Source organism: Natator depressus, chromosome 10 (genome assembly GCF_965152275.1).
Source record: "Natator depressus isolate rNatDep1 chromosome 10, rNatDep2.hap1, whole genome shotgun sequence".
NCBI lineage: Eukaryota > Metazoa > Chordata > Testudines > Cheloniidae > Natator > Natator depressus.
The window spans coordinates 15940406-16228339 of NC_134243.1; the positions used below are offsets into that span (position 1 = coordinate 15940406).

At 41.5% G+C, this 287934-nt stretch overlaps 9 protein-coding genes, 2 long non-coding RNA genes and 1 other non-coding gene across 15 annotated transcripts; 5 read left to right on the plus strand and 7 right to left on the minus strand.

The window, feature by feature from the left end:
- Positions 1-9608: 9608 nt before the first annotated feature.
- Positions 9609-30816, plus strand: RAC1 (Rac family small GTPase 1). Its single transcript, XM_074965301.1, has 6 exons — positions 9609-9856; positions 21986-22057; positions 22525-22642; positions 26904-26966; positions 28676-28835; positions 29012-30816. Exons 1-6 carry the CDS (start codon positions 9822-9824, stop codon positions 29140-29142), a joined length of 579 nt encoding a protein of 192 aa, XP_074821402.1. The 5' UTR covers positions 9609-9821; the 3' UTR covers positions 29143-30816.
- Positions 30817-32005: 1189 nt separating this feature from the next.
- Positions 32006-52799, minus strand: DAGLB (diacylglycerol lipase beta). 2 transcript variants are annotated; one of them, XM_074964598.1, is made up of 16 exons: positions 52730-52799; positions 52210-52314; positions 51018-51169; positions 47246-47420; positions 46310-46571; positions 44063-44188; positions 42662-42789; positions 40301-40427; positions 39745-39828; positions 39142-39219; positions 38629-38709; positions 38363-38490; positions 36430-36498; positions 36255-36327; positions 34593-34846; positions 32006-33803 (listed from the first exon to the last, which is right to left on the minus strand). In XM_074964598.1, the coding sequence occupies exons 2-16, from the start codon at positions 52302-52304 to the stop codon at positions 33608-33610; spliced, it is 2028 nt and encodes a 675-aa protein (XP_074820699.1). In that variant the 5' UTR covers positions 52305-52314; positions 52730-52799; the 3' UTR covers positions 32006-33607. The 2 variants fall into 2 exon arrangements, with proteins under 2 accessions (XP_074820699.1, XP_074820698.1); XM_074964597.1 differs by lacking the exon at positions 52730-52799 and adding an exon at positions 52594-52676.
- Positions 52800-57248: 4449 nt separating this feature from the next.
- Positions 57249-72111, minus strand: KDELR2 (KDEL endoplasmic reticulum protein retention receptor 2). Its single transcript, XM_074965303.1, has 5 exons — positions 71872-72111; positions 61971-62071; positions 60412-60570; positions 58249-58501; positions 57249-57425 (listed from the first exon to the last, which is right to left on the minus strand). Exons 1-5 carry the CDS (start codon positions 71960-71962, stop codon positions 57391-57393), a joined length of 639 nt encoding a protein of 212 aa, XP_074821404.1. The 5' UTR covers positions 71963-72111; the 3' UTR covers positions 57249-57390.
- Positions 72112-72159: 48 nt separating this feature from the next.
- On the plus strand, positions 72160-87809 carry LOC141994856 (uncharacterized). Its single transcript, XR_012641213.1, has 3 exons — positions 72160-72335; positions 85092-85357; positions 86059-87809. It is a non-coding gene; the product is annotated as an uncharacterized LOC141994856 (long non-coding RNA).
- Positions 87181-142167, minus strand: OTOA (otoancorin). Its single transcript, XM_074965302.1, has 30 exons — positions 142144-142167; positions 138517-138606; positions 138130-138158; positions 138005-138035; positions 137885-137912; positions 137248-137335; positions 135048-135179; positions 132398-132633; positions 132069-132172; positions 128536-128642; positions 127880-128019; positions 125077-125200; positions 124444-124659; positions 123779-123946; positions 123290-123430; positions 122520-122578; positions 121873-121990; positions 121332-121405; positions 117053-117188; positions 113248-113438; positions 111175-111268; positions 109970-110099; positions 104014-104201; positions 100072-100227; positions 98389-98531; positions 97601-97737; positions 96307-96404; positions 94003-94195; positions 92611-92699; positions 87181-88250 (listed from the first exon to the last, which is right to left on the minus strand). Exons 2-29 carry the CDS (start codon positions 138596-138598, stop codon positions 92632-92634), a joined length of 3411 nt encoding a protein of 1136 aa, XP_074821403.1. The 5' UTR covers positions 138599-138606; positions 142144-142167; the 3' UTR covers positions 87181-88250; positions 92611-92631.
- Positions 142168-146573: 4406 nt separating this feature from the next.
- On the minus strand, positions 146574-186584 carry METTL9 (methyltransferase 9, His-X-His N1(pi)-histidine). Of its 2 annotated transcripts, none has more exons than XM_074964601.1 (5): positions 186308-186584; positions 173760-173950; positions 170247-170456; positions 160011-160195; positions 146574-147304 (listed from the first exon to the last, which is right to left on the minus strand). In XM_074964601.1, exons 2-5 carry the CDS (start codon positions 173942-173944, stop codon positions 147099-147101), a joined length of 786 nt encoding a protein of 261 aa, XP_074820702.1. In that variant the 5' UTR covers positions 173945-173950; positions 186308-186584; the 3' UTR covers positions 146574-147098. The 2 variants fall into 2 exon arrangements, with proteins under 2 accessions (XP_074820702.1, XP_074820701.1); XM_074964600.1 differs by having other exon boundaries at positions 186217-186583.
- Positions 148318-154955, plus strand: IGSF6 (immunoglobulin superfamily member 6). The gene is made up of 6 exons (XM_074964599.1): positions 148318-148413; positions 149997-150347; positions 151432-151535; positions 152440-152496; positions 153462-153548; positions 154793-154955. The coding sequence occupies exons 1-6, from the start codon at positions 148347-148349 to the stop codon at positions 154832-154834; spliced, it is 708 nt and encodes a 235-aa protein (XP_074820700.1). The 5' UTR covers positions 148318-148346; the 3' UTR covers positions 154835-154955.
- A 533-nt stretch (positions 186585-187117) lies between the features above and the next one.
- LOC141994859 (uncharacterized) lies at positions 187118-194612 on the plus strand. The gene is made up of 3 exons (XR_012641214.1): positions 187118-187181; positions 189781-189889; positions 194344-194612. It is a non-coding gene; the product is annotated as an uncharacterized LOC141994859 (long non-coding RNA).
- On the minus strand, positions 194483-216574 carry LOC141994857 (transmembrane protein 180-like). Of its 2 annotated transcripts, none has more exons than XM_074965306.1 (7): positions 216522-216574; positions 212881-213062; positions 211206-211940; positions 205802-205956; positions 203853-203936; positions 202019-202162; positions 194483-195594 (listed from the first exon to the last, which is right to left on the minus strand). In XM_074965306.1, exons 2-7 carry the CDS (start codon positions 213031-213033, stop codon positions 195495-195497), a joined length of 1371 nt encoding a protein of 456 aa, XP_074821407.1. In that variant the 5' UTR covers positions 213034-213062; positions 216522-216574; the 3' UTR covers positions 194483-195494. The 2 variants fall into 2 exon arrangements, with proteins under 2 accessions (XP_074821407.1, XP_074821406.1); XM_074965305.1 differs by having other exon boundaries at positions 194483-195659.
- Positions 216575-216725: 151 nt separating this feature from the next.
- CDR2 (cerebellar degeneration related protein 2) lies at positions 216726-237221 on the plus strand. The gene is made up of 5 exons (XM_074965307.1): positions 216726-217070; positions 225379-225491; positions 232502-232650; positions 232935-233099; positions 234581-237221. Exons 1-5 carry the CDS (start codon positions 216992-216994, stop codon positions 235449-235451), a joined length of 1377 nt encoding a protein of 458 aa, XP_074821408.1. The 5' UTR covers positions 216726-216991; the 3' UTR covers positions 235452-237221.
- A 2864-nt stretch (positions 237222-240085) lies between these two features.
- On the minus strand, positions 240086-278917 carry POLR3E (RNA polymerase III subunit E). The gene is made up of 21 exons (XM_074965308.1): positions 278782-278917; positions 270737-270817; positions 269391-269441; positions 268038-268115; positions 266347-266462; positions 263557-263639; positions 262379-262486; positions 261352-261401; positions 260874-260993; positions 260337-260422; positions 258719-258763; positions 258543-258634; positions 257509-257629; positions 255826-255907; positions 253589-253648; positions 252519-252676; positions 252155-252219; positions 250200-250696; positions 245684-245764; positions 244531-244656; positions 240086-240916 (listed from the first exon to the last, which is right to left on the minus strand). The coding sequence occupies exons 2-21, from the start codon at positions 270770-270772 to the stop codon at positions 240860-240862; spliced, it is 2112 nt and encodes a 703-aa protein (XP_074821409.1). The 5' UTR covers positions 270773-270817; positions 278782-278917; the 3' UTR covers positions 240086-240859.
- A 109-nt stretch (positions 278918-279026) lies between these two features.
- Positions 279027-279108, minus strand: TRNAL-AAG (transfer RNA leucine (anticodon AAG)). Its single transcript has one exon. It is a non-coding gene; the product is annotated as a tRNA-Leu (tRNA).
- Positions 279109-287934: the final 8826 nt, after the last annotated feature.

Below are 287934 nucleotides of genomic sequence, written 5' to 3' on the forward strand. Positions count from 1 at the left end.
CTACGAAACAAAGAAAAAGGGGATCCTAAGCCCAAGAAAAACTCAGTGTCAGCCCCAAGTCCTTTCAGGCAGGCACAGACAGGCAGGGACCCACAGACCTTTCTCTTTGCACTTCTCTTCCCCAGTGGAAAAAGTCTAGACCCTTTCTGAATTACATGACTGCAGGCAGGCAGCCCTTAGACTTTTTTAGCTGTTCCATGTTGTTACAGGTAAAGTATTAGAAGCAGCTTCTTCAGGTGGCGAGCAGAATCCTCTGGTCTGACCTGTGACTGGCATTGGCACAGAACTAGATGGGGCAGCGTGGAACATAACCTGGACTGGTCTAAGCCAGCAACTGGATCAGTCACTGGACTAGGCCCAAGGATGGGCACTTCTGTAAGCAGTGAAAGCTAGGGTTACTTACCAACTTTCTAATTGCACAAAACCGAACACCCTTGCCCTGCCTCTTCCCCTAGGCCCTGTCTGCACTCTGCCCCTTCTCTGCGGCCCTGCCCCTGCTACTCCATCCCCCTCCCTCCTGCTCTCTCCCACCCTCACTCCCTTGCTCATTTTCACTGGGCTAGGGGTTGGGGTATAGGCGGGGGTGAGGGCTCCAGCTGGGGGTGCAGGCTCCAAGGTGGGGCCAGAAAGGAGGGGGCTCCATGCTGGGGTGCCAGCTCTGGAGTGGAGCAGGGATGAAGGGTTTGGAGTGTAGGAGGGGGCTCCAGGCTGGAGCAGTGGGGTTTGCAGTGTGGGAGGCAGCTCTAGGCTGAGACAGGGGGTTGGAGTGTGGGCAAGGGTATGGGCTTTGGGTTGGGGATGCAGGCTCCAGGGCAGGGCCAGAAATGAGGGGTTCAGAGTGCAGGATGGGGCTCAGGGCTGGGAAGGGGGTTGGGGTGCAGGATCTGGGCCAGAGTTTGGATGCGGGAGGGAGCTCAGAAGGGAGTTGCAGTGCGGGAGAGGGTAAGGCGTGCGGACTCCAGGTGGTACTTAACTCAGGAGGCTCCCTGGAAGCAGTGACATGTCCCTCAGTTCCTAGGCACAGGGACAGCCAGGCCAGGTGTCACCCCCACAGCTCCCATTGACCACGATTCCTAGCCAATGGGAGCTGCAAAGCCAGTGCTCGGGGCAAGGGCAGCACACACAGCCCCCCTGGCCACGCCTCCACCTAGGAGCCAAGGGACATGTCATCACTTCTGGGGACCTGCCCGGAGCCAGATAGGGAGCCTACCAGCCCCGCCAACTGGACTTTTAACAGCCTGGTCAGTGGTGCTGACCGGAGCCACCAAGGTCCCTTTTCGACCAGGCATTCTGGTGAAAAAACAGACACTTGGCAACCCTAAACTGAAGGTATATTCATATTCATTATTTCTGCTACATATTTTTGTAGGATCCAATATGCATAGCCTTTGCCTGCAAGGAGTGAGATCATGTCATTGTCCTCTCCACATATGGTTTTTAAGTGCCCCATTAGCACTAGAGTTCCTGTTCTTGTGTACTAGAAGACAAGGCTGAAATAGTGCCTAGCCTTTGTGCTGGGGCTAAAGTGAGGGGAAACTCCTTCTCTCTTAGCCACCCACCTCCTGTGTAGTCCTAGACACAACCTCGACATCAACTAATTAAAAATGTGATTTAGCACTGGGGTTCTCAATCTTTTTCTCTGAGCCCCTCCCCCCAAATGCTGTAAAAACTCCACATAACTGGTTTTCTGCATATAAAAGCCAGGGCCACGGTTGGGGTAGCAAGCAGCACAATTGCCTGGGACCCCATGCCGCAGGGCCCCCCCCCCATTAAGCTATATCGCTCAGGCTTCGGCTTCAGACCCAGGTGGTAGGGCTCAGGGCCCTGGGCTTCAACTCCATGCAGTGGGGCTTTGGCTTTCTACCCTGGACCCCAGGGAGTCTAATGCTGGCCCTGCTTGGTAGCCCCCCTGAAACCTGCTCGTGGCTCCCCAGGGGGGCCCCAGATCCCTGGCTGAGAACCATTGATTGACGCAATACTTCGAGTCTCCCAAGTCTACCAAGTTCATTGTTTCCTGCTGCCTCAAGGTATTTAAGTTTTCAGTTATTTAATTGTACTGCAGTGTGCAAACTAAAGGTTAATTTAGGGAAGCCAGTTAAACTTTTAGGTTGATATTTGCCCAGATTCTCAATAGCCCATATTGCTTACTGAAAGCATTATGACCATCATTTATACATTTTATTAAGACTATTAAACCAAAAGATCAAGAAAGCATCACTACTAAACTATGAATTCAACAATACATTTGTCAAGTTCAAACGAACAGGTTGTCAATATTGGAATCTATCAAATCAGATTAATCCTTATAAATCCAAAAAAGGAATCTAAGGAGGTGGCTGTCCATTTGTTTCTAAACCCCAACTAAATAACTTTATCAGACTGTCAAACCAGGTCTTGGAGCAGTTTAAATATTTGGAGGCTGAAAACAAGTTATTGGGTAAGTGTCTAAACCACAACCTCAAAGCCAATCAAAGCTTCCTCTAGTTTAAATTTTTGCATGGTAGCTAGCTCTTTATCTCCTTGCTGACCACACACTATCCTGCAGATGTAATGTAGACCAGTGCTACTCAAAGTGGTGGTCCACGAACCAGTGCCGGTCCGCGAGCCATCGGCTGCCAGTCTGCGCGCACATTGGGAAAAAAAATTGCCGGTCACCCACATCAGATAGCTTGAGAAGCACTGATGTAGACCTTAACAGAACACTGAGAAGCAGAAGTCTGGCAACTCTTATTTGACAGTTTACCAATGACAGCTTTATATTTCTTAGGAAAGTTAGTTTTCCTAGTCCATCTGTTCGAGCATGTCATTTCCCCTCGTTTCACATCAAACATAAGCTGCTTGTCTCCACTTTCCAGACCCTCCACAGTTTATCCTTACCTTATCCATCTTCTCTCATTCAGTATCAAAATGCTGACTCCCACTTCTGATTCAATGATGCCAAAACCTCCATCACTCACTTGTTAAATGTTAAAAAAGCACCTATGTGCTTTTTCCCTTGCTGCCCGTCATTCTCAGAAGGAGCACCCCATAAACATCCTCAAAGCTACTTCATTATTTTCCTTCAAACCACTCCTTAAAACAAAATAAAATCACCTCTTCTATGATTTCTAAAAAAAAAATTGACAAAAGTTAGGCTGCTAGTGTGTTGATACCACAGCCTATCTTGCTGACCAAGGTTGTTGTATTGTTTTCTTGTATTTATCTATGTGTAGGAAAATGTACTCATTGCTGGTATAGCCTCTCAAAGCTAGGCATAATGTAGCTCTCTCTCAAACTAGCATCCCCGCAGACAGGTACTCCAACCCTGCAGCAGTCCTCCAGTCAGTTCACTATTTGTTTCCTCTTTTCAGAGGGGACAGAAAGTCCAAAAACCAGTAGTCTTGCAGCCTCAAGCTGAATCTTTGAGGCAAGTCCCAACTCAGTAGTCTTTCCATCCCCAAACTGCAGGGTCTTTACATCATCTCTTCCAGTGGCCAGTAGAAGAAACTAGGCCTTCCCTTTTCTCTGGGTTCTAGCCCAAGGACCCTATAACAAGTAGGCAAAGTCTGTCTGTTCAGTCCTGCTACTTCTTACCTGCGCTGCTTCTTAACTTGGTCAACTAGAGGCTTCTCCAATAGCCCCTTCCACGGTTCATGTGTACCTGCATTCTTTTCAGACTCTCCAAGATCTCAGGCTTCCCTTCCTTCAGGGACATAGCTTACTGGATTCCTCCTTAGAGTTCTCCAAGAACTTCTAAGCCAAAAATATAAGCTTACACCCCTATCACCTTCCCCAGACTTGAGCTTTATTCCTTCACAAGTCTCTCCAGTACACTACTCCTTAGCTGAATACCAACTATAGGTGTGGGAACTAGGGGTGCTGAGAGTGCTGCCACACCCCCTGGCTTGCAGTCATTTCCATCATATACAAGGTTTACAGTTTAGTTCAATGGCTCTCAGCATCCCCAATACCAACACCCCAAGTCTACATCCCTGAAATCCTATCCCAATTTTGAGACCCACTCCAGGAGCTAAGTTAACTCACTTCCTATTACTTTTTCTAATTCTCCTCTCTCCTGACTTCTATCAGCTCAGTTTCAGCGAGCAAGAAAACAACACTTGCTCCTAGGTCTTCTCTTTAACCCTGATCATTCTCACTCCTTCTAAGGAAATCTGACTTCTTTCCAAGTGAACCTGCTAATTGACCTACTTTACACAATCTCCAGGTGCCAGCAGAGGGGCTAATTATAACCCTCAGTAATAGTAAGGACTTTATATCCCATCACACCATCTGTTGTCTCTTGTGTTATATTTAGATTGTAAGCTCTTTGGGGCAGTAACTTTCTTTTTGTTCTGTGTTTGTACCATGCCTACAACAGTGGGGACCTGGTCCCTGACTAGGGCTCCAAGGCTCTATGGTAAAAAAATAAATAATAATAACTTACACAAAATATGGAGCAAGTATGGTATACAGCAGAGGTTACGCTTGTTAAAACCTGGCAACTTGCTTTCTGGTTCTTTCCTCATGGGGACATTTCCTGTGCTCATACGCACACACACATACAGAGCCACACTTTCACATCCTAAACTTAAAGGATAAAAGGCTGGGATGTCTTCCAGATAATAAAAACACAACTCCAAAACAGAAAAAGGAGAAAGGAAGATCTTTAAAGTAATAGGAAGTTAACAAACGCTTCAGCTCTCATAGTCATCTGGGCTCTTATGAAATACAAGTTGGAACCACAGCCAAGGAGCCAGATGGTGCTGTTGCTGATATGTGGCTTCTTACCAGCAGCAAGGTGCAGGGAGACTGGTTAATGGATCGTGTAGCCTGTTTGTTGATGTTGTGACTTCCTTCCTCAGAGTTAAATTGTCATGGGATAAGGGGGAAGATCCTTTCATGGATTGAGAACTGGTTAAAAGACAGGGAACAAAGGGTAGGAATAAATGGTAAATTTTCAGAATGGAGAGGGGTAACTAGTGGTGTTCCCCAAGGGTCAGTCCTAGGACCAATCCTAGTCAACTTATTCATAAATGATCTGGATAAAGGGGTAAACAGTGAGGTGGCAAAGTTTGCAGATGATACTAAACCGCTCAAGATAGTTAAGACCAAAACAGACTGTGAAGAACTTCAGAAAGATCTCACAAAACTAAGTGATTGGGCAACAAAATGGCAAATGAAATGTAATGTGGATAAATGTAAAGTAATGCACATTGGAAAAAATAACCCCAACTATACGTACAATATGATGGGGGTTAATTTAGCTACAACTAATCAGGAGAAAGATCTTGGAGTCATTGTGAAAACGTCCACGCAGTGTGCAGCGACAGTCAAAAAAGCAAACGGGATGTTAGGAATCATTAAAAAAGGAGTAGAGAATAAGACGGAGAATATCTTGTTGCCCTTATATAATCCATGGTACATCCACATCTTGAATACTGCGTACAGATGTGGTCCCCTCATCTCAAAAAAAGATATACTGGCATTAGAAAAGGGGAACTAAAATGACTAGGTGTTCAGGAACCTATTCCTGGGTTCTAGTTCAGGCTATGATATTGGCTTCCTCAGTGGCCTAGGACAAGTCACCAGCCTCTCTGCCTCAGTTTTCCCAAGCTCCGGCAGCGGGGCTCAGGTGGTGCTTTAAAGGACCCGGGGCTCCCCGCAGCAGCTGGAGCCCCTGGCCCTTTAAATCACCGCCCGAGCCCTGCTGCCACTACCCTGGGGCTCCAGCAGCAGGGCTCAGGTGGCAGGGCTCCGGCAGGGCTCTGGCGGTGATTTAAAGGACCAGGGGCTCTGGCCACTCGGGGAGCCCTGGGTCCTTTAAAGCGCCGCTCGAGCCCCGCTGCCGGAGCTTGGGAAAACTGAGGCAGAGAGGCTGGTGACTTGTCCTAGGCCACTGAGGAAGCCAATATCATAGCCTGAACTAGAACCCAGCAATAGATTCCTGAACACCTAGTCTTGTGATCACATATTTCTTTCAATGAGGAACAAGGCCCTGACCTTGCCCCATTAAAGTCAATGAGAGTTTTGATATTGACTTTAACGAACACAGAATTAAGTCCTAATTGCACTGTATTTAAGCAAGCCATTTGTTTTAACTATCATGTGACTGAAAAGTACCTACAAATTCAATTTTTTTGCTACTCCAGTGAGAGAAAATTCTTTAAACTATTTTTGTAAAATAAATAAATACAATTGAGTTAAAAATGTATATACTTAGGACTTGACCTGGGATGGCTTTATTAATTAACTAATTTGCATGAAAGCATGGGGAGATTCTTGGATTAAAGATGCAATCAAAATGCAAATTATCTCCATAATCCTGATACTCTGTCATAATGTGTAAAACTTTCCAGTATTGCATCAGTATGATTATCCTGCCACTCCCTGCCCACATAATCATGCTGCTGTAGTGCCAGCACAATAGAAATTCACACAGTATCTGAAACATTTTGAACAACTTCCTCTTCACGTCTAAGAATTTTTTTTTATATTTTTGAAAAATGTAATGGATGAGGAGAGACGGTTACCAGATTATAAATCAATATTAAGGCTCTGATACAAGCCTCAGGCATATGGTTCATGATATTATCAGAATGCTGGAGGGATTTTTAGGATTCACAGTACCACCACTACTTTTTTACATAACTACTATATGTACAATACTATGTTTGTAACTACACATTCTATACATAGTACTGTAAATGTCCACATTTGCAGATTATCAGGTACTTTTATGTTTGTTAATTCATTCATTTAAAACTTCTCTCTCCTCCACACTGTCTTCACCTCCTTCATCCTGTCATCTGATTCTGAGGTTTTGAGTGTATTGTCAGGCTCTAACCCTTCAATCTGTTCCCTTGGCCCATCCCTCACTCTTCTCATCCTCAGGACAAAAAACTTGTCTACAAAGAACAATTTGTAAATTTACAGCACTCTATAAATTATTTATTTCTATATTTAAAAAGCTTTTTGCATTTTAGAAAAATAAAAATACAAGAATAAAATAAATAACATGGGTAAAGAGATATTACAATTCAGTAACAAACAATCCCTAATGTACCCAAAGGAACATAAACCCCCCGCCCAGAAAGGATCTGCCTTATACAGTATTCAGAGGATAATTAGGTTAAGGGAGATATTCAGCTATGATTCCAATTGCAGAGTTTCCATTCATTCCAGATGATTCCATCTTACCACGTTGAGACAATAAAATTTTACAAATACATGCTAAAAAGATGGAATGGATCAATTGTTCTCTATTAAATTATATGGAATCCATCCAATACCTAATGATTGTTTTAATGGCTTAAGTTAAATATATATCTAAAATTTTTGTGGTATAAATATCTGACTACACATTTAAAATAAATTAATAACAACATTTAAAAATGCCTTAAATTAGTTTTAACTTATTTATTTGTAGATGTAAGTAAAAAAAAAATTGATCCTCAAATAATCCAGTGGAGAGACTTTGAAAAGAATACATGAATAAAGATTTGGGTTGCCTTCTGACAGGACCATAATAATAATTTGCGCTAAAGCAAATGCTTTCTCCATGGCAACCTCTTTCCTTGTCTTTTTATCCTATTGAAGTCATTTTATGTTTTGTCATGGCAGTCAGGTGCCATAAACATAACTGTGAAGAAAATAAAATTACAATCTAATCACAGGAATAAACAAAAAGAATAAAGGTAAATGTGCAAAGGAAAAGTAGAGTTTGTATTTTTATTATTATTATATATATAAAGAAGACTTTAAAAGTTGTTGTGTTTAGATTCTTTACATTTGTTGTTTCTGTTTTTCACATTAGACATTGGATCTAATTATTCATTCTGGATGAGCTACACTCAGCACAGGAAGTGGGGGAGGAGAGCAAAGGTGGCTGTACATGATCTTTGCACTTCCGCTAGCCCCATGTTCTGGGACTATCCACAGGCCTGCTTAACACTAGTAGCCTGAGATCTGTGCTAATTTATGCTCAGCTGCCCGTATAGCCTCTAGAGGCTGTTGCAGCAGCTAACAATAGCTGGAGAACAGTAGCACTCTGGCCACACTTCCGTCCTTTTGTGACTTCTCCATCTGCTGAAATGGCTGGAAGGGGCTGTAGAGCAATGGAGAATCAGGTCCATCAGGATTTGACTTCCCTGTTATTGCTGAAGGTCCCTCTGGAGGACTGGAGAGCTAAAAGGATGATGTTATTGCAAGAGACTGAAACCAGAGCAACTGAGAGGGGAAAGGCTTTGTAGTCATACTGTTTAAAATGCTTGGGATTTTCATTTGTATATTTTTTGTTAACACCCTTTTAAATCAACTCTTAACAGATGTATAAAAGGAGAAAAATGTAATGTGATAATGTCTCATGTGACTTTGTGGTGTGATGTTATGTTGTGACACAAATCAATGTCACCGCATCATGATGTAATGTCATGAGGTTGCTTTTTGTTCATGAGGTGCAGTTTTGACATGACAATCACCTCACATTGAGGCGCAATGACTAGGGTTGCCAACTCTGACTGAAGCTATTCTGGGAGATATTTTTCCCCAACATGGTGTAATATCATTTTCTTAAAATATCCTATTAAAATCTTCCGGATTGCTTTCAATAGTCACTGGGAGATCGATGCCAATTCCGGGAGACTCCAGACCAATCCTGGAGGGTTGGCAACCCTAGCAATGACCCACCTGATAAAGGGGTTCCCCTAGGGCAGTGGTCCCCAACCTTTCTGTGGGAATAGCACATTCCTATTCCCAACAGACTGTGACTGAGAAGCGGCAGTGGAAAGAAGCCTTGCCGCCAGGAAACAGCAACGCTTCTCAGCGGCATTTCGGCGGGCGGTTCTCAGGTGGCCGTGTGGTGTCCTGGGGGCACATACAACTGCCCCAGCGGGCGCCATTGCACCTGCGGGCACCGCGTTGGGGACCCCTGCCCTAGGGCTTTCATGACAGGGAGGGTGGTGACTCGTTGCACTATGTCAGGCTATGACACCACATCACATTACGAGAAGCATGATGGAAAAGACTCCCTTGTAATAGAGGTGTGTGTGCAAGTGTGTTGGCCTCATGGTGAGATTAGGGTTGCCAAGCCTCCAGGATTGGCCTGGAATCTCCAGGACTTAAAGATTAATCTTTAATGAAAGATTATGTCATGTGACGAAATCTCCAGGAATATATCCAACAAAAACTGGCAACCCTTCCGGAGCTATGATGCCCTGACATGGTGACTTTCTGTCTCACCCAGAGCTGTGAGACGGTCCCATAGCAGGACCCCATGTCGCACTACGACTGGACAAATACCAGTGGTCACACTAAGGCCCTCTGTGCTCATGAGGAGGCTGAGGCAAGAGCAAGAGGCGAGTTTTTCCCCTCCCCCCATTTCCCTGACTAGGTTAGTAGCACAAACATGGCGGCCCCTCCTAGTCTGAGGTAAGGGAAGGGACACCGAGCAGTGCCGAAGATGGCCGAAGCCAAGCCCGCTGTGAATCACGTGTTGCCGAACACTAACGAAGTTGCGGCAGCGCTCGGGAGAGAGACCCCGAGCTTTTCCGAATGGTTCCGAAGCCGCGTCGTTGACAGGGCGGGGGTAGTCGAGCGGTTCCGAAGGCGGGGCAGCTGGTGCCGAGCGCGGCAAGGCCGGATGTGAGCGGAGCGGGAACTTCCTGTTTCCTTGCAGCGCTCTGCTCTCCCCGCCTTGGGTGGTGGCCGCTGCCTCGTCCCCGCTTCCAGGCACTGAGGGCGGAGGCGGCCAGACGCCGGTGCGGACCCGCGGGCCCTTAGCCTCACGGAGCTTCCCGCCAAGGTAGCAGCAGGAGCCGCAGGGACTCGGCCCCGTAGCAGCCCCGATGCAGGCCATCAAGTGTGTGGTGGTGGGAGACGGGTAAGCCCAGAGCGCTGCTACTCCTTCCCCGGCTGGGACCTGACCACACCCTCCGCTCCTCGGGGGTCTTTCCGCGTGGGGTGGCCGGGGCGGGCCTCTCTCCTCTCCCCCGTGCCCTGGGGTCCCCACCCGTGGGGCGGCTGGGGCGGACCCTCTTTCCCCCCACCCGGTCCTTGGGGGTCCGTCTTCCCCGTGGGGTGGCTGAGGCGGGCCTCTCTCCTCTCCCCCGTTCCCAGGGGTCCCCACCCGTGGGGTGGCCGGGGCGGGGCCCTCTTTTCCTCCCCCCCCCCACTCCTGGGGCCCTGTTCCCCCTGTGGGGTGGCCGAGGCGGGCCTCGTTCCACCCGCTCCATGGGGGCCCACCGCTCTTCCCCCCCCCCCCCCAAACTTTCCACACCCAGCCCAATTCCTCAGACCTCTCTGGTGGGAAGGGCTTTGTGTACAGGGTATTGTGAAGTAGGTGCTGTTGTAAATAAATATGCAAGAAATTGGTGGATCCCCATGCTAGTGCTGGATGACATTGATACAAAGCCCCCCCCCCCCCCCAAATTGTGTGAGTGGGGTACTCTGTATGAGTGTTGGCCGTGGCAGGTTATTTCAGGGTTGTGGGTGCATGTTGGGAGATCTGTATTGGTGTAGAAGGAGAGCCACCAGGGGATGGTATGTGTGAAGGGGTAGTGGTCCTTCTATTCCTATTGACAAATGGGGGGTGGGAGATATGGGATAAGGGGACGGCTTCGGTATTGCTAGGAAATTAGGGTGTTCAAGGCTCCCATATGGATGTTGGTGAATGGTGGGTGCTCTAGAACTCTGGGTTTATGTGGTGAATGGACAGGTATCCCAAAGGTGGATGATTGGGTGGTGACTTGATACACAGTATTCATGCTTACAAAAATAGTGGCCTTCCCTATATGTTAGTGTGCGAGGTTGTGCACTCCATTTTGATGCTGTCAAAGAGGTGGCCACTTCCCCAAGTTATTGTAGGGCTATTCCCTTATTCCTGACTGCTTCTAAACCACAATTAGTTTAGCAGTGGACAGAACTGTTTTCTCTACTCCCTAATTAGTTATGTCATGTATAAACAGTTCTTTCCTACTTTAAAGTTATATAGTAAAGGTACTGTTAAAGTAACTGAATGTAAAACTTATACTTTTATCTCTAACATCTCTTTAAAAGGACTTAATTATAGTAGTAATAAACACTGCCAGTAGTAGTTCCGTGTTTTGATAGATCTGTGCTTTTACAGCCAAAGATTAAAATTCAGATCAGCTTTTCTCAAACTGGGGTCTGCAGACCCTTGGGGGTCTCCGAGGGTATTCCAGGGGGTCCACGGGCCCTGCTGATCAAATCCTCCCCTTCCCCTATCTCACGGAGGCTACTAAAGCCAAACGGGGAGATTTTAGGCGCTAAAAGTCCAGGGGTGCAACAGAGCTAAGGCAGGCTCCCTACCTGCCCTGGCCCCGCGCTGCTGCTGGAAGCAGCTGGCACATCCCTGTGACCCCGGGGTGGGGGGGATGGAGCATGGGTCTCTGTGTGCTCCCTGAGCACCAACTCCACAGCTCTCATTGGCTGGGAACTGCGGCCAATGGGAGCTGCAGGGGCGGTGCCTGTGGACAAGGGCAGTGTGTGGAGACCCTCTCACCCCCCTGAGTAGGAGCTGCTGTCAGAGAGATGTGCTGGTTGCTTTTGGGAGCTGCCCAAGATAAACGCCTCCCAGATGGAGCCCTCACCCCCTCCTGCACCCCAACCTCCTGCCTCAGCCCAGACCCCGCATCCAAACTCCCTCCCAGAGCCCTTTCCCCCACCTGCACCCGTACCTCCTCCTGCACCCCAGACCTCTGCCCCAGCCTGGTGAAAGTGAGTGAGGGTGGGGAAGAGTGAGCAACGGAGGGAGGGGGGGGTGGAGTGAACAGAGGGTGAGAAGGGGTGGGGCCGTGGGGAAGGGATGGTGTGGGGGCGGGGCCTAGGGCTGAATGGGGAGGCTTGGGGGTCCCTGAAAAATTTTAAATCAAAGTGGGGAATCCTCAGGTTGATGAAGTTTGAGAACTGCTGATTTAGATTATAAACTGAAAGTAGATTGCGATCTCTGCAGGGCAAGGACTGTACTTTACTATGTTTGTAGCTAGTAAGGTAGGGTTCTGATCCTAACTGGAGCCTGTAGGTGCTATTGTAATGCAAAAAATTATCAACATGTCATATATTCATTGTCTGTAAAGAACTGTGTTACACCTGTGGTACTTTGCATGCCCTGCTATTATAATAGAAATAACTTTTGGATATTATTTGTAACGGGATTGAGCCCGAGTTTATGCATAGCTGCTGTCTCCCTTTGTAAAGAACATGTTTGAAGGTGTGTATTGTGTGTTTTAGTGCTGAATGATGTTGAATAGGCTTCATAAAGGGAAGCTCTTCCCAGCATCTTCGAAGCATTTTTTTTCTTACTAGATGTCAGAGCTCATGGAGCATCACAGGCCAGCTGGAAAACAAGACTTGTTTTATGCAGTTTGATTTTTTCATTGAAACAAAAATCCCAGTGTAGTCTAAGCATAATTGGACATCACAGCAACCCAATGTAGATAGACTGAGGAGTGTAAGTACAGCTAGAAGAAATCACCCTCAGCCCTGTGTCATTTAATGTGGTTTTCATCATGTTGGGAATGATTAATTTTCATTAACATTTAAAATAACTTTTAACAAATAATGTTGAATTTCAAAATTCATGTGAGATACCTGGCTTGCTCTTATTGCTTGTGCTACACAAGAATGATGTCTTGACACATTTAACAGACTCTTATAGTGCTGTAATTCATTGGCACTGGTAGGAATAACAACAGATCATTCTTTCACTTAGCTTAAACTAATATAATGAAAGATTTCAGAGTGGCACCCATGTTAGTCTGTATTCACAAAAAGAAAAGGAGTACTTGTGGCACCTTAGAGACTAACAAATTTATTTGAGCATAAGCTTTCGTGAGCTACAGCTCACTTCAGCATCCGATGAAGTGAGCTGTAGCTCACGAAAGCTTATGCTCAAATAAATTTGTTAGTCTCTAAGGTGCCACAAGTACTCCTTTTCTTTATAATGAAAGAGTAAATTACAGTACAGACCCGTTTACGCACGAATCCGCTTAATGCCTGGTAGCGCCATGCCACCCAGTGCTACCTATTTAACACACAAGACTCATTAACACGCGGTACAGGAACTTGCTATCTAGCACTACAGATTTGCTCACTAACTCACTGTCCTAGAAATCAACAGGAAGTGCGGAGCGGAAACGTGTTGTACGTCTTTACCGATATTGGTAAAGACGTATCAAGCACGCTTAGTCTTGAGAGAGAGAGATAATATATAGTAGTTATATAGTAATATATGTACTACATTAGAAAACTTTAACCGTAGGCCTAATATCTTGGCAGAGGGCAAGCGTCAGCATTCCTACACTGTAGAAGAAAAGCTAGCTGCAATAGTTCGAGTAAATAGCGGAGAAACCCAGGCCAAAATTTCAAAAGATATTGGGATTGCCGAATCTACTCTCTGAGAATGGCTAAAAAATGAATCTAAACTGAATGGCTTTGTACAAAATGTCGATTCTGCCACGGGGCTTAAGTGAGAACGTGTGCGCCATTCAGCAAAACCCACAATAGACAAAGCCATGTGCATGTGTTTTGCTCAGGAAAGGCTGAAAGGAATGCCGCTAAGTGGGCCAATTCTTCAAGCCCAAGTGACAAAATTTGGAAATTTAACTTGGGATGGAATCATTCCAAGCCTGCAAGGGGTTTATAAGTCGTTTTAAAAAGCGTCATGGCATAGCGCAGGTATCGATTTCTGGAGAAAGCCGATGAATTGGCCGCGAATGCGTTTCATCTGCGGCGAATGACAGACTTCATAAGAAAAGAAAAAAAGTGAGCCAGAAAGAGCAGAAAATAAGTGTGTTTTTCTAAGCGAATCAGATGCTTTTTTCAGCATGGCCCTCTTAACCCACGGTCTGTTAACACATGGTCTTGACGGCTTGACTCTTGACATCTGCGCGTAAACGGGTCTGTACTGTAACTTTGATTTTTAAATCAACATCTTAATTCTTTGTCTAAAATATTTTATTAAAATGAATATTTTTGTCCATTAAATATTCTGAACGAATGAAATCTACCTGGGTTCAAAAAAGAATAAGATACATTCATGAAGGATTGGTCTATCAGTGGCTGTGAGCCAAGATGGTTCAGGGATGCAACCCATGCTTGGAGCTACCCTTAACCTCTGACTGCAAGAAAACAGGAGTGTATCACTCCAGAATTGCTCTATTCTGTACATTCTCTCTGAAGCTCTGGTCCTTGCCACTGTTGGAGACAGGATACTGGACTAGATGGACCATTGGTCTGACCAAGTATGCAGCTCTTATGTTCTTAGCAATTTTTTTCCTATTCACTTTTAAAATTTGATGAATAAAGAGCAAACAAGTATAACACATTTATATAGAAACTCTTCATAATGTGTTGTTAATTTACAAGCTAATCGTAACAATACTTAAATTGTGGTTGTGTAGAATATGAATGGTTAATAAATAAATCAGTTCATATTACACATTTTACAAACGGGTTTCAGAGTAGCAGCCGTGTTAGTCTGTATTCGCAAAAAGAAAAGGAGTACTTGTGGCACCTTAGAGACTAACCAATTTATTTGAACATAAGCTTTCATGAGCTACAGCTCACTTCATCGGGTGCATTCAGTGGAAAAAGGTTTCCATTTATAAAAATCTCACTAGCTTAACCTAGCAAATTGCATTTAAACAAATTTTGCCAGACCTAGTGTTGCTGCTAATAAATTTAAATGCTATTTTCCATGTTTTGAAAAACACTTTAGAATGTTGAATAGAAGGAAACCATGTTGTATATGGTGGCTCATTCAATAAAAAGTATACAACTTACTAAAAAAGAAATAAAGTGGTCCTATATAAGTATAATCCCACTGCAACCATTTTCAGAATTATTTTTCTTCTCTTCATTTTCTTGAAAACTAAAATGGTGTAATTAGCTTACATTTTATATATGCTATTGAGCGAAGGGCTGACATTCAATTTGTTTGCCTTTCTTAATGCAGGTGCTTCAGAAACTTCGCTGTCTGAATGGGGTCTTGATCTGTGTGTTCCCATTTTGATAACTCTTTAAATCCATGGTTGCATTTTTTCCATACTTCATTACCTAATTCTGTGTTTTGACATTTAACTAGCTGCTTTTTTTTTTTTTTAAAGTACCAGCTTATCAGGTGATCTAGAACAGGGGTGGCCAGCCTGAGAAGGAGCCAGAATTTACCAATGTACATTGCCAAAGAGCCACAGTAATACATCAGCAGCATCCCTTCAGCTCCTCCCCCCACCCCGCCCTGGCTCCCAGTGCCTCCCACCCATGGGCAGCCTGCCAATCAGCGCCTCCCCCTCCCTCCCCGCACCTCCCGATCAGCTGTTTCGTGATGTGCAAGAGGTTCTGGGGGACAGCGGGGAGAAACAGGGGTACTGCCGGCTCAAGGGAGGGGGTGGGAAGGGGTGGAGTGCAGGCAGAGCCAGGGGTTGAGCAGTGAGCACCCCCCCGGCACATTGGAAAGCTGGCGCCTATAGTTCCAGCACCAGAGTCAGTGTCTATACAAGGAGCCTCACATTAATTTCTGAAGAGCTGCATGTGGCTATGGAGCCACAGATTGGGCACCCCGATCTAGAAGAAATATCTAAAAATGATTTAAAAATATATATGGAAGTCTGAGATCCTGATTTGCTTACATATACATATTAATTTGTGTATTCTTTGCCAAATTCTGCTAGAAAAAACAAACAAGGATATATAAATGTACATGTGTCATTGCTACTACTAAATTTCAACATTTATGAACTGTTGTCTTTAGCATTATGCCTGAACTGATATTTATTGGTCACACAGTTGGTTAGAAAAGCACAGCAGTATCTATGTACATGACGTTTTTGCGCTCATATTTTTGGCCTTGTATCCATCTTTACAATGAAGATGGTTTCGGAGTGACAGATGGCAACTGTTGCTTTGTGAATTATTTTATTATGCAGAGAAATAAGATTGTATAATGTGCAACACTTTTCTGCTACTTACTTCGATATTCTTTATAAGGAATTCTTATTGAAGATGAGAATTTGGTACAAAAGCATTGATACCAGTTATTTTTAGCAGAGTATTTTGCTTTCATTCAGGCTTGTTTAGATGCTTCCCTAACTGAAGCATCTAAACAACTGCTTATTGTTATGGAATCCTGAGCGGTTTCATCTAATGAGAGGGGACGGTTCTGCAGTGGAACCAAACTGATTACTAGGCACCACAGAAACAGCCAGACCTCTCATTGTACTGTAAAGGTTTTTGTCATCCTTAATATATACTTACAACTGAAGCAGTGGCTTCCCTTTAGTGAATACAGTTGAAATTGCTTTCCTTAACACAAAGATTTTCATTGACTGGAAGTCGATATTTAGTATAAATCAAAGCTGTGACATATTTGATTCAATAGTTAATGGTTAGCTTTTCTATTGTAAATTGTCTTCTGAGATTTAGCTGTAAAAAAATTCTCCCGGGTGGAAAGTTGACTGAGTTTCATCTTGCAAATTACTAACCCTTAAATTTAGTAAAATATCAGGTAGATTAGACCACAAACTTATAGTTCTTGTTATATACTTAAAAATAATGTTTTTCCTACTGAAGTGTTTAGGGCGCTATATGTAAGAATAAACAATACAGTATTACTCTCAGACACAAGATTTTAAAAAACAAGTAGTAGAAACTTAACTGCAAAAAGGTTCAGTTTTTTGCTTGGATTTATATCGGTATGGCAGCATTGTTCTAGTGCATAAAAGCCAATTGTAGCTTCATTGTCCAAGCTCAATGAAGTGCAGAAAGTAAACAAAATAAATAGTGAGAAGTAAACCTTTCAGTTGGTCTAAGGTATCAATAGAACAAAGGAAATTTAAAAAAATATTAACTTGGCAATATCCCTTAAAGACAATGGGCTTGTTCTAGTTCAGTGCAAATATTCCAAATTGTTTCCAGTAGTGAAGCATTCCTGTAGTATGGTGGTTCTTTAACTTTCATTTTGCTGAACACTTCAACCTTTCCCATAGCAGTCTCTGTCAACTTTGGGGCCGCTAGAGAGGCTATTGGGGGTTGGAATGTGGGGAGCTGCTGTTACAACACGCTTCTGAATGTAAAAATTAAAACTTGGTAGAATTCTGGTTCATCTAGAATAGTGCCTTTTGGGAACGAAATTTAGGATTTAGTTCTCAGAACTGGTAGAATAAGATATTTGATTATTTCAAATAAAAGCTCCCATCACAGAGTCTCTAGGCTCTGAGTAGTGTTAAACTCACAAAACAAGTACACAGCTTTTTGACCAGTGTCAATGCTAGAAGAGTTTCATCTACTATTTAAATTATATGAATTCTGAGAGAAGACATGGGCCTTCACTGTGTACTGAAGGTCCATACTCTGGTTCAGGTGGACTAGTGGGAGAAATACATTCCACAGGGAAAAAGCCTTTCCAGGAGGATTCTGCCAATTCTTGGACATCTAAATTAAGGAAACTGCTAACCCAGGTGCCTCGATTGGCCTCCATTGCCATTGTTGCAAACAAGCGCCGTGTTCTCAACTGTAAAATTTTTGAAAATCTCCAGTTGTCATACTACTGCCTATGCAGATCCAGTGGTGTTAAAATTGGAGGGAATATTAATGTAGACAGTCTGCCAGCATTTTTACCACAGTGCCATCTAACCCTGCTCAAACCAAATCTAGTGTTGTGCAAGACTTCCCAAAAATTGCTAGTGTAGATATTCTTGGGTTTCCAGGATCCAAACCATGTAAAGTTTTATAGATCAGTCAACACCTTGAATTGCACCTGGAAGCAAATAGGGGTTCAGTGCAATCTTGGGAAACTTGGGGTAATATGCTCTGTGGAACACAGTGAAACCAGAATTATGCAGTCTCCTGTCTGCCTGTATTCTCTCAAATTAATTTTAAAACTTTCCATGATTTACAGACTATATTTCCTATTACAGCCTGATGCTACTAACTACCGTTGATAGGATTGGAAGGCCATGGTTAAATAGTTGCTAGAAATTTTGTTGACCATTTTCAGATTCGTCATTTCTCCCCGATTAGTCATTCTATTAATGCATCTTAATCTAAAGTTTCTGTGTGTAAGGGATTTCCACTCACTATATGATTACAGCTCTTCCCTAGAAGAGTTGCCTTCATTCAGACTCTAAGCACTTTTCAAATGAAGTGTATTAACATAATATTGAAACAGGAGATGAGGAATACATGTAATGTAGGTTACCATAGCAAAGGTAGGCATTAAAGATTTATTTCTGAGTTGGTAACCATACACATCTGATTCATAGGGCAGAGAGCCAAGAGGCTAGAGATGCAGGAAACCTAGAATGGAACAAGTCTGAAACACAGGGCTTTTGATCTTGTTTTTTCTTGTTGATTTAATGACTTAGCCTGATTGTTGTGTGGCTTTGTAGCACCAGGCAGTTCTTTTAATTCTTTTAAGCCTGGAATGAAATCTTTCACCACCACCTTCCTGGAATGCTCTGAATAACCCACAGCAGACTCACCATTCCCACTGCACAGTGAGCTAGAAAGGAAGACGTGAGGGCCGAAAATTGCTCTTCATTCACTGTTGCAAATAATGAGTGGAATATTCTTACTTTTCAATACCTATCAAACCAGTGGTCTTAAATTTTATATTCAAATTGTTTATACTTATTGATGTCTTTTATGGGACCTATTGAGAATGGGGCATCAGGTGAAACATGCTCTGGAATCTTAACAGTATTGCCTCCAGGTCCTAAAGAAGCCTCCCATAGAATATGGGACATTGGTGCTCCAGAACTTCTAGGGTTTAAAGCTTTGATGACTTATTTATAATCTGAACCTATTGTATTCCTATTCTGTGGCACTCTGAAAGGCCTAGGTCCATACATACTCTTTACAATTTCCCTTTTGGAAGTGTTAATATCCTGGACTCAGACTCTTACAGGTATAGAAGTCTAAGAATACTCTATTGGTTTAATGATATTAAAACAATACAACAGGCTCCTGTTTTCAGAGAATGCTGGTTTACTTCAAAACTCCTGGAAACTCCCAATTTGTGTAGAAAGATTTATAATATTTAGTGTGATGTTCACCTTAAAATTACTTTGCAAACATTATTCCTCACAACAACCCTGTGAGGTAAGTAATTATCCCTATTTCACAGGTTGGGAAAACTGCAAAAGGGTCTGTGATTTGCTCAAGGGCACTGTTTTACAGCTGGGATTAGAATTTGGGAGACTCTGGCTCCTAGTCCTGAGCTCGACTGACTAGACTTTACTCCTCTTTCCTTTTATTTAAATACACCTAGTCATTTCTCTGTTATATGCTGGGAATGCTAAACTTTTAGGACTGCCATGAAGGATGCAACTTTACTGCCTCTGTTTTCATAATGATAAACTGCAGCTGTTTCTGCTTCATTTCAATATGCCACTGGAGTGAATCCTTGAAGTAAGCATTTACTGGCGGCCCAGGGATCATCCATCCCTGGTCCAATCTCATTAACTTCCAGATCCTGAAGCAAATCCCAGTTTCCCATGTGTTCCTGATTGAGAAATTGCTAGGCCACTTTTTTGCATACATCTTAAAGCCACCAGAAAGACATCTACTACAGTAAAATATGCAAAGCTGAGGCTTACTAAGTGCAGAATTTAATGCCATAAATTAGAGGTGTATCTGAGCACAAAATACAGTGCAAATTTCAGGAGGAAATTGCAGCTAATATAACAGAAGAGAGTTGAAATTTAGACTTCCCTTACTGCTTCAAAATTAGTGTGAACAATTTATATAATCAAATTATAAGAGTTTATATCTTGAGTGATGAGAGAAAACTTTATTAGGTGGGACAAAAAGCTACAGCATATTGAGCATTATGCTGTGTGTCAACCTGCCACTGAGGGCTAGTCTACACTGGCAATGCTAAAGCGCTGCTGTGGCAGCACTTTAACATGGTTTGTGTGGTTGCGAGGGGCGCATCTGCCAATGCTGAAACTTGCTGTGCTCAGGGGGGTGTCTTTTCACACCCCTGAACAAGAAAGTTGCAGTGCTGTAAATTGCCAGTGTAGACAAGCCCTGAGTCAGAAACAGTTAAAAAAGTACATATGGACATGTGGGATAGATTCCCAGAGAGGCACTAGCATGGGCAGATCACAACGGCCTTGCTTAAGATTCTAGTTTTATCGGTCATTAAGAACAATTGAATAGCTTGTCAAGCAAACAAAGTATTGTTGAATTGATTAAGAAAGTGTATTGGAGGAACCTGTTGCAGGCAGAGTTGCAATGTACACAGTAACTTGTAGCTCTGACAGAGCACAGGGTCCACCTAACCTGCTTTCATTGTTGAATCACTAGAGATGATTAGTAACGATAGTAGGTATTGGCTGTTGCAAAGATTATAAAAATATTCAAACAAGTTCTTTTTACCTTGGGAAAGGAAAGAGGAAATCCACATTAAAGTAACTAGATGCTTTCACAAACCAGACAAAATATGTAGTCATTGTGGTGATAGTAAATATGATAAAACTGCCACAGGTGTTAACTCATAATGTTTTAAAGCCAGAAAGCCTATGTATATTAAAGCCCTTGACAAAAATCCTTTTGTAAGCCTTGCAGTAATATTTTTCCTCATGCAAAAGCTAAAGGACATTTGATTAGTTGCTAGGATTTCTTTGTGTAACAACTAAGTACTAAGGTAAGACTTCACAGCAGATAACCTGACTTCAATGAGTTTCTTACCCATGTGTGTGAGAGAGAGAGAGAGAGTATAAGAGTTGCATGAGTCATAGCGTAATGGAAGGTTATAGTTGTAAGTACAGCAAGGATTAAAATGCTGCTGATGCATACATTTTGAACAATCAGTATTTGGTGGTAAAACATCTGTCTGAAAATACTTTGCCTTTTGAATAGAAGTTCATCTGTTCAAGTGAGGAGTAAGCATCAGGAAGAACATAATCCCTTGATGACATTATCTTCCTTGCAGCAGCTAATAATTGCAGAAGTGATCCTCTGGAAAACGTTATATCATCAAAGGAGGATACTCTTCAAATGAGGAACAAGTATCAGGACCAGATGAACTCTTAAGCATTAGAAACCTAATTTTTATGAAATTTTTGTCTGTTTCTCTCTCTCTCAAAAAAAAGTTATGTAGTCAAACCTTAATTATCCCAACCCTTGTTAACTGAACCTGTTACCAAAGGTAACAAAGCTACCTGCCTTAATATTTCAGTTTAGGTAATGCTGGGGAGAAGGGAGCTGGCTGTCAGGTCTTCAAAGAAACCCAGAACGTAGGCTTTCTCCCCAGTTATATGGAGGAGTTTGGGGTTTTTTGTGGAAGAATCTTTGCATAAGTTGGATTTAATGTTAGGATAGAATTAGCTCTACATGAGTTTTCCATGATATGTCTGTGGGTTTCTAAGGAAGTGATACTGCATACAGGATCTCATTCTGCCATTTTAGCAGATGTTGGTGAGGACTGCTACTCCTGTTTCCTCAACCCCTATAATGTGGCATTTTGAGAAGAAATTGGCAATAGTTTCTTAAAAGTTAACTGGTGTAAGGAAAATAAAGTTGAGTCTTGTAAAAGGAATAACAACTTTAAGTTGAATTAAGGGTAGGGGGAGATATTCTTTTCAGTTTTATAAATTTCAAGAACCTGTGCCAATGATAGGTATATCAGTACTGTTCAGGGAGTAAAATTGGTCAAATGACAGCAGAAATTGGTTTTCTGGTTAAGACATATGACTTTTTTTTGTAGCTAAAATCCAAACAAAGTCTGGTAACTTTCTATTGACCCTTCATATTTTAGGAGATCTTACATTATTTGGCTCTGTCTGCCACTGAAGCTTAAGTTTATCTTCTGACTGATGTGTTTACTATTGGAAAGCCACAGTCACAGAACTTTGAGCACTGACAATTCAAGTTTCAGCTTAATCTCACTTCAAATGGCAAAATGAAATGGTTTCTGTTGAAGGGCTGTTTATTCTCCCTTGCATATAAGAGAGAGCATTTAACCATGAATATACTTTCTCTTTTACAGTGCTGTAGGTAAAACATGTCTACTCATCAGTTACACAACCAATGCATTTCCTGGAGAATACATACCCACTGTGTAAGTATATCAATAAAACCTTATGAACTAATTTATGTCAAAGTCTGTATACTAGCCACTGTTGGTGGTGGTGGTTTTTAATTGTGTACATCAGTTGAAAACATCACCATTTAGTTTTCTCTTAATAAAAGCTTAACTCAGCATCTAGATTTATTTAAGAGTATTTTTGGCTTCTTGGGCTTACTTTTATATTTGGTGTCTGTGATATGTGGTGGTATCCAGGTAGTATTTATTTATTGTACATTTTTATCAGCTCACTTCCACTATGCCCACTAATCAACTTATACTGGGACTACATTTGATGGTGGAGATAGATGGATTAGAGTTTGACTTTTTCCATCTGTAATCTTTGTGACTAGGATTTTACAGAAGATCTTAGCCTTTGTAGTTTACTGTAAAAGATAAATTTATTGGCTTGCTATTATTCACAGAAAAGACTTGAACTAATCTTTTTTTAAATTCTGTAGCTTTGACAACTACTCTGCTAATGTAATGGTTGATGGAAAACCAGTCAACCTAGGTTTGTGGGATACAGCTGGACAAGAAGACTATGACCGATTACGTCCATTATCCTATCCACAAACAGTAAGACTTATACTATGAGATATTTGAAAGCATGTATATAGCCTAAATAGCCCTATAAATGTCTGATTGCTTCTTTCTTGAATCATACTAAGATTTTTAACACTTCATCATAATAAGATATCAAATTTAATGGTAAAATTGAACTCTGGCGAGTTCCATCTGAATGCTGCAGCCATAATACTTGGGTCTTGTATCTGTCTGCAATTGAAGAGATGTCGAAACCTTCACACACACACTCTTATTTTTCATACACTGAGGCATGCTGGCTTTATGTGTAATTGGAGACCCACAATTGACTAGAATATTTAATTGAAAAATAAATTTTGATGAATTGAGTAGTCTTAATAGAAAGTCTGATTAAGGTTAGAGTCCCTGCCAAAAGCAAGATCTGGTTTTTGGGCATGCTGTTTGGCTCCAGTCTGACACTCATTGCTAAGCACTTGATGTCATTCAGCTTCATTTGATTTGGTATTAAATGTGAAAGAGCCACACTCTCTTTTCTTGGGGTTGACATGGGGTATGTTAGAGCTCTTAAATTATTTCAGGCCAAGAGTATTTATGATACACTTTTAATTTCGATGATAACATCAGGAGAAATGTATTTGTGTTTTGTTGCTTGTAACTAGTTAAATCCTGAACCTGCATAGACCGTGCCTTGTTCCTCCTGTATATGGAAGATGACGTAGTCTGCTCTAGTCTCTCAAGTGCAGCTGCCACCACAGCTCAGCTAATCTCTTTAGATACTAGTTTCCTAAAGCTATTTTCTGTCAAACTCAGTGGTCTTCTTTTGAGCTAGACTTTATCTGATAGAACTGTCCTTCAGCTAGAAGAAAGTGGTAAACTTAGAGTTATTGCAGCTTTCTCATAGTAATTACTAGCCATTATAAATGGTCTGAAACTATATTTCATGTTCTCAAATATTAAAATGCAAAACAACTTCATTTCTTATATAATTTCATTTCTCTGTTGAATAAGATGGATTTCACTCAGTGAACTCTAACTTAAATTTTTGTAGTTCATTCGTCTTAATTCAGTTTTCATTGGTACGCTATGGTCACTAGTCCTCACAATAAGGCTTTCTTCTCAACCATGAGACCAGAGACTGATACAAACCTGTCAACTATAGGTGGTCCCTACAAAACTTCCAGAGATCTCTGCTTCTGCAAGGAAGAAAATCCAGCAGTTATCTGTGCACTCTCTCGTATGCAGGAGCAGTAGTGGGACACTTAAAACAAAGGAAACTCCCAGGCTTGTTTAGGAGACTCTCAGCACCTTAACAACATCTCTTTTCTTCTAACATGGTGGTTTTCAACCAGGGGTATATGTACCACTAGTGGTACACAGAGATCTTCCAGGATGTACATCAACTCATCTAGATATTTGCCTAGTTTTACAACAGGCTACATAAAAAGCACTAGCGAGGTCAGTACAAACTAAAATTTCATACAGACAGTGATTAATTTATACTGCTCACTGAAATGTAAGTACAATATTTATATTCCAATTGATTTATTTTATAATTGTATGGTAAAAATGAGAAAGTAAGCAATTTTTCAGTAATAGTGTGCTGTAACACTTTTATCTGATTTTGTAAACAAGTAGTTTTTAAGTGAGGTGAAACTTGGGGTACACAAGACAAATCAGACTCCTGAAAGGGATACTGTAGTCTGGAAAGGTTGAGAACCACTATTCTAAAAGACATCACAGGGTGAAGAATGGCTCATTGGGAACCCACCAAATTGTGAGAAAAGGTAGAACTTTAAAGTGTATTGAACTGTCATGTGCCAAACCTATGTACAGGGGGACAAAATGTTTGTTCAACCTGCTGGGCACTCAGACTGTTTAAACTTCTAGGGCTAGTACTCAATCAATAGATCAGTTACAGTAAATAAAGAAATGTGAGTTGATAAAGACCTGGTGTTAGAAGTTGATATTTGTTCTGCACCCAAGTTGATGTAGTAATAACTTCCTTCTCACATGGCTTTGCAATGTTTTGACACTAATTCACACTTTAAACTTCACTGCTTTAATGTATTCTGTTCTCACTGTATGGAAAATCTTTGAGGATTGGTAAACGTGACACATGAATGAGAGGAAAATTTCTTATCTAATTTTTTACTGTATGACTCTTGTCCACTCAAGTGTGGTTTAACTTTTTTTTTTTTTTAAAGAGATGAGCATGCTTAGCAGTGTTTGCTGTTCCTAGTCATCTTTATCAATATAGGTAGCTAAATCTACAGCTTTAGAAGAAATAGTTCTAGTGGGTTTTTCTAGATGTCTGGTGACTTCCAAGGAAGATAGCCTTTTGAGAAGGAAAGCTGTGTTGTGAGGATTGGTGAGAATAGTAATGCTGAGAAGAAATGGTCAGGTAATAGCAAACTTTACATTAAAGTTACTCCTAAACTTAATTTGTCTCATACTGTTGTTAGGTTGGAGGAACCAATGATAACAATTTAACTTCCAGTCTGAAAGATCAACCTATTGCCGTATGTAAAACTTTCAGTAAACTTAAGTTCCAAGTTCTTTTGCCTTGTTTTTCTCACAATAATACAGTGATAAATTGGCCCCTATTTTACTAAACAATAGTTGTTCCCTTGTACTTAAAGTTTAACTCTTGGGACACTATTATTACTTTATTGGTCTGAGCACCCACTACTATCATACCTCTTTAAATCAATGCTTTTCTTAAGAGTAAAGTTTTTCTTAAAGTTAAAATGTGTTTTCCTCCTGTGTTTTGGATTAGATTTTTAATACAGAAGGGTAACCTGAAAGTTGCAAATAACCCATAGAACTTCCTGTACACTCAAACATTTTGATTACCCGGAATTAGTAAAGGGGTGAAGTGAACCTGCACAACATGCAGAACTAGAGATTTGCCATAAACTTGCAGAACTGGAAAAATTAAGTAGTGGCCATAGTATCATATTACGTGATATTGCCCATCTTTCTTCTTCTGGTGTCATGGCTGGGGAAACTTGCTGGGGTGATGCATGAAGGACTGGGTTGCAAGTGCTTAGCAGTGCAGATGTCAGAAGCAAACCTAACAGACAGCCTTGAAATGCCGTACAATCAACTAACATTCTGAAATGCCTCTGATTCCTTAATAAACTTGTGTTTTTATTTGTATTTACTCCAATATGAAAAGTGGGTCAAGGAAAGCTGGAGCTTTGAGTAATACTTTGTTCAGGTGTAAGATTTATGTAGGAAGATTGCAGTAATCTTCAGATGACCAGATTTAGAAATGAATCTTCTAGTTAACCAAATTTAAACACTTTCTCAAAATAAGTTAGAAGCAATCAGGATATGAAGCCTTTGACATTTGTATTTTGTTGCATTTGCACATTAATCTTATTATTTCCCATCTCTTCTATCTTTCCCTCGATTTTTTTTTTTTTTTTTTTCCCCACTCAGTCTCTTCCTTGCAATAAAATTCATCCCTCCCTCAACTGAAAGGCAAGGGGATGACTTTTTAAAGGTCTTTCTTCTCTGGTCCAATCACTAAGGAATGGAGTGGGCTAGTAAGATTGGTTTGCACTCTGAATTTTTTTACATGCCTGATCCTAGCTGGAAGGGAGGAGGGAAACCCTACAGTGTTTCACATTAACATTCTATATAATAGATTCAGAACTCACACAGGATTAATTTAATCTGTGCACAACAGTAATAATCTGCAAATTGTGTACTGGATGCAAGAAAATGTCTGCTTAGATGGTTTAAGGATTTTACATAGAAGTAGTCATTTAAAGCTGGCCAGCTGATGTGATTTCTCAGAGCCATACTCCATGTTGCACTCATTCCCTCAGACCAGAAAATCTCCCCTGAACTGGTAAGATTTGCTTTCAGAAGTAATGGAGCAGTAACACTTTCTACTTACGCACACACCTAGCACATTAGTGCAGGATGTTATTTAAATCTTAAATCACGTGGCCTTTCATTGTGTCTAAGCTGAAAGGGAGACAGGAGACTGTAATTCTAGTGACTCTTCTCTTACTGTTATCCACAAAATTCTACTTCTCCTTTCATCAAAATGTCATGGGCTCCTCCAAGGTTCTACTGTTTTTTCAGTATCTGAATAGCTTAGCAAGAGTTGAGGTGCTGGGAGTAAAATTTTGAAATGCTAACATACTGCTGGTACAACTATTCTAGCAGTTACTGACTAGATGCCTGCAGTAGCTGAATAGAAACCTATTTTATATTAAAGAAGATACCGTTTGTTCTCCAGTGGTTACTGTACTGGGCTAACTCAACATTTGTTTTGTAGGATGTCTTCTTAATTTGCTTTTCCCTTGTGAGTCCTGCGTCCTTTGAAAATGTTCGTGCTAAGGTAAGTGTAGGCTAGTGTCCCCTTCTTTCCTTGGAGAGACTAATCACTGTACTGTTTCTTAGGGCACAGCCTGTATTCTTTGCTTTACAGTAGGAATTAAAGGAAAAACTGGGTTCACATGTTCTATAAAATTCTTGTGTGAAGACATCAGTAATGTTGGAGTTTAGCAGGTGTCATTTAAATTACATGATTGAACAATGTTTGCAGTGTTGTAGCCGTGTAGGTCCCAGTATATTAGAGACACAAGGTGGGTGAGGTAATATCTTTTATTGGACCAGCTTCTGTTGGTGAAGGAGACAAGCTTTTGAGCTGCACAGAGCTCCTTCCTCTTCAGGTCTCTGCAAGTTTATGACCTGAAGAAGAGCTCTATGCAGCTCAAAAGCTTGTCTCCTTCACCAACAGAAGTTGGTCCAATAAAAGACATTACCTTGCCCACCTTGTCTCTCTGATTAAACAATGCTACTTTACCTGTAAAGGAGAAATCCAGAATTTTGCTGCTTTCGGCCATGTCAGTTGCTTAATCTTAAAAGTTCTTTTTAGCAGTGCACCTGCTACATTTCAAACTAGAATCTTTTTCCTTGATGTGTGATGGTAAGGAAAAAAGTAATTTACAAAACTGATACATTTTATCATTTTCCTAACTGTAAGTTGGTTAAATGGAATACACAAATCTTATAAACCTGTTTTAAGATGTCAGGTGGTATAGGGAGCTCTTAAAGGCACATTTGATAGCAAAGAATTTGGAAAAGTACATAGGCAAAAGGGGCAAATTTTGGTGGTGATTGAAGACTTGATCTAGGCTCTGCACTTTGCCTGCTGATTAACCAGAAAATCAGCTGGCATTCAGAAGCTTATTTTAGTCCTGACACATTTCCATTGGCAAGGAGAAATGATCCATTCTGCATGATGGAGAGCTGTCGCAGATGGTCTGTTATCGTGAATGTATTCTCTTCTCCTTGTTTTGCAAAGCCACAACAGGATTTTTCAGCCTGTAGAAGTCAACTGTCCTGGATAAGAAAGGAGTTAAGTCTCTCTCTGATGTTAAATGCTGGATGCCATGCTTGTTGGCTCAGGTTCACAAAGCCAAAATTTAGCTGCCTTGGGGTGATCCCCTTTATCTTTGTTATGCTTAATATTCAATGGATCTTGAACAAGGGGATATATTTCAATTTGGGCACGTATTGATTTTACAATTTACAGTTTATTGAAAGACATGGGAGGGTATTTCTTCCCACCCACCCACCCACCTATTCTGGGGTATCTTTGCTTGTAATTACACTTCTGAGCCCAGCTGGACTTTAACTGAAATTTTTCTGCTAACTGTTAAATTGCCCAAAAAGTTTCCATACTCCTGTCAAACCAGTGAACAACGGCATTTCCACTGAGTATTGACTACTGTCTGGACCAGCTGGCTGCATGCGGCCCAATTAGCACACAGCTGCGGCCCAGCTCAGCTGTGTGCCAAAGGCTGTGGGTGAGCCCAGGGTCCCAGGTAATAAGTTGAGAACCACTGGTCTGGACAGAGTGACTGTCACTTGTCTTGTGGTTAGAGAAGGAATATTTTGGGGGAATCTCATCTTTAATTTCTTTTCCCCACATTTCTGCCTACCTTACTGGAATGTTGTGAGTCTTTAATGATTTGTAAAGTGCTCTGTGGGTCTTATATGACAGTTGCTACACAAGTACAAACTTGCATCCTTTTTTTGCAGTGGTATCCTGAGGTGCGACACCATTGCCCTAACACTCCCATCATTCTAGTGGGTACCAAACTTGATCTTAGAGATGATAAAGACACTATTGAAAAGCTGAAGGAAAAGAAATTGACTCCAATCACCTATCCACAAGGCCTCGCCATGGCAAAAGAGATTGGTATGATTTTTACTGAATTACATTGACTCTACCTGAAATTCATTGTATAGGAGGAGACTTTAATTTTAAGAGGAGATATGCTTTTAACTGACCGACTGCCAAAAACAGAAACAAGGGTGTCTTTGGCACAATGTAGAGAATTGTTTTGTAACTTCAAACCTTCTGGCTTTCTGCAGGTGCAGTGAAATACCTAGAATGCTCAGCACTTACACAGCGAGGCCTCAAGACAGTATTCGATGAAGCTATTCGAGCAGTTCTCTGCCCCCCTCCTGTAAAGAAGAGGAAGAGAAAATGTCGTCTGCTGTAAATGTTATCCTGCCCCACCCCCACTCCGAACCTTGTGTGCTTTGCTCGGAACAAGGGAGCATTCACATTCAATGCCAAGTTTTTCTGTTATAAATTAGTTCTCTTCCATAAAATTTTTGAACCAATCAACAATTTCATGGTTTCATTTGTTTAAAGTATGAGAACTGCTTTTCAAATTCTACTAAAAGTGAAATCCTAAAAAATGACAAACCTATGTAAAGCCTTATTTTTAAAGTCCTATTCTTGCTCAGATTAATCAAGTGTTGCCAAACTATCTGCTGAATTAAGTTGCGTTGTTGTGCTATGAACACTAAGCACTAAACTATTTTTAAGACTCGTCTTTAAGAAAACTCTAATGTCTGTAGGAAATGCAAAACACTCTAGTTTTTCACAACTATGTAACACTACAGTATCCTTAGGAAAATGTTTCAGTCTAATGTAAACATTTTCTCAACCTATGGTTGTTGCATAGCATTGTATATCCAACCTAAATGATTAAGATAATTGACTATATGACTGACAACCTTAGTCACAGTAAAAAAAAATGCTTTATCCCTGGTAAGGGCTCGGTTACAATGTAGTTCTTGCTGCTGTGATTAAAAATAAATATTCTTACTGAAGTATATGTACTCCTCTTGACAGCATTGTATTGTGATGGGTAGGTGAAACACATCTGGTTTGATCAAGTGATGTTGCCAGACAGTATTTTGACACTGTACAGACCAATTTTACACTACATTGTCAACTGAGTGGTTAAGCTGAATAGATTTTTGTCACAGGTAAAATCCGTAACAGTAAAATTAACTTGTCACAAATATGCAGTAGGTGAAAAAGTGGTTGGTGTTTTTAGGTAAGTTTTTTGAATTAATTTTCAAGTAGGGCACAACTTTCAAACAACTTTGAACTGGTCCATTCCCACAGATGTTATATTTAGTAAATGCTTTTCTTGTAGAATTTCTTCTTCTTGAGCAATATAACTTGTATTTTAAAACCTTTCCGATATATTAGCATTTTGTGCTTTTTGTAGATTAGAAAGTTTACGCATATCCTTATTTTCCTGTTACTTCTGATCCAGTAAGTTACGTGCTTTCTGAGGAGCTTTCTTTAGTCTTCTAGTCATTAGGTGTAAAAATCATGTGAAACAGCTTTACAAGTTTTAGTAATTTTTATACTTTTGACCTCCTTAAGCTCTGAACCTTCTCAAACATTACTTTTGCCAGGTACCCCAACACTAACATGACTAATGCTGACAATTGTCCTTTAGCTCACCTACATGTGCATCACAATGATTTATCTGGTAATGATAACTTGGGTCTGTGAAGTTCTGTAACTTAGTGCTAACAATGTTCTGTACATCCTAAACTGGCAAGAATACAATGTTGAACTATACCCTTTCAACCACTAGAGCAAAATTTAAAAATCAAGTTGCAAAATTGTGAAGTTTTTCCATTGATCTTTTGCTAATGCAGTTAGCAGTATGTTTTGCATGTATGACTTAATAAATTCTTGAATCATGTCATTGGTAATGCTTGAATTTTTGTCTAAATGTTCTTAAATCTTTATTGCAAAGTGTGTGTGCTTGCTATTTATAGCAGAGGGGTAGTGGTTTGGAACTGGCTGTCTTTCAGTAATATGTAAGTACATGCTCTTCAAAACAAATGAATTACAGGTTGTTAGATGTCATGGGGTGAGGGATTTAAAAAAAAAAACACACTACTTCTCTGGTCACTAGCCCAAGAACAGTGCTGAGAGAAGTTTGCTGGCCTTGATGGTTTTCCTTGCATTTTGTAGGATGCCATAATTTGGTCCTTCAAATAAAATTGTATTCTTCTCACCTTGCTTTGATCCCTGTTTCAGATGTGATAAAAAAACTAACCAGCTACTACTGTCTCTAGCTCCCAGGGGTGGCAGTTTAATGCTTCAATGATTTGAAAACTGGGACTTGTAGTATAGGACAACCATCTTTTCCCCTGAACCATGCTTTCAGACTCCTTTGGGGAGATGCTTGAATTTCAGTTTAATTGTAGGCTGGAGTATAACTCTAGGACTACCTCCCCCCTTTCTTGAAACAGTGCATCTCACCATTAATGGGGAGTCTGCACAAAAATCAAGAATAGCCTTTATCATTCTTTGTTTAGTCACATTCAGCATCACTTACTGGGAGGACTGTTTGTGACCACTGCTATCTCCCCCGTTTCCTTTCTTTGCTCTTCATTTACCTTGTTGCAACAACTTTCAGTTCTTCCTCTATTCCTGTCTGCTAATCACTCCTACTTTATATACTTAATTTTATTAATTACAGCTGATATGACATTATAGACAACACACCAGTGAGACTAAGGGGGAGGGGCTTTTAAGAGTCAGCCAACACTGCATCATACTTACCTTGCATTTAAAACAGAGGTGGGCAAACTACAGCCTGTGGGCCCCTCCCTCTCAGCATGCTGTGCCATGCTCTGGGTGGCTGGGCAGGTGACCCTGCTATAAATTAAAAACACTTTTTATATATTTAACACCATTATAAATGCTGGAAGCAAAGCAGGGTTTGGGGTGGAGCCTGACAGCTCATGACCCCTGAGGGGTTCTGACCCCATTTGAGAACCCCTGGAAGATAGTGTGATGATTGTGGAAGACATGAATTCAAGCCCCTGCTTCTCCCACATTTAAGGGACTGCTCTAAACCATTGGCTAGGCCAGAAAGCATCATCAGCCTGATCTTCATAAAACTTCAAACAGTTGTGGATTTGTCCCAATGCACAACAAGAAAACCTTGCTGCTCAGAAAGACTGCTACTGGTGACAAAGCAGGTACAGTTACTGTGATATGAATTGTTACAAGCAGGGATTAAACTTTACACTGGGGGTGGGGAAATCAAAGGAAGCATCTTGACTTTGTTTTGGTACTACTGTACTAAGTGTCACCATCAGTTTGAATCAGATTCTTAGATGCATTTTAAGACAGGTCTAAATGACAAGTTAGTGTGCCTTCCACTGGAAGTTCCCTAGTGCATTTCTACTTCAAACAGCAGTAAGTCAAGATGCACTAGACAGGGCTCATCTCAGAGTGTACTCATTTACACTGCCAAGTACTTAGTGTTGCTGTAGCACAAGATTCACAGACAGGATTGCTTTTTACATACAAATCATAAATTTTCTGTCCTATGTGTTACACAAGCACAAAGAGACACATTCTGAGGTTTTATTATTTTGTCCCTGCTTGAAGGGGCACAGTCAGACTACCAAAACAAAATTACACTACCCCCACACACAAATTCTGACTTTACATTTCTTGTTTACAAAAAGGTGCACTATGGGACTCTCTCTGACAAGCAACTATGCTTTTTACAAAAAGGTCACTTGCTCAGTACAAAGCAACCAAGTTTAATCAGACATTCACCATACAATCAATTTAAATGGTGAAGTTGCAAAATTGGTACTTACAAAGGTTTCTTAACTAGAGAATCCCACTGAACCAAATGTGTGGAAGGTAAGAGTCAGAGGGTCATTAGTCTCAGGCTGGATCTAGTGTAGAAAGGTTCTCATGTCAAATTCTAAAATAAGTTCTTAAAGGATTATTCCTACCTTCTAGAATTAAAAATGCATAAAGTCCTTTAGGATTGAAAATGTAAACAGATAAAAAAATATTGCACATGTATCTAAGCAGCATTTTTAAAACCAAGAGCCAATATTAGAAAATTGTCATGAAATAAATGATACCATAGAGATATTTTCAGAAGGTAACTAATGCAATCAATACTGGCTCTTTAAAAACAAAATAGAAAACTTCATTTATTTTTTTAACCCTCTCTTTGCACTAGATTTGCAACTGCACCATCATTTACTACCCAATTTCCTTTAATGAAACTTCCTACTGGGAGTGTCCATTTCTAATAAATATTAATTCTGTGCTTTTACATAGCACCTTTCACCCAAGAATCTCAGTACTTTGCTAAGATGGGTAATACCCTCATTTTACAGTTGTGAAACTGAGGCACAATGGAAGATAGTGACATGCGCAAGGTAATATAGCAAGTCTATGACAGAGCTGGAATTAGAATTTAGGTGTCATGGTTCCTCTGCTCTAGCTCAATTATCTTCCTATGAATTGTTCTCAGTTTATCTGAATCCTTCCAGCTGTAAAATGAAAGGTACAGTAGTTTACATGTAACTGGCTAAGACTCATCTTACTGTTATTTCCAGAAAGGTCATATCTGCTTCTGTCAAAATTCTGACTACATTCATTTTAACCATTTTCTTACACTTAGCCAGTAATGTTTACTTCTGCAGAGTAAAATGCATTTTGCATTATGCCAGTGACCAAGACAATGCCTCCCCAGTTTCTATGTTAGGCATGTTAAAAACAAAAAAAAAAAACAACCCCACACCACCACTTAAGTCTGAGGTTAAAGGCTCCTAGAATACTTGAAGTTTACAGAAAAAAACAGAGCTATTCTCTTAGAGCTATAGTTATACGATGTTGGTGTGAAAGTCTCCTTCTATTTGACAGGTAATACAAGATGCTTTTTCTTCAGTCAAGCTGTTCAAGGCTTTGAGCACAACATCTGGCATGTGATCCGTTATCATCTTGGGACTTATTAAAATATTGCTAAAGGCTGTTTCTTTTGACCATCTTGCAGTATATTTAACATCAGAAGAACACCACCTAAAAAGACAAATATTTCAATAAAGCCTCAAACATTTAGAATATCACATGGATATTGATTTGTGTCCATGATACAGTACAAAGCTTGGAAATCCACATTGGCCTTAGAAAGCATATTGGTCATATATTTAAAACCTTTGCAGATTATTAAAGGATATAAACAAACCTTTACTCAGCTACTAAATATTTTACATAATTAGAAGAAAGTGGGCTTTTCAAAAAACACTCCGTATTGGCCTAGTGTGCTCCTGTTTATATCAATGGTAAAGCAACTTCAGTGAGATCAGAAGTAAGCTAATTTGAGAGCTAATCCTATTCCCCACATTCTTCTTATCCTGAGTTAGATTCTGTTCTATTGTAACATTTGTGCAGCACCTAAATACTTTGTGATGCCTTATATAGTGCTGTACAGTATGTGGCCTGCACCAAACACATAACAAGTACCTCTCCTGGCTAGTTTACTGTTTAAAGGTGTAAATGAGTAGAACACATTCAACACAGAATGGGTTTTGGTCATTACAGTTGCAATGTCATAAGACAGTATTCAGTGGAGGGGACAAAGAGGAGGTTGTTCCCAGTTTTGGGAGTGAGGGTGAAACGAAGCACTGACTCAGAAGTAGGTGAAAGAAACAGGGAACGCCAGAGAAGATTAGATACAATATATAAAGAGCATGAATACGTGTAGGAGAAGATGAGAGCAGAGAGACCAGAGCTCTTGCCTCTGCTTCTAAGGTGAGGAAGAGAAGCTTCAATTTAATAATTCAGTGAAGCATAATGCTGATCATTTACCTTCTTGAGCTGGCTTCTTCTACAATATGGATGATTTTTCCTGGGAGATAAAGATGAGGATACTGAGGTGGAGAATTTAAAGGAGATTCATCCTCAAGGGCATTGTAAGAAGGTGACCGATGCATCATTAAACTCTGTTCAGCTAGAAGAGGCTGGGTTAGGGCATCTTGATTTCTACCATCTAACTCAGTTGGGAAGTTATCTGGATCTCCTCCAAACACTTCATACCAACACCCATACAGCAGGATCTGGTACTGAGTTCAGAGAGAAAGAAGCAGAATATGAAATGTTGATGTTTATTTTCAAAGTAGTATAATTTAATTTACACACACACACACACACACACACACACCCCCCCCCAAGATCTCTATACCCAAGTTTCTCCATATTAGAGAGACTTTTTTGTGGACTGAGTGGATATTAGTTAAGAAGGGCCAATTCAGAGGCAAATGTCTACAACTCTGACAATTACATTTTTTTTGGTCTACTTCTCCTATCCAGCTTGAGTCCACCATCTCTAGCTGCCTATCAGCTTCTTCAAGTTTAACTCTCCACAGAGGGCCTCCACAGGGTCGCTAATCCTGGAAGTACACACAAATCTTGGAAAAACCCATGAAGGATCTAGGGTTTAACTCTAGGTATCGATGGATGGCAGTTTTTAACCCACTCCTTCTCACACCACAAGGAAGTCATCTTCCTGACAATTTATTGTTCCAGTCCTCCAAGAGGGCCACCCTAAAGCCCCATCCAGCGTGTGATCCTTCTCTAATGACTACTGCTCTAAGGATGCAAGCATACCTTCTTTTGGAACTTTGCCTGTGTTTCTTCAATGAATAGTAAGGACTGATTGTACAGCCAGACAAAGCCTTCCCTGGTGATGGGGAGAAGAAGTCCTTTCTACAAAATTCCCACTCCCTTTTGGTCCCAGAAGACAGGGCCAAACTTAGCCTACTGAGCCAAACTGGAGTGCTCAGTCGTTGATCTATCAATCAGTCCTTAATCAGCTGCAGGGATCATTGCTGAGCAACACCAGGGGCACACTGTCCCACTACTGACACTTTGCACAGCCTCTGCATACTTCTAGTTCCTAACACAGCAACAAATTGGGATGGTAAATAAACAATGCTGCCCTACTGGAGATCCACCACTAGGCCTCCTGAAACACATGTGAACTTGACTGTAGCCTATAGTGTTTTTTCTCTCACTGATACTAAAACCAAAAACTAGGCAATAAAAATTTGAGATTTTTGCCTTAAAAGTGAGACTGAAAATAAGGATGTTTTAAACAAATCCCCCATTTTTGTAAGTAATAACAATTTACTAAAACTATTTAAAAATTGTATTATTTGTCACCATTTATGCTATTTGGTTTATTTTTTGCATTTCCCCTGAGCAGCAAACTAGCCTGAATTACATACCCTATTTCAGCTCTCAGGTCTTGCGCTCAACCACAAGGGTTTCCAACACAGCAGGGAAAGGTTTAAAAAAGACACCACCATTTACCTATGTTGTCACTAAATTAAAAATTAACAAACATTTCTGTTCAATTTGTGCTTTGGAACCCGTTTCTTAACACAAAACAAGCCATCATCACACTAAATGTTGTATCAAAACTACTTGACAATTCCCTTTGCTTTTATTGTTCATGGTGTGTTTTGTTACCTTCGGTCTGTTACAATTAGCAACTATTCTCACTATCCTTCTCTTCAGGTCTTCCATGCTGGGCATACTTAACCTGTTTAACATACAAAAAGTGAAAAATGCTTCTTAGGCCAACTGCTGGAGAATAACCATCTCTGAATAAAATGTAATTGACCATCTCAAGTCACATCCTCACCTTGCAACAAGGTCCTTTCCAACAATGACTGACACAATGAAGCATTTAGAGTAGTCTGCAAGTGATTTGCTTAAAAATAAAAAAAAAAAAATATATATATATTTTAGTTTTTGCTATGACCTATGTTATTTGTATAATATAATAATGTGTTGCAATAAAAACGTTCAGTTATTTTACTGGACTTTTTTCTGGAACTAGGCTTTTAAGACTAAATTCAAGAGCAGGTTATACTGAACCCCCTTACACATGTTAATAAATAGGGATGGACTAGATGACTTCTTGTGGTCCCTTACAATCCTAAATTTCTATGATTCTATGTTGAACAGGCCAAGATTAGTTAAGGATTTTGGTTTGAAGCACTTACTTTCAGTATTAACAGTGTATTTGTTAACAGAATTAACAGAGTATTTCATTCTTTAAAGGCTACTCAGGAACAATGTCAGACAATTACAACTTTGCTGGAAAACTTTATTTTATAAATAAGCTGTGAACAAGTCTCAGTCATCATCTACAAATGCAAAACCCCACAGTCAGAACAAGATAAGCCTGTTCAAATTTCTTTAATATTAGGGCTGTCAATTAATTGAAGTTAACTTACATGATTAACTCAGAAAAATCAATCAAGAATAATTGCAGTTTTAATTGCACTGTTAAACAATAGAATACCAATTGAAATTCATTAAATATTTTGGATGTTTTTCTACATTTTCATATTTTTTATACATTTCAATTACAACCCAGAATTAATTAGATTGATTTCAATTACAACCCAGAATTCTAAGTGTATATTATTCTTTATTAGAAATATTTGCACTGTAAAAGATGAAAAATACTATTTCTTTTGTTTAATTCACCTTATACAAGTACTGTAGTGCAATCTCTGTGTCGTGAAAGTGCATGTTACATAACTGCACTCAAAAACAAAACAATATAAAACTTCAGAGCCTACAAGTCCACTTAGTCTTACTTCTTGTTCAGCCAATCGCTAAGACAAACAAGTTTGTTTACATTTACAGGGGATAATGCTTTCAAAAATTTTAAAAGAGTAACACTCCAACAAGGAAACTACAGAACCTGAACCACCAAAAAAGAAAATCAACCTTCTGCTGGTGGCATCTGACTCAGATAATAAAAATGAATATGCGTTGGTCCCCACTACTTTGGATTGTTATCGAGCAGAACCTGTCATCAGGATGGACGCATGTCCCCTGGAATGGTAGTTGAAGCATGAAGGGACATATGAATCTTTAGCACATCTGGCATGTAAATATCTCGCGATGCCAGCTACAACAGTGCCATGAGAATGCCTGTCTTCATTTTCAGGGGATATTGTAAACAAGAAGCAGGCAGCAATATCTCCTGTAAATGTAAACAAATTTGTTTGTCTGAGCGATTGGCTGAACAAGAAGTAGGACTGCGTGGATTTGCAGGCTCTAAAGCTTTACACTGTTTTATTTTTGAATGCAATTATTTTTTGTACATAATTCTACATTTGTAAGTTAAACTTTCATGATAAAGAGATTGCACTATAGTACTTGTATTAGGTGAATTGAAAAATACTATTTCTTTTTTACAGTGCAAGTACTTGTAATCAAAAATAAATATAAAGTGAGCACTGTACTTTGTATTCTGTTCTTTAATTGAAATCAATATATTTGAAAATGTAGAAAATATCCAAAAATATTTAAATAAATGGTATTCTATTATTGTTTAATCGCGTGATCAATTTTTTAAAAATCGTGCGATTAATCACGATTAATCGCTTGACAGCAGTATTTAATATATTAAACTTAAAACCACTACAGCTTCTTCTGTCAAAATATGAGCCAAATCCATCTCTGAAGCAACTCTACTCAGTCATACCAGGGATGAATTTGGGTAAGTATCTTAATAATTTCTGTATCTTTCACTTAAAACCAAGTGTTGTATTTACCTTAACAGTCCTCCTGGAGGAGAAAAGGCATAACATCTTAATGTTGGGAAGGAGTTTCTGAGCATGATGGCCAATACAGAAGCTGTTCCACCACCTAAACTGTGACCAACTATAACTAGTTTATATTCCTAAAGACAAAAACAAAAAGAGTTATATGGTGAGGTTAAAAGAGAGACAGCTTGCTCCACTTTGATTTCCAATGTAACTAAAGTGTTTTGTTAGAAACACTGCTAGCAAAATTGAATAATTTGGAAGTCATGACTTACAGGAGCAATGGTGAAAGCGTGGTTTAAAATGCCATCATTTATTAGCCTTCTGTAGATGTAGTTTGCTGCTTGAGTTATCCCCTAGAAGACAGTATTCTAAATTAAGAGACAAAAGTAGTGTCCAGTGGGAAATGCAATACACATATCCCTTTAAATGCAGTGTTCAGAGTACTGACTGCAAAAATGTGTGATAACCTAGTTACCTGTTTCAGTGCTCTACTGACATATGTATTGCCCAAAAGTGGCACTTGAGTATACTACACATTTACATTTTTTCTTTTCTTTTTTTTAAATTTAAAGGGATACAAGAGGCAAGCAAAACACCAGGACTACAAATTAAGAACTTCTCTTGCATTGCAGAGAAGAACACTGCCAACAAGCCACCCAGATAGCTGATCTACTGTGTCTCACCAAAAAAACCCGCTAATTCCATTTAACTGAAGAAATATAGGATTGTTAATTTGATTTTTTTCATTGAATAAATGACTTCAAATGGTTAAAGATGACACATGCCTTATGTACAAAACCATTTTCCAGAACGTCTTCGAGCACCAGGTCTTCACACTCTGCTGACAGATCAGTGAGGAGATCCTGCAAGTAAATAACGAGACAGACCCCTTATGCTACAGACATCTATTATGGGAATTTTCACAGCCTTTACACTGTCTTTACTACAGTAATATCCTCAAGCAAACTTCAAGTCTGCAAGTAATTGCACATAAAAAAACAGAAGTATGACTGTCTCTTACTTACACACACCTAGAAACCCATCACAAAGTGCCATATATAAACAATACTCTGATCAAAGCTACTATGCAAAAGCTGGAATGTACACTGTACATACACCTCACATCATATTGACACAAAATTACCTGTGCCCTTCTCCCACTTGCCTCTTAAAATGGCATCCAGGCATCCAAAACCAGACAGGCTTATGACTTAAGAAGATTATCTACTTCCCCTATCTCATTGCTGACTCAACTGTTGGGTTATTTTAAAATTCATTTTGTCACTGTAGCACTATTTCGTCTAGCCACTACAGAGAAGTGTACTTCTCCTCCAAACCATTAGGACATACCCATCTCCAGAGCCAGTGTTACACAACAGAGATGATACCTCAAAAGACAAGGTTCCTCTCACTGCAACCACAATAGCCTCCTTTTTGTGATCCAAAGCAACAAAAAATGGGATCTCGAAAATCTAAAGGGTAAAAAAAATTAGGTGTGTTTAGTGAAGATACCAAATTTTTACGAACAGTAAAGATTTACTGTAGTTTCCTGGAAAGGAATGAACATGACATCATGAAATTCTATTTAGGCATATAAGCTTTCCTTACTGAACTCGGGATTTTTTAAAATCTATTGTATGTTATCATTAGGATTTCTCTTATTCTTGTAAAAGGTTACACGAGAGCTTTTTCTATGTGTTGTGAAGACTATCAGTACTTAAAAAAAGTCAATGTTTGTGTTACTGTTATCTAAACAAGCACTTGTGTATTAGGGTTGGTTTTTGTTTTTTTTTTAAATACTTTTTAAAACATTTTGGGTTAGTTGGGGCTTCCATTATAAAACAGTGGAGGCTGAGGAGAGGAAAGCATCCTCTTCCTGGATTCTAATTGAACTCAAGAAATTACTGAGAATTCTCTTGTTGAATGTTTGTCCAGATTGTTTACCTTGTTATGAAAGCTGATATGAATGAAATCTCTGTACTGTAGCCCTGTTATTTTTAGGATGGATCCAAAGTGAAAGTTAAGACGATCACTGCCAATCATATCAAAATCTGTTGGGCTGTTTCTGCAACTAAGGAAACATGGGAAAGAAAAAGTGAACTTGCCAGTTCCAGCTAGTTACATTTCCTCTCAGAAAAAGAGCTCAATTACATTCACAGCAGAGTTTCTATTGGGAGCACACTGGGTGTTTATACTATAAAGACTGGCTAATACACCATTGCTATAAATCTTTTAGCAGAGTAAACAAGGCAATTCCGAAGAAGATTTTTTTTTAAACTACATCCAGATAGAAATTATACAATTGAGGAAAAATTTCAAGTCCAAAAACAATTCTAAGGAGAGAGAGTTAATTTGACCCCAGCCACAATTTCAGCTATAAAATTATAAATTCATTCAATTTCTCCCAAGTCTTTATTACTGTAAATTGTGACATCTCAGGAGGATAATTAACATCATGGCAATCAAAGCTGGATGGAATATTCACTCCTAATGTCACAAATAATGGAGGTGACTATTTAAACAGAGCGATAGTATATAAGATCATGCTTGCCTTCTTAATAATAGCTGCCAAAGTTTGCAGTATTATTGTAGCTGTGATGATCACAGAATATTGGAGACATGGTGGGTTAGATAATAACTTTTACTGGGTCAACTTCAAAGCTGCCAAAGTTTGACAGAGGAAAGTTTTTCATTTTGATACACTTAGTATAATTTCCAAATTTGTTTATTTCTTTTTCTTAATTTTGACACACTTGTGTTACATTAGGTTAAATAGAACATTAACATACAAAGCTAGTTTATGGTGAGATTGACTTATGTTAGATTTTGATCCTGCCCCTGTCTCAGTGCAGATGGCCGCCTGTGCAGAGGCCCGTTAACTTGGGGGAGGACTGCCTATACAGAGAGAATTTCAGGATCAGGGTCTTTAACAACTGACTCATTCCTTATATAGAAGCAACTGGTTCCACTGTAAAACAAAGAGGTCTAGGAGGGTAATATTGTCTGATTCCCCTAAACAGAGAAAACAATGTTCTTCCATTTATACACATGCTTGTCTAAGCAGAAGCATATAAGGCCTCAATCCATCTTTTTCGGTTTAGTTTGATTGCAACACCCCAAGACCCTGTTTTGAGGAATGTCCATTCAATTCAATCAAATGCCTTTTCAGATACTAACATTGACTTGGCAGAATGAAGACCAGTAACTCTCTACACTGTTTGCAATCTTTTGTTTCTTTGTTTTCTTGTGACTATTGGGTCAAACTCTTTGTAGCTTGCATAGGCTGAGCTCATTGCAAGCACCAGGGGCTCCTTGCATCCCCTCCACTCCACCCCATAAGGCCCTGTGTGCTACCCTCCTGTCCCTCTATTTCAGGTACTCCCTGAAATTTCCCCATATTCCCCCTATGCCAGCAGCTCTGTGTGAACCCTCATTCCCACCAGACTAGGAGTTGTGTGTGTGTATCCTTTTCCCTCCATACACCCCATGTTCCCAGTGCTGGAGCTCTGTGTCCCCCCCTCTACCCACACCAGGATACCCCAATCTCTGCCTCACTAGGTTCTGTCTCCCCCCCATATTCTCCATGCTAGTGGTCTTGGGTGCTCCCCACTCCACTCATACCAAGGTCCCTCAATTTTCACTCCACACCAGGGGCCCTGTGTGTCCTCCCACCATTCTGTCTCCCATGCCAGGGGCTGTGTGCACACTCCCATTCTCCCATGCCCCAATTCCCCCAGACCAGTCATTCAAGGTACAAACATGTTAAACTCTGGCAGGACAGGCAGAGATGAGACAGAGGTAGTTTTAAGCTAGAAGGCATTAATGGGTGCCATTAACCAACTGTTTGATTGTATAGACAATTACAGAGGTGCTTAAAACTGTTGCTTTATATGTCTCCCATTCCCCCTTTCAGTTGTCCAATTCTATCCAAAATCAATAGGGTTCTGGTCACTGATGCCCATGAACATTCTTTGAACATTTGTAATTGATCACGTGCAGTGTTCAAAAACTTCTTGTGTTATAGCCAAACACAGAAATGCCATCAAGCTCAGTGTATGGCGGTGTAAGTTTGGCCAAAGAAAACAGCTTGTCTACCCTTCCAAAATTGGAAGAAGTATTTTGAAGGTTGGTTTCCTTTTACTCAATTTATGAAAGACAACTCTAGCAGTCAAGCTCAAGTATACTTATTAATACATAGAAATTGATGAAATAAGAGAACTGCTATTTAAGTGATTTGTACTGATATGAGAAACCAAATAATTAAAAAACAAAACTATGCACTTTTAAGATCTTATACCAACCTACCAGTCACCATTAAGCTTACAGAGTGCAGTAAACGGGTTAGTGTATATGTAGTAAGGCCATCCATAAGCAGCTGCAGCAAACTGCATGTAGTGAGCAGCATTTTCTAATTCAACATCCAAATCATCAGTCTGGAGGGGGAAAAAAAAAAAAACAAACCCACCACTTGTACATGTAAGGCAAGCCCAGGATAAAGAATGCAGATGCATACATGCTACTGTAACATTAAGGGCCTAGATCTCCCCATAGGCCCAAGAAGTCATGCAATGAAGTTTATTCTTTTACCTTTTCACTGTAAGCCCCAGGTAAGTGAAACAGAAAACTGAGAGGAAGGAGTTCACACTTACGCATATTCAATTTTCTTATTTAGAAAAAGTTTAGGGTGCATTTGTTAATAATAAAGCTGGAATCTTGAAAAATTCTAATTATTATTTAAAGTAATTGTTCATTAACAGTACCATGTTTCCATACTTTACTATGCACTGATAAACATGGTACTGAAAATTAAATGTTCATCCTAAGGGGTGTAGGTGGAGGGAAGGCTACAGATTATGTAACAGACCATTCTCACAAGAGCTTTTTTTCTTTGCACAGGACTCACCATCAGTTGAATTCAAAAGGAATTATCTAGTAAGTGGAGTGCTCTTAAACTGTTTCAACTGAAGTGGAATCATCTACTTTGGTTAAAACGGTGCATTAGGTGAGAAATTAAAGATTACAAAAGGTACAAAATAATTTACAAGAGATTTTTCTCATTTTAAGCCATTTAAGAGACTGGTGGAAGATCCTGAAATGAAGTGTCACTCCTGATCAGCAAGCATTAAACAATTACTGTTTCTGCTTCTTATCCTGTTCATAGCACTGGAATGTCATCTTATTTGTTTTTGTGCATATTCTTCATGGTGATACAAAAAAAGCCTATAAATTTTCACACATTTACCTACTTCCCATTTCAAAATTTCATATTTATTAATATAAATGAAAACATGATTGTGGGGTGGAATTTTTGAAAGTGCCTAAGGAACACAACTCCCATTGTTTTTCAGTGCAACTTGTTCTCATAAATTACTTGGATGCTTTTGAAAATCCCACCCTTATAGCGCAGTTTTGTAATACACTTGGTAACATTTTGGGAGGTTTTTAGTTTATAATCACTTTCCAGTCATTTTTACTTTCAGGTTCTCCATGTATTAGTATAATACTGCAATGTTTTGATTGCAAACTTCATAAGAGAATTTTTATTGGATTACAAAATTTCCTATTTGAACTTAAAATACTGGAAACTATGAGCCTTAGATTTTGTCAAAGCTAATTTTTATAAAACTTGCATTTTAGTTCAGTTTGACAAGACACTGTCCCTTTAACAGGCTGTATCACAAAGCTGTTTTTTGTAGCATATCTTACCACATGGGATAGTGAGGAATGACACAGGACTTCTTCAGGGTCTTTTGGGCAGTTTTCCACTTTATCTTGCTCTTGATGGAGCAGAGTCAAGCCTGCTGCTATGTCCGTTGGCACCATATCAGTGTCCTGCCAAAGGAAATGGAAAAAATTCTTTAAAAATAAACCCACAACATCACACGCAATCCACTGAAAAATTAAAAAAAAAAGTGATTTTCTTTTGCAGTTCTAGAGTAAATAGATTTACATCAGAAGGCAAGGGTGTGCTTGTGAAACATTCACATCCCCTCCAATGCACTCAGTGTTGCATCTTTAAAAACTTTCTGCAAATAAAAGCCACATACATAAATTCCAATGTCAAAAAGAAAGTTAAAAGGATCTTCTTTAAAAGGCCTGTGGAGCCCTAAAGCAAAACATGAGCTGAACATGACTCATAATTGTCACAAGCAACTTAGGAAAAAAAAACCTTGTACCTCCCTCAACAGCTATTATGCAAGTCTGAAGGAGTGCCCATGCTGTTATTGGTGATATGTCACTAGCAAATACTCCTGCTCTGAACCTACGGTAAGCCACATAGCATTTGCTTACAGCTCTTTAACAATTCTGTAAATACATTTAGAGCTCGATCCTGCAAAGCGATGGGCACTGCAGTCACAAATGAAGCTGGTGTGAAGTGAGAACACTCAGCCCCTCACAGGATTGGGTTTTTAGGGTGCCATGAAGATTATTCCATCTGTAAAGAAAACAGATTAGAAGGCCAGGGAGTATGGTAATTGATCTTTTCATCACAAGATTATTGGTTCAAATTGACCCTAGGTCAACAGTGATCATTGGAAGGCTCTTAGCAACTTATGTGAAATGAGACTGGCAAAATAAACAAGCTAGATCAGGAGAAATAATTAGAAATATTGGCAGAAGGATTCCCCTTCTATTAGCCATGAGAACTGGGATTTTTAAGCTTGACGGCAATGGGAAGACTCAGCAAAAATCAGGATGCAGGCACTTCCTTTTTCTACCACGCATAAGTGAAGGAGGGTTTACAGAGGAAAGGTCCAGGTACATAGGTGGGGAGGTTTCAATTCAGTTGCCCAGGATGACAATTCTGCTTATCAAGGCTCCCTCTATCATCCTACAACCCACTGACTAAGAGGCAATTAAAGAGCAGCATGCACAGACACCACTTTAATGGATAAGAATGTCTCCCACCAACCTTGAGTATGAAAAGAGATCGTACGGTCACTGATGAACTCTGCTCTCCCACATAGTCGCACACTGTGCTGGCAGTTAAGTCCCAGCTCAATCAATACTACGCAGACCTTAACTTGTAATGAGCTTTCTACAGCATCCAAGAGTAGCTTTTTGTATGGGACAGTTTGGTATAGTTCAGGATGGGAGAACTGCTTTAACACACTGTTAATGCTAACATTACCTCTTCATAAACTCAATAAATTAATGTAGCTAAATTGTTTGCTGTTTGTACCATTCCCTACTATGGGCAAGGGGAAAAATGGTAAACTCTGGATCATCACATACCAAGGTTAAGAAAAATCAACCTCATTCCCCTGATTAGGGCATTGCCCAAGTAGAAGAGAAAAAGAACTTCACTGGCTGAACTACAGCCCAATAGCCTTACTGGGAAATCTAAACTCCCAATATAGACAAGATCCTAAACTCAGTTAATACCACTAGGCATTCTTAGAGGAGCATGAGAAAACTCCAGTGGAGTGGGGCTTTTCTTTTAGTTAAGACAGTGACTATGTTTGTACAAGGAAAACAGTGATGGGACCAATTATTTTTTAAATGCAAGCAAGCATGATATTACTGGAAAGCAAGTTTGTGACCAAAATATTGGTGAAAAAGTGGAGGCAAATTCACTGTTGCAAAGCTATTGCCCATCTGGCTTCTACGTCTGTGAAGTGCCAAATGTGTTAAACTAAAGTAGTTTGAAAACAGTGGTTACTTGAGCATACAGCTTTTCCAAGTTTTAAGTTCAGAATTTGTTAGTCTGTGCAATTTTCCCAATCCCTTCCCCCCAGAGGGCAAAGGAACCCATGTTAAGAGAAGGACAGCATGGTATAAGTTTCAGAATAGAGCTGATAGGTATCAAAAGCCTGATTCTCAAGTAAATGGCACTGCTGAACTCTCACTGACCTAAAGGCAAGAGCCACATCTGAAAATGCTGCAGTATTGGGGGTTCAGTGTTTAGTCAAATGGAATGAAAAGAACAAACAAACAAATCTTTCATCTTACTGAGAAGTAGACGCGGAAAAGCTCTGCAATACTTGTAAAAGCCACTCGGTGATCATCATCTTGCATAATACAACAACACAGTAACCTGATTCTCGTCTCCCAGACTCTGGTTGCGGTCTTCTTGACATTATAAAACAATTGGCCTGATTGACTGCTTTCCAAGTTGCGATTTATATCATCAGCCAGGTACAGTGTCTTTTTCCCCCCGAGTGGATCAAAGACAATTACAACTGCAACGATGGTAAAGATGATGATAACCCAGCTGCAAAACAGAAGGGTGTGGGAGGAAAGGCTTGTTGAACCATGTACTCGTACAGTACTGTATACAAGAGCATGCAGCTATAGTTCTTGTCAGGTAAAAAAGAAAACAGTTTATTATGGCATACCACCAGCACACTCACTTACTGGTACTGATGATGGCTTTGTAATAGGGTCACCAATCCACTAGGAACAGGATTGAGACTGCCAACTCATTTCACATAACACACTAAACCTCTACTATAATCACCATGGACTGAAAACTGTTTTGAAATAGCTAAGTTGGGGAAGGCTCCATATGCCATTATCAGTCTCTTAAGGCATCTATCCCTACTCCTCTGTCTCTCTTCCCCCACCCCCTTCACATCTGTCTTATCATCCATCTTTGTCTGTCTTTTTGACCCCTTCTCATCTTTACTCCTCATAGCCTTCACTCCATCCCCTGCTTTGTAAGGGAAAATGCCACAACATCTCTCAGGTAATTAGAAAAGCACAATGAAAAAATCAGTTTATTCTAGTCTTAATATATTCACATACTACAAAAATCCTTCTTTAAGAACCTCCAGTAATTTAAAACAAAACATCCAAGTTGTGAGTGGTCAGAAAAAATCTTCACTGGATACTTAAAATATAAATGCATAATATAAGCTTAGCTTAGTTTTCTGTTGGCATCTTTACCTTGCAACAACTGTCCCAAATACAGCATTTACCACAGTCCTTTCACAATGTACATCGGTGTCAGAGACCCAGATAGCTCCCACAACTGCCCAGACCAATTCTGGGATATAAAGACTTAGCCGAGTATAAAGCAATTTAGGAAGAGATTTCCTTGGCCCAGGGTTAGAAATTGTTCCTGAAATTACAGATGGAATTTAAGTAAAAAGTCACTTACAAATATATCTTATGTACGTAAAGTATCATAAAAAAAAAAAAATCACATCAGTATTTTTATGCTATGGTGCCCAGTGTGAAATTTAATCAAGTATATAAAAATCCCAACAAACTAAGATTTTTACAGAGAAGTTTCAAAGGAGTGAAGCTGTAGACCATAAAGTGTCTAAGAACTGAATGGTGAACATCTTTAGCATTTTTAATTGTTTAAAACTGGAAATATTAAAATCATTTCTGCTTTCCCAGAGGAATTTTTGTATCTGTTGTTACACATAACCATTTCCCAGAAGATACATTTCAGCCTTAGCCTATTCATATAGGCAGAGTGTTGGGGTGCAGGATGGGGGTGCTGGCTCTGAGAGAGGGGTCAGGGCTGGGGCAGGGGTTTGGGGTGCAGGAGTGGGTTCGGAGTGCAAAGAGGGTTTGGGGTGCCGGCTCCGGGAGGGGACTCAGGACTGGGGTGCAGCCTCCTGCTGAGTGGCACTTACCTTGAGCATCTCCTGGTCGGCGGTGCAGCAAGGCTAAGACAGGCTCCCTGCCTACCCTGGCCCCACACCGCGCCCGAAAGGGGTCATCCCTGCGGCCCCTGGGGTGGGGGAACGTGGCTCTGCCCCTCTTTGCAGGCTCCTCCCCGCAGCTCCCATTGGCCACAGATCCCCATTCCCGGACAATCGGAGCTGCAGGGGTGGTGCTTGCAGGCAGGAGCAGTGCGCGGAGGGAGATCCCTGCCCGCCCCCATCCTCAGGGCTGCGGGGGCACGCTGACCACTTCCAGTAGCTGTCTCGGGCCGGGGCAGGCAGGGAGCAAGTCTGCCTTAGCAGCAGCCCTGCTACACCACTGGAGATCCCAATCAGCTGGGAGAGTCTCTAGGATTGACCAGTGGATCAGGATCGACTGGTTGGTGACCACTGCTTTAGGCAATAAGATTTCTGCTATTGACTTCAGTTAAGTGGTAGCAAGCCCATAACAAACCCAAAACGCCACAAAAAGTAAGGCCTGCCTACAGTTCTTTGCTACTCTGGTTGTGAGCTTTGCTGTTTTAGTCAGAATTCCTTACATTTCTGGCAAGCATTTTTTTTTTCTACATATTATACTGGAATAGAACAAGGATTTCTATTTGCAGTTGCACCTTTAAAGATTTACAGGTTTGTCCAGTCAACTGAATAGAGATCAATCTCAGAGTTTCAATCACTGATCTTTATTCACAGTCTTTTCTCAAAGGCACTTTAGCTACAACAAAACCACGACCACCATACAGCTTACTTTGCTCAATAGGTTTGGGCTTATTAATAAGGCAATTATATACAAGAACACAAGATGCATCTGATGAAGTGAGCTGTAGCCCACAAAAGCTTATGCTCAAATAAATGTGTTAGTCTTTAAGGTGCCACAAGTTCTCCTTTTCTTTTTGCAAATACAGACTAACACAGCTGCTACTCTGAAAGATGATACAAGCAGGCTCATGAGCATCCCCCACGCTCTGCTCAGATGGCTGTGACTGCAATACTCCATCTTTTTGGGCAAAAGAGCAGTCAAACAGTATTCTACAAGACCAACCCAAAAATCTCTTTAGAGTTAGCTTATGTTCTAACCCAGTCCCCTTCCTTGGGAGCCAATCATTTGTCTGTGATGCATTCACCCTGCATAAGCATGGGACCCAAAATGCACACATTCGTGTCACAGTTTGGGGTACTGCCACCAATCAGCCTTGTCTCACTATTTTAAGAATAAGATTAACAGAGTCTGGGTGTTTTTTTTTTTTAAAATGAAGTTGTGTTCTAGAAGAAGAATCTCATCAAAATAGAAAAGCAGCATTTGTCCGATGAAGAGAACCAAAGCTACCCAGATCTGAAATACAAGAAACCTTACTGTATTTTCTGAGAGTCACAAGTAGTTTACAGAAGGGCGGTGATGCCATTCAGCTCAATTTATAAATACTTTTTATACAGTGAGATTATCAACTACAGAGATGTTACTAACAAAACTTGTCACCCAACGAAATAAAAATGGCATTGTGAATTACAATTTACACTCTAATGCTGCAGATATTATCAAGCAGATGATAGCATAATTAATTGAACATTTCAGTGCCTCAGATGGTGATGCATGTAACTCAGCCTAACAAACTTCTGTCCACCCACTTGATCCAGGCACGTAATTTAACTAACAACGGATTATTTCACTGTTACTGTTTGAAAGTGCTTGAATTGGTTTTTTTTTTTTGGGGGGGGGGGGGGAGGAGGGGAATAATGTAAGAGTATCAATTGACTCCAGATATACAAGAGATTTATTAGATTATCTAGTCCATCTTCTAGTTTCCTTATTGCACATTTACTAGAGTTTTCTTCACTTTAGTTTTAGAGACACCGAGTAACAGAGCTTCCACCATTTCCCTTCAGAGATAATTCTCCCAATGAAAAAAAACTCACTGTTAGATCTCCCAGAGATCCAGTCTCAGTTTTTCCTTTCTTAATTTATCTGCCCTAGTTATATGCCCTTTAATTATGCTGAACAATCCTTCTCCCTCCTTGATGTTAACATACATGTATTTATATATAGTTATGCCCCCAATCTTTCCAAAACTTGTAGTTTGGGCAAGGTACCTACACTGATTTTTAATCTCTCATCGGATCAATCCCTCCAGATGCCTAAATATTTTAGCTGTTTTTCTATGATCACTCTTGGATGGTCCAATGGTTGGGGCACTAGCCTAGGACTTGGGAGACCCATGCCCAAGTCCCTGCTCCACAACAGACTTTCTAAGTCACAGCCTCTCTGTAAAATGGGGATAATACTGGGGTGTTGTGAGGATAAATACACTAGAGATTGTGAAGTGCTCAAATACTACCCTAATGGGGGCATACAAGTACCTAAGACAGATATTAGGAGGGTCAGTCTTTCTGGTAATGAGGCTCCCAGAACAGAACACGATATACAAAGGGACCACCATTACGGGTACCTCTCTGTCCCATGATAAGGTATCTGTGCATATGCTCCCATATCATATTAGTTTGCCTCTCTTCCTCAAACTGAAACTCTTCCTGTTTACATAATTATTGTATTAAGAAGTCACTATATAATTTGTGTGGACCACTTTTCTATATACTTTTCCTTATCTGATACACTTTTGATATGTGGCACCAAATGTGACTATATAAGGCTATGTTTACAAGTACCATTACGGAGCAGATGGATTCTGCATAGCTTCTCCTGGAAGTCTGTCAGAGGTGTTAAAAATAGTGCATCTTTCCAGATTATTTATTAGTGAACTAGTAAATTGCTGAATCTGATTTGGTTGTGAGAGAATTTAAAATAGAGGGACTCCAGAATATCATCTCCAGGCTGTGGTAAACTGTTGCCTCTATTTGATTACTGAAGGCTGGCAGAGTTTAATTTATTTGTATTAGTAGTAGTAATGCTGAAAAATGGTTATTATAAGCCTTATTACTGTCAGGGCACACAGAATGTTTGTAAAGCTGTTCTATTTTAATGTCAAATCTAAATAAAACATATAGATCCTACTACTATAAATATCAGATATTGCAGACTAAGTATTTACCTTGCATACTGATATACACAATAGCAGATACAGCGCATATTATGGCAGCCAGGAGAATGAGGAGGACAAGCAGATAGCTGTGCAATAATCCCCCTCCAGTACAATTAAATCTCCCTTTGTGAATGGAGTACAAAACAAGAATTCCAATCCACCTGCAGAAAAACAGTACCATAAGTTGTCACGGCTAGGAAGAAACATACTTCACCACAAAGCTGATTCAGTCATAAAAAATTCCCCATCTTCATGTAAAAATAATTCACAAAAGGGGCATATTCCCACAAAGAAACTCACAGAATGTAAAGACCCCAGTAAAGTATAGTACAGTAACCACAATAGAGACTACAAGTTCAAAAATATCCTCCTTTTTTTATAGCACCTTTCATTCAGATGGATCCCAGAGCACTTGAATGATGGATGAAGTTTATCAGTTTAAGTGATGCAGCCACACCCTGAAGTGGTAGCAAGTGATTACTGTGTAGTATGGTATTAATTTAGTACAGCACACAAAAATTACATTACATGTCTCGTTCTCGATATGAAAACCCAGGTTGTCCATACATGATAGGAAAACCCCCTCAATTTCCCTCTCACTTCCATGCAATAAAATGCCAAATGAACCAGATAATCTCACATCTCATCTAAACAAATATTCCTAACAACAAACCAAATCAGCAGCTTCCTAAGCATGTTATAAAAAAAACAAGATAATCTACAGATACATAACAGCAATTTCCTAAGGAGCCCAAGGACTACTCCAATTAGAATGAAAGTTAACACACATTTAAAATAAACAATTAAAATAATCCTAACATTTGCATTATCCTTTATAGAGGACTAGAAATCACTTGTCAATAGTTAATCAGCAGCTGATCAGTTTTGCCTTCAGCTTGCTGTCACCAGGAGGGAATAGCTGCAGGCGGAACACTTGAGTGAGTCTGTATCTATCTATCTGTTGTCTCTTATCTTATATACTGTAAGCTCTTCGGGGCAGGGAACGTCTTTTTGTTCTGTTTATACAACACCTAGCACAATGGCATACTAGGTTCTACAATAAATAAATAATAATAATAATAGGGCACCACAAATGTACAGTGCACCTTCCACGGCAGGCCAGATCCCTCTAACATCTCCCAGCTGCATGGTCCTCCCCACGTTGGAGGGCGGTGGGAAGTGAGGATGGGGTGGCTCTTACCAGATCATTCTGATGAAAAGTTCAAAGGCGCCCGGAAAAACAAAGTCATCACTAGCGATAGCCCAGCGTCTCCCAAACATCACCATTCCAGGCATCTTGGGGACCCTACCAGTAAGCAAAGGTACTGATGACACACACACCTTACCCTCACTAAAGCAGGGAGCCCGCCTCCTCCCCAGACGAGCCACCATACCTCAGACTACTTCTCTCTGCCCACACGCTACCCATCTGCCCCCTTTCCCTGCCCCAAACCAGCCCCTGCCCCAGAAGGGCTGCCCCCCCTTCCCTGCCCTCAGGCCAGCCCTTAACCCTTCAATACCCAGCCCCAGCCGGGCTGCCCGCCGTCCGTCCCCACACTTCCCTACCACGCCCCCAACCCCGCACCAAGAAGTCGCTCCTTGCTCTCCGCGGACAGAACGTTACACCAGTCCTAAGAGGATTACGTAAAAACAACACAACGTCATGACGCAACCACGCAGCATAAGCCCTTCGCGCAGTGCACACATTCATCCTTTCCCACCAGAGCAGGAGTAGAGCTCGCCCGGCTAGACGCTTCCCCCTTCCGTTTCAGGATGGGACGCATGCGCAGGGCTTCGGCGATCCCCACTCTTGGAGCGGCTACGCGCATGTGCAAAAGACTCACGGCTCGAAGTCCCCTCTCCTCCCGCGTCGGTTTGTGTGTTTCAAAGCTCCCACTCTCCCACGCCTTCCTAGCGCCGAGGCGCATGCGCAGAGCTCTCCCGTACTGACAGGCGGTGGAGGCAGCAGGCTGGGCACCGGGCACTTGGCTGTACCCCAAGATGCTGCCACCCTGGCAGATGTACCAGCGGGCCCTGTTCTGCCCCGTATGGCACTGTGACAACCACATATCACATCACCTCACAGCACCATGCCATCACCGTACACGCCACTACAGCGTGGGGTCCCGTGTGTCCCTCCCACACTGCGTGAGCCGGTGATATTACCCCGTGTAAACGGTCACCCTCGTCCGTGTGCAGAGCGGGCTCAGTTTAAACCCTTTACTGGCCATCTAGTCATCAACTCATAGAAACGTAGGACTGGGTGTCAGGCCTATGTCTACAATGCACTGACTCAGGTGTGAGCCTACGCCCCCTTCAGTCCACACCCAGATCAGGCTGACTTGGGTTGGCCAGTACCCAGGACCTAGCCAGGTAGGACCCAGTAACTTCTCACTGCCACCTGACAAGATACAGAGGGGTTCGAAGAATCTCCTGATTCTGGTGTGTATGTTCTGGTTCACCAGAAAAAGTTATGTGAGCTCTCAACTGAAAGCCAGTGACACACTAGTCATCAATATAATTGTGAAAATGTATGTATGTGTACTATGTAAGGAGTTATTAATCTGTACTAGAGGATTATGGTTTTAAGCATGTAAATTAAAAGCAGGTCAGCAAAAGGTGACATGCCATAGGCTGGTTCCTTGAGCTAGGAGGTAAGAAATGTGTATTTCTGTCAGGCTGTAAATTAAGCATTGTAAGCTAACACAGTGGATGCCTATTTACATATAAAGTCAAATGGTAACGAATTGATGTGAACTCAACAGGAAAGGAACACAGAAACTGAAGGGGGGGGGGGGAAGCCATGGATGTTATCCTGTCTCTGAGTAAAGACAATGAACTTTGGGGCTATTTCTAACAGGCAAGACGACATCCTGGCATCCTCCACCTCCATTCATGAAAGCAGGGTGTCAGCCAAGCTTGGCTGAAAATGCTGAAGAGGACTTTGAATGACAGATAGCTTTAGACAGGTGGTTAACCTGTTTGTTAAGTTTAGTCTTTGGAAAGCATGTTACAATTTTGTTTTCTGTGTAACTATTTGTTTCCAATATCCTTACCCATTATCTCCCCTATCTCTCATCTTTGATACATTTATTCTTGTTTTCACTACGAATATATCTCAGTGCTGTGGTATTAAGCAAAGTGCTGGTCATGAGTTGAATCTTACAAGCAAGGGGTATCCTGTTCCTTTGGAACGAGTAGGCCTGGTAATTCTGTGAGTATCCCATGGATAATGGGCTGGACTCTGCAGGGAATGCTCCAAGTATCTGGGGATTGGTGTGTGCCTGTCAGTACCTGTACAGAGAGATTGAGAGTTGCGGAGGCTTGGAAAGCAGTGCTGATGCTGCTCCGGGCTGTTGGTTTCAGGGACTCGATCCAAAGCAAGCAGAGCCAAGACTCTGTCACACTAGGGGCAAGTAGTGGCAAGGTACCTCACAATCTTGGTTCTTGGGTACCCTTGGAAAGTGACATAGCTGTATCAGACCGAGTTCCACTGTGACTTGGGTCCAAGCCCTGTCATTTTCCAGTCTGGATGCAACTCAAGCCATAGACCTGAGTCAAAAGGTCTGCATAGTGTAGCCTGGACACGTTAGCATGGCTCTGCTGGTCCAGCAATTGCAAACCCAGGTTTACAATGCAGCATGGGCTCAGAGTCACCGAGTCCACAAGCCTAGGTCCTACAGACCCAGGTTTACAGTACAACGTAGACATACATTAGGATGACACGATAAGTTTGTTTTTTAATAAGATACGAAATTACACACACACACACAAATGATGTTAAAAGAACATTAAGACTGCACATAAAATTCAAGGACTCAAAAGTTAGGAAATGCCAGAATTAAGGGTGCCTGTGCAACCTTAATTAAGCCCTCTTGTGGATATGCATTTATGATAGTATGATTATGTAATTATGATTATTTTTCCACAAGATCCCTGCCTCATTCAGTTCACAGAATGGAGCTACTCTGGGGATGAATTAGGGTCATATAGTGAAGAAACCTGTCTGTAGGACCCCTACTTCATTTGTTGCAAAGTTGGAAGTGTGTAATTAATGAGGCAGGGGTTGCAAGAGAAAGGAGACCTTAATAATGTCCTTTTAATGTAATTTTTGTGTGGTCAGTAACATTCCATGTTCACCTCACCCAAAGCCAGATATGTACTGAAAAAACAGAATTCCTGTACAGACCTCAGCAGAGAGTCTTTCTGCTTACAGAAGTGGCCACCTCAGAAAGGGAGATACCCACATGTAAAATTTATGTTCGGTTTATGGGCTACAACTAGGATCAAAACCAGTCTTAACTTTCATGAGGAACAAACAAACCTTTCCCCAAAGGTATGGGTCAGAGACAGCAGGTTTGCAAAAGGTATGGAAGACAGGTGAGATGGAAACATTAGGGAACAAATGGGGAATTGGGGACGATATTAAAGGTGGAGAGAAATATACAAAACACAGGCAGAAATAAAAGAAAAGGATATGGGAAAAGCAAGTCACAAAATTGTTGGATGGGTGTGAGAATACAGAAGTGCCTCCAGTAGCTGGACTGGTAGCTGAAAAACAATCTCATTTACATTTGAAGTTAGGTGGAATATGGGTGAGGGAAATAAAGGGACCCATAACAGACAAATACAATTTAACCAAATGCAAGGTCAATAGTAATTAATAATATGAAATCTATCCAGGTACTTATTTGGCACTCATTACTGTAGTATCTGAACGCCTCACAATCATTACTGGATTTTATCCTAATACCGCCCCTGTGAGGGAGAAAGTATTATCACCATTTTACAGATGCAGAGCTAAGGCACAGAGTACATTAAGTCACTTATCCAAGTTCATACACAAAATATGAGGCAAGAACTGAACCTAGCTCTCCTGAGTCCCAATACAGTATTCAAACAGTAGACAATCCACACCCCCTGTGTTTGATCCACTCATCTTCTCTGTCACATTTCTAAATCCAATCTAGTGCAGCAACAGATTTATTTCCACTTTTAAGATTATTTTGTAAAACATTCATATTAACAGATGTTTCTGTATTTAAAGAGAATATATCTATTTCCCTACAAACACCAGTACAGCAACAATGAAATTAATTTAAACAACCATCTGTTACAACTGTTCATCCAGACACAGGATGATACAAAGCCGTAATTTAAGAACAAAAGATACAATTTACACCATTTCATAAAATGTTTATTGAGGATGGTAACACAGGATAAATCATGCAACAGCTCAGTAAAAAAGGGAATCATGTAAAGAATATAAAGAATGGTAATTGGTGCTGCTGATTTTCAAACAAGTTTATAAAAATCATACTAATTGTCCAAAAGTGACACATCAAAAACCACTTGAAGCTGAACATGGACATTACTTGTAAAGTATTCATTAAAAAACTGAAGACATTTAAAATGGTCACCTACAGATTACTGCAATTGACAACTATCATGGGTTATTCATCCTTATAGCTGCAACAATATTACTACTAATGTAAGTCGGGCTCTACATCCAAAACAGTTTAACCACCTTTTCCTGAATAAAGAACACAATAGAAATGTTTATCACTAAACCACACAGCCAAGCACCTTACCCTCTCTAACCTGCATTGCCACCAAATACTTTATCACTAGGATTGCCTTCCAAGACAACAGATCAAAGACACAGAGGGCACTGCAGCCTGGTGGCCACAAGAATGGACTCCCTAACATCTTTTAACAGCCTGTTTTTAAAAGGGAAGGAACCAAAAAGAGAGAAAACTCTAACAAAACATGACTGTCAGCCTTAATGGCATTGACATGTTTTCATAGGAAACTCCCTATCAGCACATGGCATAGCATACTTGTCACAAGAACTTCACATCAAATATCAGTGGGTTCAGATTTAAGTTGACAGATATAATTCACCTTTTGGAAAAAAAATAAATATAGTGGAATGAAAATTGAAATGAAGGGGAAGAATAATGATTACCATCCATCAGACAGCACACGTGTGTGTGCACTGAAATAAATCAGTAATTTGAAAGAATCCTTGAAAATTTAAAAAAAAATCATTTGTACTTATTTCTGGTCAAACAACCTCACAAAACCTCACTTTTGGAACTATTCAAATTGAAACTACACACTGAATTTATTAATACAGTATAAGTTTCTTTATGTAAAAAATCTTTATACATAGTAATAAAAAAGATAGAGGCAAGATGCATCAAACAGAAATCCGCTGGTTGTTTTTCCTCTGTTCTTACAGAGCCACTGATGACTATCTGTGCTAAAAAGAGAGTTGTATTTCTGACTATCTGTCTCAAGCATCTTCGCCTTTGCTTGTGGTAAGGATTGTTCTGTCCAAGCATCCAGAAGGACAGATGCTGGTGATGATTTTTGGCACTTACGCTGGCAAACTGAGCTTCTTTCCTTTTAGTACTAGGGAAAAAAGAGAAAAGTTACTAAACACATAGATGTATCCATGGACACATTGTTGAAGTATGTGAAGGAACACAATTTATCAGACAGAATCACTTCTTTGTAAGGAATGCTCTATAATCAGGTCCTCCTAACTCCCATTAAATTCCCGGGGAGAGTATATGGAAGGAACAGACTGTTCCACTCTTCCCCCTTGTGTACACATGGGAATTCTTAAATTCTAGCATCATGAATTTTGCCAGGCTCTGGTATGCTAACATCAATGAACCAGTAGTGGTGATCTAACAGAGTGGGCCTGACCAAAGTAATAAGATTCACGATTATGCAAGTTTGGGGTGACACAATGGGGGGGAAATACGAGGAGGGGCAGAACAGATTCTACAGGGCTGATGGTTTCTTGGATCAACATAAAATACACTCAAATCTTATTTGTTCAGGAGGTGTTCTCCATCTTAAAAGACGCTCCTTGGGACTCGTACTACCAGTTTAAAAAGTGGAAGAGCTGTGCTGATTCTACAGGGTTCAGGACGCAGGGATGACTTTTTTTTTTTTTTTGGGAACAAAGTGCAATGGGGATACACTGAATTACATTCGTTTGAGCTATGTCAGAGGGGCTAATCAGAACGATGGTCCTACCTGTAGTGCAGACAGGCCATCAAAAGGCCCAGAACTACCAAAGAATGTACTGTAATAATTTACACATAATATTAACAAGTTCGTGACCTCAGTACAGAGAATCAGTAGAAAAAAGTCAATTTAACCATGCCTGACACTACAGGGTATTATAATACAACTTGATGCTGCCAGTTCCTGTACTACTTACCTTTTGTAACATACAAATAGAAGAAGTCGCAGTAAAGAATGGTCTGGACCACACCAGCAACAACAGCTATGAGGTCAAAGAATCCTTCAAAATAGTAGCGCCAAATCCAATTGATTAGGTACAAGGCACGGTACAGACCCAAGAAGAAAAGATAGTGAGTGGTGATGGTCTCTGCTTCTCCAGTTTTACTAATCATAAAAAGTTGGGGGAGGATAGCAACTGATTCAAGATAGATGGAGAAGGTCCACAAGATCTGAAAGAAAAAAGGCAGGTACATTCAATACCACTAATTTTGCTCCATTCCTATGGGTAAGGAAAATGTTTGGTTTGACCTCAGCTTTTACCCTCTAACAATTTTATGAATACAGTAATTTGACGAGTCCTCCTTGTCACAAATCCAGACAAAACCTTCTCCAATCAGGACAAGTAGGAAAACTGCATATACTTGTTCCCGAGATGAGTCACAGCCACAGTGACTGTAGACAAGAGAATCTCTGAATCAACTACCTAATGAGCTTGCAGCAGTAGTTTGCCGATGAAGTCAACGTTTCCTAGTATGTGCCTTTCACTTAAAGATTTGCAGCACCCTGAAATCCATTTAAGAGACTTGATTCTGTGAGATGCTGAGGGCTGTTTACACCATGCAGCTTTTAGCGACAAGGCTGTGTCGACATAGCCTTGTCCCTAAAAGTCAGCGTGTGTAAACACTCCTTGTTTGAACTTTGTCGGCACTTTTGCCGACAAAATACTTCCAGCCCCGCGAGCGGCGTTAGCTTTGTCGGCAGAAGAGCACTCCTGCGTTCACACTGCCACTTGTGTCGGCAAAACTTTTGTTTTGCGCATGTGTGTGGGGGGTAGGGGTGGAATGCTTTTTTAAGTACCTGTGAAAGACAGAAGTTGTGTCGACAACTTTGCAGTGTACACATACCCTGAGGGTCTCCAAATTGTTGAGGCCATTTTTCATCTCTCTGGATCAGCTTTTAAACAAAGACTCTTAGGCTAGTAAATTGAGAGTAAGTTCCTCCTATTTTCTTTCATCACCACCACCACACAATTAGGGCCTAATCCTGCACAAACTGAAGACAGTGGCAAAACTTCCACAGACTTCACTTGTTGCAGGGCCAGGCCCTAATTGTGAAAGAAGTTTAAAAAAAAAAAAAAAAGGAGAGAAAAAAATGTCAGTTGACTAGAAAATAATTCTTATCCATTTACCTTATTAACTGAGGAAAGCAATTATCAATCTACAATTGTTGTGTGCTCACCAGACAAAAAGCAGACAAAAAGGTAAAATTCCATTTTATGCCTAAATGGAAAGAGCATCCAGCCTAAAGTTTTGCAACATCAATGGAAATCAAAATAATAGAGTATTTTAACACTGGCTGAAAGCTCACTAGTCAACAGAAAAAAAAAGATTTAAAAACAAGATGTTGCAATGAAGGACATCAAGACAATATTAAGACACTTTCCTTAATGAAATCTACCAACTCTATGGTCTAGAAAAATTCAGTTTCACTCCAATTAAAATATACACAGGAAGGTATATTTTAATACTATAATGGGCACATAAAATAAATGCTTCAGAAATAATAAACAAATTTACTGTATTTCTAGTGTGGCTACAATTCCTGCAAATACTCTAGAAAGTTTGCAATACACTATAATGATGCAAAATTTCAGAATTTTTGTAATTCTTTTTGGTTTCACCAGATGGCACCAAATTCTCACCTGCTGCCAGTCTGGTAAGCTTGAAAAATGCCCCAAAACATAAGACAAATGATACTGCTGGATTAATATCAAAGCCATGAGCGTGAGGGGAACAATATATGCTTCTGTTTTATAAAATAATGAAGTGGCCATCAATTTGAGCACTACATTCAGTCTTTAAAGCGCCATAACCTGTATTCTTTATACACACCACATTCTGACTGAAGTTCAGAGAGTTTAAAGGTGTGTTAAGGGTGCAAGACCACCATATCTGTCATAGGATGTATTTTACGAATGGGCTTTTTAGAAGTGTCTCTTACGTCCAATACACCCTCAAAATATTTTTTCATACTGAAACATTTCTAACTGTTGAAAGCATATTTTAAATAAAATTACATCATCTTTACATTATTACAGAAAACCAACAAACTTAAAATACCAGAAATAACCTCAACCAACCTCTAGAGGGGAGAAGTCATGATTGACAAGAAACGAGAGTCCACCAACAGGAACCACCAGAAACTCCACTCGGAATGTATCATGGTTTCCATCGTAGGTAGCCTTAAATTTCATGTAGATCAGGTATACAGTGGCATATGAGCAAGCAACGTAGATAAGCTAATAAGAAAAAAAAACAGAACATAAATATGATTGTGCAGTCCCTAACAAAGAAAAATACATTACTGTTTATAAAAAACCCAAGCTTACTGTTTGTCTATATGACACTGCAAAAGAATACAAGGAGTGAATGGTGTTTTGCTCCTCTTGGTAGAGTACTAATTCAAACGCCAATAACTTTTGGTTCTACATTTTTAACCTAAATAATTATACAAGTTATAACCTGCTGACTTCTGTCAGACAGGATGTAAGGCAGTTTCCACTATAACCCTCTATTTTCATATTTCACCTTTAGTTCTACATTTTTCCATACCTTACTTCTGGCTAGTGGGGACTAAAGGAAGTTTCAGCAAAACTCTTTCAGATGTTTGAGTGGAGAGGATTGGAAGGAAAAATACATTTTCCCTCTTGTAGAAAAATTGTGAAGGGATACTAAAAACTGCCAAACATTTAAACTTAAAATTGCACGTATGCATAATCCATTACTACTATGTGCTTTGGGACTTCTGAAAAATATGAAGTTATGAATGGTTGAAAATTACAGTGCAGCATGCACATGGATATTAGAAAGCGATCTGAAACACAGATCTGATCCTCATGTATGCTCTGTCATGTAGCTATAGCATCATGCTTACTCAACAGAACCGATCTAACACTTTAACAGACACATAGCCTGGAGAAAGAGCACATGGCTAGAGGCCCTGAACTGTTGATTTCTATTTCTTTTTCCTTTTTTATCACAGACTAGCCATAATACCGTACACAGTATGCTTTGTTCCACTGCTTTGTCAGACTCTATGCAGAAAATAACATGTAAAAAAAGGCAAAATTTACATGATAAATATATTCAAATATGCCCAGAGTAACAAAACATGACTCCATCAATGTCCAGAGTCCACACATCAAAGTGAACATGAAATTTGAAGAAATAAGAGCTACTGGTGGTTAAAGTGTTGGACTGGGACTTGAGATTCCGGGAGTGTGTTCCTGACTCTGCTGTTAACTTCTTGAGCAACCTTAGGTAAGTCAATTTACATGTTTGTAAAAACAATATATGGTTTATCTTACAATGTTGTGTTAACTGATGTTCATAAAGCTCCAAATACCATGATGAAAAGTCCAGCTTATTACATAGCTTTTAACAAATTACTCCTTTTCTATAGTTGCAGCTTCATCTGATCTAGATGTCGTACTTCCTCATATTAACAGCTTATAGAAGGTTTCTTTGGTGGGAAAGAGTATTTGTACGGAGTGCAAGTTTCCATATACTTTGTCTGAAGCTCCTTTGTCCTTTAAGTTACCAGTGCAGTAGACCATCACCTACCACAAGAGGCTTATGTTAAGGGAATTGTCTGGGCAAAACAATGACTAGCCTTTCTCACTTATGCAGTATACTGTACCTTCATAGATGTGTTATACAATGAAATGAATGAAGTGAAGAGATCCAGATAACGGGTAGTGAAGACCAGAGCAAAGAGAAGCTGGCTTTTCCCAGAAATACCTAAAGCAATAAATGAAATAATTATTATATATATCAAAGGACAATGTTTACTGATAAAGGTGTAGAAGTAAATGGTGAAAGTGCAGGAGCGGATTTCCCTGCACAACTGGATTTCCCTACACAATGAGGACAGAGACTGACTTCTCAGAACTAAGAGAAGCACCAACAGTGTCAGGAGCTTGTGCATGTTAGTGATATCAAACTAAAGTGCACTGGCATCACTGAACTATGCAGTGGAAAAGGTGCCAGCGTGATACAAGATTTAGTTAAAGTTATTAGAAGCCATACTGTTTGCAGATCATACTTTTGGAGGTTATGCCATCTGTTCGGTATCACCACTAGTAGCTTATATATAGCAGAGCTCAGTTATATTAGTAAGAATTAGCTTTGTATTGTAACCAGTGTTGTCACATGCCCCTATACATTAGCTACATACTAGATAGCTCCAAAGATGCAAGGATAGAGCATGTAAACAAGAGATACTGCATATTTCAGGGATCAGAGGAGCACACAAACACCAGTTGCTCAGTGACTTGAAAGGAATTAAAGCTATTTTAACAGTGAATATGGCAATCTAATCTTACAGTTGAATTGCTCCACATGATTAGGCAAATAAATTTTATATAGAATAGTCAGAAAGTGTGCTTAACAGTACATACAGTAACATTTATGAAAGGACTTAAGTGACCTAATTGCCTAAATCTTATTTTAAAAATGGGATTTAGGCTTGTAAAGCCAATCCTGCGAAGACTTTGCATGTGCTTCACTTCAGGCACTGTGAGTAGTTCCACTGAAGACAGTACGTCTCAGGTACTTTTGAAAATACTCAGGTACTTTAGTGTCCTTGCCTGATATTACCATTCTGATCTGATACTCTGATGTGAGCAGTGACGCTACCTGCTCTACATTTCTCTGACCATATCACTATCCTCATTTCTGATTGTTTTGGGTGAAAGTAGTTTACCCAATATTTTAGCTAAACAGATTAATCTGTTAAAGGCTCAGAGACAGAGGGTAAGAAATATCTAGCATTTATAGATCTGTCCCGTTTTATGACTTGCTATAAAAGTTAAATCCTGGCACTGCAAATCTTTACTCCTCTTTATTAAGGTCCATGAAATTAATTTCCTAGTAATGGCTTTTAGGATCAGGCCCTTAAAAAATACAGAGAAAGTTCAACCATGATGCTCTCCATGCAGGGAGGAAATGCTTTGAGTAAAGTTTCCCGCAAATAAAACAATGCTTTGCACCTAAATGAACTGTATTTATACATATAGTCTATATTACTTGAGTAGCTTAATTGTAATATTTTGTTAATTAGGTATTTTATTACAACTTTCATATGTAATAAACATTTATTTGGGAAGCTTAATACATTCTCTCTAGTATCAACCAACTGCCAATAACCTAAATCTTAACATAATAAAGTAAAAGCTATAATAGCTTAAAATCTTCAGTTATGCAAATAAACAAACACTATACAGTTTTTGTTTATATCTTTTCTGTGCTGGAATTTTGCAATCTTAGTTTCCAAAAAATGAAATTTATAGTTTAAGCCCCCACTCACCATTAGTCACAGCTGAATGGGGTTCTCAAGCCCTGAAAATGGGCATTTAGAATATTTTGAATATAAAAGTAAATCCATTTATTTGGCCCCTGAAGTCCAGACCAAGGATACCCGGCATCGGGCCAGGTACAGAACCTACTGTAGACTTGAATCAGCCTACTGTGAAAAGTCAAGATTTGCAACAAACAAACAAACAAACCCAAAACAACCACCTCCAAACCGTTGTAGGGTTTTGTTTTGTTTTTTAAAAATCTTTCTAAGATGGCATTTTTTGGAGAAAATTTGGACTTGTCTTTCCCATATAAGTTGGCTATAGCCTCTAGTAAGGTTCAGTGATGAGTGTGAAGTCACCAGCACAGTGTAGCAGCTGGTCCCATGGAAGGTATTGATTCCAGGACCTACCAGATGAAAAAAGGTCCATTTTATATTAAAAATGTGCATAATGCCCCTCTTACCCTGCTCATTTAGGGTATATACATCATGTAGTTTGATAGCCCGTGCAATTACAGGTTATCTTTAACACTTGGCAAGGGATATTGCAGAACACCAAATCAATTTCATGAGTTAATTTGCAGAACAAACAATCTAATTTGAAATGGATTACAGAAAACAATCTGTACATGACAGTTTTACTCCTGGGAAATTCTGTGCCAAAAAATTAAAAATTCTGCAAAATTATTTGTCAAAATAACACAATATAATCACGCCAGTTTCAATTATTTTGGCAATTTATTTCAAAATACCTGTCAGCAAGTATGTCTGTAACAATATAGACAGAAAAAAAAATACAGGAAATGCGGGTTTTTTTTGTTTTGACAAACATATTTCTTACTAGGCATATTAATACAGAACTTTAAGTAATTCACTTAAACTACCAATCCAGAAATGTATTTCCCACATCCCTGAGAAGCAGTGCAAAGGCTTGGAGAAGTCAGGGGTAGTGGAGGAATTGAGGGAGAGGGAAGGAGCCTGGGAGGGAAGCTGGAAGGTTGCTGGATGTGGGTGGCAGAAGTATGGCACATTTTTGTGTGTGTGTGGGGGGCGACTGTTAGGGAGCATCCCCTATGCAAACCCTGACTGACCTCTAGCCCCTCCCATTCAGTCATGCACATCTGCCCCATCCCCATGTGTCCCTGCGCCCCATCCCCTTCTGTCCCTGCAGCCCTCTACCCCCTGCACCCTGGGAGCTTCCCTTCTCTGTCCCCATGTGGCCCTGCAGCCCTCCTCCCATTTAGCTCAATACAGTCACCTCACTAGCTCCTTAGCCTGCGCCCATCTATTCCACACCACTAACCCTTCTGAACCCCAGACTGTGACCTCCCAGAAACCCCACGTGCCACACAGTCTGTCCCCTGCCTCCTCACCTGTCCCCACAGTGAGGACTCAGCCTCTTTCCCCTCCCTCTCTGCTGGCTGCCCTCTCTTCTGGTGCCACAGCAGCCCCTGGTAGGCAGAAGTGTAACTGCAGTGCCTCTCCAGCAGAATCTATATTCTGCAGAGGAAAAAAAAAAAAAAATCTACAGAGGACATGAATTCTGTGCCTGCGCAGTGGCATAGAATTCCTCCAGGAGTATAGTTCATGGAAGCACATTATTTAGCATGTTATATCGACTTTCATGTCATAAAAAGGAAATTTATAATGATATTAAATAAGGTCAGCAGCAACTTCCTGTATGGAATTCAACACAAAGATTCCTAGTAATTATTTCTGAGTTGCTGTTTGGTGTGGTATATATTTTTCTGAAGCCTTAATTCAAAAGCTGAAATAACCAGTCTGGCGATCCAAAATCTGGATTGTTTTTCTGCCAAAGCTCTAATGAGCAGCACTACCTGAATTAATTTGCTATCCCCTTGGACTCCTGCCTCTAACTTAATCTAACACATTACCAGAACAATTTAAGGCAGGGGTTCTCAAACACGGACAGTGTGATCCACTTCTCATATAAAGAGATTGTCTTGTGGTCTCCCCTTTCCTATCACAAACTACCTCTTCTTTGTGGCCTCAATCCTTCCAGTGTTCTCTTAGGAATCACTGGCTCAGAGTAGAGGTACATAAGCTGTCTCCCCCTCATTTCCAGCTGCTTTTTCAGGACTTCAAGCTCTTCTTGGAACACAGACCTTGGACACACACAGACAGAAAAGAGTAATCAACACTGTGACTTGCCAGCTCTCCACGGACCATAAACTACAGTTTGGGAATCACTCATTTTGGGGCTTTTGTTTTTTAATTATTTCTAATTTTCTCCTTACTTTGGGGGCACACAGTTAAACCATCTGTCGGTTTGCTCACACCCTTCCTTAAAATCTGAGAAAATCATAGGGTGCGTGCATGTTTGGTATTACGTTACAAACTGCTCTAATAAACAAGCTTTGTAAGTGATAGCATAAAGCCCTCAAGATGACAGTTGGGTATTCATCAGTGACTGTTGAAGTGTTATCTGGTACCATTATAATGGGTGATGTGCTTCTGGAATGGCCTTACAGACAAATTTGTGTAAACTGATATTTACAGAATTCTTAGAATATAACACATTCTGATATGACAAACTCCCACAGGGAAAAGTCATAGAATCACTGAAATGTAGGGCTGGAAAGGACCCTGAGAAGTCATCATGTCCAACCCCCTGTGCTGAGGCAGGATTAAATAAAACTTAAACCATGCCTCACAGGTGTTTATCTACCCTGTTCTTAAAAATCTCTAATGATGGAGATTCCACAACTTCCCCTGGAAGCCTTTTCTTGGTCTTAACTACCCTTATAGTTAGAAAGTTTTTCCTAATATCTAACCTACATCTCCTTTGCTACAGATTAAGCTCATTATTTCTTGTCCTACCTTCAGTGGACAGTGAAAACAATTGATCACCATCTTCTTTATAACAGCCCTCAGTCTTTTTTTCTCAAGACTAAACATGCCTAGATTTTTTTTAACCTTTCCTTGTAGGTCACATTTTCCTGAACGATTTACCATTTTTGGTGCTCTCCTCTGGACTCTCTCCAATTTGTCCACATCTTTCCTAAAGTGTGGTGCCCAGAACTGGACACAGTACTCCGGCTGAAGCATCAACACTGCTGAGTAGAGCGGGAAAATCACCTCCCATTTCCTACATAGGACAGTCCTGTTAATACACCCGAGAATGATACTACACTTTTTTTTGCAACTGTATCACATTATTGATTCATATTAAGTTTATGATCTATTATGACCTCCAGATCCTTGTCAACAGTACTATCACGTAGCTAGTTGTTCCCCATTTTGTAGTTGTCTATTGATTTTTCCTTTCTAGATGAAGTACTTTGCGCTTGTCTTTACTCAATTTCATCTTTTTGAATTCAGACCAATTCAACAATTTGTCAGGGTCATTTTGAATTCTAATCCTGTCCTTCAAAAAGCTTGCAATCCCTCCCATTTTGGTGTCATCTGCAAATTTTATAAGCGCACCGACCACTCCAATATCCGAGTCATTAATGAAAATATTGATTAGCACCAGACCCAAGACTGATTCCTGCAGGACCCCACTAGATACACGCTCCCCATTTGACAGCAAACCACTTAAAACTACTTTTTCAGTAGTCTTTCTACCAGTTGTGCACCCTCCTTATAGGAATTTCATCTAGACAGCATTTCCCTTGTTTGCTTATAAGCGTGTCATGTGGGACTGTGTCAAAAGCCTTACTAAAATCGAGATATAGCACATCTACTGCTTCCCACATCCACTAGGCCAGTAACCCTGCCAAAGAAGGAAATTTTGCCATGGTTTGACATGACTTGACAAATCCATGCTGGCTATGCCTTATACCCTATTAATCTCTAGGTACTTAAAAACGGATTGTTTAATAATTTGTTCCAGTATCTTTCCAAGTATCAAAGTCAGGCTGATTGGTCTATAATTCCCTGTGTGCTCTGTTTTCCCCTTTTTAAAGATAGATACTATCTTTGCCTTTCTCCAGGCCTCTGGGACCTTACCAGTCCTCCAAGAGTTCTTAAAGATAACTGATAACAATTCCAAGATTGCTTCAGTTCATTCCTTAAGTACCCTAGGATGAATTTCATCGGGCCCTGCCGAGTTGAATATTTTTAACATATTTAAACATTCTTGACCTTGGTCTTTCCCTATTTTGGCTTGCATTCCTTCCCCTTTCTTGTTTAATATTAACTGCATTGAGTATCTGGCCACCATTAATCTTTTTAGTGAAAACTGAAGCAAAATAGGCATTAAACACCTGAGTTTTCATGATGTCATCAGTTATTAGCTCTCCTTCCCCACTAAACGGAGGACCTACACTTTCCTTCATCTTTCTCTTGCTCATAATGTATTTAAAGAACTTATCACCTTTTATATCCCTTACTAGGTGTAACTCATTTTGTATCTTAGCTTTTCTCATTTTGTCTGTACATTCTTTTGTTTTTCTTTTGTACGCATCCCTGCAACTTGTCCATGTTTCAACTTTTTGTAGGATTCCTTTTTGGATTTTCAGGTCATTAAAGAGCTCCTGATGGAGCCATATTGGCCTCTTCCTATCTTTCCTTCACATTGGGATAGTTTGCAATTGAGCCTTCAATACTGTCTCCTTGCAAAACTGCCAGCTCTCTTGAACTCCTTTTTCCCTTATTCTCCCCACATGACCTTACTTACCAGTTCTCGGAGTTTGCTAAAGTCTGCTTTTTTGAAGTCCGTTGTCCTTATTCTAGTGCTCTCATTCCTTCCTTCCTTCCCTTAGGATCGTCAAATCTATCATTATACGATCACCTGCACCCAAATGAACCTCAGAAGGGATGAGCCTCTGAAGACCACGGTGAATTTATTCTTACTCACTGTTGTTAGGGCTCAGAGGCTAGAGCCCTGAGAGAAGAGAAAAGAAGGATCTGAACTCCTTCCCCAGTCCACCTGACTTTTCTTTAAGAATATAAACCCTGGTAAATTTATCTCCATCTCACAAAGAGGAATAGATAAGAGCATAAAGCAGATTTTTCCTACTAAAGAGCTAAGGAAAAGTAGGCAATTAATTTCCTTTTAGAAGGGCATTCTGGGAGTGGAAGGAGTCTGGGGCCCTATAAAACACAGGCTATTTCACTACTTAGTGCTAGAAAAAGCAGCCCCCAGGAGAGATGTTACAACTCTAACACTTACTGGAGACAAAGGTAAAAGTTTATTTGTTTCCAAAAACCTACTAACTCTGGAAAAAGTGACTTTGGGGAATTGATAGCATTTTGATCATTAAGCACCTATGAGAGATGGGACTAAATTCTATTTTATATTATCTGTTTGCTGATATAATAAGTACCCCAGTATTCCGAAAAGATCACATAAGAAGTCCGGCGGAGCAGGAAATTGAACCGGGATCTTCTGGATCTCAGGTCAGCACCTTAACCACTCAAGCAGTAGAAAATATAACCTTTCATCTTAGTCACTGGTTTCAATATAGCCCTTCTTCAGCATCTCATATGCCTGGGTTGGAAGTCTTTTTAAACTCCCAAACCATAAGCTTTTCTCTGCATTTGTTTCTTGACATTGGGCCCAGTACTCCAAAACTCTTATTTGTATGACTCACATCAAGAAGGATTTGTTGAATTGGGCTCTTTGACTGTAAACTCTACTGGTAAGGATTATATTTTAAGTAACATTAACCTGTAGGGCCCTTTATAAATAGTTCTGAACTGCTGTTCTATCTACATCCTAAGTTCATTGCTAGATATCCTAATAAAGATTGTTAGAAAACAAGTTACTTTTGTATTGTGACAAATACTGTACCTCAAAATTGGTAACTTTAAAAAACAGTTTCCCCAAACTACCAAATGAATAGTGACTGTAGCTGACACAAAATATCAGTATTTCCATATTCTTCACCTTTCCACATCTAGCTTGCTTGTTCATAGACTGCTAACGAAAAACTCTATAACCTACCTGCACAGGGTATTAAACATTTTTTAATTTGGTGAGCGTGGCTTATAGATGCTTCACAACATACTACCTGTCCTTAAGTCATTTTATTTCCCCATCCTCAGTCCCTCTGGGGCTCTTAATTTACAATAACTCTCCACTTGTACTTTGTTAGCCCAACATCTTAGCCATTCCTGCTTCGCTATAAAATTAGTTGGCAGGAAGCATTGCCTAGGTACAAGTGACAGCAAGGACTAGTTACAGGAATACCTGCTCTCACAGAGGGCCAAGAGAAGCTCCAGTTGAAGGCCAGGCTTCTTGGAGAATTGGTATTACATATAGCTGCTGAGTGGGCAGATTATTTAATACACATATATGAACCACCTAGATTGAATTACTGGAGCAGCAGTAGTTCTAGCTTTCCGGAACAATGTTCAATGGTAGAAAACTGCTTCCAAAGCTATTTCCAGATAGCTCTACTGTTCACTGAGTGAAATAGTAGAAGCCTCATCACTTTTCTCTATGGATACATATTCCATGGTGATAATTTAGTCTGACCTCCTGTACAACTGTCCCCAAAATGATTCCTAGAGCATATCTTTTTAGAAAAACATCCAATCTTGATTTACAAACGTCAAGTGATGGACAATCCATCATGACCCTTTGCAATTTTTTTTAAAATCACCATCCATGGAATCCCTCCACACACTGGGGTTCCCCCTACTTAAACACACACCAGTCCAGGGACGCCCCACTCTGTAGCAGCAGAGAGTTAAGACTTGACTAAACAAAGCACTAATACATGTACAATAGGAATCAAGCCTTTCCCCAATGCAGTGATAGTGAATTGACACAGCTAAATTACAGACCCATGAGAACAGTGGTTCTGAAAAGCTGACACCATACGGCCAGAATTCAACATCATCCCTCTTCCTAGCAGCTCAATCCACCACACCTTCAGTTAGCTGCCACGTCAGACTAGGCCAGGAATCCCAATTGAGAGCCTATTCTCAAACCCGGATTCAGTCATTCGCTTCCAATTTTCTATTGCAGTTGGCAATATAAGTGAGAGACCGCTCCAAACCCCCGAATCTAATAGGATGGCAACGTAACACCATTTGAAAAAAGAATAAAGAGTGCAGATTGGTGTGATTAGATCTAAAATACAAAGACTGCAAGAGAAAATTCAGGATTTGCAAACTGCAATGTCAGCTACTCCAAACATCAACACCAAAGCCTGCCCTTCGAAAATTAGATCTGTGTTGAAAGAAAGAAAGCATACACAGACAGAGAAAAATGTAGGCTGGACACTGCTAGAGAATGAGCAGAGCTCGCTTAAAATTAAGAAACTAATCTTATTTCTGCAACTCTGATTTAGTTGTGCAAAGTGACGCTTGCCTGCCTTCCAGGAGACTCATTCCTTCCTCCTCCAAACCAGCCCCCCATTCATTCGCTTTCCACTGGGCAGTTACATAAGGAATGAGCTGCACAACTGTAGGATGGAGGAAAGTACTGGTGCTTTCTGCAGCGCGTCAGGGGCTGAAGCATGAATAACTGCAACTGCTTAAAGCCACTAAATCTTTAACATGATCAGAGCTGTCACACGAGGCGGCAACGGAAGCGCATCGCCCTTATTTAGAGCTAGCCCAGTCCTAGGGTGTTTTTCGGGGGAGGAAAGGCAAGGACGAGTGTCTCCCTGATTCACATCAACCCAAGCCTCCCACATTTGGGAAGGGGAAGTCTGCATGTTGTCTACACGCGGGACAGCTCTTCAGAGAAAACTCCCCCTTCACCTTGCTGCTGGGGATTTTGTGAGTACCCCATGAAGACCTGTCAGTGCTCTCTCTCCAGCAAACAAATACGCCCCCCAGCGAAGAAATCCCCCCCTCCCATCCCCAGCAAAGGCACCGCTCCTCACCTCAGTGCCCCAGGGGCGTGACGGCCAAAACCCCCTCGCTGCCCTATCCCCGGCAACTGAGGCAACTCCTGGGGGGAGCGGGTGTTGCCCCACACCAGGAGGGGAGGGCAGAGGCCCCTGTGGAAAAGCGGGTTTCCCCACAGAAGGGGCTGAGAGGAGACCGCGAGATCGATCCACGCCCCCCCCCCGGTCGGTCTAGTTCCCTCCGTCCCCCTCCCCGCAGCGGAGGATCAGGCCCCGCTCCCCCGCGCAGGGTCGGTCGGGTCCTCCCAGGGAACATCAGGCCCCGCTCCCTCTTGGGTCGGTCTGTTCCGCCCAGGGAGGATCAGTCCCCGCTCCCTGGGGTCGGCTCTGGTCAGTCCGGTCCGGTCCGCCCAGGACGTATCAGGCCCCGCTGGCCGCTCCCCCAAGTCCGTGCGGTCCCCCCGGGCACGCACCGGCGCAGGAGCGGGTCTTCCAGATCTTGAGCAGCAGGATGATGATGGCCGCCAGGTGGGACAGGTCCCCGGTGAGGCGGAAGATGTTCATGGCGGAGGCAGGGGAGCCCGGAGCCGGGGACCGAAGATGGCGAGAGCTCAGCGGACACCGAACGACGTGGCCCGGAGACGTGGCCAGACAGCCAGCGCGCCCAGTGCACCCTGGGAAACCGGAGCGGGAGGCCCCGCCCCACCCACCGCGAGGGACATGCCCCTTCCCCGCCCCCGCCTCGGGGGCTGAGCGCGCTCGCACTCCCCTGGGTCCCCAGGCCCCTGCGCGGTGCGCGCGGGAGGGGCGCGTGCCCCGTGAGCAGCAGGCCCCAGGCCCCCGGCCCCCTCGGCGGGCTGTTAGTGGGGCCCCTCCAGACGCGTCACTCAAGCCCTGCAGTAGCTCTGGCCGAGCAGTAAGGAGCCGGGTGGACGAGGTAACCCGCTCCCCCAGTACAGCCCTCACACCTGTGTCCTCTGCCTGCCGCCCCTCAGCCAGCAGCTTAATCTGCACTCCGGGCATGACTAGCTCTGCCAAACACTAGCTCGGGGCTGTGCTTCAGCGCCCCGGGGTGCACGTAAGGGGGGGGGAGAGCTTTGCAGAAGACTGTCCCCATCCCTAGGGGTGCTGGACAAGACATGCTGGTCTTGGGCCAGGGACTGTGCCTTTCTTTCCCTGTGTTTCAGAAAGTGCCTGCCCCCATTGGGGCACTCCGGCACTCATCTGTCTCGCTCCGTGTATGGGGCACATCACTGGACTAGCTGACTTGCTTGGAGTAGGTTTCCTTTGACTTGGGGCTGACTAGCTTCGTGCTGATTTTTAGGGTCCGGAGTCGTGCAAGTAAATTTAATTGCAAGTGCAGCATTTGTCATAGTCACTAGCACTCCCTGCAGCGGGGTAAGGGTATTACCCTTGTGTAAGGCTTGATCTGTTAGCCACTTACATTGGGAACTCTGTGGCAGGGAAGACGTTCCAAAGTAGAGAGGTCATAATTAATCTTGGTCCAGTGGTTAGGGCACTAGCCGATGTCGTGGGAGACTGTTCAGTTCCCTGCCCCACCACAGACTTGTGTGTGACCTTGGGCCAGTCATTTGTTCCTCTTTGGGCATGTCTGCATTGTCCTTGCCCCAGAAAAAAACATGTTCTTAACTCAGTTAGCTAACCCACATCAGCTAACTTGGGTTAAAATAGTAACCTCAGGCTCCCCAAAGGTTGAACTCAAGCTGCTAACCTGAGGTAAAAGCCAAGTTGCTGTGTCATCACTGCTATTTTTACCTGAGTTAGCTAACTATCCAGAGTGAGGAACACACCTTCTTTTGCAGTGTAGACATTCCCTATAAGTGTTCCCAAGCTGTAAAATGAAGATAATAGCACTTCCCTACGTCACCTTTTATTGTTGTGACAATAAAAACATTAAAGTTTGTGAAGTACTTTGAGATCTACTGATGAAAAGTGTTGTTAAGATTTAGGTATTACACTTACTTGAAGCAATATTAGGCCTCTCTCCTATAGGCTAGACTCAGCATGACAATAGAGGTGGACAAATAATTCACAGCAGATAACAGTGATTTTTGCTTTTGTTTACAAACTGTCCAGGAGCAGACTGACTCTTGCACTTATTAATCACAATTATTTTGCATAATTTTTGTGAATATTTCTGGGGCTGTAGTTCATTCATTAACAGCTTGTGAGTACTCAAAATTTAAGCTGTGGCTGGCAACACGTTAGGTTGCCCATCTGCATTTGGATGAGTATAGCCCCAGAATTGGGTTTTTGATGTGAATATTTGCTATTCCAAACCTAAATCTTACTTCCTCAGAATGGTGAAGACTAAACTTAAACGGAAGGGGGGCAGAGCAGTAGGATCAGAAGTCAACGAATAAAAGGCTCCTCAAAATGATTTGCCTGGTTTGAGAGGAAAACACATGGGGATAATCTTGCCCTTGTAGAAACTGGTGAATAATCATCTAGGGCAGTGGTTCTCAACCAGGGGTGTGGGGCCCCCCTGGGGGGGGGAGGGGGGCTGCAAGCAGGATTCAGAGGGTCCGCCAAGCATGACCGGCATTAGACTTGCTAGGACCCAGGGCAGAAAGCCAAAGCCCCGCCACATAGGACTGCAGCTCAGGGCCCTGAGCCCTGCCACCCAGGGTTGAAGCTGAAACTTGAGCAGCTTAACTTCACAGGACCCCCTGTAGTGTGGGGCCCTGGACAGGTGCCCTGCTTGCTACCCCCTAACGCTGGCCCTGGCTTTTGTATGCAGAAAATCAGTTGTGGCACAGCTGGTCCCTGGAGTTTTTATAGCGGGGGAGGGGGAGGGTCAGAAAATAAAAGGGTGAGAACCCCTGATATAGGGTTTCATGAAATCATAACTGGAAGTGGAAAAGACCTTTTAGGACATCTAACACCATCCCCTGCCAATGCAGCATTGTTCCCTGCACTAATAACACTTTCATCTTCAAAGTGCTTTACAATATTGGATACCACAGTCATGGGTGCTTTATAAATATGCTTAGATTGAAGTAGGCTTCCTACTGCTTTGTCCTTATTGTGTCTAGTCTCGCACATTCTTGGCAAAGACCAAGCCAGTCATGCTGGGGTGATGTAATTACCAGACAGTTGGACAACATATGTAGGTAGGAATCTCTTTTTAAAAAGCTCTATTTGGACAAATGGGATGGGGGCAGCTTTCCTCACTTTCTAGAAAACCTGTTCAAATGTCCATATTCTGACTTCTAATATGATGTATGGTGTACTTGATAAGTATTTGCATAGTGATGTTTGTTTTCTTCTTAAAGATAAAGTTGGGGTTTGATTCTAGTTTAATGGTGCAAGGAAGAGAAAACTCAGAAACCTTTTATATGCCTTTCAAGTAGACTAGTGATATTGTCACCTGCAACATTTAACATTGCAAACTTTCACCTAGTGTTTTGGAAGAAATGAAATCCTAAACCTGAAGAAAGGTCCTACCTAGGCTCTTATGATATTCATCACCATGTACGTGCCCAATATCCAGATCAAAGATACATCTACTCCAAAGTAGTACTTTCACTCTTTCCAGCTCTTGCTGTGAAAAGGCAGTCAGGCAGGGGACAACTGTTCCTTTAGGCAAAGTAATCTAGGGACGCTTTCATATGAGTAAGTCATCAAAAGACTACTGAGAAATAGGAAGTAGGTTCTCCCAGCTAGTTTTTTTTTAAGTTCTAAACTCATGGAAGTTTTTCAATAAACATATTTTGCACTCCAGTACACTCACCCTGAGAAAATAACATAACTGCTTTATTATTGTAGAAAGCTGATATCTGTTACAAAAGGGTTGCCATGCTTGAGAAAAGTCAGAAAATTCTTCACAAGCAAAATATTTGTATTTTCAAAAAAAGAAAAGGAGTACTTGTGGCACCTTAGCGACTAACCAATTTATTTGAGCATAAGCTTTCGTGAGCTACAGCTCATTTCATCGGATGCTCACGAAAGCTTATGCTCAAATAAATTGGTTAGTCTCTAAGGTGCCACAAGTACTCCTTTTCTTTTTGTGAATACAGACTAACACGGCTGTTACTCTGAAACCTGTCATATTTGTATTTTGTCACTTGAAAAATAGTGAAACGATTCTAACTGCAACTTTTTGCCTTTTCCATGTTTATCCTGAATAAATTGTAGTTAAACTCTTTAAAGGGTTTACTTAGCACCTGAGTGTAAGTAGAATGATGATTTCATGTCAAATTATAATTGAGTTTATTATCCTTTATTATAAGAAGCACCCATGTTGTGACAGGAACATTATTACATATTTTCAAAGATGCATTATCAAGACAAATAAGACTGTCATCATGCTCTAAATACCAAAACTCTCAAGTCCACCATTACAGCCCTTGACAAATTCCTTGATATCTTTAGCCCCTCCCTTCCTGTAAAGTGCCTCAGGAAAGATGGGCTTAGTAGCGTTTGGAAAGCTACTGGATTTGGGCAACCATCCTAAATAGGTGGTCAAGTAACTTTTAGGCACCATCAAATATGTTTGTGTAGATGGCAGCAAGTAGGACCACATTTGAGGGCACAAGTCTGGTGTTGGTTACTCAAATCTAATATTTGAAAAAATATATTGAAATTCCCATGCAAATGGGACTACAGCAATCATGCTAAGTGATAGCAACCATTCCATAGAAAAACAATGTAAGTTAGACCATTGGTGTCTGCAGTGGCACCCTACACCTGTTTTACGCTGATGTAAGAGAATCAGGTCTAGTAAGTACAATTTTCTTTCTTTCTTAGAATAATACTTAGTTGAGCAACCAGATCTTGTTGATCCCTGGAGAAGCTGCTTGATCCAGGATTAATTGTATGGTATCTGGCATTCTAGGCATTGATAATTCTCTGTTCAAATGCCTCTAAAGCTATGAGTAAAATAAAAGTACTTAAATGTACAACTGGAACTGGAGGCACAGCTGGAAGAGATAATAAATGTATCAAGGACACAGAACTTACATCCTTCCTCTAACTGTCAAATATTCTCAGTTCATGCAGTATGTATGGAGAGCTTGTGTCTAACCCACTTTTTTTGACATCTGATAAATATTCAAATACACCAAAACCCAAATTAAAGATGACCAGGGGCAGCTTGAACTTGTGCACCAACCCATAACTGAAGCAACATTTAATATTAACCACATTACAAATAAAAATTGTATTTATCTAACAGAAAATTCTGTGGAGGATTGTACCACAAAAAAAAGTGTCCCATGTCTATTTGTGAAAGCTTATGTTTAGGGCTTCTGTTTTTTCAGGGTTTATTAATTTAATTTTTCAGGATTTATTTTCTACAATTTTTGAGTTGTGTGTAGATGTCCAGAAATTGTTTTTCCCAGGGCTTTCTTTGTATACGCCGTAAAGAGTAATGTATATAATTACTCATTTACAACTTAAACTGCTGTAATGAGTAATCTCTTTGTAACTTTCCCTAGTGCACTTGAACATCATAGTGCTGTTTGAAACAGCACTGTGTTAAAGTGCACTAGGGAACCTTTAGTGTGCACCAGCAGGGTCTACTCTACACAGACCAGTTAACGCACTTTAGAAATCATATCCTGAAGTCCACATTACTGCTCTGTGTAGACAAGGACTTAGATACACGTAACCATTTCTGGTGGTTTTTCTGGTGTTTACAGGATAAACACAGGAGAGGTTTTCTGTTTTTTTTGGTGTGTGTGTGTTTTGTTTCAGGGGTATTAGGGTTTATCAGTTAAAACCGAAAATGAGAAGCCCTATTTAGTTCTTCTGTTCTCCACCTTTTCCTCTGGCAATAAAAAAATAAAATTAAAAACCCCAAAGAGACTTCAGAATATAAGTGAGATGCTGTTAAAACAAAGGTTTTAAGGTTAATAAATACCCGCTAAAATCTTGAAGGTAAATGTGGCATGCTGCCATTGCTAGCCAACCAAGAAATGCTCCTGCATTTAGTACATAACTGCACAATCATTCTGATTGTGAGCCCTGCACAACAGGACTGAATCACGAGGAGAAGAAAAATCGTCATTAACTGGGATTACAAAAACAGACTGAAACTGAAGTACAGCTGATGGTCAAAAAGAGGGGGGCAAGCACATAGACAGATGTATATTGCCTGTTTGCTAAAGTAAGGAAACAGATTTGTTCTGACAACTGCAATGATTTATTGGCTTCCTGGTACAATTAAAGGATCAGGTGTTAACTTTGATAAAGCCTTATATGGTGCAAGCCAGCTGTTGTCCCTGATTTCCAGTAAGGCAGCTGGGGTCAACTGGGATACTTGAGATAAGACCCTTGATTTAACTGTGTAGGGGCTGAGTAGAGATACTAAAGTCATTCATGACAGACAGGATACTTGACATAATAAAATAGAGCTATGAGCACGTGGAGGGTACAAAAGACTTACCTTGTTCTTGGGAAAGTTTGCTGGCCATCTCTATACTGTATTTCAATGGAGGCTGTATATGCTGATCCACAAGAGAGCCTCTCTTTCTGAAGAAAGCTTAAAGACATTGTTGGGCCTGAGTGGGTTTGGTTAGAAGCTCAGCTTGGGTATGTCCACACTACAAAATTAGGTCGATTTTATAGAAGTCGATTTTTCAGAAATCGATTTTAAACAGTCAATTGTGTATGTCCACACTAAGCGCATTAAGTCGGCTGAGTGCATCCTCGCTACCATGGCTAGCATCGACTTATGGAGCAGTGCACTGTGGGTAGCTATCCCACATTTTCCGCAGTCTCTGCCACCCATTGGAATTCTGGGCTAAGTTCCCAATGCTTGATGGGGCAAAAACATTGTCGCGGGTGGTTTTGGATACATGTCGTCAGTTGCCCCTCCCTCCGTGAAAGCAACGGCAGACAATCGTTTCGCACCTTTTTTCTGTGCAGATGCCATACCACGGCAAGCATGCAGCCCCCTCAGCTCAGCTCACCATCACCGCTGCTGTTGTGTCCTGGGTGCTGCTGTCAGCAGATGGTGCAGTACGACTGCTAACTGTCATAATCCACTGCTTCCGCTGCAACTCTGCTTTCCTGGTGCCATGAATCCACCTCACAGGTCCTCTTGTCCTTCTGTATAAATATCTATTCTCGTGCCATCTGTCATCATCCACCCCTTCTGCTGCAACTCTGCTCTCCTGCAGACGCCATACCACGGCAAGTATGGAGCCTGCTTAGCTCACCGCTGCTGTTGTGAGCATTTTAAACATCTCGCGCATCATCCTGGAGTATATGTAGAACCGGGCTAAGAGACACGAGCACGAGGACGATTTTGATGAGGACATGGACACAGACGTTCCTGAAAGCACAGGCTGTGGCAATTGACATCATGGTGGCGGTGGGGCTGGGGCCCGGCAAACAAGCCCAGACTGGTGGGACCTCATAGTGTTGCAGGTATGGGATGATTCACAGTGGCTGTGAAACTTTCGCATGCATAAGGCCACTTTCCTGGAACTCTGTGAGTTGCTTTCCCCCACCTTGAAGCACAGGAATACCAAGATGAGAGCTGCCCTGACAGTTGAGAAGCGAGTGGCGATAGCCCTGTGGAAGCTTGCTACGCCTGACTACTACCGGTCAGTTGGGAATCAATTTGGAATGGGCAAATCTACTGTGGGGGCTGCTGTGATCCAAGTAGCCAATGCAAACATTGACATTCTGTTATCAAGGGTAGTGACTCTGGGAAATGTGCAGGTCATAGTGGATGGCTTTGCAGTAATGGGTTTCCCTAACTGTGGTGGGGCAATAGACAGAACTCATATCCCTATCTTAGCACCGGACCACCTTGCCAACCAGTATGTAAACCGCAAGGGGTACTTCTCAATGGTGCTGCAAGTGCTGATGGATCACAAGGGTCATTTCACCGACATCAACATGGAAAGGTGCATGACGCTCGTATCTTTAGGAACTCCAGGCTGTTCGAGCAGCTGCAAGAAGGGACTTACTTCCCAGACCAGAAAATTACAAGTGAGGATGTTGAAATGCCAATAGTTATCGTTGGGGACCCAGCCTACCCCTTGCTCCCTTGGCTCATGAAGCCGTACACAGGCAGCCTGGACAGTAGTAAGGAGCAGTTCACCTATAGGCTGAGCAAGTGCAGAATGGTGGTAGAACATGCCTTTGGGCATTTAAAAGCTCGCTGGCGTTGTTTGCTGACTAGGTCAGACCTCAGCGCAACCAACATTCCCATTTTTATTGCTGCTTGCTGTGTGCTCCATAATATCTGTGAGAGTAAGGGGGAGACGCTTATGGTGGGGTGGGAGGTTGAGGCAGATCGCCTGGCATCCGATTTTGAGCAGCAAGACACCAGGGCGACAAGGTGGTCAGGGATGCAACCCCATGCTTTGTGTCCATAGCCTCTGACTGCCAGAACTGGGGAGTAGATGATGGAAATGGATCACTCAATGATTGCCTGTTCTGTTCATTCCCTCTTGTTGTCGTCGATCCCTTGAGGATGATCTCTTTCACAGGTTTTATTTTTTATGGGTCTTTTGGTGACTGACAAGTCAGATCCTTGAGCCACAGGCTTATTGGCAGACATTACAGGTGGTGTTAGAAGTCAGGGTTGGGCCATGATTGCTGCGTGACAGTCATCTGTCCTCTCTTTTATGGCATTTTTTCTATGACCCGGGCAAGGCAATTTTCCTCAAAAGTGGACATTCCTTTTCTGACAAGCCTTCGCCAGTTATCCCTATCTTGGGTTACTGTCTCCCAGTGTGTGGTGTTAATGCCACATCTCTTGATGTTTATCTTGAGGGCGTCTTTAAAGCGTTTTTTTTTATTTTTTATGCCTCCCCATTTCCTTTCTCCTTTGGTGAGTTGGGCGTACAACAATTGTTTTGGTAAGCATACATCAGGCATGCTTACCCAGTGCCCACTCCACTTCAGCTGGTGTTGGATAATCAGGGCCTCAGCACTGAAGATGTTGGCCTCTGTGAGGACACTGACATTAGTGCTGCAATCCTCCCATTTTATGTTGAGGATCTTCTGAAGAAAGTGCTGGTTTCCAGATTTTTCAGGTGTTTTCTATAGGTCACCCAAGTCTCAGAGTCATAGAGGAGAGCTTGGATTACCATTGCTTTATAAACTAAAAGTCTGGTGTGTGTTCTGATGTCGTGATTGTTTAACAGCCGGCAAGACAGTCTGCCAAAGGCAAGGCTGGCACAGCGGATTCTGTGCTGAATCTTGATGTCTATGTTTGCCCTCTGTGAGAAATGGCTGCCAAGATAGGCAAAGTATTCTACATTTTCCAGTTCTTCTCTGTCAAGGTAGACCTTCCCTGTGAAGAATCTGGGGTTGGCCACTGTGGGTAGACAGGATACTGGGCTACATGGAGCGCTGGTCTGACCCAGTATGATTGTTTTTATTTTCTTCAAGTCATTACAATTAAGAGGCAAATATTCCAGGCTTTTTATAAAAAAACAGCATATTAACAGCCATGGAATAGCTTTCTCAAGGACACCTATCTGATACTTGTTAGTGTTTTGCAAGGATTTAAGTGTACCTGAATACTCAGTTGGGACTTCCTGGGCACTAGGCTGATGGAATATTCTCCTCCTCAGGGATGTTAGGATAGCACTAGGCTTTTTCTTTTCCTAAACATAATCTGGTTCCAAATAAAAGCAGGTACTTAAATAGTGTACCAACAAACCTTTTCTTCTTTGTTAACTCAGAGGGATTCATGAACTTCACTCCTGCCAAATCAATTAAACTGAGTAACTTTCCTACTCTCCTACTGGGCAGTTTTCTCAGTAAGTTGAGTCACTCCAGAAGCCTGTGAAGTTTGATATATGTTCCGAGGTTGGACCCTCCTCTGCAGTGACTGCTAGATATATATTCTGCAGTTAATGCTGCAGCTCCTAGCAATGGCCAGAGTGGTGATTTTTAGAAAACAAAGCTGCAACTCTTCTGGTATCGTGACATGTCCAATCACAACAGGCATCTTTGAAATACAGTGGATAGAATTAAAGGGACATACTAAATGGAGGCTTAGTTAAAAACCTGCCAAAATCTAAGGTTGAGAGAAATGTTTGTTAAAGATCTGTTTGACTCTTAAAAATAAACATTCCTTTGTAACATACGCATCCCCAAAACTGCAGCAATGTGATGAGACCCTGCCAATACTAGACAAATTACAAACGAAGAAAATTGACTAAAGGTTACTTGTCCAAAATGTTGGCTGGGAGGATGGGGGGAGGAAGAAGAGGAGGGAATCAGAGGCATAACTAAAGTTTTTGGAATATTCCTAATAATTGAAGACCCCAGTTCTGCGATTGGAACTGCATAGATGGACCAGACCTGGTCAGATCCAATGGCAAAATAGGGGTCTAAATGATCACTTTGAGAGTTTTACTAACTTGTATTAATCTGTACTAATTTGACAGTGTTCCTTAATGTAGGGGGCACAGCTCATCAAATGGGCTTTTTAGAGCCATTGTCTCCAGACGTGGATTAAGGGACAAGTTGTCAATAACACAAAGCTCTCCCATGCTTGTAGAAAACTTAACTCACATCTTTCCAAAGCAGAGAAACAGCAACTAAACTTCTGGCTTTCAGTAAACCAAAGAAGTATTTCCCCATCTTTACTCTCCTTGTTGTGAATTTGTAGCCCAAGTGTATTGGTTCATTTAAGGGAGGAACAAACTTCAGGATTTCAGACTTGGTAAAAGTATGATTAATATAACGTGAAACTGAAAATTTAATTGTAGTAAAATGAAATGAGCTGTCTGGGAACAATCCTTACATTTTAAAACCATTCATAGCCAGACAAATCCTTTATTCCCACAACATTTCATAACTGAGGAAGGAGACTTATTTTTTCTGATGTTAACTGTGTTACAAATTACACCTGGTAGGACACGCACACAAATGCTGCGAATTACACCTGGTAGGACACGCACAGTTCGAATCTAGGCTGAGGCACATAAACAAAGTCCACAACTGCCGAGTTCCCAAAAAACACCAAGTTTATTACGCTGGAGCGTGGTGCCCCCCTGCTAGCCAGGAGGGAACCCCGAATACAGCTTATACAAAGATTATATACTTTTTAGCAAAGCATGTTGCCCTCGTGCATCGGAAACCTTAGCCAATAAACAAACCCTTTTCTTATCTACCACCTATCCCTGCTTGGTGCATTCCTCGTGCTAAACTAGTATGTTAATTACACAGCATGGTCCTAAAGCCATGCATCAGTAACTTTTATTATCAGGATGGGAGGCCTCACATCAAAGGCCAGGAGACAGGGAGTTTAGGGACTGACAAAGAACAGATACTGGGAGTCAAGGCAGGCTGGAGACAAGGAGGAGGATTTTCACAGGAATGCAGTATCTAAGGAACACTCCTCCTAGTGCATGATGTACTTGTTTTTAGACAATGGTGGGCCATAAACCAAAATGGAGTCACGTGCTAACTTTTCCTTAACAACTGCAGATTCTAAAAAAATACCCATCTGGATGGATGACCTCTTAAGTTTTAAAATGCCTTAAAATATCAATGAAGAACATTCTGCAGTTTTGGTGTTGGGCTAATTACTACTTGTCATAGGGCCCAGCTTGCTAGCATGATGACTGGAGTAGTCCAGGAACTGCTGACTGAAAAGTGACCCAGTGCATGGACCTGTTATACCAGATGGAACCATTCACATTGGAACTTGATTTTTGCAAACTTACTAAAACCAATACACCTTTCAGTCTCTTGTAGCCCTCGCTCCCTTGGAGTGATCCTACTAGTTCCCATTAAAATCTCTCCTTCTGGGCTCCATTGCTCACTACTTTTTTTTTTCTTTTTGTGTCCGGCATTAATGCCACATTGAGGCCTGAAATGGGATTTGGATTCAGGATATTTAATGAATCAATGTTCTTTGGTAGGAAAATGTCAATGAATGGGACAGCAATGCAGGTTTAATTAATCACATTCTATCTAGATATCTTACATGGCCCTCATCACCATTGTACCTGAGTGCCTCACAATCTTTAATGTATTTACCAGCACAACATCCTTGTGAGGTAGACAGTGATATTCTCCTCATTTTACAGAAGGAGGACTGAGGCAGAGCAGCAAGTGACTTGTCCAAGGTCACAGAAGAAGTTCATGATTAGGGTCCTACCAAATTCACAGTGCATTTTGGTGAATTTCATGGTCATAGGATTTTAAAAATCATAAATTTCATGATTTCATCTATTTAAATCTGAAATGTCATGGTGTTGTAATTGTAGGGATCCTGACCCAAAAAGGAGTTGGGGGTGGGGTTCATAAGGTTATTGTCGGGGAGGTTGTGGTACTGCTACCCTTACTTCTGTGTTGTTGCTGGCGGCGGGGCTGCTTTCAGAGCTGAGCAGCTGGAGAGCGGCAGCTGCTGGTCGGGAGCCCAGCTCTGAAGGCAGAGCCACTGCCAGCAGCAGCGCAGAAGTAAGTATGGTATGGTATTTCTGCGCTGCTACTGGTGGGGAGCTGCCTTTAGAGCTGGGTGGTTGGACAACAGCCATTGCTCTCCAGCTGCCCAGCTCTGAAGTCAGTGCAGAAGTGAGGGTGGCAATACTGTTACTCCCCTAAAATAACCTTGTGATCCCCCTGCAACTCCTTTTTGGGTCAGGACCCCCAATTTGAGAAACACCTGTCTCCCCCATGAAACCTGTATAGTATAAGGTAAAAGCCCACAAAAGACCAGATTTCACAGTGGGGGACAAGATTTCGCGGTCTGTGACATGTTTTTCATGGCTGTGAATTTGGTAGGGCCCTATCTATGATGGAGCAAGGGAATTGAATTTGGGTCTCATGTTCCAGGCTAGCATCCCAACCACTGAACCATTCCTTCTCTCTCCACACTTCAAACTTTTTTTACCATGAAACCAGAGTTTAAGAAGCCATGACATTAAGCCTGGTTTAATAAATCACAGACCTCACAATCAGCAATGGGGTTTAACTTCTTTCATGCAAAATATTAAAATGGTGGTTAAGCGAAAAGGGATTTTCTACCTGTTAACATCCTGGATTTAACTATTTTACTTATATGGGCGTGTCCTCTTTTACAAGAATACTCAATAGTGGAAAGAAGAAGTTACTCACCTTGTGCAGTAACAATGGTTCTTTGAGATGTGTGTCCCTGTGGGTGCTCCACTTTAGGTGTCGGTGCGTCCCTGTGCCGGAGATCGGAGATTTTAAGTAGCAGCGCTTGGTCAGAGCATGTGTGCGCAGCAGCTGTCTCACGGTGTTGTTGGCGCCTCTTGTAGTGCGTGCATGACCCGACTCCTCAGTTCCTTCTCTACTGTCCTTGGCTGCAGTCAAATGATGACTTCTCTAATTATGGCAAACTGCAGGAACTCTTAGAGGATCTTCCTGAAGACAAACATCCACAGCTCAAGGCTGTCATGACCGGGGGACAAATAATAGCCTGCACAGCTCTACAGGCCTCAATGGATGTGGCAGACACAGCCGTATGAACAATGGCCACAGCATCTCTTAAAACTGGGTGAGCCTGGCATTGTGTCTGATGACTTTTCCCGCAGCTGGGAAAGGAAATGTGAAGAAAAATATAGAAATTGGTTAAAAGAAAACTCTATTTCTACTGCTAATCTAAGCAAACTAAAACTGAAGGGAAAGAGATTTTTTTTTTAAAAGAACTGGCTAAGTAAAGTCTAATCAAACTACCTAAGAGCTAAGAAGCTAAAATTATGATGTAAACGATTTTCTTTTCTAGAGATGTTCGAAGAGGCAGCACTGCCACTAAGCTCTGTTTGCAGCCGAGGAGGGCAGAGAAGGAACTGCGGGGTCGGGTCATACGCACGCGACACAAGGTGCCACCAACACCGTGAGACAGCTGCTGCGCACGCACGCCCCGACCGAGCACTGCTACCTAAAATCTCGGGGGCAGGGATGCACCAACACCTAGAATGGAGCATGCACAGGGGCACTACTCAAAGAAGCAGCAGCATTCGGCGTCAGATGCTGATCTTATGGCTGGAGGTATGCTGACTTTACATCAGTATAAAACATCAGAATGTGGCCCATGGTTTTGTTGCCACAGGCCATTTTTATCTTGCAAAATGAATTGTAAAGCTTAAGGACTGCCTAGAAGCATGAGTACACTGGCTGTGTGAAATACATGATTCTCATTAGAATTTATTTGAGCACTGGTTGATTTTAGGTATAGTAATGAGAAGGGAGAAGCACCCGTCTTGACAATGCAGTCCTCATGCTTCCTCAAAGTATGTATTATTGTACAATGACTTCATGAGCTATGTAGTTTGAGCCGTTAGCCAGGATGGGCAGGCATGGTGTCCCTAGCCTCTGTTTGCCAGAAGCTGGGAATGGGCAACAAGGGATGGAGCACTGGATGATTACCTGTTCTGTTCATTCCCTCTGAAGCACCTGGCATTGGCCACTGTCAGAAGAATGGATACTGGGCTAGATGGACCTTTGGTCTGGCCCAGTATGGGCATTCTTATGTTTCTTGTTTTTTATGTCTTTAACTTCAAAAGTGTATTGGGTGCTGTGTAAATGACAGTGACAACTTAAAGGAAGGGATTGCTACAGAGAAAATTCCTTCTTTCTCAGCTTAATACATACAACCTCACTCTCACTGCTTTATAGTGTAGCTTCTAGTGTGTGGTAGATTGGCTGTACATATACAAGTGTGATGGTGACACTTCCTTTTATGTTCACAGCAGAGGATATTCTCAGACACCAAGTCAACAAGCACACTTGGAATCATCACACGTTAGTCACAAGCCAAAAGGACACCACACTCAGTAATTAAGTTACTAGAGTGTTGAATGGAAACTCCTATGAATTCCATTGTTGAAGAACTGTTCTACGGTAGTGTTCTCTAAAAGGGGAATAAAAACTTGCATTTCTCCAGAGCCTTTCATCCAAAGTGCTCATATTACTTTACAAACAAAAATTATGCCTCATGACCTTCCCTTGAGATAGATATTACTGTATCTACATAGTTGGTACTACTACTCTACCTAATTTTGTTACTATTAAAATGTATATGCCCAAGTGTTTACTGTAATACCAAAGGTATCAACTACTGACTAACTTCACAAAAATGAATCAAGGATCTTAAGGTTTTAAAACCATTTGCATTTAAGTCTACTCCACAGACTGTACAAAACAAAGAGCCCAGTTCCACTCTGATTAAAGTTAAAGGCTGAACAACTTCTGATGTAATTGGAAGCAGAATCATGCCCAGAGGAACCGTGTCCTTCACTAGTACTGTAGGTATTTGAGGTTCGTAGTGCAGCTACTCTTTCTGTGACTTATTACCTCTAAATGGAAGTACCGACTGTCATCTTGAATATAAAAACATTTTCTTCTGCAATTTAATTGACATGCAAGTGGAATTCCACTCGGGTAAACTGTGGAGCTCAAACTTTTAGTGCTTTCACATCTAATTGAGACAGGAGTTTTTAATAAGACTAAACAGCTGAATCTTTAAATATAGTAGTTGATCCACTGACACAATTTAAGTGCATTTCTGGGGTTGATTAAAAAACAAGATCCTTTATATTTAAATAAATGCAACAATCTTCTTTCATACAGAAAATGAATGCAATGGGATAACTGACATCTTAACTACTGCAGCAGAGAAATAGATGTGAGATAACCTTTAACAATGGTAGATATGTTCATAAAGCAATACCAAAGGACATAAGACTGCCCATAACACTGTCACATTTGAAAAAATAAAAAAACAAAGACATGAACAAATATTTGAAATATGATTTATTATACTACAATCTAACAGGAATAACAGTATTTTTTAGACTGTATTGTCCTATCTCTATTTAAATGTACTTAAACAGAACACTGTCTTCTTTTTCCACAAACTTTTGCAATTGCAAAATGAATGTTTGTCTTTTGCTCGTGTTGCTGACAAGAATCCATGGCAATTATGCAAAGCAAGAGGTAAAGGATTGTTTATTTATCTGTCACTGTTTAAAATATTGGGACTTGCCATGAAAATCTTCCTATATTAAATACTGGACACAATCTATATGTTGATAAAACACAATGTTTTCTGGATTAATTTTTTTTAAGAAGTGTGAACTTAGTGTACTGGGAAGCACTAGGGTGCCTCTTCTGAGAACTGAAGTCCTTTATTCCCACAAGAACTACAGCATGAGAAGCAGCAGAGCAAGTTTACTCTATGGTGCCCCAGCCATATGCTTCAACCCTAGTCAGGAGTGGCACTTCTAGGGATGAGGATAGCGGAGTCTCCATGGCCCATTCAATTCTCAGCCATTGAATGGTAACAGCCTGTCACTACTTATGTGGAGAGGATTCAAACAGCAGCCTAAAGACGAAAGGCTCTATATTGTGGTAACAACCTAGGGTCCCATGGCACTGTACAAGGACAATCTCTACCCTGAAGAGCTTACAATCAAAATAGAAGAAGAAACAATAAATGGCTAAGACAGACAGGGAAGTACAAGGAAGCAATGAGACTGAACTGGTCAATATGTAAAGCCATGGCCACAGCACACTGGCTGCCTAACAATCTATATCGCTGTATCCGTCTCCTGAGTCAATGAGTCTCCTCTGTAAGGTGTATAAATCTGAAGCCTTCACTGGTCTTTTCATGAGACACCAACTTGTCATGAAAGGATTGGAGGAATCATAAAACTCTTTAATCTATGGCAGCAAAATAGCAGCTGCTTTCTATACTTGTATCATGAAATTGTGTGCTGGATCAGTTTATTGCTTTTTAAGACACTATTATGCTCAAGCATCCCAGAGAGACTCAGCCTCCATAATTCTTGCTGAGCTGCAGCTCTTTATCCACTGAATTTTCATAGCTTGATTGGCTTTCTAAATGATCTGTTCTATCAACTCCCATGTGAGTTCTAGGCTTCTGGAAAACAAACAAAAAAGCAAATTAGTGCTACAGAATGTTAGCATTTTTAAACAATGGGACAATCGGGCAGGTATTTGCTAAACTACAACTCTGAATTTTAGTCTGTCACTGTTCCGGTTCAATAACAATATGGAAAAACCAATGAATGTTATCACTAATGCTTAAAACAGGAGTTTGTGTGGCAGGATATGAAAGCAGCAGTGGAAATCAAATTATATATCTATAATATAAGCAAATTAACTTTAGGATAATAGTGCCTGCTGCTAATTTACAAATTACTTGAGTGTGTGTGTGTATGTGAGAGAGATCTTAAGTATTCATCCTATCAAAGGTCATATTTACAGTAATGGGAGTAAGAAAATGCTTTTTGATACTAAACTAATCTACCTCTAAGACACAAGTAATCACAATAATTAGTAATAGTACTCAGGAACTTTATTCTTTACCCCCCTCCCACTTCCCGGATAAACGATTACTGCCATGTTTGACTTCTGTCTCTGCTTCAAAGAGCCATATATTGAATGCACAAGGCTGTGCAGTGTCAAAAAAACCAACTGCCCCCCCCACAAAGCCCCAAACCTCCCTATTGATATGCTCATCCTTCTACAAAGAATTTTTTGTCATTCTCCCACTCTTCAAATGACTAAATTAAGAACATCAGAATGGCCATGTTGGCTCAGACCAATAGTCCACTTAGCCCAATATCCTCTCTTCCAACAATGGCTTGTGCCAGATGCTTCAGAGGGACTGAACAGAACAGGGCAATTATTGAGTGATCCATCCTGTTGTCCAGTTCCAGCTTCTGGCAGTCACAGCCTGGGGTTGCGTTCCTGACCATCTTGGCTAATAAGTCCATCAATGGCTGTCTTCCATGAACTTGTCTAATTCTTTCTTTGAACCCAGTTATAGCCTTCACAACATCCCCTGGCAATGAGTTTCATAGGTGACTGTGCATTGTGTAAAGAAGTACTTTCTTGTGTTTGTTTTAAACCTGCTGCCTATTAATTTCATGGGGTGATTCCTGGTTCTTATGTGAAGGAGTAAATGACACTTCCTTATTCACTTTCTCCACGCCATTCATGATTTTACAGATCTCTATTGTATCCCCCCTCATTTGTCTCTTTCCTAGCTGAACAGTCCCAGTCTTTGCATATGGAAGCCATTCCAAACCCTAATAATTTTTGTTGCACCTTTTCTGTACTACTTCCAATTCTAAGAATCTTTTTTGAGATGGGGTAACCAAAACCATGTGCATTTGTTCAAGGTGTGGTTGTTCCATGGATTTATATAGTGGTATTATATTTTGTGTCTTATTATCAATGCCTTTCCTTATGGTTTATAACATTCTACTAGCTTTTTTGACAGTCACTGCACAGTGGGTGGATATTTTTAGAGAGCTATCCACAGTAACTCCAAGATCTTTCTTGAGTGGTGACAGCTAATTTAGACCCCATCATTTTGTATTCACAGTTGGGATTATGTTTTCCAAAGTGCATTACTTTGCATTTATCAACACTGAATTTCTTAAGCCATTTTCTTGCCTAGTGACCCAATTTTGTGATCTCCTTTGTAACTCTTTGCAGTCATCTTTGGACTTAACTATCTTGAGTAATTTTGTGTTGTATTGTATTTGTCTGCAAAGTTTGCTACCTCCTTGTTTGCCCCTTTTTCCAAATCATGTACGAATATGTTGAACAGCACTGGTCCCAATACAGATCTTTGTGGGACTCCGTTATTTACGTTTCTCCACTGTGAAAACTGACTATTTATTCCTACCATTTGTTTCCTATTTTTTAACTAGTTACTGATCCATGAGAGGACCCTTTCCCCCCCATCCCATGACTGCTTACTTTGCTTCAGAGCCTTTGGTGAGGGATCTTGTCAAAGGCTTTCTGAAAGTCCAAGTACACTATATCACTGGATCAACCTTGTCCACATTTGTTGATGCTCTCAAAGTATTCTAATATATTTGTGAGGCATGATTTCCTTTTACAAAAGCCATGTTGAATCTTTCCCAACATATTGTGTTTATCTGTGTCTGATAATTTAGTTCTTTGCTATAGTTTCAACCAATTTGCCTGATACTGAAGTCAGGCTTACCAGCGTGCAGCTGCCACAATCACCTGTGGAGCCTTTTTAAAAAATCAGCATCACATTAGCTATCCTCCAGTTCTCTGGTACAGAGGCGGATTTAAATGATAGGTTGCATACCACAGTTGGTACTTATGCAGTTTCATATTTGAGTTCCTTCAGAACTCTTGGATAATTACCATCTGGGCCTAGTGACTTACAACGGTTTAATTTATCAATTTGTTCCAAAGACGCCTTCTACTGACACCTCAATCTGGGACTGTTATTCAGATTTGTCTCTTAAAAAGAATGGCTCAGGAATGGGAATTTCCCTCACATCCTCTTCAGTGAAGACCAATGCAAAGAATTAATTTAGCTCAGGGGTGAGCAAGCTTTTAGGCCTGAGGGCCACAGCGGATTTTCAAAATTGTATGGAGGCTGTGCATCCCCAAACAGCCAGACGTGGCCCAGTCCCCACCCCCTATCTGACCCCCCCTGCTTCTCGCCCCCTGATGGCTCCTCCGGGTCTCCTGTCCCATCCAACCCCTCTGTTCCCTGACTCTTGCCCCATCCAACCCCCCCATCCCCAGACCGCCCCCCTGCCACCCCATCCAACCCTTCTTCTCATTCCTGACTGCCCCCCCCGGACCCCTGCCCCATCCAATCCCCCCCCCATCTCCCTGTCCCCTGACCGCCCCCGGGACCCCTGCCCCCATTCAACCCCCCTGTTCCCCGCTCTCTGACCACCCCGACCCCTATCCACACTCCCGCCCCATGATCACCACCCCAAACTCCCCTGCACTCTATCCAACCCCCCGTCCCCTTACCGCACCGCCCAGAGCACCAGGACAGGGAGCTATGCCGCCTGGCTGGAGGCAGCCGTGTCACCGCGCAGCACAGAGGACCGGGTCAGGCCACGGCTCTGCAGCTGCACTGCCCGGCAGGAGCTCACAGCCCCACCACCCAGAGCATTGCGCCAGCGGCGCAGTGAGCTGAGGCTGCAGGGGAGGGGGAACAGATGGGAGGGGCCGGGGGCTAGCTGGCTGGGGAGGAGGGTCCTGCGGGCTGGATGTGGCCTGCAGGGCGTAGTTTGCCCATCTCTGATTTAGCTTCTCTGCAAGAGCCCTTGTCTTCCTTGAATGCCCTTTTAGCACCTTTTTCGTCCAGTTGACCCACTGATCAGAGGCTGTTTGGCAGGCTTCCTATGTACTTTTTTTTTTTTCCTGTTAGTTTTTGTGTCTTTTGCTGGTTGCTCTTCAAATTCTTTTTTTGGCCTGCCTAATTATACTTTTACACTTGACTTGCGAGAGATTATGTTCCTTTCTAAATTCCTCAGTAGGATTTGACTTCCAATTTTTAAGGATGCCTTTTTGTCTCCAACTGCCTCTTTTACTTGTTTAGCCATGGTGGCATTTTTTTGATCCTCTTACTGTGTTTTTTTTTTAATTTGGGGTATACATTTAGTTTGAGCCTCTCTGATGGTGTTTTTAAAAAGTTTCCATGCAGGTTGCAGGTATTTCACTTTTGTGACTGTTCCTTTTAATTTCCATTTAATTACCTTCCTCATTTTTGTGTAGTTTCCATTTTTTAAGTTAAATGCTACTGTGGTGGATTCTTTGCTATTTCCCTCCTACCAGGATGTTACAGTTAATTACATTACAGTCGCTCTCACTGAGCACTTCAGCTATATTCACCTCTTGGACCAGACGTTATGCACTACTTAAAACTAAATCAAGAATTGTCTCTCCCCTTGTGGATTCCAGAATTAGCTTCTCCAAGAAACAGTCATTAAGGGTATCTAGAAATTTTCTCTCTGCATCACGTCCTGAGGGGACGTACCCAGTAAATATGGGGATAGTTGAAATCTCCCATTTATTATTGAGTTTTCTCAGAATAATAATTCTCAGAGTTTTGTAGGCTCTCTACTTTCCCTGACCATTTCATAATCACTGTTGCCACCCTGGTCCGGTGGTTGGCAATATATATCCACTGCTACACTTTGATTATTCAAACATGTAATTTCTATCCATAGAGATTCTATGGTACAGTTTGATTCATTTAAGATGTTCACTAATTTTGACTCTATGCTTTCTTTCACATGTAATGCCACTACCCCACCAACATGACCTACTCTGTCATTCCTCTATATGTTGTATCCTGTATTATGGTGTCCCATTGATTATCATCATTCCACCAACTTTCTGTGATGCTTATTATATCAATCCTCATTTAATACCAGTCACAAATGTACTGTCCAATAATGTTTAAGTGAAAGGATCATGCTTACAGTAAGTTTAACAATCACACTTCAGGAAGTGGGACAAAGGATATACAGAGCACACAGCCAAATGCTGAAGCCACTGGAAAAGTGAGCACCTGAAAAGTACAAAGCATTATGTCTTAGTGTCATCTGGAATGTGTACAGTGCTGTCTTACTTTCCCAACTTCACCCACTAAAACAGAATGACAAACACTTAAACAAGCAGAAAAACCCCAACCCACACCCACAGTGAAGCAAACTGCAAGAATCTGAATATTCAGTTGCTCAGAAAGCTCCCCTTGCTATGGCAGCTAGAAGATTCAATTTAATATCCACCCATCCAACAGAGAAGAGTCTCAAATGGGTAGCTCCTACTACATTTCTGTTATAGCAATAAATGAATGACATGCCTGAGTAAGTAGGTGAGCTTTATGCCATGTTGGGATCATCAGGAAACTCCCGCCTCTGGTAGAACCACAGAGGGAGCAGATTGCACAGGTAAGGCAGTGGTGCTGAGAATAATTTTATTGGGTCTAAGAAGTTCAATTCCTGAGACAACAAAAGCAACCTAGCAGCTCTTACCTCCCCTGCAGCGCTCATGTGAACCCCCACGCCCTGATAACAGCTACTGTTCCTCACTGGGGAGGGTGAGTAGTGGCAATAAGAGCAGTACCTGCCCTCTCTTGGGGTGACTTCCCTCAGGAGTGCAGAGATCTGGGCTGGAGATGTAATTTACACCCCACTGCACCAGCTTGGGTAAATGCAACCTACGACAAACTGAAAGATGTTTGTGAGCATTGCTAAAACTTTGATCAATTAACTTTCAATACTGAGGATTAATAATCCAGTCACTGAAGCTCATATCCTGGATGGCTTTTTCCCTATGCAGGGGACAGAAACGGGAAATGCTACTGCAATGGCCCAAACTCTCCTTGATTGGCGACCACTTCAATACTGACAATAACTGTCATATCTGCTTGGCTTGGTTTCTGGTAACTAAATGCTACTCTGCCTTTTATAACTATAAAAGTGGAGGCCAATATTTCTGAATATAAGTGCGTAAAGATAAGCATCTACATATAAACTTATAAAACTGAAGAAATGGTCCATTTCCCCTTCCGCCCCCTCCCCCAACAGCTGGTTACCCAAAGCTCCCATTTTAGTTGGCTGGAGTAGTGTGTACTTGGCATCTCAGGGGGGGGGTGGGAGAGGGAGGGGCGGGAAATCAGGCTACTTATTTAGGTGTTTGATTTTAGGCACCCATGTTCAAACATGTTGCCCCGAATTTTCATTATAGTACAACTCCAAAGCAAGGGCCTGTGCCTGATGGGTGTTGAGCCTCTGCAATCCCTACTGACCTCAGTGGGATATGTTGATGCTCATTATCTCTCAGGATCAGCTCCAAAGTGTTCTACTCACAATTTGAGGCTGGTGTATGTGTTGACTGAATGGTGCTTGCATTAGTTTGTGTATCTTGGACACTTGTCCTTGCGCCATCTAGTGCCAGCTGAAGACTCTGTAGCTGTAATGCATTCAGAAGGTTTCTCTGCGATTCAGTAACCATGGCTGCATTTTCAGGGCCAAGGTTTGCTATTTGTTCTGGGGACAGCACCTTGAGGAATAAGTTTAAAAAAAAAAACAAAAAAAACCAACACCCTGCTTTAGGATGTTCGCTGCATTACACAAGTAATGAATCAGAGGTCCAGACTGCCTTGTACTTAGAGTGAAGAAAATAGCCAAACTCTGTATTGCTGGAAAAATGCTCAGTATTGTTTTATTCTTTTTAAATATCTGCATATCTGTTTACCTGACTGGCCACTCATCTAGCTTTCAGCCTTCTCCTTTGGTTGCAACAGTACATAGGTTCTGGAGACACTTTCTGTGCTACCAGTGTATTTGTCAACCCTCTGATATTGGAGTCTCAGCTTTAGTTGCTTTTGGGGGGGATTTATGCCCTACGACTTCCAAACTGTTTTTTTCTTTCCTCTTGCATCATCTTCCAAACCTGCCCCATTCTTGCCTGCCTGTGATATAGACACAGGATTCCACTATTTTATACAGCAGCAAGATGAAAAGATGTCATAGTTCCACCCCTGGATCTTTCCTTCTAGATTGAAAATCTTCCAACTGTGGTCACATTGTCTTGTTTTAAAAATGGAACAAGATAATCATAACCATACAGTAATTATCTTTCAGTACATGGTGATTAAACCAATTTGTAAAACAGGCATCTACAATGCATCCTGTATTGCCTTGATTATAGTAACATTCAATGTTTAGCTCCACCATGGAGCAAGCTCTTTTTGCTGCAGCAGCTATGCATCCAGGTTTAATTTTAATAAAGGGACACATTTTAGTTTAAAAGTAGGCCAGGTGACAGATCAAAATTCCATTCCATATTATTTATAATTGTCTGTCTGAGACTTTGTCTACATAAGCCAGTTGCATTTGTTTAAATAAAGGTTAAGTAGGTTTGAACCTACTTAATTAAATTGGTGCAAACCTCTGCATAGAAGTGCCAGTAAATTTTAAAATAAACCCCTCAAACGAAACTAAGTTTCCACAAAGTGATAAATCTGCTTATAATCAATACCTTTAGTTAAACTGGTATTACTTTTTCATGTAGAACACCTTAAGATAAAACTGTAGCTATACAAAGCCACAGTAAAAATAAATGCCACTTTGAATTGCTAAAGAAGAGCATTAAGCTCTTCTGGGTAAGGATTCTGTATTTTTTGTGTAAAGAACTATGTCGATCTAGAAATTTCATCACATGTCCCTCTCTCTCTCCTTGTGTACATCTGCTGAATTTCTGTTGAGACTCTCTAAAGGATACCTTCAACCCTCTGCTCTGTAGATTTTCCCGAGCACTGAAAAGTGTGACACAGTGAGGCTGCAGACTTATTGGAGCTGTCAAAGGTGCAGCATAGAACACTTTTTTGCAGCTTGTGGTCAAGGAGTTTCTCCTTTTATGGAAGCTGACAGTTAAGTTGTCTGGCTCATCTATCCATCACTACATTGAGTGACTGACCTCATGAGTGTCTGAACCAGAGGTGGTTGGGCAGAATTTTAATCTTCTCTCCACGTCAAACAACGTCTGGGTCAGAGACTTCAAAATCCATGTGCTAGTCTCTGGGCCATATTCAGAGCTGACATAAGCAGGATGAATTCCAATAAAGTCAGAGTTGTAGCTGCTTGTACCAATTCTGAATTCAGCCTTCCCCCGTCTGTCTGTTTGTGTCTTTCAGAAATGCTGCATAGGAGAATGTTATCAGAATTTAGGGTTAACAAAAAAGCCCAAATACGACCAAGGGGGTTGGTTGTAGCTGTGATAGTATGGATGAATGCGTTCACTGTCCTTAATAAAAGAGAAGAAAAGGAAGACCTCAACAGAATATCACTAGAGACACAGACCTTACTCTAAGCCATCTGCCCCTATGTACTCAGGCTGCAATTTTAGAACACTTTCTTAATGCTTTTTCCCTTGGGACACATTTTGCACTGAGCATAAATAAAATAAACGGTTTGACATTTTATGTGCATCACAAATATAGATGAGATAACTGCGAGTTAATGCTTCATACACTTAACTGCCTCTCACTTAATAATCAAGCCAGAAAGGGTCTTGCAGAAACCCAAATTGAAGCATAAATTAGTATTGCAGTTTGTTTATAATAGAATAAAAGTGATGGAATATGACTTCTTCAGTAACCGAGCACTTACTTTGAAAACTTCATCAGGTATGTGTCTTATGGCTGCTGGCTGGAAATATGGCATCACATCTTTGTCAAGAGCTGTAAACTCTCTCTCATTTAAACCAGCTTTTAAGACAAAATAGGAATAGAGCTTAGTTCACACATCCTTTTCATTATGTTAAGTTTTGACTAATTTACATTAATACATTATTTGGCCAATATTTGTCTCTGAACTCTGTTCCAGTAAAACATGAGGAAATCAACACTCTGAAATTAAACAGAAAGAGAGACCCTTTTGTGCACTTGAATGCTCAAGTTTAACAGACATAAGAGGTAATTAAGTTATAAGTAAAGACAAATACACAATTCCTTTTCCTGCTTTCTTTCATAGTAACCACCACCACCAACCAGCTTACAGACAACTGTAGCACATAAGAAACAAATATACTATGACTGAAGTCCATTAGTAGTATTCTTTGCAATACAAAATTAGACAGTAACCTCCCTCTCCCTGAAATCCTAAATACAAAACACAATGTGGACTCTGTTCACCAATAAAGGGAAGCTTCTGCTTTTGCAGAAGGCTATCCCTGCAACACACATACATCATATTAGTGCCATACAACATGTCACTATTAAACTGACCACATTCTTGGAGTAAGCAGAAGAACTTTAATATTGACTTGGCATGCCTGCTCTCTAAAAATGGGTTCCATGAACATGCAGGGAGCAGATCAAGGGCCCAGTCCTCCAGATGCTGAACACCCTCAACTCCTGCTGACTTCAGATGAGACATTCAGTCCCTTGCAGGACTGAACCCTAAGGTAGGATTCTGGGACCCTGTAAATGGAGAGACAGAGCAGCTGTGGACAGTGCAATGCTCTGCTGGATAACTGTATGCTGGAAAGCTGGTAGGCACCTCACTCAGAAGGAAGATCAAGAACTTAACGTTGAAAGGAAGAATAGTCCCTCCAGAGGGATGGCCCTGAAATTTCAATTTGACTCAGCCCTGCTTAGCCAGGTTAGCTCTCTGAAGTATGTACAATGCCAAATTCACTCCAGTCTGCCCCAGCAGAAGCTGGTGCAGATTCTGGCAGAGGTCCCCCAGCAGTGGAAAGTCAGAGCACCCTGTGGAGACTAACAGTGTTTTTCTTTGGTGGGGGAAGGATGTTAATGGAAATGCTGACTCTCTTTCCCTGGAGGGGTGACTCCTGTCCTGTCCCTTGCCAGTGCAGAGAAGCACAATATGGGGTGAACCTGTCCTGTAATGCTTTTAAAGATGGTGTTTCAGAAATGTCACTGATAGAACTTGGTCTCATTACCTGCTATGGTACCAATCTCATGTATAATAGAACTGTTCCACCCTGCAGCAATTCCAAATACAGATTCTGCCACCTTCTTAAACTCTTCCAGAACAGGAGTGCTACATGGCAACAAGCCAACTCTTGCAATCACAGCACTGCAAAAGGGCAATGGGGTTAGCATGACATACTGCAATTACACCCTACGTTTAAAATGTTTGAAATATGCTTAATCTATGCTAACAGAGTTGTAAACACAGTTTCAGGCCCAAATATAGATGAACACATTGCAAATAAGTTAGAACGGTCAGCCTTAAAAAAAAAAATCTACAATGCTTTAAGCAACAAATTTGAGTTTCTCACTTCAATAGCTACAGTGGAACACAGTGGAATCTGTCTTAAACAGCCACTCAAGGCTCCACTGAAAATCAGTTGCTTGATCCAGGTGTTTTCTAGCCTAAGGGCTGAACAAATTTATAATTAAAAATCTGGGAGTATTTTAAAGGGTCACTGAAGGTGGCAAAGTTGCCTATTCCAAATGGCCCTTCAAGCAGATTTTTCTGGGTACATGGCTTTCGTTAATGGAGGTGGCCTCAGAGAAAACGTTTCCAGAGCGCAGTTCAGTGGCTATGGTTAGACAGCTTCCCAAAGATTACAGAATGTCCAAAAGCTTTTGAAGTGTTGGAAAAGAGCACTTTAGACACAGTGCTTCTGGAAATCCTTGAGGGGAGACAAATTTCACCACTAATATCATTAGCAGAGACTTAAAAATAAAACTGTATTTAATTTTGGTAATAAAGTATTTCTACCTGAATTCTGTAGCCTTTATGGTCTTGATGTCTGTGGTGTTCAGAGCACACAGATTAGCTCCTAATCCTGCTAAATCAAAGCTTTTCAGCCCATAGACTGTCTGACCAGAGTGTTCAAGAAACCCTTGTAAAATGGATTTAGCCTGCAGAGGCAATGAGATCAAGAACAGTTATAACTGTAAAATAGGGGTCTACCACTGGAAGCTGCTACTGATATCAGCTATTACGAACTGATCTGTAATTTTACTAAAACTGGGCCTGAGCCTACTCCCGCTGAAGTCAATGGGAATTTTGCCATGGTCTTCAGTGGGAGCAATGTCAGTGCCACTTATGGGCACAGTGCCTCCTGAGAAGTGCTGAGCGCCACTGCCTACCAGTACAATCAATGTGACTTGAAGGTATATAGCACCTCTTACGAAAGACTTGGCACCTCCCATGACTGGGCCATAAATGAACACTTTACCAGAATAATTAGCTATTGAAGCATCTAACACAGGGGTGGGCAAACTTTTTGGCCTGAGGGCCACATCAGGGTTCCGAAACTGTGGAGGGCCGGGTAGGGAAGGCTGTGCCTCCCCAAACAGCCTGGCCCCCACCCCCTGACTGCTTCCCTCAGAACCCCCAACCCATCCAACCCCCCACCCCACTCCTTAAAAATTCTGCACATAATATTTTAAAATTCTGCAAATTTTATTTGTCAAAATAACACTACATAATCACACCAGTTTCATTTATTTCAAAATACCTGTCAGCAAGTATGTCTGTAGCAATACGGATACACAAATTCCCCCAGGAGTAGAGAGTTAAAGAAACCCATATGACAACCCAGTTCCTGTTTCTCTGCTGCATTTCCTCCTCCCCTCCACCCTGAGCCCAGCTGCAGGGCCCCTCCTTGCCCAGATACCCAAACCCTCTCCCCCTCCTCAGAGCCCAGCCGTGGCTGCCCCCAGCCCAGCCATCCCCATCCCCTCCCCCGAGCCCAGGGATCCAGAGGGGGAAACAGCCTGATGCTTGGTCCCAGGCTTGTATGGAGTTTCCTGCGTGTTGTCCTCTCCTTCCCTCAGGGGCCAGGGCATGCTGGGAACTGCAGCTGCCATGAACCTTCTAGCTCCCTCCCCCTCCCCCCAGCAGCATCTTCTGTGTACAAGCTGGGTTCTGCCGGGTCCATCAACCCCTAGTGGTGGCTAGCAGCACTGCAGCCCATTTCTGTGGGGGAAAGGAAATTCTGCACGCGCATTAATTTCTGCAAAATTCTGCATTGCGCATTGGCACCAAATTCCCCCAGGAATAATTTAGGGTGGTGGTAGTAGCAATACTGAATCCAGCCTTGGTCAATAAGGACTAATTGTTTTTACCAGTTTGTGTCTGTTCAGAGACCTGGGTGAAATGAGTTGATGGTCTCATTCTAATCCCTAATGGGCAAGTGGTCGGAGCATAGTGAACATTATCATAATTGGTACATATTGCCACCCTCCTTGGTCCTCTCACCAGAGAGGCTTAGGACCAAGTAGGCATGAACATTTAACTACCTTCTCACCCTTAGAGGTGGCACTGGAGATCCTGGCTGAGAAAAATTGGAAGGGCAGCATGGGGAGCTGTATTTGTTCTGTAGGTGATTTCAGGTCTTGGATGGTCATTCATCCCATGTCTTTTCACCAGCAGTAAATTTAATAAAATATTTACCTGGACAAGAGTCCATTCTGTTTGTTGACTAAGTGCAGCAACGGTGTCAACAGAACTTAAATCCAGTGCTTCTATTTCACGCTCACTCAGAGCTAGGGCAATGCGTCCAAGGGAAACGATATGGTAACTCTTCCAGCCCGGCAATGCACCCCAAACCTTTAAAATAAATTAACATACAGCATCTATTAGTTCATAACGAACACTCACTTACATGCTCCATTGTCTCTACTTCTGATTTTAAAGTAATAATTAACAAAATAAAACTCTATGGGCTGGATTGTGTGGTCTGCTAATCCCATTCTTCACTGTGTAAGCAGAGGTTGGACACTGCAGAGAATTGAGTCCTTCATATTTCTAGGGTGGTGACACTCAGTTGATCTAAAAATACTTACATTGTCACACAAGATGACTTCTGGTTAGTAAGTATAAGTTGGTTGAATAAGCGGGTATGATTTTCCCTTTGGTTTTTTTTTTGTTTTTTTTAATCTCTTTTCCTCAAATTCCTGGGTTTTAAAAAAGCCATTATTCAGATTTTACTGATTTTCATCCGAATTTTGGAAGTGCTGGAACTCTCCAGATGTGGCTCCCTGCTCCAGAAGGAGAGATGGTGACCTGGTCTCCCTCTCACAGAGTCTTCTGACCTGCTTGAGGACAGTTTGTGGCTGCTGCTTCACAGTGAGAGGGACAGGGAGGGAGGGAGAGGGACAGCGAGCTGAGTCCTGGCAGCTGAGACTGCTTGACTGCTGCAGCAACAGGCTCGCAAGGAGGGAAGACTTCGTCACTGATACATTGTGGTGAGTAGCAGGCACCCCTAACCCACTTCCCCCGCCACAGATACTGGGCACTCCCTCCCACACAGAGCACCCCGCACCGCCTGACCACTCACTGCCCCCCATGAGTACCAAGCATTCCCATCCCCCCATGCTAACTAGGAGTTTTGGAATTTACAGTGAAGCCCCTAATATCAAGCATAAGTCACCAATAGTAAACTAAAAAGAAAAGTTTTATTTCTTTAGGATTAGAGATAATAATAGTTTTGTAAACATTTTTGTCTCTCTTTGTTGCTTTTTTTTTCTGTCCTCCCATCCCTCAGTATTAATGCCAATATTTATTTGGAAAACTGAAGAAGTTACTCACCTGGTGCAGTAATGAAGGTTCTTCGAGATGTGTGTCCCTGTGGGTGCTCCACTCTAGGTGTCGGTGCATCCCTGCGCCGGAGATTTCTCACAGCAGTACTCGGTCGGGGAAAGGGCGTGCACCGGAGTCGTCTGGTGCAGCCGTTGGCACCTCCTGTAGCGCGCGCTCTCCGACCATCCCCTCTGTTCCTTCTCTACCGCAGAGCTTGGCTGTGTGAACTCCGAAGTAGAGGGGAGGAGGGTGGGTAGTGGAGCACCCACAGGAACACACATCTCGAAGAACCATCGTTACTTCACAAGGTGAGTAACTTCTTCTTCTTCAAGTGGTGTCCCTGTGGGTGCTCCACTCTAGGTACTTATAGAACAGTACCCCACCACGGGTGGTAGGGGTTCGGAGTTATGTATAAGTGTGTGATGAGAGCACTGTAAGGCCAACGATAGAGTCTGAGACAAGGCCTTGGGTGATAGCGTAATGCTTTGCAAAAGTGTGCTCTGATGTCCAGGTTGCAGCTCTACAAATATCTATTAAGGGGACATTGTTCAAAAATGCAATCGATGTCGCCATGGCTCGCTTCGAGTGGGATCTGATGCTCACAGGGGGTTCTTTGTGATGCAGGTGGTAGCAAGTTTGAATACAGGTAGAGACCCATTTGGAGAGTCTCTGGGTTGATATTGTAGAGCCCTTGGAGTGCTCTGATGTAGAGACAAATAGTCTTGGTGTCTTGTGAAATGGTTTAGTTCTGTCCAAGTAAAAGGCTACAGCCAGTCTGACATCTAGCATGTGCAACGTTGCTTCTCGAGAGTCGTTATGTGGCTTGGGATAGAAGGCAGGTAAGTGTATGGTTTGATTAACATGAAAATTTGTAGCCACTTTAGGCAAGAATTTTGGGTGAGGACGTAACATGATTTTGTCTTTGGTAAATACAGTGTATGGTGATTCAGCCATCAATGCTCCTATTTCACTGAAACGTCTGGCAGACGTGATTGCCACTAGGAACGCAACCTTCATTGACATATGAAGGAGCGAGCAGGTTGCTAGAGGTTCGAAGGGAGGTCTTGTGAGACATTTGAGCACAAGATTGAGATCCCATGGTGATGCAGGTTGGTGTACTTCTGGGTACATGTTCTGTATACCTGCTAGAAAGTGCTGTGTAATCAGGTGAGTGAATATTGAAGCCCCTTCTGTCTGTTCGTGGAGGGCTGTGATGGCAGCCAGGGGTACTTTAATAGAGCTTATGGCTAACCCCATTTCCTTCCATTCTAGTAGGTAGTCTAGGATCATAGATAGAGGCGCCTTGGTCGCGTCCAGCTGTTTTTGGTGACACCAAAGGGAGAGTCTTCTCCACTTGTGGCAGTAAGTATTTCTAGTGGTGAGGGGACGGTTATTTAGTAATACCTGTTTTACTTTCCCCAAGTTGGAGCCAGAGAGGAACCACGCTTTGAGATGGAGTTTCGCTGGGTCTGGATGGAGCGTCAGGCCCTTGTTCTGGGACAGGAGGTCCGTCCAGAAAGGCAGCGGTTGTGGAGCACAGACTGCTAGACGTAAGAGGTACGGAAACCAAGTCTGTCTGGGCCATGTGGAGACAATGAGAATGATGTATGCTCTGTCGAGTCGTATCTTGTGGATGACCCGTGGGATCAGTGGTATCGGCGGGAAGGCATACATGAGTGACACGTTCCACGGGATAAGGAAAGCATCCCCTAACGATCCCGGTGCCAGGCCTGCCCTGGAGCAAAATAGTGGACATTTGTGATTTGTTGCTGAGGCGAAAAGGTCGATTACTGGGTGACCCCATTTTTGGAATATTGTGTAGAGAACACGGTCATGGATTTCCCACTCGTGTTCCTGTGAGAAGTGCCTGCTGAGGTTGTCGGCTGTAGTGTTTTAGCACCCTGGTAGGTATGATGCTGTGATGTTTATATTGTTATGGATGCAGAAGTTCCATAAATTCATGGCTTCTACGCATAGCAAATGAGACCTGGCTCCTCCTTGGCAACTGATGTAAAACATGCACACCACATCGTCGGTGAGAACAGAGATTGAGGTTTCTCGTCCGAGTGGGAGGAAATGTCGGCATGCATTGTGTACCATGCGGAGTTCCAGGAGATTGATATGTAGTCGGGTTTCCATAGCAGACCACTTGCCTTGTACATTGTGGTGACACAAGTGGGCGCCCCAATCTATCAGGGAGGCATCTGTTGCAATAGTCACTGATGGGGCGGTCTTGTTGAAAGGGAATCCCGGAGCATACATTCCCTGGCTGTGTCCACCATTGTAGGGAGAGGATAACCCTTGGTGGTAGTGTCACACATCTGTTGAAAGAGTGTCCCAATCCATGCCCCGACCACCCCCCCAAACTCCCCAGCCCTCTATCCAAACACCCCCACCCCATTCCCTGCCCCCTTACCGTGCTGCCTGGAACACCGGTGGCAGGCAGCACGGCTGCACCAGGGCAGGCAGCCACGCAGCATAGAGCACCGGGTCATGTCAGGGTCTGCAGCCCTTCCACTCAGAGCATTGCGCTGTGCGGTGGCGGGGGGACAGCCTCCTGGACCAGGAGCTCAGAGGCCGGGCAGGACGGTCCCGTGGGCCGGATGTGGCCCACAGGCCGTAGTTTGCCCACCTCTGCTCTAAAACAATGGAGGGTATTATTTTATGACTAATCTTAGATTATTTCCCCAATAAGCAATGGATATTACTGCAGCAATAGTGATTATTACAGCAATGGTGGCTTTAGAAATGCACATTTTAATAATAGTAAATTAAATTATGTATTTATGTTTCTTTCACAGACATAATAGCTACCTGCTTAGCTTTCTCCTTCAAGACAATAAGCTGGGATCTGTTGAAACTCATCACAGTCCCAAGGAATTCCACATTTTTGGTAAAAGTATCTGTATCCAGGCTCTGCAGTTCCTGAACTGACCAAAAGGCATTTGCTTCTGCTAATTTAATAATCTCATCTGAAGAGGGAGCTGTGATTCCTGTGCAGTCTGGGAAGAAATCAAAACACAGACTGAAGAGATGACTTCTTTCCTTGAAGAAAACTAACAAAAATGCAAAGCAGCAAAGACTTTTGCTCTCTCGTTACGATGTTGATGTATTATGTATTAACTGGAGCCAGGACAATCTTGACGTTAACTTAAGCATAAAATATTTTTGCAATGAAATAAAAATGCATTTTTTAAAAGTACAAGTGCAATTAATGTTCTTGCTACAAAATTAGTGTTTACCTAAATTTAGATAAACATTTGCTCTGACCCTGTAAGGCAGCACATGCTGGAAAGGAAAGGAGGAGCAAACACACTTTTTAAAACTGTTACCATATAAAGGTATCTTAATAAAATGTAATTTGCATGCAGCAGCTCGAAAGAACATCTAACTGTCCTAAGCACTGCTCAAAAAAATGGCACCCTACATTATTAAGAGTCAAATACTGAGATAAAGTCTTCCATTGACCTCAGTGGGAGTCTTGCTTGAGTCAGAACTCAATTAAGTTCCTTAGTTTGGCCTCAGTTTAAGTTTCCACATAGCTGTATTGTACTTTTGTTCACACACAAATTTCAGCTGAATAAACCTGCCTATCTTTGTTCAAACAAGACTTGGTGAAGTCCAGCTCATTAGCTATTACATACAGTAGCAGGCCTCTTCAGTTTGAAAGGCACGGTCAGAGATGTATGACTGTAAGCGTTGCCTGACATTTAAACAAGGCAAGTAGATTGGTTTCCAGAACTTAAATGTGAGAGAAATGCAATACTCATGTCAAGCATGTTGTTAAAGTGCCAAGAATTAGGAAAATGCAGAAAGGGATGCTTATTTACAATAGAAATGTTTGGTCTGCCAAATTGTATTGGTTAAATATCTGATATCAGATTCTGCTTCTTTTTTATTGTGTATTTTGACAAACTCAGGTCTCTATAGCAGGGGTGGCCAACCTGTGGCTCTGGAGCCACATGTGGCTTTTCAGAAGTTAATATGCGGCTCCTTGTACAGGCGCCAACTTTCCAATGTACTGGGGGGGGGGGGGGGCTCATTACTCAACCCCTGGCTCTGCCACACGCCCCGCCCCCTCCCCGAGCCTGCTATGCGCCCTTGCTCCTCTCCTGGGGCCCCCCGCCCCAGCACCTCCTGCATGCCACGAAACAGCTGATCGGGAGGTGTGGGGAGGAAGCGGGAGGCGCTGATCAGCAGGGCTGCCAGAGGGCGGAAGGCACTGGGAGCGGGAGGGGCAGGGCGGAGCTGATGGGGGAGGCTGCTGAAGTATTACTGTGGCTCTTTGGCAATGTACATTGGTAAATTCTGGGTCCTTCTCAGGCTCAGCTTTGCCACCCCTGCTCTATAGGCTTAATATCCCTGATACTGATGCAAGGGAGAGTCTAGCATCCTAACATGGTCTCTTATTAGCCACTCTCCTGTTCCTAATTTAGGAAACGATTGTTCAGTCATTATCTAAACCAAACAATCTCTGAATGTCTTCAGATTTGGCCATCACCAGTAAAAAGCAGAACTCCACAGATGCTGCCTCTGAGCTGAGCTTCCTGAGCTAAACAAATTAAAGCAGGTTTTAGAGTAACAGCAATGTTAGTCTGTATTCGCAAAAAGAAAAGGAGTACTTGTGGCACCTTAGAGACTAACCAATTTATTTGAGCATAAGCTTTCGTGAGCTACAGCTCAAGAACGTACAAAATAACTTTGTACTTTGAAAGGAAGCAGAGGACAGATTTATTTGAATCAAATAAAACTGCGGCAGTGAGTAGAACCCTGAGAAGGATGAATCTGTAGGCAAACTGAAAAGCTGTTTGACTTCTGTACCAGGAGACATTACTGCTTTCCCTTTGTACATAATAGAAACTGGCCTCTTGTAAAGCTAGATTGTTTCACTTTCCTCCACTGCAAAAGGTCAGCTTTTCTTATGTAAATGTTGCCCACGCAGAGACAATACAGTTCCATGCCCTTGTCATGAAAACCTAATGTTTTTGGTTCTTGGGAAAAAAACCCTTAAGGAGTCCATTTCTTGTAACACACCAGCTCCGCTGGCAAGTTTGCAGATGGCAGTATTCATTACAATCCTGGCAGCATTTCCTGTGTTTGATGCTGATTCATTCTTGTTGTTGCTGTAATCAGATTTCACACTGATCAAGCATGAATGGGGCAGATATGTGAAAATGCTTAGATCTGAACATACACAATAGTATTTCATGACGCTGAGCCAGGAGACCTAGCTTTTATTCCCAGCACTGCCACTGCTTCACTGTGAAACCTGGGGTAAATCACTTAATCTCTTTGCCTCGGCTCTCCCCTCTGTAAAAAATGGTCATAAGACACTCACTTTTATTTTAAATAATATTACTCAGAAATAGAGATTGAAAAAAAACTACAGTCCTAAGCATGACTGTTGTTATGACAAATCCGCAACTGGATATTCTGAAAGGCAAACACTGGGCCAATTAGCATGAAGTTTGAGGAGCAACGTTAGACCACTGCAATCCTGAAGGTGTTTTCATAATAATCCTGTTTTTCAGGGATTTAGAAGTCAGTCACTATAACAGGGTGGCTTCCCCCGTTAATGGCTAGAGGCCTGGGGCCAACCAACCCTAGTTACAAAGTAGACACACCTGAGTCCTTTAAAGAGCAGTAGGAATCTGCAAGAGGAGGGATGCTCAGAGAAAAACAAGCAGAGTCAGTTGTAGCTGGGAGCAAGAAGGCTCCAGCCAGGACCGGCTCTAGGCACCAGCAAAGCAAACACGTGCTTGGGGTGGCACCATTCTAGGGGCGGCATTCCGGCCATCCGGTTTTTTTGTTGCTTGGGCAGCATTCTGTCCACGCCCCCCCCCCCCCCTTTTTTTTTTTTGCTTGGGCAGTTGTGCTTTCGGAGTTTGGGGTGGCAAAAAACCTAGAGCCGGCCCTGGCTCCAGCAAGGCACCCAGCAGGAAGACTGGAGCAGAAGCTTGATAGGGATTGGAGAACTTTTATTTTGAAATGTTATGTTAATAAATGCAGCCGCAGGAAGGAGTGTGCTGAATTTAATAGGAGTTTACGTGTGTTTAAGAATCCTCTTGAAGAGGGAAACAGAGGCAAGGTGCCTGCAGAACAACCTCAGACCACAAGGGTACACTAGTGAGGCAGCTGACCTGATGACAGTCATAAAACTTCACTTCTGGCTGAAACTTGCTACGTGAGCTCTCTATAAACTGTGTGTGATTATGTTGCAGAACTTCATTAAAATTAATTCAGTCTTTCTTTCTTGTGTGTGTCTGATGATAGCACACACTCTCCACTTCAAGGCTCTCCCCCAGCTAAATTATTCATATTTGTTGAAGAATGAAAGGCCTCCACGGCACTGGAGCACCATGATGGTCTTCGGTGGGGAGCGTGGCAGCACTGGGGGGTTCTGCATTGGCTGCTTGTTGCCCCTGAATGCAGAGGGGGCCACTGGGGTGAGCCAGAGTGGCTTCTAGATCCATGTTACTCATAGACTTTAAGGTCAGAAGGGGGGACCATCGTGATCATCTAGTCTGAACTCCTGAACCTTGCAGGCCACAGAACCTCACCCATCCACTTCTGTAATAGACGCCTAACCTCTGGCTGAGTTACTGAAGTCCTCAAATCATGGTTTAAAGACTTCAAGTTACAGAGAATTCACCATTTATACTAGTTTAAACCTGCAAATGACCTGTGCCCCAGGCTGCAGAGAAAGGCGAAAACCCCCCAGGGTCTCAGCCAATCTGACCCTGGGGAAAATTCCTTCCCAGTCCCAAATACAGTGATCAGTTAGACCCTGAGCATGTGGGCAAGACCCAGCAGCCAGACACCTGGGAAAGAATTCTCTGTAGTAACTCAGAGCTTTCCCCCATCTAGTGTCCTATCACCAGCAGCTGGGGATATTTGCTACTGGCAGTTGTAGCAGTCCCATCAGACCATCCACTCCATAAACTTATCAAGCTCAGTCTTTAAGCCAGCTAGGTTTTTTGCCCTCCATTGCTCCCTTTGGAAGGCTGTTCCAGAACTTCACTCCTCTGATGGTTAAAAACCTTTAACTAATTTTTGAGCCTAAACTTGTTGATGGCCAGTTTATAGCCATTTGTTCTTATGTCCACACTGGCGCTTAACTCCTCTCCCTCCCTGGTATTTATCCCTCTGGTGTATTTATAGACAGCAATCATATCTTCCCTCAACCTTCTAGTTTAGGTAATCCCAAAACACTACAGATACTTCAGTACAGGTGCTGTGACCCAGTAGCCTGAAAACTATGTTCTAAATGACATAAAGGCAGGCTGCACTGCAGACTTGTGGCAACTCGCTGGGTTACTTTAAGCTCGTTTTATGCCATAAATCACTACCTGTGCAGGGAGGGGTGAATTTCATCCACACTACACAGTAGTGTTTTGGTACCTGTAGTGTTTAGATTACCTAAACTAAAATAGATTTTGCTTTGTTACACCAGTGTAAATCTGGAGTGACTCCACTGAAGTCAGTGGAGTGGATGGGGGGAGGCAGTGTACCCTAGAGCACTGGACTCAGTTCTGCACTAGGTTCTGTTTCTGATTCTGCTACTGGCCTGCTGGGTAACCTCAGGCGAGCCACTCAACCGCTTTGTGCCTCAGTTTCCCCATCTGTAAAATGGAGATAATGATATTGACCTCTTGTAAACTTTTTTTGAGCTCTACTGATGAAAAGTGCTAAATAAGAGCTAGGTATTATTATTGTTTTGCTGAACTGAGGCAAGAATACATCACTCCAAAACTACATTTATTGTTCCTCCTTTGTATATAAATATAGTATGATAAGGGCCAAATTCTGATCTCAGATACACCATCATAAATCTGGAATCACTCCACTGGATTTGAGTGGGGGTCCATGCAGATCTAAAGGTATCCCAGCACAGAGCTCCATGAAAGATAGGGGCCTATACTATATTAAACAAAGAACCCAGGGTGAAGCTTTCGAAAATGCAAAAGGCAGGTAGGCATCCAACTCACAATGAAAACATCGGGTGCCTAATCCACATGTATGCCTTTGAAAATCTACCCATAGCAGGAGCAGGTATGTCTTTCAGTCCATTAGACTACATAGTTTAAATATTCTCCCTAGGTCATTGCACATGATCTTTTAAATTGCCAGAGGTTACAATGTAGTTATATACTCACACATAATCAAAGTATGTGAAATAAATACATGGGATAGACTTCATTTGGCACAAGAGTTTCTGATAAGCAAACAATTGTGTTTTTCCTAAAATTTATTTTAACCTGTAGCAACCAATATAGTCTGTTTAGACAGACCACAGTACACTGATGTCACATTTAGAACAGCTGAGTTAATCCTTTATCAGACATCAGTGTATGTTAACTGGACAGTATCTTTTGGCTCAACATTTTGGCTCTCTGCTGTCTTTCTATTCATGAAACTTTCACTTATACTACAAGTCAAGCAAAATAATTCTAAAATGCAAAATCTGTATGCAACCAGACATGTTTCAGCACTTGTTTAGTAGTGTATTTTTAATGGAGTAAAGCATTTCATTAGTTGATCACTAAAAAAGATAAGCATGTTAATGGTGAAAGTCTTTGCTCTAATGTTTCTAAAAGACTGAACCTCTTTAAAATACTTGGCATTTTGCTTTTTGTCACACTGCCTCTCAAAACGCATTTGACAACAAAGCAAAACAAAGAGACCATTCAGGTTGCAGCAGCATAGTCAAAAATGTCACGACTGTCATTCCAACACATTGACATTGGACAGGTACCAGTGACATACTCACCAGTTGTGGGGTCAGATGTTCTAATGCTATTAATGGAGTTGCGAATAGGTTCAAATATAGCAGATAGAAACTCTTCAGGTGGAGACGCTGGCCAAGCCATCTTTGCTATTTGTGAAATTGTATTTGGGAACTTAAAGAGGGGAGATAAAAGCAATAAGACATTTTCAGAACTCCCTCCCATTTGAAACAAAGCAGTTAGGATGTGACAAGGGGCAGGAGCACTGCCTAGGCTCCAGCGAACAAGGGGTTAACCACAACTCAGCACCCCCGTCTTTTGTAACAGGTGTTCATTGGCTCCTTGCAGATAGAGGGAGCATGATTTGCAGGAGGCTCCTGTTACATGGTCCCATGACCGGCATGAACCACAAGCTAGAAGTTTGCAGTAACACTTCTTGCTGATTTCAAACTTGTTTTGATTTCTGATTAAACTTTATTCCTTGAGAAAACCCCCTTGCTGACTGCACCCATGTCTGGCTTCTCCAGAATAAATTCATCAGATTACACGATTATAAAAATGAGTGATGGAAAAGAAACCATTTAGTCCACTACCTGTGAGAACAGGATATAGTTCCCGCATTAGATATTACTGATACAACACTGGCTCTTAGCCCAAGGCCCAAAGGTATAAATCGTCATCTGTCTAAATAACTCACAAGGTGGGTGAGGTAATATCTTTTATAGGACAAATTTCTCTCACCAACAGAAGTTGGTCCAATAAAAGATATTACCTCACCCACCATGTCTCTCTTCTATCCTGGGACCGACATGGTTAATACTACACTATATATAGTTCACAGTATGTGCCCACTGTTAATAATGAGTTAGGAAGAGTTTTAATCCAAGCAAGGTGACTCTTCACATTTGGATAGCATGATGGGGGAACAGGGAACACTGCACTGTCTGAAGCTTTGAAAGCATGAATGTGTACAGGCTGTGTACAGATCCATAAACATATAATCTCTTCCTATATAACAGTGTGCACTTATCTATGTACAAGTGCAGATAACTCTTTACATTATGTGCTAAATCCCAGGAGTTTTGACTGAGTAAGGAATGCAGGACTGGGCAAAAATATTTACAAGGTTCCTTGCGAGTAGAATTAAACACCCACTAAGTACTGGAATGCACATATTTTAAATTGAATTACAACATTTACTATAGCAAAGCTTTAAAATGATCTTCTAGAAATTAAAATAAGAAGATACCTTTTCAGCAAGGACAGTTAATTCATCTTTTGACAAAAGAGCTACGAATGGTCCAATATCCTGTGTTGTTTGAGCCGTCCAGTTCTTTGGGGTGCTGAGAAATTTTTTTGGAAAATTATACACAAAATACCAAATGACTGCAATACCACCCTGACTCATAATAGTACTAAATCTGCATGTGTATCTTATACTGTATACAGTCGCAAAGATAGATGCCTACTTACCAAAGTGACTTTTTGGGTTTTAACATCAGATCACATTTTCCTGGAATTCCTTGATTTATGGTGAATCTACAAAGCTGTCTCTCCCTCCTTAATCAGAGAGAGTGCTTTCCCCCCTCTTCATACATCTCTCTTAGTATTTATTGCATGCCTATTACCATAATATCTGATGAAGGATGAGTCTCTCTCCTTTTAAAACCTCTGTTCTTTTTCATTATAACAGTCTATCATATTACACAGCACCAAAATTGAGTTAGGAACTTTATAAAACAAAAATAGACACAGTCCCTGTCCCACAGAAATTACACTAAGGACCCAATCCTCCAAATAATTAACTACTTGAGTAACTTTACTCACATGCTTAAATATTTGCAGGATTGGCCCCTAAAGGTACACAGGCCTGATTTTAAGAGGTGATGAGCACCTGCCACTTCCTTTGACTTCAGTGGCAGTTGTGGGTGCTCATCTCCTCTGAGCATCAGGCCCATATATATTACAAAAGCTAAAAAAAAACTAGTGTTCAGTAAAACTGACATTCAACTTACATTTGAAAAATAAAGTAATTTTTAATACTTTCTTTAATATATTCAAGTTCCAAGCACTTCATTACTAGAAAAATACTGACATCTTGGAGGAAATTCAAAGAGGAGCAACAAAAAATAATCAGCAGACTCAAGTGACTCAATGTAAGGGGAAAAGACTGCAAGCACAGCTTAGCTAAGTGATGACTAAGGAGCAGTGACTTTGTTTTCAGGCTCTGCCTTCAAACATGAGATTCTTCTAAAGGGAACAAGAGACCACAAGAGAGAAATTGTGTATTCCTGTAATGTGGGGATTTGGGATAGTTTTCTTTGTATAACTGATATATGAGTTAGGTTCAAATTAGTCTTCTAGTATGACTGCTATGAATTAACATTAGTGGGGCTCACACTTTGTTGCTTCTTTAAACTGTGCTGATTGCATACACTTGGGGCTCCCCTTGCATCCCACTACTCCCCTGCCCCAAGCTTCCTGTGTGCTACCCTCCCAATCCCCTTTTTCCTTCTATTTGGCATAAGGGACTTGCTGCAGCCTCCCCACCCCTCACTCATACCAGGAGCTCTGCATGCCCCCCCCATTCTCTCCTCCCCCTATTCCAAGGTTCCCCCTTCTCCCCCAATGCCAGAGGCTGACTCTGTGCACTCCGATTCCCTCCTTCCTCCCATATTAGGGTCTTCCATTCTCTCCCTGCCAAGGAATCTGTCTGTCCCCCACTCCTGCTCCATGTCAGGGGCTCTGTGTGAGACCCCATTCCATCCATGCCAGGAGCCCTGTGCTCCCCTCCCATTCCTGGGGCTCTGTGTGCCCCCCTCCTTTTCCCACCCTTCTTATTTCTCTTCTTTATGTCCAGGAGGCAAGTCATTCAGTGTCAACATGTTCAACGCTATTGGGAGTATAAGCAGAGATGAGCAGGGATATTGTGCAAGACGACATTAACTGGTGCCATCAACCAATTGTGATCCTTACAATTCCAGAGGTGCTTGAAGCTGGGGCTCTGATGAACAGAAGGCAGGGCCTCTCTGCATCTTCCATTTTCCCCCTTCCAATTTTCCACTTCCCCCAAAAATGAGTAGGGTTCTGCCCATTGGTTTCTAGAACAATCTCTGAAATGTTGGAACTGATGCATCATTCAAAAGTTATCATGTTACAGCCAAACAGAGAAATGCCATCAGTTGAGTGTAGGGCCTTGCAGGGTCAGACAAGTACATAGGGTTAGGATTTTTTAAATGCAGGTTGGTTTGGACAAAACAAATGGCGAGTTTTTATATGGATTAACCCCAGCAAAAGCAAAACTGCATGTCTAATATCTTACCCATATAACTCAGTAAATCTGTATTTAATTTCAGTCTTCTGTTCATGGCTGAGCTGTCGGCAGAATCTGAATTGGTGAAGGGCTATTGCCATGGCCCGCAGGGATATTCCATCATGTATAATTGCCGGAGGTAAATGGCAGATTAGATTTCCAAGTATGTCCACATCGTATTCATCACTGATGGAACCGTTCTGAAACAAAGAGGCCACAGTTGATGTGTTTACCTCGCTGGTAGAGTTAATATCAGGTATTGTACTGCACAGCCCAACAGCACCACAGTATGTTCAGCCTGGGAGTTTCAGTAACTGCTTGCTCACAAAACAATGGCAGATGCGCAGATGGGTTAATCCAGTGGCTCTCAACCTTTCCAGACTACTGTATGCCTTTCAGGAGTCTGATTTGTCTTGTGTACTGCCCAAGTTTCACCTCACTTAAAAACTACTTGCTTACAAAATCAGACATAAAAACACAAAAGTTTCACAGCACACTATTACTGAAAATTTGCTTACTCTCTCATTTTTATCATATAATTAAAAAAGTAATCAAATGGAATATAATATTGTGCTTACATTTCAGTGTATAGTATATAGAACAGTATAAACAAGTCATTGTCTGTGTGAAATTTTAGTTTGTACTGACTTTACTAGTGCTTTTTATGTAGCTTGTTGTAAAAGTAGGCAAATATCTAGATCAGTGGTCTACAACCCTTTTATGCACAAGATCACTTTTTGAATTTAAGTGCAACCCAGGATCTACCCTGCCCCTTCCCCAAAGCCCTGCCCCGCTCACTCCATCCCCCTGTCTCTGTCGTTCACTCTCCCCCACCCTCACTTACTTTCACCGGGCTGGGGCAGGGGGTTGGGGTGAGGGGGGGCTCCAGGCTGAGCCAGGGGTAGTGGGTTGGGGTGCAGGAAGGGGTGCACGGTGCAAGCTCTGGGAGGGAGTTTGGGTACAGGAGGGGGCTCTGGGCTGAGCCTGGGGCAGGAGGGGGTATGGGGTGCTGGCTCCGGGAGAGGGCTCAGGGTTGGGGTGCAGGCTCCCACCGGGTGGCACTTACGTTGGGCGGCTCCTGGTTGGCAGCGCAGTGATGCAAAGGCAGGTTCCCTTCCTGGCCTGGCCCAGCCCCACGCCACTCCCAGAAGGGGCCTGCGGCCCCCTGGGGGAGCATGTGGCTCCGTGCACTGCTCCTCTCTGCAGGCACCACCCCCACAGCTCCCTTTGGCCACAGTTCCCCGTTCCCGGCCAATGGGAGCTGCGGGGGTGATGCTTGCAGGCGGGAGCAGCATATGGAGACCCCTGGCTCCCCTCCCCGGGGTCGCGGGGGCATGCTGGCTGCTTCCGGGAGTGGCATGGGGCCAGGACAGGCAGGGAGCCTGCCTTAGGGGCAGCCCGACTGCACCACTGGACTTCTAACAGCCAGAGATCACGATGGAGTGGGAAAGTCTCCAGGATCGACCAGTTGGTGACCACTGATCTAGATGAGTCGATGTACCTCCTGGAAGACCTCTGCGTACCACCAGGGATACACGTACCCCTGGTTGAGAACCACTGGGTTACTCCATGGCTTCTCTCAGGGTTGCTTAGCACTCTTTTCCATTACTAACAAATGACAACAGACATCTGGCAAAGTTTAAGATGTTTTGTTGTATCTTTACGTATAATGTTGTCCTTTAAATACTGAACCAAGCAAAACAACACACACAGATCTCAATTAGAGCAAAATCCTGCCCCCTCCTCCATATCCACTGAGCACCCTCGATGCAGCAAAACTGATGAAGCTCTGCCATGTGGAGACCAGGTAGCAAGGTTTCCTGGAGTCTGTGCAGGAATGGGTGGGCACAAACCCTGGGTGCCAAAGAGCCTTCCTCTGCAGGGTCTTTCCCTGCATGCCATTGCATTGAGGTTTATGGTGCAGAGCAGTACTGTGTGAGGGGATGAGCATCTGCTGCTATATGGATCAACCAGCCGATTTCCCCCATCCAGCTCAGATGCAATAGCAGCAGGACTGTTACAGCCTCAAGGTTTACAGCAGCAGTCACAGAACAGTGCTGATGCAACTTTGCAGCCTAGGAGAAAAGACCATCCATTTCCCTCTCCTCGGGAATGCCCTGTGCCTGGTACAGCTGCTCAGGATCAGCAAAGGTTGGAGAAACAGGATGTGTTTCTTGGTGTAAAAACTTTCCAGGTCGATGCTGTCCTCACCAACTCAATGCATGCGGCAATGGCTTCTCATGAAATCACTTTGGTCACACGGGGGATTGAATATAGCTTTTAAGAAATGTTTACATCTTGGACGGAGAAGACTAAACATCATTGGGAAGCAGAGAACATAATAATTCATAGAGTCTAGAAGAGAACACAGCTGGATAGATACTGATATGCTTATAAGAAATATAGTACTAGCTACCTCAGAGAGGAACAAGCAGGAAATATAGGCTTTATTTTGCTTTAAATCAGAGTGAAGGAATTTTATTTGTTGAGCTAAACAGCTTTAACCCATAAAAAAGCATGAGCAATAATCCCCCTGAGCTGTACCGAAAACAACTCTGCAAAATCAGGGAGTTGCAGGAATTTTTGGCCCTTCGCAGCCATCTGACCTTTGTTCTGAACAAACTGGCAGGCTGCTAAGTCAGTATCTACAGTCTGCTATGGGGCTTGATCGTCCAGATCATCACACATATTTTGCACTAGCTTGGTCCTAAGACTAAAGTGGAGCCCTAATGCTTGGCTCAACTGGAATTTCTAAATGGCAATTTCGCTTACTCCTTAAATATAAATGCCTCTTTTTTTCAGCATGTGTAGACACGGACCCAATTCTGCAGTCCTTACTCATGTGTGAGTCAGAAAGATCCTGACTACACTACAAAGCTAAGCATGTGTAAATGTGGTTATGGAACAGCTGTGGCCTAGCCTTATTATAACATATATCCTGTTCCTACCCATGTGGATGAAAAAAAAAATGTTATGTTATTATTACTATTCAAAATTATTTGTATTATGGTAGGGTCTAGGAAGCCCTAGTCATGGCCCAGGACCCCATTGTGCTAGGCACTGTACAAACACAGAAAAAAAGACAGTCCCTGCACCAAACAGCTTGCAATCTAAGTATAAGACAAGAGAAAACAGGTGGATACAAACCAATGGAAGAGCACAAGGAAATAATGAGACCTTGTTATAGATAACAATGTTTAAACCCTGGTAGAAAGCCTAGGATAAGATATGGTTCTCTAACATGGTTATAACACGTATTTTCTATCCACTTAGCATCTAATGCAGAGAATTTCCAAGAAGTCTCCCACCATATGGCTAACACCAATGCAGCTCCCTAAGTGCTAGCAATGATGGGAGCACTAGCCTAGACGAGCTGCTAGTGTCTATACCACTGTATTGTCTAACTCTGAGGTCTAGAGGACCATCCCTAAGCCATGTCTACTCTAGCTCTACCACCACTGCTACCGCGGGTAAAGCTGCACCACTGAGAGATTTCCTGAAAGATGCCAGTACAGACAAGGCCGTAGACAGGAACAAGCCATACTGTAACATGGTTTGGCCATACCATATGTCCCAGCCATGTCTCAATATGGTTATTTCTGTAGAGTCCACGGATTAGAAGATCAAGCACAATATGAAATTGCAAGTACTGTGTTACAGTGAAAACACAAATCTGACAAAGCCACAAAGCAGAACTTCCTATGCACTTATTTTACCTTGTGAGGCAGAAACCATCCCAATTTATGGTAATTGCAGAAGTGGCTTTTGTTTTGTTGCACTTTTTCCCCACCCAAAAGAAAAGTATCATGCTTACCAGACACTCCTGTACTTTCTGTAGGACTGTATTCTTTTTGTGCGAGTCTAGAATCATAAGATCCAGTTCAGTCTTCCCCAGACTTATCAGGAAAGGGACACACGAAGTGCCTGAAATGGATTCCAGATACTGAGCACTGGAGAAGGAGTTACAAAAAAACAACAACACTTAGTTTGTAAAGCTGGATTTCAGCTCAACCTAGTACTGCATGTGAAGTGAGAGGGCCACATTCAGAGACGGGTAAATTGGCATAACTTACATACTGAGGAGCTAGAAAAAGGTGTAAGTTAAAGTAGTCTCCACTTACACGGAGGGTGCTGGAACAATTTTTATAGTGCGGGTGCTCAGAGCCATTGAACCAAACTGTAAACCCTGTATATAATGGAAACCACTTCAAGCCAGAGGGTGCGGCAGCAACCCCAGCACCCCTATTTCCAGTACCTATGCTTACACCTTCTTCCAGCTCTTCAGCATGTAAGTCAACTTATCTTCCCTTAAACAATGCCAGAGTGGGCGTAAGCAGCTCTGAGGCAATCTGAGTTTAAGGGAATTGAACTCAGGGGTTCTCAACCTTCTTCTTTCTGAAGCACCCCCACAACATGCTATAAAAACTCTATGTCCCACCTGTGCCACAACTGTTTTTCTGCACATAAAAGCTAGGACTTGTGCTAGAGGGTAGTAAGCAGGGCAACTGTCTGGGACCTCATGCCATAGGGGGTCCCCGCGAAGCTAAGTTGCTCAGGCTTCAGCCCCAAGTGGCGGGGCTCAGAGCCCTGGGCTTCGGCTTTCAGCCCTGGGCCCCAGCAAGTCTAATGCCAGCCCTGCTTTGCAGACTCCCTAAAACATGCTCTCCCGGGGGGCCCTGGATCCATGGTTGAGACCCACTGGTCTAACTTACATGTGGCTTCTGAATTTGGCCCACAATTATAAATTTATTACCACATTCAAGCAGCACAGTTCATGTCCTTCTCTGTAAAGGGGTTCTATGAAGTGGTGTTGTAGGTTCTTTGAGATATTTTGATTATATCTAGAGAGGAATTTGAACTAGAACCCTGGGTAGGAGCTCTCCAGAACATTGGGGAAGTTCAGACCGCATCTGTACTTGGTGGTTGGTCCAGTTCTCTAGAATGGGCCAAACCAAACTCCTGGATTTGAGCGCTCTTGAACTCTGGGGAAGTTTGGATCCCAATTTGAACATTGTAGCTTGGACCACTCTCTCATTATAAAACTTACATTTGAGGGGTTACATCAGTAACACAGGGAAGATCACAACCGAAAAGTAGGTGTGTGCATGTTCCTATATGCCAGTATCTTATCCTGAGCTGAACTTTTGCAGGTCATTATTCCAAAATGTAAATTAATCCCTGTAGGTATTTTGGAAGCCTCTCCTCAAAGTCAGACACAGGTTAAGCAGTTACTGTCTGTGAATATTAACCTTCTTTAACAAAAATCCCTCCCCAAAACTCAAATATGCCTTCTTACCTACAAGAAATGAAGTGTGTGTGTGTGGGGGGAAATAATATACTGTTAACTCAAGGTGCACATCAAAGTCACCATGTGAACTTTTCCTGGTCAGCCTTGTCCTTCCCTCTCCCTCTCTTTTTATTGGGTCTGCTTGACCCTCACTTATTGTCATGTCAAATCTAGATTGTGTGCTTTCTGGGACAGGGATTATGTCCACACTCTCATCTCTACCCATCTCAGTTCTTCACATCTTCCCCAATCCCAGGACAGAAAGAGCACACCAGATCAGAAGACTTTCTTCATGAAAGGAAGGCCAGCAGGCCTTGTTCTTGTTTTAGGAACTTTGTTTCTCATCTGAGATTCCTGAACCCAGTCCTCAGCCCATCAGTGGAGATACCTAATTACCTGCACTGCAGGGGTGCATAAAATATCCTGTTCGGTTTCCCTTCCCTTTGTGTTACTTTCTGCTCCCTTATTTTCTCCTATTATATCTCTCACTCTCTTGGCTTTTCATTAGCTCCTGAAATCAACTGCAACAAATCAGCACAGTGAGATGAAATGACCACAACCCTGCCCTGTCTAAGGAGAAAAGGCCCAACCAAATGACATCTCTGACTGGAGTGTGAGCCAGGATCCAAGCACCAAGTGTTGTGGTTGACTTGCCAGCCAAAGCATCCATTCGTAACCCTGGTGTAGATGTGCGGGCTCAGGTTGGAGCGCAGGCTTTAGAACCCTGCAAGGTGGGAGGGTCCCAGAGCTTCGGTTGCAACCTGAGCCCTGGAACGTTTACACTGCAATGAAACAGCCTTGAGGCCAGAGCCATGCAAGCCTGAGTCAGCTGGCATGGGCCAGCTGCAGGTGTTGCAGTGTAGACATACTGTATTGCAAGAGGAACAAGCGCTGCTGTTGTCAAAGGACTTGTCTCCTCATTTTTATTTTATTTAGAAATGGGTAAGACAAATGCATGAACATAAAGGTTATAGAAGGTTTCCGCACTGGCAGCTCTCTTTACTGGTTATTCATTATATAGTGTAAAAGAATGGGTGCAGGCTCTGAAAAGACTCCTGGGTTGGCAGAGGGATTGCTAGAGAGCAATGCAAGCCTACCACTATCACCCTGTCAGGAGTAGTGCGTGACACCTCTAGAGACTCAAATTGCTGACCATTGACAGGCCACAGAGACAAGTTTGAGAACCACTAATCTGCTGTGCTCCCAGTCTCTCCCTATGCTGGAGCAAAGGACCAAACATCATCCAGTTTTGATTTCCCATATGGCAATGTGCTGTGCTATCTAGACAACTGGGCTCACTAAGAAGCTTTACTACATAACAACCATTGTGATAAAGTCAGAATACATTCCAAAGTCACCCTTTGAAAGTGAACTCCTCAAAGGTAGTTTTTAATTTATTTTATAAAATAAAATGCAAGTATGTAGCAGAGCTTGACAGCACTACCAATGCAGGCATGGCCAACACAGCTAAGTGAACAGAATATTTTATTGGGGGGGGGGGGAAATACTTCTGTAAACTGTTAACAAAAAAACAATAAATCCTCCAGCTGGCACCTTTTAGAGGACTATAAAGTAAATATAGCTTCAAAAACGTACAATGGAGGCGAGCATTTCTCATCTCTCTAATGAGTCAAGATGCAGTGGGTGGATTACTGATAAGAATTTTTGGAACATGTCACTCTTTTACAATGGTCTAAGAAGGGCTGCCAAATGAAACCAAAGTTATGTGGTTTTCCATCTGAGTGGCAGACAGCCTTTTAGAATTGAATCCAATCCCAAAGCTATGCCAGCCATGCTCTCCAAATGTTTCTGTTCTCTGAATGAGCAGTCCTTTGAAGCCAAGAGCATCAGAGTATACCAGCTGTTTCTGATGGAATAGAAGAAGATGCAGCATAAAGGGGTCTCTGTCAGACATTCCTGGTACCAGAGTTTATTCAAACATTTCCATCAAAAGTTTTTTTCCCCCGATAGAAAACCCTCTTTCAATCAAAAGGAATGACTTAAATGTAAGTCAGAAATTTTAGTTTTTCATTACAAATTTCATGGGTGGGAGGAAGGAAGGGAGAAATGAACGACTGATTTTTTCACCCTGCTCTTCCCCTGCCCCCCAGAGAGAGAGAGAGAGAGTTTTCCCAGCAGGACAAACAGAAATGTTTTGAAAAATTAAAAAATCTTTTTTTTTTTTAATTTGTTACAAAATCCCATTTCACTGAAAATTTCAAATGAAATTAAAAAATTTGTTTTTCAAATTTTTCCATGAGACATACTAAACTCCGCCACCCCCCAAAAGCTCTACTTGGTAAGTTAGGCATCACAAAATGTCTATCTTTAAACAAAAAATAAACAAACAAATGTAAGTGAATTTAGCAATTATGAAAGGTGATGAACTGAAAGGCCTAGAGAATTAAGTCCTCTGTTCATCCATAGAGCAGGTAGAGCGCAAGCTGTCTACACAATACCCTATCAATGTGCCTCAGTCCTGCCTGGAGAGAGACCACTTCAAAAGGGTGAGAAGGCAATTTAGTCTTTATAACAGTTCTCCATGTACCAATAAATTCCAAGTGTTATGGTTCTCATGAAGTGAATGGAACCAGGGATTAAAATTGACTTGTTTCACACAAATCACTGAACACACATCAAATGGTAACAACTTTTGGTTGATACTGATTTGGCTGGAATCAGTTTTGTACGTAAGTCCTATCATTTGCTTGAGTCATCCACTTTTCTGGCACTAAATGGTTAAGTAAAAAAAGCTGTTGAGGATTAAATGGAACATACTGCCATGCGTACTACAAGAAGAACTTACGGAAGCACTGATAAGAGGAAGGGAGGGATAGATGTGTTGGAGGTTTTCCAAAATTTCCAAGCCAAACAGTTAACCTGAAAACAAAATATTTAGAATCTTAGGCACTTATGAATTCCGAGGAAGAATGCAGATATGGTGTTTATTACATTTTAAAAATGAGCATATGTAGGATTATGCTTATCTTCAGAGAGTTTTTTCATGCACACAATTTCTGCAAAGTTGTTTGTAGCTTCCTCTTCCTGTGTGCCAGAGATGAAAAGGCCCATGTTTGGGTGCATATCAGGGTTTGTATGAGTTTTAAATAGATTATTCATGAATTAGCGCCAAATCAAGAATGAACTGCAGAAATTATTCTGCACTTAATTCTTGAACAGCAAATGAAATAGTGAAATTTGAATCTGTTAATGGACAGTGCACACAGAAGATTTGAAATTCCCTGAAAAAAAATTATGAATTCACCCTGCCCTAATCACCCTACAGTTTGTGTATTAGATTATGTATATAGAAAAATATACACACACTATTATGATTCCAATTTTACCTGATATGGAGAAAGCAACTGGAGATTCTTTTCAAAGAATCTGAAATTATTTAGAAAAGAGTCGGTGTTCATACGCTCAATCTGCTGGCACGTTACTCCTTTCACCAACTGCCCTATACTGATAGAGAGAACATCGCATGATCTCATGAATTTGTTAGCATGCTTCAGGGCAGAGGATCTTCATCTCTTTCACTCTACAGACCAAATCCCAAGAAAGAACCTCTTCTGGACACCTCTTCATTCCTCCCCACCTCCTTGTGCCCTCCTCTTCATTTTACCTCCCACCCTTCCCCTCCCCCGCCTCTTTATGTCCTCCTCTTCATTTCATCTCCCCTCCCCACCCCCGGCCTCTTCATGGCCTTCTCTGATAACGAATCATTAAAGCCATCGGAAAGCAGAGCTGAGCCTGAACTAAAAAATGTTGATCAAGCTCTTTGGGGGTCTTTTCATATATGTTTAGAGCTTAAGGGCTCCTCTTTATGAGAAAGATGAAGGGGCTTGGGGTCCCATGAGATGAAAGGTGCTATATAAATGTAAAATATTTTGAGAGTTATAGAAGACTGTTTGCTTCATTGCCACTCTGACGATAAAATGATGCTTCAAACGCATTTAACCTGGGTGTGAAACAGTGAGACTAGTATCCATACCTTAAGAGGTCAGCGGGAGCTGTTGTTTTCTTAGACAATAATTCATACAGAAACAAGGCCTGAAATTAAAAATACATGACAGTGCATCCTGGGTAATTTGTATGATAGCTCAATGAAATACTGTACTATCTTTCTTATGAATTTTAAAGGCATTAAACATGATTGTGAGGCCCCAGCCCTGCAACCCCTATTCACAGGAATAGTCATTATCACTGACTTAAGTGATGGCATGTAGGTTAGACAGTGATCATGATACCTCTACGTATAGACCACAGGATTGATTTCAAATGCAAGTGGCAATTACACAACGTGCAGAAAGAAGAAATATGTGGCAGAATCTTGACAAGCTGTATGCCTATTATATTAAAGAACAGTTTATCCTTATATAAAAATTCCTTATAATGCTGACCAGGTCAGTGAGACCTTTGGTTGTGAGTGTCCTCAAAGCATATTTGGATTGATTCCTTCCTTCTACCCATATTCTCCAATCTCATTCTGAATATATGCTTTTCCATCTCTACTCTCTTCCCATTCTCCAGTAAGCATCAGAACACACCTCTGTAAATGGAGTAGGAAGGGAAAACAACAGTAATGACAACTTTTTTGGTATTGGGGAAACGTGGCCTGGGATCCTAATCAAGAGAGAACCCCTTTAAAAATTAAAAAAATTGCCTTTGAAGTGTTTCACTGTGTTTTAGGGGAAATCTGTTTTTTGTATTTATAAAGGCATCAATCACAGTTGAACTGGAAATACGATAACTACTCAATACCTGGCTCTTTCGTAATTCTTTTTCTTTTACTATTGAAGAGTTAAAACCGGTTTCCTTCCATAAATCAGAAAGACATACTTCTTTAAAAAAAGCTCCTTGTATATCTGTGACTGCTGAAGAAAGTTCTCTAGATGCAAGCATCTAATAAAGAGGAAAAAAGACATGGGACTTAGAGTTTATTTCCAGATTCATAGCATTTGACTAAATTCTTTCAATTCAACGTAATATTCCTTAAGAGACTGCAGGTAAAGAGTTACTTCATTCCTCAAAATTAACATGTACTGAATGACAGAGAGTAAACTATATAACTTTTTAAGTGTGTTTGGTGTTTGAGAGGAAAACAGAATACAAATAGGAGGTAATTATTTCAGCCAACAATTAAGCCAAAATCCACATGTAATTGACAGTATTTAGAAAAAATCATGTTCTGCATACAAGGTCATTGTGCTTTGGTGTAGATGGAGAGGGGGATTAAGAATTTATTATTACCTTAGTGAGGATACCTTGTTGTTGTGCAGGTGATAAATCAGAAGCATACTGGGATAAGGTGCCTCTAATAACTTGAGAGAGCTCCTTTGGATTCATGTTGTAGAATGATGGAGTACTAATTCCAGTCACCAAAGAACCCATTTGACTAATATTATAAAATGATAAAACCTATCCAGAGAGCAGAGGAAACAAAAGGGGGAGTTTACAAATCCACATATAGCAGAAATCTTTAAAGTAAAATTTCAGAAACATTAATACTAGATGGGCAATATATGTTTCTTGGCTAAAATTCATCTTTCAACATCCTACTCTTTGGAATGGAGAGCCTCCAGTAATAGTTTTAACATTTCTTAAAGTTCAGCTAATTGTGGCAGCAACTCAGAACTGAAAGTAAAATTGTGTACTAAAAATGCACATTCTTCCTATATCAAGTGATATCTTGGGCACTATACTTTCCTATTGTGTGTTAAAACACTGTTTAAACAGAATTTTCTGACCAGCTCTGTCAATGACAGAATTACAGAAATCTTGTACTGAAAATAAATTACAGAGTAAAACTCTGGATTCCAAACTTTTCAAAATCAACAGTTGCAGTTGAAAAAAAGGTTGCTGCACTTTGTTTTTATCAAATGTGATAAAGTTATATCAGAAAAACCCAAATGTACCTTTTCGTAAGTGAGGTATTTGCTGGATAAAATCATAATTTGGCTTTTTGCCCATCCAGAGACTTGGTTTAATGTTGAAATAGCATTATGCACGGCTTCAGGTGACAAAGAGTCCAGCTGACTTGAAGTCAATCCAACCACCGCGTCTGACAGAGACCCAAGGGTATCATTCAAGGTCTGGTTTTGCATGGCAATGTCTAGGAGTTGAGCTTTGAGCTACACCAAGAAAAGGCAGATGCAGAGCATGAAATTGTATTTAAGAGCAGGGAAGCTTGCCAACATTTAATTTCCAGTGTTACCTAAACATTATCAGGGGTTGTTTGACTAACCATCAGCACCAGAAGCAAGCATTTAGCAAGAACCCACTTCACAGAAATCCTGAAGTAGACCCACAGATGGCAAATAAATATGAAGAGTGAGGAAACAGGCTAAGAGGACTAAATGCTGTTAAAAGCGTCAGTGGGCTTTTATCTTTTGCATTACTTATTCAAGTACTTTTCTATGTATTTCTTGGAGGTCAGTGATTTGTCACTCTTTTCTTGTTGGATTCTAAAGATGAAATTTATCCTAGCTAGGGGAGGGTGGGAAACATATTAGCTGGGATAGTTCATGCAAGAGTGAACAAATACGCACCTTATAAACATCAGCCTGGAAGCCTCTCAGTTGATTGCATTTCATCATTTGATGAAGTAAAACCTGTGCCACAATGGCATCCATTTGTTCCATATTATCATAAAAACAAACCAACAAGCCTAACCTGTGTGGGAGACCAGAAATGAGTTAGCTAACTGCAGATACATGAATGCAGCTCCTGTGCTCAAAGTCTTTAACTAGCTTCCTGATCACTTCTAGTTGTCACCAACACCTTGAATTACAGTCTTTATAGCTCTGAATGGTCAGAGACCTACACTCTCTTGTACTCTGTTAAAATCAGTTGGGAAACGCTTGCTGTCAGGACTTAGGTTAATGACTCAATACGTTGTAGCAGGATTCTCTCAGTTGAAGGACTCCAGTTTTGGAATCTGCTCCCTTTGGAAGGATTTTGGGTATAATCCCCACTTTAGAAAGGATGAAGGGGTGGATAGGAGTCTCTGTAGGTGTCTGACAGGCTGAGTTCCTGTTGGAATTATTAATTTAATGCTGCTGGGATTTCACTGTATTGTATAATTAATTAACGTGCTGGGCATCTAGAGTCTTGGATAGGTTTTATTTTATAATTTTAAAACTAACTAAATAAAAATCTACCATGTTTCACATCTAGCATAGCTCCCTATCCACCACACAGCCAGAGTTACGTGGCTGCCCCACTGGACGTAGATTTGTTCAACAGCAGTTGTAAGAAAATCCAGTTGATACCCCACAGAATGACTGTAGCCATTTACAATGCTCTGTTGTACTATTTACCCTCATAAGACAACCATTTTCAGAGGCAGGGGGAGGCAGAGGATATTTGACATACTATGTCAAACGTGCCTTTGTTTCCTAGCATGGGCAGAGCACACAATTGTGTGTATGGCTGAGGATTACATGCCTAATATCCTTCTGTCTTAGTCAACCCGGTAACTGAAACTATGTTAAGAACACAATAAAGTTCGAACACAGTTACTGCAAGCAGGGATGTGGTATGTTTTCTGTAACTATGATAAAGAGGGATATTTTTCTTAACCGTTTTACAAAGCTTCCCTACAGACTATTTCACTCAGCACCCTTCTGATTAAGTTTATAGCAGAGTTTCATAATATAGAAGGAAAAAAAGCTGTCCACACTGGTTAGGAAAAACACGCTATGGACAGCCTTTTCCAGCGGCATTTGTTGAATGCATGATTTCAGCTGTCAGGTTGACAGGACCATTGTGCATCAGCCACATGAACACAGTTGATCTGATGGTCATATCAGAGTACTTGTGGCACCTTAGAGACTAACCAATTTATCTGAGCATAAGCTTTCGTGAGCTACAGCTCACTTCATCAGATGAAGCTCACGAAAGCTTATGCTCAAATAAATTGGTTAGTCTCTAAGGTGCCACAAGTACTCCTTTTCTTTTTGCGAACCCACTGTTTTAGTGGCCCAACAGAAGTCATGGGACATCATCATCAGATTAACAGGAAAATCGACAAAGTATCTATAACTGCATTTGTATAACAGTTACCATCTGATGCATTACTGCATAGCCACCAAAGGCTCCTAATCTCCCTTGGGATTAGCAGCAATAAATAATGCTACTTCTTAAAAGAGCATTTTAAATTATTAATAGAGTTAAAATGTGTAAAATAAAATAAGGGTGTTGTAAAAATGGAATATATTAAGGACTTTGGAGCGTGACATTCCTCCAGTTTGTAAGAAGTTGGCACCTTGTATGGGTAGTAAAACCATTTGTGAGGTTTTTTTTCCTCATTCTTGACACAGAAATATACATGGTGGGCCTGGTTCTCCTCTCACTTACCACCAGTGTAATTCAGGATAACTCCACTGAAGTGAATAGAGCTCCACTGGTGTAAGGAGAAAAGAATTGGAGCCATAAAGCCTATTCTTTATAAATTTGAAAAGTCCAAGGAAATGCCTCAGGGTGCTGCAAACAATGCCAGATAGTGGTGTTTTGGGACTAACTAGGATCATTTATATGACAAAATGTAATATAAATGTAAAGGAACAAAATGTTCTTGCAGGTGGTTCACACTGAGTATTCAAGAGAAAGGTTCGTTTTCTTTCGTATTGCTATTATTGTTAAAGTGGGTTTAGTGCTGGTTTGACAGCCCTGAAGATGGAGGTCCTCTGTTTACCAACAAAACAGTCACAAGATGGTCAACAAGGCATGCAAATGTGACTCACTGCTATACTGAGGGCACAGGCTGTCTTTATGAGTTGCTGTGCGGTGCTCAACCCCTGCTCCACCTCTCCACTACCCCTTCCCCTAAGCGCTCCCCACCCTCACTCCTCCCCTGCACCTCCTGCATGCCGCTAATCCAAGGCAGGCAGGAGGTGCTGGGGGGCGTGGGGGAGGAGCTGGTCTGCTGTGCACCCACTATTTTTTTGGAGCACCCACAGAGTCAGCACCTATGCCTCTGAGGGCTCACTAAAGTGGGGAGGCTAGAGCATTCTTTTAACCTATTTCCTCCTTGGTCTCTCTGCTGCAACTGGTAATGTGGGTATCAATTAATGACACTTGTGGTGGTGGTGCTGGCTAGTGTCGTGTGATTCCCTCCTCAAAGTCTATTCTGCCATAATGCCATTACTGATACCATCAGGCAATGGTTAGGCCGGTGGCTAGCTGAGTCTTCTTTTCTGGTAAAAACTAATTGTTTTGTTTTGTAGAAGCAAAAGACAATGATGTTCTAACAATCCCATGCAGCATCCAGTCTCTCCCTTCCCTTCACTCCACTTTGCTCCAGAAAAGCATTTTCAAAGACAGCTAAAAATGAAAGTAAGTCTTGCTTACCTGTAGATAGTTGAAGTGTTTCTCAGATCAAATCCCGATGAGTTTATTCTTTCTAGAAAAGCTTGCGCGAGTTCTGGTGTGATGTCATACACTGTATCCAGCTGCTTTGTTGCATTATCATAGCTTATGAATAGTCTCATCTAATTAGTACAAACAAAAGCATATTATCAGGAATCTATACAAACTAAAGACATTAATATACATGTTGGATACTATAAACAATCATCTGCCTCCATTCAGATTACACAGATGGCACAAAGAGCAATTTGGATAATACAAAGTTTAAGAAGGCAAAGACCAGTAGTTCTGTATCACACCTAAATAATTTGCAATCTAATATGGGCCTGATCCTGCCTCATCTGAAGAGCTCCCGGTGCAGCTCATGGAAGTTTTGATGCAGATAGATTGTGGGAAAGAGACAACGACAAGAATACACATCTTATTAAGTACTTATGAATGTTGTACAGTTTTCAATTTTAAAAGAGGCAGTGGAGTGGTTCATTAACAAATGATCAACTGAACATTTGGATTTCGTTTGCAACTAAGTAATTTTAATACACATTAATCTTTCATTTTTAAGTTTGTGCTTGTGATCATTCTAGCTGTGCATCACATCATTGGATTACTGATACATCCAAACACATTTTTCTACTTACTTCATTCAGACTAATTTTCATAATTTCTTCTAATGGAAGATGGACCATATATCTTCCCAAAATCCATAGATTTTCTGCACTGACCCAAGAGGATGAATCATTTAACTCTGTTTTATACAAAAATACTCATTCAAATGTAAAGAATGTCATTGTGATTACACAAACATTATACTCTATACATCTTCATTGCTGGATAATCAAAGGATCTCTAAAATCATAACACTACTAGGTCCTGCTTTTAAAAATGGACAATGTCAGATAGTTTAAATCCATAAATGGTGGAGAGGAGATTAATTATAACCAACATTTTACAAACACTAATAATAGAAGTGTATTCATTAATATTTTAAATGTCAATAAATCAGCTTTGTTTGCTTTTAAAACTTTCCGCTGAGGTTTGTGCACCCATCTATTGCAGCTTCGTGCTAATAATGAGAATCAGAAGTGAAAATGACTCATCTGTCTGTACTGCCTAAACTGAACATAATGGAAAAGTAAAAAGCAGTCTGAAGTAGCAGTTTTTCTGAAATTCAGTTTTCATAATCAGATGTGTTATTTGATAACATAGGTAAAGCACTTTATAGCTGTATATTATTAACCTGACAAGGTCCCTTTAAACGACTGATTATACGCTATGACTATACAGAACACTCTCATTGTTAACTGAACTGATATTAACCTCAGACAAAGTAAAAAATATTTAGTACAGCCATAAATTAGGATAAAGGCTGAAGAAATACAATACTGTATTATAAGAAGAACAATCATTTGCATTTATATAGCATAATCCAAGGACCTCAAAATGTTTTACAAATAAACAATCACAACAGCCCTGGGAAATAATTATCCCCATTTAACAACTGGAAAAACTGAGGCACAGAGTAGCTAAGGCTTAAATTTTCTAGAAGTGGCTATGAATTTTGGATGTCTCAATATTTGCGTGCTCAGCTTGACACTTCTGGGGCCTGATCTGCAGAGATACTGATCACCCACAACCCTAGTTGATTTCTATTAATAGTCATGAATACACTTGAGGAAGTTTTCAACATCTCTGAAAAAGCAGGCCACAGGTTTCTCAAACTGAGGCATCCAAAATTAGTGGGCATTTTTGAAAACACAGCTCTTAAGTAACTGCCTTATGATGGCTGACATGGTGAAACAGTTCAGAATAGACTCAAAAAGTCCTTGTGTCCAGTCCCTTGCTTTCATCATTAAACCATACTATCTCCCACGACCAAGCACATTAAGAGACAGGAAGGGAGAGAGAGAAGAGGAAAGAGAGGGGGAAGGAATTTTCACAATGTTAAGATCCTGACTGCAGTGTTTAATAGAAGAGGAAACTTGCTTTTGGCAACACTGGAGTTTAGGGTCCCTGGAACCTTTTTTTGTTCTTTAAAAAGCAGGCAGAAAATATAAAACACATCAGCACCTGTTTTTGTAAAAGCCACCAGAGTTTTTCATCTTTTGAGAGGCTGGTATTTTTAATAGGAAAGAAATGAGAATTAGCTGAGTTACTTAGAAACAAATCTCTAGTCTAGAGAGATGTTTTTGAAACATTAAAACAACACGTCATCTCATGTTGATCCTATGACCTTGGCACAACTGGGCAGGAAGACATGCTGTTATGAAATAGCTCTCTGCCATTCCACAGGCACAACAAATATACAAATGAGGAAATATCTGTAACAAAAACTAGCAAAAATGTTGGGAAGGCAGCCTACTACATAACATAGATATGTGGTATGTTTCAGGATTCTTGCATTGCTGAGTTGCAGTGGAAGGAGGGGATACTGCAGAGGGATGTGAAAGCTCCGTGCTTCCTGTTGTCTTCATACTGTTCCTAATCCATAATGGTCACGGGAGCAAGCAAGAGACCATGACAACCAAGACCATTTGCCAATGCTAGAACTCTTAGGTGGGGCACTGTAACTTTCAGTTACTTCTTGGCTGCATATTCACTTGTTAATTAAGGGAGGATGTGTTTGTACTTAACGCACAAATCTGGAAGTCAGAAGATCTAGACTCTTTACAACTCTGGCTCAGACTTGCTGTGGGCAAGTAATATACCTCTGTTTCTCAATCTGTAAAATGGTGGTAATCAGAGGTGAAAGTAAGCCAGGACGGCGTACCGGTAAGGAAGAGGCCGCCGGTACAGGCTGGTACACAGCTGACATTAAAGCGCTGCCACAGCAGTGCTATTAGCACTGTACTGGCAGGGCCACCAACTGATGGGGGTGGGGGGCAGTTGCCCCAGGGCCTGGCGGTTTAAAAGGGCCCAGGGCTCCTGGCAGCGGCCGGAGCCTTGGGCCCTTTAAATTTCTCCCAGCCACCACCGCCGCTACCATGGCAGCCAAGAGAGCCCTGAGCAGCGCAGGCTGGGCAGCGCTGAAGGGCTGGCTGGGTGAGTCTGGCCCCAGCCCCGCCCCTTCCGCCCGAGGCTCTGCCCCTTCCGAGGGCCCAGAGCCACCACCCCACCTTCCCCAGGAGCCCAGCCGCCTTGCATACCAGTAAGTCCTTTAAGGTACTTTCACCCCTGGTGTTAATACCTACCTATTTCTCAGGGGTGTCTGAGGCTCATTCATTTTCAGTATTTACAGATTACTCTGATATCTTTAGATGGAAGATTGCACAGGAGCTTGATCCTACTCCACTGAAGTCATTGGGCATTTTGCCATTGATTTCAATGGGAAGAGGATCAAACCCTGGAAGAGCAAATTGCTACTATTACTTGGGTGACCAGACAGCAAATGTGAAAAATTGGGACGGGGCTGGGGGGAAATAGGAGCCTATATAAGAAAAAGACCCAAAAATCAGGACTGTCCCTTTAAAATCGGGACATCTGGTCACCAGAACTATTACTACTAAAGGGCTGCTAATGTGGTTAATGAAGTGTAAGCGTCTTCCTGATGTCTTGTTGCTGTTGCTTTGGTGCCCCCTAGTGGAATGTGTGCTGTACTGTTGGGCCCTGGAATAAGCACCTCATCCACAGGAGAGAAACAGCTGCGAAAGGCATATAAAATTGGGAAGGAGGTACATTTATTTTACTTTGCTTTTAATTTTGTAATTTCTCTGAATGAGCCAGTGCCCCAGTGGTAGAACCCTCATAGCCTTCTGTTGTGTTTAAAACATGGTAGCTAACATTTTCAAAGATCACCTATTTTCCTAGTCTAAACAGGGTACCACAGTGAACTTCACCTCTGTGCAGAGAGCCTGCACTAGGATAATACACCACTTAAATCCCATATAAGCCTTAGAAACAGGACTAAAGGGGCACACAGTCCTTGTGTATGGCCCTCTGCACAAGGGTGGAGTTCACCTTGAAGAATAAGCATATTTTATAATTTTATCTGCAGTGCAGTTCTAGCAAAGGACATATGTTTACTGTATGCTGGAGAGATGTACAGTATTTAAGAGGGCTACCCTTAACACAGCACTATTCATAATGAGGAAAAAAGTTCACTAGGAAAGATTGACCCTTTCCTGGCCATGTTTTTAGAGAGATAAGCAAGTCCTCCTTTTAATATTCAACATACCTTTGGTGATACAGGATTTTTGCAGAATCTGCTTCATCCAGTCATACAGAGTTCTTTGTGCATTTGCCGTTGTCTTGTCATAGAGGTCCTTGAATACTGCTGATCTAAATGATAAAATGGCACGTGCAAATTAACTGATAAGTGGAATTTCTTTTAATGGTATAGATTAGCAAACATGCTTTTATAGCATCAGAATGAACGAAAACTAAATAGAAAATTGTATCTTGATGCCAGTATAGAGCCACTATATCAAACTCTTTTTAAAAAAAAGTATATTTAATCAGAAGACAATAGAAATGATTGTTTTCATTGGGAAATAAATGGCTTACAAGTTTCTGAAAGTGTCTTGTGGAAGATCTTTAGGGAGTCTTCTAATGACATCAGGTTGGAGATAGCTCACTGACGACACCCGCAAAACTTGGCTTAGTATATCCACACATTCCATAGAGCTCAAAGCTGGAAAGCATTTCTCCAATGTAACAAGGAACAAAGTCCTATTTCCTCCTGGGCTTTGGAAAATTCTCTCCCTAATCCCGTCCAGATCAATAACAATATTTCCCAATTCCTGCAGGTATCCAAGAGTTAAGAGACTATATTTACTTTCATCATTAATTTAATATATATTTTAATTTGAGGCCTGAGAAAAAGAAGCGTTGACACAATATTCTACTATTTCGAAATAGAGCAGCAATAAAATACTGTGTCTGATTGCATTACTGGAGATTATTCTTTTCTCCTATGGGCCAAAAATCAGCTTGAATATCTCAAGCAAAGTGAAAAGCAGAAAAAGGCTACTAATGGCTGGAGATTACGGAGTATTTGCCTGGATACGAGGGAAAATGTGAAGATTTGTGGCAACCTGTGCATAAAGTATGTATGTATGCAGATAGATAATCACCTTATCCTCCCTGCCGCCCAGAATGGATCTTTTCCACATGCCATATTTCTTGCAGTGCCTACCCAAACATACGTCCTTCAGAAGACTGGACAAACACTTAAAAATATATTGATAGAGGGATGGACTAGAACTAATAGGTCATTTCCCAGCTTAAATGTCTGTGGTTCAAAAGACAGCACTTTCAGGACTGATGTTTCAGTGCTAGTTCTAGGGATGGTGATTTGGCATCACGATCAGTCCTGGAGGTACCTGTGAATACCATGTGAGAAAATGCCATTTGCAGCTCTGATTAGTATTATTTACATAGCTCCCAAAGTGTTCTAGGCACTTACCTGTGCGCTCTGACAATGCAATCTGAATCGCAACTGTCTCTGTCTGAATAAAACAGACTCTACAATACACTGATGTCTTATAGATTCATAGATATTTAGGTCAGAAGGGACCATTACGATCATCTAGTCTGACCTCCTGCACAACGCAGGCCACAGAATTTCACCCACCACTCCTGCAAAAAACCTCACACCTATATCTGTGCTATTGAAGTCCTCAAATCGTAGTTTAAAGACTTCAAGGAGCAGAGAATCCTCCAGCAAGTGACCCGTGCCCCATGCTACAGAGGAAGGCGAAAAACCTCCAGGGCCTCTTCCAATCTGCCCTGGAGGAAAATTCCTTCCCGACCCCCAATATGGCGATCAGCTAAACCCTGAGCATATGGGCAAGATTCATCAGCCAGATACTACAGAAAATTTTTTCCTGGATAACTGGGATCCCACCCCATCTAATATACCATCACAGGCCATTGGGCCTATTTACCATGAATATTTAATTACCAAAACCATGTTATCCCATCATACCATCTCCTCCATAAACTTAACAAGTTTAATCTTAAAGCCAGATAGATCTTTTGCCCCCACTGCTTCCCTTGGAAGGCTATTCCAAAACTTCACTCCTCTGATGGTTAGAAACCTTCGTCTAACTTCTAGTCTAAATTTCCTGGTGGCCAGTTTATATCCATTTGTTCTTGTGTCCACACTGGTACTGAGCTTAAATAATTCCTCTCCCTCTCCTATATTTATCCCTCTGATATATTTATAGGAGAGCAATCATATCTCCCCTCACCCTTCTTTTAGTTAGACTAAACAAGCCAAGCTCCTTGAGTCTCCTTTCATAAGATAAGTTTTCCATTCCTCGGATCATCCTAGTAGCCCTTCTCTGTACCTGTTCCAGTTTGAATTCATCCTTCTTTACATGGGAGACCAGAACTGCACACAGTATTCCAGGTGAGGTCTCACCAGTGCCTTGTATAACGGTACTAAAACCTCCTTATCCCTACTGGAAATACCTCTCCTGATGCATCCCAAAACCGCATTAGCTTTTTTCATGGCCATATCACATTGGCAGCTCATAGTCATCCTATGATCAACCAATACTCCAAGGTCCTTTTCCTCCTCCATTACTTCTAATTGATGTGTCCCTAGCTTATAACTAAAATTCTTGTTATTAATCCCTAAATGCATGACCTTACACTTCTCACTATTAAATTTCATCCTATTACTATTACTCTTGTATTATTCGGGCACTCATCACATGTCTCCAGGGGAGTATCCTCCATTTCTCCTGGTTTGCTCTCCCCCATGTTCATGTCCTCCTATGTTGCAGGCCTTTCCTCCCATCACGGAAGACCCTCTCTTCCCTATCCATAAACACCATGTAATGGCCCTAGTCCTGCAAAATGATACATGTGGGTGGACCCCTAATGCCCATGTGAAACCCCACTGATTTCAACAAGACTCTGTGTGGGCGTAAGGGTCTCTTGCATGGATCAAATTACAGTATCAGGTCCTATATTGGTAGAAGAGAGTGCTCTGTCCCCTACATAATTGTTTAGTGCACTTTTCTCATATTCCCACACCCAATCAACAAGGGATGTAAAACACCACACCTGGGAATCTAATCCATGTCTGCTGTGTTACAGCGTGAAACATTCACAAAACCCCCCACAGTCTGGCCTTCTTTCCATTTCTATTTAAACATCAAAAGGCAGCTCTTACTTTTCACACAGTGAGTGCAAAGTGACTTACAAAATGGTTCTTTTTGCTCCTGAAGAGATATTTCACTGCAGTTTGAAACTGCTGATGATTAATCTGTTGAAAATCTGACAGCAGCTGTTTGGGCTGGTATAAAAGGTTCTCCAGGTAGTTTTTTATAGACATCTGCAGACAGGAGGGGAATAATAATAATATACATATACACACACCCACACCCCCTCCCTTAATCTTTTACTCCCGGAAACTCTCTATTTAAACGCTCCAGGCTGAAAGGATAGGAACTCACAAATTCTAATCCTGGGTCCGACCATGACTCCCTCTGTGCCAGTGGGTAAGTCATTTTACATCTACGCCTCAGTTTCTCCATTTGTAAAAAAAAGGCAATAATAATACTTATCTACTTTACAGTGGGCTGCGATGATTAATCCCTTAAATCATTTTGAAGATTAAGAATACTGAGCACTATTAATAATAATGCAAAACCAAAAGAAACATGCAACTGGATGGGAGGGAAAGTACATGCCAGGTCCTCAGTCAATGAGGCACATCACACCCCACCATTAGTGTACAAAGTCCTATGTGTTTTGGAACTCAGAGGGAACAGATAACATTAAGAGAAACCATTATAAGTGTGATTAGCACTGGCATCTCACCTTTACTCTTCCCTGGACTGGACTGAAGTATTAATACTACACTGAATTCCAACAAAGACTATTTCAAAACTAGTTTGAAGTTGTAATTTTTGTTGTTGTTTTCTTTGCTTAGGGTGGAAAACGATCTGCATTTCAAACAAAATACATTTTACCATGCTTAGACTTCTTGGAGCAGAAGGTATTTGCAATCTCTAAGGCTGACTACACTGCTTGGAAGTGTTAATGAAGCTAATCAGTATAAATGGATTTTAAAATAATTAGAAACAGATGGGAGAAGCCTTCCTTATAAACAGAGCAATATGAGTGACATGATTATCTTTTCAGTTGCTAATGATATATTATGACTGAATATTACTAAAGCCATTTTTCCTGTACCTGTTACTGGAATACAGCTGGCTCTGTGTGCAATATAAATCCTTAAAATACTGTATCCTTCATACCCAATATGTACAAACTGCTTCACAGTTAGCCAATTGATTCACTAATAATTCCTAGAATAGATTCCTAAATATTTAATATCAGTATAATCAGCTGAAGGCCTAACTCCAGATACAACTTTAACCAGAACTTCATCTGATGTAAATCTACATAGCTCTATTGACATCAGCTCAGGATCTCTAAATGCTCCCTACACTGATGATTACCTTACGCATTAAATCCTTTTTGTAACTTTTATTTCTACTTAAAATCAATAACCCTTATGCCTGTGACTTTTCACAGTCATCTAAGACTACTTCAAACTTATATCATAGCTCTCCATGAAAGCCTAAAAAACTAAAATTAAAAGCAAAACCTTAATGTAAATCTCTATAGTTTTGAAGAGCTATGATGATGAAATGGAGTCATGGGACACTGATTCATGTGCTTCTGAAGGGCCATGGGCTTTTTGAGAAGGCTAAGAATCCAAATTGGACATTAGATGTTTTTTATTATACAGGGGGGCCAAATTCAGATCTGGTGTAAATGGTGCAGCTCCACTGATGCTGATGACATTGCTCCAAGTCTGAACTTGGCCACCATCATTTGTAATGACTGTGGATAACGAATGGTGTGAACTTCCTGCACTACTTATGCTGCCACAAGAAGTTTTTTTTTTCTTTTTTTTTTTTTTAAACAAAACAGAGTTTGGTGAAGTCTTGAAAGGAGAGAGAGTTTTGTAGGAAATCTAGCATCCCACATTCCGTAGAAGTAATGCAAAGCACAGCCAGGCCTGAAGTATGGGTAGGGAAATCTTCTGTTTTATGGAGAAACATGGTGTGGCTAAGTTGCTTGGCTAGCAGTTACCATACCAAACAGCGCATGCAAGCCTACAGTGCAAACATTCAGGCCCTGCCTTGCCTCCAAAAGAGGAGCACAAGGACCCTTTTCTTTATTATTCGTGTCTTAGTTCTTTGCAAACTTCTGAAGGCTATAAAGCAAAGTACTCTATCCTCAATTTAATACTGACCTGCAGTATTATGCAGACTTATTGGTCAGCTCTATAATTTAAGGTTTCAACTTAGACAAAAGACACTAGTTTTCTTAATATTTTCTCCCTCTCTCTTTAGTAAGAAAGTTTGGGCTCTTAAAAGGGTACTAACCTGTAGGCTGCTAATAGTAAATATAACATTCTGAGCATGGAAATATGCCATGATTTTTTTAGGCATATCTGTTGTCCATACATTAGTGCTACAGCAGAAAAAAAAAAGTAAAATACAGGTAAAATAATAAACTACTTTTGCTTACAAGAGAAAATAAATACGACAAACAAGCACTATTACTAATAAGACAGTGATGCAAGTATTTAGTTAATCTTTTTGCCAAAACAGATTTACACTTAAACCCATGATTACAGTGGAAAAAAATGAACAAAGATAACTACCAAAAAGGTTTTGAAATACAGTAATGTAGCATGTATTTATTCCCAGCCTCATTCCATGTATATTTCTGTTTTGGCATGAGAAATTGTTTTATACTTGTTAAGAGGAATTAACAATTTTAATTGTAGTTCTGAATCATAACAACTAGATGCACCTATTCAATGATTTGGTGGTTTAGAATTCTGTACGCAGAGCCTGTAATAATGCAGGTCACAGAGCTAATAGTGTATTTTCTGTACATAATACGTTAATGTTCGTGAACACTAAATATATATCCTTTGATTACACTTTTTATCCATAATGTTCTATTCTAGTGCATACACATATACTATCTACAGTACAGGATGTCATACATTACCCCTGAAAATGGAGTATATCAAGGAAAGCTAAACAAGAAAATAAAACAAAAAGAATTAATATGTTGCATGATATTTGAAAATGTTTTCAACACATAGGTACAGACAGTTCTATACATTACCATGCAGATATTTTCCTGCTATTACTTCCTCCTAAAGGGCATAAACAACAAATACATGTAATAACACAAACATTTTTAGATTATATTACAGAATTTTGGAAGATGGATAAAATAAAAATACTCACCGCAGCTTTTTGTAATAATGGAGGCAAATCTGTAAGAGATTATCCAATTACTAAAATTTGATTCAACAGCCTTTTAAAATAAGAAAGTATAAACATAAAATAAATGCATCATAAGTAAGCTAATTTAAAGAAAAGCTGCTTTGATCAAATGTACCTACAGCGGATGTATAGTGCTAATAAAAGTTGCTTAATGAAAGGTCATTGCTTTTAAACAAAACTTTTATTTATTTATTTATTTGGCCAAATTCTCAGCTAGTATAACTCATGGAGTTATGCCAGCAGAGAAACAGATCCCATATTTCTCAATTGTACTTCATCTATTTTACTACATATAGCATTTTCAATACACAAAACACTCTTTCCTCTACACAAGATTTCTGATCTTACCTTTATCAGACTTCTGACCACTTGCAGTCCCTGCATGATTCATTAATATCAATAAGAAACATATCTTCAGATTTTTGGACATTTCTTCTACTGTTTATTAGAGTCAGAAGATATTTGGATTGCAAAAGAAAATAAAAAGACAATGTCAAAAGACAATATTTATCCTAAAGATTCAGCTATAAATTAAAGATGGATCTGCGATGCAAAATTCAGATTGAGATCATAACTTCTCTGAGATTCAGGACTGTTTGGACCACGGATTTTAGTTTAGACTTCTCTATAGCATAATAATAAATAAAATAAAATAATAATAATAATAATATCCCCCAAACTTGATGTGTGCACAGTCCGTCTTACTTCCCTTGTATTCGGCAGTTCTTTTAATTTTACTCTCTGTGGTATACATTATAAACAATATTCCAGCTAAAGGATTAACCCAGTTTAGTAAAAAGGAAATATGCATCTTTCTTTGAAATTATGTAATATTTTTATTTATTCTTTTTAAAGCTATGGAAAAGTAAAGAGAGGCATATTGATGTAATTAGGCTCCCAAATAAAAATGAGAATGTATCAGTCCTATAACACTTCCCTAGAACAATATGAGCAATAAAAATGTGTAAAAAGAGCCTAAGCCTGTTGCTAGCATTAGAAAGTTGGACTGTCCTGATGGTTACTCCAATATCCCCACAGGATCTTTGTATTCACACAATCCCCCGGTATGGAAGCCCTTCACAGCACTTGCTGATCCCATTCCAGTGAGAGATGCTCCAGGCAGGGCAGGGCGCGGGTCACGGATCACAGGGAGACCGTTGCTGCAAGTATGAGGAGGCAGGTGCTTTCCTTTCCTCAGACATCCAATGTCATCAGTCTTCTAGCAGGAGGGTTAGCTTGCATCATAACTAGGGGAACATCTTAGCTACCACAGGGCTCTGCTTGACAGGTAAGTTAGGTAACAAGCTTCTGGAAATGGTGTCTATGCAAACGGAAACATGCAACTTCACTGTCACACACTGATTCTGAGTCTCTGGATAATGATGATGATTTGTATTACGCTAGTGCCTAGGAGCCCTAGGCACAGGCCAGGACCACTGTGGGGGGGGAAGGGTGGGAACCCATTTATTCACCACCAGTTGGGATACACTGAGCAAAATGTACATACTTTGCTATGCTTACACTATCCCTAAGGCACAGGGCTCCATGCCACAAAGATTATTGAAAGGCTCAGGGGCCAGGTAATGGAAAATAGACTTTTCCTGCTATAGCACTGGTTCCTAATGCAGCCAAGACTGATAGTGACCCAAAAATCATCCTATGTGAAATTGGTTTGCTGATCTTAGTCCAGTTCCCAAGGGACATTTATCCACATCACAACAATTAACACCCTCATCAGCAATCTCAACACCAAGACCAAGGAGTGAAAGGGAACAGTGACTGAACTATCCTCTTGCCTACACAGATAGTACCTCCAGATCAAAGTAGGAACATATTCATTGAGCAATGTGGGGAAGCCTGTTCTCTGGAGAATCAGAGGATTTTCTTCTCCAGGACTCTCAATCTGGCACCTAGCCCAAGCACTAACTTGACCTTCCCAATAGCTAAAAGAAAAGAATGAATGAAAAACATAACTCTGTTTGAGATGTTAAATGGTGCCCTCTCCTATAGATTGAATCTTAAAATAAAGATCCGTTTATTATTTTAAAAGTAATAATACATATGATCATGCACACTGGACCCTCTGGCACCTAACTTTGCGAGAGATCATTGTGTGGGTTTGCCTGCCTTGTTTCTGGTTAGTGCTATAGGGTGACATTTTAGCTGCATGCATGTTCAATCACCCTGTCCATTTTTATTATAACAGAATTTGGACACATTGTCTTTTCTTCTGCGTTAAATTCACTGTTGCAAATGGTATTCGGATTCTGAAATTAGATTTTTATCTCTTTACTAAATTGCATGCTTCTACATTTTCATTTCTTTACATAGTGTGTATGTGCAAAGATTTATAATATTCTGTTTACCATAACAAGTTTCCAGTTGCCTTCTACAAATGCCTCTATTAACTCTGTAACACGGATTATAAAATTAACAATGAACCAAACTTTTGGATGATGAAAGATTTTAAACATTTGGTTTTGAGAAGTTGCAGTCTCATGAGTCCTGTTCATTCTGCACAGACTAAAAAGCTCTGTGTACTTCCCTTTCAGCTATTCCATTCGGAGTTCTACAGGGCACCTGTCTCATTCAAACGTATCCAATTTCCCAGACAATGAACTTTCTTGTGTTAGTTTCTGCATTTGCCCTATTAATTTGGCAGTAAGGTTTAGAATTACACTGCACAGTTTAACAAATCATTCCACCACCTTTCTCAATCCTGATTTAGTCATTCAAACTAACTTGATCTGATGTGTATGATTTTGTTTTAATTAAAGCATGTTCAATAAACCTATAAGGTGATGAAGTGTTTAGGAGGCTGAACTGTACTGGACAACTAACAGTTGCATGAGAAAACACTGCCATTAAATGGCCTTATTTAATGACAGTTTGTAGTGTTCTGCTAAACACTGAAACTATCAAACAAAAATCAGTCAAAAAGAGTTCATCTTAAATTGTAAGCAGTTTTTTTATTTTATGGCTATGCCATTCCCCCCTTCCAAGGGATGACATGCAAGAAAGCTGCAGAATGTGTTTTGTCTTCAGATCTAGAATGCTTCCTTTTCATGATTTTGTTACAGGGACCTGCCATTGTCTTTATTTGCCTTTTTTATTCCAAATGGCAGTGTTGAGACATTCCTGACTTTTTATCACAGTATTATTTGACTCAGTGCCCTACTGAAGCCTAATTGCTTTGTGTTAGGTCAGTGTTACCTCAGATAGCTATTCTCAATACTCGCAGGCATGATTACTGATACAGAAACACAATGATAACACCTTTCATCCAAATTCTCCAAACCAGCGGCTCCGAATCTTTCCAGACTAGTCCTTTAACACTTAAAAACTACTTGCTTCCACAATCAAACATAAAAATACAAGTGTCACAGCACATTACTGAAAAATTGCTTACTTTCTCATTTTTACCATATAATTATAAACTAAATCAATTGGAATACAAATATTGCACTTACATTTCAGTGTACAGTATATAGAGCAGTATAAACAAGTCATTGTCAGTATGAAATTTTAGTTTGTACTGACTTTGCTAGTGCTTTTTATGTAGCTTGTAAAACTAGGCAAACATCTAGATGTGCTGATGTACCCCCAGAATACCTCTGCTGCAAGCCCCCAGTGGTACACCTACCCCTAGTTGAGAATCACTCATCCAAACGGTTCAACAATCTTTGCAAACTATTACCAGCGGCAGCTACTATATAGAGGGATCACTACAGGACCCAGCCGGGAACACGGCGGCATTTAAACAGTTCATGGCAGCACCACCCAGCAGGGTGGGGATGAAACTGAAGAAACACCTTGCTTATCTGACTGATCTGAGAGGGGATGATTATTAATTATCATTAAGGAAGGCGAATACGGTTACCCAACTGGACTTTAGCCAGAATCCCAGCCTGAACACAACCGGAGACAGGTGCCCCAAACCTGGGCATGTTCCCGTACGTGAAGACGCTCCCTCACCCCTCAACGCGTCGCTACGAACTTTCCCAACCTCCCCCACCAGAGGATCCCAGTAGCACCGGGTCGCCGTCGCCCGCCGAGGAACTTCCAACGTCCTGGCTTCCCTCCCGCGCTGAGGGCCCCAGGGCCAGCCCCGGCTGACCGGCCCCTCTGGCGGGGGCGCCTCGGAAAGGAGCGTGGGGCGAGGGCGGGACGTGGGCTGGACGGCGGAGGAGGGTGGAGACGGGGGGCTGAGTGGGGAGGGGAACGCAGGGGCGAGGGGCTGGCGGAGGAGGGAGGGAGTTGGCGCCAATGGGTCTCTCACAGGGGATCCCCTGGTAGCCTCCGACCTGCTTCTGCCGCGGGCGGCTCCGCCGCACTGGGCGCCCCCCGGGGAGGGCACGGACGCGGGGCTCGCCCCAGGAGGGCAGGGAGGCGGCGGCCTCCCGGAGATGGCGGGAGCCAGGGCGCTCTGCTGCAGCCTGGCGGGCCGGTGGCTGGCGCCGGCTCCCTCGCAAGGGAGCTGCTGCGGGCTGAGCCCTGCCCGGCTCGCCGTGTCCGGGACCTGCGCCGGGGCTGTTCCTCGGAGCGGGCTACTCACCGGCGGCTGGGCTGCTTTTTCCCGTTCACAGCTTTTTCTCTTGTTCTAACCCGTTTTAATTTGTTCCCCAAACCATTCAATAAAAACCCTTATTTGAACACGAACCAAAAATGAAGAGGTAGACAGAATGATAATCTATTATACGGTGCCTTTTGTCCCGAAGGATCCCAAAGCAATTTAGAAGCCGAGCGCCTCCCTGTTTGTTTATTACACATTAAGGGCGACACTTTCACATCATTAATATACATAAAAGCAGCTTGCTAGTTTTAACTTTACTAATATTCGCACCCCAAAATGTACACAACCCCCTTTACTCTGCCAAATTTTAAACAGCAGATGCTTTCCTAAAAGCTAAATGCTGTGTGGTGTAGCTATAACCTTACAAAAGACTTCATTACTGTTACAAAACATTTGCTATTCCATGGGGGAAAAAAATAGCCATTAAGGTTGTATAATGACACCTTTCCAATGCGGAAGGTACAAAAGTGAAGGTAATGAACCATTACATAAAGATTACAAAGGTGGCCTGAAATGTCTAGAAACTGCTTAAGATTCCCAATCGCTAATTGAGTTTGTTTAGACTTAAAAACCAACAACAAAAGACACTAGATAAGTCAGTACAGTAGAACCTCAGCGTAATGAGCACCAGAGTTAGGAACTGATCTAACCACCCATCTCATTTGGAACGGAAGTACAAATCAGACAGCAGCAGAGAAAAGAGGGAAAAAAAGGCAAATACTGTGTAGTACTGTGTTAAAGGTAAACTAACAAAAAAGGGAAAGTTTAAAAAAAGATTTGACAAGGTAAGGAAACTATTTCTGTGCCTTTTTCATTTAAATTAAGATGGTACAGCAGCATTTTTCTTCTGCATAATCAAGTTTCAAAGCTGTATTAAGTCAATGTTCATTTGTCCTCTTTTGAAAGAGCAACCATAACGTTTAATTCAGAGTTAGGAACAACCTCCATTCTCCAGGTGTTCCTAACTCTGAGGTTCTACTAGTTTTTTTACTTACTTGCTAATATCGGAGTTCTGAGCTCTGTGTTCTCTCACAAGAGTTAGACACACCATTTGCAGCAGAAGGCATGCAGCTGCTGTGTCTGTATTTGGTGTTGGGGAAGCAGCTAATTGCTGCAATGAAATACAAAATCCTAAATGCCTGAACTTGGTTTAGTAGATAGCTAGCCTTTTTGTTCAACTTTTATTATAGTCAAGAATTGTGCCAAGTTAGTGAGAACTTTTAATTGCCTTATTTGAGAGGTCACATTTTTCACCAATGCTGCCCTCAAAATCAGATGTTCAAGAAGTAAGATCACTATAGTTCTAGAACCATTAAATAATGACCTAGGAGGTGAAAGGCTGCTGCCTCTCATTATCCAGCCTCTGAACTGTGCAATCCTCCACTAGCTCTTTTCCTAGCACACCATATACTTTAAACTGCAATTTTTCATATTTGAAAAAAAAAAAACTCTACTTAACTAGCATTTCAAACAAAGCTCAGATAATCCTCCTCTGAGGCATTCTGATGTGGCAGTTCTGGTCTCTACCAGCAATGAAAACATGGCTCTGAAAAACAGACAGATCTGTTTTTACTATATTATACTATATATACTATATTACAGTGCAGCTACCAGTCAGAGCCAGCAGTCCCATGTACCTTAGAAACAAAAGTTTCCTTTTGATACAATTACATATTTTAGGGGTATTGTATCAGGTTTATTAAAATAAGCATTATACAACTCAGACTGGATACCATCAGATTAGGCCTGAATAAAGACTGGGAGTGGCTGGGTCATTACAAAGCCTAAACCTAATTTCCCCAATACTAATTTCTCCCTACTATTTCTCACACCTTCTTGTCTTGTCTGTAATGGGCCACTCATTACCACTTCAAAAGTTATTTTTCCTCCCTTGGTATCCTGCTGTTAATTGATTTATCTCATTAGGTGGACCTCAAACTTGGTAAGGCAACCCCCATCCTTTCATGTAATTTATGCCTGCTCCTATATTTTCCACTTCATGCATCTGATGAAGTGGGTTCTAGCCCACGAAAGCTTATGCCCAAATAAATTTGTTAGTCTCTAAGGTGCCACAAGGACGCCTTGTTGTTTTTACAACTCAATATATAGTCTTCCTATATGTCAATCAGATTCCAGATGATTAGGAATATTAATGAGTACAATCTATATAGTTCATTATCCAAACTATTCTTTCCCACATAAATGATATCAGGGCAACATAATCCAGTTTCAGCAAATGGGGGCTTTCAAATCAGACGTTTGGATAAATGAGGTTCTACTGTAGGTGAGATTTTGCCTTGTGCAGTTAAGATGATCTGTGGCCACCAGGAACCAGTTTCTAGGGCCAGATTTTAAAAGGTGTTTAGGCACCTCAAGGTGCAGATAGGTACCTGTAGGAGTTACATGTCAAAATTCTGCATCATTAGGCACCTAACTTCCTTAAAAAATTTGGTCCTAAATCAATTAAAACAGCTTAGTTTTTATTTCAGCTTTCCCCAGGCAGGGTGGGAAACCTGAGATGGCAGATGTTCGGTGAGTCAGTTCTAATGGCTTGAAACTTCAAAATACTTTTACTGCTAAAGTAACTAACTTTATTTATAAATAAGTTTAATGTAAAATCAACCTGAACTGTAGAAATCCAAAACACACAATGCTTGAGAACAAAGAGGAAGCTGGCAGAATAGGCATCTTCAAACTGTGGCCTGCATTAGATCCAATAGTGACATAGGACAAGACTGTACCCAGACCCTGCCTGGCTGCAAGAAGTCACTTCTGTTGTCTGCAGTGTCAGTGATGTCTGTGTCAGTCCTTGTATCCTTAGACTGAGATTTTGTGAGCTACCTGAAAAATTTAGACACCCAATTTCTGCTAATGAAAATCCCTAGGTAGTGTTGAACATCTCAGCTTTGAAGTGGAAAGATTTTATAGAGCTGGTGTCACTATCTTCTCCATCGGGGATAGGGAGAAGAGCCATGGTCCCACACTGGTCAGCACATGCGGCCAGGGACAGTGGGTACTACACCTTCTTCAGGGGTGCCACAGCAGCTATGCCCCTCCAGTGCTCCTTAGACTCAGGGAAGCATTATTGCTACTGCAGGTACAGTGCTTTCCAGAGCTCTTGCCAGGGTTGCTGGATATCTACACCTCCCTTATCAAGAAGCTATGTCTACATGCCACAATCTAGTTCAGAGACTCTTCCAATTTATGCAGCCAGCATGTCAAAGACAGCTACTGGGAAGAGCGTCTATGTGTAAAAAAAAAAAAAAAAAAGGCTGGAGCTGATCCCTTCTTGGGCAGATTAAATTAAAATTTCAGTGAAACTCCCTGGAAGGGGAAGATTAAACTGTTTAATTTAAACTAAATGTTCAATCAAGCATGTGGAAGACTCCAAACAGACACCATAACAATGTTGCAGGGAAGGTAATTATCCTAGCATAAGTGTGTGTATATGGAAGTGGTGATGGAGGATCTCAAGTGAAAATTCCTACCTTAGTTCTTGAGTTGGAATTCTTTGGAGAAAATTTGCTCAACCTGTGGAAGTCTGTCATATCCATCAGTTTAAGGAACAGCTTTCATAAGTCCTAACTAATCCTCCTTCGCTGGAAATTGGTGTGTGCAAAAGCAAGGAGGATTTACGAGAGAGGAACATGGAAGAACCCCTCCAAAAATGATTTTTTAAAATTTGATTATATTAGTCTTCTACACAATAGTTAAATGCTTTTAAATGAATTCAGTTGTACTGCTACAAGGTTCTTTTCTCTATATACGTAACAGTTTGTGCAAACAAGCATGGCTATGTTTACATAAATGAACACAAAAATTAATGCAAAGGTCATCTCAAAAAAAGTTTATTAGCATGATTAAAAAGATGTGTTGAAGAATGACAGTCAGAGATAAAATAACTTCTTAACATGGAAGAATATCCATTCCAACTCTATATTCAACAATGTTCTGAACTGAATGGACAGCTGTATTGCCAATTTTCACTTGATATCTTAAAGAACAATCCATACTGTGTATCGGTTCATGTATCATCATAACTACTGCTTTTGTCTGGTTATGATCCCTACTGCAGTTAAGTATAAAAAATATCTTCCATTAATGTTGGAATGCAGACTGCATTGTTGGGCTAAGAGTTGGTAAAAATTCTCAACTGAAGAGTCTGTTTTAAAAAAACTGTCCTTTTTAAAGATACTACAAAGAAATACATTAGTATTTTGGCCTTTAAAATTCTTACATGATATTTATTTAGAATGGCAATCCCAAAATTCCCTCCCATTAAGTAATCATAAATCAGACACCTCTATCAGAGGTTGCTTCTTGGGTTTGACTCTGGAGACTTCTACTTCGTATACGCTTACATGGGCTTGAGGACGAAGACAGCATCATCTAATACATAGTAGTCATTATACATATCGCCTTCACATAAGTATGGCAGTCTGGTGAAAGCCTCTATGGCAAAACCAGCTTTTCTGAAAACTTCTGGCAGGCTATTCACCTGTTCTTCCCAAGTCTGCCCCTTGATTTCCAAAACTTCTGAGGGTTTTTCCCACTTGCCACCTACTGAGAAAACAAAACAATTGTATTTAAATTTTAAAAGGATCCTTTTCAATGTATGGCAGTCTCTTAAAGAAAGCATGCTATGCTGCTTACATTCCATTTCGGACTTTATGATCCATATTACCCAACACATGGTGGGTAGAGCATTTGTACAGGTCTATCTGAAGACCACAATATTCAGGGGTCTTGTTTGAGTATAGACAGGGTTGCCACCCCCAAAGCTCATATTTTTTTAAATCCTCTACTAATAGTTCTATGTGCAGGCCCACTTGACCAAATAACTATTCGACTAAGAATAGTAAGATCATCTAGTGAAACTCAAATTTGGCAGATGTAGTCTGAGAAACTCTAAAATCTTGGCTAACATTAAAATGCCTTCTCATACTTATCTGTCATACTTCCGTGCTGGAACTGGCTTCAATTAGTTATAATAAATAAAGCCAGACGCTAACAACCATAATTTGTTATGAATTCTTCAGGAATACTGTGGTCATACTACTAGCTAAAAACCAAAATCAATCCCTTAGCCCCTCCCCAAAAAAATCCACCTCAAGAGACTCCACACCAAACTAGGAAAGAAATCCTAAGTGGGTCCTGTGGAACAGCATCTACAGAACTTCTGTTCATTCAAGGGCCATTTTGGTAAGTGAGAAGAGAAGGATTATTTGTTTAGGGTCCTCTCAAAGAGGAAATGGAGTTCTGGATAATTTTATATAATGAAAAATAAGTTGTCATTTGTTATAGCCAATGAAATCATCAGAAGCAATCGAGCAATGTAGTAGTTTTAAAATTTAAAAAAACCCAACTCGCTGTCAAAAGAATAGATTTTTACCAATCCCATCTAACTGAAAAATGTAATTGATTATGTTTTAAATACATACTGTATCTTTAAGAAATTTACTGAACACAATGTTTAATTCCTGTAAATATATGCAAGTAGGAAGTGTCTCAGCATGAAATTTAGAGCATTTTGTAACTCCTAAAGTTTCCTAATTAACTTCCTCTTTTTTTGAGCAGAAACATTTCTGGACAAACACACAAAGAAATGGCAACTTTCAATAAATGCAAAGTCGTGCTACTGTTGGAATTCAACTGGATTCTGTACTATGTTGGTAAGACTTTTTTTCCCCCCCCAATTTACTGTCTTCTTCACCTGTTTTAAAAGATTCATATGTATTTCTTACAAATAAGATTGAAAATGCAGTGCTCTCATATGGAACAAGTCTGTAAGATAAGAGGGGCAGGAAAAAATTCTGCTTTGGAGTTAGCTAATTTCTGCTGTCTTCATAAAGTTTCCTAATCAAATTAATATTAATGAAAGATTGTTCTTCCAAAGGATTATACAAAATGCCCTCATAACCTATGACCATCAGTCCAAATCCTCTCCCTCTTGCATAGCAGACCCCAGATGCAGCAAAATGGCTGCAGGTATGCTCTACGGAGTTGGTAGGAGGAAGTTTCTGGGAATCCAGCACATGGTGTCTGCATCAGCTGCAAGTCACATAGTTCTGCTCCATAGGGGCATCCTCCAACCCAGTGAACAGTGGGCTTAGGGCAGGGACAGAGAGATTAGCCACTTGGTGGATATACTGTACCAGCCAATCAGTACCTTTCACAGAGTGGGAGTGCAGCAGCTGCTAGGGCTACTGCAGCCTCAAGGAAACAGTTGTGACCATGGGGTGGCTCTGCTGCTGCTTTGTGGCACAGAAAAAAAAAAAGAGAATGCCCTCTCTCTGTTCCTGTGGAACCCCTATGAACTCAACCTGCCTGCATTTGGTCCACCAGGAGCTCAGACAGTACAAAGATGAAGAGTCACATAAGTATCCAGACTAGGGTGACCAGATAGCGAGTGTGAAAAAATCAGGACAGGGGGTGGGGAGTAATAGGCCCCTATATAAGAAAAAGCCCCAAATATTGGGACTGTCCCTATAAAATCAGGACATCGGTTACCCTAATCCAGACAATATTAAGTAGTAACATTCTATGCTATCCTAACTTCACATTTTTATTGTATTGGATTACATACAATACATAATTTGTAATAATCCAAATTTGATCAAAGATGAGTCCACTTCAACTTATTTTTTGTTTTGTAATTTGTTTGCGAAATACTTTCTTGAAAGTAAAACAAAATAAAAAATGTTGGTTTAGCAATCTCCATTCCAATTATCTAAATTTTAGGTATTTAACCATTACTTTGATATGATTATTTTGTCATATTTAAGTTTATTAAAGGTATTTATTTCTATAAGGTCTTGGTAAAAAAAAATGCATTTGTCATAACAGTTATAGTAAACAAAACTTGTAATTTGCTGGTGATTCCGTTCCTTAATTGAAGTTCTCTTTCGTGTTTAACCTTCCCTTGCCTTCCTTTTTCTGTATATTGCTTAATTTTAAAATGTCAGTATCAGCAAGTGGCACTGCTGACCTGTGAAACCCATGATCAGTTAGCAATCACATTCATATTTTCCTATGTATATGAAAAATATTAAATAAAGTTCAAAATAGTATTTGGACCATGAGGCAATCTTCTAAGAAGAAACTTAATGAAAACAACTGAAAGAGGTCCCACGGTTGAAATATCACCGCTTTCTCCCTCTTTCCCCCCTTTCTAAATTCAAGGTCACATATTTAATTTGCAACATCCCTTACTCTTAAATCCTCTCTCAATCAATTATGTGTTTATTCTCAACAGGTCATGTTGTAGATACCTGCAAAGTTACCGTAAAACAACACCAATTTAAAGAAGTAGACTACAGTGTCAGCACTGTGAATGTAACATGCAGTTTCTCTGCTTCCGGATGTCATGGCTCCCCTCAAATGCTATGGTTTCGCTATAATGATTTTACACATGAGGCTTTGTGTACACCTAAATGCATAGAGAAGTTCCAAGTGATTGAATCACTGTCCGATCATAATGTTTTACTTCAGATAAACAAACTGACTGTAAACGACAGTGCCATTTATATCTGTGGAATAGCATTTTCAGATTCAGATACACACACATCCAAGCAAACCGGGGGAGGAACGATATTGGTGAAAAGAGGTCAGTCACTACTTCCTATGAACAATCGTAAAAAAATATATTATGTTGTTTTCTAAATATTTCTAATTATTTACACTTGCAAAATATGGTACGTTAATAGTTTACTGGAAACCTTGTTGATTTTACTATCAATCTGAACAGCAAATAAGACCCAATGTCATACTCTGGGTATGTGTGTGAAAGTCAAACTGACATGAACCGGAGTTCCAGGTGCAGAATTAAGATCAACTAGGGAGATACTTTGTTAACAAAGCTAAAAATCAGCAACTTTGTATGGTTTACTAACCAGATGCTGTACTATCATGTAATGTAAGTGACCCTTCAGAGATGTTCTATAGTAATCCAGGAGATTGGATGCTGTATTTTCCTTTTTGTTAACTGTCAAAACTGAACATACAAATACTCCATGTCATGCTTCATGGAGGGTTTTGGGACTGGCACACAATAAATCATACACCAACAGTAATAGTCACAAACAAGTAAATGGCTTCTGTTGAGAAACTGCCACATATTCAGGAGGGACTGTGTCTAGCAGACAGAGCAGGATTCTGGGACTCTGGGCTGATTCTCTGCCACTGATTCATTGTGTGAACTTGAGCAAATCATTTTACTTTGGTGTCTTTAGTATCTCCACCTATGTAACAGGGATAAAGATATTCACAGGGATGAGGAGGCTTAATTAACTAAATTTCTGGTTACATGTGCTTCAATAACAAGCTCTAGAAATATGTACAAAAGTTAAAACCAAAACCCTAACTAATGGACTCTCTCTTCCCTAACCGAGTTCCATACTCTCCCTACATTCACCCCACCACTCACACTGCTAATGTCTGAACAAACACATGAGCCTTCTTCATACTTGTTACTTAAAAGTTAGATTTTAGACCAGAAGAGGGCTATGGTGGGAAGAAAACAAAATCCCAAATCAAGGGCTCTCCAGTCCCCAGCTGTTTGAGTCTAGTGACCATTATCAAGTGAGTTCCTCAGATGAAAGTGGTTATAATACAAATATTATTCTTACTAAGAATATGATCAAAATAGAACAGGTTCCCATTATTCTAACAATTTTTTATTATGACTAAAGGGTCTGAGAAGTACAGCACTGAAGAACACATCCCCATGATAGTCCTCTCATCTTTGCTGTTTCTATACAGCACTGCCATACTTGCAATCTTTATATTCTATAAGGTGGGTTTAATTTTGACTTTTTTTATTTGGTTGTTTTCATTCTGACTTCTCAATAGCTTTAATGTTTTCCTCAGGATCCAAGGGTCATCATAGATTTTAATTACTTTTGCATCACAGACAGCAAACGAGTTTTACAGAGGTTGTGGTTGATGATTACATCTCATATGCATCTGCAAACTCTCACACATAGATTCAGATTAGATACTCATTACATCTCATACACATCACTTACCAATTTTTTTTTTTTTTAAAGAGATTTTCAAGAGAAAAGCAGCAGAAACCAAACTATCCTTGGAACAATTTACAGCAAGTTTGGTAATATATTGCCAGAAGTCACTTTCTAAATGAGACAGACTATCAAAAATACAAAAATATGATAAGATTCAAATATTTTGAAAAAAAAATAGTTATCAAATAAAGAGCATTACTACCAAATACACAGGTTGCAAGCTCCATGAATTAATGTCTATTGGTAAACAAATAATGAAATTTATATAACACTAAATGCCAAGTTGCAATGAAATTATTTCAAGCACTACTCTTACTTACATAATGAAGTCCTATTCAAAATATTGTAGGATGCATGGAAAAGGGAGTTGGAGGAGGGTTACAGGGCATCCTAAACTTGGAAAAGCTCCCCCAGAACCAGAGAGAGGAGGTGTGCATGTTTAAAATGCACCCAGTTATTGAAGACACTGACATTGGTCTTTATTAAGTAAGTGTGGTGGTTTTGTGTGTTTTTGTTTTTAGAACAATAATCAATATTTGAAACCCTTAAATGAACTCGATAAATAATGAGATATCCCTAAATGTTATGAGCAGGCAATACATTTTGCTACAGTACCTTTTTAGTTATTATTTGGCATGGAGAGCTATGTAAATAAAGTTGACTTTTGTTTTGCAGTCAAAATCCAAACTGGTAAAGAAAACCAGGAAAGGAGATGTGAAAGGAGAGCACCATGTATGTTAATATTCACTTAACTTGTCTTGGGTGTCTTTGATTCATAGATTTTTTGTTTTTTAAATATAACCTTGAACACATCCGGGGACATTAAATTGGCTAACTGAAGGTTCAGACAAAGGGGTTACTGGGGCTGGAAGTATATAGAGCTCAAACTGTAGATGTAAGTGATTAAGGGCTCCAGTGCTGAAGATTTATAGAAAACTATTTGCTGAATTTAGAGTCGGAGTTTAAAGATGAGACGGTCACCAACACCACCTAGCCACTCCCACACCAACCCCAACAACTAGAATTATATCAAAGTATTACATCCTTCAGGAGACTAGACTGTTATGTGCCACAGGCAGAAAACAGGAGAGACCAAGGTGCACCAATACCCAAGTCCCCTATAATGGCAGGGAACTGATTAAGTAAGATATGCCCAGATGATCTAGCAAGTGACCTCTGCCCCAAGCTTTAAAGTTTCTGTTCATCGGTCCTTTTTGGCTAATTGGACAGTGAGAACTATGCTAAGGGCCACCTCCAACAGGCAACTTCCTGTCTTAAGTGATGGCTTTTCAGTAACATCGAGATTACAAGTAAACCATGTTTGAACTATAGTTAAAAAGCCAACCTCTGCCATGCAACTGATTTTTCCTGGTCCCTTGGATGGTGGCTTTGGCTTTAGATGGGTTCCACCATACTTAAATCCTGTTTAGAATATATACTGCAACACCCTCTTGGAAAAAAAAATATCCACAAGTTAAAGAAGGAATTTAACTTGACAATAAGAAATCATTACTGTTCTACAGCCAGGGCCCCCTTTGGCCATGAAACTTACTGTTTTGAAGTTGTGGTGACATCTTGATTAAATTTTAAGAAGTAAAAAAAAAAAAGAAATTAGCAAAGATATATCGTAGAGGCAAGTGCATTTTTCCAAATCTGTCTCTAATGTAAAATTGTTGTTAACCACATTTTAACCACAGCAGAAAAATACGAGTGGGCGAACAGTTTGTCGAGCAATTGTACAAGAACTGTACAAGAAGAGATATGCTGAAGACCATCATCAGCCTGTGAGTAATGAGTAACATGAAAAGGGCGTTTCCAAAATCTTGTGGCTATTTATTGTAGTTCATTGTATGTGGAAAAAATGGAGAAGCAAATTTCAGAACTATATTACATTTTCTACAGAACTAGACTTCTTCGCTGTCTGAGTGTCAGGATTGGCAAGATTTAGTCCTGAACCAGCAATAGCTTTTCTATTACTTACAGTGCTAAAAGTTTCAGAAGTCCAATATTGTGCATCCCAGCAGGGTTAAATTGGGATCTACATACTGTTGCGGAGTGGAGATACCCCTCTTTCCAAAGGGATTTTGAACTCATTTTATGTCTGAGAAGGCCTGAGATGCCAGCCTTTAAAGCCATGACATATTTTAGGTATAGAAAAGCATTGCAGTTCACTTTTGGAGGCATTTTAATTTCATTTTAATTTCTCTCCCCCTCTGAGCGCTGAATAGTTGGACCCATGGTAATGAAGGCACATGGCTTTACAAGTGGAGAGTTACAAAAAGTTACAATAAAAAGTTTTTTAAAAACCTCAAACATTCCTAAAACACTTATTGTAATATACGCAACATATACAGAATACTTCATGGTATTGTATCACAGAATGAAAGTTATTTCATCCTCCCAAATTTATGACAACATTTTTTAACCAAATCATAGTGTATTTTGCATATGCCATGTAAGTTACAGGAGAACTATTGTAGAAAAACTCACACTTTCAAGTTAAGAAAACTACTCTTGAATCTACACTGCATAAGCAAAACAGCTCCTTTCTTATTCCAATCAGGGAGCAGAACATACACTTCCCAGATGAAGTACAAAAATGAAATAGGCATTCAGCACTGACAGGTCAAACACTTGCCCTCCCAGAAAGCCTGTATTTTAATATGCTTACCCCTGACAGTTTTCCTCTATAACTGCCCTCCATAAAGCCATCAAACCCCTACTGATGTAATCCAGGACTTGGCAGATGTGGGCATACACATAATGTAAACATGACTGTCCTGCTGACTCTCTGTGCTCCCCTGGGAGCTGTATTCAAGGTAGTCAACAGTGAACGAAAAAGGTTAAGAATCCTGCAGATGCCACAGGTATGAAGGCATCTGGGTAACGGACAGAAGGAAGGGGGAAGTATTCTTCAGCAGTAGCAAAGGAAAGGAAGTTTGCCCCACTGAGGAAATCTTTTTAGAAAGCGAACTATTACACAAACATTGTAACCTTTTACAATATATATTTATATTTTTTTTTGCAGGAGTGTTTGGAACCAGATGACACCATCTATCAAAACAGATGATAAAATTCAAAGTACACCACATACTCAAGATCCTTTATGTGAAATACAACTGAACATGTCTGAGACTTCAAAAATTAATTTTCTGAAAGAGTCGTACCTTGCTAAAAAAAATGAATCCTCACTGAGCAGTGCTTTTTTTTTTTTTTTTTAAAGTGTTTTGCAAATAGATCAAATACAAATGACAGTATTCCAGCTAAAGTGTGAATATTAATTATTACAGTCCTATGTTTAACATTACCAAGCCCTCTCCCTCTGAAAAATAAAAATATTGCAAAAGGACTTTATTTTCCATTGAAGAACTACTAATACTTCATGGAAATTTTCATATTTAGGGTTAGTTCTACACATAATTTTTTTTTAATTTCTTTTATGAATTTAATGCTTCTGAAAGGTTTGTGATAGGCACAAAAAGAAAATGATGCCTTGAGGTCAAATTCTGCTCTCACTTACATTGGTGTAAATCAGCTATAACTACCACTGATGTCAATAGTAACTCAGGATTTACACCAGAGTAAGAGGAGAATCTGGCTGGCTGTACACAGAACAGGTACAAAAAATAGGCAATATAAAAGCATACACACTAATGTAATGTCAAATCTGATCCAGAGGGACCGTATGGCGGGTTAGGAAGGTAGCTTAGTCTACATGTCAATCCAAGGACTGCTCTTCTTTCAATGTTTATATGTATATGTGTTATGCAGACAGTATCCCCAAGTGCTAGCCAGAAGCAGTGCCTCATTCCCCATTAGAATGACACCCAGTCTCTACAAGGGCATGAAGGGCGTTCCATGAACCCTCTCCTCCTTCCCTTTGTGCATCTGCACAGAACTGGATATAACTTAGACTGTTGGACTACAGTCACGCTTCACCAGTTCTCACTTAGCTAATCTGCACACCTCAAGAATCTTACAAGATACCTGCTGGTCTCACCCATCCTTTCAGCAAAGAGTTAATTGTGTCCCGTAGCGAGGCCTCATCTAACATTTTGCAACTTAAGAACACTGGAACTGCCAGACTGGAGCAAAGCAGAGATCTGTCTAGTCCAGTGTTGCCTACATAGGCAAGTACCAATTATTTCACAGGAAGGTATAAAAATGCACAAAAATCCACATTACATAATGGACAAATATAGAGCAACATGTCTAAGAAACTTTCTTCCTAATCCCAAGCAATTAATGGCTAGCTGCTTCTCTCTTCAAGCATGGTATCTTATACATTTTTATTCTAGTAACTAAAGTTATTCTTATTTGTATAAGTATCAAATCCTTTTTTAAACCCTAAGCTTTTTGCCTCAATGATACACATAGAAGTGAGTTTCACAGATTAATTAGATAAGAAAGCATTTCTTTATAACACTCATTACAAAATACCTACTAGTGAAGTATAAATATAAATATTAAAGTACAAATGAACAGAGTATGTTTTGTAATGCAGTATGATTAACTTATTAGTAAGATTTCTGCTTGTCAATTCATAAAATTTTGAACTCCACAATAACTTTGTGTTAGGGTGAATTAGTGAGGTTTTATGTACTTTGGAAAATAAAAACAAAGGTTTATTTCTCTCAAACTCTTTGGTAATAACTTGTGAATAAGCTACTTTGGACTCTAGATGTCATTGTAATTCCAGAAACATTTGAAAGAACAAAGTAATATTTCTTTTGTTTCTTATAGTTTTATAAGAACATTTGTTTCGGTCATTTAAAAAAATTAAGAACAAGGAAACAGAGGCTGTGTCAAGCATAGCAGAGTATAATTCTCATTAACAGTATAGTTAAATTATTCCATTTTCAGGCTCCAATCGTGCAATTGGATCCACACATAGGCTGACCCATTTGCTTACACATATGAGCTCTGAATCAGAGCTCATATCTGTAAAATAATAAAAAAAGACTTTTCTAAAAGGGGTTTAAAACTCTTTAGTACAGTAACTGAAATACATGCTTTCTAGGATCTTCCACATGTTCCGAGTGTTTGTTCTTGTTTACAATGTACATATAGTGAATTCATTCTTTGCTTCAACATATCTTGTAAAATAATAAAAAGCTTTGATATCTTAACTACAACATTTAGAACACTACTTGGTCTGACACAGAGCTTCTTGCATGACATACAATGTCATCCCAGTCTTGCACTGGAGAGTAGGTTAGACGGTTCAATGGGGAGAGTTTTAGTGGAGTATCTTCTGCTGATATTGATTTAAAATTTTCTATAAAAAGTTGTGTATGGGTCCAGAGTTCTGGACAGCCAGATTTACAAAATGGAATGAAAAAAATCTTTGGAATGTGGGGAACCACCACTACATATAGTGGTGACCCCAGTCTATCATAATGGCATCTCTCTTTAAACAGAACCATAGACATCTGAGTGAATCAAATGGTACAATAATGTTATTTGAAATGAAGTTAATCACATCAATTAAGGAAGTCAGATTCTTATTTTGTGTTTGACATTTTAACTCAACTAAACATGTACAATGACATGATTCAAAATATTGACCTGGCCAGGATGGGACAGGGGATCGGATTGACATTTAAGTGATTATATAGTTTATGGTTAATTTGCATCTTAAAATAGACAGTTAAATTGAAATTTAAGTCTAATTCTATTTTAAAGACCAGCTTTACATTAAAGCCATTGTTCTTTGTCTACTCTGCAAAAGTCCTAAGAATCTAGTGGTCCTGTCTGGTGCTTGCCTGATTTGATTATCTGAAACCACATATATAAGAGATTCTTCTTTCATCTGGATTTAGTAAGAGGTTTGTGGTTATTTAATTGCTGAAAAGAAGGAAGGCATTTCTTGTTAGAAGTTTGTAACAACTTGGAACAGGTTTTGTCCTAGCAGTTTGCATAATCTGAAGGTACCAAATTCAACTTTTAGAACGTAAAGGTCAAAATTAATCAAATGCAATGGCTGCTTCACTATTACCATCTCCATTCCCCCAAGCAAAAAAAGTGCTCTTTACTTATTTGCTATTGGTCAATGTCTCATCAGAAATTGCTTTTAATACAATTAAAATATATTGAGAACCAGGCATGTTCAAAACTTAGAGACAGATAATTACTTCTTTAAAAATATCCAGATGTACATATACACCATTGGAGATATCCACTTTCAGATAGACAAAACTGGAATATCAAAGTGCTGCTGATAGCCAGTCTATAGCAGTGGGTAACAAACATACTGGATCTGTTTCAAGATAAACAAAGGGTTCCCAAACTTGGATCGCGTCTTGTTCAGGGTAAGCCCCTGGTGGACCACAAGACACTTTGTTTACCTGAGCATCTGCAGGTACAGCCGCTCGCAGCTCCCAGTGGCCATGGTTTGCTGTTCCCGGCCAATGGGAGCTACAGGAAGTGGTGCGGGCCGGCCCACCGCTTCCTGCGGCTCCCATTGGCTGGGAACGGCGAACCACGGCCACTGGGAGCTGCGAGCGGCCGTACCTGCAGATGCTCAGGTAAACAAAGTGTCTCGCGGCCCGCCAGGGGCTTACCCTGAACAAGCTGTGAATCAAGTTTGGGAACTTGAGATAGACACTGCATAACTGGAGCAGCCTTCACTGATAAGGGCTTACCAAAGCTATCTTGACACACCACCCTGCAGGTCACACAAGACCATCAGGGAAAGCATTGTGATCTGATCTGAGATTAGAGAAAAGCAGCAACAACAAAGCAAGGGAAATGGAGCTGTCTGAAACAAAATGTCTCATTTGCCACTGGTCACCAGCACAAGCAAAGCTTCTTTCTGGTTTACAAGATGCCATACAGAAGATTCTAACAAGAAATGTCTTGAAGTTCCATATGCAGAGAACATGTTTTCAAGTCCTAGTGGCTTATTAGTCCAATAGCCAATTCTCCTTCCACTAGATACTAGGGGATTGAACCATGAGAAAGTAAGAGTGGATTCCTCAGATTTCTCTCTCTGTTTCTCCACCATCTGTTATGCCAGAAAGTTGCATTAATTTTTTTTCAATATTGTTACCTAACATGATGCAGGACTCGGAAAGAAAAAGACAGGAAAGCAGGTCCTGGATGGATCAGTGATTGCAAAACAGAGAAATTAAATTTAAGTGTATAATTATAAGGTACACAAGAAACAAGATAATATACAATCACTGCATATCATAGACTTTGCTTATATTGTTTCAATGTAGAATATAAAAGACACTGTTACACAGGCAGAACTGTATTTTACTATTACCTTGACTCTTATAGAAAATTTAGGACAGGAAGAAAATCTTTTCCATATTAAACAGAATAAGAAATTGTATCCAGATATGTTTGAAACATTGTATAGGTTCATTAAAAAAAATCCAGATTGGGACTCCTAACAGGGGCTGGATTTTTAGAAGTGCTGAACACCCATCCTCTGAAAAATGAGGCCCCAGAACTAAGGCACATAAAACCACTAGTAACTTTTAAAGATTTAGGCCATGATGCTCATGATACTCATTGAGGAAGAAACCAGATATATTTGAAAAGTGCTCTCAGATTCTTCTCCAAAACTTAGACAAAGGGATAAAAGTTAATGATCAAACGTGAACTCCAAAAGAGATGTGCTGGATCATTTAATATAGAGTAAAACAAACATAATCAGGTATTTATATATATATCAGTCATTCTGTTTTAATTACTACTCACTCCGATGAATTTCTTGATGCAACTGAAGTCACTGACACTGAAGTATAGCGCTGTACATAGTTTGATCCTAGCTACCCAAGAGACATCTCACCCTATGCACTACTGCACAGCAAAGATCAGTTAAGGTACTCTTGTTCACAGTATCTAGATCTGGATATCTGGGATTGCTTGTACCATGAATTCAGTGGAGGTCCCTTGTCTGAAATTTGCTTCCTGCATTGCTCCAACAGAGCCCAAGTATGAAAGCCTTCAGAATATGGTATAGGACCCATACATTTGCTCAGTCTTTCACTGATGGTAGTGAAAGGAGGGGGAAGGGGCAGTGAACAGTTTCAGTCCAAGTGCGGCCATCTACTTACAGTATATGTTTTATGTACAATTCTAGGAATTTTGAACACGCAATTAAGAGATATTGATCAGCACATTTTAAGTCTGATAAATATAAAGTTATTTTAGACAGTATTAATTCACAACACTATAACCTAAAACACCTTTCCCCTATGATCCCAAGTATCTTTTAATCTGTATCTACTTACCATTTTCCACATATGGATGAAAAGGCAAAACTAGTGCAAGAATGACTCTGCCTCTAGTTGGCTCCAATACACTTCTAATATCTTTTAATACAGTCAGTGGCTGATCACAGCGATCAAGCAAATTCAAGCAGCTGATAACGTCATATTGGAATCCTGTGTTCTGCCATTCATTTATACCGAGCACTCTAAAGAGAGAGAGAGAGAGATGGAAAGTGTTACAGTTAAACAACTGCAGGCTGAATGCAGAGTTCTCAGTACACAGCCTGCCTATAGCAATTAGGAGAAGGAGATAATTCCCTACAACTGAGGCTGACCTTACTTTTATCAGACACTCTCTTTATACTGACAGGTTTCAGAGTAGCAGCTGTGTTAGTCTGTATCCGCAAAAAGAAAAGGAGTATACTGAGAGCACATAGGGCTTGTCTGCATGGGGGACTTAGTTCGCACTGAGGGGGATACACTGGTTGGTGTGCAATACGTAAGCCACACTAAGAGCATGCAGATGGGGTTGCTTTGCCCTCTTTTAATTTGCATCATTGTGTGTACACAGCAGGAGCTGGATGTGTATTAAGCATGCAGTATACTGTGTGCATTCTGGGATTTTTCTTACTGAGCATTGTGAGATGCATAGCAGAAACCAGGGGAATTCTGGGACTTGGGGGGGGGGGGGGTCAAACTCCAAAAATCCCATGCTTTTACTTCTTCCATTCCATACTTCCCCTCTTTCTGGGTGGGCTAGCACCATTTTTGAATCACTGTCAGCCAGCATGGATTCAAGAATGCAGTGCATTACTTTGCTAGTACCTGCAATTTGCAAAACACACAGAAACTGTTTGTGCTCTATCTGAACTCTCAGAGCCAGGTAGCCTCAGTTTTGGAAGCCAACAGCAGCACCTGCAGTAACACCAGCAGGTGGAGAAGGATGATGACGATAATGACGACACTGAGGAAGAAGAGGTTACTTACCTGGTACAGTAAATGAATTCTTCGAGATGTGTCCCACTATGGATGCTCCACTTGAGGTACTCATGTGCCTTTGATCAGTTTTTTTCAGCAGCAATGCTTGTTTGGTCCACACATGTGCCCTAGTCATCCTCATGCCCATACTGAGGATATAGGTCGGCATGGCACATTAGTAGCTGCACAGCAGAAGAGGATGCAGCCAGAAAACCAATTTAGAAAGTCTAGGTGGACACTGGTGTTACTTTAGCTCTCTGTGATAGAGAATAATAGTCTTGGAGAAATTCTAAAAGGCTAGGTCCTCTCCAAATAGTAAACTAGCACCCTCTAATGTCTAAAGTATGAAGGGCAGCATCCTCCCTAGTCTGATGGGATTTAGAGTGGAAAACAGTGGATGAAAAGTCTGATATGTAAATTGGAGACTATTTTGGGTAGGAACCATGGGTGGTTGGAGGCATATGTTATCCTTGAAGACCATATAAGGCAGATCAGACATCAAAGCCCCTAATTCACCAACTCTTTGAGTGGAGGTAATTGCCACTAGAAGGGCTGTTTTCATGGAAAGGTTTAGAAATGTACACGTAGCTAGCAGCTAAAAGGGAGTTTTCATCAGAGAATTAAGAACTAAGTTCAAATCTCAGGCTGGGATGGGCTCTCTGACATTGAGGAAGAGGTTTGATAATTCTTCGATGAATCTCTAAGTTGCAAAATGAGCAAATACCAAAAAACCTTCCACAGGAGAATGAAAAGTTGTGATGGCCTCTAGGTGGACCTTAATGGAGCTTTAACAAAAGACCTCCTTTCTTCAGAGTGAACAGGAATTCCAGGACCTCCACGATGGGTGAGTCAACAAGAGATAGGGCAAAGGTAGGCGTAACAGTGGTAAAATCTCTTCCATTTCTGAAGGTAAATTTTCCTGGTGGGTTCCTTTCTGCTGTTCAAAAAGACTTCTTGAATCTCTCTGAAGCAAGGGAGTTCTAATCCTGAGACCTATCTAAGTACCAAGGCTTGAGCTGGAGAACATCCAAGTTGGGATAATGAACGTTTCCCGAATCCTGAGGGAGAAGGCTGAATGTCAGCAGGAGATTGATGGCTGGCTGGGATGAGAAGTGAATGAGGTAAGGAAACCATACTAGTTTTGGCCAGGTTGGTGCAATCAAAATTACTGTGGCTTTGTTCTGTTCTGTTCAGAACTCTGAGATCAGAGTTGGAGGGAAGGCATATAAGGAGACTCTTTGACCAAGAGAGGAGAAAGGCATCCCCCATTTAATGGCAACCAAGATCTCCCCTTGGCAGAATTCACACATTTCCTGTTGGCAGCAGTGGCTGAAAGATTTATGTTCAGAAGACCCATACTCTGACAGATTTCTCTTACTTGGGCTCTATTGAGTTCCCACTCATGATCTTGGGTGAAGTGTCTACTGACATAGTTGGCAATAGTGTTTTGGAGTCCAGGCAAATAAACTGCCAAGATAAGGATACATTGAGCTATGCATTAGTTCCATAACTTGATTGCCTTTGAGCAGTGTGTGTGTGTGTGTGTGTGGGGGGGGGGGAAATCTAGCACCCCTTTGTCAATTTATGTGGTGCATACTCAACTTGTTGTCTGTCATTATATGGAGTGATTGACCCATCATGGAGAAGAAGTGCTAGCAAGTATATCATATTGTTCTGAGCTTCAGAATGTTGATATGTAGGGTAGACTCCATCTTCCCTGGATAGTGTGGCCCCATAGAAGAGCTCCCCATCCCACGAGGGATGCGTCCAAAACCATTGTGAAAATGGGAGGAGGAAGACTGAAGTGAACCCCTGAGCACATGTAGTCCAGATTCTTCAATTAGTTGAGAGAGACTAGCACACAGCTAGGAATAGAGAACAACTTGTTTAGACTGTCTCTGTTGGGAATATGAGCTGTCCTGAGCCAGGCTTGGAAGCAGCATAGATATCAGTCTGTGTGCAATGTGACAAAGGTACATGCTGCCATGTGCCAGAGGGGCTGCAGGCACAATCTGTCAGTGACCTGTGGGCTCATTTGGACTCATGCTATTTAGTGTGTCAGAGTGAGAAACCTGTCCTCTTGGTGGTAGGCTCCGGAAGTCATGGCATTGAGAGTGGCCCCTATGAACTCTATCAACTTTAGAGGTAAGAGGGAAGACTGTGCAGTGTTGAGTTGAAGGATGAGCATGTAGAAGAGAGACATAGCTTTCTTTGCAGTGGTTCGAACTTTGATGTAGGAATGCCACTTGAGATGTTTGTTGAAATGAGGAAGATAATTACTTCCCATTGGTTAAGCTGTGTGGTGACTAATACCATAATTTTTGTAAATATTCTGGTAGTAATAGGGAGTCTGAAAGACAAGACTCAGTACTGATAGTGGTCCTAACACTAGTGGTAGGCATCTCTTCTGAGAGAGATGTATTGTGACACGAAAGTATGTGTCCTGAAGGTAAAGGGTTGCAAAATAGTCCCCCAGATTCATGGACGGAGTGATAGCTGCAAGTGTTACCATCTTTAACCTCTGTATCTTGACAAAGGATTCAGTATTGTGAATACCCTAGAAATGCCCTCCCTTCTTTTTGGGAATCAGAAAGTACTTTGAATAGAATCCCCTTCCTGTGTACTGAGTGGGGACTGGTCCCATGGCCCTATGCAGGAGGGAGAGAACCTCTTGTCTCAGGAGAGGTTTGTGAGATGTGTCCCTGAAAAAAAAGAGATGGAGAAGTGGGGTTCAAGGGGGCTATGGAGTGGAAGTGGATGGAGTAGCCCGATGTTATAACCTCCAAAACTCATCTGTTGGAGGTAATCTGCTCCCATGAGGTGTGAAAAAGGGAGAGATGATCCCCAAAAGGTGGGAGGAAGGAAAGGGCAAGATAATTCAGCCTCAAATCCAGATCATGGAGGTGTTTGAGGCTCTTGACTGAGACATCAAAACAAGCACTATGTAGATGGTGGCTGTTGCATCGATTCAAGTTCAGCTATTGAGAATTTTTCCCTCTGCCTTCTGGGTTTCTTTTTAGGCAGCTACTAGGCCTTACAGTAGATGGAAAACTGAGCTGGCTGGGATCTCAACTGTCTGAGACTAACAATCTCCTCTTGTTTGCAGGATGCAATATGCCCAGTGAACGAAGGATCACCCTGGAATCGTTCAGAGAATGCACAGACTCACCTGTGGATTCATTAAATAATTGAAGACCATCAAAGGGGAGATCCTCTACAGTGTTTTGGACTTCACGCAGAAATCCTGATGTCTGCAGCCATGAGGCTTGACACATAACTACAGCTGTGGAGATGCAGCAGTGTCAGTGTCGACAGAGACCCATAAAGCTGTTCTGTCTAGGAGCTGTCATTCCACAATAATGGCCTGAAATTGCTCCTGTGAAAGGTGTTCAATACAGGAAATAAATTTCATATAATTAAGATAGTTGTATTTTTCCAAGATCACCTGATAATTACCAATTCTGCACTGCAGGACGGCAGAGGAATAGCTCTTATGATCTAAGCACGTGTGATCCTTACGTGAAGCCTCTGAATGGTGCTGCCTCCACAACCAAGGACTTAGGGGTAGGGTAGGAAAATAACAATTCTGAACCCCTCGTCTGAACATACTACTTTCTGTCTGCCCTCTTGTTGGGGCGGGGGGAAGTGGGGTAGAGTACAGTCTGCTAAATTGTCTTGGCAGATTCGAACAATGCCTCATTTTTGTGGAGAACCACATGGCCAAAGATGGTGTAGAAAGAATGTCCAACAACTTAAGCTGTGTCTCTTTGAATTCTTCCAGCAATATTTGAAGAGTGTTTGCCACTTTCTTCATCAAGTCTTGAGACTGTTTGAAGTTGTCCACAGTAGATAGAGGGGGCATAACAGCTTCATCCAGGGAGGATGAGGAAACATTTGTCTGAGCCATAGCAACCTCCCCAGCCCTCGTTTCTTGCTCTTCAAACTTCTCCTGAAGTGGGGAGAGGATATTGGGGAGTACTGACCCTGCCATTCCCCATAAGCCCTGGGTATCTCGGAGAATTGCTGGCAGTATAATAACATAAGAACAGCCATACTGGGGTAGACCAAAGGTCCATCCAGCCCAGTATGCTGTCTTCCGACAGTGGCCAATACCAGGTGCCCCAGAGGGAATGAACAGAACAGGTAAACACCAAGTGATCCATCCACCGTTGCCCATTCCCAGCTTGTGGTAAACAGAAACTAGAGACATCATATCTGCCCATCCTGGCTAATAGCCATTGACGGACCTATCCTCCATGAACTTATCTAGTTCTTTTATTGAACGCTTTTATAGTCTTGGCCTTCACAACATCCTCTGGCAAGGAATTCCACAGACTGACTGTGCATTGTGTGAAAAAATACTTCATTTTCATAGAATCCTAGAATCGTAGAACTGGAAGGGACCTCAAGAGGTCATCTAGTCCAGTCCCCTGCATTCAAGGCAGCACTAAGTATTATCTATACCATCCTTGACAGATTTGTCCAACCTGCTCTTAAAAATCCCCAATGATGGAGATTCCACAACCTCCAAAGGCAATTTATCCCAGTGCTTAATCACTCTGACAGTTACAAAGTTTTTCCTAATGTCCAACCTAAACCGCCCTTGCTGCAATTTAAGCCCATTGCTTCTTGTCCAATCCTCAGAGGTTAAGAAGAACAATTCTTCTCCCTCCTCCTTGTAACAACCTTTTATGTGCCTGAAAACTGTTATGTCCCCTCTCAGTCTTCTTCTCCAGATTAAACAAATCCAATTTTTTCAATCTTCCCTCATAGGTCATGTTTTCTAGACCTTTAATCATTTTTGTTGCTCTTCTCTGGACTTTCTCCAATTTGTTCACATCTTTCCTGAAATGTGGAGCCCAGAACTGGACACAATATTCCAGTTGAGGCCTAATCAGCGTGGAGTAGAGTGGAAGAATTACTTCTCATGTCTTGCTTACAATACTCCTGCTAATACATCCCAGAATGATGTTTGCTTTTTTTTTTTGCAACAGCATTACACTGTTAACTCCTATTTAGCTTGTGATCTACTATGACCACCAGATCCCTTTCTGCAGTACTCCTTCCTAGGCAGTCGTTTCCCATTTTGTATCTGTGCAACTGATTGTTCCTTCCCAAATGGAGTACTTTGCATTTGTCCTTACTGAATTTCATCCTATTTGCTTCAGACCATTTCTCCAGTTTGTCCATCATTTTGAATTTTAATCCTATCCTCCAAAGCACTCGCAACCCCTCCCAGCTTGGTATCGTCCGCAAACTTTACAAGTGTACTCTCTATGCCATTATCCAAATCATTGAAGAAGATATTGAACAGAACTGGACCCAGAACCGATCCCTGCAGGACCCCACTCGTTATGCCCTTCCAGCATGACTGTGAACCACTGATAACTACTCTCTGGGAATGGTTTTCCAACCAATTATGCACCCACCTTATATTAGCCCCATCTACGTTGCATTTCCCTAGTTTGTTGATGAGGTCACGCATGATAGCATCAAAACTTTACGAAAGTCTAGATATACCACGTCTACCACTTCCCCCCCAGCCACAAGGCTTGTTACTCTGTCAAAGAAAGCTATGAGGCTGGTTTGACACGATTTGTTCTTGACAAATCCATGCTGACTATTATTTATCACGTTACTATCTTCTAGATGTTTGCAAATTGCTTAATTATTTGCTCCGTTATTTTTCCAGGTACAGAAATTAATCTGACTAGTATGTAATTCCTCAGGTTGTCCTTATTTCCCTTTTTATAGATTGGCACTCCTTCCTTACTTTCTTCACAACCAGTCATGATTTTATAGACCTCTATCACATCCCCCTTAGTTATCTCTTTTCAAAGCTGAAAACTCAGTCTTATTAATCGCTCCTCATATGGAAGCCATTCCATACCCCTAATAATTTTTGTTGCCCTTTTCCAATTCCAATATATCTCTTTTCAGATGGGGCGACCACATCTGCACTCAGTATACAAGATGTGGCTGTACCATGGATTTATATAGAGGCAATATGATATTTTCGGTCTTATTATCTATCCCTTTCTTAATGATTCTCTACACTGTTTGCTTTTTTGCCTGCTGCTGCACATTGAGTGGATGTTTTCACAGAACTATCCACAATGACTCCAAGATCTCTTTCTTGAGTGATAACAGCTAATTTAGACCCCATTGTTTTATATGTATAGTTGGGATCATGTTTTCCAATGTGCATTACTTAGCATTTATCAACATTGAATTTCATCTGCCATTTTGTTGCCCAGTCACCCAAATTTATGAGATCCTTTTGTAGCTCTTCGCAGTCTGCTTGGGACTTAACTATCTTGAGGAGTTTTGTATCATCTGCAAATTTTGCCACATCACTGTTTACCCCCTTTTTCCAGATCATTTATGAATAATATGTTAAATAGGACTGATCCCAGTACAGACCCCTGGGGGACACCACTATTTACCTCTCTCCATTCTGAAAACTGACCATTTATTCCTACCCTTTGTTTACTATCTTTTAACCAGTTACCAATCCATGAGAGGACTTTCCCCTCTTATCCCATGACAGCTTACTTTGCTTAAGAGCCTTTGGTGAGGGATCTTGTCAAAGGCTCTTTGAAAATTTAAGTACACTATATCCCCCTTGTGCACATGCTTGCTGACCCCCTCAAAGAAATCTAGTAGATTGGTGAGGCATAATTTCCCTTTACAAAAACCATGTTGAATCTTCCCCAACAAATTATGTTCATCTAGGTGTCTGACAATTTTGTTCTTTACTATAGTATGCAGCCCAGGATCCCAATGTGGTCATTTGAGAGGCCATATGGGAACAGGGGAGGGATCCAGGATTCAACATACCAAGGAGGATGCTGAGGAAGTTGGGGCCTCGTGAGCCTTGAAGTATCCCTTGATGGAGTAAGCTCAGGAGAGTCTAGTCTAGACAGATAATCATAAGAGCCCTGAACAGATATTTGAGAGTCTGAAGAGCTCTCATCTACAAAGTCTAATGGAGGAGGAGATGAAGGAGGAGTGATGGTCTGTCTCTCCGTACGCATGAGTAAAAGGGTATTAGGCAGTACTGGTGATAGGCAAGGTACCAAAGATAGCAGAAGTCTAACTGAGTTCAATAAAAGGACATTCAGATTTACAGGAGATTAACAAATCCCTGGAAAATCTGAACTCCTGCAGCATCAGGTGAGGTTGCACAGGAACCTGGTGAACTGTGAATGTAGAAGCCTGCAGCACCGAGGGCAGCGCATATGGTGCTGATATTTGCTGCTCTGTTGGTCAAGATATTAAACATGCTGCAGGCAGTACTGACTTCTTTGGTGCAGAGCCCATAGAACCTCGGTCATGCTTCTTTGGTACTGATCAATGGGTACCTTGTGATTTAGATGAGCTCGAGGACTTCAATTTAGTGCTCTTGGCTTGGGATCTCCAATACTGCAGATCTCTTAGAGCTGTGTTTTTTCGGAGGAGATTTAGTACTCCTCTAGATAGAAGTCTTTCCTGCATCACTTGCAGGGCTGCCAGAGGCTGCCAGAGCACTGTGGTCGCTTAGAGGCTGCTATACCGGGGGCAGGCGTTGGGCTCTGTAGTGGCATGACAACTAAAAATCTTGTCCGGCTCCTCAAGAAATAGGAAGATTGAAGAGACAGCACTGGATTTTCTGTTCTATCTTTGTAACATTTGCTTTAGCTGTTTGGTTTTTATATGGCACTGAAAGGCGTTCCAGCTGTGACCCTTTTTGGCCATCTGTTTGGAGATCTCCTTGAAGAGTTTCTTATTGCTGTGGCTTGTCACAAGAGCTACTTGCACTGTTGATTGTCCTCAAATGGTGAGGAGATCAAGGACTACACCATGGTTACAAGCAGCTGCTTGAGGAATGTTGTACATCTTCTGGATAATAACACATTAATACCGATACATTTGAATCCAGCAGCAAATGAGCAAATTCTGGCCCTGGTCAAGTTTTTTAAACAGGAGAGGGGACATCTAGTCAATTTGACCCCAGAGCAGCCAAGGGTACACAGGTAAACAGGCAGGTGGATCACAGATGCCCACAAAGCAGTGGGATAGCAGGTGGAGGACTGCCAAAGTACTCCAAGCAGCATGGCGTCCACACAAATAGTCCACACTAACTCAATCTGCAACAAACTTTGTACACTTTGCAAGAGGACTGCAAAATTCACACCATAAAGGGGGTTAGTGCGCTTTAAGCATTTGCATCATGTGTATGCAAGCTTTTTCAATCCATACTAACTCGAGTTCGTACGAACTAAAACCCAAGTGTAGCCATGCCTATAGATATGGTCTTTCCACTCCTCTAGGCAAGACAGAATTAACATTCTCCCAGCCAACCACTGGACAGCTTTATATACCCCACCACAGAAACATCTGAGTTTGGACCTTCTTCGGTATTGCTACATAAAAATATTTACAGAAATGTGATACCCTGGTATTAAATTTGATACAATTTGGAGAAATAGCAAAGCTCAAGTGTCACAGTAGCTACATCTTGGTCTCCTCTCAGTCTCTGAGAGTGCGACCCTTCAGGTGTTAGGCCTCTTGCATTCACCTGTTCTGGGGTGAAACCTCACACTTCCCCCATTCTTTAGACTGGTTCCTGAGATATAGTCCCTTGTGCACTAACTGATTACTCAGCAGGCCTGACTGGGTTCGGCTACCTGCAAGACTTCCTTTCAAGAGCTGTGATTACAGTGCCACAAACCAACACTTTCAAAACAAAACAGTGTTTAATCTCAACACTACAAACAAAGCACTACAAACAAAGCACAACAACAAAAGCAAACACAGCACAACAGTCTTTAAAACAACAAAAAGTCTACACGCATAACTGTCTCACCTAAAGCTTAGATGTGCCACACTTATCCAGACACTTCCACTTCTCAGAATTGGGGTTCAGTCTGTTTCCCCGAAATCCCTGTCTCTCTCATGTCTCAGAGCTGTCCATTTATCAGTTCCAAAGCTCTTTGCCAGTCTATATCTCTTGAACCTGTTTCTTTTTGTCACCCTGCATCTCTTATGCACCCCATTGTGGGGGTCAGGATAGACTTTAAAGCCGTTGTTCTCTGCACTGTATTGATAAATGGTGTTTGTCTGCCTTCCTGCCTATGTGCAGGTCAGCTCATGCCTCAACTATCATCCCCTGAAATCATATAGCAAGCAAGACAATAATAAAATAGATGGAACACATAATAATCATAAAATATTACAGGCAGTTGCTACGTCCTTCACATCAAGTATTACATCAAGTCAACCTATGTAGTACAATACCTGTATTTCTTTTTCTGAAGCTGCCATATCATAGTTTCAGACAACTCAGTGGCATAGATTTCTTCAAAGTGAGGACTCATGACTTTAGTGACCTCTCCATCTCCAGCCCCTAAATCGAGAAGTCTGTGGGATTTCCACTCTGGGTTTATTTTGAGTAGTCTCTGAAATTGTTCTGGTGAAAATACAAACATTGAGCCTCTTCCCAGCAACCTGAAATGTAAAGATGGCAGTGTCTGATTTTGTGCAAACTTAAACAGGGAAGACTTTAAATTCTCGATGCTCCTATTGCACTCTGTAAATTATTTCAAACAAGTAACAGATAAGGTCCCTCCTCAGAGGAATTTGCAATCTAATTTAGACAAATGCAATGCGCAGGTTGAAAGATCAAACAACAAATGCATGCAGATAGCATTGGTGTGGGCTTTACGAAGAAATCTGATGGGCAGAGGGAAGTCATTTGGTTCCTGGAAAGAGGGATGCAGTTCTAAGAGAAGGGAGTCATACAAAAAAGGGACAAAGCCAAGAGTGGGAAGAAGAGACAAAGCTCAAATCCTGCTCTTTGTACTTGCATGAGATGACTCTCTGGCTTCAACAGGCAACTGACCTCATGTGAGCACAGCAAGTGGGATTTGGCCCTAAAGGACTCAATAAGAGGAAATAGGAGGTGAAAGCAGAGATGTAGGTAGGCACAAAGCATGAAGAATTTTATGTGGAAATGGAAAGGAAGCCCGTGAAGAAATGTGAAGAGCAGGCAGGGTAACATGTTTGGAATAGTGGGAGAGAAAAAGGATTATTTTTAGAACTGTATGACGTAGTGACTAAACTTCAGTGGTCGAGGCTGCTATATGAAGCTCCTATATGTGACAGAAAAGGATGTGGAATAGAAAATGAGCAATTCATTAAGGAATTGGCTGCAGGTGACAATTGGATTCTCTACAGATCATGTCAATGACATCTCCACCTGTGACTGTTTGAAGAGTATATATTGTAAGATTACAGCTGTTGTGACAGAAGTTCAGAGGATGAAAGAGTTAGGACAGCAGATGGGGAAGAAAGAATTGGTCAGTAACAGATGCAAGGGGGAATAAAGAATATTATTTCTGTCTACCTTGAGGTATGAAGTCAAACTTAGGAAAGACAATGACTAGTACAAATAGGCCATAGCAGTATAGAGATTTATGATCAAGAGCAAGGGCAGGGAAACTAAAGAGAATAAGCAGCAAAGATGATGTAACAGGATGATGGGTGAGAAAGAAGTCACCCAGGAAAGGTAGAATTTATTAGTAATGGATACACACTGAATTAAGTGAAATAGAAGAAACCATCAGTCAAATTTCTAGCACAGAGGATAAGGGGGGGATGTTAAATATAGAGTGCAGCCCATATAAGCAGAGCCCTCTTGCAGTACATTTATATCAGTCTACACTGTATAATTGGCTCATGGCTATTGTTCCTAAAGTCACTGTGAGGTGTCATTCAAAGCACTAGAAAACGCTCGAGAAAAAGAAAGATGGGGGAGAAAGGAAAAAGGGGAGACCAAAGGGACCTATATATAAAGCTACAAGTAACTAAGAACTCCACAGGAAAGCTCACATGAACGTCTGGTTGGAAAATAAGGTGAAAGATAATTTTTCTAGCCATAGTAGCCAGACACTATTCTCAGATCATACTGTGTAGCCAAACAAGGGAAGTTTAAAAAAAAAAAAAAAAGTCAAGCATGTAGCTATAATAAAATGCATTCTCCACAAAGCATCAGACCTGAGGTGAACTTGGACATATGCCTGATTGTGGTGGGGAAGGGAAGAGATTGTAATAGTAAGGGAATTTTTGTATGGTCTGCAGAAATGAGGATACCAAATGAACAGCCTTCAGAATCTGGAATTTGGGTTCACTGTGTAATTTTATGTCCATCTGAAGCCAATCAAGGAAGAGACCAACAGAATAATATTGGCCAAATTTGCCTGTTTAATAAGCTTCTCTTCACTCACTCTCTCTCCCCCAAAGTCCTAGCCAAGATACCCACCAGTCAAGCTTGACATCTTGTTTGGGATGGGTTCCTCGACTGCCCAGAAACAAAATGATACACAAATAGATTTTGTATTTTAAAGCACGTGTTCCCAAACTGGGGGTCGGGATCCCTGAGGGGGGTAAATGAGGTTATTACATGGGGGGTTGCGAGCTGCCAGCCCCCGCCCCAAACCCTGCTTTGCCGACAGAATTTATAATGGTGTTAAATATATTAAAAAGTGTTTTTAATTTATAAAGGGGGGGGGTCGCATTCAGAGGGTTGCTATGTGAAAGGGGTCACAAGTACAAAAGTTTGAAAACCACTGTTTTAAGGGTTAGAAGACAGCATTGAATATTGTGCTGACCAATTTTACAAGCCTAAGTGTACCACAAAAGCTTTAATATAGCTTTAGGCCTCCAAGCATCCCATGTGGTGTATAAAATTAAATCATCAAAACATCACTTTTTCAGTTTGAATTTGTTTCATCATCAAGTTAGTTAATAAAAAATGTTAAATAATAAAGTTGAAATCAAAATGAATTTAAACAAAATGTTTCAATTGACTAGATCTGAAGGTTTTTGGGTGGTGGTGTTTTTTTACACTATCAATTCATAAAAGTTTGAGATTTTGACTTTTGTCCCGATTCAGGAGAGGAAAATTATTTTAAATCTCAAAAATTCTCACGGGACAAAATTTTTTTCCCCACTGAGCCCTAGTGGACACCCAAAAAGACTGATTTCCAGAGTGGGGTTTGAGGCTAAGCCCATGGCCCTGTGGTAACTGTTCCACATTGTATTATGCACGAAATCTAGGCTAGGTTTCTGTATCTTGTCTCTTGCTCCATTCCCAGTAGAACTACAGAGGCAATGCACGCAGCCTTGAAAGGAAAGTGGAAGGAGACTTTTCAAATGCTCTGCAGCAATCTCACCAATAAATGCAGGAGCTATCCTCATGGGTTGTGCTGCAGAGATGGTTTCATACAACCATCTTCAACTAGAATAGTCACCACCACATATGCTCTCTAGAGACGGGAAGGTAAGTAAAAATAGTGGGGGGAAATAACTGTTGAAGCACGAGGAGGGCACCCCCACTCCACGGTAAATTTAGGAGGAAACGGAGAAAAAGTAGCCCTTATGTTCTAATTTAGAGTCCCATGATCTTCTTTTGCCAATTTTTTTTTAAATAGGAGGTAGGATTCTTTATAATTTAAAAAGGTACAGGCTTTTCTGACCTGCTAGATATTTACATTTTTCTTTTATCACAGCCTAACTGAAATTAGTAAAATGTCACTGAATACATAGATCAAATAATTTACATAAAGGTAGTTTAGATGCATTTGACAGAATGAAGAAAATGAAGCTAAGTGTATCTTGGAAAAGACCGGATTACTCTCTGCATGGCGGGGCATCAAGTGGCAGGACAGAGCACCTGGAAATCCAAATCCAGAGTTTTCTCATCCTATCTTCGTTTACAAAAAACTGAACTAGTACCACCTTTTCACTTACCCATTGATAGATGTCCTAGACATAAACAGGCTAAAAACTGAGGACACGAAAGAGTGATAAAGCTGGATAAAGAGCCAGCCTGATTTCTCAATGCTGTTGTTTAAGAAGATCTGTGTTCCCTGGTCAAGGTAACTCTGGACAAAGATAGGCTGAAGGGATTCACACAACTGCTCTGTGTTGCACATGTACCACTACAGAGAAAGAAAGGAACAACATTTTAAAACTTAAGCAATAAAAAACAGTAGTTCAAAAAATAATGAAAATCATATATGACCAATATCAAGCTGTTCTATAAATAAATTTAGGAACTCTATAGCCTAATAAATTCAAGATGAATTTAGGTTTGGATTGTAATCAAACGCAGGCAGACTAATCTTGAAGAAATAATACTTTAAAACTGCATTTTACATAGTACTCTGGACAGTTATTTCACAAAGTATCTTCTATAAAAACAGCTGAATGATTAGACTCCACTGGGTAACTTTCATTTTCTAACTCAATCACTCAGCCCTTCATGGGGCCTCCTACCAAACGGAATTCAGGAATACACCTGCAATGCCTTCCCTGGAAAGAAAATAAAGTATCTAATCTATATTGCAAGCCAATACCCTTCCTCTCTCCACTGACTCTATATGTTACCTTTGAACACTCCTTGCAAAACTGACAGTTTCCTACTATTCTGGTACCAACAAGTTGGTCCACAAATCTTGCTAAATGACTATTGCTATGCTATACAGCTTCTTCCTGACATCACTATTAAAAACACTAAATAGATAGATAAGTTTTGCCATGCAAAGCAAACATTAGCATCAGGTAAATGGCAGCACTATCCTTTCAGCCTGGTGGACAAATGAAATCTGGATAGGAGAGCTCCTCTCGTCATGTGCTATTTAACAACAATCATTTCCACACAAACTGTATGAGACATTTCTAGTTGCAACCAGGGCATTGCTTCTCTGCTTCAGTGACATCTCTGACTCTATTCTCGATTTTTGCCTTCCACTATTAAATAACAATCACTGATTTATTTCCCCACTACTTCTGCTCATTCTTCCATGCCATTAAATATTTATCACCTACACATCCACTGGCTCTTTACACCTCACCATGCAATTCCATCCTTGCTAATCACTAGCTATTCTGTATTATTCTTCTTGTCCTCCATTCTTACTTGAGTCCTCCAATGCTGTCTTTGCTCTAAACCTTATTTCTCATACTTCCCTGTTAATAATTAAGATGAATGTAGCCAAAAAAATAAAAGCCTGCTAAATAGGTCATTTGCACAGTCTAGCCAGGACCTACTATGAGCAAAGTAGAACCATTAATAAAAGACCTCAAGACAGCAGTTGTTTAGAGGTAGTGCACCACCAAACCCAGGGAACCCTGGGTTTGAATGCTGAACTAAATCCAGCTTCTTGTGCCAGCAGGAACAGGCAGCGCTGCAAGACAGTGCTCTCAGATGTGAAAGTGAACCTCATTTACTGATCACCACCACCTTCCAGCCAATTAGGATCAGCATTATGTCTAGAGAGAGCACAGTTCAGCCTGATCATGATTCCAGTTGCACAAGCCTAGGGAAAATGGGGAGATGGGAGTGACAGAGGAAGGGAGCAGCATCAGGGAGAGATTAAATAAAGGAGGCGTGCTTTTCAGTCTCTCCTGCTCAGCTTTATCCCAGCTCTTTCTTGGGCCCCAATTTCATGGCTCAACCCTGACTGCACAGAAGAACTCCATTCTACAAGAAAGAGGACTCAGTGGGCTGGAAGGGTAGTTATACCACTGGGAAGGACAAGATGGCACACATTTACAGTTTGTACAATCTACTAATGGAATGGCCAGATGTAGAGACTCAACCCCACAACCAAAATTTCCCAAGACTCGGAGAGCTATATAGAAATCCTGAAATTTATGAGAAACAAAATGAACATTTGGTGCAACTACAGCAGAAGTCTCTAAATCCATTTTCCCCTGGCAAACATAAAACTCTACTCTTCTGTGGATACAGACCCAAGCTTGAAACTCTTGTCCCGGAGGTGACAACAATCAGGAATGCATTCTAAAAGCTCAAAAGGTTGCTCCTCCATAGCTTGCAGCACCACACTTAAATCCCACACCCCTTAATATGCAGAGGTTGCAACAATTTTGCCAAACTCAGAACCTTTACAATACACGGCCACTAGGACAGATTGCTCTACATATTTTGGTCTTGTTTACTTTGATCAGGGTGACCACCCTTACCTTCCAGCACCCTACTGTATTAAAATCAAGGCCTGGTGATAGCCCTTAATCTAGGAACTCTAAAACCTGTGGAATCGGTGACTAAGTATTATTCCGTGTGACCAAACCGCTCTTCTGCTAAACTTTCCATTCAGGATGTGCCTACAAATAGATCCAAGAATAAGCAGTTTTCAGATGGAATTTTGCTTTGGTCTCTCTTTTAAAGAAGTTAAAGTCTCTGGGGGTAAAGAGTCATCTTCCTGTTAAAAATTACTGCAAACCCTCAGCAAAGCCAATTACTGGTATGAAAATCTTTGTTAAGACCCTCAGAACTGCTGATACACCAAACTGTGATGAGGGAAATTTTAAGAACCTCCTGAGGCATCAACCAATCAGAATTTGTAGGCACATATCTGCCAGATCCAAAGAAGATATCAAAGAGTTTCCATCACAAAGCTAGCATATTTAATTGTTCAGCCTTTTCATGATCAGGGTTTGCTTTAATACTCTATTTGGGATGGGGGACAAAAAAAAAGAGCACAGTATAATCCCAAGAATGTCCAGAATTAGTTCTGCTGTTCTTATCCATTATGAGCTAAATTTGAGAATGATGCAAGTCTTTCTTGCACCTACATCTACCAATTTACCAACATGTCTAAATTGATGTAATTTGCAAACTGAGGAGCTGGAATAAAGTGTAATTCACACCCTCTTACTAGTGATTTTCTTACTTCACTGTTCTCTTTTGGCCTTTCAGCACGGACGGTGCAGCCTTTTTACACATGAAAATTAATCTGGAATAAGAAAGGGTGTGAATTAATTATTCATTCCTCATTAACTAATGTGTGGATGCTCTTATACCAGAGTAAGAGTCTTTTTCCAAATTAGTTCAACTCACGTCCAAAGTGGATTAAACTAATTTGGAATAGGGCACTAATTCTGGAATAAGAGAATCCACACATCTCGTTAATCAGGAGTACCTAATCAGAAACAGCAAATCCTGAAAACCTCCAAATGTAGATAAGCTTTTAGATTCAACTGCTCAAGTCCAAAAGTAATGTGAAAGGGGAATGCAAGTTTCATGGTAAGGTGATACAATCATAAGGTCCCAATCCTGAAACAACAATCGACAAGAGTGCAGACTTGTGCCAATGTGGTCCCCTGCAGAAGTCAACATGGCTCTGTGCAGATCTGGCTACAGGAGTGGGGCCTAAGCAAGCAAGCCAGAATGTTTACGTTCGCATAAGAGACATGGGAGTAAATTACGCAAACTGAGATTCCCTGTTATCGCTCTGAATTTGCTCTGATGTTATATTGTTGATTGGCTTCTTTATTAAATTCCTTAGTGGGGGAGATTCATGGAAATATGACATGACAGAGAAGATGTCTCTCAATAACATGGGTCATGAAGGTAAAATGAAGGAAACTTACTAGTAGCAGATGGCCTGTAATTAGTCCTACCAGTTTTTATTCAAAGTACAGCTCTACGTCTTTCAAAAGGGACAGTGACAATGACTCAAGATATTTTGTGTGCATGTGGAATAATTTCTGCTGATTTAATTTAATCATCAAAGTTGAGGATACTTTTCCCATCTTGTGCATCATCAAGATTGTTTACTAAGGGCACATCTACACTTGCAAAGTTACAGTGCCAACAGTTACAGCGCCAAAGGAAAACCGCTGTTGTGTGTTCACACTGACAGCTGCCTGCGCAATAGCGTGTTCACACTTGTGGCGCTATTCTGAGTGGTGCACTCTGGGCAGCTATCCCACAGAGCACCTCTTTCTCTTTTGCCGCTAAGACTTGTGGGAAGGTGGAAGGGGCCACGGGGCATCCTGGGTACTGTCCCAATGCCCCGTGATGCATTGCTTCGCATCCCAGCAATCCCTGTGCTTCCTTCCACATTTGGCGCCATCTTTCAACGGTTTGTGTACTGCGCGCCCTGCCCTGCCTCTTTCGGGCTGCAGGAATGGATCCCAAGCTGTTGACCAGTATGCTGCTCGCACTGACCAACACATCACAAGTGGCAGTGGAGTTATTCCTTAAACTACAAAGGCAAGAGGAATGTGACATTGATCTCGCCACGCATACTAGCTACAACATGAGATTGCTTGTGGCATTCACGGAGGTGCTGACCACAGTGGAATGCTGCTCTTGGGCTCGGGAAACAAGCACTGAGTGGTGGGATCACATTGTGATGCATGTCTGGGATGACGAGCAGTGGCTGCAGAACTTTCGCATGAGGAAAGCCACATTCATGGGACTGTGTGATGAGCTCGCCCCAGCCCTGTGGCGCAAGGACATGAGAATCATAGGTGCCCTGTCGCTGGAGAAGCGCGTGGCAATTGCACTGTGGAAGCTGGCTACTCCAGACTGCTACCAATCAGTCGCTAACCAGTTCGGAGTGGGAAAGTCGACTGTTGGAGTCGTGTTGAGGGCAGCGTGCAGGGCCATTAATCGCATCCTGCTCCGAAAGACCGTGACTCTGGGCAATGTACATGACATTGTGGATGGTTTTTCACAAATGGGCTTCCCTAACCGCGGATGGGCGATTGATGGCATGCACATTCCAATTCTGGCACCAGACCACCTAGCCACCGAGTACATTAATCGCAAGGGGTATTTCTCAATGGTTCTACAGGAGCTTGTGGATCACCGTGGGTGTTTCACAGACATTAACACAGGCTGGTCCGGAAAGGTGCATGATGCAAGCATCTTTCAGAACACTGGCCTGTTCAAGAAGCTGCAAGCAGGAACTGTCTTCCCTGACCAGAAGATCATGGTAGGGGAAGTCGAAATGCCCACTGCGATCCTAGCAGATCCTGCCTACCCCTTAATGCTATGGCTCATGAAGCCATACACAGGGCAACTTGACAGCAGCAAGGAGCAGCTCAACAACAGGCTGAGCAAGTGCAGAATGACTGTGGAGTGTGCATTTGGCCATTTAAAAGCCCGCTGGTGATGCCTGTATGAGAAGCTGGACATGGCAGATGACAATATTCCTATGCTTATGCTCCATAATATTTGTGAAGAGAAGGGTGAAAGCTTCACTCAGGGCTGGACCGCAGATGCTCAGTGCCTGGAGGCTGAGTTTGAACAGCCAGAGACCAGCCCTATTAGAGGGGCACAGCGCGGGGCCATAAGGATGAGGGATGCTTTGAGGCTGCAATTTGAAGCTGAAAGCCACTAATGTTTGTTGCTGTGCTCTGGATTGCAGTGCTTGTAATGCTAGGAGGCGATTGGTGCACATGATGCAAGAAGGGGCCTTAACATAATTGTATGTTGCTTTGCAGTGCTTTTTGCTTTCACTTAATAGAATACAGATTGCTTTCAAACAAACACAATTCTTTCATTGAACAACAATAACCAGAGGAGAGAGTCAAATGAAAAAAAATCATCAGCAGGGAGGAGGATGGGGGAAGGGAAGGTCTCGTCTCAAGAGGAGGAGGGGTCCCGGGACGGCTACAGATTTGTGTATGTCCAGGGATCATACCCAACCTTCTCCTTTGGAGTACGATGCAGCAGGTGCTGTACTTCAGCATGGCCAAACTGCAGAGGGATGGGTGTTGAGTGCCGTGGGAGTCCACACTGCTGGATTATGAGGAGGGAGGAGTGGAATGCTGCGGGTAGAGAGTGGAGCCGGGAGGTTGATAAGAGTGTGTTGGCCATGGGGGGGGGGGGGGGGGGAAGAGGAGAGAGAGGAAGAGGAGTTTTGCGACAGCGGCTGCAGGGGAGGGCGGGTGAAGAGCTGCTCGGTTTGAAGAACTAGTATGGCCTGGAGCATGTCTGCTTGGCGCTTCATAACTGTTAAGAGCCACTGCGTGGTTTCTTTCTGGTGTGCCACGTTCTCCTTTCGGTCTCTCTTCTCGCTGTCCTGCCACTCCTTCAATTCCTTTTTCTTGGCAGCAGAGTGCATCATAACCTCACGCATAAAGTCCTCCTTAGTTCTTCTTGGACACTTTCTAATTCTGCACAGCTGTTCTGCCACCGATAACAAAAAGAGGGAGACTGTGCTCCCAATGTCATCTCTGTGAAGTTTAAATGCAACAGTTTACAGAAACAGTATTGTTTGCAACACAGACAAAGATGGTTTCAGTGCTTTAAAACACAGCCGGTACTCACACACCTGTCACTAACTGGCTGACCCCAGGCAAGCACACATGAGCCACAAGACCCCCAAATGGTGAGTAGCTGCAGGGGCAGGGTAAATCACTGTTCCCGGACCCTGCTGTACATTGGGCACATGGCTCTTGAGCACTTGGGGAGAGCCAGCACTGTAGGGGGGGGCTTGATAATCATTCCTGTCCCCACACTTTCCACAGGAGGTGATCATTATGGAAGATATCTCACTGCTGAGGTAGAGCAGAGAATCAAGGGAGGGTCTTCCCTAAGCCTGTGGCTTCTGCTCTGGCACCTATGTGGCTAGCTGTGTGCAGCAATGGTTCCCCCACCCATCACGGCAAAGTAGCGCAGGAAAGTTACCGTTAATGGGGCAAGAAACAAAGCAGCTCTGCTGAGGAACCTGCGGCAACGGATTGCCTAGTATTTCCACAAGAGTTTCCTGGAGATCTCAGAGGGAGATTCCTGTGATGTGAGAGAGTGTATCAACAGCTTGTTCCACCGCTCAGACTAGGCATGAGGTGGGAGACAAGCCTGCTTCCTGCAACTCTCCTGCCCCGAACAACTTGCTTCAACAGTTCCCAAAATCAGATCCACTTACCAGAGGCCTCCTCTCCTGTTTGCACTTCACCAAGATCCGACTGCTGTGACTGGCTAGGCTCTTCCGGGGTAGAAAAGAGCTCCTGACTGCATGCATCTCTGGCCTCCGAGTCATCCTCTGCCTCTGGGTCCCCCTCCCCCTCTTCGTCCAAAATTGCCTCCTCCTGGCTCGGTCCACTCTTGACTGGCACGCAAGCCAACGAAGTATCCACAGGGTCCTTCGCAGTGGAGGTGGAGTCACCACCGAGTATTGCGTCCAGCTTTTGTAGAACCAGCAGCTCATGGGCACAGCATTGGAATGGCTGTTTGCCTCCGGCGCCTTGTGGTAGGCGTTCCGCAGCTCCTTCGCTTTGACCCTGCACTGCAATGTGTCCTGGTCATGGCCCCTTTCTATAATGCATCTAGAAATCTGTCCATAGGTATCATAATTCCGATGGCTGGAGCGCAGCTGGGACCGCACTGCCTCCTCTCTCCAAATGCCAATGAGGCCCAGCAGCTTGGCATTGCTCCAAGCAGGAGATCGCCTGGTGCATGAAGCAGACGTGGTCACCTGGAAAGATGTGCTGAGACCACTGCACGCATCACTGAGCAAACAGGAAGGGGACTTTCAAATTTGCAAAGGAATGGGGAGCTGATGGTTGGTCACCTGAGGACAGGGCAGTAGAGTTCAAACCGATGGTCAGAGAGGTGAGAACAGGCATTGTGGGACACCTCCCAGAGGCCAATTGGAGTGCTGTAATCACCACAATGTCTACACTGGCACCGCAGCACTGTAGCCCCAGTGCAGAAAGTCCTACGCCTCTCATCGGGGTGGTTTTTTTAGAGCACTGCATCTGTGCAGTTTCTGCGCACTAAGTGGCTTGGCAATGTGTACACTTCGGGAGTTACAGCGCTCAAAGCTGCATTACTGTGCACAAACTTGCCAGTATAGACAGGGCCTAAGTTCCAATCATTTACATCAGTGCTGCACCACTGAAAAAAAAGGGCATTGCTCTGGTGTCACTGAAGGCCTCATTTGAAGACAGCGTAGTTGCAGAGATGTAGAAAGGTAATTTGGCATGCAGAATCTTTACTACTGTTGCTAATGTATCAGAAGGAAAGAACTTAGCTTGATTTTCAGAATTCAGACTGAATCTGCAGGAACCGGCAATTAGAAAAGGCATCTTTTTATTTGTAAACTGAGCAAATTTGATATGGAAACCACTGAGAAACAAACACTATACCATTTTTATAAGCAAAAACACACTGTAATATCACTGCACATATTTATGTTTTGCTTACTAGCTCTGCTGTGGTGAAATTATAGGATACTGATATGCACTGTCTATACTAAAAATATAACCATGTTGGGAGATATAACAACACAATTAAAGGGGGATTGCAAATTACAGTGTAGAAGGGACTTTTTATGTTATCATGGTGCCTAAGAGCTCTAGTCATGGACCAGGACCCCACTGTATTAGGCGCTGTACAAACAGAACAAAGAGACAGTTCCTGCCACAAAGATCTTACAAACCATGCCCCAAAGTCTGCTAAAGCCTTGAATTATCCAAATTGCAACTGAACTGTGTCAGGGCTGCCATGTTGCAACAGAATTCCATAATGTGATTCTATTTGTAGTGTAGATGGGGCCTTGCCAGGCTCTCATTTAAAAGCTGAAATGGGTAGTGTAAATAGGGTCTTACAAAAAACCTGCACAGGAGCACAAATTGATGATGATTAGGCAAGTGGCCTGGGAGAGCCGACACTGATACGTTTATTTTAAAACAAAACAAAACACAAACACAAACTGTCCTAACACCTAAAATTGTGCAGGTAGCAATGCTATGCAAAAACACATACATATCCTGTCCCACCTCACCATTTGTTCGTTACATTAACTTGCTGAGAGAGGAACTGTCTCTTAATGTATATTTGCACAGTGTTTAACACAATGAGACTTCTAGGTACTACTGTAATACAAATAATGATACAGGATTTATGTTTCAATATCCTGCTGGCTCACAATAACAGTGCCAGCAAGCAGAGGGGAGCAGACAGCTGCAACAAGGCAAATAGTCCAGCTTCTCAAGCAGTGACTCCATCAAAACAAAGACCCAGAGCAAAGAGGTGTTTTAGGGTCTTTCCATACAGAAGCGAATTCTACACTAGCTTCAGAACGTTTCATAAGCTAGGTACAGTTCTAGTAAAATCATGTTTCAAATAGCTCTTTCAAATATGTTTGCAGATAGCATGGTTTGAAGCTTCAATTCTTATCTACACTAAGCTTTTTTTCTTAAAGTTTTCTGCTGTTGATACCACCATTGTAGCTCCAGCAGTGGTAGAAACAGTGAGAGCTCGATTGTGGAGAAACTGTTGGAAGCCAAGAGCTTTTTAACTCCTACCCTGAACAAATTAGAGGACAGTGATTAAAACAATCAGCGGCTGATCTACTCTAGCACTTTGGTGGTAACAACATGGAAAATTGTAACCAACTGTAAAGAAGGAAAGCCTCATTCTACAGTTTTTTTTTGCAAAATTATCTGCTTATATTATTTTCGCCTTTCTCCTATCTATAGAAATGTTAGTTTGGGCCATCAAGGAGACACCTAGTATATCACAGACATATTACTGCATATCATAGAATACAACATGGTAGGTCCTTCTTGTAAGCTTAAAGCCTTGTAGCATTATTCTAAAGAAAAAGGATAGAAGAAGAGACCATGCGAAGTATGGTGCAATAAAATCCATAACTCTCCATTTCAACCAGCTCCTTAAAGGGATCAATCATGGACAGCTTCACAGGATATGAATGCAGCTGACAGTAAACTTTAATATCTATTAATGTAAAGGTCTTAGCAGAGCTGCTACCTTGAAAAATTATCTAACATTTGAACCCAAAAATTCAGAGGTAAGACCGAAGCATATTATCATCAGCTTATAATACAGAACCACTGAAGTTCAAATCACCTTTGATCTGTAGGGGAGCAATAAAACATCAGAAACCAACAATTTGGCTATTTTGTATGGAAAAAAAAAGTCCAAGTTCCTTATTCCATGCAATTAAGAAGATATTTCAATACTAGAAGACAACACTGTACACCATTATGCAAGTTTCTAACAAAGCTCTGAAAAAAACAACTGAAAGTTGTTGTTTTTAACTGCTTGCACATGAGCAGAAATGTTAGCTGAGTTCCAGCGTGGATCAAGTTTTTGCAAATGATTTATAAACAACTGAAAAATAAGGGTTTGTAATGGAACAATAAAAAACCAGTAACTATAATTACCAAACGAAACTTTCAAAACTCTCTACTACTATTATTGCCAAAACTTGTTAACAACAAAAACAAAACCTGATTGGTGAGTTAACTACTTTACATAAGAATGAAAAGCCAAACAGTATAATTTAAAAAGTAAGGCCATGTCTACACTAGCACTTATGTCAGCTAAACTTCTGTCATTCAGGGGTACACCGCTGAGCAATGTAAGTTTTGCCAACATAAGCACTCATGCGCACAGCGCTATGTCGGCAGGAGACACTCTCCCACCGACATAGCGATCGCTGCTCGTTGGGATGGTTTTATTATGTCAATGGGAGAGCGCTCTCTTCTCAGCATCACACAGCTACACTACTGCTTGTACAGCAGCACAGCTGTATCAGTACAGCTGTAAGCTTGTAAGTGTAGACATGGCCTTAGATAGTACTTAGGACCCCATCATACTTATTCACGCAAGAAGCCCCATGGAAAGCAGTCAGCTTTTATTTATCATAATTTCTTTAGGAGGCTTACTAAACATTCAATAAATCCATGCTAAATCCTAAAACCCAGACCAAAAATTAGAGATGGAAAAGACCCATTAGTTCATTCAATCGATGTATCTGCAAATGACAAATTGTTCCCTATCGCACATGTTCTTGATCTATTGTTGTTTCCAGATTAGTTTTAAACATCTCAAATTACGGAGCTTCCAAAGTCTCCTTTGTTCCACCGTGTGGAAGTTTCCTTTGACACTTAGCCTATATTTTATCCCTCAGACTCATCCAATCACTCAGACTAGTTATACACTCATGAGTCACATAAAGACCCTGATCCTGCAAAACCTTTGTGTCCACCTCAGTGCAAAGGCATTGATCCTGCAAGTCCAAAGTAATTAATCTCCCTCCTCTGTGTTTGTACCCTTCAAGTACTTATAGACTATATTTCCCCCAATAAAACAAGATATGTATATTATACTCAGTTTTTCCTCTGTAAGTCAATTCCTTCAGTATCATGATAATTTGTATTTCTCTTTCTTGAACTCCCTCCAGGTTTTCAGTATATTCCAGGTGCAGTCATATCACATAAGAGCTGGACTGAAAAGGTATAGTCCCTTCTTCCTCCATGAAATGACCCATACACATGCCTATGCAGCCCAAAAACTGAATTAAGTTTTCATTGTAGTCATATCATATTGCAAACTCATAGCTAGCTTGTTGTCCACCATCAATCCAAGTGTCTCTAAACTTTTGTTGCTGCCCAGTTTCTCACTCATTGCATTTTAGATTATTTCCCCCCAGTTATATTAGTTTTCATTTCTTGGTCTTTCTGTTTGTAACCCCACCAAATTTAACACCATCTGCAACTGTCATTAAGGTTCTGTTTACTCCCTTATCTAGATCATCAAGAATTGAAATAAAGATCCTAACATGAATCGCAACCATGAATCACAAAAGTGCAGGACTGGAAGGGACCTCAAGAAGTTATCAAGTCCAGCCTCTAGCATGGAGGTAGGACCTCAGGAATCCTTTTTAGACACCTTTCTGCAACTTGAGACTTTATTGTTACTATTTATTTTCAACCTTTGAGCTAATCTTCAATCCATATGTTGCTATCCTAGATTATTTTAATTAACGTTTACAACTGTACTGAAGTGCGCTATACAATTTAGTAAAATCCACATATATTGCACTAACATTTTTCCTCTCTATGCTGCTTTTCTCAACTTATATACAGTACTAAAATTTCCTAAATATCTTTTACACAGAGAACAAACACAAACTTTCTAATCAATAAGAATCAGCTATCCACTCCCTTTGTTTCACGCAAGCAGACATTTGCCTGGACTCTCTGCGCTGGGTCCTTCTCACTACACTCCACAAGCGTCTTACTCCTTGTACTCTGTGCCCCACAGATCCTACCCTCGTGCACTTCCCTGTGCTCAGTGCCCCAATCCCCGTTATACTCTGTGCCCCCCCCCAATATGCACCCACCGCTCCCTCCCCCCCAGTGCTCTCAGACCCGTCTAGCCCCGTTCCCTGGGGGTGGGCAGCTTCTAAGGGGCTGGATGGGGGCAAGAGTCCCCGTGCACGGTGCTCTCAGCAGAGTCCCCCCGACCCCGTTCCTTGGGGGAGGGGTGCTGCCTCTCGGGGGCCGGATGGGGGCGGGAAACCCCTGCCCCTGAGGGGGAGAGGTTCTGCCTCTCGGGGGCCGGATAGGGGCGGGGAGTCCCCTGCCCCGGTGGGTGGCGGGGGGGGGGAGCTGCTGCCTCTCGGGGCTGTACCTGGTGGTTCTCCTTGGTGCCCGGGGCTGGCTGGCTGTGGCTGCCCATCATATTCATGTAGAGGGACCTGGATAAAGGGCTCCTCAGGTACCTGGCAGGGCCAGACCACATCCTCCTCCTCAGCACCCACAGGGACAGGGTGTAGCAGCCCAGCCAGGCCAGGCACAGTCTCATCGGGGGAAGGTGCGCGGAGTCACCCCCTCCCGCAGCCACCGCCTCCTCTCTCCATAGTGGCGGCGGTAGCGGCGGCAGCACAGATCTCACCCAGCCCAGCCAGCTCCCGTTCAGGGCCCGCACACACTAAGAGTGGAACTCAGAAAGCGGGGGCAGCGGAGCCGGCCGGACCGCATTACCGGGACACGCCGGGGCCTGGCACGAACCAGCCCCCTCCCCGCCTCTGGACCAATCACAGCGCGGCGTGGGCGCACGGCGGGGCGCGGCTTTCAAACCAGAGCGGAGCACAATGGGGCGGTGACTCTCCCCCCCCTTCTTTCCGGTGGGAAGGGCTGCAAACTCCCCCCTTCAGAGACCCACCCGTCCCCCAGAGGGCACATGGCACTCCCCTACCGCCCCTCCCTCGGGGCATGTGCCACGCCAGGCAGACAGACCGACTGCCCCTCCCCAGCAGACAGAGGGCATGTGTCTCCACCCCACTCGGAAAGGGGGCATGGGTCACTCCCCCGCAGACAGATCCGCTTCACTGTCCACTCCTTTTCCCCGCTCAAAGGCCATCTCCCCCGAACAGGTGGGAGCATGTGCCACTCACATCCAGGCAGACCCACTGCTAAAGGGCATAAGCCACTCACCCACAGGCTCAGACAGATCAACTACCCTTCCTTTCTCCCCCCCCCCCCCCCGAACATAATAACGGCCACACTGGGTCAGACCAAAGGTCCATCCAGCCCAGTATCCTGTCCGCCGACAGTGGCCAATGCCAGGTGCCTCAGAGGGAATGCACCTAACAGGTAATGATCAAGTGATCTCTCTCCTGACATCCATCTCCACCCTCTGACAAACAGAGGCTAGGGCCACCATTCTTTACCCATCCTGGCTAATAGCCATTAATGGACTTAACCTTCATGAATTTATCCAGTTCTCTTTTAAACCATGTAATAGTCCTAGCCTTCACAACCTTCTCAGGCAAGGAGATCCACAGGTTGACTGTGCGCTGAGTGAAGAAGAACTTCCTTTTATTTGTTTTAAACCTGCTACCCATTAATTTCATTTGGTGGTCCCTAGGTCTTAAATTATGGGAACAAGTAAATAAAGTGACATCTCTCTCCCCCACACAGACAGATGGGGGCATATCCCCCATGATCACTTGTTATGGAGCGTGGTGGCAGCTGCTGTGTGTATGTGTTTTTGTACACTTAAACCTACTCCCTCTACTTCCTTCACAGAGACCCATCCGTCCCTCCTACCCCACAGGCACAGGGGTGCTTCCCCAACCCAAGCAACACATTGCCCACTTCGCCCAAATGAGATGAGAATCATAGAAGATTAGGGTTGCAAGAGACCTCAGGAGGTACCTAGTACAACCTCCTGCTCAAAGCTGGACCAACCCCAACTAAACATCTAAGGATGGAGAGTCCACTACCTCCCTAGGTAACCCATGAGTGTGTTGTATAGAGCTTTCCACATACACAGTTACGGCCCTGCACCCTCCTTTGAGCAGGAAAGCAAGACATCATCCCCTTCCATCTTTTCATACATATCCCTGTTGCCATCAACATCTTTAATGCCTACACAGAGCAGACTCAATTCTTAAAGTAGCATCGAAAAGCAGATAATAAAAAGAACGAGTACTTGTGGCACCTTAGAGACTCCTCGTTCTTTTTGCTGAGACAGACTAATGCAGCTACCACTCTGAAACCTGTCACAGATAATAATATGGACCTGAACTTTATCTCAGAATTACAAAACTGTTAAGTCAGCCCTGCCAAGTTTTTGAACCTATGATGCCAGTGAGTTCAAGACTTAATCCGTAGACCTTCCAGCTTTATGGTTCTAAACTTACTTTTAACAAAATATGTTTAGAACTGTACAACAGCTCTCTTGGTTTCCCTAACTTGTCCACTGTTGGTGACAGCGCTTTCTCTGCATCTCCCACCATCTAGAACAGCCTTCCTGTTCTGCTCTGCCTCATCAGCTATTTTACAATCTGATCTTAAGGTATCTTTAATCTTTTGCCTATGCTTCTTATTTCTCTCAGTTATTAGTTTTGTAACTGAACACTGTAATTTAACCATATCATACCTTTACAACAATTTTTCTATAGTTTAACATATACAATCTGTGGAATTGTGAATTTTATTTCTGAAAATACTTATGGGGCAATGTGTATATGAAATGTGCTACACTTGGTGGAAAGCTGTACTGTATATAATGTCTTACCAACAGATCCCAAAGAGCTTTATAAACGAACTACACACAGAATCACTTTACCTAGTAGGACCACTAGGGGGGAATGCAGCAGATATTTAATAGCATGCAGCAGTGCTGCATAACCAATAAGGGACTGTTGTAACCAGTCGGTCTTTGGCTTTCTTGACACCACCTTGCTCCAATCTATTCCGATTTTGCTATCAAACTCATTTTCCTCACTAATCACACTGATCACATGGCTCCCCTCACTGGCTCTGCATTCCCTTCCACATCACCCCTCTCCTATTTATCCATGCCAGCTCTGCCTGTTTTATCTCCCTTCAAGCCCCCTTTGTTCCTTTCTCCCATGCCTGTAACCTAGCTTGTTCCTTCTTGGCTCTTTCTGGTCATAGTTATGGCTGCTGTTCAGTATACCCTGCTTCTATTTGATAGCATGGGTTTATTTAATCACCATCCCACAGCTAACACCAGTGTTGTTTCAGGGGTATCCAAGGGAATGTCACCAGACCACATTGCCAAAAACCTACGCATTTTAACTCCGCCAGAGTCCTTACACAGCAGTGCCTGCCTCACGTAGAGCCTGCAACCATCAGGTCCATCCCGCCAAAAGAATGCTTTGTTCAGTTTCCATTCTCCTGCCTCTCTTAAACTACACCCACCTACTGAGGGATGGAAAGGCCATCATGAAGTCATAGTAGGTTCCTTAGGAGGTTCTTCAGGTTATAACAATTTCAGTACATTTATTGGCTTGACAAGGTACTCGCTACAAGTGTTGCCAACAGGTATCTGTCTATAAAGAGAAAAGGAGTACTTGTGGCACCTTAGAGACTAACAAATTTATTTGAGCATAAGCTTTCGTGAGCTCCAGCTCACTTCATCGGATACATGCAGTGGAAAATACTGCATGCATCCGATGAAATGAGCTGTAGCTCTGAAAGCTTATGCTCAAATAAATTTGTTCGTCTCTAAGGTGTCACAAGTAATCCTTTTCTTTTTGCGGATACAGACTAACACGGCTGCTACTCTGAAACCTGTCTATAAAGAGGTTCACATTAATGATGATGTCTTATTTAGTCGACCTTGAATTGTTGTCCATTTCTGATTTGGTAGAAAGCCATCACTTGTTGGGATGTTACTTCAGGCTATTAGAAAATAATACTTTTTTTGTATTTCCCATAGAAGTTTGTCCAATAAAATATATTACCTCATCCACCGTGTGCTTCAATATTCTACCCAGGCAATCAGAGCATCAGGGGATAGCTCAGGACTATACCAAGAGTGACAATATGTAAGTAATGTAATTAGACAGCTTTCAATCATGCAAGTAACCTTTATTTTATCTAGTTGTGGGGGCATGGGCCTTCTGAAGTGTGAGCCACTGCAGCTAAAACTGAAAGAAGGGGCAATACCTTATAGCATTAACACAGCTCTCAGAATTCCAGTCACATTATTTCCTATAGTGAAAGAGGAATTAGGCAGAATGATAAACCTGCAAATAATTGCAGCCATAACAGAACCTAGAGAATGGAGCACACCTACAGTTCCTGTCATAAAAAAGAGCAGAGTGTGAGAATGTGCATTGATTTGATTTGTATTTAATCAGCTAAAAGAAAAAGATATGTTCTTCCCACACTAGGGGATATAATCCCCAAATTAGCATATGCACATATTTTCCTCACTGCTTAATTCTGCAAGTGGATTTTGGCAGATCCTGCTGCATCCAGATAGTGCTAAACTCACAGAACCTGATTTTGCTCTCAGTTGCACCAGTTTAAATCTGAAGTAACTCCACTGAAATCAGTGTAGTGAAACTTATGTAAAACCTGTGTAAGTAAATTCAGAATCTAGTCTGCTATATTAATTACTTAATTCAGATGCTACTGTTTCCAGCATTTATCTTTCGGCATTAGCAGTTCTCCTGAAATCTTCCAATGCAAAGATGCAAGGATTTCAGGAGGTGGTTGTACATGTGGAATGTACATGTTGTACATTTAGGCCAGTACAAAGCCAGGAGTACAAGAAAAGGTTTCTAAGTGTCCTGAGTAATATATAGTCTACAGGACTAATGCTGAACAAGGAAAATTGTGTCCTTGGGAAGAAGCAGCTATGTTATTTAGGGCACCACATAGATGAACACAGTTTGAGCCCAGATTCTGAGGAAGACCCCACCCCAATAGCCCTTCCCATCACTTTACCTTAAAAGCATCCCACCTTCTTTATCTCCCCATCTACAAATCTCCCCCACCTACACTGGGTGAATCACATCCCAGAAGGGCTCAGACAGGGAAAAACCCTTTGTTGTTACTTCACACAATAGGGTCCACAAGGGCCTATCACAGAGGCTCTTGAGAGCTTTGGGCAAGGGGGTCCAGGCCTCTGTGTCCTGAAAAGATGACATTCCTGCACCAAACAAGCTGTGTATGGCTTGTGGAAACATAGGGAAAATTTCCAAAAGAGGAGAAATTCCTCTAAGCTTTACCCTACCATTTAATAGCCAACATGCCCTCATCACAGCCATCCACCACTGCAGCTCACCCACACCAAAATACACTGAGTTCCACCTCAGCTTCTAGGCCTGTAGCTACTAAACAGCTTTACTTGCAGCCTCACCACCAGTTTAGGGCAAGGGAAGCCAACTTGCTATGTTTCTCTTGAAGCTACTGAGGCTCCATTTTACTTTAAGTACAAGGCATCTCATGGAAGAACATATAAATACGATACCAGTAACACAATCACCATGATTTGCGTGAGGTTACACTAACACCCAGCCTCCCTTCCCCACCCACAAAACACATTCACATATTTTAATTCATTAGGAACCTCATCTAGGAGTCCTGACCTCTCAGGAGTTAGCAAATTGCTTATGGAACAGAGAATGTTAGCCTCAGTTGTGCAGTTATGATGAAGGTTCTTCTGACTAGTTCCCACAGGGCAACTCAACTGACATGTTGTGTTTGCTTTTTGAGGAGGCATCTGCTCGGTGTTGACTATGGCACGGAGACGTCACTCAAGACTTACCCAAGACCATGCAGTGAATCACTGGTTCAGAATAGATTAACATCAATCCAGGAGACTCCTTGTACTTACTGCCTCTTGTGGCTCCAGTTAAGGTCCAGAATTTTGGGGCTTGATGCTCATCTGCAGCAATTCCTAGCTGCTGTTGCAATGGTAAAAATTAAAGGAGGAAGTGGTACTTTTTTATATTTTTGGAGGAGATTTGGAGTTATATTTTGCTTCCATTCCCTATTGGAATGCAAGTTCTTCCTGCATACAGAAATCTAAAGTAAACAAGTGCAGCGAACATTCCCATGAAAAAGGCACATTTAAAATGGATTGATCATCACAGGCCTCTTCAAAAAGGGCCTTCAGATTAAAGATTCCACCTCTGCTAAATATGAGATCAGGCTTAAGGCCCTCAAATTTGCATTGTCATCATCTCCTCCCTTTGGTAATGGCTCAAAATATACTTTTATAGTGGGTTGTTACTGTGGAATCCTGTAGGATTTTGTTTTAATAAGAGCTCTTGGGATGGGAGTATGATCTTGTGATTAGAGTGGGGAGGCTGTGGAGGGAGGACTCCTGGGTTCTACTTGCAACTATGGGATGCGTCTTGTGTGTTAAAGCACAGGAATCTGGGAGTCAGGACTCCCAAGTTCTATTCCTGGGTCTGGGAATACAGTGGGACCCTATTAGGTTAGAGCACAGAGGACTGGGAGCTGGAATTCCTAGTTTCTGTTCCCAGCTTATATTCTGTCTTGCTATGTCACCTTTGGCAAGTCCTTTCCCCATTGGTCCTTGTTTCCTCATCTGCAAAATAGAACTAACGATACTCATCAGGGACTGAATTAAGGCATAAGCACTGTAGATGTGTACCTGAGGCCCTGGCTCCTGGAGTCATATGGTGACAGAGTCTAAGCTTCAGTGCAAAAATAGTTTCTAGCCTTCATAACTTCATAGCCTTCCATGACAAAACCCATGGAAATGAGGCCCGTGCCTAACCAATGCAGTGATGTATGACTAGGTTTGCAGATAGCCTGAAATAAGAGCTCTACAAGGCAAGAGCAGCCCCTTTCATCTTACTAAGGTCAGCAAGTTGTTATTACCCCAGTGGCATGGGACCTTGCTGCTGCCACCCCCTCATAACTCTCTGGGGTGATGGTGGCTGGCAGGAGATCTGCTACCACTTCTCTTTGGGTAGGTTGGGGCTTTCCCTATCATCAGATCATTGTTCCCTGACTTCAGACAGGCTGGGACCCCTACCAGAAGAGGGAGGAATCAGCCTCCACCCACCCATAGTCCTCTGCTTAAGTGGGTGGAGGCTGATTTCTCCCTCTTCTGGTAGGGGTCCCAGCCTGTCTGAACTCAGGGAACAATGATCTGATGATCGGGAAATCCCCAACCTACCCAAAGAGAAGTGGTAGCAGATCTCCTGCCAGCCAACTAGATGCCTCATATATTGGTGGCCAGGCCCCAATCACTGCTTCTCCAAGTAATGGTGGGGCAATATTGTGGGAATGGGGCCACAAGCTGCTCTATGTGGAGTGGTGGGGCAACAATCTTCTTGGCTTACATGTATGAGCATAAATCTTTGCAGGTCCAGAGCCTTAGACTGTAAACTCTTTGGGACGGGGATTGTTTTACATGCCTAGTACCATCATACACAGCTATGGTGCTATATACAATGTTACTGATGACAGCATTTTAGGAATGAAAGTGAAGAATACCTATCTAATTGAAACAGCAAGAGAATTTAGACAGAGCCCACCTAACTGCTTAAACTAAACTCTGACTGTGGCACCAGAGCTAACACCTTTAATCTTGCAGAACGTGCCCTAACTTTAATGACCCCAGTAGTTTGCACCTTGACTTTAGATCTCATTTTAAGGGCTCTCCAGCACCCCCTAACACCATGTTTGGGTTCAAGCCTGACTCATTGTTAAGAAGAGCACTCACTGAAATCAACACTAGCACTTCACACTGCATCCTAGGATCTTCCTGGAGGCTTTCTAGCCAAGTACCAATCAAGTCCAATGCTGCTTAGCATTATAAAATTCTAACAAGACCATAACAAAAGCATTGCTAAACAATCTTTTTGTTAACTTCATTATCGTTTATGTTTAGCCTCTTTAAGGAAAGTTTTTGATGTGAGAGGTTTAGACATTTGCCAGTGGCAGGGTTTTTTTTGTTTAAACCAGATATTTTTTTCTCCCTTTGCTATTTACAAAGACTTCAGCCTATTCTGCCCTCAAGGAATAAAACAGCTTCACAATCAAAACTCCAAATGACAATAAAGTTAACTTTGCTGCTTTTGAACAGACATCTGCTTGCAATGTATACACTGCCAAATAAATTGCTCCAGGTTAGTTACATGTAGTTTTACAACCCTCAAGTCTTTTCCTTCCTGCTTGTCTTTCCCAACAGCCCCCCTATTAAAATACACCAACATATTCAGACAATAAATATCCCACTAATCAGCTCAACATACAGTATTCATAAATTACAGCAGGCACCTGGGAAAGTAAATGCTATATTTGCCAAACACCTTCCATAAAAGACTGTCCCTCTCTGTTTGCTCATTTAAATGAATTCTTGCTACCCTTTTTAGGTCTTAACATCTTAATGTCCTTTCTGTTGTACCACATAGCATACCACACTTGAACCCTATGGTCTAAATGTGTTCTAACAATTCTATACTATGTAAGGACAAATTAATGAAAGCTAATTATCTCTGGCATACTGTAGGTATTTAGGAGCTGAAGTGGGAATTGTCCCGTAACAGAAAGGAAGAAAGAAAAAGAAAAGAAAATACACATGAGAAAAAAAAGACAAAATACTACCAGAGAGAGTATAAGGAAAGAACATTTGTAATATAACTTCTTTATTACCAAACTGGAAGGAGTAACCAAGAAGAAAACTTAGATGTATACAGCGAATCACAGGTAAAAGTCATTTAGATTTCTTCAGGTTTTCGCCTCAAAAACTATGTCCACAAAACAGCAGGAACCCTAATCCTTCTCAATTGGAAGGCAAGTTATACAATTTGTTTTTTAAAATAGATTATGATCAATAGACAGAAAATCCATGTATATAAACAATGGTGTATTATAAAAGACAATTTAAGAATACAGGTCCATGGATAACATTTTTTGTTAGGATTCTTTTGATATATAAATATAGAAGACTTTGGAAACATGTTGATATTAGCATGTAAAACACAAGTAAATAGAACTGTTTCTCTGACATGACTCAAAAAATGTAACCATAACTTAAGACTTCATTATATCTCTGATTTCTTGAACTTTAACTTAAGTCCTCAGTTTCCTCAACTACACATGCATTCACTAAATAATATTTAGCTCTTATACTGTGCTTTTCATCTGTAGATCTCAAATTACTTTACAAAGATGGATAAGTATCTTTGTTCCCATTTTACAAGTGGGGAAACTGAGGCACAGAGCATTGCTGTGACTTCCTTCAAGGTCACACAGCACATCAGTGGTAGTGCTGGGAACTAGGTTTCCAGTCTGGTGCCATATCCATTGCACCATGCTAACTCCCCTCAAAATCCAGTAATATCTATACACAACAGGCATGCCTTTATCTCTTTAGCAATGGAGTGAGTAAAGACACTTCCTCAGTATGCTCAGAGGAGTCCCCTGGAGATTGCCAGCATTCCTACAATTGCCATATGTATGGTAACTGAACTAGAAAAGGCTACGTATAGGCTTTGTGTTAAGGCTGGGAATGCTTTATGATATGTTTTATAGCCACCATAGATGACTGATTTAATTTAATGGCTCAGACTGCATTTGGTCTAATAGTCCATTAAGTACAATTCTGCTTTTTCACATTTTAAATGTATTAATTCTACTGTGCACAATTCAACACAAAATCTAGATCCTTCCTGTATGGACTAAGTGTTGAAGATTCAATGTATGCCTGTCATATGACTGTTCTGTATGGAGAAGGGAGTCCACGTCAGAATCTGTATAACTGCAATGCAAAGTGGAACCAGACAGATCAAATAGAACATAGCATCATGAAGACCTAAAAACAAACTGGAAAAGAAGGTAAAAATGTCAGTTTTCCCAAGATGCAGTTTTCACCCCCTTTAGTCAATTCTTAATAGATTAAAAAAATAGTTCTGATTATTCAGCACAGTCAATTTTAAAAGGAAGTAAATAGCAGGTTTACTTTGGAAGAAAAAACATGAAAATAACCATATGGATTCTTGTGAGTAAGGAATAAAAATCCCCATGTTTTTCTGTATTTTACCAAAAGCTCAATGTATAGATATACAGCTTGTTTGATTCTGATTAAACAATCTTTATTAAAAGTAGCATATAAATACAAACTGTGGATGAAAATAACCCAATGTTTTTGTATCCCCAGCGTCACAGTGGGAATATGGTTTCTCACTATTCAGAAACATAAAAGCTATTGCCAAATAGAATCAGAAAATAGAGTTGAATGTATGTACGGCTCTATCATTCCCTTAAACTTATTTATGCCCCCTGCTCCTCCAACACGAGGTAGTTTGTAGAAAATAAGCTATTAATAAATGAGCTGAGTTAGGTAAGTAGGGTGCATATTAATATGCTATAGACAAGCTAACAGACCCGTTAAGTACTCTATTACCCAACGGTGGTAGGTAATATAAAAGTTAGTATAAAACAATATCACCTTACAGAGCAGGAACTCCTATAAAGTTTTGTATGATTAAAGATTTTTTTTTTAAAGGGAATGAATAAAAGAATGGGAGAAAGTGGAAAATACAATATGGACATATTGGTATTTTTAAAAGTTAAAAATCTGAGACATTAACTATGTATAATGTACTTATGGCTGGTAAATGCTATGAACAGGTCATGATTAATGCATGGAACTCAATGCATTTACCAAAATATTAAGATTAATTCAGTTTTATTATTTTTTAGGGGAAAATAAAGAATTAAACCATCCATATATATTACATGTTAAAGTTACATTGAGATTCTGGCTTCTGCATCCTTATACGTGCAAAGTTACTTCCTAATCTAAAGCTCTATTAAGGAGTAATACATAAAGAAGCAGATCAACAACTATGTATTACAAATTATAATATATAATTAAAATAACTGCTTTATGAACAGGCTGGTTTCTGACAGCTTGAAACACATCTAGGCATTTGTCTAGCAGCTGTGATAATTATCCACTGGCAATCTGTTAATTATTGGATTCTAATTAAGAAATATCAAGAAACTGAACTCAAGGTGAGACAGTCTCTGAAAAAATTCTTCAGTCTCCAAGAAGAAGAGTACGTTATTTTCTATTTTTCCTTAGCACTGTGAGATGAGATGGGAGACTAACAGAATGGCTGTGAAAGTTGACTACTATGGGACTCATCCGTAGCTGATTGAAGTCAGTGGAAAAACTCCCATTAACTTCACCGAGCTTTGGATCAAACCCTATGAGTCAATCAAAAAAGGCCGAATCCAGGCCTCATTGGCTTCAATGGAACCAGGATTTGGTCCTAAATGTATGACACAATACAATCAGTTTATTCCAAGTTAAACAATTGTTTTAAATAAATTGTGCACATGTTAATACCAAGTGACAAAGACAAGGCACAAGCTTAAAAATTAAAGTAGTACTAAGGGAATTACTTAACTGCTTAGACAACTGGTTACAGGAGATGGGACTTTTCACAGGTAGGTCAGTGGTTCATATTCAGTATATACTGTTAGTGATCACAATTTAGCATCTGATAGTTATTTACTGGCCTGGGTTCAATGGTGCTTTCCATTTCCAAGTAAACAAGTATATGCATCACAAAAACTACCACCATGGTTGGCATTAATTAGCCCTCTTGTTGGCAGTTCCAGCAGAGAATCCAAAAACTGAATTGGTAAACTATTTACCTATATAAAGTTCCTTCAGGAAGGGGCTAAGGCAAATTTGGCAGGGTGCTATAGTGAAGCTACACAGCTTTTGCCTGCATTTTACCTTTCTGTATATTAAAGAGGACTGCAATTTTCAGTATTAAGGATGTCAACCTTTAACAAGTATTTTACCTTTTTCTAAAGGAAAGAAAAAGATTGTGCCAAGTCCTACCTTGCCTTTGTACTGATGATATCTTGGTTTGGTTTAAATACAATTGCACTGATTTAACAAAAGAATATGGATTAATATTTTATTCTAAAACTTGACATTTACAGGAATTATGAAAAGTAAAATAGGTGTATTATACAGAAAAATGAACAAATATTAAATATAATTCTATTGAGGCATTGGGATATATCAAGAACAATGCTCAAATTACATCACAGTGGTGGAGAAGACGCCTTAAAAATCTTTATTTATATAATTATTTTGTGCATGCAGTACAAAGATGCATATATTCAAAGACACGCTCTTGCTAAAATATAGTTCCTCACTATATCCAGCACATTGTTTACCCTGCTACTAGATCATGTGATATTTCCAACTGTCAGATGCACTGACAGCTTATTTATTGTGCACCATCTATATATTGTGCATCTATTTATAATCTGGTAATTTGTTTCTAAATATAAGGAAATAATAATAATAATAAAGAGGGCAACAAACTACTGCCAGTGTGTTTTCACAGTATGATTGACTGTAATTTCAGTGGATCTCCAGGAGAGGGAGGTTTAAAACTATATACTTCTTATAGAGCAGAAAAAGGGATCTAATGTTCTAGGGAAAACTATTTAGGATAAACCAAAAGGAACAAAAAGTGACCCTCCAATCCTGTAAATTACCAGCCACATTTTCATTAGTACAGTACTATATATATATAAAAAAACCCCAACATGTAAATTGGTTTCCCTCGATAAAGGCTTTACTGATGCCTGACAATGAAATCCCTTGGGACCCATGTACAATATACAGAGTAGCATTTTTCTTCAGCGATAACAATGATTAACACTGAATGAGACAAGTGAAGCGTCCCTAACAATAAAGGCTTAATAAACAGGAGAGAATTCCTCCAGTGTGCCATGTGTAAAAGTCATTTGTCTCCTGTCTGAATGACTAGTTCTTAAATTGATTTTAATTAGATACATTAACACTAAACACCATTTGATAGCAGACAAAATGTTACTGCCAAAATCATCTGCCCCTCCCATTGTTGTCATCATGTAGCTACCCTCCTCAAATCTATGTGCTGGTTTCTCATCATCATCTTTTACATAAAATTAAAATTTCTCCCTTGCACTTTCGAAACTCTGTACAACACCTTCACTGCCTACATTTCAGCCTTCATTTTCTCAAACTGCTATGCTTCTCCCAAGCCACCCACCTTAAATAGCTCATATGTACCTTACCTTCCCATTCATTTCTATGCCTCTTCCATGCCACTCCTTCTTGCAACTCCCTTCCTATCCTCATGTACCAAATGACTATAGTTGTAATTCAAATCCCTCCCTAAAGCACACATCCACCAAGCCTGTCAATGAGAACAATTCAGTGTAGTCAGTAGTATGAATCCACATAAAAAAAAAGATATTCACAGTCATTGATCCTCAAGTATAGTGTGTGCTTGGAATGTTCTCTATGTGTATTCAACTGGAAGCTCTTTGGGGCAGGGACTGTGTTTTCCTGTATGCTTTAACAATGTTCAATAAATAATCATTTGGGCCCAATTGTACAAATCCTTGCTGAAGTGAGCAATCCTTGTTCATGCATGTAATTCAGTGGGTTCAATATGATTCTTTGTATGACTAAAGGTTTGAAAGATCAGACCCTAATACTGATTTCCTATATGGAAACCTCGCTTAGCACTAAGTCAATATGTTTAATGTATCACAACATGGCAGATATTACTTTAAAACTCGTCTTAAAAGTTAAAGTTCATAGGATTACGCCCTCAGGCATAAATTATGAAAAACAAAGTTACATATGGGATATTTTATTTCTTTAAAGGGACAGGTGATTTGAAATCGAGTTATTTAGAAAAAAGTGAAAAGTGGTTTCAGGTATTACACCTGCTAATGGCTTATGGTTTTAAATTCACATTTTCTTTTTAAAATTTTCCTTTCCCCTGTTGCTGTCTGAAAGATTTACACAAATAAACAAATTTGACTATGTGTACAGTGGAAACTGTGAAAGGGGGGAAATCAAGAAAAATATTTTTTGCTAACCTTTCAGTAATAGTCATCGTAGATGTTATTTGTAACAATAGTAAGTAAAATATAACGGAAAGTAGTGAGTTTTTTAGCTTGATTGTATGCCTATCAGTGTTTTAAAAACGACAGGATATCAGTTATGATTATTCCCTGATAAAAATGTTCCTATTCTGCTGCATAGTATACATTCAGATTCTGAACTGTGAACAACAAGTGTTAAACTGAGGTATTTTCTATCATTAGAGATTGGACTGGTAGCACTGCCTACTATTAAGATTGCTTGACACTTCCAATTATAAGACTCCATTTTTGGTTGCCTATCACTTTACCAAACTAACTGTTCAAGCTGAACTTTTACATGCCAGGGGTCTACCTGAGTCAAAAAAAAATTTTTTTTTGATGTTTAGTTCCACAGTTTGTTTATTTTTGTTCACAACTTTTGTTTACTTCCCTGAGGGATGGGCTAGGATTTATAGGAAGACATGTGTTTTAATGAGGAACATAAAGCAAGAGAGGGTAAAGACACAGTAGAATGGGTTGGTTCGCTAATAATTTCCTTCATTCATTCCAGACCACCTTAGAATATATCAAAAAGATACAGGAATTGTCTAAGTCAGTGGTGAGGGCTCCGGCTGGGGTTGTAGCCTTTGGGGTGGGGCTGGGGATGGGGATGAGAGACTTGGGGTGCAGGAGGGTGCTCTGGGCTAGGATTGAGGGGGTTTGGAAGGTGGGAGGGGGATCAGGGCTGGGACAGGGGGTTGGGGCCTGGGAGGGACTCAGGGGTGCAGACTCCGGGCAGTGCTTACCTCAAGCAGCTCCCAGAAGCAGCAGCATGTCCTCCCTCTGGCTCCTAAGTGGAGGTACGGCCAGGTGGCTCTGCATGCTGCGCTGCCCCTACAGCTCCCATTGGCCGCAGTTCCCAGCCAATGGGAGCTCCAGGGTTGGAGGCAGCATGTGGAGCCCCCTGGCTGCTCCTACACATAGGAGGAGCCGGAGGGGGGACATGCCACTGCTTCTGGGAGCTGTGGCACACGTGTGGAGCGGTCCATGAACCTTCTCCCCAGCTGGAGCACGGGAGTGGGGCAAGCCCGAGACCCCACTCCCCAGCAGGAGATCCCGGGCTGGATTAAATTGGCTGGCTGGCCGGATGTGGCCCGCGGACCGTAGTTTGCCCACCCCTGCCCTAAGTACTTTTCACTTTACTGACGCTGCTTTTCTGAATGGCCCCAGCTTGTCCTCCTTCCAAACCTACCTCTATGCCTTTCTTCTACAGTCCATTAGGGTCAGGAAGAGGATTCCAGACACATCTGCCACATCTCCACTCTCTTTTCCTTAAAGGCCCTTCCCCAAGGAGGTTTTATAAATGATTGTCCTCCATGTATTTAAGAATTTTCTTTAATTAAAGCAAAATTTAGGAAGTAACTAAGATAAGGCCATTAAGATAAGAATTGGAAACTGTACTCTAACCAAAGTGATTTACCTAGTTGAGCCAAACCCCTCTTCCTCCTATAATTGTATTCGCAAAAAGAAAAGGAGTACTTGTGGCACCTTAGAGACTAACCAATTTATTTGAGCATAAGCTTTCGTGAGCTACAGCTCACTTCATCGGATGCATACTGTGGAAAGTGTAGAAGATCTTTTATACGCACAAAGCATGAAAAAATGCTTTGTGTGTATAAAAGATCTTCTACACTTTCCACAGTATGCATCCGATGAAGTGAGCTGTAGCTCACGAAAGCTTATGCTCAAATAAATTGGTTAGTCTCTAAGGTGCCACAAGTACTCCTTTTCTTTTTGCGAATACAGACTAACATGGCTGTTACTCTGAAACCTATAATTGTATTGTTTCTCTCAAAAACAAAATACATTAGTCACAGGCCTACTGTACTAAATATGTCTAGTAACTATATTTATGAAATAAATACACTTTTGTGGTTTTGGTAATAGTTATAGTCAAAGTTGGAACATCACAGGTTTGACTGTTTTTTAATTTTGCACAACAGAATGACAAAAACAATCATACACTGAAATGAATTTTTCACACACCCACACATGCACGCACACCCACCACGTGGCAAATTTTCCCATGTCTTCTCTTTAAAAAGTACATTTTTCCGACTAAATATCTACTTGGACAGCATTTTTATATCAGTGAGATGAGGACCAACTGAAAATTTGTTGAAGCAAAGTTGCAACAGATCTGATGCAAGCTAACTGCATATTAATTTGTAATAATTGTATAACATTATTTAACTTGTTGTGACTTAAAACTTCACTTTTGAACTCACCTTGGATCAGGCTGAGAAAATTTATTATTCAGGTTCTCATATCCAAATTGATTTAGTATTGTAACCACAAGCATAGGAGCCAAAGACTGGGCTGGCTTAGTAAATAAAGCATTGGTACCAAAAACCATGGAGGAAAGTGGTGATCTGAAATATTCAAGACAAGTATTAATCCATATTACATAGTATATAAATATACATCACTTACAGCACTTATATTCATTATTTAAGTACTGTTCAGACTCAAATATTAACCATCAGGATACATAACTGCATAATTACCATCAACATTCTAGTCAGTGAATGGTCCAGATATCATAATGAAATGACTACATTTTAGTTAGATAAGTAGTTTTTAAAAAAAAAAAAAAAAAATCTATAAACATACCTTTTATACTATCTTAGGTCCCCACAACTACCTTACTTGACCATAAATAAAAGAATCAGGGATCTAACAGAACAGTGTCAAAGGGCCTAATCCAAAACCCGCTGAAGCTAACTGAAGGATTCACATTGACTTCAATGGGCTTTGGATCAGCCCCATAGTCTGGTGATTCAAGAGTTGCAACTGCATACAATTAACAAGGAAAAGAGAAAAATAGGATAGACTTATATTTGTAAAAGACGTGATTTGGTACTAGAAACTGATTTAGTCAAGTGCTCTTCATGTATTAAGTGTTCTTCAAACAAAGCAATCTGATTGTTATTCAGAATAATTTCAAGTCTTGTATATGGACTGGGGGAACGTCGTATCAAAAATATTTTTAAATTGTAAATTACACCACTTCACCTTCAAGTTACTGAAGAAAATTCAATGTACCACTTATGAGATTTGGTCTACATACACACTGACCCCAATCCTGCAAGGACTTATACCCAGGTTCAATTTTATGCATTGGAATAGTCCCACTGAAGCTAATGGAACTATTCACAGGTATAAAGTAATATACATGCTCTAGTCTTTGCAGGATTTGCCCGTAGAGGGAGCCTGATTCCCCTTCTCCCCCTCAAAAAGCACTGAAACCAGAAACCCCACTGGTATAAAAATCAGTATATTTGTGAGAGCAACAGGAAGTTAATTGCACTTTGATATAAATCAAAAAAGATACATGAATCACAGTACAGCATATCACAGCAAGTTTTATCAATTTTTATTTAAAAAATTGAACGGCAGCTACACAGACTTGGAATTTTGCTTGTTAAGTGGTATAGTTCAAACATTCAGATACCTTCTCTATATTAGAAAGGCTGTATCCTGCCAACTCTTAAGCCTCTGAGTAATATTAGACATGGGAGTATTTCTACTGAAATCAACATGACTAACCATGTGAATGTTTGTGGGACTGGGCTTTTATAAATATAATAGAGTTTACAATGGAAGTGTTTAAATTCATTCCTTTGTTAAATTTACTCAGGGCCTAATCCTGCAGACATTTATGCATGTGCTTACCTTTACTTGTGTGTGTAAATTAAGCCCTTAAAGCAAGTGTTTGCAGGATTGGAGCCAAAGAATGTCACAATAATTTCTGCATTTATTTGGACATAATCTGGGAAAAAGTTATTTAATAACATAAAATTTCAAAAGACTTAAAGCAATGTACAGTAATAATGAATTCCCATTCACTTATCATATTAAAAGTAAATATAAAGTGAAACTTCTTAAAAATAGTTGTAATTTTAAAAAAAAATAGAAAACTTTTTTTTTTTTTTTTTTACCAAATTAAGAATCCTTTTTAGATTAATACGTTCAGAGTGTTCTTGAAACTTAACTTTGGTATAGAGAATTTGATGACACTAGCTACAGTACATTTTGTGAGCAGTAGTAAGATCAACATACCTCCGTTTGTGTTTTATTAAGTCTGCATCAACAATATCTGCCAAGGGCAGATTAAACAAACTGAATGACGCTTGAACAATTACCCTATAGAAAGACAAAATATTTCAAAATGTTGATAGATATTAAACATACTTTTTTCAATAAGAAAACTGTATTGGATGGGTGTGTGTGTGTGTGTGTGTGTGTGTGTGTGTGTGTGTGTGTGTGTGTGTGTATTTCTCTCTCTCTCTCTCTCACACACACACACACACACACACACACACACACACACACACACTTTACTCTCTCATCAAGTAAATTAACACAGTATTATTGCTTCAAATTAAAAATGGCTATTAGGTCTATTTAAAGATCAGTTCTCCAAATAAATATTAGAGCTGTTACTTTAATCAAGAATTAGAAACCTGTATACAAACCTAAAACTTTCTCAACTCTTTTTGGAATTTCAAGATAGTAGCTTGGCATTGAAGTGAAAGATGACACTTATTGAGGTTATTAATACCAACTTAAACTGACTTGAATGGAGAAAAGGAACATCTCAGAAGAGAGAACTAAAATTCTCCTCCAGAAATCTGAAAAAGGACATGCAGAGGACTGGAAGGGAAAGATAGGAAACAAGCTTAAAACAAGTGACAGAATTAGAATGATAAAAGGTAAACATATATATTTAACACATGATCAGTAGAACCAAATGAAACAATAAACAGGATGATAGATTTGCATGTATTGCTAAGTTTTGGTAAAATTAGGTTCAAATTACAAAAGTCCTTTTGGGGCTAAATAACCTTCACATATCTTGAGAGATTTTTTTCCTAAGGAAACTTGAATACTTGAAATGAGGAAAATATATTACTGGATAATGTAATTCAGTTGTCACATAGTTCTTAGTTACAATAGCCCATGACTGAAATCCTGGAGGGATTGGGGCTGTGGGTGGGTGGGGGGGAAGGGGAGGAGAGAGAGAAAGAAAGAAAATATATGCAAAGAGGACAGGCAAGGTAGGAAGGGAAGACCATGAAATTAACACCATCCTATTCTAATTGAGAAGGCTGTTTTTAAAAATGTTTAATGAAGGATTTCCTTTTGAGGGTTTTCCACACCTCACTGATCTACCTGTTCTGTGAAATAACCTTGAGGTTTCATGCTATAGCAGTACCAAAGAAAACAAATTTAATGTTGTTTAGCCAACAGTGACTTGAATTGCCAGCATTTTTGTGGGGTGGAGGGATCTAAAATCTTTAGTTTTTCAATATTAAAAGAAAAGGGAAAAGGAATAGTATGAATCTAAATAACAGAAACTCTACTAGCTACTCTGTAAACTAAAATAAAGTTTAGAACTGAATTTCTCTTGCACTCTGCTAGTACTCAGTTTCAGGCCAAAGGCGGTTGAGAAGGAACTGAGTGCAGTTCGTCCGCGCAGCGCTAGATAGCCTCGAGACAGGGAGAGCACGTGTGAGCCAAACAGACACTGCTGCCTAAAATCTCCAATCTGAGGCACAGGGACTCAGATACACCTACAGTGGGAACACCAATAGGGACACTACTTGAAGAAGTGGTGGGAAACTGCTGTTTGGGTAAACGGGAAAGTCTGTGTCAATGGAACCTGCATTTGACCAACGTTAAAACTGATGTGGCTGGAGACAATGCTGCAAACTCTAATTATTGTATATATTAGATTGTTAATTTTAAAAAGAAAATAGAAGCAGTAACTAAAAGTTGAAATACTCTTAAACAAGAGTTGCCATTTTAATTGCAGCTCCTTTTCAGACCCATGAAACAGAACAAAAGGAAAAGAGCAAAACTTATAGTAGGAAATTCTTCAAGCTACCACAAGGGTATGACAAAAAGAGTGTAAAAACCAAGAGACCTAACAGACTCCATTCACAAGGCGTAGCAAGCTGTTAATTTTTTTAAAAAAATAGTATCCTTGAAGGTATATATTTACTTACATGTTTGTTGTGAGATAAACAGCCAGCAGGTAGTAGTGTTCTGGTCCTAGAACAAACATGACAGCGGCAGCTATTCCTTCTAAGTAAAAGGAAAACAAGATGATCCTGTAATATCCAAACTTCTTCAGCAAAGTATGACTGAGAAGCACAAGGCACTGAAAAGATAATAGATACATATTAAGTATATACTTAATACAGTACTTCAGCACTTCTTTTAAGAAAACAGAGTTTTGGATGCTATAAATGGTTTACTGCTACACAGTACTTCTACTAATTAGCAAACATGCATATTTTCTGAAAGGGGAAATCTGAATCAGTAACATTTTCAAATGCGCTCACAAATTAAGAACATAGGAACTGCACAAACAGAAAAGATGATAGGACCAGTGGGATGGTCCTATCTCTGTTTTAAAACAGATGCTTCAGAGAAGACTGCTCTCCCTTCACCCAGAATCAGTCTGTGCACTACTCTACATTGGGGTAAATATTGCTTCCCACTTCAGATAGCAACCAGCTCATACCATAGAGCATAATGTCTGATATCCCTTATGCAGTTTATTTTGCAGTGTGTTCATAGTGAAAAGTGTTTCTTACCATTTGAACTTAGACTACTGGACTGAACAAAATGTGTGGTTTTCTTTTAAAGCTTGTGGAACCTTAGAGACTAACAAATTTATTTGGGCATAAGCTTTCATGGGCTAAAGCCCACTTCATCAGATGCATGCAGTGGAAAATACAGTAGGAAGATAAATAAATTTGTTAGTCTGTATATCTTCCTACTGCATTTTCCACTGCATGCATCTGATGAAGTGGGCTTTAGCCCACGAAAACTTACGCCCAAATAAATTTGTTAGTCTCTAAGGTGCCACAAGTACTCCTCGTTCTTTTTGCTGATACAGACTAACATGGCTACCACTCTGAAATCTTTTAAAGCTGTAATTTTTCATTAACATCACAATGGCTCTGATATCAATGGACATATATGGTAAACTTCTACTACCACTATTACTCAGTGTCACTTTTGTAATTGATAAAACAGTTTCATTGGGAAATCCTATTGTAACAGATTACTAGTTTTGCTTCTGTTGTAGAAAAAGGTATTGGGAAAGGTAGATACTGAATGCACAGTACTCATAGTTCCATTTCAAGTTTCCAGATTTCAACATGCAACAATCTACACAAAGTGCTAGCAACAATAAAATATCAGCTTTTTGGATGTGTCACATCCAGTAATTCACTTTTGACTGCATACGCTAATAAAAAGAATGAAGAAAACCAATTCACAACCTGGAAAAGTTAATTTATAAAAACGTTGTTTTTCTACAGAACACTGATGTTTTAGTCACAGGATTGTGCTAACTTTTAAATCTAAAGCAAGTTATAGTTTGAAAATGTTGAGCAAAAGGTCTATGTGAATCTAAAGAAGAGAATCAAATCCATAAATTCAGTATTGAAAATTATCCTTCAATATTTTCATATTCGGGCACTAGAAATCCACACATGCATTATGTCACAAAAGTCTGAATTAATTAAAACACTTTAAAATAAAAACATCCGAAAAATGTTTAGTCATGAAGCCCACAGAAACAATTTAGACCAAAACTGACCTTTAGATGTTGAGCCCCTAAGTAACCTGAATAGTACCAGCAAAGAAAGATACTACTGCTACATGCCAAACCCTTTAAAAGCTTGGGGAGTTCCCTATGTCCTGAGGTAAGAAACTGAGACTCAGGGGTGAAAATCAAGCACAGATACACCTTTAAGGAAAAGTCTATCACTATTAAAAAGCAAACCCAGTACAGCTGGATTCCATTCTTTCATACATTAGCAAAACTGTCAACTAAATTCTAGAAGCAAAATCTTTATTACTAATGACATAAGAGGTAGAAAGAACATAGCTCACAGTAAAGAAGTGGGACTGAAAAACTTGGCAACTCTCACCTGTACTGTGAGGGAATAAATACAAAATTCCACAATGTCATTTTACAGAGTCACTTTTCTGATGATATGGTAATTGCATTTTAATAAAACACAGAATGCTGTTTTTGCAAAAAGTTATGATAAAGGATAGTTTAGAGTTAGGCCCACAGCAAAAAGAATGGTTAAAACACTCCATAATTTGTATATAGAATTTTTAAGATCAGTAGAAACATACACTAGAATTTTTCCCCATGATGTTTCCTGATTCACAGCTCCTCAGGATTATCATCCTCACTTTATGGTAACAAACTTTTTATTGAACTTATTTTTGGTTAAAATATTTAAGATGTTGTTTCACCCACATTTGCCTATTGTGAAATTACATTTGTCTTCTTATCTTGTCCTCCTTGCTTTTGAGAAATAGTTGTTTATTTTCTGGACACTCCAAATAAACAATTAAATATCTTAAACTATATATATATATATTTTTGTTACAAGAGGAAGTTAGCAAATAAAAACAACAGATTGAGGCATACCTTAAAGACAATTGGAGTTTCAGTCTTACAACATGATTTCATGATCTCTATTATGCTCTAACATATAATCAAAGTAATAGTGTTTTAAGATTAAGATTTAATACTGAAAATGCACTAAAAAGTTAGTGATAACAAGCTTTAATGCACAAAAATTAAACTCTTCTTTTCTCTTCCATCCCTCACTTTCCATTTTCAAATGGATGACATTTTGAATGTACATAGTGCCTTTTATTTTTCTAATATAATGACACACTATATACCCAGGTATATGGTTCGCATCACTGTGAGATTTGAGCTCCTTCCATGAGTTACAAGATAACAATGCTCTCTTTCCTTCAATACTAATTAGCCACCAAGATTAATGATTTCAAACTCAATAAGCATTTCACAAAAGGAAAGCACTCCCCTTGCAGTTTTCTTCCCATATTTAATCACTTTAAACAGCATCAATCCTCATTGTTAGACACAGAGTGGGTTGAAGATTCAGCACAAAGAAACAAAAGGCAAACACATTTTTGAATGCTCCACACATGAATAGAATGAATCTTAAAAAAGATTGTGGCAAATATTATGAGGTAATTCAAGCTTTCTTCTTACAAAACTGAGTACCATGCAGAGTAATGAGCAGGTTAAGCAGGGAATTGACACAAGTGGCTGTAATACAAAGAAGTACAAATCTGACTGGAACTATATGTTAAAAAAATTATCTATTATCTGACACTTTGTGAAAATGTATTCATATTTAGATATAGTAACAGATGTGTAATGCATGTTAATTTAATGAAATGGACCTCATTTCATCATATTAAGAAAAATCAACATGCCATGGGAGCATCAAGCTCTAGTGCTTCAGAAACTTTGTTGGAGTCTTTCAATAAAAGCCCTGTATTTCCAAGAAAAATATTGAATCAGTTGATGCTTTAGGCTTCAATTTTTAAGTCCTTTGATTGCAACACCAGGGCATATTCAGGATATGCGTCCTATCCCACACACCAACTGCCATCCCTTAATAGAAACCATGATCTAGCTTTGTAAAGGCCAGACAAGCATAATCCACAAAGCAGCTTTCTTTTATGTAGGCTGGATGCTTTACAGTAAGTGAACTTCAGGACACTGCTGTCGGAGAATTCTCTTGTTATATCTTGAATTTGAAGGGACAAAACCCAAGAAAAATAAGGTCACAGCAAACTTTATACAGTTCAGTGGCCTTCTAGATAATGAATCTTCGGGAAGCAGAGAGAAATGTGTTTTCTGAAAGATTGTTCATTTTAGACTGTCATGTTGATTTGATCAGCAGTGATTAGTATATATTGAGTGTAAAGTTATTGAGGCTGTCCTAATTTCTGTAGTTTCTGTCAGATATATTCCTATCTTACTTACTTACAATAAAGAAGTTTATTACCTAGGTGTTTTTTTGAGTTATAGAAGAGACCTGTAAAATCTCTGGAGGGGCAGGGAGTTCTAATGGCAGATATTTATAAGTTCTGCAGCAAAGAAAATATATTAGTTGTATTTAATTGCTGTATGTCAGCAGAAACTTAAACTATAACAAATTCCTAGCTGTGCATTAAATTACTACTTTTCCATGTCTCCTTTTATATGTATTAATTTATTTATTAAAAAGAACACAAGTTGTTCACATTAAGAATGAATGGCCTGATTTTCAGAAGTGCTAGGCACTCAAAACATCTGTATATAGTCTGCAGATGCTCACTATTTGAGAAAATCAAACCATAAACGTTTAAAGTAAATCTATGGAAAGTTTTTGAAGATCAGCTTTATGCAAGTTTTTAGGGGGACATGAGCAGGAAGATTTTATTTATTCATCTAAAAACAAGTACACTTGTCTTCTCTGTGGGGCATCTTTTTGCATATTTTTTCTCTCACTCCTCTCCCATTGCTGTCCACATCTAATCCTTTTGTTCCTCTTTCCCTTCCAGTGCAAACCATATTTGGTTCTCTTGGGATGAGATCTTGCTCACCTTCTACATCAGTGGTTCTCAACTCTGGTCCGCCGCTTGTTCAGGGAAAGCCCCTGGCATGCCAGGCCAGTTTGTTTACCTGCCGTGTCCACAGGTTCAGCCAATCGCGGCTCCCACTGGCCACGGTTCCCCACTCCAGGCCAATGGAGGCTGCGGTAAGGGCAGCCAGCACGTCCCTCAGCCCACACTGCTTTCTGCAGCCCCCTGCAGCCCCCATTGGCCTGGAGCCGCGATCGGCCAAACCTGCGGACACGGCAGGTAAACAAACCGGCCCGGCGCGCCAGGGTCTTTCCCTGAACAAGCGGTGGACCACAGTTGAGAACCACTGTTCTACATGCAGATGATGAATGAATGACAAAATGAATTAGAAGGCGTCACTCCCTCAAATGCAGGTGAGTTGACAGACCTTGCTTTGTTAGATCATCTAGCCCCTTCATCAATTCCCATGATGATGCAGAGAATGTTCATTTGGGGGAGGGGGGGTTATACCTAACATTTATTTTCCAGAGTTCTGTCCCATCTAGTTTTAAATGTCTGAAAGCAATGGGGATTCCCTCACCATCCAGACACATTAAAATAAGGAAAATTAACACCAAGTTCTTCAATACATTTCACTTTTAGGATATTTTTTCCTGATACTGAGCCTATTTTCCTTCTCTTATTCTAAATTGTTAAGCCCCTGAAACACAAAAACATTTACTTTCTCTTCTTGTTGACTGTTATTTTATCTGCCTACCCTCCTCTCTGCTACCCTATGCTGCCTGTTTGGCTAGACTAGACAGATGAGACTAAAGTTCTTTTTATAATGTTGGTGCACAAGATTTGTTCCTCAGACTAATAAAAGGTTTCTGCCAGATACAGTATTTTGTCCAAGCAGTGTAAACAGATACTTTAATTACTGAGAACTAGCACAAAAGTAAGCTGCATTTTCCTTTTAAATAAAAGTTTAAAAGCATTGTTGCATACCTGAGGACAAATAAAGCCAGCCCCATACATGATGCTTCTTATAAAAGAGGAAAGGACATCCTTAGGGATGAGATTATCCGCAAAGATCATCATGAAATTGTTGCAGAAGGCTAGGTGGAAGACTTGAAAGAAGTTCATGGTCACAAAAAGTATAAAGTTTTTCTGTGTCATTATCTGTTTGGTCAATGAAATTATAGAGGACCAGGAGAGAGCTTTATCATTATTTTCTAAGCTAGTGTTCTCCACGGGAGTTTCTCTCTGTTCATACTGACTAGTGCTATATATGCCAGTGTAGCACATACAAGCAGTTGCTAGTGCCGCAACCAAAACAGTAAAGGTTTGAAAATAGGCAAAATTTTCCATATTATCTGATATTAGACCACAAAAAAGAATGCTGGTTGATCCAACTAATGTTGCCACTTGGTTATATTTAATAAGCTGAAGTCTACTTTCATGTCTCGTTGAAATCTCTGCAAAGAGCGCACATTGTGCTAGCAACACAAATGTAAGCAAGCCATCAAAAGCACATAAAGCAACAATAAGGTGAAGACCATTAAGCCAGTCACCTTCCTGATAATGTTTCCAAGGAAACCAGGGAAGGAGAAAAGCTAAACCATACAATGGTGCTCCATATAAAATTGAAAACTGACGTCTTGAGCAGCATGGGACTTTGGAGTTGTCTTGAATATACCCAAAGAGAGGATCATTAATGGCATTCCAGATCATAAAAACTACCTGAGAAGAAAAATACAGAATTTCTCATTAGTGATATTTTTCTGTAGGATTCATCAAGACATACATAACATCTGGAATAACAAAAGTGCTGACCTATATGATGGAAAGGTTAAACGTATTTTGTATGTTGTACACTCACAAACAAACGTTAAGTATATTTGTATGTACAGTCATCTAAATTAAACTATTTCTAAATCTCTACTAACAGAGGATATTGATGCGCAAACAATGAAGTACACCATGTCATATTTGTTTAATGTACAATTCTACTTGGAAAACAAAAGAGGAAAGCTTTCCAAATGGAAATGGACTAAGGCCATATTTTTAAAAGTACTTAGGTGCTTTAAGATACCTACTGGCACGTAGTAGGATTTTCAAAAGTGGGTGTTAGGCATTTAGGTGCATTTGAAAATCCTACTGAGTGCCTACCTGCATTGTTAGCTGCCTATATACCTTTAAAAATCTGGCCTTAAAGGCCCAGTCCTGCAAAGACGTACACACATGGCCCTTCATCTTGCAAACCCTTGTGCATATAAGTAACTTTGAGAACATGAGTAGACCCTTTTAATTCATTGGGACTAATACATGCATAAGGTTGCTCACATAAGTAAGGGTTTTCAGGATCATGGCCATATTTAACTTTAAACAACAATTTAACACATGTATAAATCTTTGCTGAACAGGGACATAAAATTGGTAAAGAAAAACTTTATTTTGAAGTTTGTCAGAGTAACAAACATACTTCCAACAATGGATTTTTTTTTAAATCTAAAAACTATTAATAAACTTTGAATGTACCTATAATTTATTAAGGATCACATATTTAATTATATTTGCAGTATGTCAATAATTGATTCATCAATGAAGCAGAATTATTTCATTATTATTATACAAACACTGTGCACAACAATATGAAAATCCATGTTCCAATGTACTATACCTGTGCTTGATGAAATGCTGTTTCTGAAATCTTGTATTGGTTTAAGAAAACCTTAACATAGTAGAAATTAAAGATACTGTTCATCATTCCAGCGCCTAGTGTGGTCATGGAATATGCCAGGGCATTAGGATGAATTCCTAAAACAAACTTCATTTTCCAAATTGTGAATGTCTCCTCTTCTTCTAATTATAAAAAAAGAAAAATACTTATAATTACTTATTGATTAAGTACAATTGATATTTATAATCCTTGCTAATAGAGGACGACTGAATTCCATGTTACAGCGTGCCACATTTTAGTTTTACTACTTCGGAAAATGAAAAGCCATTGGAGATTTGCCTATGTTAGGACTGCAAGAAGGGATCCCTAGAGTCCATGTTGGTCAACTTTATCATTCAGTCTCTTTCCAACTTTCAAAATGTACAACAAAATGTCTATAAAATTGAGTCAATAAGCTACAGTATTAAGAGATCAATGAAGTTTCTTAATTTTGTATGAGTACTTAAAATACCTAGGGTACATGTGTATCGAAGAACAAATTTATCATTTGTCAAAAATTGTATCCCTAGACCCCAGTCTTGCACTGTAATCACTAGTGCAAACCCATACTCTGGTACCATGCTAGTAAATCAAGACTTTTTTTTAAATCTTTTTTTTCTGGTTTCCCCCCCCAAAATTTACATGTACATTTTATATTTATCTATACAATTAGATTTGACACAAGGTCTGCAACTGCTTACCCCAAAATATTAGACAACGGGATCCTCAGTTTCAGAAAGTTTGTGAACCTTATTATTTCCCTCATAAATCCTTTTTGCAGAAACCAAACGAAACTCTAGAGGCATACCTAATGACAATCTGGAATATAGGATCTGAAATAGCTATTCAAACCACTGGCTGAACTTAGTCCAGTGCATTGCCTAATGAACTGGCCAATATATCTAGTGCAGGGGTTCTCAAACTGGGGGTTGGGACCCCTCAGGGGGTCACAAGGTTATTACAGAGGGGGTTGCGAGCTTCCGGCCTCCACTCCAAACCCTGCTTTTCCTCCAGCATTTATAATGGTGTTAAATATATTAAAAAGTGTTTTTAATTTATAAGGAGGGTTGCACTCAGAGGCTTGCTATGTGAAAGGGGTCACCAGTACAAAAGTTTGAGAACTACTGATCTAGTGCTCCATATCGAGGTTGGTACCATATTCCCTCTTGCAAGAAGTGCACCTCTCCAACTGTGCAATGCTGTAAATATGTATGATGATTCCTTTCTACCTCCCCTTCCGCTGGTCTACCTATATCTATCCTAATAATGAGATTTAACTTTCTATGAATCAGGAAGGGGTAACCAGGTATGTTTAAAGTTCCAAATTTCCTAATGGCAACTAATGTACACGTGAGCTAGAGGATCCCACAGAGCAAAACAGACTGCGTTATTTAAGCAGGTAATAGATGGGTCCCACTGGATTCAGCTGACCACCTTCCCACTCAAATAGACTTCAAGGTCAGAAGGGACCATCGTGATCATCTAGTCTGACCTCTTGCACATTGCAGGCCTCAGAACCTCACCCACTCCTGAAATAGACCCCTAACCTCCAGCTGAGTTACTGAAGTCCTCAAATCATGGATTAAAGACTTCAAGTTACAGAGAATTCACCATTTACATTAGTTTAAACCTGCAAGTGATCCATGCCCCTTAGTGCAGAGGAAGGTGGAAAAAACCTAGCCAATCTGACCTGGGGAAAAATTCCTTTCTGACCCCAAATATGGCAATCAGTTAGACCCTGAGCATGCAGGCAAGACCCACCAGGCAGATACCTGGAAAAGAATTCTCTGTACCAACTCCAAGTCCTCCCCATCTAGTGTCTCATCTCCAGCAGTTGCAGATTTTTGCTACTGGCAGTCGCCATTGGGCCACTTGCCATCTTAGTCAGTCCCATCATACCATCCCCTCCATAAACTTATCAAGCTCAGTCTTGAAACCAGTTAGGTTTTTTCCCCCACTAGGAAGGCTGTTCCAGAACTTCACTCCTCTGATGGTTTTTTGTCTAATTTCAAGCCTAACCTTGTTGGTGGCCAGTTTATAGCCATTTGTTCTTATGTTCACTTTGACACTTAGTTTGAATTACCAGAGAGGGAGAGGAGTTTTTATTCCTCTGATGTATTTATAGAGAGCAATCATACTGCATATTATTTGCTTCTCTCCAAGAAGCAATGACCAGGAGTAAAAGAAAACTAGTACCCAAGGTAGAGAGATGAAAATGGATTCCAAATGGTAATACTAAGCCCTGTCCAAACTGTGCTAGCTGACAGACACCATGCTCAGGTCGCCATATGGAGTCAGAAAGGAATTTTTCCCCAGGTCAGATTGGCTGGGGTTCCCAAACTGTAATCTATTGGGCACTTGTTAGCGGTCCTCAGAACTGGCTGGTCACATCTTTTTTACGTCTTTTAAACCACATTAAAATGTAGCTACAAATACATTATACTTTCTAATGTTGAGTGTAAGCAATTTCTGTAATTGACAGAGATATAACTGCAAACGGAAGGGAAAGAGGTCTGCATGATTTTGAATAGGAGGGAAGGTGAATACATGAAACATGATCCAACTTTACAAAAAAAAGTTAGAGAACCCAAATTGTAATGGTTACCAAGCATTGCTCCTTTTTAATACTACAGAACTGTGCTTGACAACCAGACAGAAGGGTCTAGTGGACAGTTCACTGGACTAGAAACTTGGAGACCTTTGTTCTCTGTAGAGTTGGGCAAGTCACTATTCCTTTCTCCAACAGTCCTACCCTTCCCCATCTGTAAAGTGTCACCCTTCTTTATAAATATTAAGGGTCTATGGATGAAAAGTACTATATAATTTCTAGGTATTATCATGGATAATTATTTTCAAACATGGTAGCAGCTGCTACCATGCTTCAGTGTGGCCAGCGATTCCTCACCAAACAACAGCACCATGGGAAGTTTACAATAAAAAGACATGGTTGGCATCTGTGAGCTGCAGTATACAATCCTGTTTGAAAGCATTTGAACAGAATGAAGCATTCATCCCTAAGGACCCCAGGATGCTTTATAGACCATACATACACACAGAGTTCACTTCAGGGACTATTTTAACAGCATTCACCTATGAGGCCCCTAGACTCAACTATTCCTATCCCTCTCTACTTCACCACCATTCCCACCCTCATAGCCCCCCATCCAATCCCACACCCACAACTCCCCATTCCTCTGTACTTCACCACCATTCCCACCCCCCATAGCTCACCCATCCTATCCAACCTCCCACAGCTCCCCATTCCTCTGTATTCCACCACCATTCCCACCCCACCCACAGCTCCCCATCCCCCTGCACTTCACCACCATTCCCACCCCCATAGCTCCCATGGGTGCTGGAACAATTTGTATAGCAGGGGAGCTAAGAGCCACTGAACCAAACCGTAAACCCTGTATAGGATGGAAACCAATTCAAGTCAGGAAATGCTACAGCACCCCCACACCCCTAGTTCCAGCACCTATGATAGCTCCCCATCCTCCCCCAAACCCCCTTCCTTCTCCCCGGGAAGCCCAAGAACCTACTCCCCGGGAATTAACCCTTCACAGCCTTAGCCACTCTGCCCCCACACAGCCATCACTAACCGACTCGTTGTCTCCGCCCTCCGGCCGGAGGCTGCGCAGCTCATTCGGGGGGCAGAACTTAATTTCCTCAAACCCACTTCCCCCCCCCGCCCCCACTCCATTGGCTGAGTGGAGGCTTTCTGCACGTGATTGGTCGGCGTTCCGGTCGATCGCTGAGTGGCGGCATGCGATTGGTTATCCGCCGGGCAGGTCAGAGTGCCCGTTTTGAATAATCGTTCCCCTGGTGAGTAAGAAGGCGGTTGCTGATGCCACGTTGCTGCCGGCTGCGGTGTGGGCCCGGCCGGGAGAGGGGGGGGACTCGGCAAAATCCGGAAGCGCTCGGCAAAGTCCGGCCGCGGCTTTAAAGGAGCTGAGCGATCCCCGGCTCGCCCTGCGCCGCGGTTCGGTTAGCTGTGAGCGCGAGGAGCCTTCGGGCTGCCGCTACGCCGGCGCCACTGCCTCGCCCGCCCGCCCGCGCAGCCGGGGCCGCGATGCTGGCCGACAGCTTGGTGGAGGAGTTCGAGATCCGCGACGATGAGCCCTGGTACGATCAGCAGGACCTGCAGCAAGGTGAGCAGCCCGGCCGGGCTCCGCGTGGAGGATGCCCGTCGGACGGGGCTCGCCCCTCCGGGCGCAGGGCACCGGCTCCCGCTGACCAAGGCGCTGAAGGAGCCTTCTGTGGCGGCTGATGCTTCAGGGGTTGGCGCGGGGGAGACAGATAAGTCTCTGGGGGGGGTCCCTATGAGAGCGGGGGTGGGGGCAGGTAGGTCCCGCGGGGGGCTCTCTATGAGGTGGGTCGGAGACGGGGAATGATGTGGGGGAGAGGAGGGCAGAAGGGAAACGGGGACCGGGGGAGGGATGGGACAGAAAGCGGGGAGGAGGGGTGTGAGCGCGCGGGCGGGGGGGGCGGTGGCTGAGGGGACCGCGCCGCGGGAGAGGAGGAAAAGGGCGGGCGGGGGGCAGAGGACAGAAGGGTAGAGTTGGCCCCGAGAGGCTGGGGCTGGGAGAAGGGGAGGGGGCTCTCTTCGAGAGGGAGGAAATGGGAGACCGCTCCAGGCTGGGGGCGCACAGGAGGAGGGAGAGGGCTCTTCTCTAACAATTGAAGCTGCAGGGCGTTTGCCATCGTGCCGCGTCTTAGGGGTCCGGGGGGTTAACGGGAGGCTAACCAGGAATAGCAAAGTACCGTAGGGCGCAATGGTATCGTGCCACCTTCACAGTCATGGCTTCTGGACCGTGTGTGACTGGGTAGGAATACGGATTTCTGCAAAACAAACCCTGCATTTAAAGGGTGGCTTGTGCACCTGGTTTAAGGACTGGTTCTTCCCTTAATTTCGTTCGCTTTTTAGGGGTTAGTCTGTGTGCCACTCTCTGAAAAGCTGTACCTCTTACATAAAGCAGCTCGGTCAAGAGAGTGCTTTTGCTTTAGCTGCAGTGCTTGCTTAAAATAGAGCTAGTTGTAAATAATACTTAGGGGTTTCCACACCCTGTCTCCGCCTCCTGCCTACCTGTAATTAAAGGCCTTGCAATTGATTACATTGTAAATACTAGGAGAAGTCCTTGTGGTACCTTGGAGACTAACAACATTTATTTGGGCATAAGCTTTCTTGAGGTATAACCCACTCCATCAGAAAGTTTATGCCCAAATAAATTTGTTAGTCTCTAAAGTGCCACAAGGACTCCTTGTTTTTGCTGATGCAGACTAACAGGGCTACACCTCTGAAACCTGTCACATAGTAAATACTGGAACATCTTTATTATGTGTAGGTGGTCAGTTACTGCTCTTAGCTCCTCTTTACACACGTCCTGTTTACAACTTACTGTGAACATTCATTGAATAATTCCAATAGAAATTTGCTTATCTTAATAATATATATGTAGCTCTTATAGTGCTTTTTCATCAGTAGTTCTCTCTGTATTTTATAAAGCTGGTAAGTAGGCACTGAGGCACAGTAGTGGACTGACTGTATAGCATTATCAGTTTTCTTAACTTCTTGTAGGCATTAATTGGAACGAATGTAGAATAATTTTCTTTGGATTTAACAATGTTTAAAATTGGTATTTAGACTTATTTTTTAAAACCCTATGTACATTCTTAAATGACCAGCTCAGAACTGGAAGATTGAGAAAAGTGGCATACTCAAAACTAGATTTAATTAAAACTTGATTTCTCTAAGCTCTTCCTCATATAAACTCTTTGGGGTAGAGGCAGTCCTTTTGTTCTGTTTGTACAGTGCCGAGCACAGTGGGGTCCTGATCCATGCCTGGGGCTGATAGATTCTATTGCACTATAAAGAATAAAAGTAGGGGAGAAAAAATCACTGTTTTCATACTAAAGTCATGCAGCTAACAACAAAAATTCCATCTCTCTAAGGTCAGAATAAGTCTGGAATTTTGTATGTTTTTACTGACTTTGCTAACTGTTGAATAGCTATTTTTCAGTGCTTCATACTCAAAAACAATAGTTTTCTTGGATTGTAACTTTATATGATCACATAACCATAAATAGTTTGCTGTTGCCTAGAAAAACTGGTGAACCATCTAAAATTATTCTCTAATGATTTAGACCTTTTTTCCAATCCATTGTAAAGCTGTCACTATTCAAAGGTAAACATGGCTGTGTGAATCACCTAAGCTGCCTCATGAAGTGTACTGTGATTCGCTTCTGCCTTATAATGGTGTTCCTTTGGTCTGATCTGAATCTAGTTGAATCTTTTTTTTTAATTATTATTATTCCTTGTACCAAACTCTTGTTTTGTGCTGTGCTTCTAAGTTCCACCTCACAAGTTAGTGCATTTCAGTGATGGTTAAGGGATTCTCATATATCAAATAGACTTATATACAGATTCTCTTATTATAAAATGCCCTAAGTATAAGTGATTGTTAGCTGTGCCAAAAAAAGACAATAGTAAAAAAATCACAAAGCAGGAGGTAAACTTCCTGTAAAGGGATTTTTTCCCCATACTGCTTTTTTAAAATGTTCTATTGTCTGCAATACTGTTAGGAAGTTTGAAAATATTTCCCATCACTTTAAACTCTGGCAAATATTGACTTTTTGTCTATTGAGTAGAACTGAAGCTAAATGGTGGGGTTTTTTTATCTGCCAATGATTTTTATAGCACCCATTATGTCAAAAGATCTGTGCATTAGCATAATTTTAAAATAAGCACCACTCTAAGAATAATATTGGATGGCGCTGCCAAGAGAGATCAGGATGTTTTTGAGGATCCCTTAAAATTAACTAAAACCCCTAACTCCCTTAGCAGTTGAGTAGTTACATTTTAACTCTTAGGATTTGAAAATTCAAAGTAGGTCAAAGTTCAGACCAAAACTTTGATTGTGTTATGAACAATACACTCCAGAAACTTCCACTTTTAAAAATTGAGAATTTAATATCCAGTCAGACTTCTTGTTAAAGCATAATGTTGCTTGAAGTGAGTTTTCATGTTTGAAATATTCAAGAATGGGGAGGAGCAATTCCCTACTTTCGTAGGACTGCATTTTGTTGCAGTGTATTGACCTTCTGAAAAGGCTTCTCTCAAATAAGGAAAGTGATCATAATGCTGTTTTTCGAAAACTAGCAAAGGATTGAGTAGATTACAATCTGGAATGAAGGGTACAATATACATTCCATAGTGACCATTCTAAAGCTTGCTTAAAAGCAAGGATCTGGTGCTAAACCTGGACTGCTTAGTAGTCTCTTCTGTTGTTGAAAGTATCATTTTGCTGTACCAAGTTCTCGAATCCTCTTATGTAGAGTATTAAAACATTGAGGGGAGGGGGAAATCTTGACTTCGCCCCAATTATAGTAACAGTGTCAGCATGGTTTGTACTCAAGTGTAATTAAGTGAGAAATGTTTAATGTAATAGTAAGAACAGCTTCTAAGTCTCACTTTAGTGGAAATTCCAGATATAATTAAACACGATGAGCACCAGAGATAGCACTACCAAAATCTTACTCGCATTATTTTACCTAGAGACGAGTAACCCATAAAGTGACTGACTTTAATTTGCATTATTTAAGTAAGAACGGATGACTGTGGCTCACAATAACTTTAGCCTCATAGTGAAAAGTGACCTTCCCCACACATCTGTTGGGATTTCATTAACACATTGGCATAAATTTACAGTACCTGAGATCACAGCTAAGAAATTGAGTGCAGAGGGACAGCAGCTATATTGTACTGAACCTTTTAAAGACAGAATTTACATTTCTTTGTTTCCTTATTCATCTGGACATCTAAGTCCTATAGCTGATTATTTATTTTTCTTGATTATGTCAGACACACCTTGCACACACTTAATGAACTCTAATGAATTTGTCAGTCTCCAAGGTGCCACAAGTACTCCTGTTCTTTTTGCAGATACAGACTAACACTGCTGCTACTCTGAAACCTGTTACTTGGCTGAGTAGTCCTTTTACTGGCCAAACTCCCCTGGACGTCAGCATACTTAGTTTGCAGGATCAGCTGAGTAAATTAAAAAAGCTAATGCTCTTTATCCCATATGCTAATGGCACTGATTATTTTTTTTCTCCAAAGATGTTATACACCGGTAGCTCCCATTTATTTCACTGGGGTTTATGGGTGCTCAACATTGCCGAAAATTGTTTCATTAGAAAGTAGATCCTTTCTGCAGTGCTTAAAAATACACTGGAGTTTTAGTACAGACCAAAATCTCTCACTTCTTTGCCTGTATTTAAACAATGGGTTTGTTTTTTTAACACGTTTTCTTGGGCTTTTCCACCTGTTTTCCTGCCTATCATAAGAAAGCCAACAGATTCTCTGCGAAGAATGGTGAATATTTCCTACAAGAAAATATCAATGCTTCTGCGAATCTTGTGTCAAGCTAACAGAGTACTGTATGTTTAAATCTGCGGCATGTACTTAGGTGTTCCATATAGACAGGAATACTTGCATATCACTTTGTATGTTTGAAGTGCTCAGTAAATACTAAAAATATGTACTGACATACATGCATATGTAACTTCATGTTTATATGCATAGTTTAATTTCTTCTAACTGCACTTCTAGATACACTTTTTTTTTTGTAAAGTATGCTTAGAGCCATCTCTAAGGTGCCACACGTACTCCTTTTCTTTTTGCGAATACAGACTAACACGGCTGCTACTCTGAAACAAATCCAGGAGATAGGAGCCTAAATATCTTTGTGGATCTGGACCTAACTGCCACTGAAATTAATGAAAGTTAGGCACTAAATACCTTTGAGGATCTGGGACAAAATGTTTACCTTTGGGTGTTCTGAGTAATTCTAAGGGTTATACACATTCTTTGTTTAACAGAATCTTATTCTGTGTCTTATTTAAAGTATAGAGCCTTATGTAATGACAAAGTAAAAGCTGGAACACTGCATTATTTGAGGTAACAGAAAAAGTTGCTACAAATTGTTGAATGGCTTTAATGATTATATGGCTGCTGGATACCCAAGGCTAGTGTGTTTTGGTTTAGAATAGGGGTGGGCAAACTTTTTGGCCCGAGGGCCACATCTGGGTTGTGAAACTTTATGGAGGGCCAAGTAGGGAAAGCTGTGCCTTCCCAAACAGCCTGGATTCTGCCCCCCTCCCACTTCCCACCCCCCTCAGAACCACTGACCCATCCAACCCCCCTGCTCCTTGTCCCTTGCCCCTAACCGCCCCCCAGGATCCCACTCCCTATCCACCCCCCCCCCCCGCTCACTGTCCGCTGACTGCCCCGACCCCTATCCACACCCCCGGCCCCTGGGACCCCACCCCCTATCCAAGCCCCCTGCTCCCCGTCCCCTGACTGCCCCCCCCCCGAACCTCCACCCTGTCTAACCGCCCCCTGTCTGCCCCCTGAAACCCCCTGCCCCTTATCCAATCCCTCACCCCCTTACCACGCTGCTCAGAGTGGCAGGTGCTCGCAGCCACACTGCCGCCCTGCCTGGCAGGAGCGGCGGGCCAGAGCGCTGGCGTCGCGCTGAGGCTGCAGGGGAGGGGGGACAGCAGGGGAGGGGCCGGGGGCTAGCCTCCCCAGCCGGGAGCTCAGAGGCCGAGCAGGATGGTCCCACAGGCTGTTGTTTATCCACCTCTGGTTTAGAATTTGTAAAATAGGATTATATTTCTATACCATTTTACGGAGGATTATAGACTCACTGAAGTTAGACTGCAGGAATTACCCTGAAGAGAGACATGTGGAAAAATAAAAGGGGCTACTTCTGACTGCCAGTTTAAACTTTATCTTTGCCTCTGGTTAATCAAAATGAAAGTTTACACTTTCTGCCTCTGTAGGTTGCAAGGAAACATCAATCAAAATGTCTTAAATAAAGTTGGTAAGGATTGGGAAATTTGTAGAGAGCCCAGAAAATGAAGCTGTAGCTGGGTTTGCACTTCTTAACAAATGGACCCATGATCAGAATTATTCTTTCAACCCCTACAAGGTTAGAAGAGACAAAAGTTCTCCCTTTATTATGACCATTTTATAAAAAGTGCAGGGATATACCCACTACATGACACAAGTATTTTGTGCATTCTAGCACTTTGTATTCATAAACAAAATTAACTTAATATTGGCTTATATAACCTTTGGATGCGGTAAGAGAGACTTCTGTTTGCTGGGTAATGAGCCTTTTAGTTTGAGGAGATTAGCTGTAATTCTAAAATGACATAAGGAGTGTGATGCAAGAAGATTGCATTGATGTCACTATAGAATGACATACTAACCTTTAATCGCTGAACTATTTAGCAGTATATCACCAGAGAACAACTTTATTTCTGTTTTCTTATGTACATCAATTAATGCAGTGTTTATTTCCCCACTATTCAATTAAGTTATACGGTGTATTTTGATGTATACAATTTACATAAACTTGCTGGAGTATCAGAATCCCAGTACAATGTTTTGATGTCATGTCCTCTGGCACTGCTTTTCTACAACTAGCAGTTAACTTGCAAGATATGGGACTAACAACTACTATAGTACAGTGGAGTCTTGAGCCCTTGTCTACAGTAGAAAAAAAAGTTTAACTTGGATGATTAGCATGTATTAAACTTCTAAACATGGGCATGTTAGTGTGTATTTAATACATTTTTTTTCTCCTATTGTGGATGTGGCCTATGACTTACTGCTGTTAGTAGTCATTGGGTGTGGGGTTTACATTTACTTACTCTTACTGGTGCAGATCTTGCCCTTCTTTCTCATTGATCAGTGGCCTTTGTTTTAAGAATCAGATTGCAAGGAATTTTTTTTCTTTTTTACTTAGCAAAGTAGGAAACCTTTGAGAACAACTTGTACAAGTAAAGAATATATAATTCATGGATTATTTGATCTGCTAAAGCACTTTAATACCTCTCAGAACACCCTGTTGAAAGATTTCAAGTTTCTGTGCATATCTGTTTGGGAAGTTCTTTGGCTTATGCATCAGAATGTAGTGATAATTTGAATACGCTGTCTAAGCGAAGGCTGCCCAAATCAATTTTTGACAGGGTTCTACTCTATTACATCAACTAGATAGAGATAAGCTATCAAACTAAAATGAAACAAGATAAAAACAAGGGCATTTGAACTTCCAACCTAAAGAAATATTGGAGTTCATATTCCAGCCGATTATCTGTACTACTCGTATATATTATACACGCTTTTAAATCCTGGCAGAAAGAATTCTAAATTCTCCTTCGCTTGTCTTTCCTTGTATTCTGGCACTGTACCATTTATGATGATAGTTCCAAATATCTAAAAATTAACAAGATTGTATTGCCAGGTTGCATGTATATGGCAATCTGGTCGTGGTCCAAGTGATGTGGAAGAGGTGGAAAATTACAAACTTTGTATAAGGAATTGCAACATAACTATTGAATTCTGCACTTCTCTTTATATGAAATATAATACCATGTTTAGGGGGGTTAATACTCTAGCAGTAACCTAGATTAGTGATCTCCATTGTCACACAAAGTGTGAGATGCATGCAACATAAGGACTAATAATGTGCTACTTATTGCATATCATTCTTTCATAAGCTTGGAATTTACTAATCCATGCTATAGTTAAAGGAGGGCATCCAAATTTACCTGTAGTCCCTGTATATGTGTGGATTCCTTATTCTTTTTAAAAAACAACAACAAAAAACAACCAGCTATATTCATAGGAACTCTGGAGGTTGCTGAGGAGGATTAGGTTGAGTTTCAAATATCTTTGAGAACAAATAGCATTTAGAATCTTTTTGAGAAAAGGAAATTAACCATTGTCTGGTGCTGTTCATAAGTCAAGAGACACACAATACATATCCAAGCACATTATTTAACTTCCTATTTCATCAGAAAAAGTGTTTGAAAATCTTCAGCTGATTGTCTAATGGTGCTACATGGGCTGGGTTGCCTTTTGGGGTGGTTGGAGGAGTAAGAGGACATCAAATATTGTTCCAGCCTGGCCTAACCAGTACTTAACAGCCTTTTTACTTTTTGTTCCCCTCTCAAAACCCCGACTAACTTATTAGTGTGGGGTTAGCAGTTATAGCTAATTGACAGATCTAGGGTAAGAGCCACTTGGTGGTGCACTACTGGGCCTTGTGTTTATGCTGCTCTCTGCCTACCATGTTGGGGAGTATCATTCTCATCTGCGTAGGGACAAAGTGAATAGTTAGATGTAGATGAGGAACGACAGAAGGCAAAGAGCGATCAGGTGAGGAAAGTAAAACTAATGCGGTGGAGAGGAGACTAAAAATGATGATGGAGTGAATGGAAAATGGAGAATTAGCCTCAGTCCCAAAGAATGTGTATTGGAGCATAAAAGCTTGTACTTGGACACAGTTATAACCCTGAGAATTTAATTGAAATAACATAGTAATGGTCAGATTGCAGAAATTGGGTCTTAAAATTTACAGGCAGGTTATTTATTTATTTATTTAGATCTGCATCTTGCTGCTGAGCTTGGGAAGACATTATTGGATCGTAACACAGAACTGGAGGAATCTTTGCAGCAAATGTATGCAACCAATCAAGAGCAACTACAAGAAATAGAGGTAAATTTTAAGGCGTATGGGTGAGTTCTATTGCAGAGTTTGATAACCTTGTAGTGTGGACATTGAAATCATTTGGATACCATGAAACTTGATTTTGACTCCTTCAAAACTTCATCTTCCAAGAAGACACTCTGAATGCCTCTTGCAGTTAATTTTAGTTTGATTCTAGAATTTCTAAAGCTTGATAACATGCATAGACTCAGTTTCCTCTCAGTAGAATCTTTGGATCTTCACTAAATTTAACTTCTATAACTATAATGACAAGTGTTTGTATAAACTAGCGGTTTCAGAAATAGATACTGTTTAAAACAAGGGTTTCTCTATCTAAATACATGATGTGGGTGGATTACTTTTCTTAACAAATCCAGAAAATATATGTAGAAGAAATCTCTGTAGGTTTTTGAAAAGCCTGCATTATTTGAAATAGTATGACTAGCTGTTTCCACAAATATCTTCACACACAGAAAAATTGTAAGTTTAACAAATGGCATCAAGCCGTACATCAGTGGTCCCCAAAGTGGGGTGCGCAAGACCATGCGTGGGGGTGTGCAAGACCATCTGTGGGGGTGCGCAACAGGAGGAACGCTGCCGAAGGAGTGCTCCTGGACCTTTGATTCTTCGGCGGCATGCTGGCAGCAGTTTTTTTGTTTGTTTGAGGTTTTTTTGCTTCCTTTTTTTTGCTGGCCCTGGGGGCATGCGATTCAAAAAGTCTGGAGACCCCTGCCGTGCACACAAGGCGTCCTGTAATTACACTATAGAGAGCAGTGATATTTTTGCATGCTCTATATTTGATATTTTAGTCTGATCAACAAGTGTTAAAGTCAATTGCAAAGAACTTATTCTATTTACAGAGTTTTCAACATTTCAGTCATCCATTGATAGACACTTTAAACTTTTCAATTAATGAAATGAACTGTGACTGGTACTTAAGAAGAATTTACATAACTGAATAGCCCACATGATGCAAGTAGTATTAAAGCAGTAATCAATTTAAAGTAAAGTGTATATATCTGCCTGCAATTTAGAGAATGTTGAAATGATCTTTCAGTACAATAATGGCAGTCACTACAGCTTTAATCCAACATTTGTATTAGGTTGCATATGCAAGCAAATAATGCCATGGCATTTTAAATTCTAGGATGCTTGCAGGTTTCCCTTGTATGAATTTTCTTTTTTTAAAAAAAACAGCTAACTGGTGCACAGTATAGACAAAAAGTGCCCTCTTCTAAGGATACCTTTGTATTGCTGATCACTGACATACCTCCCACAGCTTACTTGACCTTTTTCCCCCCTATTAAATCATGGTAGATCTAGTCTCTCTATCCAGCTCATTCTGTAATATAAAGGACAACAAAAAAGCAAAACAATGCTGGAGTTAAAGCCACCAACCCAACAAACCCAACCTATCTGTATTTGTTTATTCAGAGACCTTGAAATGTCTCCCGAGTCCCATGAATCTAAATAGTTCACAAATAAGATTGATCCTTAGGGTCTGAAGTATGTAAACTCTTAGAGCAACTACAGAAACTTTAGGTCTCCCATCCTCCCACCATTTTCATTGCCCTTCCCTGCACCTTAATGTACATCAGAGTGGAACAGCTTCCATATGAGGAGAGATTAAAAAGACTGGAACTAGTCATTTTAGAAAAGAAATGACTAAGGGGGGATATGATAGAAGTCGATACAATTGTGAATGATGCAAAGAAAGTGTTGTGGTGTTTACCCCTTCACATAACACAAGAACTAGGGCAGTGATTCTCAAACTTATTTGATCATGCCCCCCTTCTTTTTGTCTGTAGTAGTTTATACCCTCTTCTCCCCCTCTACCTCTCAGCCACACAAGTACATATAGCCATATACGCAGCAGCGGTGCTTCACTTGAATCATTTTTTGCTTCTTTGTTTTTCATGGGTTTTTTTTTTTCTGCTGCATGAATGAGCCAACGATCCATTGTAATAAGAGCAAAAGCAAAACAGTGATTGTGGTCCACGCTTATAAATAAACATGCACATTGCATCGTAGCAAACAGATTAACATGCAGATGGCAACGACTTTGTATAATGCTAAGCAAGCTTAACAGATCTGTCAAAATGCACAGTGCCATCTAGAGTCAAATGCACAGTGCTATCTGATATGTCTGGAGGAATCAGCTTTACCAGTTACTCATTGCTGTGGGTAAAATGTGTGAAGTAAGTTTTTTTTTCCTGCCAAAAGATTCTCAACTCCCTCCTGAATACATTCCATGCCCCTGCAATTTGAGAACCTCTGAACTAGGGGATTACCCAATGAAATTAATAGGCAGCAGGTTTAAAAACAAAAAAAAAAAGGAGTACTTCTTCACAGAACACACAATTGACTTGTGGCAACAAGCATAACTGGGTTCAAAAAAGAATTAGACCTATCCTCCATGAGATTATCGGTCAATGGCTACTAGCTAAGATGGTCAGGATGCAATCCCATGCTCCAGGTGTCCCTAAACCTCCAGCTGCCAGAAGCTGGGACTAGATGATGGGGGATGGATCACTTGAAATTGCCCTGTTGCGTTCATTTCCTCTGAAGCATATGGCACTGGCCACTACCAGAGACTGGATACTGGTGGACCATTGGTCTAACCCTGTATATGGCCGTTCTTATGTCCATCACCTTGTAATGCACTCATTTTATGAAGAGATGGCAAGGAAATGCTATAAGCTTGCCAAATGAATAAACTGAAAGAATCTGTCCTACACACGTTACTTGAGAGTAGCTATCTAAAGAGACTTGTTGCGTCTGCTTTATTCGTGTAGATTTCCTGAGAGTTTATTTTAAAAAAAATACTAATTTAACCTGATCTTTATTACAGAAAGTTAGTGTTGCACATAATACAATTTGTGTATGTTTCATTTCAAAAGACAACTGCCTTCTTCACTCAGTGCACAATCAACCTGTGGAACTCCTTGCCTGAAGAGGTTGTATAGGCTAGGACTATAACAGGGTTTAAAAGAGAACTGGATAAATTCATGGAGGTTAAGTCCATTAATGGCTGTTAGCCAGGATGGGAAAGGAATGGTGCCCCTAGCCTCTGTTTGCCAGAGAGTGGAGATGGATGGCAGGAGAGAGATCACTTGATCATTACCTGTTAGGTGCATTCCCTCTGGGGCACCTGGCATTGGCCACTGTTGGTAGACAGGATGCTGGGCTGGATGGACCTTTGGTTTGACCCAGTATGGCCGTTTTTATGTTCTTGTCTTCGCTGCATAGGAAGAGCTAAGGGAACTGAAACATGTAGAACTGTTCATAATCCTTACTTTGAAGGTTAAAACTAAAGTTTTAAACGCTTGACATCATTAGGTATTTAGTCTCTGATCATTATATCTGACCTTTGCACTGACACGTATGCTAGTAACTAATCATGGTGGATGTAATAAATGCTGCAATGGCAGATTAAAACTACTGCCAGAAAAACTAACAGAGACTAATCTTGGCATCTCTTGTAAATCCAAATGTGGGGCGTTACAGCTCTCTTTTTCATAATGATCTAGTGGAGTGTAAACCTGCTTGGCAGTTTATCACTTGCAGCTACATATTAAGTTTTCCTATTTCCCTTGCAATCGATGTAAATGCTAGTGTGAATTTCTGAAATATCGGGAAAGCCACTATAAACTTTGATGTTTGCATTTGGGGTTTCTGCTCTCATCTCCTGCATATTTTCAAGTTACCCTGACATCAGGCATGCAAGGTGAGATGAAGTGTAGTTTCTTGAGAAAGGGAGGAATCTACTCTTTCTCCCCCATGTTGCTCTTGTTCCATTACACCTAAAGTATAGTCTGTCAGCATAGGCTGCTGTTCAGTGGGTTCTTTATTATGCATTAAAGCACCTAAATTCAGAACTCTAATCTTCATGTTTTATGCTCAGTCACCTTTCACTGTTGAAGAAACCATGAACGTTTCCAATTTCTTTGAGACTAGCAGACAGGGAAAGTTAATCTGAAATGGGTCACACTGAGATTCTGTTGGTTAATCCACATGCTATTCTTGTATGAATCCTGTGTCACGTGCCCGTGGGTTGCAAAAGGATCTAACCAACATCTATCAGATTGATCTTTTAGTAGTTTGTTTGTAGCAGTGCATAGCCCTAGATGAACTTGTAATCGCTTCTTAAATTACCTAAAATGTAAAGCCATCAACCTTCTAATGCTGTAAAAGATTAAGTAGAATATTAGAAGCTTTGATTACATAATTAGTAGGCCACTTACAAGAGTAATTGCTCCTAATCTAGAAATCTTTCAGACAATTTCAATGTGGATGACTTTGAACATTTAGCATCCAACTGTGTAAAATGTGGTTAAATTTAGAACCTAATACTTCAAGAAATATTCTATGTTCAACTTCTTTACGACAAACTAGTTCACAATAACGTGAACTTGACTTTAAACTTCTTCTAAAGATAATGAAGCAAATAACTAAGCAATCAATTTGCACACACTTATCACCTTATTTTCTAGGTAACATTCAACATGGATTTGGCAAGAATAAATCATGTCAAACCAACCTAATGGCTTTCTTTGACAGTGTAACAAGCCTAGTAGATAGGGGAAGCAGTAGATGGGGTATAACTTGATTTTAGTAAGGCTTTTGATACTGTGCCACATGACCGTCTCAAGCAAATTAGGCAAATACAACCTCGATGGAGCTACTTTAAGGTGGGAGCACCCCACTGGTTGGAAAACTGGTCCCAGAGAGTAGTTATCAGTGGTTCACAGTCAAAGTGAAATGACCTATCAAGTGGGGTCTCACAGAGATCAGTTCTGGGTCTGGTTCTATTCAGTATGACAGAGAGAGTACACTTATAATGTTTGTGGATGATACCATGCAGGAAGGGTTGTAAGTGCTTTGGAGAACAGGATTAAAATTCAAAATGATCTGGAGAAATGGTCTGGAGTAAATAAGATGAAATTCACTAAGGACAAATGCAAAATACTCCACTTAAGAAGGAACAATCAGTTGCACACATACAAAATAGGAAATGACTGCCTAGGATGGAGTACTGCTGAAAGGGATCTGGGGGTCATAGTGGATCACAAGCTAAATGAGTCCATGTAGCACTGTTGTGCAAAAAAAAAAATAAAAAAAAATCATCATCATTCTGGCATGTATTAGCCAGAGTGATGTAAGCAAGACCCAAGAAGTAATTCTTCCGCTCTGCTCTGATTAGGCCTTAACTGGAGTATTGGGTCCGGTTCTGGGTGCCACATTTCAGGAAAGATGTGGACAAATTGGAGGAAGTCCGGAGAAGAGCAACAAAAATGATTAAAGGTCTAAAAAACATGACCTATGAGGGAAGACTGAAAAAAATTGGTCTAGAGAAGACAACTGAGACAAGGCATCACGCTTTTCAAGTACATAAAAGGTTGTTACAAGGAGGAGGGAGAAAAAATTGTTTTTGTTAATCTCTGAGGATAGGACAAGAAGCAATGGGCTTAAATTGCAGCAAGGAAAAGAGACAGCTAAGGGGAGATATGATTGAAGTCTATAAAATCATGACCGGTGTAGAGAAAGTAGATAAGGAAGTGTTGTTTACTACTACTCATAACACAAGGACTAGGGGGACACCAAATGAAATTTATAGGCAGCAGGTTTAAAACAAATAAAAGGAAGAATTTCTTCACAACATGCACAGTCAACCTGTGGAACTCCTTGCCAGAGGATGTTGTGATGTCCAAGACCCTAGCAGGGTTTAAAAAAAGAAATACCTAAATTCATGGAGGATAGGTCCATTAATGGCGCTTAGCCAGGAATGGTGGCCCTAGCCTCTGTTTGCCAGAAGCTGGGAATGAGTGACAGGGGATGGATCACTTGCTGATTACCTCTTCTGCTCATTCCCTCTAGGGCACCTGGCACTGGCCACTGTTGGAAGACAGGATACTGGGCTAGATGGACCTTTCGTCTGACCCAGTAGGGCCATTCTTATGTAGGGGCAATTTAGGTTGGACATTAGGAAGAACTTCCTGTTGGGTAATTAGCACTGGAATAAATTGCCTAGGGAGATTGTGGAATCTCCATCACTGGAGATTTTTTAAGAGCAGGTTAGGCAAACACCTGTCAGGGATGGTCTAGATAGTACTTGGTCCTGCTGTGAGTGCAGAGGATTAGACTAAATGACCTCCTGAGGTCCCTTCTAGTCCTACAAGTCTGTGGTATTTCTGGTCCAGGAATGACTTAGTGCATATTTGTAAGCAGGGTACCTGGAACTTTGAAGTATTTGTGTGTAGTAAAATCCATATAGACATGTTCAGATGAGGGAAAGCCTAAGGTGTTTCTAATAGCAAGGGACTTAAGATGGCTTAGTACTCTTACATGGGAAATCTTTATCCTAGGCTTTCTAAAAGCAGTTTCATCACTACAAAATAAACAACCTGCTAAGTTTCTTGAATAAAGAGGATTACAGTGAGAACATTTCATACAGAATTAAAAAAGCAGACCTTTGATTGGGATTATATAAACTAGAATACCCCTTGTGGGTAATTAAAGTTTGTACTAATTTGTACTTCCTGATAAATAGTAACCCAAATATCAGTTTCCATTTTTAAGACTAAACTGAAATCAGTCTCCTTAAATTTAGGGCAGCTTCATACACTGAGAAATTTATTCTGATTTGATAGGGTTTGCCCATGCAAAGTAAAAACCCAGTGTTGCAGCTGGTACATTGCATAATTACAAACTGGAAGTTGTAATTTAAATCATCCTTATTCTAATTTAAGGAAACCACATGTAGCATGGTGCCTTGTTCTTTACCCTGAGATATAAAAGTGCTAATGGGCTCTCGTTTGTGGATAACACTCCAGAGCTATTTAAGGGTACAATGTCTTTCCACAGTTCTGCAATCAAAACTAATGTACATTGTATTATTCTTGACATTTATGGGAAACAAACTGAAAATCCTGATTTAAGAATTTAAAGTTAAAACTTACACTAAGTAGAATTAAACATTTTTAGCAGTGTAAAGATGGTAACTGCAAATTATTTTATAGTATCTTACAAAGCAAGTGGAGCTCTTACGTCAGATGAATGACCAGCATGCAAAGGTCTATGAACAGCTGGATGTTACAGCAAGAGAACTGGAAGATGCTAATCAAAAATTAGTTGCGGATAGTAGAGTGTCACAACAAAAGATATTAAGGTAACTAAAGTTTTGTGGAACAACTTTCTTTATACTGAAGAAGTGGAAAGGAATACTAGTCTGAATGTATTAGTTTATGCATTTTTGGGAGGCTTGTTATCCATTGTCTAATCACTGGGCTTTTGGGTTGAGTATGTGGTTTTGTTTCTCACTGGTAACTGTGGAGCAGTTTCCAGAGGAAGAAACACCAAAACTGAGCGGATAGTGACTGAGTTTATGCTATTGGTTATGCCCTTGACTTAACATGACTGGCTTTAACAGCTTTATATGTTCATGAATTTCAGCCTGACAGAGACTATTGAAAGTCTGCAAACCCATATAGATGACCTTCAGAGACAAGTGGAGGAATTGAAGAAATCTGGACGAGGCCATATGAACCATGAGAGATCTGAGCAGCCACGATCAGTGCACAGCTTCTCGTGTTTGAAGGAGCTGTATGACCTTCGCAAGTAAGACGCTAACTCAGTTATGTCATTTTATTTGTGCAAGCAGATTTTTTTAAAATCTTTCATCCACTTGTTTGCAGCAGAGCAGAGAAATCAGACGTACATTTCTAGAAAATCTGTCAGTGTCACTCCAGACAAATGAGTTTAAGACCAAAGCAGTCTTCACAAGCCTACTTTTTCCAGCTTGTCTATCACTTAATCATACAGAGAATGTTAGTGTAAACACTTTGTAGCCTTCCCTACTCTCTCTGCTACTTTTTCTGACAGTTCCCTAGAATGCTACCTCTGGGATTTCCTTCTGTTCTCTTCCTTATTCCCCAGGCAGAATAGTTGTCAACAGACATGGAATAAGACTAATTTGGAACAAATCATGCAAAATCAATAAAGCAAACATTGCACAGAAACTTAACATTCGAAGGGGCTGATTTTAGACTAGCAGAAGTCAGAGTTCAGGATTAAGAGGAGCAATTGAATCTTAAAACTTGATCTGCTAGACCTAGTTACTGCAATATATTCTCTGTTGGAGATAGTGCAATACTTAAGCATGATATGGGATAAAAAATGAAATTTAGCCTTGACCTCTTAACTTCTAAACTCTAGTGAGTTAACCTAGGCTACTAATATGGGTAACTTAAGAACAGAATAACATGAGTCAAGAGCTGATATAAAGCAGCATACTATATGTACCATGGTGCACAGTAAAACTGTCTTTTTTCAGTTATGTGCACTCATAAAATCTGCTATCTGGAGCTAAATATTGTAATTCCTAATCTACATTATGTTCAATTTAAAACAAGTATATCAAGCTATTACATTTTTAAGCTTTAATATTGACACTTCTATAGTGCGTACTAAAGAGGTGTTTTTTTTTTTTTAAATTAGAATTACAAAACATGCTTATATGAAACTTTATCAGATTTCTGACAGTGGATTTTATGACCATTCTGGGCATTAAGGTTTTATAGTGGAAATGCTGAGACTTTTAAACTACAGAATATGGGTATCTTATAGTTTGCAGATCCATTTCATTATGAGAATTGTACTAGTTAAAAAGGGGAAAAAACGTATTGGATCATCATGCAGTCTATCTTCTCCCAATACTAGGAATGTTCTGTAGAAAACTGTATCTTGTGGCCTCAAAGAAATACTCTAGAAAGTCTCAAGAATGCTGGTTACAGATCTGCTTGTATAGTAGGTTTTATATCTACAATTTGGTATTGCAATTAAGGAGCTGCCATACCACCTGAATTGGGAACCATGTATCACTGGGTACTGAATTTACTACAGCCCTGTAGAAAAGCAGTCTGTTTGATTATTGACGCATTGTAACTTTGTACAAATAGATACTTTAAATTACCAAGCTGGTTCAGTTTGGAAACCAGTTTTCTTCAACAGGGAGTTTTAAATTAAATCTCTGTATTATTCAGAAGAGGCAGCCTAAAAGTCATAGGAAATCTAAGCTCTGACGCTTTTTGTTTCTGCAGGTATTTTGTTTACGATCATATTTTTGCAGAAAAAATTACTTCAATGGATAGTCAGCTGAGTCCCATAGAAGAAGAAAATGAGAACTTAAAAAAGGCATTGACTGTATTAGAAGCCCAACTTAATCTGGAAAAGGAGAAGAGAGTGACAATGGAAGAGGAATATCAACTTATGGTAAAGGAGAACTGTGACCTTGAACAGAGGCTGGTTGATAAAGACTTATACCAGGCTCGGGCAGAAGAGCTTGAATTGGAAGTGGCTGAAATGCGGCAGATGTTTCAGTCTGAAAACACATTTGTCAACAGCATGGAGAATCTGGTTCCAGAATCATTTTTTATTTCATTTAAAGAGTCTTTAGAAAGGGAAATGAGTCAAAGCCCTTCAGAGGATGCATCCTTGACTATCCCCCAGCTTGATAAAAGGGCCCTAAAAAGAAGTAGCAGTGAGACCTTCCTAAGCAGTGCTGCAGGTGGAGACCTTCTAAAGGGCCATGAAGAAACCTGTATTAGAAGAGCTGAAGCTGTGAAGCAGCGAGGCATCTCCTTGCTTAATGAAGTGGATGCTCAGTATAATGCTCTGAAGGTTAAGTACGAGGAACTTCTGAAGAAGTGTCAAATGGATGAAGATTCTTTGAAACATAAGGCTGTACAAACATCAAAACTGTGTTCCAAAGACTCTAGTGTGGGGAACATCCAGTCTGACCGTTCAGCTACTGATCAAGAGTATGGAAATGTTGAACTCACTGGCTCACCCACAAATACTATACCTGAATATAAAGCTCTCTTTAAGGAAATTTTTAGTTGTATCAGAAAAACAAAGCAAGAAATAGATGAACATAGAACAAAATATAAGCGTCTCTCTTCTCAGCCCTAACACTTGTTTGTATTAACTATGCTGTTGACCTGTTTTCCCACTGAAAAGTTCTTTATTAGCCCAGAAGGGAAACATTAAGGGTCCCTCTGGTGTTTGTACATATCTTGCAGTCATGTGTACACTCCCTTCAACTTGAATGTATGTTCACTTTACCTGTAAATATGTATGATACGGTCAACCCATTAGTCTGTTGTATTCTCTGTGCATGCAATGACCCCTACCACACAGTAGAAGTTATTGTTCAGTGGTAGTTGTTGGCAGTCTTAAAAGTAGAAAAATTGGCTTAAGTTTTGCATACTGAGTTTGTCCTCTCCACAGCAGCAACTGACAATCTAGCTCACTATGCCCAGTGTGCTACAGAAGCTGTAGACCTAAGGAGAAATGATTGTATTATACTTTTTCCATTGTGAGAAATTTGGAGTAAATTTTTTCCTTACTTCACAAATGAAAAAGGTTATGTTCAGTCTTAGCCTTATGGCTATTTTTGTTTACTAAAATACCACCTGTGGGAAACCTCTGCTTCAGACTCAAATTAGTAGTAATCAGTCTAAACGGATGTGCCCTGACAGAGATATGGGGGAACTGGCACAGCAGCCTGTATTAGGTTTAATTTAAGCCAGTACCAAGTTTTCATATGCAGTAAACGCTTTCCCCTTAGCATAAATGTCTTGGATTAGGTGTAAAGGTATGAATATTTGAGATAGTTCAATGTTTTAAGGCAAGATACTGTGAACTATGTATATTGTCTCTGATGTACTGTTCCTTATTAGTATGCCTAAAAGTGCATTTTTGTCATGTGATAAGATGGAACATTACAAGTTGTGGTAGTTTTGCCATGAAGGAATGGCTTCCTTTAATCTATAAAGCCTCCTACTCCAAGTGTTTAAGGAGACTGGACAAGGAAGTTTATCGGATGATGATGTTCATCGCTTTACACCATTTTAGCTCAAGCTTGTGTAGACCTATTTAATAGCAGCAGTAAAAACAAAACAAAAACCACCCCAAAACCTCTTTAAGAACCAGAATACAACATGTAAGAGATGGCATCAAGATATAGTTAAATCCTCTTTGCTCCTTCCTTCTTTCCATCCCTCCTTCCCAATAAAATAAAGATTGCAAGACCAACTTCAACTAATGAAAATGCAGAATATGAATGAACATTGCATCAAATGGGAGGAGGAAAGGCAGGACATGGTAAAGGCTGAGAAACCAAGAAGAAATGGAAGCCAGATAACCAGCACTAAAAGGTGATCTGATAATTTTACAAGAGTAGGAATGCAGCTTAACTCTTTAAAGTGTTGACTGTTAGTCAGTGTTGCTATAGATAAATGTCTACTTGTTGTCTAGATAAACTGTTGGCATATGATGATAAAAGAAACTTTACAGCTGTAGTTAAGTTGCTGCTGCTATTATAAAGTCTTGTCTGCCTCCTACAATGTAAGTTAGTCTCCAGTTATTTTATACTTGTCCTTCAGTAAGACAGTATTCCGTTTTATAGGTTGGACACTTACACTGTAAGCAGTTGTGTACTGAAATAAACACCTATTTAAAAAAAATAAATTCTAAATTATGAATACTTTTCTGAAAGGCAAATAAATCCCTGCAGCTGAAGTTAGTGGGTCTGTGCTGCTGATTTTGTCCAAATGTGTGAAACCACCACCAATGCAAAGAAGGGGTTCTTAAAGTCATTGTGGATGGCATCTTCATTTATATAGATTCACTTCCCCCTCTCAGCAGGGATTTCACAGACTTGCTGGCCTATACCACCCTTGCTTAGATGAAAAAACTAATTAGGGAAATAAAGACTTAAGAGGGGTGTGTCTAGGTGGGAGGGGAGTAACTACTCTCACCTTTCTTCTCCTCCTCTCCCCTCCCTCCCCCCCCCCCCCCCCATTCCACAATCCCCTCTAGGTGAGAAAGTTGCTTCCCTGTACTGTTGGGGATGGCTGTCTGTTGCAGTTCCTGTTTCGCGACTCATTATGTAGCAAGGGCAACTACTGCAGGCAGCAATGTTGGCAACTTGTTCCTCACTTTGAGGCTGGGGGACTCTAGAAGCATAGGGAGCCTGCTGCCACAAGTGGTTCACCACTCATTTGTGTTACTGTAGTGCCTGAGAACCTACTCGGAGCAGGCCTCTACTGGGCTAGGTGTGTATAAATGGAACAAAGAAAAGCCCCAGCCCAAAGAGTTCATAGCCTAAAACCTAGGTCGACTTAGCACAGTAGTGTAGACATAGCCTATGCTATGCAACTCCAGCTACGTACCTTAGGTTGAGTCAGTGCGGAGTCTACACTGCGAGAGTTGACAGGAGAAACTCCTGTCAACTTACCTTACTCTTCTCATCAGGTATAGTACAGGGGTCAACTGGAGAGTTATCTGCTGTTGATTTGGTTGGTCTTCACTAGCCCTGCTAAATTGACTGCTGGTGGATCGATCTCAGCATTGATCCCAGCTGTAGTGTAGACATAGCCGAAGGCAGACAACAACTAGCTTGAGACAGAGTATAAGGAAACAATGGGGCACTAGTGGTCAGTATGATAGGTTGTGGCATCAGCAGCCAGCCATTATGCTGTCTGTAGGCATCACAGAAGGAAGGGTTTTGAAGGAGGATAACAGTTTCGCAGACATATACAGGGAAGCTCCTCCCACCTGAGAGGCAACACTGGCAAAACACAAAGGAGCTTGTTTGAAAATTTAACAGCTGGGTGATGGAAGCACAGGCTGAGCTAGGAACAGGAGTAATTTTACTACTGAATAAGAAGGGTTGAGAAGGAAAAGGCCAAGACCAGTGTTCCTGCCACTTCAGCCTCATTTTCTACTGTACCTGCTTAGTAACTACATAATCTGATTTGTCAATCATGTCTAATTGCTCCTAGTAGTTGCCCAGCTATTGATTGTTAAATGGCTAAGGGTTTAATGAAGAGTTTGGTATACAGCAGACATTTGCTGTCTGCAGGCCTCCTTTTTCTAAGCCAGTTATCAGACATGGCTATAACAACCTCTTGATATATACAACAAAATTATCAGCAGTACAGAACTACAGCACCACCAAAGCATCTGCTGTCACTGGATAAGTTTGTTTGTTTGTTTGTTTTTTAAAAAGGGGAAGTCACTCAATCTACCAGTTCCTCAAAAGTATGTATCTAACTTTCAAATACTTGCCTATTATATACAGCACCGTAAAACACAGGGTGCTAACAGTACGAATTCACAGTTAAAGACAACAGAGGGGGAAGGCAAAGATAAGCTGTAACAAAACATATTCAAGCATCAGTTATCCAAAAAAGTTAATTCTGAAGTGGGAATATGTTGGAAAAGGTGCAACATACATAAATACTAATCTTCATGAATGCTGCTACATTAGAAACTTTATGGATACAGTTACAGGAATAGATAGAATTGTCATATTAGCTATTTGATTGTGCTCAAACCTTACAAGCATTCAGAAAAATACCTGAGACTTCAGAGGCAATAATCAGTTTGAAGCTAGTTTGCTCTCGATGGACATAAAACAGCATCTTCCTGTGCTAATAATGAAAGAAACTTCATGTGAGTAAACTAGAAAGTATGTTGAGTTTTAGTTATTCAAAAACTTGGGCAGTAGGATATTGTCCACAGGAAGATGGAGATGCTGTGTAAATACAGTAAGTTATTTAGCCAACTAACCAAATTAATCCTAATTGCTAGAACAAACTTACTTATTTCAGCCAAACAACCCACTTAACCATAAGTGAGGTTCTGAGGTAGGCAGTTGTTTTCACCATATAAGTTGGAACTACAGCTGCATGCTCAAATCTTAACTTCAGCACAAGTAGAGTGAAGAGTAAACACAAGAAATGGTAAAAATATGCCATACTCATTGATTAAAAGATTAGTTAGTTCTCATGTCCCCTTTCCAATTCTCGCACCTGCTCTTAAACTTAAAATTTTAGATAATAAAATCCTTGTGGCAGAGTACTATTTATTTTGTTTTAACAGGGCCCCCTACTCTTACTTGGAGGGGAGGGGGGCTCTAGATCAGAGCTGGGCAAACTATGGCCCATGGGCTACATCCAACCCATGGGACTGTCTTGCCCAGCCCTTGAGCTCCCAGCCCCTCCCCTACTGTCCCGCAGCCACGTTGGCAGCACTCTGGGCAGCAGGGTTGTGCGCTCCTGCCGAGCAGAGCGGTAGCGTGTTTAGCTCTGGGCAGCACAGCTGCCAGACATGCGGCTCTGAGCAGCTTGGTAGGGGTCAGGGGATTGGATGGGGTGGAGGTTCTGCAGTCAGGGGATGGATAGGATCCCAGGGAGCGGTTAGGGGACAAGGAGGGGGGCAGTCAGGGATAGTAAGTGGGAGGGGGCAGATAAGGGGATAGCCTTCCCTACCTGGCCCTCCATACAGTTTTGCAACCCCAAAGTGGCCCTCGGGCCAAAACGTTTGCCCACCCTTGCTCTAGATGCTACCATAATTAATACTAAGTGATTTGTAACAATATGTAGTACTTAGCTGAGGAAGGGGAGAGGGGTAGGTAGGGATAAGCTAAAAGTCATTCTCTGTTAACGTTTTCTAGTCCATAAAAGATTACATTGCTTCTATCTGTTCACAGACAAACACATGGGGGTCAGAGGCTGATGCCACAGTTGATCTTCAAGATAAAATTTTATTTGAAAAAGTTACATAAAATATAGATTTTACATCACCAAATGTGATAACTACAGTTGGACACCTTTCAGATGGTGCATAAGGTTACTTACCTTGTTGTACCTGCATCTAGTTATGCAAAAAAAAATCAAGTAGAATACACTACATCTGCTTTATATGTAATTACTTTTGAAAACAATTTGTGTCATGTAAACAATTGGTGAGACTGTTTTTGCTATGTATAATTAGTACAATGTTAAAGACAGGGATTTTTCCCCTGAAACCCAGGTGCATACAAAATTTTCATGAGCATTCATAGGTTTGTTTAAGTGGGAAGAGGGAGTGCTTTAACACGCAGACTACATCATGACCTGCTAGGCATATAAGAAAAGTTGGATGTTTGTAAACAAAAGACTTACCATTTATTGGCATTAATTACAAAATAAAATATTAGACCATGATTTTCCATCATGTCTGTGTCAGTATATGTTTTTATTTTATTAGAATGAAATAATGAGAAGCAAAATACATTAGGAATCCCAAATTCATCAAATTGCAGATAGGGTCCCACATTTTCTTCCTAGATGCTCTTTGTGTTTAGGCGGCCATGCAAACAAGTGCGTGAATGTTGACCTCACTAACCGTCTTTCTGCAGTGCCCATGTGGCCACAAGTAGGTCAGATTCTCCCCTTGCTCCCTGAAGCAAAGGCATTATTCTGTCTATGCCCACTGCAGTTTTCCTCCTCTGTCCTGGAGATAACGGAATGAAAAGCTCACCACTGTTGTCAAGACTGCACTGTCCCTTTAAGGTACCACATTCCAGCATGGCTTACACAGCAGTCCTGGGGAGAATGGGAAAAGCAGTTACTAATGCTGAAAAGTCTAGTGTTAGAGATTACTGATCAGCCTTAGAGGCAGAAAGCTCCCAAATCACAACAGATTCCAAGAAGCAGACACAAAATGTAAAAATCAAAAGTGTATAGTAGCAACATTGGTGCACATATTGTACCCATTTACAGCAGGGCAGAATCTGGCCCATGAACCCTACCTTAACTATGATGGTACTAGGAATACCAGATCAATTCAAACTTTTCACATGGCTCAGAACAGACTAGTTAAACCATGGGATGGGATCCAGCAATCCTAATAGGACTAATTCCACAAGTAAGGGTTGCAAGATTGCAACCCATCGGTTGAACTGGGCCTTTTGAAGCTGTAATTTATTGTTATGATTGTCCCTAAAGACCAACCAAGAACAGGGTCCCATTGTAGTAGGTGCTATACAAACACAGAGTAGCAGCCAGTCCCTACATAAGAATGGCCATCCTGGCTCAGACCAATGGTCCATCTAGCTCAGTATCCGGTCTTATGACAGTGGCCGACGCCAGATGCTTCAGAGGGAATGAACAAGGGATCTATCCCTTCCCATACAATCCCAACGTCTGCTAATCAGAGTCTTAGGGACACCCAGAGCATGGGGTTGCAACCCTGACCATCCTGGCTAATAGCCATTGATGAACCTATCCTCCATGAACTTTTCACACAACACACAGTTTTTCACACAACGCACAGTCAACCCGTGGAACTCCTTGCCAGAAGATGTTGTGAAGGCCAAGACTATAAACAGGGTTCAAAAAAGAACTAAAGTTCATGGAGGATAGATCCATCAATGGCTATTAGCCAGGATGGACAGGGATGGTGTCCCGAGCCTCTGTTTGCCAGAAGCCAGGAATGGGCAACGGGGGATGGATTACTTGATGATTAACTGTTCTGTTCATTCCCTCTGGGGCACCTGGCATTGGCCACTGTCGGAGGACAAGATACTGGGCTAGATGGACTTTGGTCTGATCCAGTATGGTTGTTCTTATGTAATTCTTTTTTGAACCCTGTTATAGTTTTGGCCTTCACAACATCCCCCGGCAACGAGTTCCACAGGTTGACTGCCCAAAGAGCATACAATCTAAACAGACAAGACAGACACAGAGTGGGTGGTAAGGGATAGAACCACACAAGCAGAGTGAACAATGTGATGGGAACATGTTAGTTACACAATTTGTGTGTGTGTGTTTGTTGGGGGTGGTCAGCCAAACAAAGGAAAGAACAGCCAATCACCAAAGGCAACAGTGCAGAATCAAACCCTTTCAGAGTTAAACTGTTAAACCACTGGATTATATTTTGACCAAATTATTATTAACCACACACCTGACAAATATTTTCAGGATACCTGAGGCATCTACATGAACTAAAGTGTGTTTTGTTTTTAGTGAGCATCAACAGTATTGAATTTTCATTTTACACACACTCTACGGTAGGTAAATTCAACAAGAGCTGACGTACCCCTAATGACTGAAAACACACAGCTTTAAGGGAAAGGAGTTTTTGTTTTGTTGTAAGTTACTAGACCGGGGTGGGCAAACTATGGCTTGTGGGCTGGATCCAGCCCGCAGCATTGCCACCCCAGTGGCGCCACGGGCCCCACGCCTCTTACTGGCACCACATCTCTGCAGAAGGGGGCAGAGGGCTCCATGCGTTAGTCTTGCCTATGAGTACCTTCCCCGAAGCTCCCATTGGCTGGGAACTAGGAACCACGGCCAATGGGAGCTTTGGGGGAAGTAGCCACAGGCAAGAGCAATGCACAGAGCTCTCTGCCCGCCCCCCCAGGGGCCGAAGGAACACGGTGCCAGCCGTTTCTGGGAGCGGCGCGGGGCCAGGAACCTGCCCTAGCCCCAGTGCATGCAGCTGCCACCCCGGAGCCACTCCAGGTAAGCGGCGCCAGGCCGGAGCCTGAACCCCTCCCGCACCCCACACCCCAACTCCCTGCCCTGAGCCCCCTGCTGCACCCTGACCCCAACTCCCTGCCCTGAGCCCCCTGCCATAGCCCTCACCCCTCCCTGCACCCCAACCCCCTGCCCTGAGCCCCTGCTGCACCTTGCACCCCAACCCCCTTCCCTGAGCCCCCTCATGCACCCCTCCTCTACCCCAACCCCTTGCCCTGAGCCCCTTCCTGCACATGACACCCCAACCCCCTGCCCCGCATGCAATTTCCCCACCCAGATGTGGCCCTCAGGCCAAAAATTTTGCCCGCCCCTGTACTAGACCTTTCAGACCACAGAAGCCTAGTACACTGCAATTACTCAATGTTAAAGAAAGGAAACTAGCAAGCTGAAAAGAGGGGTTGACATATCTGCAGACCAAGATTTTAATCATACGTTCCAGACTTATTCCTGATTCTTTCATGCACTGCTCTGACTCACTTGTATTCAGGGGAAAATGAAGACAGACACCACCCCGCACCAGTTCTGGGCATGTGATACAGATGCACAAGCTGTGTGGCTTAAAGTGCATTTACTTCCTACGCAGATACACTCCTTAAATAGCTGCATCATGAAAATGTGCACATATGTTGTTTGGGCACTCCTAGTTATAGTCAATGTTTAGGCACACCTATCTTCTTAAAAATCTGCCTGCACCAGCAGTGTGTGTTAAACTAAACAGGCTCAACATGCTTTAGGTTTATCTTGAATATTAAGACCAGACTCTTCTAATCAAGACCAGAGACACTGAATAAAGCCAAACTGCATATTATCAAAGCAACAGAACCCTAATCTTTCCAATGCACAATTAAATCTACAATACAGGTCTGGATTCTGCAAAGTATTTAAACACATAATTTACTGAAATTAGGGCCAGAGTGACCCAATTCCTAGCAATAATTATTTAAAAGTTACAGGAGTTGGTGGATTTCTATTTAGCAACACCATACCACTTTAATACATGTTAATCAACGCCTGTATTGCCCTCCAGACATTCCCTGTATGTCTCGCAACACCTTAGAAACAATGGGTGGCTCTTTCAAAGGCAGAGCATACATGAGGGTTAAACTGGTAAACATTCTTTCATAAAATGTTTTAACTGATAAAGGGTTTTGTTGTTGTTGCTGATTGCTGCCTAGGTAACTGTAAGCTCTCCTTGAGAGTAAGAGGATGTATTTTTAATTTGATGTGTGGGGACTGTGCTTCCCAACTTTTGTTAATGTTAATGGAAATCCCATGTCTAAGCTCACAACAGGTCATGCTGAAAATTTTCCCCTTAATGTTTAACACAATACCGTTTAATAATAATCATGAAAGTACATTTATTACACTTTGTATTCATTGTTAGCCCACATCAGAAAAAGATTTGTTGGGATAACACCATATGATGATGGATTCAAAAGTCAGTGCCCTTTGGCAAAAAAGGAAGACTGTAACAAGTATATTTTATATCAAACAGATTGAAAATAAGGCCCTATCCACGTGAAAACAGAAACCACGCTAACAATACCATCATTTTGTGTAACTCCAGATAGAATCTGGTCCTTTCTGTGAAGCCAATATATTAAAAGCTCTGGTACTGACTGTATCAAAACCACCGTTAAACAGGAGCTTTGTACATGATTTTTAACCTGATGCATTACCTTTATCACTCTATCCACATCCTGTTTATTTAGATCCTCTCCACATTCTTGGCTCAACTGATGCTGGATGACGTTCCTGCGCACTCGATAATTTTTGGTAAAGATTTTAAGCAAAACCTGCCGATGCTTTAAAACAAAAGTTTATTTTAACACACAAGAGAAAAATTATCTGCATTATATTTCCAAACATGAAACAAGAAAACCACCGTCGGCTCCAAACAAGCTTTTAGGTACATCATTTGGCACAACACGTTCACTGAACTGCGTTAAAGAAATCTTCCTTAGCAAATCCCTCTCCAAACAGTCCCATACTAGCATGCTAGAACTATAGCAAGTATAAGAATGATACTTAGCATGTACAGTGTATTTCTGTATTCAAACCATTGTATAAACGTTAGCTAATTAAGTCCTGCAACACCCTTCTGAGGAAGGTATTATCTCCCTTATACAGAGAGAAACTGAGGCAGAGACAGTTTAATTAATGGAGCTAGAATTTGAGCTAAGCTTAGAACTCAGGAGTTCCTGGCCTTCTGCTCACTTCACTGGACTAGATTCTCTATAACGAACATCTAGAGCATGCTGCTGTGGGTCTTTCCTGTGAAAATTGTTTTATATTGTGAGCATGGACTTTCTGCTTCCTTATGTCCCATTACTCTCAATTTACAGTAGTGACAAAAAGTCAGTGGATGCCCACAAGTGCCACAGTTACTTCCCATTCTAGCTATAAGGAAATTCAGACCTCTCAGGTATCACCATAGGGTAACTATTGGATAATGCTGACTTTTTAAACAGCAAGGAACAGTTTAATATGCTCTAAGGCCTGGTTTGAATGGAGCAGCAAACTGGTGCTACTCACGTCTACAAAGCTATTTACACTAGTGTTTAATGAGCAGCGTATGTTATTGCTTCTGTCCGCTCTCCCATACCCCAGTTAAGCAATCATCACTTCTGTGGACTGAGCACTGCCTCCCAGCTTGGAGTAGCTTGGCACTGGAAACCACAGACTCCAAGGGGGTGGAGAGTGGGGTCATGGGAGAGGGGGAGACAGCCCGTTGTATCACTTTTAAAAGCAAGAATGCAAATAATACCAAGCTCCCAGCAACCAGTAATCTGGGAATGACTTGGCTAGATTTACAGCCATGTTTGCCTTTACCTGGTCGTAAATGTCACCAGCTTCCCAAAGTGCATAAACCTTTAATTCGTCCGGTGAAACAGCATGAATCTGTGGGGGAAACTAAGAACAGTTTGCACCAGTCAGGGTGGTTGCTTTAATTTTAGTTACAGGCTGTTAAAACAAATCATCTTCAATGAGTGAATGTTGGAAGCTCCAGGAACACTTCAGCAGCCTTATATTGCCCCAATTAAGCCAAAGCCATGTTTGATCAGCACCTTTATTCACTATTAGTGAAATTCACTCATGCACTAAGGGTCCAACCACAGTGCCTATGAACTGCTTAAACTTTGTTTTGAGAGTGTAAGTGGGAATTAACTAGCACACAGGGCTTGTGCAGGCTCTCTGCCACCGAGGCATGGGCAGTGGGGGGATTTCACCCTTTGGATGCAACTGCTAAACACTGAAGAGCAATGCCAGTGCTTGAATGTTAAAGGCTATTTCATGGCAACAAAACATTTAGTTCTCTCTATAAGCAGCGACTGACAGACACATTTGCTTCTATGCTAAAAGTTGCTCTGAGCTGTTCTCTGCTATTGCACGAAGTAGGATTTCACTCTTTCTAGAAGTTTTTTACATTGACTATGGCAGTTTTTAGGGTGCCTAGGTGCTACAGTTATACACATAAATAAATAAAATAAATAAATAAATAAATAAATAAATAGATACAGTAGACAGATTAGATTAGACTAGACAGGTATTCAATTGTCACTCCTGGAGCCACCAAAAGCATGGGAAAACTTTACCCAACACAGGGTGAGGGAAAAATATGGCATTGCTGAAACACCCATCATTTCTGTCTTGTGGGCAGGCTACACAATCCCACAAGAGTGAACAGTAAACTGCTTGTGAAGCCAGGCACTTGCTTATTGCAGATTCAGAAAATGAAACACTTTTAATTTCAAGCACCCACACAGGGAAACAAGCCTTTGGTTTTTCTCAGCTGCCATGCCCTCATGCCGCTCTCCACCTCACAAGCGATGCAGCAGCCCCCATCTCACCACTCACACGCCATACAAATGCTTACATGGAAAAATAAAAAAACCTCTCTCTTAGCCCCAACATCTTCCCTCAGAGCAAGCTCTCACTCTTGACATACTTCCTCCTTCAGGTCACTAATAATTCATTCCTTGCCAATGACAACCTAATTTTCAAAATCAACCATCAGAGGCGAACAAGCCCATTCAGATCCCCTACCCTATGGCACAGGGATGATCATTTGTTCCATTCCATTTCTTGTCACACTTAATGGTTAGCCGGTACAAAACATACCTTTCCTCCCACCCCTCACAGGCTTAGATGAAAGCCCTGGATGACTGTGCCAGAAATCCTAGTCTTTACATTCACACTTAATCTGTACTCTTACTGTAAAGAGGAAAGTTGTTGTTTGGTAGGAGCTACCTGGTGAGATTAGCAGCTCAGAATCCTGCATTGCTCCAATATTGTGAGACACATCATGTACATTTTAATAAACTTTAGAATCTCTTGACACTTCAGACTTTTCTCTCCTCAAAGGAATGCTGGCTAATAAAGGCTGGCCTCCTATGGTATGCATATCCCACATCAGATTCTCACAGGAAAATGAGTTATGGTCAAGGCCTGAGAGAGGGACAATGCGTGGAGCAAGAAGTGTTTATTCCAACAGTGTGTTACATATCACTTGCTCTCCTTTGTCTGACAGAGCTCTGAAACAGACCTGTACTGCAAGATGCTCTTTCCCTGACCCAATCACACTACCACGCCTGCATTTATCTTGGCCATTCAGAAACTCTGGTTCTAAGCCAATGTGGTTTTACGAAGCCTCAGCAGCCGGAATGCCTCCAAGGAAACAGATGACTGGGAGTTAAAAATAAATAAGTAAATACAAACTTCTCATCTTCCCCCTTTGTGAAGCGTCTGCAAGACACTATTACCAAGATCATCTCACTCTCCTGCTAATCCCAGTACATCGACTCGCCTCAGGATTTGGGCAGAGGCCAGCAGTCCTTCCTAGAGGGCTTCCATCAAGACACAAGGAAGGTGGAATGGCCCTCCAGTGCCCTTCAAAGACCTAGGAAGGGATCCTAGTGAGGGAAGGCAGCAACCCTAAGAGGGAGAAGGGTGCCACTACTCAAAGAGGTTAATGGATTTTCCTTGTGTGCAAACATCCTCCCCATGGCACTGTGGAACTTCAAACAGAGGCTGACTTCAAGTGTGAGTGCTGAATGTGACTATGCAGCAAAACTATTTGTTCAAGGCTTCCTTTCCCTTGCCCTAGCCTGTCCTGGACTGTCAGATTGCCTGGAATCTTAGGTTAAAGGAAACAACAGCCAATTGCATTCAAGTGCAGGTCTACCCAAGACTCGCTCTCTGGATCCCACCACTGTGCTAATGACGGAGCATTTCTTCTGGCTTGAAGATATTACAATGCTACCAAGTATGTGCAAGCAAAGTACCTCCGCAATAGGTGCCTAACGGCTTCGATTGCAGCAAGCGGCGTCTCAGTGGATTCTAGTACAAAGACACAGCAACCATTAGACTAACTTGCACTCTAAGCGCATCGGGTCAGAGTCAATAAATCCTTCATTTCTATGGGAGAGAACTGGTAAAGGCTTTAACCAAGTTTTTAGCAATGCATTTTCTGTGATGTGGCAGCTTGACTGCACCCCTCCTGGAGGACCTTGTTTTCATTACCTCAGTTCATTAGTTTTTAATCACTGGAGCAACTTCATTACAGAAAATTAACATGTAATTATTGCATCAAGTGATAAAATGAAAGGTCCTTGCACTGCTAAGAAGGTCTTGGGTTCCAACGGATCCACCAAGGGATGCAACCCATGCCCAAGAAAGCCCTATGTCCACATGGAGTGTTTGGTGAGTGTAAACACACCACAACTAATCTCAACCCCCTCTGCGAGAGATAGGGGAAGGGGCTCCCGGTGGAAAGGATTTACGCTGGTGATTGCAGCAGTGCAGGGTCCCTTTATCTAAATAGTGGGATTTGCAACAAGGCTCATGATAAGCCGTGTGCTTCTAGGAACGACCAATGCGCTTGCAGCCAACATTAGACAACAGATGCCACGCTCTGGTGGGCTGGATGGGCCTAAAAGCCTCCACACCGTCCCTTCAGTAGGGAATGTCTGGCTTTAAGTCAGGTTCTATATTTAAAGCTTCTTCTCTTACATGTTCCACAGGAGAGAGGCAATTCCCTCTCGCTGTCCAGCTTCCTCAGGAGTTGTTTTTTAAAAAACAGTATGTTCACCTCCTTCCCCACGAAGGTTAAGTAATAATATAATGAAGTAATTTACAAAGTTTCAAAACCAACCCAACCTGAAGTGACCGCACCAGCAATGGCCTCAGCTAATTAACATTCGCAGTATGTGCAGCCACATCACATGAAAGAAAGCAAGACCCTGAAACAGCCACAGGACGAGGCTCCAGGTGGAAAACCAGCCAGGATGAGCAGGGATTTAGAAGTCACCGGGCAGAAGGGAGAAGAAATCATTTAATTGGGGACTTTCTCTAGAAGCATTTCAAGTCCATTACTTACCTCCCAGCTGCCACACTGTATACCTACCATGCATGGCCACCATACTATAGTATTCCTACCTCCCCGCAACAGGCCTTGTTCCTTAGCTGAGACTTAATTCCCATGCTCTAGTACTACTTCTGAATTATTTCCTGCTCCCCTCACTCAGTCCTCCTCCTGAACTTTGTCCTGCCTCCTCTTTCAAGCAGCTGTCCCTTCTCTTTTTCTCTCCCCCAAAAGGCAGTGGACTGAAAGTTCTCTCCCTAGCTGCAAACTGACCAGGACTGCTACCTGGCTTGTAAACTGGTTTCACCCTTAGGCTCTCTCTGCATTCACTACAATGGTAGCTCTCTTCCCTCCACTAATTGAGCTATCTTCACACAGTGCTGCAGGAAGTCCTAGCTCTCAAACATACAAACATTTCCCTGTCTTTATAGCAGCCACAGAAACGCCTACAAGAAAAGGAAATTTAACAGCCGGTGACCAAAGGAACGTGGCACAGACACAGCATGTAACTCCTGCTATATTGTTCCCAGCCACTTGTTGTATTGCCAGGTGTGTCCTGCGCCCCTGAGATAACAGATACCATTGTTCCTTCCACAGCAGCCCTGAGAACAGGGAGCTTGTACAGCCCTGGCTACGGCAAATGGACCTGGGATTTGGATCACTTCAGACTGCTTCATGGAATCGTGAGGATAACAAGTAGTGAAGCACTGGGGTCCAGTCCATAGGAAGCTGTACCTATGAGTTCCTTTATGCGGACCAGGAGAGCACTGTAGGGGGCCAGCACTCAAGCAAGGATTGTGGGAAGCAGGAAGTCAGCCAGCCAAAGCCCCATCTTCAATGGGCCGAGAGGCAGCTGCTCAGAGGGATATCTGTCCCAGCCACACAGTGTGGATGCACTGTGTAGGTCACAGTATGTTTAAAAGCACCCCAGCCACTCAGCACGTGTGCCCTTCCCGACGTGTACAATATAAAGAGGATACTTACAGGCACCAAAATCTGTTTGCAGCCAGTGTCCAATACCATGTCTTGTAACATTTTGTCTGAAATGCCACTAAACAACGTGTGTCCCGGGGGCAGACTGGCTAAGTGAAGATTAAATAACCGTTTAAGCTCACTCAGAGTAAGAACAAACTGTTTCTTAAACGTCTTCATCACAAACGCTTTCAGTTCCTGTGCAACTCGATCCATACACCCGCCTGGCAAGTGGCCGTTTAACGAGTCCATGGAGTTTTCCTCTGAATGGATCCCATTGACCATGCCATTGTTCATACTCTCATAGGTGGACGCGTCCATAGGCTCCTCGTCGCTCAAAGGCTCCTCTTTAATGCAGACATTGGAAATATCCATCTTGGATGGAGAGTCATTTGCTTTGCTCTCTGCCTTTTTCTTTTGTAACTCTTTCTCCAGCAGCCCATAGTTCTGTTTGACTTTTGCTTTAGCCATACTGACCCTTTGTTCCCCAGAAACCAGAAGTGGGTGAGCTAGTAAGATATAAGAGTAAAACACTGTTAGAGAATCTTGGACATTAATTCTACAGTATATTTATTAAACAGACCTTAGTGAATTAACGGCACTGAACAAAGTTTACTCCAGAGATCCAAGACCCCAAAGTGATTTCAGACTAGATTTTGTTTTTAAAATAATTGAACAAGCAGAGAAAAATTTCAATAACTGCTAGCAAGATACTTAGGGCTTGACTTTTCAGAAGTATCAAGCCCACGGCCACGGGAAAACATGCTTGTGTGAGTCTTAGAGCCCTGTGTGAATCAGGAATTGCACATACAACTGCACACACATTTCTGCTTGCACCCCTAGACTCCTGACATCTTTCTAAGAGAAGATTTTTCAAGAGAGGCTGGATGCCCATAGAATTGCTGCAAGGAGAAAACCAGCTGCAGCAATTGCTATAGCTACCACACAGGATGTTGCATGCTTGCAAATGGGAGAATGGATGGGAAAGTGATTTGAGTGACCGCTGATCAGAGGGAAGGTGGTGAATCCAGCAGACCTTCTCTATTAGGATATGGTCCACAGCATGAAAGAGATTGAGAACCCCTTTTCTGTAGTAACTACGGAGTCTGGAAATGGGGAGTCCTCTCCCTCCCTAATCCCGGCCACCTTTGTACATCCATTCTCAGCAAATGGGGGTGTGACAGAGGAATTGCAAGCTTCAGTACCAAGGGAGTAAGATAAAGTACACTATGTTTTATAGTAAACTGCATGCACATACTCAGCACATACTTATCTTCTATGCCATTAGGCCTACTAATTCTTTTCCAAATAACCCAACACCTAATCCTTCCCAGCAGATAAGATAGAGGGTATTGAAATGTATTCATGTGTCCATTTGTCAGTTCTGCTTGCAGTCTCCATGGACTCCAATGTCTGGTAAATAACCAAGTACTTAGCTCAAACTCCCGGAATCTCCAGTTTTCATAACCTCTTATGATTACAGAACAGCTGCTTTAAACTTTCACTGGCTGCAATGGTGGAGAATCACCTTGAAAAGAGAAGGCCTTGTACCTCCTTAGACCCCCTGTTAAACTAATTCTTCACTAATAGCTTAACCATCACCCATGGCAGAACAGAGTAGGGAAACTGCTAATTTCCACTGGTTTATAAACTATGGGGCTATCACAATGGTGAGAATAACTCTGACAACTGCGCTGCCCTTAATGAGGAAGTAGAGTCTATTACACGCATGGATTCCTCTGCGCTGGGGAATCCTCAGTTGTGCCTATATGGCAGTTTTAAGGTTGCCTTGTCCCACCCTGGTGGTTTAAGCTCACCTTAATGTAGCCCAGAATCTGCCCCAAACAATCAAAAGGGAAACTGCAGACTCATCCCCCCTCCCCCCAAAAAAGAAGTGACGCACAGAAATTACACTAGAAACACAAACGGGAGAGTATATTTCATAATGATCTTAACCATTAGTATACCTGATTGTCCATCTTGTTTCTTTGGTGTCAAATGTTCCTTTAATAGATTATAGACCTTTTCTAATCTGAAATTCAAGAGAAAATACACAAGAGTATTTTTTTTTAGTTTGGCATTCCTACACCCGAACACAGACATTTTGGCTTTAGCTCCTTTGGCATTTTTGAAAGGCTAAAGCATTTGGAGATGGTCAACGGCCCAGTGAAATTGGGAACCATGGAACAGTCCCATCATACAACTGCCCTTTAAAAGGGACATGTAGAGGAAGTGCAGATCAAAATACTACCATGCTACAATCTATAGTCATAGGACAGTTGGTACTTGTACATCTTTAATTTATCCCCCAGAAGAAAGCAAATCATTTACTTGGCCTGAATGCCCATCCACAGCATATTCTGCCTCTGAACCACATCTGGATGCTTTTTAACAAAGTCTTCATCATAAGGGAGCAAGAATTCCCAGCCTTTGTTTATTCTTGCAATAGACATGTGCTCTAAGAAGTCCTTCACATCTTCCGGGCAAAGCTGAAAGAAAGAAAGAAGTGTAACAGGTCAGGGAAACCACACCTGCAGCCATACACACCTGGGCTGTGATATCACCAAATAAGAAGAGTTGGGCTGGATTAAGGTTTGGGTAGGAGACTGCCAAGAAAAGCAGTATCCTGGCAATTCAACAGGAGATGGTCTTCCCTCTGAGTCAGTACCAGGAGGGACCATATTTCAGAAGGGACCTAAAGCTAAGCAGTAGTTAAACAGTCTGCAGCACTTTTTGCAAAACTAGGGGAGTTATCCCCAATATCCTGAACAAACTGCACTGTGGATAATTATATTCCACATATCTAAGCGTTCTCTGAAGTTTAGACTTCTTGGTTTCTGTTAAAAGCCCAGAGGCGGCTGCATTTCAGCTATAGGTGAAGCAACCCTCTAGGTACACATCCATCTCCACCGCTGGCAAAGTGCACTAGAAAATTTCAGAATGTAAGATTATTAAATCCCTACATAAAATTAACTCATTCTGTCATTTTATTTTGTGTGATTTTTTTTTTAATCCTTACAGTGCTTTTTCACTTTTAATCCCATTTACTTTACAGATACTAACGTGCTTGAGCAGATGATTCAGCGATCAGGTGCCTGAGTTGCTCTTAAGCAATTAAGAGCTACCCTCCCCTGAGGAGGCTGAATGCTTTGATTCATCATGCATTCGCGGTCTCCACTATGCAGTACACATCTGAAGCAACACTGTCCTAGGTTAGCAATAATGGGAATTAGCAGTGAAATGTGTCAGGTAATGTCCTAAAGTCAGCAGTAAAATGGGTCACCGCTATGTGCGGTGCTAGGAGGAAAGGCAAGCATCAGCATGAATTAGCCACAAATGCAGCTATTGACAATTCCCACTGCTTATCATATGCCTCTGGTTTAGAAAAAATTGTTACTCACTTTTGTGACTGTGGCCACTTCCTTTCGCACAACCCAGCGATCCTGTGTAAACTTCCACATCTGGGGGAAATAAAGAGGGGGGGCGGGGAGACATATTTTAGGAAGCTGCATTACTAAAGAACAGATGCACTGTTGTGACAACGGCATAACTAGAAACCAGGAACCTTTCAAGAATGCAGGGGTGGGCAATTCTCAGCCAGGCAAGTGGGTCAACTGGGGCAAATACAGACCTGGCATGGTCTATTTCTGTAGACATTTTCCTTGAATGATAAGAAAGGACACAAAAACAAAAGTTCTAGCGAAATCCAAGATTTGCCTCGGTGAAGCTGTGGCGGAAATTGCACTTAGATCCTCTGAAATTTACATTAAACATGGTTTAAAAAAAAAAACACAAACATGACAAAAACCTAACAAACATTGAGGAAGCTCATTGTTATTCTGTGACTTTACAGGCATCATCAGGGGTAGCACTCGGAATGTTCTGCTCCAAAACCATGTGTTTTGCCACTTGCCCAAGAGGAAATCTCCATGAGCTGTCACTAACAGTGAAGTTTATATCCTTTTTATATGTCAACCAGTGCAGGACTTCCATCCTCTCTCTTAGTCCTTTCTACAGCACCCATCACCGTAAAAGGAAGTGTGGTGAGCATGCCTGCACCAGTACATTATAACCACTTAGATTCCTACCCACTGCCCCCACTCCACACACACACACACACAAGCTTGGGCCAGTTCAGTTTATGGAGGTTTTAATACATTTTGGAGGGTTGGGGGCAGGAATTTAAACCCTCGTTGCTACCAATTCCTCCCTCCCCACTCTCTGCCCTGTCACAGCCTAGGGCGTAAAAAAATCATGAGCAACTGGGCTGTTTCTGTATGTCCTTTCACGTGCTTCAGCTTTTCTCCCCCTACATACTAATCGACACAGCTGCCCCCAATGCACTAGCGCACACGTTTTTAAAACCACAAGCTATCACTGACTTCAGTAAAGGAGACAATTGTGAACATACCCTTCTTGCAACTATTCATAGGTCAAAAACTGCCAGCTTTCCTACAGGACACTCTCTATTCAACCAGACTGCTGAACATGCCACCTCCTCTGGGCCTAGCATTACTGCTTCTCCACTACTCAGCTAAGTGCAGTAGTGGTTTTGGTCCCCAGAATCCCCAAAACTTCAAATGCAATACTCTCGGGCACTGCCTCTTTCCCATGCCTCCGGGAATAAGAGTTACCCCTGAATCTGGGTCTCCTATATGGCAGCACATTGAGCAGCTTTCAAGATGTGTCAGAAAGTCAATTTTAATTACCGTCAGTTTGGGCTCACACAGAGACTAATCTAACAGCAGCTGACCAGAAGAGAAACTAAGCAGAGTGTAAACATCAGAGTGATCAGCTCTAATAGGAAAATGACAGGGTCACACACATGCTTGTATCTGTCCATTAGAGATGGAAGCCACAGAGCATGGCAAATGTTGAAGTTATTTTGGGATTAGTTCTCCTTAGATTGTTTGTAAAGACAAACGCGGTCTCTAGGTAAAAAGGTCTGTTCCCTGCTGGGGTAGGTAGGTAGAGGTAGAGAGGTAGAGAGAGAGGTAGAGAGAGAGAGAGAGAGAGAGAGAGAGAGAGAGAGAGGTAGAGAGGTAGAGAGAGAGAGAGAGAGAGAGAGAGAGAGAGAGACTGTGAGTGTGTGTGTCTTGTACTCATAATTTATATTTGCACTTACTGTTCATGAAAGGTGCTAGATCAGCAGCTCTGGGAGCGAAGCCCTTTTACTGAACAACAGGGCACGCATAGCAAGTACAGTGCGTCCCTAGCATCTCCCTGCAAAGGTCCTTCCGTTCTGCCCTAGAGGGACCACCTCTGAGGGTGATAGGCTGTTCAGCCTCCATCAGCCTCTCTGCTGAGCCTGCCATTAAGTGGGTTAGCATGATGGCGGCTGTGTGTCATATTTTAAAATGTGATAACTGTTTTTATTAGGTAGATGATCTGACACCGAGATCTGATTGACACCCATCAACCAATCACATGACTAGCAAGTGACAATCAATATATTTCCATGTTGATTCTCTTAACTCCTTCAACAAAATCTTCAGGAGTAATTTAGAGATTATTTCTTTGGAACAAACCGCAGATCACAGAAGAACAGTACAGATTAACAATGATGTGGTCAGTTATGCCAACTTCATCTTATTTGGGTTTTGGCACTGGAAAACAAACAGAGCGTATCTATACTTACAACAAAGTCTCTTCCCCTGCAAAGCACTTCTGCAGGGACTCCACTGTGTGGGCTAGAGGTATCTTTTGGATAGAGGACATCGCTGTTAATTAAAAGAGGAAATAATTAATTATGATGCATTGCAACTAAATATTATCAGTGAGAATTTTTAACAGAGTGTATATGCCCTGACGCGTCCATTCATTGGTCAAAAGACACCTTTCATCCAGCCAAGTTTGCAGGCTTTACACAAATTCCAATGAAGTTAAAGCCCTGTCTGCATCAAGAGAATTCACACTGGTGTGACTACATCAGCGCAGTTCACACTAGTGCAAAGAGGGGCTTAGACCAGTGAAGTTTAATCTGGTAACAAACAGAAATAAGATGCACAGATGTAAACTGTATGCTGGTACAGCACATCTACGTTAGGGGTCTGCCCCAGCTTAGCTACATCAGTGTGAATTTCCTTAATGCACACATGTCCAAAAGTGTCTCATCACATGCTTTGGGCTACATGGCTTCCCCACACAACCCCAAAGGTAACATGAGCCAAAACATTTATACACCGGACTTAGTTTATTTTTATTCTAATTTAATACTCAAGGATTTTAAGTAAGAGATGCTATAAATTCCATCAGCTGGGACACTTAACACCCCATCCCATTCGGACTGGGGTACTAATTAAATTACATCCACCATCATAAGTGCTCTCCATAGCCCCAAGGTCACTCCTGATCATGGGTTTCACGCCACACAGCTGATCAGGGCAAAAGCTGTTTTTCACCCTCACAATAAAAGGCTCTATTAGGCTAATCTTACACTTCCAACACTTTTCTTCTATTGGAAGATGAAGGTATTGTAACAACCACGGACACACATAAAACAGTACTAACAACTGCTACAACATAAACACCCTCGTGCCATCATTCTGGGAGCTTGTATACAGCATTATCCGGCTCACAGCATTCCTTTCTGGAGTGATTTAAGATAGAGTGCATCTGTGTCACCTTACAGGCTATTCTGCAGCAGCTGCAGCCCCAGGTCGTGAGTGGCCAAAGCACGGTCCACAGGCTAATGGCTGCCAATGAATGTGAACGTGACTAGTGTTCACCCTCATCTTTATTACAGATGTGGCCTAAAGATGAGGGTGCAATTCCCAGCACGTAATATCCCATGTGGATGAAAAGGATATGGCATTTGAGACCTGCAGTGTCGCTGGGATGCCCTACTGTATTAAAGATTAAGGATTAAGGATCCATTTTATGAACATGAGGTGCACCCAGCAACCTACTCTCAATTTATCAAATGGATAAACCCTTCCAGAGACCAGCTCTCAGTGACAACAGCAATAAACCAGTAATGACTCCTATACTGATGGAATAAAGATTTTTCTTCCCAAAAACTGAAGTGGCTCAATACACAAACAAAACAGATCTTATCACACAGTTCGATACAATTTTAGATAGCTCAGCCTCTGCCCTGTGATCATTTAACATCAGCCCTTTGTCTTCTGCATAACAGACTACTGTAACAAGAATTGCATTTAATCAAGTATTTAAGTAACTTGGGTTTTTGAGCTCAGACACTGGTGCTTTCAGCTACATTACAGCAGCAAAATGTTAGTAAAGGATACAAACTCATTGTTCTGATCCACTCCTAACAGGAACGTTAACATTTGACGACAACAAAGAACAGAAGGCGTACCTTTTTACTACCCAGTTTCCCTGGACCAGCATTGCCACCTGCTGTATACAGCGTAAAACTGCAGTAGAATCGATCCCAGAACCCAATAAACTCATGAGGTTTGCAAAAGGCATTACTTTCACTAAAGGAAAAGATGAAACACAGTTGTTTTAAAGATGTTTTCAATGTTTTATTTAGATTCATAGAAGGACTTCTGTTTTTTAAAAAAATGGATACACAGATTTTATTTTTTAATATAAAAGACTCCCATCTGTTTACACTGAAATCAGCGATCAAAAATATTTCACAGCTCCCGAAAAATAAAAAGCACTTTAGAAGAAGCACTCCATTTCAGTCAGTCTGCATATGCACTGAAAACATGTCAGGGAATGTTGTGTGCAAGTTAATTGGCTTAACTGATCCCAAATTAATACACTGATAAAAGAAACCATCTATACCATTCTATTTTTTGCAATAGACTGAGTCATCTGACAAGACAGTAAGACCCAGAGACAAAAACTTTAGCACTTGCTATTGTCAAATCATTAGCAATTCCAGAAAGATGGGCTAAAGCTGTCTCAGGCTACATGCAGGAGGCACATATTACTGAAAACCTTCCCGGGAAAGGACAAAGCCAAAATGGCAGGTTGCTGCATTAAACTCTGAGCCAAAATTCATGCTTAGTCTCCACTACCCAGCAGTGGATCAACAGAGACAGGTGTGTCCTGGAAGGAACAGCAGTGGTCTTAGAGTGGAAGTTATTCCAAGGAGTACTCCTTTGGCTGCACATGCCCAAATCGCAGGTGTCAGCTCTCCAAGCAGTCATGTGTCTATCTTCCCTTCTAGATCAATGGCGTACTCGATCGGCAGTGGAAGAGATGCTATTCAGAGCCTGAGACTTAGCCCTAGAAACAAAGGGCCATAGAGACTCTCAGCCCTGTAGGACGACAGCATAGACACTGCCAGGAAAGGCTACTTATTTTAGGGAAAAGGAGGGTAAGTCTGAGGTCATGAAAGGACGTGAGGAAGTGAAATGTTTTAAAAATATCACATACCATTCTTCATCAGAATCTTAATCTGATCAGCGAGGGGTAAAGTTCTCAGCTGTGCCATAGAAAGCACATTGCTTGGAGCCACAGGTTTGTCTCTGTAAATAAACAAGCAGAACTGTAGCCAATGAAATACAACATCCAGCCAACATGAGGTTAGGACATTCCATGCAAACACTTACTTCTCTTCTTCTACATTCGGAGGCATCAGCATCATTAAGTATTCACTAATGGAAAAGAAAATGTATCAGCCTTAAAATACTTGTATTAGGATTTTCTAGGCTGAAGTACAATGATCTCCTGCTTAGTGCAATCTTATTTATGTGAAATCTACAAAGTAAATATTAGCTTCCAAGGTCATTTTTCCTTTCCAAAGAAATTCAGTGCTGGAGAAATGCATGAAGACTGTAGTTATATCCACTGAGAACATTTGCTTGCAACTGCTTACTACGATTTTTAGCGTGTTGGAAGAAATCAAAATCACTGAATTCATGCTGTTACCAGTAACAACTGATAAAGATTTCTACATCACGTTCCTTAAATTTAGTTAAGGTGAGGAAGGATGGTGCAGTCATCAGTGTACTAGACTGGGACTATGGAGACCAGGATTCCATTCCCTGCTCTGCCACACATTTACTGACCTTGGGCAAGTCACTTAGCCTCTCAGAGCATGTCTACACTGCAATTAGACACCTACAACTGGCCTGTGCCACCTGACTCGGGCTTGCAGGTCTCAGGCTAAGGGCTGTTTAATTGCAGTGTAGATGTTTGGACTCAAACTACAGCTCGGTCTCTGGGACCCTGCGAGGCAAAAGGGTCCCAGAGCTCATGCTGCTGCCCAAGCCCTAGTATCTACACCACAATTACACAGCCCCTTCGCCCAAGTCAGCTGGCATTGACAAGCCGTGAGTTTTTAACTGTAGTGTAGACACGCCCTTTGTGTCTCAGCTTTTATAAATGGGGATAATAGCACTTCCCTAACTCACAGCAGTGTTGTGAGGGTAGTACATTAAAGACTCCGAGGCACTCAGGTACTACAGTAAGTACCTCAGATACACAGTAACAGGCCAGGTTCTCTCCTCTATTCCACCTGTGCAGTACTCATCCACTTCAGTGTGACTGAGGACAGAATCTGGCCCTAAGAATTTTTCATAGACAGGACAGTTTAATGAGATGCCAAATTTTAAAAATAACCCACCAACACCATGAGTGCAAAACACCATGTCCTGCTGCTTTCCCACTGTTGGGCCTTGCTTACCCCAGATTACAGGAAAACCACGTTAATTATTGCATCCTGGACAGATTCCTGTAACCACCACATAAACCTTTCCCCCATACAGCTACCAAAAAGCAAATCTGAAGCTGAAAAACAGTCACTGTCAAGTACTTTTAAGTCTCTATTAAAAATCATAAAATAGGTTTTGTAAAACTCATTTATTAATAAAAGTTCTTGACTTGTTTTTTTTTTAAATTTAATAGTTTCTGGTTTTGATTTAAACCTTCCCCAGCTGCATTTGTAATCCTTGCATTATAGAACCGTGTTAGCGCATAAGAACTAGAGTTAATCTGGCTTAAAAAAAAAAAAAAAAAAAAGTGGCAATGACTAGTTTCACTCTCTGGCCTGAGTGAAATACAAAAAAACCCAAAACCCCCACCAAAAATTATGAGAAAAATAATAATCAATTTTTTAAAAATTATTTCTGTCATAACAACCTACTGTTGTTAATAACATATATGACAACCTGACAAATATTCAAACGTTACTGCGACTTGTGTAGGATACTAGACCAAAGTTTTTACCTGGGAGATTTAATTAATTCGGTATTCTCTGCCATGCCATGTCCCTGACTGAGTAAATACTGGCGCTCATGTTCGGAACGGCTGTCCTGAGAAACGTGGGGATGGAAGAACAAGACTCACTGCAATGTACAGTAAACGTGCCATATCTCAAACAGTTTAATTCTTCATTCTCAGGCTCTCCAGCACCATTAAAATCCCACACTCATTATTCTAACATGTAGCTAGTGGACTATGTAATTACTTGTAATGCATTACTTTCACACGGCTGCGTTGACATTGATGCAACATGGGAAAGCTTGAGTGTGTATTATTTTAAAACACGGACACATTTACATTTTTTGTTAGTTGATTATCACTCCTGGCATCAAACTGATTTGATTCCCGACCAACACCCTATCTAATGCCTTAAAGTGCCCAGTCCACAAGCAAAGGCCTGGGTTTGATCCTCAGACTCAGGCCCCCCCGCATCTTGCTGACACTAGAGTCTGCTGAGATACATGAGTATTCAGGCCTCCAAAGCACCCAGAACATACCTACCCTTAAACCATAATAATGCAGATGGACCCAATGCTCTTCAGCTTGTCTCTTCTGCAGGAATTCATAGGACTGAACACGTCGCTGACGAGCTTGTTCAGTCTCTGGTCGGGAGAATCTTACCTACAAGATTTGATTACCGTTAACTACAGTCCCCAAAACTCTCAAAATGACACAGATTAAAATGGCACAGGGAATTATATGCAAAAATGTGTGCGCTATATAAAGAAAATACATTGAATGGCAAAGCCAGGGGGAGACAGCTAGGAACTAGCTGAACTAGAAATGCTCTTTCGCAACAGCCCCACCCTTCTTATTTCACTTGTTGACTTAACTAAATAGTCAACTTTCCCATTCCCAAGTGGAGGTTTAATTGCTGAGCACCAACTGCGGTGTAAACCCTGTCAGCTCAGTATGGATTGTTATACTCTGATTGTGCACAGTTTCTTGAACTACCAGTAATAAGGAATCTCAGACATACAGTAATTTGCTTGATGTCGTCTTCAGCTTCATCTTGGGACGAATCTCCCGCTGACAAAAAAACAAACCAGGAAAATGAAATTAAAAATATAATCAAAGATGAAGCAGCCACAAGAGAGTTTATGACTGTTCTGAGGCTTAGTCCAGGAGAGAGGTATGGTCCAAAACACAGGACCAGCGGCCAGCCACCTCAGTTCTATTTATATAAATACCTGGGTAGCTGTATCTCTCGTCACCACACTATATGAGCACCTCACAAACGCTCCTGTTAGGTATGGAAAAATTACCACCACCAGAGAGAATTGAGGCACAGAGACCTGAAGGGGCTGACCCAACATCATACAGGAAGCTTGTGGCAGAGCTGGGAATTGAACTTGCTCTGATATTGAGTCTATATGTCTTTGGGCAAGTAATTTAACCTATGTATCTTGGTTCCCCCATTTGTTAAATAGAGATATCAATATAGTAATAAACTGGTTAGTTTGCATATATGTTCCACTGCCCTCTACTGGATGCAATCAGAAATGCATCACTGGCATAGGATCTACAAGGCAGACACATAATGGAGACTCTCCTTTGACTCTCGAGGTAGGGGCCAGTGCTTTTGGAACAAGTAGATCTAGGTTCAATTCCTGTGGATGCTATTATGTTCCAAATGCCCATGGAATGCAGCACAGTGACAACCGTGAAGACCTAGGTGGCTACAGATTTGTTACAACACTTAACTGATAGGGGTCTTGAGAGGATGAGCTAATTGTGCAGCACAATGAAAAAAGTACTGTAAGTTTTATTATTATATTCTACCATCCAGGTGTTCACAGTCTCATGTTCTAGACCTTTAATTCATCTGACGTTAAAAGGAACAATTATTTCCTCTGAGCCAATCATTATTCTATTTTAAAACACACTCAGTGTTTCTTCAGCTATGAATAAGTCTTTCCAATAACACCATAAAGTCAGTATAACAAAATCTAAAGAGAAATCAAATTGTTCCGTAACAAAGAAAACACAGCTTGTAATGTGTTCACCTTCATTAGCAGCTTCTCTTTCTCGGTGTTTGGCATCAGCTTTGTCCAAGTAGGAGAAACTTGGCCTCAGTTGTAGAATGCCATATAGTGGAGTTAGGTGAAGTTCACCTGAAAAATTACAAGTTATTTTCCAAGGCCTACAGTTGGCAATTTTCATTTTCCTATCATCTTTGTAATGTCACAGTTTAAATTTAAGATAAAGATTTATTAAATTTAAATGTAAGATGAGACTCTTAAATGGAAGATTAATCCAGTCCTCAGCATTTCAAAGAGGTATCAGAATTGAACTCCTTGGTCCAAACCTGCCCCTACAATTTGCTTTTTGGTAGGATCCAAGCCTGGAAGAGGCCCATTTTCTGGATAACATATGGCTCAAACTCACATTTCACAAGGTTAGATGATCTGACAAGATTTCTGCCATTTGTGGCCAAAAATCTCAGAACAGCAGCTCATGAAAGATCAGTACTAATCCAATCCCAACCTGTGATTCAGCCTTGAAGCCCACCCCCGAGCTCACAGCCTAAACCGAATCTCGACATCAGTAACGCCTCTTTGTCCCTTCTCTAAATAAGTATCTCTGCCACAAACTGGAGAACAATACCCAGTACTGGTTCCACAGCATCCAAAGTTTACAGCAGCCCCTGGCCTTCCACACCAATAATGAGTATTTACATCATTATGACAACAGCAAACTCTGAATAAGGTGACATCAAAAATGTATAGAATACCAATCTTAGGAAATTCTTGGGACATCAGTATTCCCAGAGGTTTTTAGAATACTAAGCAAGAGAGGGTTTGGGAAACAAATGAAGGAGCAGAACGTGTGGAGTAAGGGAGAACAGCAACAGAGAGACTGAAGTGAATATTAAATAATATCCCCTTCAATGTATATGGTTTCAGTCTATAATTCAATGGTAGAGTTCTGGTTGCATCTACAAGCCCTACTAACTGTTACCTTGTTTACAATGTCATTAGAACACCCTGATGGAATCTCAAGGACTTTAGAACACTCCAAGTAGTTAAGTTCCCCCCTACAGTAACTTACTTATAAGGAATTGACAGCCACTAAATAGGAACAGAGGCTGCTGGAGACAAACACCACAGTTTTTTCATTTCAAACCCTGCATATTTAAAAAACGATTTATTTCATAAGGTTGGGGGAGGAGAAAAAAATTAACCTTTTCTATAGATAGCAGCAGCATAACGGGAAACGTTACTCGCAGCCTGTGAAGAGCAGAAAGTTTGTCTGTCCATCAGCTTCCTGTAAATAAATTAAACTTTTATGACTACAGTCCACAGATACCACAAAACATGCAAGCCGTAAAGGGCAGAAGCAAAGAGTTGTTGCTCTCTAAAATTGAGTACGGTAATTAAACTTGCAGGTCTTTTAAAAATATATATTTATACGTGTATTTGCTGATCTCCCACGCTGCAGCATTATTTACTATGTGTACTGTGGAAGTCACAGCACCCCAACTACAATATTATCTGTCCCATGTGCTCATTCAATTAGGGGCTCTTTAGAAAGTGCTGAGTGGTGGCTTCCCAGCAATCCAGAGATGCCCTGATGGAATTACATAGCAGAAGACACTCTACAGCATGGGGCACTGGAGCAGCTACTCTGCTTCCTTGATCCTTCCTCTGGGAGAGCTACTGGGTTACATTAACAGGTACCGATGGCCCTGAGAGGCCTTAATTCAGCAAAGTGTTTAAGCTTGTGCTGAAGATTTACATATGTCCCTCATGCTTTGATGGCTCCTGGCTAGAATTAGCACTGAGGGACATTTATTTGGTTTAGATGTTGTTTTGTCATTTTTCCAAGGGACTCAGGCATAACACTCTCCAATGACAGAAAATGCCACCAACTTTAATTGCACACCTAGCCGAGTTTTATTTTTACCTGCTGTCATTATAAGCTACCCTTAGACTATGCAACTAAGAGAGATAAGACAGAAAAAAATATGCCTCTAATTTTTGCACATCCAACAGTAGTTCGTGAATAGTCACATTCACCGTTTCCCCGAATAGCCAGCCAGCCAGTTTCCCCTATTGTTTGCGTGCATCCTTCATGATGCAACAGGGGAGCAAAAAAACATTCTGAAAAGTGGGATTGTAAAAAAATTCACAAAAATCAGTAGCGAGACTCCGGGACAGGTGAGATACCTGAACGTACTTTTAATTCGTTTTTTTAAAAAAAACTGACAAATTTCAAGTTGACAGCGTCTCTTAAAATGCAAAATGTATAGACCAAGATTTTCATAAATGACGAGTGATTTCTGGGTGCCCAAGCTTAGACACCATACAGTGGCTATATGTTTTTAGGGTGTGTGTTCAGCATTTCCTGAAAATCAAGCTCCTTAAAATGGTCTTAAGTTGGGCACCCAAAAATTGACACACACACCCCAAAATCACTAGTTACTTTTGAAAGTCTTGGCAATATATTTTAAAATGTCTAAATCTCTCCATATTTGGAATATTGTGATTACTGGGCCAAAAAGTTAACCCTAATTGTAAGCTGAAATGTAAAAAGGATGTAAAAGTTAATAAGATGTCAGAATAACCTATAACATTTTTTAGCCTGCATGGGAATTTACCATGGAAAACAGGTCAAATTATTTTCAGTAATGATGTTATGAACAAACGCAAGAAAACCAGAGAGAGAATAAATTAGTCCAAACAAACAAACAAAAATCTACTGACATGATTCAAGGACTGTGCTGAGGCTGGACCTAATAAACAAGATATGGGATCAGGAATTAATGGATCAAAATTGGTGTGAAGGATATAAAGCCTAATTGATGGACAAAATATTGAGATGAACTATGCCACCCATTTTTCTCATCTTTGGGTTCTTAAAAAAAATGTTGGGGGGAAAAAAATCTCTTTCCCCAGTGCATTTCTGCTCAGCACCCCCCAGCTCAGCTAGTCTCGTCCCACCTCACCTTCCCCAACCCCAACAGAAGAAGCAGACCAAACCAAAGGACATTCTTCCTGAGAGGAAGGCCAGCAGGCCTTACTCCTCTTTAAGGAATTTTGTTTTTCACCTGGGAGTCCTGAAAGCCATCATATCATCATGACATCCAGTCCTCAGCCCATCAGTGGGGATACATAATTGCCAGCACCATAGAGGTACCCAAGATTCTGTTCTGTTTCCCTTCCCTTTGTGTTACTTTCTGCCTGCCCCTGCAATTCCTATCTCTCCTGGTTTTCCACTGAATCCTAAAAATCAACCACACTACATCAGCACAAAAGAGATGAGATGTCCATAGCCTTGTCTTGTCTAAGGAGAAATAACCCAATCAGAGGACATCCCTGACCTGAATGTGAATCAGGGTCCAGGCACCAGATGTCATGGTCACCTGCCAGCCAAAGTATCCATTCATGACTGACCAGCCATCCAGTGTTCCAGAAACATCAACAAAAGCCGTATTTCCCCCACCTTTTCTATCTTTTCTCTTCTCCACCTTCTGTTTGTTAAACACAGAAGAAGTGAATATCCTTTGCACATCAGGACTGACAGTAAAATTAAACCTTCCTTTTTATCAAGGAACGGTTGTTAATGAAAATAAGAGACTGATATTTTGTCTGCAAAAGGAGAGAGACTTTAATATGCTTTATTTAGGTTTGTTTTGCGTAGTCATTCAATTTCAGTATAAATGCCTATTTTAATTTCTTGTTCTTCCTTGTGTTTGATCAATAAAGTTTCAACTTTACAAGGCATGGTTTTGTGTGTTTGCCAGAAACTGAGTAAACCAAGGCTTCTGTAGAGAAAACCCCGAACCTAAGTGTCACTATTTTAATGCTGGACAGAGAAGGAGTTTACAAACACCTTTAACTTTTTTGGTCCTTGAAATCACTATAACAGGCCTTGAGATTGCATATTTGTTTGCTCTGCGCCTTCCCTAACAGTTTGGTGGGAAATCTGACCATTTACTAGAAAAGAAAATCAGAGCAAAGCGGATACCTACGAGGAATAGGTACTAGTTTCATCTGTGCAGGTGCCATCCACATTGAGAGCGATCTGTTCTCCTTTGCTGCGACAGTAGTTGGGATTCAAAGTATCAATGGCCATTTCAAGTTCAACCTAATCACCAATAATTAAGAAAACACCAATAGTTAACATAGCATAATCACCAAATATTCAACCAAACTTAGGCTCCAGTCTCACAAAGACTAACGTATGTTTACCATTATGCCTACAAGCAACCCCGTTAAAGTCAATGGGACAAATCACATGCATAAGATCAAGCTGGTGCTTGAGTCTCTGCAGGACTGATATACACTGTCATGCTGTATATCAATGCCATTTGCAGACGCCCAACAAAAACTACGAAATTTGATCTGTACTTCAGGAACCCTTTTTAAATGGATTTTGAAGATGTATCATTTACACTGCAGTTGGAGCACCAAAATTCAAGACTTTCCCTTTACATCACCAAAGATTTAAAGAAAAGAAAATAGCACACGAAAGATGCTCGGAGTTACAGCTGCCCTGCTGCTCTCAACGTGTGTCAGCAAATCTATTACAAAACACGTTCTTTCAGGTGTTTACCTCACACTCCTTTCCAGTGCATCAAACCCAAGTTTAGGTGGATGTTTAACAGCCAAACTCTGCCTCTCATAAGCAGCTTGTAATTCTCATCGACATCAATGGAAATGCACATAGCCACTGGAGGGCAGAATTTGGGCATTATGGCTGAGATTTTAAATGGGATTTAGATGCACAATTTCCCATTCGAATTAATGGGAGTGGAGAGTCTAAGTGCCCTTAGGCAGCCTTGAAAAAAAGTGTAAGTGTGTGTGTGTGTGTGTTCTGACTACGCTGTCAGATAGCTTTGTTTAAGAATACCATGGCCCCCTTCCCTCTCTCCTGCCACCAGGTCTATTCAGAAAGTCTGAAGCCCAATGCATTTCCGCAAGGCTTGGGCAATGAAACACCATACTATATTCCATCTAGTGGCAAAGAGCCCTGTTCTGATCTTACAGTGGTTTTATGGCAGTGTAATTGCACTGGCTTCAGTGGAGTTACTCCTGATTTACAACTACGTGAGAGGAGAATCAGGGTTACAAATGGCTCCTTGCAAAGTGTGGGCCTGACCCTGCAAGCTTCCAGAGGCATGGGGATCTCCCACAGATCTGTGACCTCACCAATTTAGAGAGTTACTCCTAATTTACACTTGCCTAAGGGAGAGCAGCACCAAGCCCTATCACTAATACTAAAATACAGAACACGTCACCAGAACCCAAATGTGCTCTAGAAATAAAGACATATGAAAAATGCTCTTTAAAAATATGGATTATTAGCACAAGCATCCCCGACCTGAACTAGAATTATCACATGCTCAGCTACAATGACTCTCAGGGGTGGGATTTCAATATTTTTATACTAAAGGAGTATCCTCTCCATCACTGCTTCACCTGCTTCTCTACAAAGCAAACACCATGCTGGAGAAAGCCCTCTTTAAAATTTCTCAAATTCTCTGAAAGAACTAACCTAAGAGATGCAGTACCACAAGTGGCTGCATCACCACAACAGCTAATTATTAATAATTATATGTATAGCGTTAGCACCTAGCAGCGGAGCACAATTCATATTTCCTAAGCACACAACATACAGCATGAAACAATCTTTTCAGACTAGCATTACATGATACCTGACCTTTTGCTGCTTTGGCTTTATCTTTGCCGACAGATGCGTCACATCATCATACGTCATGGAAGCTGGACGAATAGGATACTAGAAAACAAAAATGTTTCACAGAGTGTCTTTCATCTAAAGTCTCAACATGCTTCAAAAAAAAAAAAAAAAAAAAAAACTAACTAACTCTTCCCTTCCCCACCCCACCTATTGTATACCCACTTCCCAGATGATTACAAGGCACAGAAGAATAAATGACTTGACTGGTCTGGTGAGTCACTGGCAGAGCTGGGAATAGGGCCCAGAAATCAAACTCCCAGTCCTTTGCTCAAGCCACTACACAACACTTCCTACCAATGAACCATGATATACCGAATTTTTTATCCAAGAATCTCAAATTGCTTTACAAAAAGGTGGGTGTGTACTAATATCCACATTTCACAGATGGAAAAATGAAGCACTGAAAGATTAAGTGACTTGGCCAAAGTCTTCTAGGAATTCAGTAACAGAGTGAAGAATTAGAACCCAGCTCTCTTGACTCCCATTTCCCAGCTCTAATCACTACGTGATTCTGCTTCCTCCATAATACATGGGAGATGTTTGCAGTGTTATTGTAGCTGAGTCAGCCCCAGGATATTAGACAGACAAACTAGGTGAGGTAATATCTTTTATTGGACCAACTTCTGTTGGTGAAAGAGTGCTCTCATTAACTGGAATTATGAGCATAAATCTTTGGAGCATCCATACAGAGTTAAACTGCTTCACAGATGTAAAAATAAATAATTTCAAAAGCAGAGAAGCCAAAATTCTTTTCAATACAAGGAGGTAAGCAACTCTCTATACTACCCACTGCAGTTTCTCTTTAGTGGTGTTATCAGGGCTGCCTTTCACTCCATGGGACTTAAACCAATGAGGACATGCAGCAGTTTATACGGAGATAATACCTAAGGGCAACACTGTCCTGGCAGTGGTTGAAAGGGTGTGTGTGAAGGGGTAACAGCTGCCCTGTACTACCACCAGCCATCCCCTCTTTTGGCACTATACTATGTGTTTGAATGGCCCAAGGCCTAAACGGACCCACCTAAACCCAACCCCCACATAAATCCAAGGCCGAGACAGGTCTGCAGCCCCATGCAAGAAACTGCACTGGGAAATCCACCAAATGCTGCCACGCTAGTGACAAACCCTTGCACTGCCAATAGGTGCTAACACACTGGAAACAGCATAGCAAGTGAAACTGCCCAGCATCATCCAGTAGAAGTCGTACTAGGGCACGCTAGGAGCTGTTAGGATCCATGTTAACAGTAAGAGAAGTTACTGCTTTATGAAATAATTATTCTTTAAAAATTATATCCAAGAAGTCATCTGGAATACCTGGAACATATACAGCTTCTCCGACAGGCTTTTGGCCAGGTACACGTCGATCTAACAAAGCAAAAGAAACAAGTTTAACCAGATCGAAAGCTACGATTGCTGATGCTCTCAGACATACTGAGAATGCAGCCATCTGTTCTCAAGTTACTAGAGATGGGAGAAATTTGCCTAGTTTGGAGTTTCACTATGAATGCTGAACCTAGGTAAGGACCATGAATCTTTTGGCAAACCCAGCCTCTGCTAGTTTTCCACACGAAACTCAGCAATTTTGTATATTTTTGCCATGACACAAGGCAGAGGTCAGTGGCTTTGGCCGAGTGTTGGGTTCTCTCAAAGCAAACTCAGTGCACGGCCAACACACCTCTCCTGGGACAAGGGAAAATGGCTCTCATTGGGCTTTCTGTGAACCTAATACCACAATATCACCCAGCTCTAAAGAAACTCATGTGTCTCTTTGGTAACAGCGAATGTAAGGTGAGTATCTAACTACTACCATGTCACAAAGGCAATGTTAAGAATACAAAATTAAAAATGAGAGATGGGATGAACAAGCTCAGAACCCCATATGTGTCCCATTACCAGCTCTTTGCCACAAACACCTAGAATTCATGGAGGTTTCATGAATATCACAAGTGGGCACTGCCACAGAATGGCAGCCATTTTGGGTACTTATGTGATCCTGTCAGCTCCCATTCCCGCTGGCCACATCCCCTCACCCAATACCTTCCCTTTCCTGGCACCTTCATAGTGGCCTGTGTGTGTGAATTCACATCAAATATCAATAGGACACCACAGCCACTATGATGATCCTTTTAAAAGCAGAATGGTCCGAAACTCCTTTCAGACTAGAACCAGATCTCAACTCTTTGTTTTAGCAGAAGCAGTGAACACATTTACCAGTCATTTCATTTTTATAACCTTCTAATCCAGCAAAATAATTCTATTTAAAATTGTTCTAACTTTCCAAAGTGAAATTTAGTGCACATAAAAGATGCCAGATGATAAATCTGTATACTGATCCTCTATTTATCCACTGAACACATAAAGCAGTGGTGCTAGCTTCTCAATGCTGACCCACTAATGTTCTTCATCCCTGACTTGGAACACAATCTCAGGGGTCGAAGGCTAGAGCAGTTCTCCATGCCAACTCTGCCCACAAGAGTGCCAACTTGTTTTGGCAATGAGGACACCTGTACACTTGACCACCTATTTCCTTTAGGTACTGTAGGTTTTTGAGCATCAGATGCCAGTTAAACCCAGGGAAACATTCTTTCCAAGTGCAAAAGGCTAAGAAAAACAAATTTCAAGAAAACCAAACACTCACTAATGACCCAATGTAAATTTACCTCTTGTATAATTGGGTCATCTTCTTCATTTGCCATGCTAAAATGGGAAAAGCAATGTTTCAGGTCCTTCCCTAGCACAATCTGAAAGAGAGGAAAAGTACTGTATCAAGGATCGTTTTGTAAGAGCTATAGTTCCCCCATTCGTAATTTCCATCTTGTGTACCATGTGCAGCCTAGGATCCTTCCTTGCTCACACTGTTTTAGTTCCTTTTAATAGAAGGGAATTTTATTTTTTGGAAAGCAGATTATGGGGAATACATTTGTGTGGCCTTATTTCTTCCTTCCTCCTCTTTTGCTGGCTATGACACTTTTGTACAGTATTTTGTATGTATTTTAATTAGGCTTGGTAGAATTTTTTTCCTAATGTTGACAATTAATACTGATTGTTATTTAAGATTTTTTTTAATTTTTAATTATTTTTATTTTATAGCTGCAGGAAATGAAGGGAGGGGTAAAACCAGGATTAGGGCAGCACTGACAGCGGGCTGCAGGGGCTCCCTGCATGGCCAAGGGGCCCAAGACACCAGCATGTAATGTGAGGGGGAGGCTGTGGTCCTGGCCTTATACAGCAAAGACCCACAGCCAGGACTACAAAGACGACAACAAAACCCTGGCTGCGAGTTGCTGCTGAACAGTTCCAGTCCAGGGACAGCTCCTAAACTCCTGGCTGGGGAGTGAGTGAACAGGGACATGACAGCAGAGCTGCACAGGTTCCCAGCATGGCTGCAAGGCTGGTGATCTTTGATGGTGCAAGGTGTGGGAGAAACTGCGGTCTTGGTGGGTCAAAGCAGAGACCCCCCTGGCCAGGGCTGCGAGGAGGAGGGAAAGTCCTGGCTGCAGAGGAGGATACCCCGCTATGGAATGGCTCCTGCCTGGGGACAGAGCCATTCAGCAGCATGGCAGCTTCCCCCACAGCCAAGGGCTCAAACTCCTCCTCATCACAGTGCTGGCCTGGGATGCTCTCTGCTTCACCAGGCCAGGATTGCAGCCTTCCCTACAACTTATGCCTCCAAGGACCAGGTGTCACCAGCCCTGTGGACATGCAGGGAGCCCAAGGAAGCCCTCTGTCATGGGATTGAGGGAGGGGGGCTGTGACAGCAGAGCTGTAGAGGGCCCCCTGCACTGCCACTGGATCTGTGACACCAGATCCCTCCAGGTGCAAGGGGTGGGGGTAGGGGGGGAGGCTGCACTCCCAATGACTGTTACCCTCCCACATATTTCAGCTGAAATTGACATTTACTGACGTCTATCGATTTATATCGAATCCTGCCAAGCCTAAATTTTAGGTTATGAATGCACTGTAACTGACTGCCACATGGACAGTGCACTGCATAAATGTCCAGCGACTGTATGTATTTACCGCACTTCAGATGGTAGGAAATTAAAAACTTAACATGTTTGAATGAGAATTCTCAGTCTGAAACATTTCTCAGCCTCTCTTTTGTGCCTCTGAAAAGATCTGGTGCCCAAGGTCTTACCACCTCACATCTCTGATCTTATCAACCCAGACATACCCCATGCAATTGTGCAAGGAGAATTAATTGTGTGTGTCGAAAGGAGCAAAGCAAGACCAGGGATGGAAAATGAGAACTCACAGCAAGCTTCCCCCAAAAAGAGAGGCAACGATAAAATGACACTTCCAAAGGTGTCATTCAAGTTCCTATTCTGCAAGATACTGAGCTCCCTCTGCTCCCGTTTAAGTCACCGAAAGTTAAAAAAGCGTTCAGCACCTGGTAGCATCTGGCCCTTAGTGAACATGAATGTTTATGGGTGGCCACCTGAGGGGAATCAGAGTTAAGATCTTGAGCTCAGTAGAGATCTCCAGGCTGGTATAGTCAAGCAAGGCTGTGGAAGGAGCCAGGGCCCAGATCCACAAATGGATTTAGATGTCCGAAACACTGGACTAGATTCACAGTCTCTCTCGCTCAAGGACTACATAAGTATTTATCTGCAGTGGATCAGTCATTGGCCCAGAGAGAGAGAGACTATGACGCTGTAGTCCAGGGCTCTGGGCACCCACTTGGGAGATAGGAGACCCAGAGTCCAGTCCCTCTGTTCCAATCACTCATTCTACATCCACAGTGGAGCAGCTTGGACAGGACAGTGAGGAAGCCCTACATCAAACTATCCTACAGCCCAGTGATTAGAGCCCTCTCCTGTGAGGTAGGAGATCCCAGTTCCAATCCTTTCTGCCTCTCTGCTAAGGAGGGTGTGGGGATTGAACCTTTAGCCCCCACATCCCAGACAAGTGCTCTAACCACTGGGCTAGAAGTTATAGTTTTGGAGGGGCAGCACCACCTCCTCCTCCGGCTGTTTTGTGAAGAGTGAGGCAGACACCTCACTCATTCCCAGAAAAGACACTGTAGGCACCTAAACTGCCAGGTTCCTGTTTGTGAATTGCTAAGCAGAGATAGGCACCCATCTCAGAGAGGGGAATGGCTTAGCCCAAACTGTCATCAGCATCTCCCACTGGCTAATTTAGGCAGCTCCCCACCTAGCGTGCTGGCTTTTGTGGATCCCATTCTAAGGCCCTTATCTCTCCCCATTCATTGGCCCTAACTCAGGCTTTGTGGATCGCCCTGTTCCTGTGATTTTCTAGCCACTCCAATGCTGTGCGTTGAAATGCCTAAGTCTTGTTGTAGATCCGGGTCCAGGTCCCTCAGATGGAGCAATGACCATTTCTCCAACACCATAAACAAAATAAGTAAGGTTTACAAATTATTTAGGCTGCTATCACAACAGACAATGTTTAATTAATCTGATAGTTATCAATAAATGGCCACCCATGGGGGTCTCTATCAGTCAGGTAGGGCACACGTTGGCCTCTAATCAATAAAGGAAGTTTTAAAAATTAACAAATAAAGTTTAAAGAAAATCCTATCCAAATTGGAATTACCACCCATGGCAACCCTCTAATCCCCAGGCCATGGGACGCGCTGTGTATTCTGTGCCTCTGGAAAGAGGTTGTCTCCAGGATCACATTGCTGATCATGCAAATGTACCATGAGTAAAAGCAAGATACTAACAGAGTGTGCATGACTGTAGTCATTTTCATCAATTACATGTGAGCACACACTGTTCATATATTTTAATGGCAGGTCTAAATATACTCCAATTTATCTGGAAGTTTATAATCCTAAAAGGTCACATTAATAAGTGTGGTTATTTACCTAACCTTTCAGGAGTCCTGATCACTTGTGGTCATTAAAGATCCCATAGTACTTGGGCATTAACTCCAACATTCTGGCAAAAATTCAACTCAGGTAACTACATTCAGTTTACTTACATTGCCTCTGCAGTTTCAATTGCATACAGCATTCTATATTCTTCACCTCATGTCTAAACTGCCATGTAGTGTAGTTTTACAATGTTAAACAGCTGCCACTTTCCACTCCAGAAGTGGCTGCATTTCAGTGATAGGATACTTAAGCCCACTATACCTCTTACTTACCTCAGCACTATTTGAGACTTAACTACTTAATATTTGGCATATTTTCAAATATTACAGAAATACAAAATGTTCATGATCATTCTGCATTCTCGGTTACTGTATTCTTAATTAATTGGAGTCTTCTTGGCACAACTGTCAGCATGTGATGTAAATTTAAAATGGTGTCTATTAGATCAGATTATTAGAAACTGGGTTCTTTTAAAAAGCGTAAGCATGAGTGTATATTTTACAGAATTAGAAATGAATATTTCCTTTCCGCTTACCCCAGCTCATGGAGTGACTCAGTTACTCGTGAAAATATCAGATAATGAAGATACCAATTTTCCAATTCCTTTAAGGATGAAAGATGTCTAGAGGGTTGCTTTTAATAGAATATTAGAATGGCAAGCATATAAACAGGAGGCATTGTTACCTGATATAGCTTATAATATTCATACAACTTTCTACAATGAAGGAAATTAAATGGAATTAGATTCAGGCATTTAGTATGGGAAGACATACAGAGAGATCTGAGAGAGACCTTTTCAGCAGAAATACAGTAACCAGAAGAGCTCATGAACCGTGGAAAGAGTAATGGAATGAAATTAAGATAAACACTAGGAGAAATAAAGCATACAACTTACAATTTAGTAGATGGCTCAAATAATTTTATGTAGGTTTTGGATTGCTGAAGGGACTTCCATTTAAAGAGCTCATTGTTATTAGTTAATTAAGCTTCAAAAAACACTGAACACCTGTAGGTAATACATACAAAGCTCTCACTTGGCTACCACTGAAACACTGCTAACTGGGATGGAATGAAGCAGCTGGTTAACAACTTCCCAATTTAGAACAAGTGAAGAATATTCTATCCAATTTAAACTGCAAGTAGCATTTAATGAGAGAGAATTCCATTGCCCCAACTTCAAATTCAGCTAGGACATTGGGGTAACATCTATTCTCATTCTGATAAAAATGCCATAGGATCTTAAATGGCCACAAGTGGACAGGACCTCAGTTTTGTGTCTCATCTGAAAGATGGCATCTCCTTTCCCCCCGGTATCCCCTAATACAGGGGTTGTTAACCTGGGGTGCACAAACAGATCCAGCAGCTCACAACTAGTTTGCTTCTCTTTACAGTTAGATGGGAGGGGCTCCTGAAATTATTGAGGGACAGGGGAGACCTGAAACATTTTTCTGTTGTATCATGGGGTCATGGTATGGACAAGGATGAGAAGAACCGCTGTCCTAATAATGTACTGAAGCTCTGGCTCATTACAAATAAAGAGTGACATTTTCTGAATTACCAATGTCACTTCCTGTAGCACTCAGTTTTTTCTTAGCAGTCTCTCATTCAAACACTGGCCCTGACCCTGCTTAGTTTATGTTCAGCACAGAGTCTGTGCTGGTTTGAAAACTGCAGAAAGACAACTGAACTGAATGTTTACAAGGTTCTTTACTTCACCTCTTCCTCCTTTTGCCCATCCATAAATAGTTTTGCAAAACCACATTATGTTAATTAACCAAAACATTGGGACTTCCTGTGTTCCAAGGCTTCTATTTCCAGTTAGGGTACTACAGCCAGGCAGGCTAATGTAGTCAGGATTTAAAGAGGCTGCACTGTAAGCTACATGAAGCATGCATCACCTTTTAAAACCTTAACATTTCCATAAATATCATTTGTGTACAAAGTGTTAAACCTGTTCTTTCAGCATCGGGTTAGATGAATGAATACAATCAGCAAATAACTTCCCCCAACGACAGCATAATTGATTAAAACAAACTCAGTACATAGAACAAAACAACTCTATGTACTGATTTCAGAGCAGTAGCCGTGTTAGTCTGTATCAGAAAAAATGAGGAGTCCTTGTGGCACCTTAGAGACGAACAAATTTATTTGGGCATAAGCTTTCATGGGCTAAAACCCACTTCTTCAGATGCATGGAGTGAAAAATACATTAAGCAAAATATATATTCTAGCACATGAAAAGATAGGAGTTGCCTTATCAAGTGGGGGGTCAGTGCTAACGAGCCAATTCAATTAAGGTGGAAGTGGATCTCTTGTGTGGACTGGTCCAGGCTGAGGTTGATGGACCAGTCCACACAAAAGAGATCCACTTCCTGGACACTACAGTGCAAATAAGCGATGGTCACAAACACCATCTACGGACCGCTATACTTACCTACATGCCTCCAGCTTTCATCCAGACCACATCACGTGATCCATTGTCTATAGCCAAGCACTAAGATACAACCCCATTTGCTCCAATCCCTCAGACAGAGACAAACACCTACAGGATTTCTATCAAACGTTCTTAAAACTACAATACCCACCTGGTGAAGTGAAGAACAGATTGACAGAGCCAGAAGGGTACTCAGAAGTCACCTACCACAGGACAGGCCCAACAAAGTAACAGAATGCCACAAGCGGTCACCTACAGCCCCCAACTAAAATCTCTCCAATGCATCATCAGGGATCTACAACCTATCCTAAAGGACGATCCCTCACTCAGACCTTGGGAGACAGGCCAGTCCTCGCTTACAGACAGTCCCCCAACCTGAAGCAACTACTCACCAGCAACTACACACCACACAACAAAGACATTAACCCAGGAACCAATCCCTGCAACAACCCCATTGCCAACTCTGTCCACATATCTATTCAAAGCACACCATCATAGGACCTAACCACATCAGCCACACCATCAGGGGCTCGTTCACCTGCACATCTACCAATGTGATATATGCCATCATGTGCCAGCAATGCCCCTCTGCCACGTACATTGACCAAATCGGACAGTCTCTATGCAAAAGAATAAATAGACACAAATGAGACATCAAGAATTGTAACATCTGTAATAAAGGAGAACACTTCTATCTCCCTGGAGACTCACCAACAGACTTAAAAGTGGCAATTCTTCAACAAAAAAAACTTCAAAAACAGACTCCAATGAGAAACTGCAGAACTGGAATTAATTTGCAAACTGGACACCATCAAATTAGGCCTGAATAAAGACTGGGAGTGGATGGGTCACTACAAAAAGTAATTTTCCCTCTGCTGATACTCACACCTTCTTGTCAACTGTTGGAAATGAGCCACCTTGTTTGTATTGGACTTGTTAGCACTACAAAAGTAATTTTCCCTCCCTTGGTATTCACCCCTTCTTGTCAACTCTTGAGAATAGGCCACTTCCACCTTAACTGAATTGACTCGTTAGCACTGACCCCCCCACCTGGTAAAGCAACTCCCATCTTTTCATGTGCTAGTATATAAATTCTGCTTACTGTATTTTTCACTCCATGCATCTGATGAAGTGGGTTTTAGCCCACGAAAGCTTATGCCCAAATAAATGGGTTAGTCTCTATGGTGCCACAAGGACTCCTCATTGTTTTTGCTGATACGGACTAACACAGCTACCACTCTGAAATGCATCCAATGAAGTGAGCTGTAGCTCACGAAAGCTTATGCTCAAATAAATTTGTTAGTCTCTAAGGTGCCACAAGTACTCCTTTTCTTTTTGCGAATACAGACTAACATGGCTGCTACTCTGAAATCAGTACACAGAGCAGGTCACCTGGTCAATGAGTCAGTGAAAGCTCCACATCACAAGTACACAGTGCCCAGCAGCTGCTGAGCCAGGCTGGGCCCTCGTACAGACTGCCACTCTCTGCTGGCATAGAGGGTTTTTTTTTTCGTTATTATTTTTGCCAACTTGTAAACCTCCCTGCACAATGATACCAGTAAACAGGCGAGGAAAGGCAAGCTCAAAATCTTCAGCCAGGATTTAAAATACAGGTTTAAATTACTGACTGCAAAAATCCTGCTCTGAGCAAGAATGACTTGGTAACTTGTTATGAGACAGGATGCAGTGTTCTTCCTAAATAAACCACAAAACAGATGGCCAGAAAGAGATGCATGTACTTGGGCAATTCACCAGTCACTCTTCGAGGATACTGAGAGTAGCTGGAAGGACTGGAGATTATCAAACTCTGCTTACTTTTTGGGGATTGGGGTGGGGAACAAGTCTCCCCAAAGAGACGGCTGATGTAACCACATAACCTCAGGGAGTAGAGATTCCACACCCACCCAAAACCTCACATTAAACCCAACTCTCTCATATTTCTTGGATACTTTGAGGGCAAAGAGGGTGCCAACTCTTTATTTAATCCTTGCCTTAGAACATAACTAGCCTTTGGTGTCAGGCTGTGACTGAGATGGCTGATGTAACCATGCAGCAACCTCAAGGAGAGCAGACTGCAAACCACACACAGGAGAGAGGCGGGGGGGGGAAATAAAGATTATAAGTGAACAATGTGGATTTGTTCAGTCACCCTCGAATCAGGCAAACTCCTCCCGCGGGGGGGCTTCGCAGCACACACCCAGCCCCTGGCCCTAGCCCGGACCAGCTATTCCCAGAGTCCACTCCCCAGGCGCTTTTTACATGCAATGAGTTCAGACTCCTCGGAGAGTTTTTAGCTCGCTCACAGGAATTGCAGCAGGCAGAGCGCACCCCAGCGCAGGCCTTGCTGAGGAACGCGCCCCACAACAGCTGCAACGCCCTGTGCTGCCCTAGGGCGTGGGGCAGGGATAATGGGCCACACATGCTCCCCCTACCTCGTGGCGCGGACTCCAGGGGCAGTGGGGGCCACCGATACCCCCGTTCGGCGTGTTGCAATGTGTGTGCAGGTCCCGGGGGCTCTCATGCAGCAGCCATGTTGATGTAACCCAGCAGCGGACACGTGGGGAGACTAGTTCCTCCTCTTACCCACAATGCTTCCCAAGCTGGGTCAAGGCTCTCATCTTAGCACCAGGCGGCGCTGTGCGATCCCTGTAAAACACTGATGGGGGCAAAAGCGTTGTGGCAGCGGTGGGATTCGAACCCACGCCCCCGAAGAGACTGGAGCCTTAATCCAGCGCCTTAGACCGCTCGGCCACGCTACCTCCGTATGAAATAACCGCTTGTATCCTTTATTCTTCTCAGCTCTTCTTTTTTCCCCTTGCTTTTTGTAGTTGAGTGGTGCATGCTCAGTCATGGAGAGGTCTTCTACACAGAGATGAAGGGCTGAGCTCTTGCTTCCATTATAGATCCTTTTTTAAAAGAGTCTTTTTCAGAGGGTAAGCTACTTTGCAACTCAGATACATGGTTAAGATCAAAGCAATGACCATGGTAGTAAAAAATAATATTAACTAGCAATAGGCACTAACAGTTAAGTATAGCTAATCAGTATTTTTGCATTTACATTGCATTAATTAGTGGAATTATTCCACAGCCTCAAGCAGATGGAAGTTCTGAAGGGATGTCCCAATGCTCACTAGTAATGTGGATATTCCACTGTTCCAATGTGGCACCTAGCTGAGACAATGGAACATCACAATGCAGTGTCAAGCCTTCCCAAAACAATATCCCAGTACAGCATTGTAATATGATGTCACGATACATATCAGATAATTGCAATACAGTGGAACAATGCAGCTGTAAGCTTCTGTACCACAATGCATCAACCCACTGCTTTGCAACATTGCAATGCAAACATCAAACCTTTGCAACCTCACAATGTGAAGAGGTTCATTGCCCCACTAAAGAAGGCCTGCAGTATGGCTGAAGAAGCTTAAATTGCAGGCCTCTCTTGCCCACGATGTTAAATCTATACAAATAAAAAATAGTTTGGTGTTTTTTTTTCCTTTCCTGATCATCTCTTGCTAAAAAAATCAAAGCCTGGTTCATCTGAACAGCTGACCCTCTAGGCATTTAGAGTTTGATTTTTCTTCTCACTGCTGTGCAGCAAAACAGCAGTAAGTTCACCGACGTTCATAGTATTACAGCAATGTGACCCTAATGCAGGGAAAAAGAAAGAAGAGGGGCGAGGTGGGGACTGGTACTTTGAGTTGGTGTCTGCTGAGGTTTCTCTGTGTCCCCATTAGTGCGCGGAGGATCTGGAGATATTTGATGTCGTTTCAGTGGCAAGGGGGTGGGAGGGAAAATCTGTCTGGCTAAAGGGAGGCTGGAAAGAAGTCTGCATGGAGCAAGACCACTAAATTGTAATCCCCCATGATTTAAGTCTTTAATTTGGACAGTTCATTTAAGTGAAATTTTGACAATGCAACTGCCAGAGCCCTCCCATTGCATGGCCCACCTGACAGAGTCTTAAGTTCCTTTTAATGTCCTGAAATATGCCATTTCCTAGAACCAGGGTTGCCAACTTTCTAACTGCACAAAACCCAACACCCTAGCCCTGCCCCTTCCCCAAGGCCCCTCCCCCTGCCTCACCCCTTCCTTGAGGCCCTGCCCCCACTCAATACTTTCCCCCTCACTGGGCGGCTTGGTCTCCCCCACCCTCACTCACTTTCACTGGGCTGGGGCAGGAGGTTGGGGTGTGGGAGGTGGGGAGAGCTCTAAATGGGGGTGCGGGGTCTGCGATGGAGCCAGAAATTAGGGGTTCAGAGTGTGGGAGGGAGCTCCAGGCTGGGGCAAGGAGTTGGGGTGTGGAAGGGGTGAAGGCTCCGGATGGGGGTACAGGCTCTGGGGTGGGGCTGGGGTTGAGGGGTTTTGATGCAGGAGGGGGCTCCAGGCTGGGTGGTGGGGCCGAGGGATTCAGAATGTGGGAGGGGGCTGCGGGTTGAGGCGGGCGGTGGGGGGTGGTAAGGGTGAGGGCTCTGGCTGGGGGTGCAGGGTCTGGGGTGGGGCTAGGGATGAGGGGTTTGGAGTGCAGGAGGGGGCTTCAGGTTTGGGAGGACTCGGGGTTGGGGCACAGGCTTATCTCAGGCGTCGGGTGACCAGATGAAATGGACAAAATACCGGGACACATGGGGGATGCAAAAAAAAAACCGCCGGAATGGCCAAGGCCACAATATCAGTCAGGACGCGAGACAAAGAATTAAAATTGGGACAGTCCCGATTTTATCAGGACGTCTGGTCACCCTACTCAGGCGGCTCCCGGTCAACAGCGCAGCAGGGGTAAGGCAGGCTGCCTGCCTGTCCTGGCTCCAGGCTGCACCCCGCCACGTAGGAGCCGGACCTGCTGGCTGCTTCTGGAGCGCAGTGTGGTGCTCCAGGACAGGTAGGGACTAATCTGCCTTAGCCCCACAGCACTGCCAGCCAGGCTTTTAACAGCCCGGTCAGCGGTGCTGACTGGAGCCACCAGGGTCCCTTTTTGACTGGGCGTTCTGGTCGAAAACCAGACACCTGGTCACCCTACCTAGAGCCCACCTGCTTCTCTCTCCATTTGATCTCCTGTGCAACTGCCTCAGTGCCTGCCTATTCATTTCTTTAAGTAGCCTGTTGCTTGTTTTGGGCTTTCCGGGGCAGAGAGAGGGGGCTTCTGCTTTTGCAAGCCTATATTGGCTTGTTTGTGTATGTAATTGTTCATTCGTTTAAATTAAATAGCCTGTTGCTTTTCTTTAAGTAGGTTTGTCATTGAAGTATGTGGCTTGTTTTTGCCTTGGTGATTGGCAGTAGGCGGTGCCTCCAAAATGGGATTGGCTTGTTTTGGGCTTGCTGTGAAAAGACAGTGCAGCTTTTTTTTATCTTGTAGACCTGGGAGCCTTGCACAGTGCCCTCCCACAAAGTCCAGTATCCCCAGTCTCTCCACTGCCACAGATCTCTTTCTCCCTGCCCTACACACTGGCCTACCTCCCGGCTTGGGGGGCCTTCTTTCTTCCTCAGGAGGTGCACCCAGTTGGAAATGACCCTGCTCTGGGCTGCTGAGGCTTTTGCCAGCCTAGCTAGACACCTCACCTGACTGAAAATATTCAGGAATAACATAATAACGGCCATACTGGGTCAGACCAAAGGTCCATCTAGCCCAATATTTTGTCTTCTAACAGTGGCCACCGACAGGTGCTTCAGAGGGAATGAACAGTACAGGTAATCATTAAGTGATCCATCCCCTATCGCCCATTCCCAGCTTCTGGCAAACAGAGGCTAGGGACACCATCCCTGCCCATCCTGGCTAATAGCCATTGATGGACCTATTCTCCATGAATTTATCTAGTTCTTTTTTGAACCCTGTTATAGTCTTGGCCTTCACAACATCCTCTGACAAAGAAGGGTTAACCAAGATGAACACAGGTATATTGTGTTATACTTGTTTTCAAAACTGCAACAGTCTCAATACACTCTGTTTAATTCCTGAATGCTCTTTAGAATCCTTTATCCCAGGTGCTGATGCCTCTTTCACTTACACTGACTTCAGTGGGGTTACTCTTCATATCCGTGTGAGAGGAGAATCAGGACTGCAGGCTTTAACTGGTAAGACAGAGCAATTCACCAGGTCCCTCATCTGCTTAACAAACTGGCAGAAGAGTACATATGGAGACAGACTGGACTACTAACCTTTCTGTGATAAAGGACCTGTATGAAGCATGCATTTATATTTCTCAAAGATGTCTGGTAGAGTCCAGATCAACAGACAAAAGTTCAGATCAGATTTGTTCTCCCGGTAGGAAGGACTATCAACATGTACAATTTGTTCAGGATCATTATATGAAAAAGTTACTTATCTATTATTTTATACCTATTGTGCCATTCATCAGCAACTCAGCTTCATTTCACATCACAATGAAGGCTGGGCATTTAGCGCTAGGGGCAGTTTTTGCTCAAGGACTCTAAGAGCAAAATGGGACCACTGGCATATTGACTTAAGCTGTGCTCTCATCATCTTTCCCAAACTAAAAAGGATTGGGCTGTACCATTGCCAGGAAGTGGCACTGAGGATTCAGTAAATGGCACTCTTCATGCTGAATCAACACTGACCCAGTGTTCCAGCATGGTGTTGGGAGCATACTGTCCTTCAGAAGAGATGTATAACTGATACCCTGACTGAGTTGTTATTAAAGATCTATGGATTTCTTGTACAAGTAGAGTTGTTAGCCCTACTCCCCTGCCAAATGAGTAATTACATTCTGCCTCCCTGTATTCCTAGGTGTTTGGACTAGGGGAAGGAGCAGGCAGGCCTGTGGTATGTAATAAGATTACAGTTTGTTTGCCTCTTCTTTCCTTAAGCAATCTCTTAAAGTGTTACAGATCAAGAATAGTTTTAATAGAACACATAGCCCTGCATGGATTATTCAGTCCGGTGGAATGGAGGCTATGCTGTCTTTTTGCTGTCCGAAAATCAGTGCAGGAAGAGATACTACACAGTAATCCTGAATTGCTTTTAGGATTACAACAATCTCAGGATGAAATTTCCTCAGGTTTTGAGTGTAGTGGTACTTTACAATAGGTACCTGAGGCAAACCTATTGCTCAAAGAGGGATATAAAGCCCCACATTCTCTCAGAAAAGGTTTATGTGATCAAAGTTTCTCCTTCCTTGCACAGACACAGCAGAGCTCTTTACCTACCATGAATCTTCTTCAAATGTGACTGCAAAAATAGAGTACTGGATGTGAAGTGTGGGTTACACTGGTAGAGTTATGCTGAAGAAACTTGCATTGTAAATCTATGTCTGGGTCAAGCCATGTCTATTAGTTCCTTGGGTTGTTCACCACCAAATTCACTTGTAAAGATCATGCCCCTAGTTTATCTTTTTCCATACTATGCTCCCATCTGCCACCACCAGTGTACAAATTAGCCCCTGAATGGTAAATCAGTGAAAGTTACATTACTTTACCACTCACACCCATTGGCCAACTTAGTCCACCCTTTATGGTATGCCACCATTGAATTTAGAACAAAGACTTCCATGGAAGATGCACCCTTCACCAAATCTGAATTTTTAAAAGCCAAGGAAATTTCATCCTCTTGATACACACTTCAGTGCCTGCAGGAAACCTGTCACAAACAAATACAGATGCTGAGATCTGACACAGGTTTCTCCGCCCAGCTGCTGTCACAATGTGAGACCCATCAAAACACAAAGAGCAATCACCAGTTGGCTTGTACTGGATCATTTTTTGTTGAAGTTCCAGCTGAAATAGCAATGACAAAAACTCTGGATCCCAGGGGGCAAAGTTTAAAAGCCCAGGAGGGGTTGCAATTCCCTTCTTGGTCCGAGCCTCTGAATTTCTTTATAGAGAGACAATCCTTAGATTATTAGAATTCAGACCATGTAAAAGAAACCATCTTTTCACTATAAAACATTTTATTTCCCATGAAACAACATGAGAGCCCTGTAACATTTCACAGTACGTGTTAGCAGGGACCTCCTTGAGGGGGTGCTTGAATTACAAGGTAATACTGCCTGCTTCATGTGATGCTGAGTTAATTAAAATAAACTATATGGCATGCAGTTACTTGTTTTATTATGCAAAGTCAGAGAAGGCAAGTCAGGCCTGATCAAAGACATGTTCATTGATAGTAAAGCTTTTCCTGATTCTCCCCTCAACTGACGCTCCTACTGACTTAAGTAAGGATGGCAAGATCAGGCCCTAAATCTTATTATCATTCTGGGCTGAATTTACACAGAGATATTTCAAACTGTGAAGAAGGTGAAAGCGGGTTGGATATCAGTAAGTGAATGTGGGCTGTACAATGGGGAAGCCCTCCCTCACTCCACCACCTGAGAGAGGGAAAAGGGGAATCTGTCGTCTCCTTGACTAAAGGATGCAAGAGAGCTTAGGCTGGGAAACTTAGACCTGGCCTACACTACAAAGTTATGTCGACATAAGCCACCTTGCATAGACCTAGATGTGCATCTATTTATGCTTAGATTTGTCCCCACACCGATGTAAGTGCCCTGTTGCAGCGACACAGTAACACCACCTCAGCGAGTGGCCCTGAGACATGATCAATGTACCATGTTGCCTATATCAACTCTAGCAGTCCTCCAGCAGCTTGCCCACTGCCGACTGCTCTGGTCACAGTTGTGAACTCCGCTGCCCACGGCTCACATAAACCGGAAAGCACCACCCTCGCTCCCCCCACACTTTTAAAGCCCAGCAAATGTTTGAAATGCCTTTTCCTGATTGTCCAGCTTGGCGCTCACCTAGAAGCTCTCTATTGTTGTGTGCTACTGACCGCTTACCAGGCTGGCTGCATGCTTCAGATGTGCTCCAGCTTGGAGTAGACAGGAGATATTGCAGGGAACAACAGCAGTGACACGTGAAAGTGAGGAACTGCAGCAGCCATACCAAAAGGCCAGGGAGGCCAACAGTCACTCTGGTATCAAGCTGCAGACCTACTGCTTTTACAAAGATCTGCATGGCATACTTGTCAGACTCCACCACCACCCTGGACGCCACCATGAATACCTCTGAGGAGCCTGAGTCGCAGGCCCTGGCATGAACAGCGAGGATGAGGAAGAGAAGGAAGAGGGGGGCCATGCGTGAGGGTCCAGCTATGCCACGAGCCAGGACCTGTTTGAGACTCCACCACACTCCAGTCAATCCTGGCAGTTGAGCACGGGGGAGCCCGACACAGGGGAAGGAATCTCTCTGGTAAGTGTATAGATGTATTTCACATTACTATGAAGTACTGATGGCATCCCATCTGAACAGGACATAGCTATTGACTTTTCATTAATTTACTCATACTAGAAGAGGTAGTGGTACAACAAAGAGGTAGAGTTGCTATTTGCTGGGTGAGCTATGTGGAGCAGTTTGTTTATGTGCACAGGGATGTCCCTTGAATCCTTCTGTGAGATCTTGATGGAACTTTCATGGAAGTATACTGCAGTCTTCTCCTGAAGGTTTCTAGGGATGACAGCCTTATTTCTTCCTTCCTGGTAGGACCCTTTCCCATACCAGTCGGTGATAACTTTGGCAGGCACCATTGCAGTAAACAGGCTAGCAGCACATGGGCCCGGGCGGCTTCAGGACACCAGCAGCAGCTGGGCTCTCTGGGCCTTTGTCACCCTCAGGAGTGAGATATCAGCTAAAATCACCACTGCCTGTGGAAAACGGTGCCAGTATTCAGTGTCTTTACCTGGTATTCATCGTTTCATGCACCTGAGCAATTCTCTCCTCATTGCCCTCACCCCGGTGCGTCATACTCATCATGGCTGGTTTTGTGAGTGGCACCATGCACAAGCACTCCGAAGCAGAAGTATCAATAAGCATGTCTTGTTTGATAAAACTTTAGGGGAGCAAGGGAAGGGCATTCTGAAGCTTAAGTTTTACTTTCCGTTGTGACTATACCGACAATGGTACCTCTGTGTGTTTTATCTGTAGCTGCTGCTGTTGCGTCCTTCAGGGGTTCCCCCTCCACACCTATGGAACATGACTCAGAGAAGGCAGAGCAAGAAGAGGACTTGGAATGACATTTTAGTGAAATCATGCAACCCAGTGCTGCATTGGTGCATGAGCAGAGGGCTTGGAAGGTGAATATTGCAGACTTTATGAAGAAGGACAGAGCAGACAGAAGAAAGGCACAGGAAGGGGTACCAGGACATAATGGGGCTTCTTTGGCAGCAAACACTGATGCTGTAGACTCCAGGATCATGACTGGCATTTCAACACGCCAATTGTAATCTGCTGTTTGGGAAGTCACTGCTTGTAGCTTTCTGAACAGTCCGTATTCTTAAAGATGCAACCTTCAGTCATCTGCCCTGACCAGCCAACACTGATATCAGTGAACTGTCCCTGGGGATCCACCAGTGCTTGCATAACCATAGAAAAGTAGGCCTTTCTGTTAATGTACTCTCTGACAGGGTGGTCTGGTGCCAAAGAAGGGATAAGCATGCCATCTATTGCTCCACCAGTTCGGGAACCCCATTGCTGCAGATCCAGCCACTATGTCCTGTACTATCCACTATGTCCCAGTTACCCTTGCACAACCCATTTCTGCCCCACCACACATTGCCAAATCATCCCAAAAGACAGTGTACTGGAGGGTGGTGGGTTGCATACTGGGATACCTACCCATTGCACACTGCACTGTGCATTGACGCAGACACTCCAGGTGAGTACGCGCAGCACTGACGCAAGAAGCCAAGTACCCATGCGCACAAGCAATGTACTAACTGCAGCGGCTTTATGCTGACCTAACTTGCGTCGGCAAAAGTTTGTAGCGTAGACGTGGCCCTAGTCTGTTGCACTTTTAAATTCTTCTTTGACACATTAGAGCAGTGGCTCTCAACCTGCGGCCCACGTGACATCCTCAGGGCCATAGAGGTAGTATTGGAAGTGGCCCCCATAACACATTGTGGGGCCACATATGCGGCCCACAGCGATAAATAGGTTGAGAACCACTGCATTGGAGGGTAGTCAGTGCTTCCAACCGTATTCACATGAACCATTCATGGCAAATAGGCTCAGCAGAGCAGAGACTCCACCTCTGGGGTTAAACATGGACAGGAGTGATTGTTCCCCCCTTGAAAGAGGGTATGATGGGGGGAGATATGTGGTATTAGATATTTTTTAGCTAAATACAGAAGCTTGCTTGGAAAATTCAAATGTTATAATCAAGCTGTCTTCTTTGTTAGACTGCTTTACTCTTCCATGATTAGTTAAAGCAGAGATGGTCTGAGCAAACTCATATTGAGATTACATTGAGACTAAAGTCCAGGTCAGGATTTGACCAGGCAGAACTCTTATAAGCTAATCTCATGAGATTTGGGCCCCAAACGGTGGATATCTCATGAGGCCAGCTCTTTCTGTGAGATACCCACCAACCTGGACTGAACAGCAGACCTTCTTGTCACATATGAACGGAAACTAGAAAACAGGGCAGATCTACCTCACAGCCAAAAGCCCAGGTTCCGACTCTCATCCAGGGATTCTAACCTGATCCATCTTCCTGAAATCCAGAGGGATTCAAACATGAGATTCTGATTTTGGCCCATCTCCAAACACTGGTGTCAATCAGGAGTAACTCTATGGAGAGCAGTGGA

What these genes read in the sequence shown, in the direction of transcription:
- RAC1 (XM_074965301.1), top strand. Translation starts at nt 9,822, where the DNA reads ATGCAGGCCATCAAGTGTGTGGTGGTGGGAGACGG. An exon ending in GGAGAATACATACCCACTGT is followed by an intron (nt 22,058 to 22,524) that starts GTAAGTATATCA and finishes TAAATTCTGTAG; the next exon opens with CTTTGACAACTACTCTGCTA. An exon ending in TTGAAAATGTTCGTGCTAAG is followed by an intron (nt 26,967 to 28,675) that starts GTAAGTGTAGGC and finishes CTTTTTTTGCAG; the next exon opens with TGGTATCCTGAGGTGCGACA.
- DAGLB (XM_074964598.1), bottom strand. Translation starts at nt 52,304, where the DNA reads ATGCCTGGAATGGTGATGTTTGGGAGACGCTGGGCTATCGCTAGTGAT. An exon ending in AAAATGGTTTTGTACATAAG is followed by an intron (nt 38,710 to 39,141) that starts GCATGTGTCATC and finishes ACTGTCTTCTAG; the next exon opens with GGGATAACTCAAGCAGCAAA. An exon ending in CCTCCAGGAGGACTGTTAAG is followed by an intron (nt 36,499 to 38,362) that starts GTAAATACAACA and finishes TTTATTTTTAAG; the next exon opens with CAAATCACTTGCAGACTACT.
- KDELR2 (XM_074965303.1), bottom strand. Translation starts at nt 71,962, where the DNA reads ATGAACATCTTCCGCCTCACCGGGGACCTGTCCCACCTGGCGGCCATC. An exon ending in TGTATAACACATCTATGAAG is followed by an intron (nt 60,571 to 61,970) that starts GTACAGTATACT and finishes TTTTCTTATTAG; the next exon opens with CTTATCTACGTTGCTTGCTC. An exon ending in CTATTTGTATGTTACAAAAG is followed by an intron (nt 57,426 to 58,248) that starts GTAAGTAGTACA and finishes TTTTTTCCCTAG; the next exon opens with TACTAAAAGGAAAGAAGCTC.
- OTOA (XM_074965302.1), bottom strand. Translation starts at nt 138,598, where the DNA reads ATGTCCAAAAATCTGAAGATATGTTTCTTATTGATATTAATGAATCAT. An exon ending in GGAGCAAAAAGAACCATTTT is followed by an intron (nt 132,634 to 135,047) that starts GTAAGTCACTTT and finishes GGATACCTGCAG; the next exon opens with GAATTGGGAAATATTGTTAT. An exon ending in AACAAGGTATCCTCACTAAG is followed by an intron (nt 123,431 to 123,778) that starts GTAATAATAAAT and finishes CCTCTTTATTAG; the next exon opens with ATGCTTGCATCTAGAGAACT.
- IGSF6 (XM_074964599.1), top strand. Translation starts at nt 148,347, where the DNA reads ATGGCAACTTTCAATAAATGCAAAGTCGTGCTACTGTTGGAATTCAAC. An exon ending in AACGATATTGGTGAAAAGAG is followed by an intron (nt 150,348 to 151,431) that starts GTCAGTCACTAC and finishes TTATGACTAAAG; the next exon opens with GGTCTGAGAAGTACAGCACT. An exon ending in ATGTGAAAGGAGAGCACCAT is followed by an intron (nt 152,497 to 153,461) that starts GTATGTTAATAT and finishes TTTTAACCACAG; the next exon opens with CAGAAAAATACGAGTGGGCG.
- METTL9 (XM_074964600.1), bottom strand. Translation starts at nt 186,390, where the DNA reads ATGAGACTGTGCCTGGCCTGGCTGGGCTGCTACACCCTGTCCCTGTGG. An exon ending in TCTAGGACATCTATCAATGG is followed by an intron (nt 170,457 to 173,759) that starts GTAAGTGAAAAG and finishes TTTACATTTCAG; the next exon opens with GTTGCTGGGAAGAGGCTCAA. An exon ending in CTTCAGAAAAAGAAATACAG is followed by an intron (nt 160,196 to 170,246) that starts GTATTGTACTAC and finishes CTCTCTCTTTAG; the next exon opens with AGTGCTCGGTATAAATGAAT.
- LOC141994857 (XM_074965305.1), bottom strand. Translation starts at nt 213,033, where the DNA reads ATGAAGTTTGTTTTAGGAATTCATCCTAATGCCCTGGCATATTCCATG. An exon ending in CTGGCTTTATTTGTCCTCAG is followed by an intron (nt 205,957 to 211,205) that starts GTATGCAACAAT and finishes TTATCTTTTCAG; the next exon opens with TGCCTTGTGCTTCTCAGTCA. An exon ending in TTTTCTCAGCCTGATCCAAG is followed by an intron (nt 195,660 to 202,018) that starts GTGAGTTCAAAA and finishes CTTCTTTTCCAG; the next exon opens with TTTGTTTTTAGGTCTTCATG.
- CDR2 (XM_074965307.1), top strand. Translation starts at nt 216,992, where the DNA reads ATGCTGGCCGACAGCTTGGTGGAGGAGTTCGAGATCCGCGACGATGAG. An exon ending in TCACAACAAAAGATATTAAG is followed by an intron (nt 232,651 to 232,934) that starts GTAACTAAAGTT and finishes CATGAATTTCAG; the next exon opens with CCTGACAGAGACTATTGAAA. An exon ending in GAGCTGTATGACCTTCGCAA is followed by an intron (nt 233,100 to 234,580) that starts GTAAGACGCTAA and finishes TTGTTTCTGCAG; the next exon opens with GTATTTTGTTTACGATCATA.
- POLR3E (XM_074965308.1), bottom strand. Translation starts at nt 270,772, where the DNA reads ATGGCAAATGAAGAAGATGACCCAATTATACAAGAG. An exon ending in ACGACATCAAGCAAATTACT is followed by an intron (nt 260,994 to 261,351) that starts GTATGTCTGAGA and finishes CAAATCTTGTAG; the next exon opens with GTAAGATTCTCCCGACCAGA. An exon ending in AAGTGGCCACAGTCACAAAA is followed by an intron (nt 252,677 to 253,588) that starts GTGAGTAACAAT and finishes TCTTTCTTTCAG; the next exon opens with CTTTGCCCGGAAGATGTGAA.